Source organism: Trachurus trachurus (assembly GCF_905171665.1).
Source record: "Trachurus trachurus genome assembly, chromosome: 19".
NCBI lineage: Eukaryota > Metazoa > Chordata > Actinopteri > Carangiformes > Carangidae > Trachurus > Trachurus trachurus.
The window spans coordinates 3,252,603-3,493,343 of NC_139913.1; the positions used below are offsets into that span (position 1 = coordinate 3,252,603).

At 42.6% G+C, this 240,741-nt stretch overlaps 11 protein-coding genes across 17 annotated transcripts; 2 read left to right on the forward strand and 9 right to left on the reverse strand.

The window, feature by feature from the left end:
* Window positions 1–9,179: 9,179 nt before the first annotated feature.
* Window positions 9,180–10,544, reverse strand: kcnj2a (potassium inwardly rectifying channel subfamily J member 2a; the record flags this gene model as incomplete). Its single annotated transcript, XM_083993859.1, has 1 exon — window positions 9,180–10,544. The coding sequence occupies exon 1, from the start codon at window positions 10,464–10,466 to the stop codon at window positions 9,180–9,182; it is 1,287 nt and encodes a 428-aa protein (XP_083849985.1). The 5' UTR covers window positions 10,467–10,544.
* A 6,496-nt stretch (window positions 10,545–17,040) lies between these two features.
* Window positions 17,041–18,294, reverse strand: kcnj16a (potassium inwardly rectifying channel subfamily J member 16a; the record flags this gene model as incomplete). Its single annotated transcript, XM_083993985.1, has 1 exon — window positions 17,041–18,294. The coding sequence occupies one exon, from the start codon at window positions 18,292–18,294 to the stop codon at window positions 17,041–17,043; it is 1,254 nt and encodes a 417-aa protein (XP_083850111.1).
* Window positions 18,295–77,020: 58,726 nt separating this feature from the next.
* LOC311003129 (uncharacterized protein) lies at window positions 77,021–228,919 on the reverse strand (the record flags this gene model as incomplete). The annotated part of the gene is made up of 4 exons (XM_083994814.1): window positions 228,724–228,919; window positions 77,796–78,072; window positions 77,261–77,343; window positions 77,021–77,155 (listed from the first exon to the last, which is right to left on the reverse strand). The coding sequence occupies exons 1-4, from the start codon at window positions 228,880–228,882 to the stop codon at window positions 77,021–77,023; spliced, it is 654 nt and encodes a 217-aa protein (XP_083850940.1). The 5' UTR covers window positions 228,883–228,919.
* LOC311003085 (scavenger receptor cysteine-rich type 1 protein M130-like) lies at window positions 81,314–97,383 on the reverse strand (the record flags this gene model as incomplete). The annotated part of the gene is made up of 7 exons (XM_083994770.1): window positions 81,314–81,335; window positions 81,841–82,015; window positions 82,105–82,419; window positions 88,384–88,671; window positions 88,761–89,075; window positions 94,230–94,262; window positions 97,317–97,383. 7 exons carry the CDS (start codon window positions 97,381–97,383, stop codon window positions 81,314–81,316), a joined length of 1,215 nt encoding a protein of 404 aa, XP_083850896.1.
* LOC311003086 (galanin receptor 2a) lies at window positions 104,234–107,247 on the forward strand (the record flags this gene model as incomplete). Its single annotated transcript, XM_083994771.1, has 2 exons — window positions 104,234–104,616; window positions 106,608–107,247. The coding sequence occupies 2 exons, from the start codon at window positions 104,234–104,236 to the stop codon at window positions 107,245–107,247; spliced, it is 1,023 nt and encodes a 340-aa protein (XP_083850897.1).
* Window positions 119,856–145,543, reverse strand: exoc7 (exocyst complex component 7). Of its 6 annotated transcripts, none has more exons than XM_083994389.1 (20): window positions 145,342–145,543; window positions 145,087–145,152; window positions 144,043–144,227; window positions 142,451–142,556; window positions 142,119–142,341; window positions 140,645–140,812; window positions 137,013–137,105; window positions 135,045–135,113; window positions 134,012–134,157; window positions 131,999–132,151; window positions 130,626–130,724; window positions 130,086–130,148; window positions 129,809–129,875; window positions 126,246–126,308; window positions 125,898–126,018; window positions 124,974–125,069; window positions 124,784–124,847; window positions 124,493–124,534; window positions 123,545–123,678; window positions 119,856–120,185 (listed from the first exon to the last, which is right to left on the reverse strand). In XM_083994389.1, exons 1-20 carry the CDS (start codon window positions 145,417–145,419, stop codon window positions 120,083–120,085), a joined length of 2,139 nt encoding a protein of 712 aa, XP_083850515.1. In that variant the 5' UTR covers window positions 145,420–145,543; the 3' UTR covers window positions 119,856–120,082. The 6 variants fall into 6 exon arrangements, with proteins under 6 accessions (XP_083850515.1, XP_083850512.1, XP_083850510.1 ...); XM_083994386.1 differs by lacking the exon at window positions 137,013–137,105 and adding an exon at window positions 140,315–140,326; XM_083994384.1 differs by lacking the exon at window positions 135,045–135,113 and adding an exon at window positions 140,315–140,326 and having other exon boundaries at window positions 145,342–145,542.
* Window positions 146,710–152,307, reverse strand: tvp23b (trans-golgi network vesicle protein 23 homolog B). The gene is made up of 7 exons (XM_083994043.1): window positions 152,250–152,307; window positions 150,890–150,963; window positions 150,627–150,771; window positions 149,403–149,492; window positions 149,116–149,241; window positions 147,936–148,064; window positions 146,710–147,333 (listed from the first exon to the last, which is right to left on the reverse strand). Exons 1-7 carry the CDS (start codon window positions 152,259–152,261, stop codon window positions 147,307–147,309), a joined length of 603 nt encoding a protein of 200 aa, XP_083850169.1. The 5' UTR covers window positions 152,262–152,307; the 3' UTR covers window positions 146,710–147,306.
* Window positions 153,917–163,684, reverse strand: trim16 (tripartite motif containing 16). The gene is made up of 6 exons (XM_083994390.1): window positions 162,009–163,684; window positions 159,288–159,383; window positions 158,268–158,501; window positions 156,230–156,401; window positions 155,733–155,828; window positions 153,917–154,614 (listed from the first exon to the last, which is right to left on the reverse strand). Exons 1-6 carry the CDS (start codon window positions 162,726–162,728, stop codon window positions 154,016–154,018), a joined length of 1,917 nt encoding a protein of 638 aa, XP_083850516.1. The 5' UTR covers window positions 162,729–163,684; the 3' UTR covers window positions 153,917–154,015.
* On the reverse strand, window positions 164,347–179,660 carry fads6 (fatty acid desaturase 6). Its single transcript, XM_083994418.1, has 6 exons — window positions 179,156–179,660; window positions 174,589–174,755; window positions 173,116–173,296; window positions 171,993–172,180; window positions 168,362–168,541; window positions 164,347–165,761 (listed from the first exon to the last, which is right to left on the reverse strand). Exons 1-6 carry the CDS (start codon window positions 179,646–179,648, stop codon window positions 165,612–165,614), a joined length of 1,359 nt encoding a protein of 452 aa, XP_083850544.1. The 5' UTR covers window positions 179,649–179,660; the 3' UTR covers window positions 164,347–165,611.
* On the reverse strand, window positions 181,949–189,528 carry ush1gb (Usher syndrome 1Gb (autosomal recessive)). Of its 2 annotated transcripts, XR_014596252.1 has the most exons (4): window positions 189,240–189,528; window positions 184,924–185,371; window positions 182,837–183,932; window positions 181,949–182,372 (listed from the first exon to the last, which is right to left on the reverse strand). XR_014596252.1 is itself a non-coding variant. In XM_083994407.1 (3 exons), exons 1-3 carry the CDS (start codon window positions 189,401–189,403, stop codon window positions 183,108–183,110), a joined length of 1,437 nt encoding a protein of 478 aa, XP_083850533.1. In that variant the 5' UTR covers window positions 189,404–189,528; the 3' UTR covers window positions 182,578–183,107. The 2 variants fall into 2 exon arrangements, 1 of the variants encoding a protein (XP_083850533.1); XM_083994407.1 differs by lacking the exon at window positions 181,949–182,372 and having other exon boundaries at window positions 182,578–183,932.
* Window positions 192,423–210,762, forward strand: LOC311003087 (scavenger receptor cysteine-rich type 1 protein M130-like; the record flags this gene model as incomplete). Its single annotated transcript, XM_083994772.1, has 10 exons — window positions 192,423–192,489; window positions 195,675–195,707; window positions 200,068–200,382; window positions 200,472–200,756; window positions 204,954–205,268; window positions 205,357–205,635; window positions 208,831–209,122; window positions 209,588–209,705; window positions 210,359–210,625; window positions 210,742–210,762. The coding sequence occupies 10 exons, from the start codon at window positions 192,423–192,425 to the stop codon at window positions 210,760–210,762; spliced, it is 1,992 nt and encodes a 663-aa protein (XP_083850898.1).
* Window positions 228,920–240,741: the final 11,822 nt, after the last annotated feature.

Sequence of the window (240,741 nt, forward strand, 5' to 3'; positions counted from 1 at the left end):
TGCTGCCTGCACGTAATTACTGTGGTTTGTAGACCTATGAGGAGAAAGTCTGTTCTCTGATTTGATTTGTTGGACAACCGCTGCTGTTTGTGGTGTCTGTTTCATGCTCTATAAAAAGAACAAGTGAGGCCTGATTGAATTAGCAAAACGATTCGGTCTTGTAATGATGATGGGAACGCTTCCTAATTGGCCGTTTCAGCATGCGTGTGTGTTGAGTTATCAGCGGGGATGAGGCAGCACAGATCTGGTCCGTCCTGTCGTCCGGCGCTGTGGTCTTGTCACCCTCTCTGAAGCATTGTCACCCTGTTGTGGTCGGTTACAAAAGACCAAATGACTCTGCCGTTACGCTGCTACATCACGCTGCCTCTCGCATCACTCACATTCTTTGGCTTTTTTGCCAACCTGACATTCTAGTGAGCGTTTGATAGGCGGATAATAGGAGGATCAGAACTGGAATTTGTTGAACAAACTGGGGTGCTTTGACTCGGAAACCTTTGTGGGTCCACGGGGTCCGTTATGCTGCATTCTTCACCCAGGTGAAACAAACGGGTCGTGTTTTTTTTAACCACTGCACATCTACACATGCATCAGCAGTACAAGATGTGTTGCATAACCTACAAAAGAAAATACAGAATCTGCTGCTGAAGAGACTCTGTGATCTTTAGCATTGTTTCCGTGTACAAAATTAGAAATGTCTGAAATGTTCCTTTGTCCTAAGACGAGGCTGAACAAAATTTGTTCTGGCTGGAATTTCAAGATTATGTTCAGGCATCCATAATCAAAACAAGACGGACACCACCACCCCCCCAAATGTGTGCTCCTTTCTGGCTGACAATATGAGGAACTGCTCTAGTTTTCTCACTTGAGAGGGCTGCACATGTCTTACATAAACTCATCCTCCACCAACTAGAATTACATATACTAACAAACACTGACTGGTTTCTCCATAAAGGTGGGATCTGAACAGAGTGCACAGAAAAGCAGCAGTGTAGGTTTCACCTCCCTGCAGGTAAACAGGGGGGAAAGACAAAGAGTAAAAATGCTGCAGTTGTTTGAAAACAGGTCAGATACTGAGTTGTGTGTGCAGCTGGAGTTTTATGCAGTGACAGTTCAAACAGGAATGGATCAAAATGAAGATTATAACAAAATGTAATTCCACAAAGTGCAGGAATTAAGATGTAAAGAAATGTGTCAGGGCCCTTCTGCAGTTGAGGCTCTGATCATGATCTGAGTTAAGACAGAAGTTCAATTCTTAGTCTTGGTGTCTAAAAGTCTTCTGACTTACAAATCATCAAATTATCCTTCAGTCGTCCAGAGGAGAGTCAGGTTTAGACTCAGACGTCATGTCTCCCTCGTGCTTGTTGTCTTACGGACTCATCACAAATCACAGATGAGTGGCAGCTCCGTCTCCCAACATGTTCCTTCCCAACATATTCTCCCGTGCAGAGGTTAATCTCCGCTGCACAGGGGTCGGAGCTAAATATGAGGACGAACCCCATCTGTCAAACAGCAAAGCCCCCCCTGCCAGGCTCAGGTTGCCCACCCGGCCCGAGTGTGCCATTAACCTCCAGGCCTCAGTGCTGCAGGGACGGTCAAGGTTAGACTGCATGTGCCGGGTCAGATGTAGGTCTGCAGGACAGAGCCCCCAACCAGAATTATCACATGACTGTCTGACATGCATCAGAGTTATTTTTGATATTGACAAACATTTGGTGCTTCAGCTGATGTTTCTGATCACAAACAGACGGTTAAACTGTGTGTGAGGTTGGTTTATTTAAGACAGACAAGTCAAACTACAGTAGTTACTGAATAAGCAATAAATTGATAAACATGAAATCCAAGATCATCTCTACAGATGTTTTGACATGAAGATGCACTGATATAAAACAGAAAAGCATTAAATTCTTATACCTGAGAAGCTATTTGGAGAGCTTGCATAAATTACTGAGATAATGAACAGATGTGATATGATATTTCATTTTCTGTTAGTCGACTAATAATTAGTTCAATCTCTGGTCTTTTACTGATTAGAGTATCCACTAAGGAGGTTTCACTTCCTGTCCTGGTAACGTCTGATTATAATGATGTCCCCAAAACTTTTGAACAGTTTTTGGTCAAATTTACGAAGGGACAAGAAAAAGAAAGTGACTGATCTTTTTTTTTTTGCTTGCTGAACTGACTTTAACTTTGTTTGAAAACAGAGAGATGTTGCCTCTGTTCATTTTCTGTGAGACAGTTAAAATGTTTGAGAGCTGTTTGCTTGTCAAGATGTTAAGACGACAGCATCAAAAGGCCCACGCCTGTCACTTTGATGTAAAATCCCACATGGTGGCGACGTCCCGACGCCCAGTAACGGCTCAGATTGACACATCGCAGCGACTGAGACTGTGCTGATCGCTGGTTGAAGAGTTTGTGATAAGGATGGGATATTTGTTATATATCAGGGGAGATGGTGAGCCGGGTGTGTCGTACCACCTGTTCAACCACATTTTGGACTTCTGTTTCTCAGCTGCTGCAGATTATCTGAGCCGCCTCTTAATCCTCTGCTCAGGTCTTAAGGAGCCATTGTTGTACCTGTTTTGTTTTGTTTTCCTCTCTCTGAGTGTTGAGTGTGAAATCCTCTGTGGTATCTGTGTGTGTGCCGACTAGCTGCCTACCAGTGAGCAGATGCAGGAAATGGAGACACGTCTTTTGGGGATATGATTCATCTGGTCAGCAGCACAGTGAGATCTAATTCGCCCCTCGACGAGGACAGCACACGAGGAAAAAAAGTTTCAGCATGGCTGATGAATTATTCAGGACGTGACATAACGGCAACATGTTGTTAAGCAGCCGTCTGTTTCACCTGTTTCAATCTGCTGCTGACGGTGCTGAGACTTTCAGTTCAGTGTCAAAGGAAGCAGGAATCGGGACATTCAAGTGTTTGTTATGGTCAGTTCCCATCCAGATATAACTTGAAACTTTTTTTTAAAACTCTGAGCTTCCTTTGACATTGGCTGTGACCTGTTTGTTGACAACACAAACCAGCGACGTAACAAAGCTCCGATCTGTCAACCCCACAGCTCTGGATTTGGCCGAATGATGTTTCACCAATGTGAGCAGCAGTATGCCGGTCGCCGCGGACTAACAGGCAGCTGGCTCTGAAAAAACACAGAGCGACTGACTCGCTTCTCAAAATGTCAACAAAGAAAAGAAAATTTCGATGAATGTTAAGGGAGGTTACGGTTCAGGAGAAAACGATTATGTGCCGTCTGATGACAGGCGTTTTGTCCCTGACGGTGACAGTGTTTTGGCGTCGCTTCAAAGACGGGTCAACTGCAGCTGGCCGAGCTTCAAAGTAAAGCTCCGCTGAGAGGCAGCGAAGCGTATTTGATGTCCACTGGATGGTCAGGTCCTCGGAAAATTCCACCGCCTCTGCAGCCTTGCATGGCCGGGATCCACCGAAACCTGCTGCAGCATTGTTGTTGTTATTATTATCAGCACTATGATTAATAATCTAATAAGTGCTGCTGTACAACCATCCTTTAAATGACATCATTTAATGGCACAATGCAGCTAATAATAATAATAATAATAATAAAAAAAATGTAAATGTTAAATTTGCATCAGTGCTGAAATCAATCATTGATTCATTGATCAGGGAACCGAGAAAAGTTTCTTCAACAGTTCATGTAATTGTTTATCATCAAGTCTCTGTGCAGTTTGCTGCCGAGCAGGTAGAGGACTGTGGCTCTTTACAGCTGTTCCTTGAAAAACATCTGTCCGCTGCAGCTGAGTGTGACATGAAGTAGTGAAGCTGTGGACGGATGCAAACTGAGCTGCTCCATGACGCTGAGAGGAGCTGCTGCAGATTTTGTGAAAATAGTGATGATGAAAGCGTCTGTGAGTCCATCTCCAGCCGTCTCTCCTAACATGGCAGTGTCTGTATGCACTGGGCTGCTCTCCTTGGCTCGCTGTGGTGCCGGGATTACACCTGATCGTATCTGTGTTCCCGTTATTATAGTTCCTCAGCTCTCACTTGTGCTGTTGTGGAAAGTATTGCAAACACAAGGGGGAAAGTGATTTTTCAAGTTGACATTGTGAAGCATGCAGGCACTGAAAATGTTGTCATGAGTGCGATTCAGCAGCAGCAGCTCAGACTTTCCAGTTGGTGGAGATGGGTAATAAGTCCAGGCAGCTGGATCCATCACCGCGCAGGAGAACCTGAGCAGCCTTCGGTCCGGTCGTCCACCTTCTGCGGTTTTGTCTGGCCAAGCGGGGGTCCGTGTGAAGCAGGAAGACGTAGCTCCAGCTAAAGACAAAACACAGTGAGGATCACAGGTCTGGACGAGAGCTGGGTCCGTTTGAACGTCGGGTTCCCAGAAGCTTCGATAAAAGCCAGAGGTTCCGGTTATAGTTCGGGAGCACAGATTATGTTTGTGTTGCGAGCTCCAAGCTTTTTTTACTGCGACATTGTTGTTTCCAGTTTTCATTTGTAGCTCTAAGAGTCTGAGCTGGGCCCAGTCAGCCGCGCAGCACCATGTATAAAACACAAATAAATAGTGATAAAAAGTAAACAGTTTGGATACTTGATATCTCAGGGGTTTACACAGAAATAATGGAAGTTGGCCTAACATTTACCTTTGGATGTTTACTCCACTGATACACAGTGTTATTGTTTTCATAAACAGGGAGCGAGTGGAGCTGCACAATAGAAACACAGAGGTTCACCTACAGCAGCCCGAGCTGCAGCACTGTTTCACTTAACAATGTGCCACTATTCTTCCTTTCGGACAGGAAGTAACCTCAATGTGCCTTTCCTGGTCACAACTTTAAATTAATAATTCAATAAATAAATGCAATATTAAATGGTGTGACCGGAAAGGCACTCCTTACTTTCCCACCAGTGTCGCCCCTCTGGGACAAACTGGTGCCACCTTCTGCGCTTTTGTTTACTAGAAAATAAATAAATAAGGCAAATATTCTCCTGTCACTTTATTGTATTAGTATTTTTCCAGATGCTTGACTTGTATATCTTCTGTTCGGTCCTGTTCTGCATTCGTCTGTTGTGGTTCGGAGCATAAAATGTGATTTTAAATTATGTCTCACAGAGGAAATATGAAACATGGATCCTGATTATAATAAGCAACTGAAACAACTCTGACTCATTCTCTGTCTTCCCCTTTCAAGATGATCGAGATGAATCAGATACTGTAACTGCTTTATGTCAGAGGAATGAAACACACACACACACACACACACACACACACACACACACACACACACACACACACACACACACACACACACACACACACACACACAGAAGCATCACGTTCAAAGCTTGCGTTCTGACTCCACAAGTTGACATTAGTGTCAGTCTTCCTTAATGGTAAACCAAGGAATTTTCCATTGAGTTGGGTTGACGTCCAGATTTTTTTTTTTTTTTTTTTTGTTCTGTGCAGTGGAGAAGGAGAGGAGGCAGAGCTGAGGAAGAAAAGGAAAACTAGTACCAGCATGAGAGGGGGAAAAAAAAGAGTTTCCTCGTTCTCTGCTTTCAAAGAACGGAGGACAATGAAATCCTGATGTTTAGCATTAATTTAGAACATGTATTGATCATCTCTGTGGGATTTACCAGAGTGGAGGACAGATCAGAGCACTGCTTCGTGACTCTAACCAGGTTGTGAACCTTTAGAACAGAAGCTTTGTCTGCTCGCGACCTCTCGTCACACGTTGCATTTGTTTGAGCCGGGAGTTGTTGAAATAAAAACTGCTTTGACTTCCTCCAAATCTGAGTAATTTTAGACCTGAGAGGCAAAACTTTCCAGGAATAAAGAGTCAGTCAAAATATTCATCATTGTGAAACAGAAGTAGGTTGTTGAATGTTGATTTAAGCCCAGGCGGCTCTGGGAGCGATCGTCCGATTTCTCTTAACCTTCCCTTCAGGTTTTCATGTTTTTCTTTGTGTCCTTTGATCTGGTTGAAAAAGTTTCACTGATGTCGACCTAAAAAAGACCGCTCCAACCTTGTCTATGATTTTTAGGCTACATAGGCTTTAGTTTTTAAAGATGTGTGTCTAGCAGATGCAGATCCACACAATTATTTATTTTGAGTGGTGTCTGTTAGATGAATATAAGTTAAGTGGTCCCTTTTGTTTTTAGCTCTGTGTTTGGTCTCCACCAGCTGAATGAGGTGAAAAAGCTGCAACATCATTTATTATTTAGTGTTATACTATGAAATAGATTGATTATTGCAGGTGCAGACCATCAAGTTTTCTTGAAAGAACTGTTCTCAGTGTGCATAAGCCTCTTCATCAGTGTTTAGATGGTAATGTCACAGTAAAGCTCGCAGTAATTGGTTATTTCTTCTTGTTGGTTGTCGGATCCATTTCAAATCCCACTTGTGGAGAAGTGACTCAATTTCACTGCTGGATTCAAAGCTGAGAAATGATGAAGACCAGAGAGTGAGAGGGAGAGAAAGTGAGAGGGCGGTGGACAGGATGAGGGATGGATGAGCACGATGTATGTCAAGAACTTGAGGGGGAAAAAAGATGTTAATCCCTCCTCTGCCAGCGAAGGGCGCCGGCCAAGACGGCTGGTTAGTGTCACAGCTCAGTGCTGCTGGAGATGTTCAGGCCTCCGGTGCGTCAACACGGCCCCGACGACACCCTGCTGCTGGTCCTGTGTCAGTACACTGAGGTGGGAGGCAGATAACCACCACTACCTCTAACTAAACCAGTACTAGAAAAGTTCAGACCCCAGACTGAGACACTATACTTGATTCTGCCTTTATTGGATGACCTCAGACACATTATAAACATTTGATTACTTGAGGTATGTGACACTTCTTCCGTTTTCTATTCTGTTTCCTTTTTTCTCTCCGTTATTGATTATATAGTAAGAGAAAATAGTCTAGATATTTGTTGCTGTTACATTACGGCTTCTTTATCAGGTGAAGGGCTGCTATAATCCTCAATATGCTAATAGTGTTGGAAAAAGCAAGCAAAAGTAAATGTACCACACTTTAAAAATATTGCAGTACTGTTTAAAGTCCTGATTAATGATTTTCTTCAAACAGAAGGAGGAAATATTATTATTATTACTGATGCAATAACATAAGGGCAGCATTGTAACGTTGCAGCTGGAGAGGCTCATTAAATCGATAACAATGCAGCTTTTCATCTTTTGCATGTAAATAAAGGAAGCAGCCGTGTTAAAGTATCGTTTTGGTTTTGGTTTTCATCATTAATCCTTCAGGAGAACTTCAGTCTCATTTTCTTCACATTAAACTGTTTTTGTGATTTATTAAAATAAAATAAACCTGACAGCGTTAGTCTAAAACTAAGAAAATGTCTGAATCTGCTTCTTTATGACGAGAGACAGCATGACTCCGATTGTCCACTTGACATTTTATTGAAAAAGAACAATATAATATAATGTACAACAATAATAATAATATTAATACAAAAATCTGTACATTCCATGGTTTTGCAGTACATTTGGAAGACTGATACAAAATAACTGCAACAGGGAGGGAGGTATTTACACATGTAGGATGTATGGAGCCTAGTGGCTTCTGTCGCTGTGTTTAAAAAAAAAAAAAAAAACAGATGCAGGATATAACTTTATTGATGCAAACTCTTGTGCAGTACGCCTTCATATGCAGGGGTTACAGTACATTTGGCTTTGAACTATGCTTTTTTTTGTCAAATCTTACATTCTCAAGTGAAACGAAACAACAGAGAATGAAAACTCAAGTAGTGATGATGAAGTCGGCTGATCTGTAGTCTGCAGACAGCAAAAAGGGAAAGTGGCTTTGAGAATGTTTTACTTGGAGATTAGATTTTCTTTTTTTTTTTGCCAGAAAACAAGACCTTTTTTTTTTTTTCAATCTCCAGTCATAACACTGTATCATATTCAGACATTAGAAAGGAGATGTAGTGTTCTTTGTTATTCCATCACAAACCAAATCACATTTTTTTTAAAAGTAGTAGATTTGGCTAAAAAAAGAAGAAAAAATCTACCTTTTGGTTCAAGTCGACACCAAAACCCCTCCAACACCTCTCCAAAGTTAATGTTTTAATGCAGCTAACAGAGACTTTGTGAGTCGTTGCCACTTTGGTTGATTTATACATCATCACTTTCCCCATTTTTGACTCTTCGGATTAAGGCTTGATGAAGTGGCTCAAGATAAGGATGATCAACATAAAAAAAAAAAAAAAAAAAAGATAAACTGTACACACGTTCTTGAAAAACAAACCTTAGTAAAACTCCCTAAACGCTCTACTTCTCTGTACCAAATCTAATCAGGTGTTGTTTTTAAGAAACACATAACTATGATAATAATACTCTTTGGCATTTTTATCAACCGTGAGAAAAAAAAAGAAGCAACATCATAGCAGCACTTTTAAGAACATTCAGATTCTCATATTACCCCGGTCTTGGTTCAAATTAATGATTTCTGTCAGTTTGATGCTGTTAATACTAAAACTACCCTGCTCTATCTCTTGACATGAGCAGGCATGTTTCTATCTGTCTGACCAGCAACGAACAGTTTCTCAGATCAACAACTGCAAAGGATCAAACAGGAGATCTGAAATTCAGTGCTGTAAAGTTCAACCTTTCATGCAGACAGAAGGTTTTTGGTGCAATCTATTGATTGTGTGATGTCTGTTCTGAGACCAGCTCATGAACAAATACTCTACTTGTACCTTCTTTGTTCCAGACATCTACTTTTCGTGTACTCTTTGGTTCTAGAGTGTCAAAATTAAAGCATCTTTAAGGTTTCTGTTATCTTCTAGCAGCACTAGAGAACATATTCTATAAAAATATAAAAATCCACCTCTTTAAAAGCACAGTGTTCTTGCTGGACAGAGAAACTGAGACATGCCTGCATTTTCTTTTTTTTTCAAGTCATCTCAACAACCACCCTCTCTGTCGTATTGCAGTCACCAGAAACTGAGCACACATTCATGGGGACTTTGTGGAGAATTCATCCTGCAATATGCACGTGGTTCGTAGTGCTGTGTTTTGTCATATTGTATGTAGACTCTTACATACAAAGTCCTAAACCTTTGCCGCTTCCCACAGCAGTACCGTTCGGCTTCTCCTCTACCCAAGGCCCAGTTCGGCTCGTTGTGCCTTTTGGAGCAGAGAGGTGATTTTAAAAAATCTCTCAAGTGAGGTTTGAGGTCTGAGCAGTCATATTTCTGATTCTCGTCTCAGAGGCCGTGGCTCTAGCGGCACCGTGGCTTGGCTGTGTTCAGTCTCTGAGATGTTGTCTGTCTGGGTGCCATCGGGCCCAACGCTGCCCCCGTTCCCCTCGTCCGTGTCCTCTTTGTTCTCCAGTGCCATCTCGTTTTCGTAGCAGAAGGAGTTGGAGTTTGAGAGAATGTATTTTTTCTCTGCAAGGTCTCTAGCACTGCACAGAGGGGTGCTTGGCACCTCGTATGTCTTATGGAAGCGGGAGTAGTCCACCTTGTAGTAGTTCTTCTCCTCAAACAGCACGGGCTCGAACCGGTGGCCCCAAAGGATCTCGCTTGCGACGTAGGAGCTGCGGCACTGCGTAGTCATGGCTGTCGCCTCGACCATCCCCTCCAAGATGACCACGATCTCAAACTCGGAGTTCTCCAGGTCCTGTTTGCTCATGTCGTAGAAGGGACTGTCCTCGTCAATCTCGTGGACAATGGTGATTGGGGAGACCAAGAAGATGCGGTCGACTCCACTGTCAAAGCCCACATCTATGTCCATCTGGTCAAGGGGGATGTACTCCCCCTCTGCTGTCGTCCGGGATTTCAGAAGTTGTGCCCGCACATGTGCTTCTACCAGGTGGCTCTTCCTTAAATTGCCCACACGCCACATCAGGCAGAGCTTGTTGTCCCTCATGGCCACTGTGGCATTGTGGCTGAAAACCAAAGTCTCATTCCTCTTCTTGGGCTTTGCCATTTTTGCCATGACAGCGCCGATGATGAAAGCATCGATAATGCAACCCACAATGCTTTGGAAAACCACCATGAAGACAGCAACCGGGCACTCGTCTGTCACGTATCTGTAGCCGTAACCAATAGTTGTTTGAGTCTCAATGGAGAACAGGAAGGCAGCGGTGAAGCTGCTCACGTTGGAGACACATTTCTGGTTGTTACCGACCTCCAAGTCCCCGTGGAAGATGGCCACCAGCCAGAAGACGCAGCCGAAGAACAACCAAGACAGGAGAAAGGCGAGGCAGAAGATGATGAACATCCACCTCCAACGGATGTCCACACATGTAGTGAAGATGTCAGCCAGGTACCGTTGACCTTTCTCACTCACGTTGATGAACTGCACGTTGCAGTGGCCATCTTTCTTTACAAATCTACTCTGCGGCTGGTGCCTCGTGTGCACTTTGCTCTTGCCGTTGCCGTAGCCGTTGGGCACTGCCATAGTGGCAAGCTTCATGCCGTCCTCCTCTGATGACACAATGCTGTAGCGGCTGGCTCGCACGCTTCCCATCACCTCAGTCTGGGAGGGCTGTGCTGCTTCTGCTTTGGAAAACAGTCTGAGTTTCTGGAAGAAGCGTTGGAGAAACAGTTTTGAAACACTTTCGGGGGACCAGCTCAGAGACGAAATGGTGACAAGTTGAGGCGGGCTGAAGGACGCCTCTTCAGCCTCACTGGCCCCTAGATGGAGTGCAACAAGAGGAGGGTGAAGTGGTCACTCCTCTTTTTTCATCGGAGTGAACCTCATCAACTTCATTGGCTACAAGAAAACAGAAACAGAGGACACCTGTTAGAGAAACCACTGCCAACTGAATCAGATACACTTCATCAAATCACATTCAGGGATATTAATGATAACATCATCAAAAAGAATAAAAGCATACTAAACATATGAGCTGCTGCTTGTTGAACATGAGCTATCAGTAACTTGTCAGAGCTGATAACTTCTTCCCTGTTGAGGCAGACGTGCGTGCAGCCTGAGAAAAGCCATCAAAAACTTTATACCCAGAGTAAGAAAACCTCGTCTCCCTGTGCCAACAATATTTCAGCCAGTTATGACAAACAACAACAGTGATATTTAACCCTGATCTAACATTTCAACTTCACTGAGAGAGGCCACACAGTAATTGCACTCAGGTCCTTTTATTGGTCATTTACAAAGTTGACTTGTTTTTCTTGGCTGCCCTGCGCTGACCTGATCATTTCATGCTGGATTGTGGGTTACAGCGTTTCAGCGGGATCCCATGGATGGATGGTTTTGCACTAGCAACAGATTACGTTAAAAACTTGAACTGAGAACATTCAGATCTCCAGATCCGTCTCTGACATGATAAACTGCAGACGCTGAAAATGCACCATACATTACATAAACTGGTGCTCATCATACTGTATTACACGCACCCAGTGGTACATTATTAATGCACATTTTCACATGTAACACCATGTAACACTTAATTAAATTCTGAGCAAACACCTTTATCATGGCAAATAACACTTTGTGAAGCAGTTTCATGCATGACTAACTGTTTTATCTGACAGCTTGTGCAGAACAGATAAAGTTGTGTTGGTCTGCTGTTTACAGAGTCTTGTGTGAGCTTGGTCTTTGTGCGGTAGATGCACAGCTTGTTGACTCTAGGAGCCCTCTGGGATTTCTTCTCTCCGCTGCGCTCTGAGGATTCTCCCGGCACAACTAGACCGCTCATTAGTTTTGGCTGTCCTAGCAACAAAGTCTACACCAACCTGCGTACAGTGGTCTCTCTTTCTGTTCTGCAGGGATGACTTTGTGTCGGATGCAGGGGAGTTTTAAGATGAGTAAAAAATAAAAATAAAAAGCTAGTGGTGAAAGTTTGCTCAGGGGGAAGAGGGTTAATCAGTCCCACTCAGATTAAATATGGAAATGTATCTGATGTGACCACAGCTGCAAGTCAGACTCTAGTTTCAGGTTTGCAGAGAGTAATAGTGGCTGATGCAATTTGTAAGACTTGTACATAAAAACCACAAAAAGAGTTTCAAGTTCCATAATGACTCCAAGTAGCATCCAGTGTGCAAGCACTGTTCCTAATTACTGAGGAAACTGTATTGCTAAGACATGTGTAATCTTTCCCGGGATGATGCTGGATATGTAAACAGTTTAATAAACACTGCAGCAGGTTTCCATCATTTTCATAGAGTGAATCACATCCAGATAGACCTGCACTGACGTTTTCAGAATGAGCTGAACTCAGAGAGAGATAATCTTTAAGAAATAACACAATAATATTGATCATTGATCTATAATGATTACAATCTGCTCTTGTGTTGTGAGCAGTGGGATTTCACAGTGTGTGACTGTGAGGACACAGACAGAGCTGCCCTCAGAATGCACCAAATGCCAGCGACAAATGTTAACAGGTGCTGAGGGAAAAAGAGAACTGACTTCTGATGCAATCATCCACACACACACACACACACACACACACACACACACACACACACACACACACACACACACACACACACACACACACACACACACACACACACACACACACACACACACACACTCTCTCTCTCTCTTTCTCTCTCTCTCTCTCTGTCTCTCTCTCACACACACACACACACACGCACACACACACCCCTCAGACTGAGACGCAGGTTTCATTTCCAGCTCCAACCATCAGAAAATTATAACTTTATCACAGCAAGCACTAAAATATGAAGCGAGACGAAATGCGACCTGATAAAAGTTAAACTTTTTGGCGGGTCATCTGACAGCAGCTGTGGCGGCGCAACTGGTGCGTAAAAAGCCAGGAAGTCGGCGCGTCATGGAGAATAAAGGTAGAGGCTATCAGCGCTGAATGAGCGCTGCTGTGCCAAAAGATAACTCTGCTCTGACAGGCATCACATCTACAACAGAGCACAAGCGGAGTGGATGCACAAAAGGAGAGGCTCAGACTGAAATTTTCCTCTACCTGTTGCTCATTTGAAGACCGGCGGCTGGAATCAGCTTGGAGAAATATAATCCAGACGTTTTCTTGGCCCCTGAGATCCCGGCGTCGTTTCCGCGCGCTTGTTATTTACTTTGGCCGAACAAGATCAACCGTGAAACTCCCCTCATATCTGTGGAGGACCGGTCTCGAATAATGTGCTTCGCAGTGAGTTCCCCCAAAGCGTTTTAAACACGCACCGGGCCGCCCCGCCCCCCAGCCCCGCGGCCGGCCAATAGAAGAGGGGAGAGCGCACTGTGCGGCAGGCGCGATTGCATTGTATGAGTGTCTTTTCTTTCTCTCTCTCTCTCTCTCTCTCTCTCTCTCTCTCTCTCTCTCTCTCTCTCTCTCTCTCTCTCTCTCTCTCTGTCTGTGCGTGTGATTTGTGTGTTTAAGCGATGCGACTGATGTGTGAACACAACACAACATGGAAGTAATGGAGAGCAATTTGACACTAATTGGCCGATGACATTGTAAATCTCAGTTACGGGTCAAATAAAACGGGAGGAGGGAAGTGGAGGATTGAAATAGAAACAAACCTAAATGTGATAAAAACATTAATGCAGGTTATTAAATCTGTTCATTTACTTTAAATTACTCTAAATGTTTGAATTTAGGAGGAAAAAACTTTAACAAACTGATCAGCTGCAAATTTTTACACCTGTGATAGAAAAAAAGTTTTATTTTCCTGAGATCCATTAAATCAATAATTTATCTTCTCACTGCAGAAGCAGTAAAATCCTGCTAAGACATAAAGTGGCCTCTGTTCTTGTTCCCACCTGCTGTCGACCGTGTGCAACCCATCACTCTCATTTTTTGTGATACCCATTGTTTTTATAGATCTTATTTTTTAATGTGGGTATGGAAAAAGTGGTCTGTTGGAAACAATGACTCACTCAATAAAGGCCGACATGCCTGTATTATGATATGACTGTCTTTCTCCACTGAGCTATCAAGTTGCTTCGGATGTTTAGACTATGCATCTGTTGCCCTATAATTTTAGGTCAGGCCGTATTGTGTTGTCTTAGTGCCATTGACTAAATCATTCTTCCTGCTTACTAATTCATGATAAACATTAACCCACAACTGCGTGTTTTTCAAAAAGACTTTTGAACTGCTTGTTTTTTCATCCCCCCGCAGCGAGCCTTATTTTTAGTTGTGGTTATTTATAGCAGCACATATATATAGCCCAGACCACCTGTGTCAGTGAACTGTGCGCGATGTGTGTGTTTGCTTTCCATGCCCAATTTCCAGCAATAAAGAGAGCGATGCATGCAGTAGCCCAGTGCTGCATGTGGACCACAAGGTGGAGAACTGGAGACTGGAATTAACCAGTGATTGTCTCCCACACACAGAGCAGTGTAACGTGAGCAAACAGCAGCAGCAGCAGGAGGAGGAGGAGGAGGAAGACACCGATTCTGAACTTTTCATGCAACTTGTGTCATTGCAGCCACAGCATCTAGAGGTGTAGGATGAAAAATTACTTTATTTACAGAAAACATTGATGATACTAACAGCAGATAAACCCCTTAAATTAAACTCTTTATAGTTTTCAGTACAATACCACAGTCTAAAATTACTGTTACAAGTAAAAATCCTGTAGATAAACTTTAAGAATTCATAAAGTATTAACATTAAGTTGTATTAAAAGTATCAAATGTGGTAGTGCTCATTATGCCAGATGGCCCATATCACTGGATTAATATTACTAATGCGTTCATGCATTCATGAGTTTACCTCCCATGATGGATAAATGGTAGTGTCTTATCACCTGTTCTCTCCATCTCTAATTTTTCTAATGTGCATTTAGAAAAATACAGTTAGTTGCAGTAGTTCATGACAAAGTGCAAAGATGCTCCATCTGTTGTGCCAGTGTGAAAACGTCAACATCTGGATTCAGGGGATTAGTCACTCATCCATTGGCCCAACTTCCCTCTAAATTTTATTGAAATCTGTCCAGTGTTTGAAGGAATTTGAAAACTAAAAAACAGGAAAGGAGTCTCTTTTTAAATATGTGAACTATAACCGGAATGTAGAATCCTCCATATGGAGTATTAGTACTACTACAGTCCTGCAGAAGGCGAATTTGAAGTACTTATACCATTACAACAACTTGAACCAGAGTTTGGGCTGAAGGCAGTTATGGGCTGAGCTGTGAACTATTTATTAATACATCATTATTAAGTTGGATCAGGAGGCAGGAGAGGTCAGACCTGGTAAACCCAAACATGGGTGTACTGGGAGCTTTTGCTGGAAGAGACTGTTCATCCAAAAACAAGCTTTGCTTCAGTCCCAGACAAACAGAAAGTCCAAATGTGAAGTCAGGCTTTGTTTAAAAGTAGCTGTGGCCAAAAGTTGGTCAGTGCCAGCATGAAGGCATCGGGGTGAATATATATTTATACGCTGATACACAGAAGGTTTGAGATATTAGTCGGGGGTATTGGGTTGTTTAGGTGGCTTCAGAAATGTTCCAACTCTTTGGGGTCAGACCTTTTGGCCTTGCTGGAAAATTAATAACTAGATGCTGAAAACGAGACCGGCCAGTGGGTCTGATGGTGAATTTAGTAGCCAATTTGCAGACAGGGAAACTTGAAGCAGACAGCTTTTCTTCTTTTCTGCCCCCAAAATGATCCCCAAAAGATTTAGACAGCTATGTGGACAGTGTAATCGTTTCTCAACAGCCTGCATTAATCACGTCGTACCAGTTATTGTGCATCACCATGCGATCCTGCTTGGTAGCACATCGGCTGTGGGAAACCTAAAAAGGTCTTGTTACTCTCAGTTGATGGATCGGTATATGTGGCAACGCTGGTGAGCAGAGAGGAAGCTGAAGTCGGCTCAGTCATGTAACAGCTCTGTGATGGTTAACCTGTCTCTTCCTGCTGCTGTGGTGAAACTGTGCTAAAGGACTAGTGTGTAGGTTTTAGAGGGCTCTGCTGGCGGAAATGGAAGTTGATATTCATAATCATGTTTCATTAGTGTATGATTTTATCACCTTAGAATGTGCCCTTCCTATCTAGATGGGGAGCTTGGCCTCTTAATGTGAATCAAGTCATAATGTAACCTTTACCTACCACAAGGTCTGCTCCTGCTGAAAAAAGCATTGTGAGGTGTGTGTGTGTGCGTATGTGCAGGGTGAGCATCTGTAGCCTTTAACAGCGAGTAAACTTCAAACTCCAGCTGTACAGTTAATTGATGGACAGATAAAAATCACATTAAATCTGCACTGTCATGGTCTTATGCCTGAAGAACATCATACGCTTTGACCTGATCTATTGTGGATCTATAATTATATATATATAAAAAAAAAAGATATGTGCTTTTAATAGGATTATACAGCGGTATTGATGCAAATGAAAGCAGCACAGCAGCACGTTACAAAGCAGCATCTGCTTACTTTTGTCTGTCTGGTTACTTGACTTCAAAGTGACCTTCCCCATCAGATCTTTTGTTCTCGGACAAGAACCATGATCCGTCTCAGACAGTTGCACCATTATTACAGGAAGTGAAAACACAAACCAGATATTTGATCATGGCTGTACTGACAATGGTATTGTCTTATAAGCAATATTGTTTTAATACTTTATAAAATCTGCTTAATGATACTGTAACAAGAAAATTAGAAACACATTTGTTCAGCCTGTTGCAGCAGATCGTTGCATTCTTTCATTCATGAAGTGATCCAGGATGTAAAATATATTATTTGTCCTTTACAAAAGTCTTCATCAGAGATAATTCCACTTTTTCTTGGTTTGCTGCTTTTTGATTCCACCACAAACATGACAGGAACTTAACATTTTCCATGTGTTTCTTATAAACTTTGTGACCTCACTCAGGCGGGACATCACTGTCACCACCCTTATGACTTCTGGTTATTTACTATCAGCAGACACTTGACTTAAACTTTACTTTATAACATCTGATCTTTTAAAATAAGTAATGTACACAGTAAAGATCTGACCTTCTTGTATTTTTTGTCACACTTTATAAGGAGTAAAAAACAGTTCACAAAACAATTTCAACACAAAGTCAATTTACCCCCTGCTCTAAATCTTTCTTTTGCTAATTAAAAATCCCCTTGATGTATTTCAGAATGGCTGCTGCAAATATCATGGTTCTGCTTTAAACCTCTGTACTTGTAAGGTCATGAGGCAGAGTCAAAGTGTCTTGATGTTGACTTTTCTCATCAGAGGTTGAGGCGTTCGGTTCAGGCTGGGCGTCACTCACAAGTTCCACCGTTACTGTCGGAGGTTTCAAAAGGTTTTCTTGATGATTCTGGCGTTGTGACCTGGGAGAGGGGCGTGGAGAAGATCTGGGTGAGTGTCGCGGTGACGGGCGAGGAGAGGGCCGCAGCTGCTTTTTGACCTCGTACTCCTCAGCGCTGACCTCAGGCACCAGCACCTTAGCAGTGTGATGGAACAGGTTGTAATCCACCCTGTAGTACCTCCTGCTGACCCTGATCATCTCCTGGAAGAGCTGACCCCAGAGGATTTCTGCTGGAGTGTACGAGGTACGGGTCTGATGCAGCATACCTGTGGAGTCGTCTGTGTAGGTGAACGAAACCACCAGCTCAAAGTCCGCTTTGCGCAGATCCGTCAAACTCATCTTGAACAGCGGGCTGCTGGGCTCGATCCTGTGGAAGATGGTAGTAGGTGTGACCAGGGCGATGTCCCTCTGCTGGATGACCAGGTCCTCGTAGGTCACGTCCACTTTCCCTGTGGCGTGCATCGTGGAGCGGACTATCTGAGCACAAGCCGTCCCTTCCACCAGGTGGTTCCTGCGGAAGTCCCCGACCCTCCAGGAAAGGCACAAGTAACCGTCATGAAGATTGACCACAGCACAGTTGCTGAAGCCCACCGTCTGTGCTCTCTTTCTGGCTGATGCCATTTTGGCGACAACAATACCGATGACGAAGGTGTCAATGAAGCAGCTGATGACATCTTGTATAGTGACGACAATGATGGCGATCATGCAGTTCTCGGACATTCCTCTGAAGCCGTATCCGATGGTGGTCTGAGTTTCGAGTGAGAAGAGGAAAGCTGCTGTGAAACTGCGCACCTCGTACACACAGGGGTCGGTTGTCTCGTCTTTGATGTCGCCGTGAGCGAGAGCGATGACCCAGTAGAGGATGCCGAAGAAGAGCCAAGACAGGATGTAAGAGAGGGCGAAGATCAGGAACATCACCCTCCATCTGATCTCAACCAAGGTGGTGAAGATGTCAGTCACAAACAGCAGCCACTCCTCTGGAACATGGCGGAACACGGTGTCACAGTGGCCGTCTTTACGTACGTAGCGATATTTCTTACGTTGGCGTCCATTTTCAGTCCTCACACTGACGTCATCTATCGGGCTCACAGATTTATATTGTTTCTGCATCTTCCAGAACCTGTGGGGAAGAATATAAACAACATTTGAACAATAATGCCATCAGTGTCACGTATCGGGCATTATCAACATGTTGCTTTGCTTTGCTTTCTGCCAATGTCATTGTTCGATACTATGAATAAAACACAACCAAATGGCCTAAAGTTACAATGACAACAGAACTGGTGCAGACCAGAAACGACTTGTTTGAGCGATAGGAAGTTTACAGAGAAACCAGGACAATTAGGGCTGTAATGATTGTGAATCCAAGATCAAAACATTAATACAAAAATGTACGATTGTGTGTCATCATACAGGAAAACATTCAAGGTGTAAACCAACCTTGATGAGAGCCCCACAAAAACAGCCTTCTAACATTGTCTGTTTGGACTGGGAGCACTTTTTAGTTTGTTGAACTGCAGTTCAACTGACCCAAAACTTTGCCTGAGAGAAGGTCAGTAGAGCATTGCAGGTCATGGCAGCGAGAGCAGACACATGATTCTGCCAATGAGACCAAACCCACATAAGAATGCAGGAGTCCACGTTTGTAACACAAATCCGACACGGAAATCCAGATTATGTGGTGGCTATAATTAGGTTCCTGCAACAGTTAATAGGTATATTGTAGAAATAATGAATTCATACTTTCTTCAGTATTTACATCAAGTTTAAGCCATGATGCAGATTTGCTTTTGTACGCAACAAATTAGTTCACAGAATGAATTCCGTTTATTTACTACAATTGTTTGTGAGTTACAGCTCTATTTTATTGACTCTACTACTAATTAACAAACACAACTGGAAAAGACCAGATGAGCAAAAGAGATTATATAAAACCTGATCAATTAGAAAGTATATGTTCAGCAAACAAAAGTGAGTTTGATTACATAATGTTTTGATGCTGCGCCTTCTACACAGATCACTCATTAGACTCCCAAAGGGCTTTCCCCTTTGCTCTGATACAGAAAACAGACGTCCACCTAAACCAGTTTTGCCCATTTTCCTCCTTTTTTTTCCAGCCACTATTATTAGAGGAAACAATTAACATTAGAGTCAAAAACATCAGCGGATCACTGGAAATCTCCAACCTCTTGCTCTCCCTGCTGTTGCATGTAATATAAATACACAGTGAGTTGCACTTTGTTGACAACAAGCACAGTAAGAAGAAAAAATCAATGACAGGGGAAAAAAGTTATTTTTTGGTAGCTTTTTTCCGTTATGGGTTATACTCGTAATTTCATTCACATGTTTTCTTTCATATTTTGTCCCCCATTTAGTTTTTAGTTGTTTTTTTTTTGTCTGTGCTTTGATTGCTCTTGAGGTCTATTTTTAAGATAGAAATCTGGGAATGTTTACCATGTATGAGCCTCTTTTTCCTGTCACTTTTTACTGTGTCAATATATCCAATCATGATGGGGCTGTTGCCTGGCGATACAAAACCCTTCTGTTGCCGCTGCGACTTTTTGTCACTGATTTTTTTTTATATAATAAACCAAGAACACCTAATATACAGTCTATACCTGTAGTGTGGTAGAAATATCTCCCTGCTGATCTTTCATGGGAAGAGTCTGTAAGTACGTTACAGCACGGTTTTCAAACTCAAGTATCAGTTGATTGAAACAGCAATAAATGTTGTAAAATCATCAAACGGCATAGTTCCAAAACATATTTCACACTTTAAATGTGCAACAAAAAATCAGTTTAGTGGCTGGCAGCCTGTTGTTGGGCCACAGTAAGATGTCTTGCCCCAGTAATGTTAAACTCTCTGTAAACATAGAATAATGTTTCCATGCTAAGGTTTGCTGCTGTCCAAAGCAATGGCCCAAGACCCTTTTTTTCTGGGTGGAGGTCAAAGAACTGTCAGAGGGCCAATAAAGGAAGCGCCACAGGACTGAACTGGTCTAAGTTAGCGGGGGAAAAATGAATGTGGAAACTGGAATAGTGTCATGGTGCGATCACGGGCAGAGGAAGGATCAATCACAGCCAAACCACTGAGAGCATCCTCTACGCCCAAAACAAATGGGGTTTGAATCACCGCTATCTGACTGAGTGAACTGGGCTCCAGTCACAGACTCCACTTTCTCCTGGCTACAGCGAACGTCCCCACTGCCAGAGTGTGGAACTCACTCCATGAGGTCATAGAAATAACGTCCTATTAGCTTCCCATAATCCCTTCCTAAATACCCTGATATGGACAAAAGGAGAAAAACGCAGCATCCTACTGGAAAACCAAGAGACGCTAAGTTATTGTAGCATTCGTGGGCTATCGGGCTGAAATTTAAACTGCAGCAGAACATAAAGTGCAAAGATGCGCAGCCATGTACTTCTTCAGCAGCAGCATTCAGGTAACCCAAAAGGCTGATGTCATTCAAGTTTATTCAACTTTATATTCAAGCACCAGAGCCGCAACAATTTTCATTACAATCAACTAATGAAGTCATTTTTGGCTTCAGAGATGGTGATGATGGTTTGGTCGCTCGTTCAACCTCGTTTGGTTCAGACTCAACAACTATTGGACGGATCATCATGAAATTTGTACTGACATGTTTCCAGAGGGTGAAGCCTAATCACCTTGGTAAGATTGAACAGTTACAATCGATTGCATTAAGACAATAATGGTTGCATCCATGCTAATAATGATTGCCAATAGGTCTAAAATATAAAATACGGGGATCGTTAAAATGTTAAATGATGTGAAATGCAAAATTGAAGCTCTCATATTTCACAGTCCAACTGTGCTGAGGGCTGTAATTTCACCTCCCTGCAGTCTGGATTAATGAGACATAATGGAGACGAATGCTAAGACCGTCCACGAGGACTTTGTCACTGTAATGAAGGAAGTGAAATAAATGAGAACTAACGTCTGAACCCTTCAGTTAAAGCAGGACACTCTCATCTTGTTTCATGTGGTCGGCCGACACACTCACACTCAACACACACAATTAATCCACGATTAATCCAACATTTTTTAACGTGATGTAACTGTTGTCGGAGCGAATTTGACCATAATAGCATCTGGAGAATTGGGCCACGAGAGGAGTTTTTAATCAGAACTGAATGTCTTTTAAATGGTTCAAGACACTGAGGAGGAATTTCCACCACATGCAGCCGGATTCATATACTGTATACTACTGTAATATGTTATACATTCTTCTGTTTTCCCAGGAAATGATGGGCACTCATGGCGCTGAACAAATATCCCTTCTCTTTGAAAAAGGCTGCTAACAAAGTGTTTTACACTCCCACTGTATCAGGTGGTTCAGACAGCCTTGATAGTTCCTTCATAGTGTTGTGTCGACCCACTAAGATGAGCCGTGTTCTCCACACTGACTCTGCTCAGTGGTGGAGCCTGAAACAAGCAGCTCTGTGTACAAAACAAGACATCACACAAAGCAAACACAACCAGAACACACACTGACCTTTGGGGATGAAGTTTCCACTGCACTCCCTCCGCGAACAAAGCTGCGATATTTAATATTTTTGAGGTCTGTGTCATTTTTGTTTTCACCAGTGAATATCAACAGTGTCCTTTTGTGTTCTAAAGTTAGACTGAAGGTCTGTCACCCACTGCTGACAATGGGAATCGAGGGATGAACTCTGGAAACAACTTGGGCAATTGGCTTGTTTCCTCCGCTGCTCGGGGCACTTACAACTCCATTACATGCTCACTTACTGCAAATTGCATTGTGCCACCCATCTGTGGTTCACTGGAACAGAACCGTGTACATGGGTGGCTAGTCATAGGTCTGCCCCGAGGCTTTCTGCCACCTCTAATGACCTTCAAAACCTCAGCGCCGCCAAATATTTCCAACCTTAACGACTCGCTTGGCCTCACACTCGCTTGTCAAACGAACCCAGAAACAAGTTGCTGGAAGTTCTCCAGGCCTGAAAGACCAGAGTCAAGTCAGGAGGTTGCGTCTTTTACATTTTAGCAGCCTCTTCCTGGAGGTTAATGGTTTATCCAAGCTTCAAAGTACCAAGTGAACCAGAGCACACGTGTATTTTTGTTTTGCTTCATCAGAAATAGCTTAACGTTTCTTTCCTACAGAGGAAGAGCTTGTGACCAAAGGCCGGATTTAACCTCAGTTGTACAGTAGATTTCTACCGTGGATTCAGTGTCTTCACTTTGCTCGCTCTCTGTTCAAGGCTCAAGTTTGATGCTGAATTTAAATGAGTCCATGTTTGGTTCTGTAACTGTCTAACATGCTCCTGTGTGGCTTTTTCTTGAGAACCAACGTGACCTTCAGAATTTCCATCGTCCCTCACTCACTGTTTAAAAGATCAATAGATGAGTATTTATGAAACAGTGTGTGAGGTGGCATCGCTGCTGACACAACAAGGCTGACCGACACTTTGCACTCCTTTCTCTGTATCAGCTTATATAAAGTCATGTTTTATAAAACATCATAACTCTTAAGATCTAATCAACCCGTACATTGTTTGCAGTAAGTGCAGTTTAAAACTTTCTGTTCTCATGGCTCTGACATTGTTCAGAGTTCATTGTGAAATATGATCAGACATTTCTTATCACCTTGACTGCGACTTGTTTTTAAACCATTCATGCTTTGTATTTGTACTCTTAATACAGTAGATCAGATTACTGAATGTCTGCTGTCCAACACCTCCACTTACCTGTTGCCACAGATTTTTTCAGATCAGTGATACTTTCAAACAACATGCAAGGTCTAATATTACAGAGGAGTTTAGTTTAACATTAATTAGTTAATACATTACTAATAAAAACATTTAAGAGCATGCAACTCATATTGTCCCACAGTATTTATTTATTCTGTGTGGAAAAAATAGATTAGAAGCACAAATTGTCTGCAGAAAAGCACCCTATATATCCTCAGATTTAATCCCTAGATTAGATTCAACATGACATTGAAATGTCCTCAAATGTGCAGAAGCGTAACACCAGCAAGCTTTCACAGATCAGTTCCTACCTTAGTGCAAAAAAAATTAAAGCTGAAGCTGCTGCAGGAGTGTCGCTACCTGGGCAGGGAGTGTGTCCGACGTGCTGAACAGCAGCTCAGCCTTCACCTGCTGGAAAGAGCCAGCCCACTCTGTCACTGCAGGAACTGAAGGTTTACACCTCCTCACGGTGCCACACGCAGGTGAGCGTTTGTGTGTAATGTATGCACACAGTACATGCAGGCGTCCTATAGGAGTTGGTATATAAACGTGTATACTTGTATAATCATATACACCTCAGTGGTGTATGACTTAAAACAAAGGTGTTGTACCAGTAGCCACACCGTGTATTCTACAAGCCTGGTGAAGGTCATTCATTAAGGTGATACGGTTGAGTTACAGATTAGATATTAGAGATTTTTCCTCGGACAGGTCCTTCCTTAAATTGATGCTAAACTTTCATCTTGATCCCCAGTAAATTGTTATCAAACTGACGTCAGTGTGGTTCACATAGATGAGTTCAGTTCAGTAAAGACCTAACCCTAACCCTAAGTGACATCATAAAAACAATGCACATGTTCTGCTACAGTAATTAGTCCATCAACAGAAAAACAATGATCATGTCAAAGTAATTCTACTTCCAGGTTTTTCAGATCCAAAACAAAGTGGAAACAAACATTGTGAGGGACATTTGTCACTGTTTCCTAATATTTTACAACAAATACCCATTTATCAAATTGTTAAAATGAGACACAGACTAATCAATAATGTAGCACTGATCCCAACATACTCCAATCAATTAAACTTAAGATGAAAAAAGGGACAGAGCTTTAGTGTCGGGTCAAAATGTTATTGGTCACTACTCAGTCTTACATGTGTTTTACATTGTTTTACCTGTTTCAGTTCCTCCTGCTTCATCTGTGTAACAACACATTAAACCACATGAAAGTAGCTGCTGCAGTATAAAGATCTGACCTCCTCTGTGCAGCTTTATCTAAAACCTAATTCACAACAGCAGATTACAAATCGGTGACACTCTCGCTCTATTGTGCCTCTTTTTGTAAGACTGGTCTGAAAATCCCTTAATCCCAGCCTGAAACTCCTTAGAGAGCTCAACTCAAATATCTCTGCCTCCCTCACTTCATAACTGCCATACAACCGAACTCTGCTCATTGTCCGGAGCAAAGAGCTGAACTCAGGTTTCAAGTGTGGAAGTCTATTGACTGCCGGCCTCTCCACTCTTATATATTGTGATAACACAGGTCGTCTCTTCTGAAGCAACTACAAACAGATCTGGGACGATGGAAATGAGAGACTGTCAGGTTGGCGTGACTTTTCCATCCTGCTGGTGTTCATGTTTATTGTGGGAATATTGTGAAGAAGATGAAGCAAATAGCTACTGAACCTTGTTGTGTGAGGGTGATAGGTGGATAGGCATGGATCTATAAGAGCAGGAGCAGGAAATGAGTTCATACCCACAGATAAAATGAAGCATTGTGCAGCTTCATTAGTGCAGAAGTGAAAATATCCTGAAACCATCATCAGGGTTCATCCTCTGTGGACCATCAGCCAGCCCCTATAAAAGCTGCTGAGATGTTTTCATCTGCCACAGAATGCTGGATTAAAAACTGATGCATCAACATCAGTGTTTCTAGAACGTCACTGTCGGACAAAGAAGCTGATCACAGATCCCACACCCCACCCTCCACATGCAAGCTATTGGCAGTCGCTTCAATTTCCCTTTACCCCCGAATATCAGTGTTTGCTACAGTTTAGAGACGTCCCCTAAACGCCTCTCGTGCAGTCACACATTATGAGAGGGCCTCATTTAGGGGGGTTAGGGGCAGCATCACTGCACTGCCCCTCACTCCTGACTAGGTATGGGCATTTTGAATCATTTTCTGACTGAACTGAAATAACCTAACCTGGTTTTACTCAAGTAACCAATTACTTAAATAAAAATCTGTCCGTCAGACAGAGCGCATCTTAAAATAAAAATAATTAAAATATCAGGTGGTTAATAATTAGAGTAGAGATTGGAGTTAAAAAAAAACTTTTTCCAGTCATTAGCGGTGTTTATTTATTGCCGACTACGCTCCCTCTCTGTCTCGCATCGTCTCAGGAAATAACTCGGTTTCAGAATCTTTGCTATCGTCTCCCTACGGCTCACCCCAAGGGAACCACCACAGATTCTTGTAAAAAGTTTGAAAGTTTGAGGCTTGATACAAAGCAAAAAACCATGTTGTTTGATACGGAACTGTTTAAGACTACGAAAAACCCGAACCATGGCGTGATTATGTAGTTTGATCCGACGCTGGACTGTGCTCTAACATGCCGTTTTAACCGGGTAATCATTCATCATAACTGATTAGCAGATTGCCTACTCGGGTAATCGAGTACCCGGGTAACTGTGCACATGCCTACCCCTGACTGCAGTGTCTTAATGGGGGGGGGGTTAAGGGGAGCTACAGTCGTCGTTGCATTTCAGTCCCTTTTCTCCTTTGGAGGCCGCAAAACATGTGGTTCAACCTGTGGCGATCGTAGCAGTGTGGGTGTCACTCTGCACCACTGAGTTGGACTGAGCTTTCACAAACATCACAGGCTGGTGGCCTCAGTGCTGGTCAGGGTCAGGGTCAGGCTAAAACCCAGCCCCCCCAGGTGTGCTGGAGTGTTTGAGGGGTGAAACGGCTCCCTGCGATATTTTGCTGTGACAGCACTAACTGCTCGCTGGCCTCTGTGCAGGAAAACAAAGTCATGCGAGCTATTTGACACCTTTGTAAAATCTGCAGACTAAGAGGGCAAAGCGTATGAAATGATTCAACGGTTTTATTTCTGTAGCTGTAGCACAGTGGGGCGTCCTCTCAGTAAATTCCTCTGGGTGTCTAAGAGTATGTCTGTGAACCAACGCCAGGTTTTATGTTTATGAACCTGACTGCATTTTTTAAACGTTAACTAATTTTTAGTGAGTGTATGTGAGTCCGTGTGTCCACGTGTGTGTCTGTGTGCATGCAAATGTTAACACAGTTGGTGGGTTAATGGGGGTCTCAGCAAAAAGTGGACCCATAACAAATCACCTCATTTCCAGGAAAAAGAAATAATTTGTTCCCAATAAAAATGATCCACAAAAAATACATGAGCACAATGTTGTACACAGAGCTCTGATCAAACGTTCCAGCACCAAGCCAAGGCACAAAATTAAAGAGGCCAGAAAGATTTCGGGGTGTGAAATGCAGACACTGGCCGATTTCTGAGCAGAGCTTCTTCCAAAATTTCAAGAAAAAAGGAAGACGTTTTTAAATAAGAAATGATCGGCCAGGATTTTAACAGACAGGTTACGTCATGGAAAAGGTGAACTGAGGTAGCCATCTTTTTTTTTTTTTAAGTTTTCTAAGTGAATCTTTATTTTTCTAGTAATTACAGCCGCTAAACCGAAATTAGGCATGTGCTTGGATTTTGCACGTACTTTCATAGTAGAGAAGATGAATATATTCAATAATATCTGCTCCAGAGACTTCATTTACTAGTTCTGCTGGGATAGGAACTAAATATTCCTATCCATGACTGGAATAAAGAAATATAGACGGACGTACCTACAGGTTTTGAAGGCTCAGTGCTGCTCTACCGTTGCCATACCGAGCTCAGACTGTGGTGCATCCAACTGTCACTCAAAGCATCCCACCCCCAGTTATGCTGTTTGTGTCTATGGGAACAGAATAATGGCTTCACATTAAAGAGGGTTGTACTTGTGCATGGGGTTTAACCAGGTTACAGCTGAACCCACATCAGCCTCCTATGGTGGAAATAATTGGTGTGTCGGTGTGAAACTGGTGGGAAGTTCATATATATCGATGTTTAGGATGCAGTTTGTCGCCCTGGTCATTACATCAATATCCAAATATCTGTACAATTCTATATACTATTTGTTGTAATGCAATAAGCGAGGACTAAGCTGCACATTGTTGAGGGCTTTGAGGCCACACCTGTCACCTGTGGGGCCTCCGCCACACTGGGCCCCACTCACTCAGTCCTGGTGGGAAATCCAGCCATGTCCCAACCTGACACTGGTTTCCTGTGTGTGCGTGAGCATGTTTTGCGTTTGCGTGTGTCTATCTATTGCCCATCTGCACAGCGTGTGTGTATGTGTATACTGTATGTGTGTGTGAGACAGACAGAGAGAGAGAGAGAGAGAGAGAGAGAGATTGCATGCATGTAGTGTGTCCGCCTGCATTAGTGAGCTTGTGTGGTTGGCAGAGTGTATCTTCTCCTAAAAGGCAGAACAAGCAAACAAACAGCTCTGCAGTAGGAAGCTGCTCGGCTGTTTAACAGCTGCTGAGCTCTGGTTCACTGCAGTTCAGCTGCCTGATAATGACTCTGCACCGTGCTGCACATCCTGCCTCCGCCTCACCTGCACACCTCACCTGCCTTTCATCTGCTCTACACTCCAGCACAGGAAGCTGCTGCTGCTGCTGCTGCTGCTGCTGCTGCTGCTGCTGCTGCTGCTGCTGCTCGTGACCACCACCACCACCCCCACTCGCTCTCCTTCGATCTCCTGCAAAGTGTGCGGAGGAATTTGAAAGTGGAAGTTTTATTCCTTTATTGGACACGAGAGGGCCGAAACATGCAGCCGGAGAATGAGGGAGGACGAGAGACAGGAGAGAAAAAGTTTTTATTCTGACTTTTATCTCCCACTGTGGACGCGTTTAAAGTGCTGCCTGTGAGTCAGTATCGTTACATTGAAGAGTCTGAAAGTAGACATCCACCAAAGCTCAACTCAACATGTTTTGGATGCAGGATCAGTTCCTCTGTATTTACACAGTGGTATTGTTTCTTCAGTAGTAACTTAACACCAGTCTGTTTGAATTCCTTCGGGCTGATGCTGCTGTCGGTCTGTGTGGCCTGGCCTGGAGTACAAGCCGATGTGTTGGATTTCTCACAGATTTCAGAATTACTTAATTTTCTCTGGAAAAAAGACGACGCGGCGTCGACGCTGTGAGCAGCACTCATCAGTCAACAGGGCAAACACTCGTCTACTTCAGCCTCGGTGAGATGCCGAGCACAGGATCCAGAGTCTTTCCATCTCTTTCCTTACAGTAAATGCAGGACTTGATTAGTTCCATACTCGACCTCTGTGGCTACTTGTGGAGTATAATTGACACCCAGCTTCGTCTTTGTTCCCTTCGCCCTGCGTCGTTTATCTGGGCAGCGCAGGATTCGCTCTGTGAATATTCATGTGTGTTCAGAGCGTCTTTAGATTACGGAACATTTAGGTTTTGCCCTCGTTCCTCCACTGAATGGGAAACAGCTGAAATTTCAAAATGCTGTTGTTTAAATCTCAGTGCTCTTAGATACCAGAACACACACACACACACACACCCAGACCAAAGAAAGCGCTAAATCGATCAGGAGGGAATTTCGGGCTCGCCGCTCTGGCTGCGGATCCGTGAGGTTCCAGTAATTTCACTGTCTCCTGTTTCATTCAGAAGCAACTGTTACGTGTGAGTTTCATAAGCATTCTTATGTCACAGCTCATGAGGCTGTGACGTGACGCTAATCTAGCCCAGCATCGCCGGGGGAAACGGCTACTTTATCCTGGCTCTCGGCTGCACCGGACCACTTGGCGAAATTTGCAGGTTTCCATCTTCGCTTGTTATTCTTCTCCCACTGCTTCGCAGCTCCTTCTTGTCTCTGATTTCCATTATTTTAAACATTTGCTCATTAAACAAAAGTAGAAATGGTGCCATGATAATCACAGCGTTTGAGCCAGAGCGGAGCTGCAGCGATTAGTGGATTAGTTGATTGACAGAAAATGAATCGGCAGCTGTTTTGATAATGGATTTGTCGTTGGATTCATTTATAAAGCTAACATGTCGAGTCAGATTCTATTTATGTTGTCTAATATCACAAATCAAACACGTTCAACACCCTCTGAACCGGACAAGGAAAAAATGAGCTGCTACTCCTCTGATGTTTGAAGCTTCTTTGTTTTTAGATCGGAAAACTATCACACTGAACTTTGACACTTGAAGAGTGACACTGTGGACACTATGGAAACCACATATCCAATCGAATGATTGTGACACAGCGGGCGAATAGAAAAAAATCATCAGTTGCAATCCAGAGCGCATCACTTAATTTCTGAATGAATCCTCTTGCTCTGGATCTCTGCAGCTTCAAGAGCTTCAAGAGCTGAGCAGCAACTTGTTTTGTAAATATTTGTGTTAGCTAACGCAGCTCTGAGCTCAGCAGCCACAGTGAGAGCTGTCAACACCATCAAGACAAGATGTGTCACAATCATTAGACGACATTTAACTAGTATGTTTTTTTTTTTGTTTTTTTTTAGGGCTGAACAATAAACTGAAATCTCCATGTGCAGTTTCCAGATCTCATGAAGGTCAAATGTCTCACAACAAATCACATCCTCCAGATGTTTAAAGAACTGATGTTTGTTGCATGACTCAGCAAAAATCACACCAGTAAATTCATATTTCTCAGTTCAAGTGAAAAGCAAAACTGATGATCTCTTTATTACTAAATGTACATCCATGTTGTTCCATGTAGATAACTGATAAAACATATGTTTGTGATGCAGCCCTTAGATACTGAAGTGTACAATCTGTTAGCACATGATTTTATAGAAGTTAAAGTAAAGTGTGATGGGACGCAACATTAGAATATATCTGATGTTCAGTCTTGTATGTTTCCATAATGTTTGGAAGTGCTCAGTTCAACAGTTTGTTTATGTCCCTCCTGGATGGAGCGTGACCCCTAAGCAAAGAGTTAATGGGCCCGTTTGACTGCCTGCTCACACACTGTAATCATCATTGCTCATAGATTATGCAGTTTAAGCCTCATAATGCAGCTATTATTGCATTTAGTCATTAATTTGATCAAACAGACCCATAAAAGATTAAAATCTCTATTAACCTATTGGGTTTTAATCACAGATTAAATGGTTTATAAACCTTGTTTTTACGGTGCCATGCTCCGAGGTTGGATCTATAAAATTAAGGTGTCTGAAACCGACAAAACAATTTCCTTCATCTATTTGTGCTGTTTACTGGCTCTTCTACAGGCAGTGTAAACAGCCTCTTAGGTGCCTCCATAAAAACAGGCCTGTTGTTTCTCAGGCAGCACTGCAGCTGGAAGCAGGAGATGCTGCTGCTGCACCGTGTTGTGTCTTTACCGCTTACGTTGTTCTGGGTCGGTGTTCCTCTCGCTGCGTACAGTATCTGCTCCCCGTCCTGCACAATTATGTCATTTCTTCTTAAGTTCAAGAAACACAATCAGTGATTTAACATCCAGTCTTTGATCTGCCAAACTTCATGTCTTCGTCTGTGCCGGACAAAATGATTCAAGCTCTCAGAATCTCTTGGAAATATTTTTGTTGAAACAACTTCATTCCAGCTGCACTAAAAATATCGACTTCAAGCGTTGTCATGCGGTCTCGGGCAACACGAATTCGGTTTGAACATCAACTCCAAAGTTTCCAATTAGATTGACAGCGCTTTGCAGGGCGAGTGTTCAGATCTTAGCATGAGGTTGAAATTCAATGATTTGACTACAGCTTGCTTATTTAGCCCCTAATTCAACCACAATCTCCATCAAGAAAGACTTGGCTCCATTTGACTTTAAACTCTGTGCTGAGGTAAAAATAGTCTTTAACACTGCCAGAGAGTTTACAGTCAGGAAAACTGCATTGTTTAGAAGCTTAATGAGACCTGAAGCTCATTCACAAACGGATTTTAAAGCTGATGCTCACAAAGGAAAAACAGCAAACCTCAACTGTTGTCTCAGAAAGATAAGAAAATACATTGCGTAGTTGCACAGTAATGTGTGTTAGACAGTCACTTACTTTTGTGGTGTTGAACTCTGAAAACTGGGAAAACGGAGACGAATTCCGTCCACAAGTTTTACTACAAAACACTAAGGCCAGAAATTAAATCCTCCCAAGAAAAGCATTGCTCCTGGCTCCGAGTGCCGCCTCAGCCTGGACTCGCATTGTACATTAAACACCACTTGAGAAATGACTGACCTGGTGGCACGAAGGGACAAAGTCTCACCACAGAGCACTCCACTGTAATAATGTGTTTTTTTAAACTACTGTGAAAACCTAACAGCCCTGATGTTAATCTGTCAGCCAGTTCAACTCTGTGAGAGAAAATATCCCGTTTTGATTTTCCTCACCAATTATGTAATTTAACTGCAATTATTACACAGCGTATTTGCTATTATGGTAAGGTGTTTAAATTCATTCATGATATTCAGCAGCTGAATAATGGCCTACTTAAAAGTACTTAACTAAAATGACACCCAAACAGCGCACGCCTCGGCCAAGTCCAAACAATCCAAACAATTAATGAAAATGCACCACACAATGTCACGGAAAGTTATTTTAAAATTCTTGACTCCACCCCCTTTGACCAGATCAGCACCGACATGTTTGGTTTCACACCTGGTGGTTTTTTTGTAACTGTGGTGACCAATCAACCAAACAACCCAAGAAATTGTTGGTTGGTTCCTTTGTTTTTGGTCCAAAGTCAAAAATACCCCTTGATGAACGTGAACCCACTGATGCATGTTGGCTCTGTATTGTTTTCTAACCCACTGGGTTTTAGACATGCTCAGATAATGGAATCACAAACCACTGCACCTTTTTAGACTCTTTCATCGATATTATGCAACAGCGTGACCACAGGCTGGAGGTAAGGTTTTCCTAATGGAGATGACAATTATGAATGAGCTCCATCTGTCCCCACATGTTGCGCTGCCGGCTGCCGTGGTTCACGGAGCTTGTCGTGCGCCTCCCCGGCGATCGCACCGCTCGTTTGTGAAATCTCAGCGGAGGTTGCCCATCATGTGAATGTAAATGTGCATAGCATGAGAAAGACAAATTAAAGGTCAGTTTTTCTTTCCTCCAATCTCCGCTTCTCTTTCTCTTTTTCACTTCTACACAGCTTTGGAAAATTCTCTGGAGTTTATTTGTAGATTGAAACAGTGGAGGAGAATGGCTTGTAAGTGTTTCCAGCCATTTGGGTTTTTCCACCGTTTCCATTCACTTTTGGTCGAGTCAGCACCTTTAGGACATATACCTTCTTTGGATGTCAGTTGCAGATCGGTTCTGTATTCATTCCTCACATGCAGGCCTTTCATTATCACATTGTGAAATTGCAAATAACGTCCGCTATAACTAATTGTTTCCTCTGTCAGACGGCCACAGCGATGACAAATAAAAGGAGCGAGGATAAGAAACAGATAATGGTTATTTATTCTGGAGAATGAGCAGTGCAACATCAAAGGCGGGATTAAGAGTTGGGAAGAAGAAGATCTGACAAGAAGTGCAGTAAGATGAGAGGTATTGTGGGACTTGAAGCATTAGGCAGCTGGATAACAAGCAAGAGAAACTCTGTGAACCCAGGCACTTGAGAGTCACAGTCAAGTTAAAACAGAAATACAGCGAATACATCTTCCCATTCTGGAACCACTGAAGTGGGTGTTGAGTCATTTGACTGAACAGAGGATGAGGAAATGTCAAGAAACTGTGCCTGTATGAATACACGTCTCTCGAGGGAATAGTAATAAAGACTTTGCTGAAAGGCCTCGAGATTTATGTGACTTGGACAACTGGTCGGCACCGAGATGCTCAGCTGCAGGAAAGAAGAGAAGCAGAAGTGGAAAGAAGCTTGTAGCAGCCACTGTCCCACTGGATGAAACCACTACAGCGCTGTCACCGAGTCCCTCGCCAGCATGCGGTGGTCTGGCAAGAGTCGGCGGGGGCTTGACCCGGGGATAAACCACAAACTGCCACCAGAGAGGGTCACAGTGGGGAAAGCAGGGCAGCTGTCAGGGCAGCACAGTACAGTACACCACAGTAAAGACAAGCTATTTTACAGTCGCTTGCCCTTTATGTCATTCTTGAACTTTGGTTCTTGGCAGTTTCTGTTTTTTCAAGATTTCCTCTCCCTCTGTTTTAAAGCTGCAGCCAGATGCACCAAATGCTTTTTTTTTCTTCTCGGTATTGGCATTTTTGAAGACCACAGTCCTTTGACCTAAACCAGCACTGGTCAGTCTTTTCTCTGGTCTGGACTTTTCTGCCGTGACATTTCGCACAGGGATTCACACTAATCGACTGGTAGGTCAAAACTTTCTTTTACAAATTGATACATAACACATGCTAGCATTGACAACTGTTTACTCACCAGTCTAGATGAAATGTTGTGAGGTCGATATCAAATCTTCTTATTATCGATGATGGCTGAAGCTCTTTAAAAGTGCCTGTTATCACCACCACTACCATTAGCAAGAATGCACGATCAAGGACAGAAAGCAAAACTCTCACTGCAGCTTTAAAGCAGCAGATTAAGTGCTGGTGGCGCTGAAATATTTTTATGTAGCAGCTGGAAAAGTCAGTAAGTTATTTTTAAAATGATAAACAGTTAAGCTAAGACTTCTTTCAGTGAGAAGTCAATGCACTGTAGTCACATGTAAACATGTCCACTTGCTCATGGAGCGGGCCCTGAGGCGTGACCCGGATGGGGCTTCGTTCCGAACACTGCTGGTTCCTCCAGCTGGGCCTACAACCTCAGCAGCATCACACACTCTGCCCCACCTGTGACAATAAACAGCTTTATTACCTCCTCCCGTCCACTGACGCCATTTAATGCTCTCACTGGGATCATCCCGAGGTCAGATCTGACCAGAGACGCTCTACTCTCCCATGCATCCGCACTCGACCCCCCAGAGCTGACCTGGAACACAGTGTCATACATTTCTAGTGGTATGCAATCAGTCTGCAAATATGACATACTTGAAGGGGCCAGTGGTCAGAGTGAGGTTCATTTGGTGCCATTTGAAATTCAACTCGTGTTTCCTCTGCTAAATGAAGTCATTTCAGTGTCGGGTTGAACTGACTGAATGCCACTTTGTCATTTTCTATCCCTTCAGCATGAGCCTGACATCTGTGATGTGTTCAGAGCTGATAAACCACTGATGTGCTCTGTCTTTAAGTAAACACTTAACTCTTTAAGTGGATAAACAAGTGTTGACACCAGTTAGATAGTTACACTAGACTGTTGTGTTCTGACAGGATCTCAGTGACAGACTTGTACAGTCATGGTGCAGTCATGTCAGGAGGAAGGTCTGGAGGAAGTGTCTTTGCTCTCGCTGCTCTCACACTCTTTGTCGTGGTTTCTGGTCGCTGGTATAATTTCATCACGTCCTGTAACTGTCTGACAAGAGCAGAGGAAGACGATGATGTGTGTTCTGTCACGTTTGCAGTGTTAGGTGTGAAAGACGGTTTAGTTTTCACACGCTAAATCTGGCATTGTTTTAACTGCAGTCTATTGTCTGTGGATTAACTCACGTTTTCATATGTGTTCTGATTTCTGTAAGATTCAGTGAAACTGAACTCAGAGCTTTATTTAAACCAAAGCTTTGCAACCCTCAATGATACTGTCCTCTATATACATCCAGGCAACATCCATGTACAGTAGCTCAGACCTACAACTACGTTCTAGGTTCATTGAGAAGTAAACGAATGGTCAGACGGATTAATTGATCTCAGATGTGTGAATGGTTCCAGCCCTGATGAGGAACTTGTTCTGGTTCTTGCTTCTCTCTTTTACAACCTCTGGCTTATTTTCTGCGTTTATATATTTGTGTTTTTTCTGCGACCGTTTTCCGCCCAGTGCTCATAACTCCTTAAGTCACACGGACTCATTAAATTGATTGATTGGCTGCTCAGGGCTTTCCTTTTTCCATCAGTTTATTTACCTGTTTTGGAGCGAGTTTGCACCAGCCTCACCAGCATATGGTAACGTGATCCCGCTTTTTCTTTTTCCGTTGAAAAATTTATACGACACATGTCACTGTGTAGCGTAGCTGGAGTTAAATGTTCCGATTGCCCATCGGCTCTTTTCAGCGGCAGCGTAAAAGACGGCTGTGTAGGTTAAGGAGTGTTAAAGAGCCACACACATGGTTTTCCTAAGCTGTAAATTTTATGGATAATTTCTGATGTGGTTACAGATTTATACCCCCCAACTAAGCACAGCAGCTGCAGGTAATTACTGACTCACCCGCCTTGCTCTACCTCCACTGGTTCACTCTCTGTGTCTCTTCCATTTGGTCTTTCTCTGCAGCTCTGTTCACTGTGGCCTTTGATTCATTCACACAGACTGAAGAGAAAGTGACATGTACATGTCCATCTGAGTTTCACTCTTGTTGACAATAATTCAAGGTTCTGAATAGGCCACATCACGATGTGCACGTGTGCGATAGCCACATCGCAGGATGTGTGAAGTTTTCTCTCTCTCTCTTTTTAACATTTCAACTTTTGTTATATCTTCAGAAAAGCTCTGAACCAGCTCCTTGCGCCGCTCTCTCTCTCTCTCTCTCCCTCACTTGACTGAGCAGGCATCGGCGTCGCCCCTCCCCCCCATGCGCACACTCAGCAAAAGCAGCATACATGTTTGGACAAAGGTGTTCACAACTGACTTTTTCTTCCGTAAAAGTGCGTCTGTGGCTGTTTCTCACCGTGTAAGATGCTGTGGCTGCATCCAGCTGAACAGCGTCATGAAAGTGAAACGTAACGTGTTGCACAGTGCTTGTTTGCAAGTATCCGCCTGTTATGAATAAATAAATAAATAAATAAGTAAATAAATAAATAATTAAAAGTATCCGATTTTCACATAATGGCGGCGGATAGAGTTCACTTTTCTAATTATGAGGCACCTTGTAGTTAATGTATCCCCATAAGGAAACTGTAGCAGAAACTTGTTAGATTGAATGCATTATGCACTGTGCAGTGTGTACCTCCTGTTTTATAGGTGATGGCCACTTGTGTTTAAAATATCCGAAATTGCACTTTGTAATTTAATCATGATGACTGTCTTTTCTTTAAAAAAAAAAAAAAAAAATCTTTAGTCTCATGATTGTTGTTATCAATGTACCCTGAACTGTGTATTTCAACCTGCACTTATAGTCTATTTATGTGTTTGGTCCTCTCCAGAGTTCAGATGAGCTTTCACACCTGAACAAATGGTCCGTTCATTGTGGACCAAACAGCTCTGATATGAAAGCGACCTAAGCTGCTAGAATAGAAACTTAACAGCACAGTGGGTCGTCTTTATTGTCTTCATGTGTGAATGCTGTGTATCAGTGTTTGTAGGATACTGTATATTTACAGTATGAGACTCCAGACTTTGACACTGTTTCCACAAATATGTTCAGAAGAAGTGGTTTTATCGTCTGTCTACTCCAGCTGTCGTATCATTACAGTTTATACTCCGTACACACTGAGTGAGGTCAGACTAGACTTCAAATTGCGCTGAAGGATATGAATATTTCCTGAAAGAGCTTGCGGTCAGGTCATGGCACCCGCCTACAAACCCGTGTCACCTCGGTCTCATCAGTCAGCGCTCGCAGGCTGATAAATCAGTCAGTACAGGACCTTGGCAGCTTGTGGCATTAGGTGCACTCAGTACACTCTCCCAGGCTGCACTGGGGTGAAGTCCCACCATGCGCTCATGCCCATAACTCAACTGCAGCCAAACCAACTCATTAGTGAAACAATCCTCACCACGCACTGGTGTGTGTATGTGTGTGTGTCTGAATGAGCAAATGAGAGCGTACAGGGTGAGATTTCATGTTGTTCTGGAAGATTTGTCATCACAAGCTCAGAATGCATTATATTGTTACAATATCTCTTGTATTCCAACTACCTGTAACATTTTCCGATTTGCTAATATTTTCCATGATATTTTCCCACATTCGCTCAATCACTCCCAACACATTATCCACACATTATCCAGTCTTTGCTTGCACAATATTTATTCATGTTACACAATATTCCAAATGAGCACCCCTATTTAATGTGCTTATTAACCTTTATAAAAACAGACATGTTATGAATGTGTGTGTATATGCAACACCTCAAAACTGACTGTGAGGACTTTTATGAGGAATGTTAGCAGTTCAGTGAGCGCGTTGGCAAACGCAGTTTAGTAATCCATTTATGCACACTTTGCTTTTCTGTCAGACGTAGTGGTTAAATCATTAAAATGTGTGGACGATACGACGTTAACACTGTGTGACAAAGTGCTCATTAGCATCACACAGGCCCATATGGTCCCATGAGCAGAGCCATGAACACAGGCTTCACAGAAACAGACCGTCAGATCTCGGCTTCAGACACAAAGGCAGGTTTCTCAATCAGGAAATCGTCTTGTTGACGACTGGTGGTCACTGTCACTAAAATATTGAAGCTTGGAAAACCATTTTTTCAGCAGATTGGCTGTAACATTAAGGCAGAAGTTTGTTTGTACAGCACCTTAGAACAACAAAGCAAACAAACAATCATTATCAAGAAAAGTAAAGTAAAGCTGTTATGCTGTGTGGTTGGGACATCGGTGCTCCTGGAAATCTGGAACAAAAACAAATTAAATCATTTATTCATCCTCTACTCATTGACATGGTTTTACGTACGCACCGGTTGACACAGTGACTGACCCCTCAGACAGGTTTGTTCCTGCATACAGAGTGAACTGACCTGGTTGTACCACTAAGATACCCTGTGTACTTTTTCATGGACTGAAGATGGGAAAGCTTCAGATTAATGAGGGAAACGTCCTCAGGAAAACTCGTTAGATCCGGTTCTGGAAGAGCTTTCGACTCTATGATCAATTAGTCTCCTATCAGTAGAATTGATGAGCCTCTGTACAGACACAGATGAAGACAGTGCTTTTCCTGTGACAGTGCTAGATATCCTATGATGGGTGTCAGACATATAATAGATGTAATTACTGTCCGGGCCAAGCTGTACAGAACATTGGCACTGCAAACGTGGTACCTAATGCTTCAGCTGATAATCAGGTCGAGTGGTTGACATCAATCTCGGTGGAAGGATTACACTTAAACGCACAATCCAGACTTCATCCATTTTCTGTTTAACTAATGGTTGGACTTCCAACTCCTTATTCCCATGAGCTTCAATTAGAGGGCTTATCATTAGACGCCCCGTGTCCAGCTCACCTCTGAAAAACCACTTTATCATCTTGAATTTCTTTTGTTGGCTTTATGGGATGTGAGGTGCAGAACAGTCAGGACCTAACTTGAGGGTGTTCCAGTTCTTCTCTTATTAATCAGCAGCTATAAAGGCAATAGCAAAGGAAAATCAAGTCCTAACAAATGTACAGTTCACTTTTCCTGTCCTGTCTACGTGAAGAATTTACTGCTATGACTTTGAACTAACAACCAAATAGTAAATCTTACCCACTAGAACAAAGCAAAGAAACGCTGCAGGCAAAAAGTAAGTGTTCATCTCATTATAAAAAGCTTATTAGGTTGTGTTTCTTGTTAGGCCACAGACACATTATTGTGTGAAGTAATACTTCGCAAGGGTGCATTTTAATTGAATCCTTGCCTTCTGTTCTAGCTTAATAGCGACTATTCGATGATTATAGATGTTTCGTGTATAAATCAATTCAGCTTTTCTTTCTCTCACTCACACACTCTGGGCTGGACTCAATTATTTGGCCCAGTTGGGTTGATTTTGATTGTTGAACAAGCAAATGAGACATGACATGGAAAAACATATCCCTTTTTATATGAACCTGAAACTCCTTTAAGTGTGAGCTGTGTCTGCCCATTTGACTTGATGTATTTTTTGGGAAATTGATACAACCTTTTTATTCTTTTAAAAGTCATTTGAGCCCCCGCCCCCCCTTACCTCTATTCATTGTTATGTATTTCTTGGCACATGCAGAGCTGAGCAGCAAATACCTTGTTGATACAGTCATCACATAAATAAAAGCACACCAACAGAATAATGAAATGATTTCTGCGTATGGTTATAGTCTGCAAAGGGCCAGTTTCACTGATCTGTTGGGATACTGAGTCACTTTCCATCTAACATGTTTCAAAGAATTTGCAGCTGTCCGTGTGCAAACACATACACAATTTCATTACGCATCAGGATTTTGTATGTACAGTATATTCTATTATTAGAGTTCAGAGAGGAGGTGCGTTGGAGGGATATTGGTGGTGAAAAGCACACAGTGTGGGTCGTTCTGGGTCTCTTCATCAGCTAATAAAAACATCAGACAGATGCCGGGACACTTTTAGATTCAGACAGTTCATAGAGTTGATGTGACAGCTGACGGCTCAGCTTGGTTAAACACAACTTCCTCTGCTGACCCTAGAAAGTAAGTCGTGTTCTTGAGCATGGATCTACAATATCTAAGCCCAGTGGATCGTGACACTAACAGGGCAATTAGCAGGTTTTACTAGACTGGAGCAACAGAACGGCAAGCTTACATAGCGTCAGCAGAGTTAAAACTTTGTTAAAGGCAAAAGATTCTCCTGGTTGCAAGTGTTTGCATCACCAGACAACTCAAGCTGTTGACAGCCAGCGCTACTACAACTGAGCATCATTTCTGTTTATAGATAGACAAATATTCTCCCAGTGCACCTGATCTACAGAAACCACAGTGGCATTAGACCTTCCATATATCCATAGCAAAAATGTAGTTTAGGACAGAAAATGTCCCGAATTTAGGTGATCTGCCCATAGTGGAAATACTTTCCTCCACAGATGTAAAGTTTACGGGCAAGTTTGTGAACAACAATGTCATCAAAGATGATTTTTACATGTAGGTAAAAAGTGTAACAGACCTCTGAACCCCTGAATTTGGCCTTGTAGCCTACATAGCATATGATTAATGGGGGTAAGATACAGACAGACCAAGATAGATTTGCATGACACATCTTTGGCTAAGTTACCAATCATCCACCTTCAGAAACAAGGCACAGAGCTAATATAACGTTAGCATGCCAAAGCTATCAGGGATCCATTAGTTAACAGGGCAGTGGGGCTGCCAGCTAGCTTGTTAAAATGACTATCATAACCCAGCTCTAGTGAATTACTTGCACAGCGACTTGTGTTTATCAAGCAGTAACTCTGAATGACTGTAATAACGTTCAAGAAAGTTCAAGCAGGGTATAAATCTCAGCTTCCGTAGCCGACTATGGAAACAATAGTTGCAGCCTATTACCCCAAACCCTGCCAGCTTCCTGTCCAACCAGCACCCTGCCAGTCCTCCAGCCTGCATCTCTAACACAACCAAATCAAACTGGCGAGTTGGTTCTGGTGTTGCTTTGACAGACACTCTGGACCCAGACGTTATAGTGACAGTTAATCTGAGACTCAGCTGGGATAATAATGCACAGCTCTGGTCACTACTGTGTTTGGGCTCAGGCTTTTTGGCAAGTGTTTGTAGGAAGCTCATAATGTGATGGAAAAGAGCCAGCATCCTGAGAGAGCTGACACAGAGAAAAATAGAGCAGTCAGTGAATGCTTTGGTTTTCTCTTGACTCACCCACTCAGCCTCGCAGCGTCCACCCGCCTCTGGCTCACTTAAGTGGACATATCGTGAATGGTGGATTTAAATGATTGATATCTTCTCATTTGTGACTTAGCATTCTGAGAAAAAAAAAAGTCATTTTCTCTCGCCTCCTCTCTCTATTCCTCTCTTTAATATGTCAGTTTGTCCCAGAAGTGGACATGCTGGTGAACAAACTGAAACAGCTCTCAAGCCTGGGTGCTGTCCAGGCAGAACAAAACTTGTGGTTTTCTATTCGCATGAAGTGGAGCTGGTCCACATTCTGGTGGGTAAAAATAATGAGAGGCTGACCGGGACAGAGTGTGCGGTGAAGATGCTGAGGTGAGGAAGGGAGGGGAGCGAGGGAGGGAGGGAGGGAGGCAGGAAAGGAGACGGGGAGCTTGGAAAAGGGAGTGGCTGAAAGAAAAGGACACAGGGTGATCGATGGGCCACACACTCACACTCATGATGTAAGGAGTGAAGTTGTAGAGAAGCTGAAGGTGTCACTGCTCTATGTGATCACAACAAGATATCGACGAGTTCAACAGAAAATAAATCAGGTTCAAGGTGTCAGTGTTGAGCTTTAACTGAACTCAGATTAGTTGATTGCTACTCCAATCATGATCATTCATCTGGAGCTCCAGTTTTAGCTTTGTTTTGGTCGCCAGCAGCTCCTGGGTAAAATATGTGACACCAAATATCTGCTGACTTACTGAGTGAAAAAGTTTCACCATTGGTCAGGCAGCAAAGTGTTGAAGCTTCTCCATTGGTCAGTGCTTTATCGAAAGGTTTTGGTTTTGACAGTGAAGTGTTTTTGTTGTTTTTGTTGATCAACTTTTTGGACTTGCTGCTTTCTTTCTGATGACACAATTTGTGACCAGACGGCACTGTGGGAAAATACTTCCTAAAATCTGAGTGGAAACAGGATGGAGATCATTGTGAGTTGGATCCTGTACTTTGAGTTTTGTTTCCAGGCAACTATTTGCACAACTAGTCAGGATACCTTTGATTTTACTTCTTATAAGATCTTTTGAGTCTAGACAGAATGTAAATGCGATGTGGTGGAGCCATGGACCAGGTACAGAATAAGTCTTGTTTACTGTTTTAATGCACAAGTGCTTTATTGATCACCACACGGATAATAGGAGAATGAACAGCCGGTGACATTAATGGTTCGTTGCAGCCCTGAACGCACCAGTCACTCTGTCGGCTGCTGAGATCTGTAGCTTTCACTTTTTGGCTCGTGTTCTGTTTTGGAACAAAATCTCCTTCCCACTGACATTTGAAGACACTCCGGATCTCCTCCGCCTCCTCCCCACTTGTTCTCAAACTATATAAACAAATGAAAAACCATTATTATTTTATTTGCATGGTGATGCAGCATCTCTTATTGCGTCTCTTGTCTCTACTCTGAAAATATGACTTTGCTGTTTGTATTAGAGGACGGCAGGTCATGGGGTGTGTTTGCTGTGCTGGGAGTTCAGCCAGTAAAGTTTAATAAAACTCGTAACTGTCCCTGGAAAAGACAGTTATGCAACAAAAATGATGTATAAACGTGTAGATGACCCAGATAGGAGGGAGTGCACCTGGACGGTCCGAGCCAGAACTACCATGTTGGTCTGCAGCTCATCCTCTGATGTGTAAACGTATCCTACCCCATCGCCGTGCCACGAGCTAACAGCCCCGCTCCCCTGCAGAGGGAGGCTGGACTCTGCATAGTTTCCACTCACTTGTTCACTTACACTTACAAAAATAATTAAAGGGCATGTTTTTAAGGGGCTCCGGAGTGGTCCTGATGTCTTCTTGCCGGAGCCTGCTGTCTGATCTCAGCTGGGCTCTAATCAGAGGGACCACCGAGTCGGGTCACTAACTGTTAAAGGAACAAACAGCGCTGACTCTGTTGCGATAGAGGCCACTAGTTTGGATCTGACCCTTTCGAGGGAAAAGGCATTAAATACCAAGTTGTTATGAGCAGGAAAACTTTGTCAGATATTGTTTCAAGAGGATGGGAAAGTAATTTCCTTTGTTTTTATTTTGAAATTTTTTTCCTGACTTTGGAATTGTGATCACAGAGCCAAGTGTTTACAAACTGCTGTTATGTCTCTGCTATATAACGTGCAGATGTCACAGCGCAGGGAGGATTTGTCTGCAGAGCATCATGGCCTAGTTTAAGAACCAATTATACTGCAGATCACTGACTCCCTCACAAATACCTGCACCCATTGGGAACACATTAGGAAGCAATGTGTTCATTCTTTCCGAACAGGGGTGATGCACTCGTCTGGTATGGTCGGTTGTGTTTGGTGGGCGGCTTCGGCCAAACCCTTTTTAGAGAGAGGGGAGAGAGAAGGAGAGCTCTGCTACTAGTTAGCATACATCTGTAGCTCCGCTGGACAAGAGCTGGACCTCAAAGGGCCACAGCGCCGGCAGATAAATGTTGAAAAATGAAATACAGCAGCAACCTTACAGAAACACACACGCACATCCAGGCATGCAGGCAGACGTACATCGCACAGAGGCCAGCGAGCCGCTCGGCATCCGTTTGCGTGTCTGGTTTCTTCTGCTTTCATAAACTTGTGCGAGCGAGCCAAGGCGCGTTGCTGCCATGTGTTCTCGCTCCATGCCACACATTAATGAGTGAAGATATCAGCGGCTGAGAGGCCACGCAACTCGCTCTGAGTCACAGAAATGTTTAACCCGGCTAACCTGGCCCTGGCCGCCGCTCCTGCGTCTGTTTACATGTGCTCCTACTGACAGCAGTGAACTCCGTAATTGAATTTTATTCTCCAGTTCAACACATGGGAAAAGACAGCTACTTTACCCACAAATATTTTTCTGTCTCCCCTGACCGTCTTGTTTTCGAGGACAGTTTTCAATTTAAATTTGTTTTCACTTCTCTCACGTTTTCCAATTCGTCCTCGAGGACAAACATCAGACTCATCGCTTCCGAACATGTTCTGTTGTTCTTTGTCATCTTCTCACCTTGTGTGTTTCCAACAAGTCGTGTCTTTGTTCAGGCGCCGCGCTTTGATCTCCACGCCTCCTTTAGGAACCTTATATAAGTGGAACTCCCCGGGGAGCCATACAGATGGACAACTTACAGACGTTCTTATGTCATGAACCGTACGAACGCATTAGGCTCCTCTGCTGCGCACCACCACACGCTGTATGACCACACAACCAGGCAGTTCAGTGGGAAACAGCGCTGATCAAATCCAGATGCCTTTACCATGCTATCTCATTCTGTCTGTGTCTCTCTCACGTACTCTTATGCATACATGCTCCCACACACATCTGTAATAATGTACTGTATTATATATTTCCACTTCCTCCCATATTTATATCTATTTGGTGCAGCCAGGCCGCTTTGCTTTTCTATCAGGCTTCATCACTTCCAGGGTCGCCGCAGATCCTGTGTTTCCTTCTGAAAGCCGCATGTTGTCAAATATTTTATCTGGCTTTTTGGCATTTTATGAGAATTTTAGAGGATGAAATACTGAAACACGTTCTGATGTGCATTTCTAACCAAACCGTGGGAAGACGGGCTGCAGCTCATATTCTGTATGTCGATGTTGAGTTTGTTTTTGTTTTTTTTCAGTAAAACGTTGCTCAACCAGTATTTTTTTTCTTCCTGGAAGTGCTTCTTGGCCTGTGAGGTGTGCAGCCGTGGAAAGTGTTTAAAGCTGCCTGCTGGGAGCTTGTTAGCTATAGACACTAATTACATGGCAGACAACATGTTGAAAGCCCTTAGAAGTCATTGAACACACACACACACACACATGCACTTGGATAAAGAGGAGCCATCTACCCGACCAGGAGAGCGGTTTGAGAAATGTAAAGGCCGAGCTCGAGCCTCTGATCGTGGCCGGATTGAAAATAGAGTCCTGACTGCGATCTATTTCGGCAGCTGGAGAGCTCCATTTTGATTGGCAAGAGGATTGTTTTCCCTTTCATTGTGAGCAGGCTTATTTTGGTGCAGAGAATTTCTCATGAAAGAAAATTAGCCGCTAACTTGCTCAGGTTTCTTTAAATAAATTGAATTTGTGGAATAAATTGAAAAGTACAAGCGGAACCAGAGAATGTGGGGGAGGCAATAAATGCAGAATTTACTTCCCTGGCTCGGAAACATCCCGTTCATCCTGTAGCTGTCATGTACCAGTGATTACACAACGAGTGCCCGGACAAGCAGCAAAAGGGAGAATACGCTCTTCCACCGGTCCCTCTGCAAATCCTCCTCCCACACCGGTCACCTGTGCTCATCCTCGCCAGGTTGGATGTCATGTGCAGCGTCTCAGCCGTCGCTCTGCAGAGGTCGGTGTTTTCACAGCTGTCCCTGGCTGTGTGCACTCACAACCCCACATGTAGACAATACCCTGCACATACACTCTCTCACACACTCACTCAAAACTTCCTGCCAAAGTTTCCCAGTATACACAGCGGGAGAGTACAGTAGATTACAAAGCTCCAGCAGCAGATGCAAGAGTGGAAACAACAAAGCAGTTTCCTTTAATATCCACTGGGTTTCAGCAGTGGAGGTATCGCAAGGTGACTCGTCACTTTTCACTGACTGCATCACATGTAGTTTTACTGAAGGTCTCAACGGATGAAGCAAATTAAAGCTACTGTAAAGATTCAACAGGAGAACTGACACTCAGGTCATGAAGAAACAGGATGACATGGAGCTCATGAAGAAGTGAGAGAAACTAGAAGCTTCTGCACTTTGAGTTAGACAAAACAAATTGGTCCTCCAAACATATTCTCCTCTGAATGAAAACCTTCTCTGTGTGTTTCCTGTCAGAGCCACAGTGAAGAGAAACTAATGACGACTTGTTTTGAGCTGGAAAAGGCTCCAGGTGTTTCCAGATCTGCATTAATTTGCATACATGTGACATCATATGGTGTTAAAAAATGAAGACAAGCTCCAAACCCCTTCGTCATTAGTTTTTATTATTTCACCAACTGCGTCGTCTCGTCCCAGTTCATACACCAGCCTCTGGTTTCAACATGTCCTCATGCAGCTTGTTGTTGAGACTGTGGAGTCCAGTGGAGTAAACTCAGCCCTGTGAGAAACGGGAACATTCAGCCAAGTTCAATCATTTCAAACAAAAACAAAAGGAGAATGAGTTTTAGTCACTGGTCGTTAAGTTTGCACGTTCACAGCTCATTGATGTTTTTGATTGTGACTCAGTCCTCAGAGACACAGTCACATGAATGAGACATGAGACGGAGCACGCTGCTCGTTGATTGACAGATCGATTAGTTCGTCCAACTCAAACCGCTGAAGTCTTGAAGACGGACTTTTGCAATTAACAAGGGTTGTTAATTTTGCACCGCATGTTTTACCATCACAGGTCAGATATAGAGGGAGGATAATTATTACAGAAACTTCGATCGATCACCTTTCCCAAACTTTGCGCTGCAGCTTTGAAGACATCACGGCATCACGCTGAGCTGAGTCCTGACGGCCTCCTCTGAACCACTAGAACTAGATAAACCAGAACCAGAGAGGTGGTCTGGTGTTGACTGGCTCACCTTCAGGAGGAACGTGCTTCAGGAGGTGGTTGTTCACAATCAACAGCTGCTCACAGGTGTAGAGTTCTCTGATTCTCACTGACTCAGTGATCATTTCATACACTTTTATTCATACACAGCATGGGGGTGAAACTGCATTTGATGCTTCATCATGTGCAGAAACAGAATGACTCAGCCACTGATTAAAGTTTCACTATGCTTGAAACAAACTAGTTTGTTCAATGTGTCATCGGACCACGGCGAAAAGTAAAAGTGTTTACAGCTGTTCTGAGTTGCTGCACTCGAAGATCAACATCATCGTAACTTTTTGCTGCCTCCACAACTTCACCAAGACCTGGTCTCAACACATTAGACTGTTAGGTTTTGGGTTATGGACCAATCGGCCAAAATCCAAAAAAAACTGAAGCACATCTTCGGTTTGATCAAGCTCAAACCGATTCTGCTTTTTGTCTGAATTAATAATGGACACACTTTGGTTTCCTTCAGAACTTCCAGCGTCATCCCAACACCTCTGAAGGTGACAGCGTTTATACCTGTGGGTTCGCTGCGTCAGGAGAGGAGCTCACTTTATTCACGGTGTCGCACTTGTTTGTGGACAAGTGAAGTGAGTGTCAGATTGTCGGGTCTGGAAAGTTACTTCCAACGTCTACAACTCTGACCATGAGAGGAGGTTGTGACGCTGTTGGATCAGTTTGACAAGCAGTTGATTTAAAGCGATAAAATCACATATTTCACTCATCATTACCTCGTAATTTTTATTTAACTTGCATCCTGAATAGCCGTGCAGTAAAAGTCTTCATTGTTCTGATACTGAGCAGTCTAAATGAGTTAAGTGAATAAGATGCAAGAACCACCTGATAGTGGACTTATTGAAGACAGGACAGTCTGTTCATGGTGCTAAGTGTTGACCTGTTTGTGTTAAGCTCCAGCACAACCATGAAGCCACATTCCAGGGAGCGGCCTGATTTAATTTTGGACATTTATAAGCAATCTGATTGAGACCAGAATGCGAACGGATGAGGGACATTGTATCCTGCCATGCGAGTTGTATTTGTCACAGTGTTATTTCATGCTCCTGACTGGAATAATCTCCAAAAAGTCTTTGATGTCTTGACCCTGCACTTTCATGGACTGTTACGGCTGGGTGGCCAAAGCCACTCTGTGGGGAAAGTCTCTATGTAAACACAGTGAATCACAACCACACGTTCTGTAAAAAGTTCTCAAGCACATCCAAGAGTTTGGAAATGCCCTCTTTGATGTCACTCTGGGAAGAGATAAGGAACTCCAAGTTGTGACATTTACAGCCTCTGCTTCCCGTCGGACTGATGAGATCAAGATTATTTCACCCGACTGAAAGCCTGCCATCACCTTCGCTGCGTAGGTGTGTGTTTTGTGCCTGCATGTGTGAGTGGGTGTGTGGTATCCAGTGTGTACCGTATGCAGGAATAGCTCTGGAATTCAGGCCTCACTCGTAGGAATGTGACCTCAATTAGGTCCGTCTGATTTAGTCCACAATGCTGCATGAGTCAGGAGCGTTCGGCCTTCCGATATCCAGCCTCCATATCGTTTTGACACCAAATTCTTTCCTGTGTGTTCAACGTTAAATGCGGCCTTGAGTGACTTCGAAAAATTACATTTCACAACTGGGACTTTTCCCACCGGAGGGACTCTCTTTACCTATAATCCAACTGCAACAATCGACGTGCAAGTTTGGCTCCAGGGTCCCAAAAGTGTTCTAGTGAGTACCAGTAACATCTGAGTGGAGTTTACAGAGCTGAACTTAGCTGACTGGTCAACCACAAGCCTTGAAACTGCAAAACTTCTGTGGAATTCAGTCAGTCCGCAAACAAATCCTGTTGTCACTAGAATCAACATTAGGACCCGAGACGGGATTTTCTCTTTTCATGTTTTTGTCATTTAAGCAGTTGTGTTGCCAATCTCAGACATTTGTCAAAACATTTGTGGCTATTGTTTTGTATGCGAACCCATATACCGACACAGGTTGACGCGTGTTGTTGCGTCAACGCACCCACTCTGGAACCGTATTACCCAGAGTCCACGTGCTACAGGAAAGCAGTTACAGTTCTGTTAGGTTTGCATCCCAGCTACTGTATCTCAGCTACTGATTGGGTGGTCATGAGTCTGCCAAGGGCTGCAAACGAGGACAACTGAGGAAGAAGAGAGAAGTTTAACTGTGCCTCTACCTTCATCCATCTGTGCAGGATTCAAACCTCCTCTCCTCTGATTGGCTCACTAATCTGTTGTGAGTAAATTTTAGATTAAACACACGAAAGGTGTTAAATGTGCGACCTTTAATGTTGTGACCGGTTAGTCACAGTCGGTGCACCTCAAAAAATCCCAGTAAACTTGCCAATTTACTTGAGCTTCCTCCAGCAGCTCCTGCAGCTTCCATGTCGACCGAAACTGACATTTCAGGAAGGCTGCATCGCTCATTCCCGATTGGTTTGGGGAAAACAGAAAAAAAATTCCAGTTTTGGTCAGATTAACAGGAAAATAGCAAATAGTCTTTGGTTCAACTTGTGTTCTGCTGAAGCTGTGACCAGCTAACAGGCCTGGGTCGGAGGCACTCGGTTTCACCTCTATCATTCTCCTAATGTTGTTTCCTATGGCAATCAGACAACCAAACCTCAAGAAATGATATAACCCATTCGACTCTGACCGAAGCAATAAGCAGTCAAGTGCACCGAGACACGAAGAGTGCTATGATAGGAAAATGATCTAATCCACTTCTCTTTGTAATGTCTCACAAGGCGATATTTACTAATTTGCAGAATCGATACCACTGGCAGGAGATGACAAAAAGGAGAGAGAGAGGGGAGAGATTTGTCATCCAAAAATTACACTCCATTTACATTTTCTCCATCCAAACATCAACACTGTGTGACAGGCCAACAGCATGACCAGCCTCTAATGGCAGCAGCCCCAGTGTGGATGCGGAGACCTCTGCATGACCGCGCTCTGGGCCCGTCTGCATGCAAAGGCCTCCGTCTCTCACCTCAAACATAATCCCACACAGCTGAATCCAGTCACCGGGAGACCTCTGATAACACCGGTGCACCGAGCTAAAAATAATTCCAGAGGATTAAATCTGGGCCGTGATAAAATCAAGATGAGTCTGTGACTTTGGGCACGTCTTCAGCTGTCCATTTTTAATCACAGCAATCAAAACAAGCAGCAGTGTGAAGCCAACTCCGAGAGTGCACTTTCTGACCCTCCTTTCATGTCTCCTCTTTCCTTGTTTTCCATCATCCAATCTCACTTGATCGGAATAATTTCTGCACTTTTTCCTGTTTCCTGTTTGGATATCTGGCCTGCTGCGTTGACCACTACAATTACTCAAAGAGTGTTGTTGAGAATGTATTGGAAAAGCTTTGGGAGGATGAGAGCGGGAGGAGGGGAACTGGCTGATAGCATGACGGAGGTGCGTAAACGGATGATTCTGTTGTTGCCTGGGAAAATACAACAAACAAACCCGTGGAAAAAGAGATGTTGTTTACACTGACAGACAAAATCCGTTTTTCTTGTCTTTTGTTCGAAACACCAGCAGAAGTGTTCTATGACAAAAGGTGTTAAACCTTGGATTTCCTGTCGAGGGGATATTTGGAAAGTGGACATGGAAAATGGGCCGTTTTTTCCGTTCAGCTATCACACCTGATTTATTTGAGATATTCCTGGAAAGTCTTGCCACTGCTGCTGTCTCTGCCTACCCACGCGAAGGCCGGACCTCAGGCTCGCCAGGCGCCCCTAATCACACACCACGCAAACGCTCGAGAGTGATCTGAGGCTGCAGGAGCGTATATCCAGATATTAACGTAACCGTAAGAGGAAACGGTTATGATTAAAAATAACAATAAAATTTACAGAAGGGGTGGGGAAAGCAGCCAAATTAGACCCAGCTGGAATGTCAGTGTAGTCCACAGTTGGCTGCTGCTGTGCAGATAGTGTGGTTGGGGATTGGGAGAGCGAGGGGAGGTGGTGGTGGTGGTGGGTGGGTGTATAGTTTCTGAATCTGTGAGTAACCCTGTGAGTAACCCTGTTAGTCTTATCTGCAGTGAGCCAAGGAGGTTTGTTTTAGAAGCCATTTGTCGTCCTCGTCTTATGGATACCAACTCATTAATGGCTCATTTAAATGTCTCGCAGACGCTGAGTAACTGAGCTTTGTTGCTGATGTGATTCACTCTGTTCTGTGGAGGGTGGAGAACAAAAACAGAGCTAAAAGAACAGTATCTGACTCTGTAGCTGCTGAATGTCCCCAAAGTTTATCCCACTCTTCCTGTCCTGTCTGCCAGGAGTTTGCACTGCAAATTATGTTCTTTATTTATGAAGGTAGGATTATATTTTGATTCATTCCCAAAACCCAGAGATACTCATGTTAATATATAGTGCAAAGAGTCCATCCAATCTGAAATTTGAAAAACATGAACCAGCAAATGTTTGTTCGTTTTTTTTTGCTTGGAACAATTGCAGATTATTTCTTTACGTGATTGATTGATTGATTGATTGATTGATTGATTGATTGATTGATTGATTGATTGATTGATTGATTGATTGATTGATTGATTGATTGATTGATTGATTGATTGATTGATTGATTGATTGAGAATAACTTGGTGGTTTGTCACTACAAGAGAAACTTTTCACATCACACTGGATCATTGATTGAACTTTAGCCGTGCTTGATTCATCTAATGCACCATGGATGGTGTATTTGCATGACATTGTTTGATCTTAGTTTATTTATCTTATCTTGTTTTAGTTTTTTTAAATGTTTTAGATTTTTATCTTATTTTAATGACTTTTTAATGCACTGTTGACACCCGATGAGAAACGTTATTTTCTTCTTTCCTGTGCAAGTACACAGGAGAAAATGACAATAAAATCTGGAATCTTAAATCTTGAAAGAAGCATTAAACACCAACCGACCATCACAACAGGTGCACGACTCTTATTATTTTGCACAAGAATCTTATTCAAACAAGAGAAATCTGCTTCTAATCTGAATCTGGATCCAGATCTACATTGTAATATAAACGGTGATGGACAACCGCGGCCTACACATGTCAGATTTTACTCCTCTCAGACGAGTGGATGTGAGTGACAGCTGTCTGCAGTGTGTGTGGACAGCAGCGTGTCGGGTCAGAGTGAGGTGACACACTCAACACGTCTATTTAAAGACCTGACGACCTGAGTGATATGTCATCCTTCCTCTCTAATCCACCTCAGACGTTATCAATCTCCTCAGTCACACCAGTCGCAGAGTTTTGGAGGGAGAAAATGATGCTTTGATGACCGTCCAGATCTGACACAAGACTTTTGACTGTTGCCATATCAACAGTGTATTTTAGTATCCAAACACAATCTGGAAAATGAAATTATTCAGTTTTTCTGCCGTCCACAAGCTAAGGAGACCAATTATGTGAGTTTGGCCTGGAATTAAAAGGAGGTGTGGAGCAGATCGTTTGGCTTATAGCATGAAAATGTTCTGGATGTTTGGGATGAGTCACCTACAGCCAATTTACAACACGGCTCAGCTGATCTGATTTTACTGAGATTCATGAACTACTCTGGAGGACACAGTTTGGCACTGAGTCGCCCAGAACATCAGTAGGGTCTGGTGCTGCGTGGCCTTGAGTCCAACAAAATGCTTCAGACCGATAATTATAGAGCGAATGACTTACACAATCAATTGGAAGTTTGAATTTTAATTGAGCAACAGTTCTCAACTAATTCTGCGTCTGTTGATGCTCCAGTTTCTAAAAATGGTGACCAGTTAGCTCCTGCGTACTGGCAGCTTCACAGAGGATCCCTTATTGGAAGTTTCATCATCACTGTCAAACATCATAAATGTATAATTAGCTGCACATTTTATTGCTACAGTGAGAAGGAACAGGTCACTCCTGGGTGTTAACTTTTCTTTGTTGGTTTCCCTCCAACGCTCGTCAAGGAAGGAAGCAGTTTCACGCTATCAGATGGTTCGTTCTACCATTCTGACTTAGTAGGAAATAAAAAGAAACTGCCTGCATTGATTCCCATGCATCTGATTGGAGCAACTAAGCACTGCACCCTGGGAAATTGTGAGTGGTCCATTGTCCTGATGGATGAATCGGTTCCTGAACATAACATGACCTCATTCCCTCCCTGGGGAGGGGTCCTGGGCAGAAAGGCGGGGTGTTGAAAACACACCTTACTGAGCCTGATGTGTAATAATGGCTCGTGTGGTCATTAGAGAATTTGATACATTCCTTCATGGGTTGGTGTTGCCTCTCTGCTTCCTTATTGACGCCTTTGGACAATGGACGAGGACTTCAGCATCAGGACACATGATGCTTCTGCTGCTTCCAGCTTTTAACACACATCAATTGTGCCAACGGTCGGTGGCCAGTTACAGACTGCAGCCGATGAGGAGTCCACCGGGCCGACATGCAGCTCCACCGCGGCCCTGCTGAGTGGTGAGTGCTGTGTTCACTGCAGAGCATTATTGCCTTTGGCCCCAGGGACTGGGTCATTGACCTGTTGTGCCATCTCCCAGGGGTTAAACCTGTTCAGGGGCTCCATGACGCCCAGGGAGGACGAGCGGCACGTGCTGCTGACGGCACGTGTTAGCAACGTAAACACCTTTCACATACACACACTAGCAAATTAACAAGTCATTTTTCCATAAGCAAAAATAGGGCCCAACAACATCCATCCTAATACTTCCAACGTGGCTCCGGTCTGAAGTGAAGCCAGTCACATTAATGGGTCAGTTCACCACGGCTGCCGTCTGCAGGCAAAGTTTACTGTTACTGCTGATGGGAATGTTGTGTTAGTTTTGTGGTTTTGATCGAGGCAACACAAACATCTGCAGCATGTTCACTCCTCCAATATTCACCTGAAATGACGAATGTGAAACTCCTGATGGAAAATCATCACCACACAGCTCGTGTCCCTGTCACTCTGAACGATTTACATCGATCTTCATCACAACACGAGGTCAGATGTTGATGTTCTTATTTTAGAGGAACCAGACAGAAATACTGAATGTACCCAACTTCTTTTTTTTTTCATCAAAAGTCATGTGCAAATAAAATCAAATCCTTTTTATTCAGCAGAAAAGTCTGTGAATGAGTCAGGAGGATTTTTGTGTTCATTTAGTGTTGGACATAAAACCACATCGTCAGATCATTAGTCATCTTCCTACATATTGAGCCTTCATTCGCACCAGCTCCTGACCTCTGGTACAGTATGTCACGTCACGTTTGAACAATGCCTGGGCGCTACTGGACTGGAAACCAGCGCTCCAGTGCCAAAACACAGCAGTCACCCGACAGATGAAGTCAACAACCGTGCAGCTGCCAACAGCTGGGTGAAGAGTGAAGGTGGACAGGTGACGTCTTTCTCTCCTCCTCCATCACTTCTACCTTCTAGTTTTCATAGTCTTACATTATTGCCACCCAGCTCCAGTCCTTATCTGTCACTGCTGTGTTTTCTTTATGTGCTCGGGTCGACACAAAGGATGAATCTAGGTTGGCACAAAGGAATTAGAATAGAGGCTCTTGGTTATTTTTACATCACAGAGGAAGTGGCACTTACACTGATGACATCAAACATTCAAACACAACAATAAGCCACCGAAAAACCAGCAGAGAACACAAGAAGTCACATGCTTCATGTACAGTACAGTGGCATCATGCAAAAGTTTGGGCACCCCCGGTCAAAATGTCTGTCAATGTGGTCCATTGTCAAACAGTTAAGCAAGTGTAAGATGAAATGATCTCCAAAAGACATAAGTTAAACATGAAACATTCTTTTTAAATATTTTAATCAATATCAGTGTATTATTTTAGTTTTCTACAGTTTTAGAGTGTAAAGGGGGGGGGGGGGGGGGGAAGCAGCAGCCTGCAAAATAATGGGAAACTCAGGAGACTTGAGCTCTCAGAGAACTTTGACCAAGGTATCAGACAAGATATTTAATATTTACACACTGTGATAGTTTCCAAAGGAAGGGAGGAGGGGGGGCTACTACTAACTATGCAGGGTTGGAAAACCTTTGCTGAGGGCCCTTTTCCTTTTCTGTCATTTTGAACATGTAAAAAATGAAAATTAAAAATTAAAAAAGTATGTTGTTTAAAATGTGAAGGGGATGTGTTGTCTGTAACGTTATGTCTTTTGGAGATCGTGTCATCTTCCACTTGCTGAACTGTTCATATTAACAGACATTTTGACCAGGAGTGCCACTGTTTCCCTCTGTCTTCAGCTTTTGTTTACATAATTGCCTTTGCGTTGTTTGAGTTTTATATGACAACATAATAAGGAGTCAAGTGTTCGATATCTGCAGGTCTGCGCTGCCACATTACACTTTACATCACTGCTTTACTCTGCTGTTTCCACTCAGGCTCAGTGGCGTGCACAGGGGGGGGGCAGGGGGGGCGGTCGCCCCCCCTCGTGGCCCAATTGTTGAAAAACGCGTGCTAAAGTGTCCCCTGGGAGCCAAAACGCGCGTTAAAGTGCCCTCTTGGAAGCCAAAACACGTGCTAAAGTGTCCTCATGGGGGGCAAAACGTGGGTTAAAGTGCCCTCTAGGAGCTAAAACATGTGCTCAAGTGCCCTCATGGGGGCCAAAACGTGTGCTAAAGTGCCCTCTAGGAGCCAAAACGTGTGCTAAAGAGCCCTCTAGGAGCCACAATGCGTGCTAAAGTGCCCTCTAGGAGCTGAAACGCGTGCTTAAGTGCCCTCTTGGGAGCCAAAACGCGTGCTTAAGTGCCCTCTAGGAGCCAAAACGTGTGCTAAAGTGCCCCCTGGGAGCCAAAACGCGCGTTAAGTGCCCTCTTGGAAGCCAAAACACGTGCTAAAGTGTCCTCATGGGGGGCAAAACGTGTGTTAAAGTGCCCTCTAGGAGCTAAAACATTTGCTCAAGTGCCCTCATGGGGGCCAAAACATGTGCTAACGTGCCCTGTAGGAGCCACAATGCGTGCTAAAGTGCCCTCTAGGAGCTGAAACGCGTGCTTAAGTGCCCTCTTGGGAGCCAAAACGCGTGCTTAAGTGCCCTCTTGGGAGCCAAAACGCGTGCTTAAGTGCCCTCTAGGAGCCAAAACGTGTGCTAAAGTGCCCCCTGGGAGCCAAAACGCGTGTTAAAGTGCCCTCTTGGAAGCCAAAACACGTGCTAAAGTGTCCTCATGGGGGGCAAAACGTGTGTTAAAGTGCCCTCTAGGAGCTAAAACATTTGCTCAAGTGCCCTCATGGGGGCCAAAACGTGTGCTAAAGTGCCCTCTAGGAGCCAAAACGTGTGCTAAAGAGCCCTCTAGGAGCCACAATGCGTGCTAAAGTGCCCTCTAGGAGCTGAAACGCGTGCTTAAGTGCCCTCTTGGGAGCCAAAACGCGTGCTTAAGTGCCCTCTAGGAGCCAAAACGTGTGCTAAAGTGCCCTCATGGTAGCCAAAACGTGTGCTAAAGTGCCCTCTAGGAGCCAAAACACATGTTAAAGTGCCCTCTTGGAAGCCAAAACACATGTTTAAGTGCCCTTGGAAGCCAAAACGTGTGCTAAAGTGCCCTCTTGGGAGCCAAAACACGTGTTAAAACAGGCCACATCGATGTTTTTTAGTCTTAAGGTATTGATATTATAAAACAGGCCAAATCAACGTTTAAAAAGGCCAAATTTTTTTCGCCGCCGACCTATGGTCGCCGGCCAAACGCACCATGTCACTACAGTCTCACTCTTGTCATTTTCTGAAACTTGGCAGCCCTGAAAGTGCCCTCTAGGAGCCACATCTAGGAGCCAAAACATGTGCTAAAGTGGCCTCTTGGGAGCTAAAACACGTGTTAAAGTGCCTTCAGGGAAGCCAAAACGCGTGCTAAAGTGCCCTCTTCAGTGGCGATGACGCGCTATTAGGTGCCCCTTTTTTTCCTTTTCGCCCCTGCCCTTCAAAAAGTCTGTGCACGCCACTGCTCAGGCTTGTCTATGTGCAATTTGAAAATGTTAAGCACATGGATGCAAACACAGCTGCAGTGGAGGAGGCTGACAACAGAACAAAGACATAAACTGGTTCATATAATGTGTCGTCCACAGTCAAAAGAGATTGTATGTAATGAGACGGAGACTGATCCAGAATCAGGCCAATTTCTAGAGAGCTGATAAACCTGAACTGTGATGTAAATTGGAACATGTTACGTTTGTAGTGTACAAAATTTATGAAAAGAATAAAAGGTAAAAAGTTTAATCTCTGATATTTTAAAGACACAACTTTTTTATTTTATTTCCCTCGACAGACTGACTGATTACATATTAATGGATTAATATGAGCTCTGCCTTCATCTTACCCAAGGTGACTGTTTTCAATAAGTTGAGAGGGAAAAGAGTTGACTTCACTCCACAGTATCTGAAACATGATTCATGTTGTCCATACGCACAGTTAACGACACACAGCAGTGGCCTCGTGGAAAAAGCTGCCCCTGTTTTCCAGATAGAAATAGGAAATCAACTTCCGACCTTTAGCAGTGAAGGGAAAGAAAGTAAAGACGGAGGGAGGAACAACACAAATAAACAAAGCAACAACTGTAGTAACGGCGACATGTGATGTTACAAAGCGACTCCTCGTCACTTTCTTGTCTGGCGCTGTGGATGGATGAGAGCAGCTCCGTGCTGGGAAAAATTTATTTTTACTTTCAAGTCCAATAAATCACTGAAAATAGCTCAAGCTCGTAGCTCGTGTTTGTCTTCATTTGTCTCACTAATATTCTCTAATAACGATAATTAGTGGAAAGAAAAGCAGGTCAAGTGTGTGTGAGGGGAACGACGTTTGATGTGGAAATTGTTCTGAATCTACGGCCGAGTACTTCGTTTCATCAGGAACCAAAACATTGTGTGTCGTGTCGGCGCAAAAACCAGAAAGTCTGAAAGAGAAAAGTCTGAAGTTCAGAAGATGATGAAGAAGAAGAAAAGCTCAAGTAGGTTAATGACACGGGATGGTCCAAAAGGGCATTGACGAAAACGTGTATGCATCTGGTACTGAAACACTGGGTGGACCGTGTCTGTGGTGCAGCGACAGAGCTGCACATTTTCCTGATGTAACTCCAGGCCTAAGAGTATCTGCATGGTTTTAATACTCCGCTCTGTTGGAAAAGCCTGAGTCTCTTATTCAAACCCGTGCTGATATTTGTGGTAACATAAATAGTAATAAACTGACCTCAAAACTGAGCATTTCACTTCATATGTTTCATTAAAGATGACTGATGATTGATTTTGTTAAGTAGATTATGTTGTTATTTTGTTGGATTATGCGTAAATGAAGCTCAGGAAGATTCTTCATTTGCTCAGAGTGACTAGTGAAAGATTTGTTGACTGAGATGAAACCTGGACATGGACTCTGATCACTGTGACTGATCATTATCACGACTGATCAAGTAAATCTATTATCAATTTATTAATCCAAGCAGTGTTAAATCTCAAACTGAGGAAGATCCAACATCCAGTAGCAGAGTAAAACCGATCAGATACATTTCAGCTCAGGCTCAGACTGTGGAGGTTTGATGACTTCAACTCTCAGTAGCTTTGACGAGTTGTTTGGTCACGTGACGGTGCGACGTCAGCTGATCTGTGATCTGTGAGTCCGAGCTGAGCCAGACGCCGCTGCGAGAGCCGCCCAAGTTCTGGTTGTTTGTCATCAGGACGTTTGAAGAGTGTTAGTGTTAGAGCGGAGTTGTTTTTCATTTCTGACTGGATGTCAGAGCAGGAGTTGATCGGGTTTAAATGATTTCTGTTTTTAATCTGACACTTTCTGATCAGACTCATCGTTATCATTGTTTTTTTATTCATCTGCTCCGTCTCGTTTCTACTCCGACATCAAAGCAGGTCGTGTTTTAGAGAGAATATCCACTTATGAAATTGTGTTAAAATCGTGAGTATAACAGCGGGCATGTGTTTGGACTCTGATCTGATTTAAACAGATTTATTGGAAGAGAGCAATGACTCAGATTTTCCTTCATGTGTGAGAGATCTACAGTACTTCCTCTGCAGAAGGGTGGTCTTGTGTGTTGTGCAAATCCATTTGATTGGTGAGAAGGTTCCATGGCATCTGCCCAGATATATTTGGATTTATTCCTCTATTTCAACATAATGATTATGATGTAAAGTCTGCTCTCCGGGAGCAATGCAAGATGTTGAAGTTCCTCAGCTCCCAGGTGATGTTCCTCATGACTGATGATCCCGGTCTTTCACATGTTTGGCCCGCTTCCAGGAAGACGTTCAGGGGCGACATCAGATCAAACAGGCGCCTGTGCAGGAGGTAAATAATCAATGTCCATTTGGAGAATACAGGCCAGTAGGATATGACCAGCAGGACAGAGACTGGACCCGGAGCTCAGCTGTGAGGGCCGCGACCTCTCCAGTCTGGGGGGAGGTGAACGGGGAAGAAGGTCAGTGCCAGGGGCCGAATCCATTTCTCCGGCCCCTCTCTTCAGGGGCTGTTGTCGAGCCTCGGGGTAGGCAACTGTATCAACACGATCTGGGGCTCCGCGTGGTCTCGTTCACCCAGACCCCTCTGAACAGTCACCAAAGCCGACTGTGCTCATCGAGCAAACACAGGGAAAAACAGCAGACGTTGAATAACTATCTCCCTGGGGGGGGCAGCTTTTTGGGGTTGTTCAGAATCGGCCGGGAGGAATTCTTCATATCAAGGCAGCACAGACCTGCACATGTGCAGATATCAAACACTTGACTCCTCAATATGTTCAAACAACAAAAAAGCAATTATGTAAACAAAAACTGAAGACAGAGGGAAATAGTGGCATCATGCAAAAGTTTGGGCACCCTGGTCAAAATTTCTAATGTGAACAGTTCAGCAAGTGGAAGATGAAGTGATAGATGAGACATACAGATGACACATCCCCTTTACATTTTAAACAATATATATACGTATATATATGTATATCTTTTTTTTTTTTTTTAATCTTTTGGATCTTCAAAATGACAGAAAAGGAAAAGGGCCCTCGGCAAAGGTTTTGGCCCCCTGCATAGTTAGTAGCTAGTAGCGCCCCCCCCCCCTCTGGAAGCTAGCACGGTGTGTAAATAGTAAATATCTTGTCTGATACCTTGGTCAAAGTTCTCTGAGAGCTCAAGTCTCCTGGGTTTCTCATTTTTTTGCAGGCTTTGTTTCCCCTTTTTACTCAAAAACTGTAGAAAGCTTAAATAATAAACTGATATTGATTCAAGTATTGAAAAAGAGTGTTTAATGTTTAACTTTATACCTTTTGGAGATCATTTCATCTTCCACGTGCTGCTTAAGTGTTCACATGAACAGAAATGTTGACCAGCGGTGCCCAAACTTTTGCATGCAGCTGTATGTACACATGAAAACATGATGGAGATATTGTCTGTATCGAAATGTCTGAAACATAAGTGGTGTGTGTTGTGTTCATGTAAAGTACCAAAATAACACAATCAACATCATATATTTATATGTTTATTTGCTTTCTGAGGCAGTTAGCCTAGCTTAGCATGAGGACTAGTTGGGGGAAACAGCCTGACTCTCTCTTACTGGTACCTCAAGAAACACACAGACAATAACAGTCAATCAATGGCTCCAGTATGAAAACATTTAATTGAGTTATCATTTAGGATAATGCTCATTAATTAAGCTCAGGACTGTGCAGTAATGATGTAAGGAAACAACAACACACACCTTCACTGTCCAGAGCATGCAGCATGTCCTGAATCAGTAAAACCGTCATTCACACAGGAGCTGTACCGAGGAACATGTTACCAACTGTGATATAATGCCAACATGCCCTCTGAGCGTGCTGCTTTGTTATAATCCCATTCAAGTATCTGATGTGTGTATTGTATGCGGCGTCTGTGGGAGGTGGTGTTTCCATTGTCCGCCTCTCTGCTGCAGCTCTGTATGTTCAAAAAGCAAAGTGTGGGGACAATAGAAATGACAGGTTGGCCTCTGCTGGTAAACACAGCATCAGACTGACATGAAAGGCACCTCGTGTGTTATGGCAACACACAGACCAACGTGCAGCGCTGGTCACCCTCCATTGTGGATGTATTTTGGTAACCCTCATAACAACAGGTCAAAGATGAACCTTTACAGCAAAGTGGAATATTTGTACAGGAGCTAAAACGAGAGATCAGCTGTTCCCACCTGTGTTTGTTTGATTGATTCAGACGATTGACGAGCAGCTGAAGTCACGTTTTGGTAAATGCGGAGGGATTTCATTCTGAAAGGCCAGTTCTGCTCCACATGGGCTGCACGTGAACTAGGATGGCACCTCAGTGGCCTGGATATTAGTTGGACCGGGTCCAACTCAGGTCTCAGGTCAGGTCCATGACGGCCTGTGACACTTATATGTTACCAACAGAAAAGTCCTGTCTGTTAAAGTCTCTGTCCAAGTCACAAGGTCTCTGTCTCACATTGGACATGAACATCTTTTCATTCTTTGTGTTTCAAAGCTTTTGGATTGTCAGTCCGTGGCTTCTTCTTGGCTGGCTTCATGTCTTGGACTGACAGTTGTTTGTGTTGTTTTGTGGTGACCTCCTGACCTCTCAGCCAGAAACACCATCCCATCCTGTTATTAAATATGCTTCAGACATTCATGCTCACCTCAGGATGAACTCTAATAATTTTAGTAATCCCTGCACTTCTCGTCCAGGGACCGGTGCAGTGACTCTGTATCAGACAGTGATTGGACGGCTGGCCAGACTGGGGCTAACTGGTTAGCTCGCTAACTTAAGAGGAAGAAAAGAAGTGATGGAAATAGAAGCAAAACAAATGGTTTCTTTCCACCACTGGAGACAGCTCTTGGGGAGTAAAGGAATGAAGTCAAGTCCTCATGTCTACAACCTGAGTCCAAGTCTGGGGTCTACGGCTCCGACGCTTGGCCGAGCTTGGTACGAGAGTGCCACTGCGTGCTTTTGACTCCCTACCGTTCAGACCTCAGGTCACGAATCAGCAGCCGTGATCCTGTCCAGCCTCTGGGATCTGTCATCGCCGGTAGCTCTTATGTTTGAGAGTGTCTCGTTTAAGTCTCGGACCTCCGATGGATCCGGGCCCAGAGGCCTGCCGTGACCCCAGGATGTACAGCAGGAGTTGCAGCAGAGGTTTTGGCAGGGCCTGCGGTTCCCGTGCAACTGTTTGCTAATGACCTGCACAGCTGTGAGATCAGGAGGAAATGTGTTGAATAACGTAACATGGCAGGCCAGACTTTCTCTTTCTGACCACGATCCAAAACATTTTTCTTTTATTTTTTATTGTCTCATCGTCAGAGCAAGACTCCGTTCGCCCCTTTCAAAGCTTTTCTACATGTAATACATCATATTCTGTGCTTATTTTATGACTTCCCATAGCCTGTCTTGGACATGACAAGAACCTGGCCAAAAGTCAGACCTTTCTGGCAGCTGTACACAGACATAACATTTACATGGACTGTAATATTTCCAGTATTAACTTGATTAAGACAACACCCTGAATAAGAAACTCATGCAAACAGAATTTTCTGATTATACCGACCCGACAAAGGTTGTATGTGAATTAAATGAAGGGATGTGTAGAAACACAAACACTTTTAATCAAACAATGACAAGGTTTTAATGATGCCGCGGATCACATGCGCCGAACCACCTGGTCGGCTCAGGAGCCTTTGATCGTGTTGTGCAGAAGAAACACTGAGCGTCTTGTCTGTGTTAGATCATCAAACAGGTATTCGTTGCAGCATCTCCTGTACATCTTCGGCTGCCGTGACTCTTTTGCATCGCGCTACAGGTCAGGACCGGTCTAAGGACAGGAAACCAAACTGTCAAAACTGCTGTGAGTCTACATTGCTCTCGTGTAACAGCCAAACCGCAGTGTTTCTGCAACTTTGAGCAAAAATAGACGCGGGGGTATACCACAGTAGCGAAATGACATAAAAATGGAGTTTGAGGTGAATAATGGAACATTTTAATGAAGTGTGTAGGCGGCACCAAGTTGTATACGTAACTCATAGAAACAGCTCTGCCCAAAAAACTGTTTGGAAACCTAGAGTAAGATCAATTAGAGCCGGGTCTGATCATAACATAAAGTTTATGGCTTATTCACTTTGTTTTTGCGAACTGTTTGATGCTCCCTGCCCCGAGGAGCCGTGTGAGCTCGGCTGAGGTAACCCTTGGGCAAGGAAACTCTTATTACAATGTATCATGGTTGACCTGAGCTGATCCAGTCCAACGGATCAGTCGGAGAATAAAAGACAGATTCTAAATGAACTACAGCAACGTCGGCGTCTCCATACGGCACCATTGTCCTGCCAATGAAACACTTTAAAACACTTGTTTATCCCTTTGATATTTTTAATGTTTGGTAGAAATACAACCAGACTGAGATCTATCTATCAGTGTCAGGTTATTAGTCTGGATCTAATGAACGTGGATGAAGAGGATTTGTACTGGAGTTCGTCAGAGCGTAGACTCAGGGCTGACCTAACCGCTCAGATATGATGGTGTGTGTGTGTGTGTGTGTGTGTGTGTGTGTGTGTGTGTGTGTGTGTGTGTGTGTGTGTGTGTGTGTGTGTGTGTGTGTGTGTGTGTGTGTGTGTGTGTGTGTGTGTGTGTGTGTGTGTGTGTGTGTGTGTGTGTGTGTGTGTGTGTTTCAACCTGTGTCGCTCGCTGCCTCACCTCTTGGCTTCCTGCATTGACAACATTAATCCTCCGAGTGGCCAAAGGACCCAAGAGAAACCAGAAACTCTGAGAGAGAAAATGATGAAACCAATGCTCTGTGTTTTATTATCCCAGTCATCAACAGGAGAAGCATCAAAGCAGAGCTGTGAAACTAAAGGTGTGTGTGTGTGAGTGTGAATGAGTGTGTTTGTGTGTCTCCTGTTCCTTCACAGCAGAGCAAACATTAGACACAACAGCACCAGGACATGATGCTTTTAGGTCAGGCAGCAGAAACATCCTGATGCCCTGGAACAGTTAGAGGCATCATTCATCGACAGTCCACATGTTTACAGCTGGAGCTCTCACGTATCTCTCTGCTCACCCATGTATCTGTCGGCTCTAACGATTTGCATCTTTAACTGCCCACCTCACTTTGGAGAGAGGGGAAAAAAAGAAAAAAGTTAGGAATGGCATTCAACACAACAGGAAGACCAGAGGACAACAAGGGGTCACAGTGAGATTAAGGGCAAAAACAGGTGTATTACTGCCCTGTTTAGTAAATAGTGAGATCCAATCTCTCGGCCTTCCCGTTCCGCTGTCTGTTTGAGGGTAAATACCACCATGTGGCCCTGCAGAATAAATAAAGAAATGACAGAACACTTTTGCCCGGGGAGCGGGACTACTGTAATAACAATCCAGGATTGGAGCTCCTCATTGGTGGATATGAAATATCCTGCGGCCCTCACCAGCTCGGTCTATCATCATACCTCATTACGGAGAAATCCAAACAGTCAAGTACCCGATGTTTGGGTGTTTTACACCACCAATCTCGCACTCACAGATGTGTACGCGCTGAGCGCCTGGTTGCATGCAAAATGACATAACGTTGACAGCACATGCTCTTGCGTTACGCTGGTGTGTTTGGGAGTGTTTTTCACCAAAGTGAATTACACTTATTTTCCATGCTGCTCATCCCTGTGATGTATTATCCACCTAATTCAACTGATGATGAAGCCTTGTTTAATGTATTTAATCACTGACTTAAGATAAGTCTGATTCCACTTTGCGTCTGTTGTTGAGCAGCTCTTTGCTCAGAGTCCACTTTGAAGTGGAAAGCCTCTTTCCTGAGTGCACCTTGCAGAGCAGGGCCGGTGGAGGGGGACAGTGTTTTAGTGACAACAAAGGACAAACATGACATAAACACACAGTCACGCTGCAAGTGATTTACTGCACCTAGGAAAGAGTGTGCGTTTCATTAGGGCTGTTTGCTCATCGCGCTTCTTAGATTTTCCTAAAGTCAGAGAGACGGGGTCGTGTGTGGATTTGGGTTAGGATGCTGAATTAATCTCCACTGGGAGTTTGCTCAGAGAATAACCCTCGGAGCCTCCAGCAGGAGGATGAGCTCTGTTCAGACGTGTACAACAACAATGTTTTCGTGAAAACAGCGGCCCAAAGCTTTTTCCCACCCAGAGAGGAGGGGGGCGGTTTGGAAAAGGAGGCGGTTTGTTACCTGGCCTCCGTGTCAGGCTGATTACCTCCTGAGAGGAAAAGAAGGAAACATGGAAAAACCTTGCAATGGAAATAAAAATATATGTTCTCATGAAGTCATTCATTGAATTAACATGTTTGGATTGAACTTAGATATTTTTGATTGAGTTGCCATTCACCGTTGATGCAACTGGAACATTGTTGTCTTGTGTTGAAAGCTTGTTTCTAATTCAATTTAGCCGCTGCAGTTGGCTTTATGAGTTGACATTTATATGAATTCAACAAAAGAAATCCCCGCGCAGCACAACGATTAGTTTACATTAGTGAGGAAATGTCAGAACCCACACACCATCATCTGATGAAGGAGGCTGGTTTCACAGAGGCGATGAGCTCTGCACCGTTGACAGCAGTCGCTCTGTGTTTGATACTGTAAGTGTTTGAATGACAGAGATCCAGAGGGAAAGTCAGTGAACCTGAACAACATCAGCGTCACCATCATGTTACATGTCTGTAGTGGTATTAGTGTTGTTTGCTTTGTTTTGGTACGTTCTACTACATTTCTACCTTGATGAAGCAGCTCCAGAGTCCTAGTTCTGGTTAAATCAATGACTTGTAACTAGTTCCAGGGAGAATGGAGGCTCTCTGCCTTCCACCTAGCGTCTCTTGGCTGAAAACCAACCTTGTAAGATCGGAGCCTCCGACCCGGTGTCTCCATGGCGACACCGCCACACAAACGTAACGCGCCCCGTAACCCGTAATCTCATGTTGATGACAGATAGGACTACACAGATATACACATGGTAACATGGTAGATGATAAATAACCTTATCCACCGCTCCATGGATTGATTTCTCACCGGCTTCGTTGAAAACAAATGCACATGGAGGAGAGGAGGGTTAGAGACACAGAGGAGGATAGACTTGAATATTTAATCTTTAACTGTCCTTGATTGACACATGCCTGAATTGTATCAAGATAAAAAAAAATATATATATCAAAAGTTAGAAGAACATGAATCGGGCTCCTTTCATTTTCATTGAACTGTTGTACTTCCCAAAGATTAAAAGGAAACGGAAGAAAAAAGAAAAGCAAATGTTAAATTAATAAATCGGTACAGTAACATAAAACTTTGCATGTTTTTTTTGTCTACGAGGAGCAGTAACTGAAAACTCTCACTCCTTTATTGCTCCATGTTTCCGTTCGGCTGCACACGCTCTGAGCCCATGTAGAAGTAGAAGGTTGGGGGGTGGGGGGGCGGGGGTGAGCAGGTTTTGCAGGGGAGAGATAGACTAAGCACAATTAGGGGGCTTGCATTCCTCTCGTTTTTCTATAAATATCCTGCACATTTCCTCTCTTGTGTCTGTGATTCTCATTAAACCAATGGAAACTCTGCCCGCCGCGCTGCGCTCTGAGAGCCCCTTTATTTCTCATGGCCTCTGGACGGGGACAAACTGGGTGGCAGTTCTTTTTGGGGGGTGGAGGGTGAGGGGAGGGGGGGGCAGCCATGTGGGGAGGATAATGGAGCCCTTATAGTTAACATTACAGGCAGTGAGTCGCTGTGTTAATTCACCTGCTTGGTGTGGGGTTCGCAAAACTTCCTCTGATCAAATGATGGCGTTGCACGGTCGGGCTTTGACTCAGTTAATGAGTCTTTACAGAGCTGTAAAGTGGCTGCGCTCTGAAGGCCGAGCACCACGCTCACATGTGAGGCCGCTGCTCGCTTCCTGTTTCCAGCCGACGGGCAGCGTTGGTCTGTTTTTAAACCGTGACCATCATCATCATCATCATCATCATCGTCCACAAAGTTAATCAAGTCTTCATTAGTGGAACCATGACAACAAACCTACCTGAGCCAAACTTTATTTATTATTAATTCCTCAGTGGGTTGTGAGGGACTTTGATGTTTAAGGGGTGGCTGTGTGTCTAAAGTCAAAGATTCAGGACAGTGAAGTTACTGCTGTCAGTCATCAGTGGTGTGTGATACCTACGGAGGCCTGGGGAGGACAAATTTGATCCTATGTGCCACAGGCAAACAGAGTAAGCCAAGGGGGGTGGATCGGACTACGTGCAGACAGCGATCTTGCATCAGTCCACTCGTCATCTGCACTAAAAAACTACTCATAACTCTGTGAGGAACTATTTGCTAAATGTTACTTTCATCGAAAAGTACATGAAAGTACATTCGTAATTTAAAGTATGCAGTATCATAACTGCATTTCTGACGTTCATAACAAACCAAACTGTTTGAAAATCGGTCAAGAACTGAGCAAGTTGTGGTTATTAGTGGAACATTCATCACAGGCTTAATGTTCGAGGGAGTGAACGGACCGAGCCAAGATGGCGGCCGTGTGGCGACGCCGTGTCATTGGGCAGCAGCGTCAGGTGAGTCACCACGTTTTCTTATATCTATGGAGTCAGTGACCTGGTCATCACAGAGGCATTATGGGAGTGTTATCTCTCCTCACGGCCCTGACACGAGGTCATGAGGAGTGACAGGAAATGTACGGGGGGAGGGGGAGTGTGCACTTCTCACCACAGGAAGTGATGAGTCAAACCCCAAAGTGGCACACAGTAATTTGATATTTCTCCAATAGAATTCTGGGTATTGAAGTTCACAGTTCTCGGATGGTGCAACACCACCTGATGCAGCTGTGAATACACTTAATTTACATTTGTTCCTTAATGCATCTTCGTGTGAATGTGCAGCTGCACAGTCTCATGCACAATAATAATTTCTTGAACTATTTCTGAAGCGCCCTGCACTCGCCTGCAGGATGCAGAAGAAGATCAGACTGTGTGTAATTCTGGATTCTCTCGTTGTTCTGCTTTATCAGTGTAAAACATAAAATCTGTGGTCAAATCAGAGGTACACACTTGAAGGGAGGAGGTCCAAATAACTTCAGTGTGTGTGTGAGTGTGTGTGTCTTAAAACATAATGTTCTCTGTCACTTTGAAACCAAAAGGAATTCATAGGCTGGAAAAAAATTTTACGGTCCAAGCAGCGGAAATGTTTGACTCAGGTCAGTCGATTCCCTGAAAGACCAACCCAGAGCCATATGGACACAATAATAAATGCATACAAGCAAACACTTGATAGCACATCATCAAGCTCAAGTGTATCATCAACCCTTGGACATGAGACGGTAATAATGAGACGAGGAGACACTGATCGATCCGCCCCGGTGATATAAGGTTCAGCTCATGCTACTCTGACGTCAAGAGAAAACGGAGCTGCCGCTCCACAGGTCCTGTGGTTTCGGTACTTGAAAGGGACGGTGCAGAGTCCACACGAAATCCCCTCTGAGAAAACTGCTGCTGCTCCTCCGGCGCTGGCTGTCCTCCGAGTGGCTGCTCTGAACTCTGTCAAACCTGAGCCCACACCCACAGGAAGAGGCTCATTACCTTCAGCAGATACACAGCAGATCCCACAGAAACACCAACACACCACAACCCTGACACACAGGTGTGCACAGGTGTATGATGAGACATTTAGGATAATGTTATGGAAAAATATCATATATCACACCGTTATGAGTCTGTGTCGTGAGCATCAGGCCAATCGTGATCCTCTTAGACTCTTCGGTTTGAAGGTAATGTCCTCTAATGTGTTTGTCCAGGCAGAAGACCACAACCCAACACAGCTTTAACCACACTGAAATGTAGGCGGAGATGCTACTGCTGCTGCTTCACTCTGAAAGAAATGAATTATGGCCTTAATCCGACTATAACTGGACAACTGAAGTGCATGTAAACACGTTCTCCAAATCCGGCTAAAACACCAAGATAATGCGATTGAAAAACGGTTTTCTTCTGCATGTAAACACCTTAATCTGACTGAAGCCGGACAATACATGTGTGCATGCTCAACTCGAGCCTTGAGCATAGCTTGACTTAGCCGTGCATGTAAACGCACTGAGTGTGTCTGAAGTCAGGTTTTTCTGAAGTCAAGTCTTTTGACTCCTCACTTCCCCAAGGTGTCATGGCAGCTGGGTCTCTTCGTCCACAGCTGCACACACTGTGGACGACAGAACGTTTCCCCCCCAGTGGAGGTCATTAGGCCTCAATTGTCTAATTTCTGTCTTTTGAACTGAAGACGCCTGAGGGCTGCGCTCTGACCACATCCCTGACATCACCATCTGATGAAGCCACACACCATCTCCATCTCATCTCATCTCATCTCATCTCACACCTGCGCCGGTGTCATCAAGACCTGGGAAGCCACTTTCAGTTCATTACCCACTGTTCTCCTTCCTGGAGGATCCTGGTCATCCAGCACAGAGGAAAAAGTCCTGAAAGGCCCTGACGCTGTAATTGCACCAAAATCGAGGTGACGTAGTTCCAGACAGTCTGAACATCACTGTGGTCTGCAGAGGCAGCAGGAGGTGAAGGGAGAGGAGAGCGGATGTCTGTCCTTGATCCTAGTCCTGCAGGGCAAACTGCTGCTACAGTGTTGGTGACTTAAACATCTGCATGGTCCATCAGGCATCAGGCCTATTTCTATACATTAAAGGAGTCATATTCTGCCCATTTTCCACAAATTAAAATAGTTCCCAGGTGTCTTAAAGACATGTCTGTGACATGCTTAGGTCCAAATACCCCAAGGATCAAATATACAGCTCTCAGAACTATTGAATTATTCGGTGTCTGTCCCTTTAAATGCAAATGAGCCACTGCTTACCAGGCCCCGCCCCCTCTACCTGTATTTGTTGTTATTTGCAGGCTTCTGAGATTGAAATCCATGTGGAAATGAGATGTTTGATCCTTGGGGTATTTTGACCAAAGCATGTCAAAGACATGTCTTTAAGACACCTGAGAACTATTTTAATTTGTGGAAAAAGGGCAGAATATGTCTCTTTTAAATCTGTCCAATTGTTGTTGAGAAACTTCACCAGACGTCGAACTGTTTCTGATGTAAAATCGGTCGGATTAATCCTCTTGAGACCATGAGCGTCCAAACCTAAAGATGTGTCATTAACAAAACAGATAAATGTAACAAATCTCTGCCTGTGTGAAGCTGAAACCAGCATCACTCTGGTGTTTAAGTGACTTCAGTAATTTGTCACTCATCGATATGTTTGCTGATGACAGATTAATCGATCATTGACACCTCTCACCAGGAGCTAGACTCGTGCTGCTGCTGATCCAGATTCTTCCCTGAGCTCCTCCGGTCTGAGAGCGGCTGCATTTTCCCAGTGCTGAGTCCAGCCGCTGAGCGCTGACACCAGACTGCCCGGCCAGACGGAGTCCGCCGGCCAATGAAGCAGCTACTGCTCCTTTTTATGAGTCTCCACTGCTGTTTAGCTCCAGTCTGGTAAAATAATTTTGGTGTATTATTACAGAGTGTGTGCAATGTGCAGTGCATTTGTGTGTTGTAATATTTAAGTAGCTAAAAGAAAAAGGTCTCCACGGCCTTACAAATTACAACTTTTAATGGGATGAAGGAGGTTTGACAGTTGGCTGACTCTAAACACTGAAGGAATCGGAAGTTTAGTCGTTTAAACCGTATTTGAGCGATTTCTTCATCGGTTGTGACACTGTGATTGATTTCTTTATTTTCTAGAGGAGTAGTTTATGATCAATGCAGGGCGGCCCGGCGATGCAGACCCTGTTTGTGATCCTGCAGAGGTTCAGAAACGAGAGGAAAATGTGACATCATGAGGCGAACCATAAGTCAGGACAGAACGTTTGTGGTCGGACATGTTTTTCAGTAGTTACAGAAGCCTGAGTCGCGTGTGCCTGCCTCCTCTGTGAATCATCTCTGTGTGACAACCTTCATTTTCTGTTTTACAGTTTTTGTTTTGGTCCAGGCTTTTAGTTGATTTTGTTGCAGCATTTTTTTTTGTTTTTGTTTTGCTTTTTTCCACTTGTGTCAGATCTTGTAGTTTTCGCATGACGAAAGTCCGCGAGCACAGCCTTTTCCGGAACGGGGTGAACACACTCGGCCAATAGGTCCTTGAGTTTCCACCGCATAACAACAATGTTTCAATTTGTCTAATCGGGGGTATTTAGGCTAAGTAAACTATCACTCTTCAGGATTTCATCTGCAGCCACAGCCCAGTCATGCAGACCTCTTATTCAAACCATTTGTGTGCGGTCGAGAGTGGGAGTGGGGAGGGCAGCCAGTGGGGATGACAGGGGGATTGGATAACTCAGGGAGAAAGTCTGGGACGCAGAGAGTGAGAGGTCTTGGCAAGAGGCTGGAAACCACACGCAACTTGCGTGATTGTGGTTCTCTCACAGCCTGCTCTGCTTTTCCCCCTCCACTTCCTCCTGCAGCTCTCTGAAGCACCTGCATGCCTCGCCGCTCGACCTCCGTGACCTTTGAACTCTGCTGCAGAGACACAGTCTCATGTCACCCAGAGTGAGGTCGTCTGTAAGTGTTTGGACACTGATGCTCTTTCATTGTTCTGGCTGCACATCGGAATATTTAACACACGTATTGTACCAATCAACTCACTTTAGCTGCACAGAGCTGGGACAGGAAACAGTTAAAGGGATACTTCACCAAAAATCGATAATTTATCAATTTTCTACTCACCGTCATGCCTTGAAGGGTTTGGAGAACTTTCAGAGTTATCAAAATGATTTTGGAGTTCTGGGGGGGTCCGGCTGGCAACGGATGTTCTTCTGTGTTTACAACAATGGTTTACAACAATAGGCACTCTAACAGCGACAAATGAACATCTCACAGCAAATCTTGTGCATGTGCACAAACATCAACAGAGCCACTGGGAGCTACTGCTACAACAAGGATAAAAACAGAGATAAAATCATTTTTCCGAACAACTTTTTCATGTCGCAGCTTCAGGACACTTGGGTCAGTACAGACGAGCAGTATGGAGGTATCTGGATGTTTCATAGTGTGTGTTTTGGACGATTCAACAGTGAGCGCTATCTGCCGCCATTATATGAAAATCCATTGCCAGCCGGACCCCCCCCCCCTGGAACTCCTAAAGCGTTTTGATAACTCTGAAAGTTCTCCAAGCCCTTCCTTGGCATGACAGTGAGTAGATCATTGGTGAATTATCAATTTTGGGTGAAGAACCCCTTTAAATACATAATCAGGCATCAAACAAATCTGACTCAAACCTGATTTACTGGTGCTGATGTCATTATTAATCTTTGATTATTTCCAAACTCTCTCTCCTCCAGTCATTTTATTTTCCATGTTCAAATCAAAGGATTTTTGTTGCAATGCCACAAATGGCCACTAGAGGAAATGTCAAAGATGCTCAAATAAAATGGCGGGAAATTGATCCGTTGAAAATAGACAAAGGCGCTTTTTTTTTTTTTTTTTTAACCGTGTCATGGTTTGTGACCTGGTTTCTGTGAGTGAAGCTGAGGTCTGGGGGGAAACCAGTGCAGGTGCAGCTGGAAACCACTCACTGTAAAACTATTAATAGGCCACTTGCTAAGTTTGTTGCAGCTAGCTTGTTAGCAGGTTAGCTCAATGGGCTATTCATTCATTCTTGAGTTGGAGCTGATGAGCTGAACTGTGGGAGTTTGATGTTTATTAAAAGGGGGTCAGACTGGTTATTTAATATTATACATATTTAAAAACCTCCAGGTAAAGCTGAGGTGATGTAGCTGGTTCACTTTAGTGGAAATAGGACGTAGCTACTTTTAATTTTACCTGAGTGTTTTCATTTGAAGCTAGTTTCCCTTCTGCTCCACTTTATGTATTAGAACCAATATTTACTGAAGATCAACCAAATACAGCCATAAAATGCTACTCACTAATGAATGCATCAATAATAAGAAGAACTGATTATAATATGGATATTTGCAGTGAAGTGTCAGAACACAAACCTGTGCCACCGCAGAGTGGTCAGAGCTACGTGGTCGAGCGCTACAATACACGCTGATGCAAATAGCCGCACAATCACCAACACTACCTTTTTATTTGTGAGGTCATGGCACCGCTTACCTTGCCCAGCTCCTCCATTTCAGTTTCCTGCATCGATTTAGGATCATAACTGGCCTCATAAAAAGTTTGAGAGGGGACGTGAGAGCCAAAATCCAGACCCAGCCAGCAACTTTTAATGGTACAGGTTTATAATGAAACACTCCTTGAGCCTCTCTCCCAAAGCGCTGACGTTATCCACTGGACACACGCGCATATTAAAAGCGCACGCTATTTATAAAGTGTGGGACTATCAGCGAGGCAGGGCGGCAGGGAGTTGAGAGGATGTGTGTGTGTGTGTGTGTACGGTGTATGTGTATGTGTGTGTTAGTGTAAGTGCTCCTAAATGACCATTACCAGGAGGTTTATCTGCCCCGGTTACACTGTGGAGTTTTGGCCGTTTGAGCGGATGAGCGGAGCGCTGTGTTGTTGTAAAGAGCAGATGTTTTGAGGTCACTGCTTCTCGATCTGCCTCCCCGCAAGTGTTGACACTTGTGGGTTGGAGTCATACTTAATGAGGGAATCATGATGTGTGGGTTGTGGCCCATAGGAAACACAGAATGAGCGCCATGGTCGTTCATATCCTCCAGCTCTGATGATTAACTACAGCAGCACCCTGCAGCTCCAGACTGTCTGCAGCTCTTTAAAAGCTCCTCATTCACTTCCCTCAAAGAGACGTTCTTAAAATATAATTTACAACAGGCCCACCTGCTCTGGACAGTTCAGGTGATTTTAGCACAGAAATTCTCTTTAAAATCAATCAGATAGATGTAATATCAGACCTGAGGCCCCTGATATGAATAAGTTAGAGGCTCCAGACCTGCTCTGTGATTGGTCGCATGGTTTGTTGTTGTTTTAGCTCATTACTAGTTGTTTTCACTCTCTGCTGTTGTTGTTTTGTGTATGTAATCTTTTATTTGAGCTTTTTCCTTCAGACAGGAAAAACATGAAGTCCCTCCATTCAGAGCCTGTGGCCCCAAGGCCTCAGGGGCCCCATTGGATCGTTAATTGATTTGTTTTATTAGTAGGAGTCACTGTGATCTACAGCTCCTCTGACAAAAGCGAGACATAAATATTCATACATTTTGTGTTGCAGGAAAAAAGAATCAGGATGCCGTGGTAACCTCCCGGTGTCGGGTCAGTCCAACTCCCTGACGTTTCCACTTCCATGAGATATTTTGAGACACTGAGGAGGAGCAGTCCTGTCTCAGGTAATGGTGCATTCACTGCCTCCATGTAGCTCATTCCTGGTCAGAGCCCATTGCCTCCACCTGCCCGCTCTGCACACGCTCTAATGATTTCTTCTGATTAGAGGTCAAATATTCCCATGTGTGGCCACTACCAGCCGGTGGCGTCCGGCCACCGCTCTCACCCAGCACGCCGCTTTCAGCATTCCTCAGCTGCCCAGCCAATGAACACACAACAGTGATGTTGTTTCCTGCTCGGAGGAGGGGGGCTCCTGATATTTCTCTCATGGCCAACAGGAAGGTTTCGGCAGCAGCAGCAGCCGTATCGCCACCATGACTCAGGTCAGTCTTGATCTGATACCTCCTGCGGTGAAGGCAGCACAGACAGAGCAGCTCTGCAGTGACCTGTCAGTGTTTCCCAGAGTCTGAACTCACACTCACATGAATTAGAGCTGATGCACGCGATGCTCCGACAGCTGCGAGCCGGCCACCACTTCAGGCTTGTTTCTTACGCTTCATCAGCTTTGACTAAACGCTCCCAGAGGAGCATCAAGAGAAGACGAGGCCGTCATTTGTCAGTTGTAACTTCTTCTTATCACGACCTGGCAGGACTGACACATGGAAAACCCAATGACTTAATGCATCACAGACGCTTTAAGTGCTCTGGTTTCTGCAGACGTGATTGGTGGATGCTGAGACAGGAGTAAACACAAAGCACCATCTGTAGCTCTTCTCCTCTGAGGAAACATCCACTGATGAAATCTGTGAGTGCACTGGGCCACGGCAGGAGCTCAGACACAGAGACGGTGCCTCTGCCGTTCACTGTGCTGCTGCCGCCACCTGCTGGTCGACAGGAGGAAGAGACACCTGCTGATCACTCCTGTGGTCATGAGAAGAATTTAAACATTTAATAGATACACAAAACAAAATAACTATTGCAACCAGCTCTTTGTGCAGGTGTCGACAGCCCTCTGATTGGCCCGAGGAGCACAGGAAGGGGAGCTCATTGGTCAGATGTTGTGACGTCACAGTATTGTGAATGGCAGGAATTTTCACAGCGTGGGAAAAGTGGAAGTAAATTAGAGGCAGAGGAAACGGCAGACGCTCATCAGCAGAAGAATAACGGTCAAACCTGAAGGAAAAGATTCAGGCCTATGATGTAGTACATGGAGGAAAACGAGGATCTAATCTGATGTGTCATTAATATTCTGAGAAGCTGCAGGTTACATAAAAGGAAACACTGCATTATCATTATTATTATTATTATTATTAAACAGCATATTACATCATTAAAAGTGTCACAGTGTTGGGAAGGAGCTCCGTTTACCGACATGTGTGATAAGTGGCACGATCCTGTCCACTCTCTGATTGTTGCCGGACTTCCTCGGACTTCCAGGATGTTTGATCACAGAGTAATTCCGACTCCCAGAGGAGGAAGCGAACGCACCGAGGCGGCCGCTTCCTCCTCCTGGAGGCTCCTGGGTAAAAAACAGAAGCCTGGTATATTTAGTCAAGTCGAGCTGTTTGCATTCAGCTGCTGCAGGTTAATGTGTCCTGTAGTGTGTGTGTGTGTGTGTGTATGTTTGTGCTGTGTTGGGAAAATGTGAGTCATAAAATGAGGATGAGTGGAGTCAGACAGTGGACAGGCCAAACAGGACGTAGTGGGGTGGGGTGGGGGGGTGAGACAGTGACGGAGGAAACTCTGTAGAGATGTTTGACCAAACAGCAGCAGAAGATTTGTCATGAGACTCGTCGGTCACTCAGGATGACGGCTTCATCTTCATCATCATCGTCACAGAGGTGAATCTGTTCTTCTCCTGCAGCGCCACCATCAGGTCACAGGGTCAACACAGATTATTTTAGTCAATAATCTGCTTCTCTGAGTTTATTCAGATCATCTGCATCTGCTTTAATTATTTATTGACTTTATTTATCCATTTACACATGGCTACTGAAAACACTATTCACAATTTTCTCATCAGAAATCAGAATCAGGAATTTTTATTGCCAAGTAATACGTTTATTGCCAGTAAAGATCACTTAAAAAATATGTATTAAAATTAAAAGTAAAGAAATTAAAATGAAAATTACATCAAATTGAATTCATTAAAAAATATTATAGGCTGGTACAAAAAATACACATATATACTGTTGCTGCTGTCTTTCAAAACAGCTGCTGAGGAACTTAAAGCTCTTTGCTGACACGTCCATAACAAAAATCAAAAAGGAGCCAACAAGCGGTTATAGCAAGAGGGAAAAATAATAGTAATAATATTTACAATAGTAAATAATAATGATAATAATGATAATAACATTGAGATGATGGTAAGGTGAAATGACGGTCAACAAAAAATATTAAGAGCATCTCGTTCTCTTTGTGTTTAAAACTCCCGCCACCACACACAATAAGTAAAAGAAAATAACCACACATCCCAATGTGTCAATGCAATGATGTAAAACCTATGTAAAGAAACAGGCAAAATATATTTTGGCTCCTACATATACTATATATATACAGAATACCTCAAGCAGGTTAAAACAAATACATCACACACACATCAACAACTTTTCTGTTAGTTGAAAAAGAAAAAATGAATAGACTGAATGTAAATAAAACACATAAAATTAAGTCTTGTTGCTGCACTGACAACACTCAGGTTACAGGACAGATGTTGAGTCCTCTGGTGCTGCAGTGCCTCAGTCCGACCAGGGGGGGGCAGGCTGCTCTCATCCTCCACACTGAGGGGAGAGAGTCAACAGGTGGAAACAGCCAGCTGCAGGTTGGAGCATTTTCCCACGTGGTTTCTGCAGCAGCAGAGATGTGACAAACAAACATACCTGCACTTTACTATACTACACTACTTATACTATTATAATACAACTCTTAACTCATGAGCTGTGTTCAGCCCCTTGTTCTCACTGACCCTCAATTTATAACAAAAATATTCATGAAGAAACTGTTGAACTGTTGAGAACTGATGAATAAATTCACACACTACAATACACATATGACATAAAAACCATGAAGAAGACTTTAGAAGAGAATAGAAGACTATAAAATGTTTCTTGTGAGCTCATGTGATCGATCCAGTAACAGGAGACACTTAAGAACTATTTCCATCAACATTTGTCGCATTAACTTTGTATCAATCAAGGGAAAATTGAAATGATATCGACCGTTTTAACTTTTTATCGATAATCATGACATTTAATTATCGAATTTAACTGTTCCCAAGAGGCATTTTTAATCCAATATTGCCTAATGCGAATAAAAATGTGTGGATGGAAACATGGTTATAGTCAGGAATCATCAGGTGACTTGTGTGTGACAGACGGTTCACACAGATTTCCTCTCTGCTCTGCTTCAGATTCACAAAGTCCCAACAGTCCTGAAGATGATGATCCAAAATCCAGGTGTTTGCTCTTCACTCATCTTTGGATGAGATTATTTGATGAAGAAAAAATGATTCATAACTTTGCCTTTGAAAGCATCATCACTGTACTTTCAGTCTCTAAACCAATAAATCAGTGTTGTTTCTCCGAGAGATACTGTGCTGCAAAAACCTGTTGATCACATGAGACTGAGAGGAGAGATGAAACCACAGATGATTTCCTCCTGCTGATCTCAGTGAAACTCTAAAGGGAACATCTGAGGGACGATGCTGGATCGTTGACTGAGCTGATGGACAGGTGTGTGGCAGCTGACGAGTCTGGATGTTAGACAAGTTCCTCCTCTGCAGCAGCCTGGACTCCTTCTTCTTCAGCTGGCCCTCCGTCAGCTGTGGAAACACCCAGGTTCAAAGACTGCAGCTCTATGGCCTCCTGATGGACTGGACTCTGCCCCCTGGTGGCCTGGAGAGATGTGGCAGCACACAGACACAAGACTTCAGTTCAACATACAGGAGCTGAGAGCTTCATGTCAGACAGAGCTCAGGTCAACAAAGGTGAGTCTGGTACCTTAAGGCTGAGACAGATGACAGCGATCATCAGCAGCAGACCGAGTGGCAGGACGACCAGTCTGATGATATAACCTGTTGGATCTGATGAGACACATTCAGTCATCACGTTAGATCACATGACATGAGAACAACAGCTTCATTAAACAAACCTCAACATGTTTGAGTCAGTTCTTAGAGAATAAGGTCGTCTGATCGTCTCTGTGCACTGACGATGTTGGACAGACACAACAGGTGGACAGAGTTAGTCTGAAAGGATGAACTGAAGCTTCTTGTCTCCTTCCAGCCTGTGTCTGGTTGAAATGTCTCAGGTGAGTGTTAATCACCATCTTTACAGGCAGTTTACCAAACATGATGAAGCTGAATCATCCTGCTGACGTCTGACTCATCATGTAAAACCCAGTTTCTTACCATCATGGTGCTCATGTACCTTCACTGGATCCTCTCCTGTCGTGGACTTTTCACTACAGCAACATGGACAGATGAAGAGACAATGGGCCCCTGAGCACAGACAGGTGAAATGTGCTTCAACTCACCTGAGACAGTGAGGGACAGTCGACGGCTCTCAGAGGAGAAGTTATGAGGGAAAAGGTAGAGGTGATAAACACAGCTGTAGTTTCCTTGGTGGGCGGGCTCTGCAGCAGGAAACAGGAAGGAGGCGGAGTGATTGACAGCTGGCTGGGTGTAGTTGTCCGTTGTGTTGGAGGAGGTGAAGGTGAGCTGGAAGAAGCCTCCTGGGTACTGTGGCTGGATGGAGCAGCTGATGGTGAAGTTGGAGCCCATCAACACGCCTGAATAACCCTGCTGCTGGGCCTGGGAGACCCCGTCCATGGAGGACACAGAGATGATTGGCTGGACCAGCAGGTCTGTAAACAGAGAGATGATTGGCTGAATGTTAACAGTCAGTTTCTAAAAGGATCTGATCCAGATGTTCACTGGAGAGATAACAAGACAAAATTGATCTTAATTATTCTGTATTTTATCTATAAAGCATCAGTAAATGACAGCTCCTTTCTGTGGGGAATCACGAGGCATCAAACTGTCTGAACTTCCAGTGTAGTTGTTATTAAAGGAGCTGTGAGTGAGGACTGTGGCAGTTGCTGGGTTTGTCAGTGAACCACAGCAGGTTGGTTGAAGCTGCGGTGGTGAGTTCATGTGTCTGTTCAATCCAGTGACGCTGCAGTCATTGATAGTATCACTGCATCACCTGCCATCCACCATCAAACTTAGAGGATGGACACATTTATGATAATGTTGTTCTACATCTTCAGTTCAGTGAGCTTACATGTATTATGATCCTCCCCTGCTCAGGGGTTAGCTTCACCTGTACCTGCAAGGAGCCCATGATTGGGTGGGGGGTTCTCCAATACAGACAATGATGTAACATGTTGAGATATTAAATGTCTTGTTTTCAGACCTTCACTCACTTAAATACAAAAACAACATGTTACTGAACATTTCTGCCTCTGCAACAAAGGAAGGAAGACACTAAACCTGACTGTCACTGATGATGTCACTGATGGACTTACCTGAACAGGTGATCTCCATGGTGGAGGAAGAGGATGATGGTGATGAACACTCCCTCAGGGTAGATCCAGACTGAACACAGTTAGTGTCGATCTCCCACACAGACCTCTCTGAGGACTCCTCTCTTCTTCTTGTTGAAACAGCAGAGCCACAGTCCAGCTCTCTACAGGCTACAGATGCTGCCTTCAGGTTCCAGTAGTAGCTGTCCACTGGTCTCCACTCTCCTAGTTTCACCTGCAGTTCACCTGCACAGCGACTGGCTCCTCCCACCAACCTGACAGACTCTGAACACAGAGAAGAGAGTGATGAGTAAAATAAGTGAGTTTGATTCAAACAGAAATGAAGCAAATCCAAACTGTAGCTCCACTTGTACCTGAGCAGGTGAGTCCAACAGCTTTGCCAGGTGAGCAGCTGGTTCTAGTTGAGCCTGAGCTTCTACAGTCCAGGAGAGCTGACTCGTTGCCTCCACACTGGAACTCTTTGGTCCACATTGGAGCCTCCGCTGCTCCATAGAGCGCCCCCTGGAGGACTGAAGGAGCCCCACAGCTAAGCTCCCTACAGACCACCTCTGCATCCTGCTGGTCAAAGTCATCTTCACACACTGAGGACCACCACTGGTTAGACTGGTTGGACTTGACCTCCAGTCTGCCTGAACACACACTGGTCCCATTCACCAGCCTGACAGAGTCTGCAGGGAGAGACACAACATTTAAAGTTTGATCCTGACCTTTATTTACTGTCATATCAACTTTAAAGTCATCAGCATGTGTCCAGAAATGAGTTCCTTCTCTGTCCCCAACACAACCATTAAAGAAACTCACAGTCCAGTTGACATGAGATAATAATAACAGGACATTCTCCATCTATCCAGGCTTGGTTGAACGACATATCACTGTCTGTCTTCTGGCGACGGTGTAGTGATGAGTATATGAGTTTGTGCTGTGAATTAATGAGTGTGTGTGGTGAATGAAAACTTGTAAGTCCCATCGTTGTGTGGACATGATGTGTGCATCAGTAGTGGTATAACTGGTTCAGGGGTCGAGTGTCACAGCACCATGGACAAGGCTGTTATTTTGTGTGTGTGTGTTACATGTCAGTTTAATCTTGCAAATAAAACTTTTGTCCCAAATGGAGAGATAACAGGATAAAATTGATCTTAATTATTCTGTATTTTATCTATGAAGCATCAGTAAATGACAGCTCCTTTCTGTGGGGAATCATGAGGCATCAAACTGTCTGAACTTCCAGTGTAGTTGTTATTAAAGGAGCTGTGAGTGAGGACTGTGGCAGCTGCTGGGTTTGTCAGTGAACCACAGCAGGTTGGTTGAAGCTGCGGTGGTGAGTTCATGTGTCTGTTCAATCCAGTGATGCTGCAGTCAGTGACAGTATCACTGCATCACCTGCCGTCCACCATCAAACTTAAAGGATGGACACATTTATGATAATGTTGTTCCGCATCTTCAGTTCAGTGAGCTTACATGTATCTGATCCTCCCCTGCTCAGGGGTTAGCTTCACCTGTACCTGCAAGGAGCCCATGATTGGGTGGGGGGTTCTCCAATACAGACAATGATGTACAGACATGAAAACGGGTCATGGGTGAAAGAGGTGAGAAGGATACGACCCCTCTAGGGGGGTCCAGGGGCATGTTCCCCTGGGAGAAAAATTTAAATATTTCATATTTGAAAGCATCAATCTGATGCATTATGAGAAGAAATTCAAGCAGAACTACAAGATAGTATGAGTGTATGATAAAGTATGGTCACATTATGCTATATAACGTTATTAGTGTTGTCACGATACCAACATGTTAGTACTGGTATTGGTACCAACATGTTTTTTGATACTTTTCCAAATACAAAGAGAACACAAAAAATGTCATTATTGACTTTATTTTAATAGAAAATCTTAGAACTATTATGCATCAGTAAATAATCAGTCACTGCTGCTGCAGGATTAAAATTGAAATTTCCATCAATATTAATCTGAACTCTTCCTAAATTAAAACATTAGTGGTCTGTTTAAAAATGAATATCAACTTGTTTTCTTTGCATTATTTGAGGTCTGAAAACACTGCATCTTTTTTTGTTATTTTGACCAGTTGTAATTTTTTGGGGAAATTGTTATCAGTAGTTTATAGAATGAAACACAAATGACCATTTTACTCAAACACACACCTATTGTTTCCCATACGTAGACCAATGTGGTGCAGCGCCACAGAATCAAGACCAAGCCACAAATTGACTCTGCTTTTTTTTTTTTTTTCATCAACGCAATATCGTTCCGTTAATTCATCTCCGCATAGCGCTCCTTCGCTGTGTTCACTCACTCACTCACAGAGAGAGAGAGAGACGTGCATGCATGCTAGTGGTGGTAAAAACGAAACTTATCAACCAACTTGCATTAATTAACGAGTCTGTGGCGGCCCGTCTCTCTCTAGCGCGCTGGTGCACACACACAAACGCAGGCACATGGACAGGTCGCGCTGTAACGGCTCAAATTACAATGTGGCGACTTCATGCAGCGGCGTCACTGCTGCCACCGATCTGGACTGCACATACAATTCACAACCCAATCAGGTGCTCTCGCGCTTGTGGGTGTTTTCATCTTCTTTTACTTTTTTTTCTCTTCTCAATTCAAGGCTCTCGTAATCTATACCTCCAAATCCCAATCACTTGCCACTTGACCCCCCCTCAAAAATATTTTCTCATCGGATCTGCATGATTCACGTAGGTCATCTATTTTGGTTTCAAAACGGCGAATTCCGCCGAAAGGTGAGTGATTCTCATGCCTGGATGTAACATGTTGAGATATTAAATGTTTTGTTTTCAGACCTTCACTCACTTAAATACAAAAAGAACATGTTACTGAACATTTCTGCCTCCGCAACAAAGGAAGGAAGACACTAAACCTGACTGTCACTGATGATGTCACTGATGGACTTACCTGAACAGGTGATCTCTATGGTGGAGGGAGAGGAACCTGATGATGATGATGAACACTCTCTCAGGGTAGATCCAGACTGAACACAGTTAGTGTCGATCCTCCACACAGACCTCTGTGAGGACTCCTTTCTTTCTCTTGTTGAAACAACAGAGCCACAGTCCAGATCTCTACAGGCTACAGATGCTTCCTTCAGGTTCCGGCTGCCGTCCACTGGTCTCCACTCTCCTGGTTTCACCTGCAGTTCACCTGCACAGCGACTGGCTCCTCCCACCAACCTTACAGGCTCTGAACACAGAAAAGAGAGTGAAGAGTAAAATAAGTGAGTTTGATTAAAACAGAAATGAAGCAAATCCAAACTGTAGCTCCACTTGTACCTGAGCAGGTGAGTCCAACAGCTTTGCCAGGTGAGCAGCTGGTTCTAGTTGAGCCTGAGCTTCTACAGTCCAGGAGAGCTGACTCGTTGCCTCCACACTGGAACTCTTTGGTCCACATTGGAGCCTCCACTGCTCCATAGAGCGCCCCCTGGAGGACTGAAGGAGCCCCACAGTCAAGCTCCCTACAGACCACCTCTGCATCCTGCTGGTCAAAGTCATCTTCACACACTGAGGACCACCACTGGTCAGACTGGTTGGACTTGACCTCCAGTCTGCCTGAACACAGACTGGTCCCATTCACCAGCCTGACAGAGTCTGCAGAGAGAGACACATTTAAAGTTTGATCCTGACCTTTAGTTACTGTCATATCAACTTTAAAGTCATCAGCATGTGTCCAGAAATGAGTTCCTTCTCTGTCCCCAACACAACCATTAAAGAAACTCACAGTCCAGTTGACATGAGATAATAATAACAGGACATCCTCCATCTATCCAGGCTTGGTTGAACGACATGTATCACTGTCTCTCTTTTGGCGACGGTGTAGTGATGAGTTTATGAGTTTGTGCTGTGAATTAATGAGTGTGTGTGGTGAATGAAAACTTGTAAGTCCCATCGTTGTGTGGACATGATGTGTGCATCAGTGGTGGTATAACTGGTTCAGGGGTCGAGTGTCACAGCACCATGCACAAGGCTGTTATTTTGTGTGTGTGTGTGTAGAGAACGTGTCAATTTAATCTTCTAAATAAAACTTTTGTCCCAAATGGAGAGATAACAGGATAAAATTGATCTTAATTATTCTGTATTTTATCTATAAAGCATCAGTAAATGACAGCTCCTTTCTGTGGGGAATCACAAGACATCAAACTGTCTGAACTTCCAGTGTAGTTGTTATTAAAGGAGCTGTGAGTGAGGACTGTGGCAGCTGCTGGGTTTGTCAGTGAACCACAGCAGGTTGGTTGAAGCTGCGGTGGTGAGTTCATGTGTCTGTTCAATCCAGTGATGCTGCAGTCAGTGACAGTATCACTGCATCACCTGCCGTCCACAATCAAACTTAAAGGATGGACACATTTATGATAATGTTGTTCTACATCTTCAGTTCAGTGAGCTTACATGTATTCTGATCCTCCCCTGCTCAGGGGTTAGCTTCACCTGTACCTGCAAGGAGCCCATGATTGGGTGGGGGGTTCTCCAATACAGACGATGATGTACAGACATGAAAACGGGTCATGGGTGAAAAAGGTGAGAAGGATACGACCCCTCTAGGGGGGTCCAGGGGCATGTTCCCCCGGATGAAAAATTTAAATATTTCATATTTGAAAGCATCAATCTGATGCATTATGAGAAGAAATTCAAGCAGAACTACAAGATAGTATGAGTGTATGATAAAGTATGGTCACATTATGCTATATAACGTTATTAGTGTTGTCACGATACCAACATGTTAGTACTGGTATTGGTACCAACATGTTTTTTGATACTTTTCCAAATACAAAGAGAACACAAAAAATGTCATTATTGACTTTATTAGAAAATCTTAGAACTATTATGCATCAGTAAATAATCAATCCCTGCTGCTGCAGGATTCAAATTGAAATTTCCATCAATATTAATCTGAACTCTTCCTAAATTAAAACATTAGTGGTCTGTTTAAAAATGAATATCAACTTGTTTTCTTTGCATTATTTGAGGTCTGAAAACACTGCATCTTTTTTTGTTATTTTGACCAGTTGTAATTTTTGGGGGGAATTGTTATCAGTAGTTTATAGAATGAAACACAAATGACCATTTTACTCAAACACACACCTATTGTTTCCCATACGTAGACCAATGTGGTGCAGCGCCACAGAATCAAGACCAAGCCACAAATTGACTCTGCTTTTTTTTTTTTTCATCAACGCAATATCGTTCCGTTAATTCATCTCCGCATAGCGCTCGTTCGCTGTGTTCGAGAGGGGTCTGTCTGCGGCCTGCAAGAGGGAGGCGTTTCGCGTAGAGGCGTGTCGCGTAGTGACGTCACTACGCGACACGCCCCCTCCACACGGGAAAGTCACGTTGAACCACGCGAGATGTAAAATGAGACCGCCAAAACGGATAACAAAACAGGAAGTAAACCAGTTCCGCCGTAAAACTTGACTAGTCTGAATGGCCGAACATATGCAGACTGTAAGTGTCAGTGTAATTTAATTAATTCATCGATTAATGTATATAATAATTGTGTTTAGCGATGGACTAAGGCAGTGCTTCTCAAAGTGTGGGGCGCGCCCCACTGGTGGGGAACGGAGACATGACAGGTGGGGCGCGAGAAACGGGAGGAAATTTTCAATGTCAAGCCTATCTTACTGTAAATGCTATTGACAACAAAGATAATTCACTCTAAACAAAACAACCACACACAAAGTAATAATGAATAGCTAAAATTATTAAAAAGCATTAGGAGACCGGGAGAAAAAATTTAACCTGGAACTAAAGTGCAAAAACAATGATTGACGTCAGGATGTTAATTGCAGCGGGCCAACATTTGCAGCGGGACAACAAGGCAGCAGCAGCAGCAGCAGAGAATTTCTAATAGAGACTGGCTCTGGTAGCAGGCTGCTGGGTTCACACCGGACGCCGAAGCACCGCGAATAGCGCGGAACAGAGACCGCTTCCCTTCGGTGCTCAAGTACCGGTTGTTAGTCCAGTCATTTTAGGCCAAAAAAGGGGTCAACGTTAAACAAATTGCAACAGAAGCAAACTCAACTGATTTTGTATCCTCAGCATGTCCTGAGTGAGGGAAAAAAAAAGCCCCGAAGAATCCGTTTAGGGGAAAGTTTCGAAAAACACCCAAACATATCCCATTTATACGCATATTAAAAAAAAAAATTCACGTGTATAGGGTAAAATTTTTAACTTTGAGATATCTCCATGAAAATTACTGAGTTGATTACTTACATTAAGACAAACAAAAAATGTATTACAAGTTTTTTGAAATTATTTGTTAACATGAGCAAATTTGCATAAATTTGCATAAATTTGCATAAATGCCACCGTTTTGACGGCACATGTATATATGAAGTTGCTGTGGTGGTACCAGCATGAAAACTGGAATGAGTTGACTCCATCGGTCAACCGACAAGTTGACCACTTTAAATTTCAAGATGACTGCAATTTTTCACGACAGCCACATCCTTAGTAGAGCAGGTATGACATGAGCCAACAGTGCATAATCCAATTACGTATGGCTAATTTGCATACATACAACACCTGATCTAAACATTGAGTAGAGCAGGTGAAAATGTCTTGTTCAATCTTGTTAACATATAATATGTTAACAAGATTGAACAAGACATTTTTTAACTGTAATATGATATTACAGTTAAAAAACTTAAAGTCCCTGGAAAGTGAAATTGGAGTTTTGTTTCAAAATATATTAAAAGTGTTCGAAATGTATTGATAAAAACATGCAAAAAGACTCATTTCTGTACAGTGCTTAATTTTAGAGGTTAGGGTTTCACAGTTTCACTCTGCTTCAGTGGTCTTTGTTTTTAAGGGCAGGCTTACAGAGGGGGCGCCGTGACGCACTGGCGTCCCTACTTTCATAACTCCTCCCATGTGCACAGTAATATTATAAATACTTCAAGAATGCCAACGAGCGTCTGCTGCCACTACCCCTGGAGCTACCAGCGCCGCCGGAGCTACCAGTCCACTAGCTTGGTCATTGTAAAACATTTATTTATTGATGTAAATGTGGTGTTATTTGAACATGGTCTATACAGATCCCAGAGGCAGCGCTGCTCTTATGTTAAACATGAAGCTCCACTTTTATTTCAAACAAACTAATGAGACTGCCACCGTGGGACCAGCCGGCGCCCGGCGGCAAAACTCTAAAAGCCAAAACAGCCACAGTCCAGGTGAACCTCTGCAGCGTCCGTCCCACAGCTGACCGACACAGCAACAGCTACACCGGCAACAAAACTGAGGGCCGCCGCCGTCAGGAGATGAATCTCTGCTTGCCCTGATAGCATTAGCTCGGCGGCTAGCGCTAGGCCCGTCGTCCTGTGCTGACGGTGGCGGCCCTCATTGTTGTTGCGGTGTAGCCTTCAAGGCTCCCGCTGCTGTGGCGGTGAGCCGTGGGTCCGATGCTGCAGTGGCTCGGGGTGAACGGGGCTAGCCGCCGAGCTAGCGCGTTAGCGCCGGGCTAGTCGAGCTAACGCGTTAGCGCCGGGCTATTAGCCGCCGAGCTAACGCTATCAGGGTAGCGGAGATTCGTGTGCTGACGGCAGCGGCCCCAGCATATTTCCCTCACTGCTCAGTGTGTATCGGAGACATTCAGATAAGAGCTGGACTCAGACTCCAGCTCAAGCGTATAGCTCAAGCCCGTAGCTGCTCGGGTACGATGTGACAGTTAGCAGTAGGCCATTTGATTGACAGTTGAAACTTGACGAAGCTCAGCAAGTGGGCGGGGCTTATGTGCCTGCAGCAGACATGCTGCAAGAACTGCCTCATTTAGTCATGATTTTAAAACCTAATTTCACCTACTAAACGAATTTTTCTAGCATCCAAAATTGGCAGGATGGTTAATAGGACATATGTCTGGGATGTGATTAACTCAGAAAACGAATCCAGTGTCACTTTTCAGGGACTTTAAGGAATGGAACCAAAGACTACCCAACATGAGCATTAATAGAGACGGAGCATGTCATACCTGCTCTACTAAGGATGTGGCTGTCTTGAAAAATTGCAGTCATCTTGAAATTTAAAGTGGTCAACTTGTCGGTTGACCGATGGAGTCAACTCATTCCAATTTTCATGCCAGTACCACCACAGCAACTTCATATATACATGTGCCGTCAAAACGGTGCAATTTATGCAAATGTATGCAAATTTGCTCATGTTAACAAAGAATTTCAAAAAACTTGTAATACATTTTTTGTTTGTCTTAATGTAAGTAATCAACTCAGTAATTTTCATGGAGATATCTAAAGGTTAAAAATTTTACCCTATACACGTGAAATTTTTTTTTTATATGCGTATAAATGGGATATGTTTGGGTGTTTTTCGAAACTTTCCCCTAATGGGATTCTTCGGGGCTTTTTTTCCCTCACTCAGGACATGCTGAGGATACAAAATCAGATGAGTTTGCTATATATATATATATACATATATATATATATATATATATATATATATATATATATATATATATATATATATATATATATATATATATATATATATATATATATCAACACATTACGCTCTTACTCCCACATAAGCACTGACATTTAGCTCATGAATTCCTGTCTGTTAATTATCTTGTGTTTTCTCTTGTGACAAAGTCAGAAAATTTTACATCTAAATTTTAATATAAATGAAATCCTGCCTTAATTGTTTTTACCCAATTAAAAATGTAATAATAACATTTGTAAGCTTTTGAATACATTCATTATAGGGCAAAGAACGCGTAGGCAAAGTCGTTAACTTTTGCATGCAACTGTAGTGGGCTCATATCCCTTTAAGAACCGTGTGTAGGGCGTTCCCTGTAGTGGCGGGGGGGCGTGTCGCGTAGTGACGTCATTACGCGACACGCCTCCTACAGTGCCTACTACTCGACACGCCTCCCTCTTGCAGGCCGCAGACAGATACACTTGCTGTGTTCACTCACTCACTCACTCATTCACAGAGAGAGAGAGACGTGCATGCATGCTAGTGGTGGTAAAAACGAAACTTATCAACCAACTTGCATTAATTAACGAGTCTGTGGCGGCCCGTCTCTCTCTAGCGCGCTGGTGCACACACACAAACGCAGGCACATGGACAGGTCGCGCTGTAACGGCTCAAATTACAATGTGGCGACTTCATGCAGCGGCGTCACTGCTGCCACCGCTCTGGACTGCACATACAATTCACAACCCAATCAGGTGCTCTCGCGCTTGTGGGTGTTTTCATCTTCTTTTACTTTTTTTTCTCTTCTCAATTCAAGGCTCTCGTAATCTATACCTCCAAATCCCGATCACTTGCCACTTGACCCCCCCTCAAAAATATTTTCTCATCGGATCTGCATGATTCACGTAGGTCATCTATTTTGGTTTCAAAACGGCGAATTCCGCCGAAAGGTGAGTGATTTTCATGCCTGGATGTAACATGTTGAGATATTAAATGTTTTGTTTTCAGACCTTCACTCACTTAAATACAAAAAGAACATGTTACTGAACATTTCTGCCTCCGCAACAAAGGAAGGAAGACACTAAACCTGACTGTCACTGATGATGTCACTGATGATGTCACTGATGGACTTACCTGAACAGGTGATCTCTATGGTGGAGGAAGAGGAATCTGATGATGATGATGAACACTCTCTCAGGGTAGATCCAGACTGAACACAGTCAGTGTCGATCTCCCACACAGACCTCTCTGAGGACTCCTTTCTTCTTGTTGAAACAGCAGAGCCACAGTCCAGTTCTCTACAGGCTACAGATGCTGCCTTCAGGTTCCAGTTATAGTCGCCATCCACTGGTCTCCACTCTCCTAGTTTCACCTGCAGTTCACCTGCACAGCGACTGGCTCCTCCCACCAACCTGACAGGCTCTGAACACAGAGAAGAGAGTGAAGAGGAAAAGAAGTGAGTTTGATTCAAACAGAAATGAAGCAAATCCAAACTGTAGCTCCACTTGTACCTGAGCAGGTGAGTCCAACAGCTTTGCCAGGAGAGCAGCTGGTTCTAGTTGAGCCTGAGCTTCTACAGTCCAGGAGAGCTGACTCATGGCCTCCACACTGGAACTCTTTGGTCCACATTGGAGCCTCCACTGCTCCATAGAGCGCCCCCTGGAGGACTGAAGGAGCCCCACAGTCAAGCTCCCTACAGACCACCTCTGCATCCTGCTGGTCAAAGTCATCTTCACACACTGAGGACCACCACTGGTTAGACTGGTTGGACTTGACCTCCAGTCTGCCTGAACACACACTGGTCCCATTCACCAGCCTGACAGAGTCTGCAGAGAGAGACACAACATTTAAAGGGATAGTTCACCCTAGAATGATATTTCGCTCATTATCTACTCACCCTCATGTTGACTAAGGGCTGGAAGAATTATCAGAGTCCACCGTCCCTTCTCTTAGTTACAGGGGGTCTCGGCGTAGCAGTGAATTTCAATACAACGGTTGCAAAGGGACACCGGAGCTCTTCGTAAAAAAACACACACAAAAAAACATCCAAATACCTCCATGATGCTCGTATGTAATGTCCGTCTTGTGCTGAAGCCCCAAATTGCGTAATTGTCCCGAAAAAAAATTAAATAAGTCTATATTTTAAGCTTGTTTGTAGCGGAAGCTTCTCGTCTTCTTCTTCTTCTCCTATTCCTGGTCCGTCCAAATATCGCGTGATTCGCAGTAACCGCAATGACGCCGGCGCGAATCACGCGATATTTGGACGGACCAGGAATAGGAGAAGAAGAAGAAGACGAGAAGCTTCCGCTACAAACAAGCTTAAAATATAGACTTATTTAATTTTTTTTCGGGACAATTACGCAATTTGGGGCTTCAGCACAAGACGGACATTACATACGAGCATCATGGAGGTATTTGGATGTTTTTTTGTGTGTGTTTTTTTTACGAAGAGCTCCGGTGTCCCTTTGCAACCGTTGTATTGAAATTCACTGCTACGCCGAGACCCCCTGTAACTCAGAGAAGGGACGGTGGACTCTGATAATTCTTCCAGCCCTTAGTCAACATGAGGGTGAGTAGATAATGAGCGAAATATCATTCTAGGGTGAACTATCCCTTTAAAGTTGGACCCTGACCTTTATTTACTGTCATATCAACTTTAGAGTCATCAGCATGTGTCCAGAAATGAGTTCCTTCTCTGTCCCCAACACAACCATTAAAGAAACTCACAGTCCAGTTGACATAAGGTAATAATAACAGGACATTCTCCATCTATCCAGGCTTGGTTGAACGACATGTATCACTGTCTCTCTTTTGGCGATTTTGTAGCGATGAGTATATGAGTTTGTGCTGTGAATTAATGAGTGTGTGTGATGAATAAAAAATTTATGCTGCAGTCAGTGACAGTATCACTGCATCACCTGCCGTCCACCATCAAACTTTCCCCCCCCAAAGCGATCCAGACTCTCAACAAACATACACATACAGTAATATAACATAACATAACAGTAATTCCACTACTCCATACACCCATATACACCACCACTTACAAGGACGCACAAGCGCTTTAACCCACGTAACCTGCCATGTTGTATTTGTCTCCTTATCTTCTTTTAACTCATGTTTTTTTTTACTCCTGCTCTTATGATATGTGTGATTTTAAGGGGAGACACAGGTGAATAGAGTAAAAAATTTAAATAACAGATATCACCATGAAACTTCCAAAGTTTCTCACTTACATTAAAGCAGAAGTAAGCGGAATATTTGTGTTAATATAAGTCTTAAATAGTTATATCTTCCGACAGCAATCACTTATATAGAGTGTTTGGTCTGAAACACGGGTCTGTCAGTCACTCTCTGCTCTGCTGTAAGCCGAGGAGAAAACTTTCCTTGTATCCTACAACCTTTATCCAATGAGGAGAGAGAACGGCATAAAGGGGCCAAGGGATGCGCGTGAATGTGGTGACGTAGGGACGAGGGCGGGGACTGCTAACTCCATCGGCTGACAGGAAGTTAGGCAAAACGACCGGATCGCTTACTTCTGCTTTAAAGGGACAACGAGGAGTTTCTATTTGGTTATAAAAAAGTCTCACGTTAATGTGGATGAATCTCCGCTACCCACACTTGTTAATGGGCCCATTTTCGATAAATATATCGTTTTGTCTCTATCGTTATTTTGTTATTATTAGTGGTGGTGGAAATGCTGGGCGAGCCGACCAGCGTTTCTTTACTTTCGGTTCCGTGTCGAGTCATGAGAATAACGCCGCCAAATCGCCGTTTATGGTCGGAACTACGACGGTCTGTGATCGTCTTCCAACCTCTGACTTTAATTCTTGATGAATGAAAACATGAGTCTGTCTTGCGCCGGTCAAAGAATTTCACTGTGCGCGCAGAGGCTCATAAATGTAGTGTGAAAATGCTTTGCTTTTCCAAAACTCCTCGTTGTCCCTTTAAGACAAATATTTTTTGTATTACAAGCTTTGTCAAATTTTATGTTTAAATGTAAATCTGCCAATATGTGATGAAATATGTGCTAATTTGCATACATTTCCAGAACCGAAATCTGAAAAATGGATAAAGCCCCTTTCAAAAATTCTTGTTTTATTTAGTTGACATATTAGAGTCAGAAGTTTTTACAGAGGTGATTTTGGATATCTGTTTTTATCACTCTGTAAATGAGAAAATACTGTCACCAGCCCTAAAAAAATCTAATTTCGCCATGTTTTTAGGAATAAAATGTTGTATAAATCAGGCTTTGAATGATATATCAATAATCCCCTCTGTAAAAACCTTCAGAATATAGACAGGAATGAAACTGGAAGGTTTGGTGTCTGTAAGTGCTGCTGAAGTGGAGATTTCGCACCCAGAGTCTGAGGAAAAATTAATTTTGAGAAAACAACCTTTAAAGACTTGTACTGTAAAATTCCAGAGATTGTTCATGTAAATCATACTTTTACGATTGGTTGCGGATACGGAGGAGATGACCATTTTTGGAGCCTACATCATTGTTCAGGAGAGAGAGAGCTTTACAATGATACCTGACATTACAGGGGTCAGATAACGAGCACAGCACAGTATGTCACAGAATACTAACTTTTGGCGAATTTAGGAGAAATCTACTGATGAAAGAGACAAAATGAAGTAAAATAACCACCTTAATGTGAATTTTCTATACCATTTTGTTTGATTTTTATTAAAGAATACATGTTAAAGCAGAAGTAAGCGATCCGGTCGTTTTGGCTAATGCTGCGTTCCAGGCAGGCTTTTGAAATCGTAAATTACAGCTTCAAGTCACAACTTACGACTTTGTAGCGTTCCAGGCAACCCACTCGTGTTTTTCCGACCTGTTTTACCTGTGAAAGTCACTATAACGGCCACTCGTAACTTCCGACCCGTGAACTCGTACCAGATCGAACTGGTACGACTTCACAGGTCGGAAAAACACGAGTTACGGGCTGCCTTGAACGCACCATAACAGTCCTCGTCCCTACGTCACCACATTCACGGCGTCCCTTGGCTGCACACACAGCCCTGCATGCCGTTCTCTCTCCTCATTGGATAAAAACTGTAGGATACGATAAATGTTTTCTCCTCGGCTCAGAGCAGAGCAGAGTGACTGACAGACCCGTGTTTCGGTCCAAACACTCTATGTAAGTGATTGCTGTCGGAAGATATAACTATTTAAGACTTATATTAACACAAATATATCACTTATTTCTGCTTTAAGGAAGAAAAATAGCCAAAAATCTCAATCTCAATTGATCAGTGCAGTGTTTTGCCTGTAGTGTCTCACCTTAAGTATGTATGCCACCACTGTGATGGGCAGTTGCAATTTCATTGTATTTAAATGCAGTGACAATAAAGGATGGACAAATGTATGATAATGTTGTTCTACATCTTCAGTTCAGTGGAGACGACTGACTGTCACTGATGAACTGAAGTATTACTCAGTCACTGATGGACTTACCTGAACAGGTGATCTCCACGGAGGAGGGAGAGGATGATGATGAAGAACAGTCCCTCAGGGTAGATCCAGACTGAACACAGTTAGTGTTAATCAACCACACAGACCTCTGTGAGGACTCCTCTCTTCCTCTTGTCGAAACAGCAGAGCCACAGTCCAGATCTCTACAGACTACAGATGCTGCCTTCAGGTTCCAGTCGTAGCCGTCCACTGGTCTCCACTCTCCTTGTTTCAGCTGCAGGTCACCTGCACAGCGACTGGCTCCTCCCACCAACCTGACAGACTCTGAACACAGAGAAGAGAGTAAAGAGTAAAAGAAGTGAGTTTGATTAAAACAGAAATGAAGAAAATCCAAACTAAATAATTTCTAAATAAAATACTTGAATGTGCTCCATCTTGTGGTAGTCATGAAGGAAAAAAAACATGAGAGAGACTAGAGCAGGGGTGTCAAACTCATTTTAGTTCAGGGGCCACATATGGCCTAATTTGATCTCAAGGGGGCCGGACCAGTAAAATGATTGCATATTAACCTGTAAATAACAAGAACTCCACATTTTTCCCTTTGTACTTTGTGCAAAGTAGCTACATTATTAAGATGTGTACAGTTTATGAACTATCCTTTTTACAAAAGAATTATGAACATTCTGAAATTTCTTGACAGAAATACATGTAATTTCAACTAGGGCTATGAAGCAAAAGTAATATTGTATTTTTTTTTTTAACTGAATGGCAATATAGGATATACTGTATATTGTGTTTCCATGATGTAATTAAGAGTTTCCACCAATTAGCAGCCAGTAGTGGCTTAATATTTTTGTCAGAGGCAAACCTTTAAAAAGGCTGTCAGTATAGGTCAAAACCACATGTGGCAAATGACACACAGACAATTGTAGGTATTGCGATGATATTGAATTGTATAGGAAAAATACATCTCCCGCTCTCCCTCTCACACACACACACCTCTGTCGCTGCGCTGTCCCTCTCCTCTTTCTCCCTCTCTCTCTCTCTCTGTTCCCCTCCTCTGTTGCTTTGAGCTCCCAGCTGTGCATAGATAACTACGGGTTATATTTGGCTTATCACCTTACTGTACCACCGTTTTAAGCGCTTTTGTTGCGGTTAAATTGCGGTAAACAGTGAAAGTTGCAAAAAAAAAAAGTTGCACTTTTGTTCTGAATAATTAAAAATCAAAGGAAAATTGAAAATTTTGAAATGTCACAAAATAATGTGAGGTCCTGTTATACCAACAATTTTCCACTTGTTAAGAAAGGCACAGGAAAATTACAGTTGAAAGTTGTTTTACTTTTAAGTAAAATGTCTGTTTAAAAATCGTGGTAAAACAACTGTTTTAAAATGCCATTAAATTTGAATAAAAAGGGAAGGGTGGCTACTCAAGTCCAGGGCCAGGGCCTTAGGATGGGGGAAGGGGATCCTTGCTTATTGCAAGTTTGAGCAAGACAACACAGACACCTCACTCATCCATCCACCAGCACCTTCATGAGTCCTCATCCTCTCTGTTTACCTGTGGAGTTGTGGCTTCCTTCAGCCCAGAGTCCTGAGGAGAAAACCAGAAAGGAAACATCAGTGAGATCTGTGAAGACAGAGACGTCACTAAGAAGCAGAAACAGTTGCACCATCATACAGGTCAGGAACAATGAAATGAATCCCCAACACATCCATCACAGCAGCATCAGCTCCCACAATCCTCCACACTGAGCTCCATATATCTGCTCTTTATCTCCCATGATGCTCAGGGTGATGGGAGTGCTTCTGTCTGTTTTTATCAGTCCATCTATCCTCTGACTTCTCCAGCTGGTTTGGATGAAAACCAGCTTGTAGCCCATTGTAGACGTCACTGCAGTAATGACGAGGCATTGTTGTCTCACTAAAGGAGAATCTCGTTGTCTCAACCCAAATATGAAAAAACTATTTGTGTTCAGATTTGCAAGTGAAGACAAATCTGCAGATGCGTGCAAAGAAATGTGAATGCATCCACAGATCAGTTGTTTGCTGTAGCCTAAGTAACAATTCATGTTTTTAACAAGGTATTATTGCTGAGCTTTGTTAGGGTTACACACAGACACACACACAGACACCTGATGCTGTGCTGTTTCTTTCTTGTCTGTCTGTTCCCCTCCTCTGCTCTTAAGGAGGGGGCTGCCCTCCAACAACAACAATAATATTAATGATAAATAATAACAGATGTGTTTTACATGTTTTTTAAAAATATATATTTTGGGGCTTTTACCTTTAAAGGAGACATATTCTGCCCCTTTTTACAAATTAAAATAGTTCCCAGGTGTCTCAAAGACATGATGTCTGTGACATGCTTCGGTCAAAATACCCCAAGGTTTCAGTGCCTGTCCCTTTAAATGCAAATGAGCTACTGCTTGCCCCGCCCAACCCCTTCTGCTGGTCCTAGGGGTGGTGTTATGCAAATTCAAAAACTAATGACATCATTGTCAGACAACTGAGGAAACAGCTCGTAAAACCACATTTTAACTTAGGGAGCCTGCAGATTTTGTTGTCAACTCTCACATTTCGGGGGCTGAAAGACAAGACCAACACCCAAATATATGTTAAAGAGCCTTCAAAAAGTGATATTTCCATAACATGTCCCCTTTAAAGCCCCAGTATGTAGTTTTACATAGTACTTAACATACTTACTTAAATACTTAAATTCAACCTTAAATTTCAAACCTTAAATAAAAAATTAAATAACCCAAGTGGTGCCGCTGCTGAAGCCTGAGCAGGGTCGCACCAGCTGCAACGTCACTCTGTTCAGGACCGTGGTCCTGGTACACCGCAGCTCCTCTGAGCTCCAGAGACCGAGCTCAAGCCCGGTCTCCCTGCTCCTCTCACCCACACACAAGCACCCTGTGCTGGGCTGCACGGCCGGCCAGCCCCCCCTCCAGAGGTCCAGTGAGCTCTGGAGCTTTGTTCAGCAACGGCACCATCAACAAATTCACATAGACTACCACTGTGTGTGCTTCCCTGGGAACAGGGTAGCAGACAGTTGCTCTTCTCAACCACAGTACCAGTATCACAAATCCTACATAGTGGGGCACTACCCTGACCCTAACAAAGCTCTGCAACAATATTTCTAACTGCTAAGTTAAAGTCAGCAACAATCAAGATCTCCCGCCTGAGTTGTAACTGATGACAGACACTTTCAGATCCATTCATGTATTTATGGATGTATTTACACTAGGGCTGTCAGTTTAACGCGTTAATTAGATTAATTAATTACACTGCAACTTAACACGTTATAAAAATTAACGCAATTAATTCTGAGATTCTGAGTGGCAATTCAATGCGCGAGCATTTTGAATTTGGCCCATTGAATGACCCGCAGCAGGCTACTTGGCAGTGGCACGTCACGGTAGCACTGGCACCGGACTTGTCTGGACGTGTTGGTCACTTCCCACCTGCGTCGCTAGTCAAAGCAGAGTGACAACAGACATGGACGCGACTCACAGCCCGGACACACTGCCCGCGGAAGCAGAGCGGGAGCAGAGCGGGAGCAGAGCGGGAGCAGCGCGCGTCCTTGCAGGCGCTTGGCTGGCTGCACAGGCAGCTGCTTCTCCTGCTCTCTCCGCGCCGGTCAAACATCGACTTCACTCGCATCTATACTCGTCTGTACTCGGTTTTCCACACACACACAGGTCTGCCTGTAGCTCTGTATGAATGGATGTGTGTGTGTGTCTCGTGTGCAGACGCAACTGACAAATATTTATAGATGGACAAGCAACAACTTAATTAATCATCATTTAATTATTTTATTTTGAAAATTGACCGGATTCCTGTCTGGTACGATCTGGTTTATCCAGCTTGACAACGGCGCTCGTGGCTCATGTGAAAAATAAGAGGCCGAACTGAAACGCTGCAGCGCGCGAGCCTCCGCGGGCACGCTGCCCCGCAACCCGGGATGTGCGGCCAGTCAGATCGCCGATCAGAAACTGCCTCCGCTCCAGGGCACTGCTGGGATGTGCTCGACCAGTTTCTTTTAAATTTCATTTATGAAACGCACTTAAATGTGGATTTCAAATGTGTATTCAATAGATTAGTCATGCAATACAATTTTGTAATGTCCTAGAATTCAAATTCTTTATTTGGGTACCTTTAGCAGATATGAGATCAAAATGTGATTAATTAGATGAATTCATTACAAATAGGTACTGTAATTAATTAAATAAATTTTTTTAATCGCCCGACAGCCCTAATTTACACCTTTACAGATTTATGTACACTTACAGATCTGTGTATGCATTCACAGATCTTTGCATGCATAGTATTAGAGTATTAGAGCCACATTGACAAATAAAAAAATCACAAACTTCGAGAATAAAGTCGTAAATTTACGACTTCATTCTCGTAATATTATGACTTTTTTCTCGTAGGAAATGTACGACTTTATTCTTGTAAATTTATGACTTTATTCTCAAAGTCTCTTTTTTTTTTGTCAGTGTGGCCCTAATACTCCGTCGTAGAATATAGATTAGATTTTTTTTACACATTTACAAAAATGATTACGCACACACAGATTGAGATACACATTTGCAAATAATAAAGTAACAATAATACATCAACACATGTCCCTCAGTCCTACCTGAGCTGCACAGCAGCAGCAGCAGCAGCATCAGGTGATCCATGTCCATGTAGACGTCCGTCTTCATCTCTGTCTCCTCTCTGACTGCCGGACTCGTCCTCTCCTCGTCTATTAACCTCAGGTTTTATCTCGTCATTAGCTCCATGAGGTCAGTACATCTTATTAAACATCACATTACTTGTTATTTCCTGAGTGACGGTATCATAGAAACACATCTGCTGCTTTCTCAGCTTAAGTCACGTATATTTTTATCTGCTGCATCTTTTCACAGCCCAGGCGCAGTGAGCATGACCAAGAGGGAGACCACACGAGTTTTAAAGTAAATTAACTTAAATTAATTTACAACTAAGATTAAAACAACATAGTAAATGAATCTGTGATCTGTTGAGTCAGTAGTGAATGTAGTGTTGTGTGTATGAGAGATGTGGCGGAGACGAAACCAAGCATAACAAATAAACCAAACAGGCAGCAAGTGGTCAGAGAGAGTGTGACTGATTGAAAATATACACAAGTGGACAAAAATGTTGGTACTGTATGTTAAAGAAGGAAAAACACACAATTTTCACAGAAATAAATAAATAACAAAGACAGCAAAGCTAGCAGGTGTTAAAGCCTCGTATTATGTGCTGGGACCGTGTTTGTACTGTTGATGAACTCTGGTGCTGTTCTGAACATTATTGTGGCCATGAGTGACTTTTCTGATGGCGGTTGGCTCTTGGCTCCATAGACAGCAGTGTTTTGCTATTGTGCGGTCTTTGCTGAAGTCGCTACAACTCGAGATGTTTGCGGTCGGCAAACTTTATCTCTGGAGGGGGTGTTGAACTCGTTCTCATGGTGCGTTAGAGCATGGGTTACATTTGCGCCGGACTATCCCTTTAAAGGGATAGTTCAACATTTTGGCAAATTGGCCCATTGCTATAATCGCTATAGTCATAGCAGTAGGTTTGTTACCTTTATTTGTCGGTGTAAGCTATTTTTAGAACGGAGGAGCGAAGCGGCAGGCTGCTCAGAGCTACGCTATGGAGGCTAAAGGAATTTCTTGGTTTCCCTCATCAAACTCATCAAATACAAAATCCCCAAACTCCAAAACGCTCTGGTGGACAAGTTGTGACCTGCACATTCACCACGCTATGAGATAATAACAGAACGTTACGAAACGGAGCCGTTTTCGAGGTAAATACAGGGTAAATACAGAGACTGCTTGCTGAAAAACTGTCCCTGTACACAACGCGCATCAGCAGTTTTGCATGAATTTACCTCTAAAACAGCTCCGTCTCGTAACGTTCCGTTATTATCTCATAGCGTGGTGAATGTGCAGCTCAAAACGTGTCCACGACAGCCTTTTGGAGTTGTTGGGTTGTGTATTTGATGAGTTTGATGAGGAAAACCAAGAAATTCCCTTAGCCTCCATAGCGTAGCCCTGAGCAGCCTGCCGCTCCGCTCCTCCGTTCTAAAAATAGCTTACACCGACAATGAAAGGAAACGAACCTACTGCTATGACTATAGCGATTATGGCAATGGGCCAATTTGCCAAAATGTTGAACTATCCCTTTAAGTCCATGTCCCTGGAGCCTTTGCTCCACAGCCGAACCACAACCTGCTGCTGCTGCATGGCTCCAACACAGAGAACAGCAGGTGTGTGTTGTTACGATGCCCAGACAGGAAGGGTCCATGTTGGTGACAAGTTGGTTTAACACGGGTCCTGACCTCATTTATGATCCTGAAATACTTTTTTTTTTTTTTTTCCTTTATTTAACCAGGTAAAAAACTCATTGAGATTTAAAACCTCTTTTCCAAGAGTGACCTGGCCAAGACGGCAGCACACAAACAGCTCAGTTGCACATCACACAAGACTCAAATAAAATACAATCACACATTTCAGGAAAACATGATGATTAAACAATGCAATCATCACACGATCCGATTGAGCTCAATTCTCTGTCTATTATAATTGACCTGAATTCACCCAGAGTTACAAGATGTGTCAGTTTCAAGTCCTTCTGCACATCATTCCAGGTCGACGGGGCTGAAAATTGAAAAGCCTTTTTGCCCAGTTCTGTTCTCACTCTCGGGACCTGCATCTGTATAATGTCCTGAGAACGCAGGCCATATCGGCTGTGGTTTCTACACATGTGTACAACACAAATATGTAGGCAAAAGTCCAAGAATAGATTTATAAATAAAAGTCAGCCAGTGAGAGAGTCTACGGACAAACAGAGATGGACAATGTGCGACGGCATATAAGGAACAGTGATGTACACGATAGCTGCAACCAGTAATAAAACGCAAAGCACAGTGATATACAGTATCCAGTTTCTTTAAAAACTGATCAGGTGCGTTCATAAAAAGCAGGTCTCCGTATCCAACAAGGGTAAAACAGTTGAGTTGATCAAGTGTTTTCTGACTTGCAATGAAAAACATGATTTATTCCTAAAAAAGAAACCTCATTTTTTATTTTAACTCCACATGAATAATATTAACATTCAAACGACACTTATAAATAAATATAATTATATAAAACATACATCCTCTCTCCTCTTCACCCCCCGACCCCCACCTCCTCTCAGAGGTTCAGCTGCTGCCTGTTGCTGAGCGACTGATATCAGATCCCAGTGGTTTCTGTCACTGAGACCGACCTGATAACATCCGCTGCTGAAACAAATTCTCACGGAAATGTTAAATGTTTCTTTTTTAAAAATTTTTATCAGTTGCACTTGATGTCGCAATATTGCAGCTCATGAAACGATACGATCAGTGTCAGCTCTGAATTTGAACCCACACACGCACACGCACACACACACACACACACACACACACACACACACACACACACACACACACACACACACACGGCTGTGAAGCTGCTTTAACAGGAGGTGGGGGTCAATGTAGTCCAGTCAGAATAAAACCAGGAAACGTTATTCCCTGAAGGTAAAGCTACCTGAATGACCACAGAAGTCACCTGGAGGAGCCCCTGCTGCTGGGCCTGGGAGACCCCTTCCACAGAGCAGGACACAGGTGCTCTCCAGTGGACGAGCTCCTCACGTCCCCTCAGTTTGAGGAACCAAACATGACGTCCTCACCCACTGCAGTGACTCATGACAGGACCTTTGCATCATACGTGTAGAAACCAACACTGATCATGTCAGTTGGACCAATGAAACCAACATGCATGTGCACACATAGGGCCCAAAATGTGCTTGAGTCCCCTTTGCCTCATTAAAAAGTGCCTTTTTTTAAATGTGTTTTTTAATGATAAATTCCTGTTGTGCATGGGATGTAAAAAGTGTTGTTATTGTAATTTATTTTATAGATTGTAATTGTCAGAAAAGTTGAGTTTTAGTTATTTGTGGAGTGAAAAAAAAGGAGATTAACTAAGAAGCAAACAGTTCAGGGTGTTTTCAGCCTTATTCTGTCGTTTGATCTGAGAAATCTGAAGTGTTTCCTGTGAGTGGATTCATCATCATCATCGGATGTCGGACACATTTCATCAGCGCAGGGACAAAAATGTGAATTTTCTTTTCAAACTATGAAGCAGTAAACTAAGACAAAGAGTCTTCACTGTACTTCAGACTGCAACAGTATCACATGACACGTTACAAATAGATTTCTAGCAACATAAAAACACCTGTGATGATTCATATCTGTGAGTGATGAACACCTGGCTCTCGTCCTCCTAACAGATATTTGGCCATTTGTTACCCGTTGGCCAACAACAAACCAACACTGATCATGTCAGTTGGACCAATGAAACCAACATGCATGTGCACACATAGGACCCAAAATGTGCTTGAGTCCCCTTTGCCTCATTAAAAAGTGCCTTTTTTTTTATGTGTTTTTTAATGATAAATTCCTGTTGTGCATGCGGATGTAAAAAGTGGTGGTATAAAAATTCTATTATCTCTAAACGCACATACGCATTTATTTGTAATACCGTATCACAGTATTGTGTGTGTGTGTCCGCTGCTGCTCTGCTCTGTCTCTCACTGAAGAGACAGAGCACATGCATGTCCAGAGAGAGTGTGCTGCTGCTGCACATAGATGAGACGTGACAGTGGAGCAACTTAAACCTTTGTGAGCTATAAATCCATGAACATAACAAAAATGCAGACCACCATTGATCGCTCTCTTGAATATTTATTGTACAGTTACACTCTGTTTACAGTAGGCCTATGTCTTCATCTTGATTGTATTGGCCACATTAAATCTTTAACCTAAGGAAGATGACCTTTTCCTTTTCCACTTGTCAATATTACAGTTTTTCTCAGTCGCTTTGGTACAATTCTCAGATCAGAATTGAAATTCTCAAAACTACTTGTTCAATCTTCACATCATTGTGTCACTTGTGCACATCAAATCAGCAGTTTTTCATTGCTTTGAACAAGTTGCAAATGCTTTGGTACATCCACGCAAATGATTATGTACAATTCTCTGCTGTTTCCTACATTACCAATTGCTTTTGTCATGTTGATCAAAATGTATTATAATGGGTCTCTGCTGAAGTCTCACCCCGCACAACATCTAGGCATTAGTTCATCATATAGGTCTTTACATGCAAAATGGTTGAACAAGTTGTGTCAAGCATATTTCTATACATTTCCATGAGACTTTTTTCTAAATCTGTCCTGAATTGGTAAATTGCTCCCAGGTGAATCTTGGCTTTTCTCCAATGAAGGGAAATGTGTGAAGGATAAGATCAACCAATAATCAACCAAATGTGGATGAGAATTTGTGGCCCAATGGAAATAAATAATAAATAAATTCTCACAGTGAAGAGCAATATATTATACTCTTACCCAGTAGTTAGAGCTCAATTCTATACAATAAACATCTCAGAATTTTGTGTCAGTCAATGTAGAATAACCAGAACAACATAGGGTGGCCAATCAGATTGCAGGGGGGGGGCGGGTGCCCCCATGTGCCACCATGGAAGATCCGCCCCTGCCTACAGTAAAATATTACGTCATTCCTAATTGTAAACTTACCCCAATCCTAACCTAACTCTGTACATGAATGCAATTCTTAATTCTATTTACAGATTCTATTTTGATCTAAAAAAAAAAAAATATGTGAAAGCCTATCGTATTTCTATTTCAGTTAAAGCAGAAGTGAGTGATATATTTGTGTTAATATAAGTCTTAAATAGTTATATCTTCCGACAGCAATCACTTACATAGAGTGTTTGGACTGAAACACGGGTCTGTCAGTCACTCTGCTCTGCTCTGAGCCGAAGAGAAAACATTTATCGTATCCTACAGTTTTTATCCAATGAGGAGAGAGAACGGCATGCAGGGCTGTGTGTGCAGCCAAGGGACGCCGTGAATGTGGTGACGTAGGGACGAGGACTGTTATGGTGCGTTCAAGGAAACTCGTATTTTTCCGACCGTGAAGTGGTACCAGTTCGATCTGGTACGAGTTCACCGGTCGGAAGTTACGAGTGGCCGTTATAGTGACTTTCACAGGTAAAACAGGTCGGAAAAACACGAGTGGGTTGCCTGGAACGCTACAAAGTCGTAAGTTGTGACTTGAAGCTGTAATTTACAATTTCAAAAGCCTGCCTGGAACGCAGCATTAGCGAAAACGACCGGATCACTCACTTCTGCTTTAAATATCTTTTTTTTTCATTATTGTCTATTATTATGTGTTTTTTTCGTATTTAAAATAAAGAATAGCATAAAGACAAAGCAAAGCAGTTTCTGTAAGAGTTTAAATATGGATGGGGAAACTGGCACTATAGTGTAAAGGGGCACCAGCTTGATTTCACTGACAATTTAAATTTGTTTCCAGATATTGAGTTTATTGTGACTTTGCTATTGTAAACATTGCTGTTACTGTAAAAACATTCACAATAGCAGTCACAGTAATTTATTGGTTTTGTCACATTTCTGTTCTGTAGCCTGTATAGGCTACTTACAGTTTGCATTTGCGCTTCCATGATTCTTTTGTTGTTGTTGTTGTTGTTGTGTAAGCTGTGTTACGTAATTGGCACCTTTGAAAAAATATCATAGGTCTAGCTTCTGGTCTCGGGTTATGCTACGTCAACAAATCATTGAGATCAGCATGTTGATTGCAGTCCTGTAGGCGTGTAGGCTTCCTCTGCAGACTGAACAGTAACTTGAATTTAAAGCAGAAGTAAGCAGAATGTTTGTGTTAATATAAGTCTTAAATAGTTATATCTTCCGACAGCAATCACTTACATAGAGTGTTTGGTCTGAAACACGGGTCTGTCAGTCACTCTGCTCTGCTGTAAGCCGAGGAGAAAACTTTCCTTGTATCCTACAACCTTTATCCAATGAGGAGAGAGAACGGCATAAAGGGGCAGTCCTCTCTGTGTGTGCAGCCAAGGGATGCGCGTGAATGTGGTGACGTAGGGACGAGGGCGGGGACTGCTAACTCCATCTGCTGACAGGAAGTTAGACAAAACGACCGGATCGCTTACTTACTTCTGCTTTAATTAATTAATTAAATTATTTTTGTTATTAAGGCCTGAAAAAAACTTTCTGATGCTGATCGAGCCCCTGCCCTATGGAATTACCTTTGTATCAAATCAATCCGAAAAAACCTCATCAACGTCAAACAAAAAGAAGAGCTTATAGAAAGAATAAAACTTAATTTACGTAGGAGAGAAAAAAAAACCTCACTGAAGCAAAAACAAAAATAAAACAAGTTAAATGAATGACTTGAAAACAAATTACAAATATATTGGTCCTTAATCCAATATGTGTGTAATCATATGCACCATTGCACCTCCCTGTGTGTGATGAAGAGGAGCAGTCCGTTCCCCTCCGTCTCTCTCTGTGTTACATGACTTTTCCTGTCGCTCCGTCTGGATGAGAGACGCACCGTGCGTTAATGTGGCTGCTGCTGCTGCTGCTGCTGCTGCTGCTGCTGCGGACAGAGCCTGGAGCGTGTGAGTTATGGGCGGCTTGGACACAGACATGGACCTGGACCTGGACCTGGACCTGTCCACGGCGGCGAACTCGTCCTCGTGGAGAGCCGAGTCCGTGCTCGTGCCCCTGGGCTTCTCGGTGATCTTCCTGCTCGGCACCGTGGGGAACTGTCTGGTGCTGGCGGTTCTGTTCCGGAGCGGCCAGATGAACACCAAGACCACCAACATGTTCATCCTCAACCTGGGGGTCGCGGACCTGAGCTTCATCCTCTGCTGCGTGCCCTTCCAGGCCACCATCTACACCCTGGACCGCTGGGTGTTCGGACCCGCGCTCTGCAAGCTCGTGCACTTCATCATCTTCCTCACCATGTACGCGAGCGTGTTCACGCTGACGGCCGTGTCGCTGGACAGGTGCGTCCACTTTCTCCAGATGGATGGATGGATGGATGGATGGATGGATGGATGGATAGATAGATAGATAGATAGATAGATAGATAGATAGATAGATAGATAGATAGATAGATAGATAGATAGATAGATGGCTGCAACTACTGTAACAATTTAATCGATTAGCCTAGTTGTTTGGTCATTTTAATATTAAATAATGAAATAGTAATTAAATTAACCACAATCCAAGACATGTCCTCAAATCTCTTGTTTTGTCCAAACCAAAGACATATTCAGTTTATTGTCATAAAAGAACAAAGAGACCAGAAATATTCACATTTAAGAAGCTGAAATAAGAGAATTTTGACTTTTTTTCTTAAAAAACAACAAACTACTCAAACCGATTATTTGATAATCAAAATAGTTGACCATTAATTGAATAGTCGATTATGGCCGATACATCAATTAATTGTTGCAGTGATAGATAGATAGATAGATAGATAGATAGATAGATAGATAGATAGATAGATAGATAGATAGTGAAACTATATTTTAAAAGCAGAATAACACACAATAACTTAATAAAAAAAACTAAATAAGAAAAAAAGTCCAATCATCAGATACATAAGTGTTTGATTATATAACAACCGTGGCCATCAGCTGACACACCCTCTTACAGTATCAGTTTGATCTGAGTTGATCGTTTCCTGCTTCCTGTTCCACATGATTGTTTTCCTGCTGTTGTTGTTCACTGTCCTCAGAGCAGACTGCCAGAATCTGGAGTATTTGTTGTTATTGTAATTTTATAGATTGTAATTGTCAGAAAAGTTGAGTTTTAGTTATTTGTGGAGTGAAGAAAAGGAGATTAACTAACAAGCAAACAGTTCAGGGTGTTTTCAGCCTTATTCTGTCGTTTGATCTGAGAAATCTGAAGTGTTTCCTGTGAGTGGATTCATCATCATCATCATCATCGGATGTCGGACACATTTCATCAGCACAGGGACAAAAATGTGAATTTTCTTTGCAAACTATGAAGCAGTAAACTAAAACAACTGTAGGCCTACTACAGACTGCAACAGTATCACATGACACGTTATACACTGCAAAAATTCAAAATCTTACCAAGAATATTTGTCTTATTTCTAGTCAAAATGTCATTTCTAGTCAAAATAAATCTAATTATACTTAAAATAAGACTCATCACTTTAAAAAGTAGCTTGTTTTTAGACACTTTTTACTTTTTTCAAGCAAATATTCCACTTTAAATAAGAAAGAAAAATCTGACAGTGGAGCAAGTTTTTCTTTCTTATTACAAGCACAAAAAACTTGCTTTCACTGGCAGATTTTTCTACTTATTTCAATTGAAAATTAGTTTGAAACAAGTGAAAACTGTCTAAAAACAAGCAAATGTTTAGGTGATGAGTCTTATTTAAAAGGGACAACGAGGAGTTTCTATTTGGTTATAAAAAAGTCTCACGTTAATGTGGATGAATCTCCGCTACCCACACTTGTTAATGGGCCCATTTTCGATAAATATATAGTTTTGTCTCTATGGTTATTTTGTTATTATTAGTGGTGGTGGAAATGCTGGGCGAGCTGACCAGCGTTTCCTTACTTTCGGTTTCGTGGCGAGTCATGAGAATAACGCCGCCGAATCTCCGTTTATGGTGGGAACTACGACGGTATGTGATCGTCTTCCAACCTCTGACTTTAATTCTTGATGAATGAAAACATGAGTCTGTCTTGCGGCGGTCAAAGAATTTCACGGTGCGCGCAGAGGCTCATAAATGTAGTGTGAAAATGCTTCGCTTTTCCAAAACTCCTCGTTGTCCCTTTAAGTGGAAAGAGATTAGTTTTGACTAAAATTGAGACATTTTGACAAGAAATAAGACAAATATTCTTGGAAAGATTTTGAGTTTTTGCAGTGTATACATATAGATTTCTAGCAACATAAAAACACCTGTGATGATTCATATCTGTGAGTGATGAACACCTGGCTCTCGTCCTCTCAACAGGTATTTGGCCATATGTTACCCGCTGCGCTCCAGACAGATGAGGACTCCCAGGAACGCGCTGGTCTCCATCGGCCTGGTCTGGGCTCTGTCTCTGGTTTTCTCCGGCCCGTATCTCAGCTACTACTCGCAGATGGAGCTGGTCGGCACCGTGGTGTGTGTTCCCGCCTGGGAGCCCGGGCCTCGCGTCATCATGGACGTCTGCACCTTCGTCTTCGGCTACCTCGTGCCCGTGCTGGTGCTCGGCCTCACCTACGCCCGCACCGTCCGCCACCTGTGGACCAGCGTGGACCCGGTGAAGGACATGTCCGAGTCTCGACGGGCCAAGCGTAAAGTCACCAAGATGATCATCATCGTGGCCGCTCTCTTCTGCCTCTGCTGGCTCCCCCACCACCTCGTCGTCCTCTGCATGTGGTTCGGACATTTCCCCCTCAACCACGCCACCTACGTCCTGCGCATCCTGTCCCACCTGGTGGCCTACACCAACTCCTGCCTCAACCCCATCGTCTACGCCCTCGTCTCCAAGCACTTCCGCAAAGGCTTCAGGAAGGTTTTCGGCTGCACGCTGAGGAAGAGGGAGGTCAACAAGGTTCACGTGGTCCGGGCGGTGAACACGGTCAGCAGCGTGGAGACGTCCAACTAGAGACATCGAACCAAACAACAGAGCTGTTTATAGAAAAGTCCCAGTGATTGATCACTGAAGGTGACATGAGGCTCATAATGTGGTCCAATCAGCTCTGCAGATACTAGGGGTGTACCCGAACCCGCATACATATTCAGAAGTACACTGCAAAAACTCAAAATCTTTCCAAGAATATTTGTCTTATTTCTTGTCAAAATGTCTCATTTCTAGTCAAAACTAAACTCTTTCCACTTAAAATAAGAACCATCACCTAAAAATGAACTTGTTTTTAGATCATTTCCATCTGTTTCAAACAAATTTTCACTTGAAATAAGTAGAAAAATCTGCCAGTGAAAGCAAAACTTGCTCCACTGTCAGATTTTTCTACTTATTTTAAGTGAAAATATGCTTGAAATAAGTAAAAAGTGTCTAAAAACAAGCTACTTTTTAATGTGATGACTCTTATTTTAAGTGTAATGAGATTTGTTTTGACTAGAAATTACATTTTGACTAGAAATAAGACAAATGTTCTTGGAAAGATTTTGAGTTTTTGCAGTGTACACAAATAACGCTTTGAACCGAATAGTTTTGCTTTCCGAAGTTTCTCCTCATTATTCGGGAGCTTTTTTCCCAAAGTCCAAATCTGAAACCGAATACAAATAGGCCTAGTGCACTGGCTGTACACCTATAGCAGATACCAATGATCAATCGATCGATCGAGGAAACCCTTCACATCTCAGCTGTTGGGAGGATTTTATCCATGATTGGGTTCCTACAGGACGGATCTTCATGATTGATCTCCAAACCTTCCAGAGTCTCACCATGAGGCTGAGAGTTTGGTTTGTTGGTGTAATGTGACTGTTGTTGTATAATTTTATCTTTATGTAACTAACAGTAGCCTAGTCACGACCAGGCAAACATTTTGCCAACCCGTCTGTTGTTCTTTTCACCAACTGAGAGATATTCAGGGAAACTCCTAAGCAGCCAAGAGGAAAAACTGGTGAAACCAGTTTTTCCTCTTGGCTGCTTAACAAAGTCATCTAGACTACTGTTGTAGTACTTGAGACCACATTTCCAAGGTCTTGGTCTTGTCTCTGTCTTTTTTTTTTTTTTTTTTAACCACAAATGTCTCTGTGTAACTCTCTCACTTTGGTTTATGTGATGTAATTCAGTAAGTTCCAGATAATCCAAATAGTTGTACTAAAGTCTCTTGTGTTAAACCATGTGAACAACTTGGTGTCACCAGTGTCGACAGTGGGAGGAGACTTCAGCAGGTTCTGTGCTGTGTTCTTCTGTTCAATCCAAACTTTGTTTACATTAAATATGGTTTAGATTTTACATCAGATCATCTTTTCTTTTTAAACTGAGGAGGATTAATGTAAATAGCAAGCCACATGATTATTATGAGGACTGGGACTGGACACAGTGATAGTCTTGGAAATGGTCTCACATTGGTTTGGTCTTGGTCTTGACTCGGTCTCGATCCCTGTTAAAGTCTTGGTCTGGTCAGATACCTTGATGTTGTGTCTTATACTGGTCAGATACTGGGAACTCACGGTTTCTAGAAATCACACAAACGCCTGAATGAAGAGACTGAACCACCTCCGTATCCACTTTAATCTCTATTTATTTATAAGTTGTATATGTGCAGATCAGAGTGAAACAAAGCCGTAGAGCTGCAGTCCGATGTGGGAACGGCAGAGTCGACTGAAGGTTCAACAGAATACGAGTTTGTAGATGAAGTGACTCACTACAGTTTTGGTTTGAAGAGCTGGTCGGGGGTCTGTGGATCAGAATCTGGCAGGAAACCGCCCGAGGAGTCAGAGGGACTGTGGGTGTTGTTGGACTGATGAAGAACCACCAGGACGTTATGCAACCAGCATTTGTCCGACAGACTTTTAATCATCTTCTCAGTGCTGGATCATTTATTGGTCGTACGACACCACACACACACACACACACACACACACACACTGGATTTGTTGTATTTAAAGTGTGATGTTACAAGATACCGTGTCATGCAAAACTTTGGGCACCCCTGGTCAAAATGTCTGCTAATGTGAACAGTTGAGCAAGATGAAGTTATCTCCAAAAGGCATAACGTTACAGATGACACATTCCTTTTATATATTAAACAATATATATTTTGTGTGAATAGTAAATATGTTGTCTGATACCTTGGTCAAAGTTATCTGAGAGCTCAAGTCTCCTGGGTTTCCCATTCTTTTGCAGGCTGCTGCTTTATTTCCACTTTTTACTCTAAAACTGTAGAAAACTAAAATAATACACTGATATTGATTTAAAAAAAATGGTAACACTTTCTATGAGGCCCCTCCTTATAACGCATTATGATGCGATCATAATGCAGTTATAATGCGGTTATAATGATTTATAACTAGTGTTATAATGACTTATACATGTTCATGATGTGTTATAATAACAATTATAAGCAGATTATAATGTTTTTTTATAATGTTTTATAAGGGCTTAAGCATCATAATGTATCATAAAGTATTATAACTATTCTCTCATGAACGCATTATAATCACAGTTATTATACATTATAACATTATAATAATTTATTATAAGTGTTATGTCAAATAATGGCTGTGAAATGGTATAATGCTTAAACAGTGATTATAAACCATTATAAGCGGTCAGTGGATGCGTTAAGTAAAGTGAGGACACTCTGGTGGGTTATAGAAAGTCATGATACATTATTAGCTAGTTAAAAAATCAATACAAGTGGTCATACTTTGCCTAAGGTCCATGTCCCTCTGGCAGAGGGCACTTCTATAGCCACTGTGCAGAAAAACAGACAACCCATTGTTTAAAAAAAAAAAAGAAGGGTGCCAGAGGGACATGGACCTTAGGCAAAGTAGCTATGACCACTTGTATTGATTTTTTAACTAGCTAATAATGTATCATGACTTTCTATAACCCACCAGAGTGTCCTCACTTTACTTAACGCATCCACTGACCGCTTATAATGGTTTATAATCACTGTTTAAGCATTATACCATTTCACAGCCATTATTTGACATAACACTTATAATAAATTATTATAATGTTATAATGTATAATAACTGTGATTATAATGCGTTCATGAGAGAATAGTTATAATACTTTATGATACATTATGATGCTTAAGCCCTTATAAAACATTATAAAAAAAACATTATAATCTGCTTATAATTGTTATTATAACACATCATGAACATGTATAAGTCATTATAACACTAGTTATAAATCATTATAACCGCATTATGATCGCATCATAATGCGTTATAAGGAGGGGCCTCATAGAAAGTGTTACCAAAAAAATATATAGAAAAACAGTTTTTCATGTTTATCTTTATGTCTTTTGCAAAATCATTTCATCTTCCACTTGCTGAACTGTTCACATTTACAGACATTTTGAGCAGGGGTGTCCAAACTGTTGCATGATGCCACTGTAACTGTGATTTATCTGCATGCTGACGGTGTTAATGTGGTGAACACGACATCATAAGAGTGGAAATAATAAATACATCAAGTTGTTACACCTCTATTTCTCCTCTGTCTTCTCCGCAACACAATACAACACTTCGTCTCCATCCATCAAGTCTTAAAGATGAGAACTTTATGTCCTTGTTGTCAAAGTTTCCTGCTGTAACTAACATAACACAGTTCAAGATGTCAAACTACAGCTGCCTGGTTGTTTTATCAACTGCACCTCCTCCATTACAGATCAGCTGGTTTTCATTCTGGGACCACAGTGAAGAGCTGCTGCACTAACCAGGTCTAAACTCCACACTCATGTATTTATAATTAAGTAATTAAGAGTTTCACACAGAATTAGACACTAGTAGTGGGATGTTTTCTCGTGTTTAGTCCGTGAGAGACACTTTAGCATCTTTGCTTTAAAATACTGTATGTATAAGTTTTAGTCACACAGCTCATCCTCAATGCTCTTAGCAGAGAATATCAAAGTCTTTTTCACATTTCACATTTTTTTCTAGTGAATTAGATTTTTTTTCCACAAATTTGTAAATTTTTTCTTGAAAATTTGTGACTTTACACTTGAAAATGTGGGAATTTTCAACTCAGAAATGTACTGCCTCTCTTCCAGATAATATTTTTGCATCCATAACAACACCAATATGCTGTCATACAAATCGCATTTGATTGATTATAGCCTACTTTATATTATAAAGTTGTAAAAAACAAAACAAAACCACTTATTATCTTCCGAAGTGAACACCCCATCAGCTTGTTATGTTTCGTGTGTGCTGCTCCATGTTTTACACATTAACTCTCCGGCTGATTTGTTTTGATCGACACTGGTTAATGTTTTTTCATGAGTCGACCAGAGACGATTTATTCCATCAATATTTAAAAGAAAAAACACTCAGAGCTCAGAGAGTCGTAGGATGCTCAGGTATCATTATCATCCTCCTTCAGATCAGTTTTTTTCACTAACAAAACTAAAACCTGAGTAAAATCAGTAAAACCATGATGTTTATGTTACACAACATCTCCCACCTGACCTCCTTCTTCTTATTGTTGTTGCAGACGATTGAATTAGTGTTTGGAGAAAACAAACAACAGGCTCATGTAACCGAGTGTCGTTCATCACAACCTGCAGTAACCTGACAAACGATTTGATTAGGAACCTCAGAATGAACCTAATGACTTTGTTTTTGTTAGCGATGTTTTTAAAAAGATCAGGAGGAAAGAGGATGAACCTTTCACTCCAGCAGCAGCACATCTATAGATACTGTAGGCTGCTGCTGCTGCACTGTACCGCTGAGCCGGCGTCACGTTACGTAAAGGCAAACCAAACACAGTCGCTGTGCAAATACACACTTCCTGCGTTCATATGTGTTCACGTTAAGTGTTCCTCCACAAACACACACACACACACACACACACACACACACACACACACACACACACACACACACACACACACACACACACACACACACACACACAGAGTTGATTCATCTTGAGTTGAGCCTCGCAGTGAGGAGGTGAAGCTGCGGCCTCGTTAGAGCGTGAGCAGCCTAACGAGCAGCGGAGCGACACTTGAAAGACGTCTTCATCATCAGATGTGACCTGTGTGTGTGTGTGTGTGTGTGTGTGTGTGTGTGTGTGTGTGTGTGTGTGTGTGTGTGTGTGTGTGTGTGTGTGTGTGTGTGTGTGTGTGTGTGTGTGTGTGTGTGTGTGTGTGTGTTCTTGTACATGCTACATTGTGAGGACCGGAACGAGTTTTTAACCAACAGACTGAGGACATCTTTGGGAAGTGAGGACATTTTGGCCGGTCCGAGCCGTTTGAGCATTTATTCCATATCCTTGATATCAGGCTTCAGTGTCATTCACTAGTTTGACTACTATCAGCACTAGTTGGATACCTGGCCACACTAGTTAGACATTTTGTCCAACTAGTTGAACAAAGAGTCTTACTAGTCACTCTTTTTCAGCAACTAGTGACACTTTTGTCAAGCTAGTAACAACATAAGCCTTACTAGTGAAGCCAGAAGCCACACTAGTGGCACCAAAATACAAACTATACAGCATTTTGACAGACTTGTGGCCCTCTGGGCTCAACTAGCAATGCTCAAAGTCTTACTAGTGAACTAGTGAGCTGCAAAAGTGCTGACTAGCTAACTAGTAGCGACAATTCACCTCACTAGTTTGCTAGTAAGCTCAAGTTATTTACACAATTTACACTTGTAAGAGCCAAAATCATCACTAGTGTGACTAGATAGCGATTTGCCCCTTACTAGTTAAACTAGGAAAAGTCTCCTTGACCATACTAGTTAACTAGTGGGGCTTAAAATGTTTACTAGTTGAACTAGAGGAAGCTGAAATGCTCACTAGCTCAACTAGTAACACCTTATTGAGCTCACTAGTTAACTAGTGGGGCTTAAATGTTTACTAGTTGAACTAGTGACACTGACATGCGCACTAGTCACACATGTAACACATCTTTTGACCTCACTAGTTAACTAGCAGAGCTAGACTTATTTCTAGTTGAACTAGTGGAAGCAAAAATGTCAACTAGTCACACTAGTAACACCAAATGGTAATTAGGGGGCGGAATATGATTATAAATGGTTGAGTCTTACTGGTTCTCCAACATGAATGCCACCTAGGGGAGCTTAACCCTTTAAAGCCTGAGGAACTTTTAATCCTCTGGTCCTGTTGCATATCTCCTGCTCCAGTTTTTAGCCGCAATTTTTAACATCACACCATGTCAAATTAAAAACAGGTATAATAGTTTTTTTTCTCTGTTACGTAGGGTTAGGTGTCTTCCAATGAATGATGTGTAATTGCATCAATATTTTTATTATCAAACCCTTTCATGGCCTATTTTAGTAAGGGGCTGCTATCTGTCATAAAAAATGTTGAAAAACGGCTTTCAATCAAAAAATGTAAAAATAATTAAATAAATAGTGTCATTTTTTCCAACTATCATGAAAAAAGGCATGTCTGCCTTTGAACAGTGCTGACATTGATTTGTTTGCTTATAGTTTGCTGGAGCATTTCTTTTCCATTTCATATGGCCATAAAGCTACCGTTCCGTTTCTTGTGACATGTTGGTTAACTCATTGAGTGCCAACCACGTAATTTCTCGTTTTTCGTTCCCATGCGTTGAGTGCCAAAAAGGATATTTTTCGTTTTTTGCTTTTTTTTTTATATTATGAAAATAGACACTTTAATACACATTATATGTAAATTTGGGGACTCTACGACGAGGAGAACTGAAATAGATGACGATCAAAGTCACATGACAGCTCATGATCTGGAAGTTTTTATCATAACTCGGCTTCTGCAAACGGAGTTCTGCATGCAGATGCAGCGCAGCTGCTCCGCAGCTGCTCTGCTCTCACCCGCGCTGCTGCAGCAGCTCGGAGCTGAACCAGGAAGCTCTCAGCCGACAGTCCCGCCCGGTCTTCACCTCGAGCAACACCGTGTCCTCCCCAAAGTCCTCCCGCGGTAAAATCTGATGGTCTCTGGGCCAAAGCAGACCGGTACCACCGACCCGTACCACAGCAGGACCGCGACCACCGGCGGGACCGTTGTTCGCGAGCCGCTGTGGCCGACAGACCCTCACGCTCCGCGGCGAGTGGCTGTGACATGGCACGGTGCGTCTGTGTTATTGTTGTTTAGTGGCGCCCCCCCCCGCCCCCGCTGGTGGATTTGTGAATAGAACAACCAGTGTTGTATATATTTATCTTATACGAGCCCTTTGATCCAGAAATGCGAGTGTCAGAAGAGCGACAGACACAAACAGCGCACCTTTCATAAAAGACGCTGTATCTCCTTTTCTAGAAAAAAAGGAGGGATTTTGGTGAAACCCAGCCATGTTTAGCTTGAGTTTTCTCAGGAACGGAGGCACGTAGAAACAAACGGTTTGTGGTCATTTGAAGCATTAAGTTAAACCTTTCAATTGAGCTACAGTATGTGTTGGTGGCAATAATATAGAATACACTGTGGCTCTACATAAAAAGTCAAAAATGGTCTAAATTGCCGGTACACTTGACTAAAACTTTGGAAAGGAGCGCGGCACTCAATGAGTTAAAAGGCATGATCATGTGACTTTGTGCACAAAAACATGACATCATGATACATATGGCTAGAGAAGAGTTGAAAGACCATCATATGTTTTACCGGACCTCAATTGACCAAGGGAAAGTGGTAGACTAATCTGATATTTTAGTTGGAGTTTTGAAAAAAGCCAGGTAAACTAGTGTTACTAGTGCTACTAGTGGCACTAGTAACACTTGCAACTGCTAGACTACTGTTACTAGTGCTACTAGTGGCACTAGTAACACTTGCAACTGCTAGACTACTGTTACTAGTGCTACTAGTGGCACTAGTAACACTTGCAACTGCTAGACTACTGTTACTAGTGCTACTAGTGGCACTAGTAACACTTGCAACTGCTAAACTACTGTTACTAGTGCTACTAGTGGCACTAGTAACATTTGTAAACTAGTGTTACTAGTGCTACTAGTGGCACTAGTAACACTTGCAACTGCTAGACTACTGTTACTAGTGCTACTAGTGGCACTAGTAACACTTGCACTACTGTTACTAGTGCTACTAGTGGCACTAGTAACATTTGTAAACTAGTGTTACTAGTGCTACTAGTGGCACTAGTAACACTTGCAACTGCTAAACTACTGTTACTAGTGCTACTAGTGGCACTAGTAACACTTGCACTACTGTTACTAGTGCTACTAGTAGCACTAGTAACATTTGTAAACTAGTGTTACTAGTGCTACTAGTGGCACTAGTAACACTTGCAACTGCTAAACTACTGTTACTAGTGCTACTAGTGGCACTAGTAACACTTGCACTACTGTCACTAGTGCTACTAGTGGCACTAGTAACACTTGCAACTGCTAAACTACTGTTACTAGTCCTACTAGTGTCACTAGTGTCACTAGTAGCGCTAGTGACACTAGTTTACCAGTTGCAGTAGTTCTACTAGTGTCACTAGTAGCGCTAGTGACACTAGTTTACCAGTTGCAGTAGTTCTACTAGTGTCACTAGTAGCGCTAGTGACACTAGTTTACCAGTTGCAGTAGTTCTACTAGTGTCACTAGTGCCACTAGTAGCGCTAGTGACACTAGTTTACCAGTTGCAGTAGTTCTACTAGTGTCACTAGTGCCACTAGTAGCGCTAGTGACACTAGTTTACCAGTTGCAGTAGTTCTACTAGTGTCACTAGTGCCACTAGTAGCGCTAGTGACACTAGTTTACCAGTTGCAGTAGTACTACTAGTGTCACTAGTGCTACTAGCATAAACCATTATGAACTTATGGACCAAAGTTATTTTACATTGAATTTATTTTACAGTTTTTTGTTTAGAAAAAGGTAAAAATGCAACTTTTAGGCATAATCTCTCCAAAATGATACCAGAAATTTGCTTAATAATGACTGAGGAAGTAGTCTGGGTGGTCCTGAGGTTAATTGTAGCCTACCATTGTCTGAATTTATGGGCCAAAGTGATGTTACAATAGTATTAGAGCTTTTCTGGTTCAAAACAAACCAAAACAAGACAACTTTGAGGCTTAATTTCTCCAAAATGTATTTTGAAAATTGATTTATTTTGAAAACTGACTGTATTCTCTCGACTTGTGTTTCTTTGTGTGACTTCTTGTCAGGATTGAAGTGATCGCTCGCGGCTGTCAATGTTCTCATAGTGCAACACCTGCTTGGATTTATATTTTAATCTCCACTATCGCTATGACTTTGAAGTTTATCATGATTGAAAACAGACCATATGCAGTGCACAGTAACTGAAGAAACCTAATAGGCCACCAGTACCAGTTTAATAAATACTCATGGTATGTTAAATGATATCAGCTGCATATTAATGTTTTTCTTTTTTGATGTGTAATTTATTTATTTTAAATCAAACTGTTAGAGATCTGTTTGATTTTCATGTGCACTACATTTACAGCATGCCCTCTAAATTAATTGCATTGCAATTGCATTTTATAATAATAAAAAAAAACATCTCCTGCAACCGCTGCCGCTCAAAGTCAATATCCAGAGCTGTCACTTTAAGGCTTTTCAGCACTCATTTGAACACTGACCAATAAAAATCTTTATCCCGCCCATTCATTTGCATGCTGTTTACTAGTGGAACATGTTGCCTTCTAAGTGGCACTTGCAACTCTACTGGCTGTGTGTCTCATCTAGCATGTTAACTAGTGATGGGCACCAACTACAAGTAAGAGTCATGACAACATTTTTAACTTCACCTGCAAACTAGTAGGGTTCAAGAAGTTCCTCCAGTTAACTTGTAAGAGACATAATGTGTACTAGTTATACTAGTATGTGTTTTTTTCCTAACTTGTCAACTAGTGAGTTTCAAAACCTGCCACTAGTCGACTAGTAAGACCCAAATTGGCCACTAGTAACACTAGTTGTTGTCTTTTTGACGTTACTAGTCAACTAGTTACACATGTTCTCTTACTAGTTAACAAGTTAGGTCCAAAAAGATTCACTAGTTGACTAGTGACACTCTTTCCGTGGCTCACTAGTTAACTAGGCAATGCTATTTGTTGTCACTAGTCAGATTCTGCACTGAGCATGTAAAGACTTTGACCAAACCTGTTGTAAGTTTGTCTTACATGTAAAGCTATTCTTTGAACTAGTAAGGACTTGCTCAGCACTATTGGGCAACTGTGCACAGCAAGTGAGACATTTCTTTTGCATGTAGGACTTTTTGTTGCACTAGTTGACATCTTCACCAAACAAGTAGATATCCTCATCTTACTAGTACAACAAAGCTGCTTACTAGTCATCAAGTTCATCCTACTAGTACAACTAGTACTGTGATAAAATACCACTTGTTTAACATGTATGTCAGTAGCAGCATTCACTAGTTAACTAGTGACGTGCTAATGTTAACTACTAAGCAGCTTTGTTGTACTAGTAAGATGAGGATATCTACTTGTTTGGTGAAGATGTCAACTAGTGCAACAAAAAGTCCTACATGCAAAAGAAATGTCTCACTTGCTGTGCACAGTTGCCCAATAGTGCTGAGCAAGTCCTTACTAGTTCAAAGAATAGCTTTACATGTAAGACAAACTTACAACAGGTTTGGTCAAAGTCTTTACATGCTCAGTGCAGAATCTGACTAGTGACAACAAATAGCATTGCCTAGTTAACTAGTGAGCCACGGAAAGAGTGTCATTAGTCAACTAGTGAATCTTTTTGGATCTAACTTGTTAACTAGTAAGAGAACATGTGTAACTAGTTGACTAGTAACGTCAAAAAGACAACAACTAGTGTTACTAGTGGCCAATTTGGGTCTTACTAGTTGACTAGTGGCAGGTTTTGAACTTCACTAGTTAACTAGTAAGGCCAAATTGTCTTCTACTTGTGTAACTAGAAAACATTTTGGATTCTACTAGTCACCTAGTAAGCATTTTTAGCATCACTAGTTGGCTCTAACGAGACCTCAGCTATTTGACTAGTCACAGTTTTGCCTTGACAAGTTAACATGTAAGATGAAGCATGATGCCACTAGTTAACTAGTTGCATTCCTCAGGTCAACATGTTGAATAGTTAAAAGTAGTGGGTGGAGTAAAAACAAAATTCTGAGTCCTGATTCGCAGGTATCTTTTATTTTGAACTGGAGAACAAATAGGAAGCCTCAATTTAACTTTATACCCGCCTCCTCATTTGCATTTGGTGTTACTAGTGTGACTAGTTGACATTTTTGCTTCCACTAGTTCAACTAGGAATGAGTCTAGCTTTGCTAGTTAACTAGTGAGGTCAAAAAGATAGTGTGACTAGTGCGCATGTCAGCATCACTATTTCAACTAGTAAACATTTAAGCCCCACTAGTTAACTAGTGAGCTCAATAAGGTGTTACTAGTTGAACTAGTGAGCATTTCAGCTTCCTCTAGTTCAACTAGTAAACATTTTAAGCCCCACTAGTTAACTAGTATGGTCAAGGAGACTTTTCCTAGTTTAACTAGTAAGGGGCAAATCGCTATCTAGTCACACTAGTGATGATTTTGGCTCTTACAAGTGTAACTTGTGTAAATAACTTGAGCTTACTAGCAAACTAGTGAGGTGAATTGTCGCTACTAGTTAGCTAGTCAGCACTTTTGCAGCTCACTAGTTCACTAGTAAGACTTTGAGCATTGCTAGTTGAGCCCAGAGGGCCACAAGTCTGTCAAAATGCTGTATAGTTTGTATTTTGGTGCCACTAGTGTGGCTTCTGGCTTCACTAGTAAGGCTTATGTTGTTACTAGCTTGACAAAAGTGTCACTAGTTGCTGAAAAAGAGTGACTAGTAAGACTCTTTGTTCAACTAGTTGGACAAAATGTCTAACTAGTGTGGCCAGGTATCCAACTAGTGCTGATAGTAGTCAAACTAGTGAATGACACTGAAGCCTGATATCAAGGATATGGAATAAATGCTCAAACGGCTTGCCATAGTTCCGGGCTGTTTGAGGGTTAAGACTTGGGTTAAAGGGACAACGAGGAGTTTCTATTTGGTTATGAAAAAGTCTCACGTTAATGTGGATGAATCTACGCTACCCACACTTGGGCCATTTTAGATAAATCTATGGTTTTGTCTCTATTGTTATTTTGTTATTATTAGTGGTGGTGGAAATGCTGGGCGAGCCGACCAGCGTTTCTTTACTTTCGGTTTCGTGGCGAGTCATGAGAATAACGCCGCCGAATCTCCGTTTATGGTGGGAACTACGACGGTATGTGATCGTCTTCCAACCTCTGACTTTAATTCTTGATGAATGAAAACATGAGTCTGTCTTGCACCGGTCAAAGAATTTCACGGTGCGGAGGCTCATAAATGTAGTGTGAAAACACTTCGCTTTAACAAAACTCCTCGTTGTCCCTTTAAGACGTTAGGTTATAATTAGGTTTAAATTAGGTCTAGAGTAATGGTTAAGTTTAGGCATTTGTTTTGGATGGTTAAGGTTAGGGTAAGGGGCTAGGTAATACATTATGTCAATGACATGTCCTCACAAAGATAGATTTACAACGATGTGTGTGTGTGTGTGTGTGTGTGTGTGTGTGTGTGTGTGTGTGTGTGTGTGTGTGTGTGTGTGTGTGTGTGTGTGTTGACGTCAGCAAGAGAACAATCAGATTCAGATTCTTCTTTATTCGTCTGAAACACGGAGCTGCAGCAGCTACGTTACATAAATACAACCAGTTCATATCTTTGTACAAAACGTTCATCAGACACAACCAGGGGGCAGTAGTGTGTGTGTGTGTAAGTGTGTGTGTGTTGTTAAAGTGTTGTGTTATCTGCATTGTGTGATGAAGAAGAGGAGGAGGAGGAGGAGGAGGGGGCGGGGTGGACTGAAGAGCAGCTCAGGCCGACGTGTCAAACAGCCTCTCGATCATCTCCTCCACCTCCTCAGGACGGTACTTGTGGTACTTCTCTGGGTTCTTGGTGAAGGAGATGTTGGCGCATCTACGACGGAGAGAGAGAGAGAGAGATGAACTGTGGTACGCACTATGATGCCAGTGGGGAAAAAAATGTTTGGAGTGTTTTTATGTCTCAAAATAGACTAAATAAACATAATCTAAAGAATTTTTTTTAAATTATTTATTTTTGGAAGTTTTTGGGATTTGTTGCTTGTAGGCAACATTGTACCATTACGGTTCGTCATCTACTGTATTAGAAACACCAGTCTCTGTAGACTTTCACCTTCACTGGGCTCATCCTCATCCACATTCTCATTCTCATCTTCCTCATCATCATCATAATAGCCTGATGTTTACTTTACTGCATCCAAAATCAAATTTATTAAGGATAAAAAACTAAATTATGATGAATTATATGTTTTTGAACATTATATTTACACCTAAACACACTCTACCATAGTCTCATAATGCAATATTGATTCCATAATGGTCCAGTGTTGCCTCAAGGCAACATTGCAATTTTCTATAATGGTACGTTGTTGCTTTCGGGCAACAGGTGCATTTTAACAAGTTTCCATTATTTAATAAGTAAATAAATTGCACAGAACTATTAAAAATTAAACTTTACTAATCTATTAGTGTAAATATATTTTTTTCCAGATGAAAAAGGGCCAGGAAGTTACTGTATGTTTTCAGACCGTTTTAGTGGAGCAAAATGGCAAACCTGTTTCCTTTGAAAAAGTCTGCAAAAAAGGGTTTCAGTATGGCTTCTTGAAAGTCATGTGATAAATTAAAGCATTGTTATTGGTTCTCTAAGGTCTCCTCTCTTTTTTAAAGTATTACAGCATTAAATGGGATGAATTGTGGAGATGTGACAGGCCAAAAAGTGGTATGCTGCCTGAGGGCAACATGGTACCATAGAGGGTTAAAAGTCTGTTTGGGAGAAGATCCACAATCTATAAAATGCTGTACTATGCACTCATTGATCCGTACTTATCTTACTGTGTTGAGGTATGGGGGAAACACATATAAAAGCACTTTACAAAAGATTTGCATTTTACAAAAAAAGAGTCATAAGGATGGTTCATCATGCTGCTGGGTACCTTGCTCATACAAATCCGTTGTTTTTTAAAATCGGGTATTTTAAGATTTGAGGACCTAGTCAAATTCAAAACAGGTCAGATTTTGTTTAAAGCCTGGAATAGGCTGCTACCAATAAACATCCAGAAAATGTTTATGGTCAGAGAAAGCATACTGTATATGATTTAAGAGGGAACTGTAACTTTAAACAATCTACCATCCATTCTACCCTGAAAAGTTTTAGCATCTCTTTTTGTGGTGTAAAAATGTGGAATAGACTAGATGAGGATATAAAAATGTGCAATAACTTCAAACAATTTAAAAGTAAGTACAAACACACACTCTTGGACAGCTATAAAGAACTTGACAGCTAATTTTTAATCTCTTTTTATTTATAATCATGGTCTTATTTCATATCAAAGCAATATGTTTTTAATCTTCTGAATTGTATGGAACTACAGATGTATGACATGAATCACAATGTGGCGGGGGGGCTGAACTTGATAAGCTTTGCTTCCTTCAGCCCCTTCTCAAACTTGCACAGTATCATTATTGTTTTGTTTCTTGTTACATAGATTGTTTGTCTTTTGATGTGCTTGTTTGAGACAAATAAAAATCAAATCAAATCAAAATCAAAGCTGCACAATATGTAACACTCTGCCCTGAGACTAGAGAAACTTGTATTTATAAAGCTCTATACTTGGGATGGTGCCATCCTATCTCAGAATTCACCTTGTTAGGAATCATGGACATTACAGACTACGATCCACTGGCTGTTTTACTCTGACTGTCCCTCGTGTTTTTACAGAACTGGGGAAAAAGACGTTTCATTTTAATGCATGGAACTCTCTGCAAGATTAATTAAACCTGATCCCTCTTGATAACCTTGTTAAGATTCTTAAAACTAAGGAACTCAAATGCATTGGGCTCTGTCACTGGTTTTAAATCAGATGTTGCACCCCTCAACCTATCCCTGATAATTTCATTTTTATTTATTGAACTAAAGTTATTTATCTGTATTACTACGTGTTATTGTAATTTTGCTGCCTCTTGGCCAGGTCGCTTTAGAAAAAGAGATTCTACATCTCAATAAGCTTTACCTGGTTAAATAAAGGTTTAAAAACAAAACAAAACATAAATGCTGATCAGAATCTTCATTGCTATATATGTATGTGTATATCTTTATATGTTTGTATTTTGTTTGGCTGTCTGCACTGACAGACATATCTTGATTTGCACCTGCTGCAAATTAAAAAAAAGAAAAAAAAACTTCATTGCTGTAATATAATATTGTTGTTGGTTTTTTTTGTTGTTTTTAATTTATTATTATTATTATTATTATTATTATTATTATTATCATCATCATCTAATATGAACTGTATATATATTTTTCATTATATTTAACAACTTGCAACTGCCTAATGACACCCAATCTGTGTATAACCCAATGTATAAGAGAGAGAGAGCATTTCATCAGCGCACGCACGCACGCACGCACACACACACACACACACACACACACACACACACACACACACACACACACACACACACACACACACACACACACACACACACACACACACACACACACACACACACACACACACACACACACACACACACACACACACACACACACACGCATAGGGTATATACTGTAAATGTATATACAGTATACTATATATATATATTTGATTCTGTGAGTTGTATTTGTTTTGTTTCATTGATTCTTGATGCTTTGGCAACATAGTTCTTGTAACATTCATGCCAATAAAGCTAATTTGAATTGAATTGAGAGGGAGAGAGAAAAGAGAGAACAAAACAACACAAAAACTATTATATTTGAAGCAGCTTCTGTTTCCCTCTGGAGGTTTTAGAGTCATTTAACACCGGTGTGGTTAATTAACAGTTACAGTTAATTATGTAAAGTTTAATAAAGTGTCATTTCTCTGCTCAGTGAGAAAACGTTGCAGCTCTGTCGCCCCCCTGTGGTGGTGACTGATAACAACATGCATCACAGTCGTCAACGAAGACTTTACCCCTTTTATCCCTACCCCTTTTAAAATAAAATAAATATATTTTATGTCTTCTAAGTTATCTTATCTTTTATTTTTATTCTACTCTATTGGAGCTGCTGTGACGCCATCATTTCCTGCAAAGGGTTAATAAAGAACTCTTCTAAATCTGACTTGATGAGCTCGTCTCAGTTCAGATTAAAGACGAATCCTCTTGATGTTGCTGATCTGATCTGTAACGGTCATGTGAAGTAACTGAGGCTGTTTTAAATCCAGATGTTGCAGCTGCTGATGCTGCTGTCCTCACCTCTGCAGAAAGGCTCTGTAGGCGTCTGACACCAGCTTCTTCTGAGCCTGACGGATGAAGTCTCTCTGCTCCTTGTCGGGGATCGCCCAGCCCTTCTGGATCTTACAGAGCTCCTCCAGGCCGTCGTTAAAGCCCTGGAGGGGGAAAGGGGGGTAATTATTATTATCATCATCATCGTTTAATATGAACTATGTGTATATATACTGTATTTTTCATTATATATAATATAACAGCTTGCAACTGCCTAATGACACCCAGCCTGTGTATAATCCCATGTATAAGAGAGAGAGAGATGCACTGCAAAAAGTCAAAATCTTTCCAAGAATATTTGTCTTATCTCTTGTCAAAATGTCTTATTTCTAGTCAAAACTAAACTCTTTACACTTACATATTGACTCATCACCTAAAAATTTACTTGTTTTTAGATCATTTTCATTTGTCTCACTTGAAATAAATTGCAGTGTACTGTACTAAATATGAATTGTAATATTGTAATGTATGTATGTAAATATTTTGTAAATGCTTTGGCAACAACACATTTCTGTTCATGCCAATAAAGCTATTTGAATTGAATTGAATTGAATTGAATTGAATTGAATTGAATTGAATTGAATTGAATTGAACTGAATTGAATTGAATTGAGAGGGGAGCAAGTTTTTCTTTCTTATTACAAGCACTTAATAAACTTGCTTTCACTGGCAGATTTTTCTACTTATTTCAATAGAAAATTTGTTTGAAACAAGTGAAAATGATCTAAAAACAAGTTAATTTTTAGGTGATGAGTCGTATTTTAAGTGGAAAGAGATTAGTTTAGACTAGAAATGAGACATTTTGACAAGAAATAAGACAAATATTCTTGGAAAGATTTTGAATTTTTGCAGTGTAAAGCGAGAGAGAGGTCAGGTTCATATTCAACAACACTGTGTGTAGAGACACATCTGATCTCACCTTGAACTTGTCTTTTATCACCTGCCGCTCTCTGTCTTTGAGCTGCAGGGAAACAAACACACAGTTTACACACACATACACACACACACACACACACACACACAACCGTACGTATGTAACGGTCCGCTGAGCCTCGGGTCAGTTTCAGATGTTCATGTGAGACTCTGTGGAGAAACACTGCGAGTGTGTGTTTCTCTGCCTCCGTGTCAGAAATCGAACACACGTGTTGAAGTTGACACGTGTGTGGTGTGTTTACTGTTCTCCAGGAATGACGGACAATAAAGTTCTGACCTTGGTGCCAGGTTGGAAGACGGGCATGTTCCTGTCGGCCAGGTGCTCCGTGACCTTCTGCCAGCTGAGACAAGACAGAGCGAGAGAGAGGGACACGTCGTCAGGTGGAGACACGCATGAGATGGATGGAAGACATGTCTCTCACACACACACACACACACACACACACACACACACGTGGCTGTTTTACCTGCGCTGGTACGTCTGGATCTGCTGCTCGATCAGCTCCCTGTAGGACGACTCGGCTTTCTTCTGGGTCACCGTCACCAGCTGGATCAGCTCAGACCTGGACCGGGTCAGACCAGGAGTTAGAGAGGAGGAGGACAAGGAGGAGGACAGAGACGCTGCAGCAGCCAATCACCACTCAGATTTTATCATGCAACCTTTTCCTCCAACAAAAGTTCAAATATTAAAGAGGAACTATTTCTCCCGTGGCTACGCACATTTTTACCTTCATTAAAAAGCTCTGGACTAATTGTGACAGTTGTTTTAGAGGTAAATGCAGAGACTGTTTGATGAAAAACTGTCCCTGAAGGCAACGTACATCAGCGGTTTTGCATGAGTTTCCCTCTAAAACAACTCTGTCTGGTAACGTTATGTTATTATCTCATAGCGTGGTGAATGTGCAGGTCACAAGTTGTTGGATTGTGTATTTGATGAGTTTGATGAGGGAAACCAAGAAATTCCTTTAGCCTCCGTAGCGTAGCTCTGAGCAGCTCACGGCTCTGCTCCGCCGTTCTAAAAATAGCTTCTTTTTTTATTTATGTATTTATTTAGCACGAACAATATCATTTAAACAACATGGACAATCATCATGACTGGGATGTGCAAAGGGGAGGTATAAAACCCAAAAGGGCTTATATGAAAACCTCACCCACATATTCAAAAATCAAATTTGTTACAATAATTAAACAATAACGAAAAATAGATAGAAAAGTAAGTGTTTAAACAGTAAATATTAGGAAATAAGGAAAAATACATACATAAATGAATGCTTGCACCGACAATTAAAGGTAACGAACCTACTGCTATGACTATAGGGATTATGGCAATGGGCCAATTTGCTAAAAATGTTGAACTATCCCTTTAAGGAAATAGACGACGTCACACTCACTTCTCCAGAGACTTGAGGATGTAGTTGTAGTTGTTGTGGAGGAAGATGGCGCTCAGAGCCAAGTCCTCGTACACTTTGGACTTACTGAGCAGGTTCAGCTGCAGGTTCCCCAGGACTTTACCTGAGAGACAGAGACAGAGAGAGAGAGACGTCCATCATCCATCAATTCAATTCAATTAGCTTTATTGGCATGAACAGAAACCCGTTGTTGCCAAAGCACTGCACAAACCACTCACAAAGACATTTCAATATAACAAATATATATACAGTACACATATACATATCTCCATATTCAATACTGTCACTCATCATCAGCTCAGATCAACAGCTGGACTCGGCGGGACTCACAGATGTAGGTGCTGAGGAGCCTCTTGTTGAAGTCGGACGTGTAGCTGCTGGCGGAGCTCGTCTCTGGAAACAAACACAGAGAGTCACGTCAACGTCAGACCGACTTCACTCACCTTCATCTGTTACTTCCTGTTTAGAGGACACACAACACACTCAGTACACTGCACTCAGATATCTTACCAAGAATATTTGTCTTATTTCTAGTCAAAACAAATCTCATTCTACTTAAAACAAGACTCATCACATTAAAAGTAGCTTGTTTTTAGACACTTTTTACTTCTTTCAAGCAGATTTTCACTTGAAATAAGTAGAAAAATCTGATAGTGGAGCAAGTTTTTCTTCCTTATTACAAGCACAAAAAAACCTGCTTTCACTGGCAGATTTTTCTACTTTTTTCAAGTGAAAATTAGTTTGAAACAAGTGAAAATGATCTAAAAACAAGTTAATTTTTAGGTGATGAGTCTTATTTTAAGTGGAAAGAGATTTCGTTTTGACTAGAAATGAGACATTTTGACAAGAAATAAGACAAATATTCTTGGAAAGATTTTGAGTTTTTACAGTGTAGTGTGTGTGTGTGTGTGTGTGTGTGTGTGTGTGTGTGAGCGTCTGCTGCCGAGTCTTTATTTATCATCATGTAAATAACACAAGCAGACAACAGTGAGCCGAGCGGGCGCCGCTCCGGTCGGGGGCCGTTGCTTACCTCGGGGGTCTAAAGGGATATTGTAAGTGTCGCCCAGAACTAAGAGGGCCGAGGCAGAAGAGAAGGAGAGAGAGAGAGAAGTGCAAAAAGGTTAGAAAAGATCTGTTAGTGCAGAGTAAAGCAAACAGTCATCGGCCAGGCAGCGAGGGAGGAGGAGGAGGAGGAGGAGGAGGAGGAGGAGGAGGAGGAGGAGGAGGAGGAGGGTGATGAAGAGGAGCCACACACCTCGAGTCCTGATCGACAGAAGTTGCTTACAGACGGACACGGTTCTGGTTCTGGTGCTGGCTACCAGAAAAATGTTTGCTTTTTTTGTGTCTCTGTAATCATTCTTCAGCTTTTTTTAAAGGGATATTTCAACATTTTGGCAAATTCTCCTATTGCCATAATCCCTATAGTCATAGCAGTAGGTTCGTTACCTTTAATTGTCGGTGCAAGCTATTTTTTAGAACGGCGGGGCAGAGACGTGAGCTCTGCACTGTTCTCATCATCAAACTCATCAAATACACAATCCAACAACTCCACAACGCTCTGGTGGACAAGTTGTGAGCTGCACATTCACCACGCTATGAGATAATAACACAACGTTACCACACAGAGTTGTTTTAGAGGGAAATTCATGCAAAACCGCTGATGCACGTTGCCTTCAGGGACAGTTTTTCATCATCAGTCTCTGTATTTCCCTCTAAAACAACTCTGTGTGGTAACGTTGTGTTATTATCTCATAGCGTGGTGAATGTGCAGCTCACAACTTGTCCACCAGAGCGTTGTGGAGTTGTTGGATTGTGTATTTGATGAGTTTGATGAGGGACAGGGGACCTGGACCGTTCACCTCCATTAACGAACAAATCTTGTCTGTCGTCGCTCTGAGACCGAACCAGAACTCAAGGAGGCTGCGTGCGAGGGAGGAGGGAGGAAAGAGGAGGTGAAGGTGAGGAGGGAGGAGGTGAAGAGGGAGGAGGTGAGGTGAAGGTGCAGAGTGAGAGAAGCAGACAGGTGAGTCACACAGATCTGATCTGGACCGTGGTTTCTGGTTTCTCTCTCGTCACAACTTCAGATCTTAAAGCAACAACCTGTGAGTTTTTTCAGCAGCAACAAATTAAAAGCTCCGCCCACTTCCTGGTTGAGGTGTTCATCATCATCGTCAGAAAGTGGGCGTGGCTTCACATGAGCCGAGTTGGAAAAAATGATTCCAGTGTCTAAATAAAGCGTCAACTTTCCCCCTGCTGGACGTTTTTGTCCTCAAGTCTGTGGATTAACAGGTGTGGAGAGGAAACAACGTCTCCAGATTCTGTCTGCAGGACAGGAAGTGAGACAGGAAGTGAGACGGGAAGTGAGACAGGAAGTGAAACAGGAAGTGAAACAGGAAGTGAGACGGAGGAGCAGCAGGGAAGTGATGTAGCTGAGGTTGGAAGACAGACGTCTGACAGGGACGACGGCCGGTACAGGACACAGACCCAACACGGTGTCTCAGTGTTTCTGTCTCATTGTCTCGGTGTCTTTGTTTCATTTTCTCACTGTCTGTGTCTCAGTCAGTACGTTTACATGCAGAGCTTAATCCAGCTTTGCTCAAAATTCGATTTTGGCGTCAAGTCGGACTTCTGTCCTTGTCTCAATTTACATGCAACTGAGAAAACCGAATAACTGACGGGTCCATCGCCCCCTCATGCGGCGTCGCCCGTTGTTTCAGCGGGTTAATGCGCCCCCCTGTCCTGTTGAGTGTTGACTCTTCTATCACCTCGTAAAAAACTGAATATAAACAACTTAGTAAACTTAAAGCAGAAGTAAGTGGTCCGGTCGTTTTGGCTAATGCTGCGTTCCAGGCAGGCTTTTGAAATCGTAAATTACAGCTTCAAGTCACAACTTACGACTTTGTAGCGTTCCAGGCAACCCACTCGTGTTTTTCCGACCTGTTTTACCGGTGAAAGTCACTATAACGGCCACTCGTAACTTCTGACCCGTGAACTCGTACCAGATCGAACTGGTACGACTTCACGGTCGGAAAAATACGAGTTTCCTTGAACGCACCATAACAGTCCTCGTCGCTACGTCACCACATTCACGGCGTCCCTTGGCTGCACACACAGCCCTGCATGCCGTTCTCTCTCCTCATTGGATAAAAACTGTAGGATACGATAAATGTTTTCTCCTCGGCTCAGAGCAGAGCAGAGTGACAGACAGACCCGTGTTTCAGTCCAAACACTCTATGTAAGTGATTGCTGTCGGAAGATATAACTATTTAAGACTTATATTAACACAAATATATCACTCACTTCTGCTTTAATAATAAATTCTCAACTGCAGTTCCCGACCAGACGCACCAGTCTGGGCCGGATTCACGCTGAGAATAGGATACGGGCTTCCTTTCTCTCTCTCTCTCTCTCTCTCTCTCTCTTTTTAAATAAAACCCTCTTGCTGGTTGCGCTGTGTGAAATGCATTGAATCGGCGCTGACGTTGGGTTGTTTTTCTTTACTTTGCGGGGTTCGGGCGGCTTCTCTGCTCCACTTGGTGCCGTCTCTACGGTTGTGGAGCATGAACACACATGAATTGTCCATTTATACTCCGACTACGGTGTATACATGACGGAGAAAATCGAATTCCAATCGCATTATCTGGGTGTCTTAATCAGAGTTCTCCAACTCCGATTTCAGTCGGACTAAGGTGTTTACATGCACTTCAGTTGTCCAGTTATAGTCGGATTAAGGCAATAATTTGTTTTTTTCAAGTGTCATGTAAATGTACTGTGTGACTGTGTCTCAATGTGTCTGTCTCAGTATCTCACTGTCTGTCTTTGTTTCATTTTCTCATTGTCTCTGTGTCTCAGTGTCTTTGTGTCTTTGTGTCTCTGTGTCTTTGTCTCCGTACCTTGAGACGCCAGCATGGCCCCGGCCGTCTCGTGGAAGTCGAGCAGCTGCTGCAGGAACAGGATGGCCTGTGGGACAGACAGAGGTCAAGGTGAGTCAGTCAGTCAGTCAGTCATTAATAAACCGCTGCTCGCCGCTGTTGGCCCGTTGCCATGGAGACCACATACAGAGACCCCCGGAGACGGACAAACAGCGGCGGCGTGCGGCGTCCTGGTGGGACAGGTGTGTGAGCAAACACGGCCGTTACACAACAGCAGAGCGGCGAGGCGAGGGCTTACGTTGCTGGTCAGCTCGTGGACCGTTCCGTCTTTGGGCATGTTGTACTCTTTGTCGGGGTCGTTCTGCGGAAGGACAAGAGGTCGATCAATACAATACACTGCTCTATTGATTATCGGCTGCACTGCAAAAATTCTAAATCTTACTAAGAATATTTGTCTTATTTCTAGTCAAAATGTCATTTCTAGTCAAAATAAATCAAATTCTACTTAAAATAAGACTCATCACATTAAAAAGTAGCTTGTTTTTAGACACTTTTTTACTTTTTTCAAGCAGATTTTCCACTTTAAATGAGTAACCCTAGTCACTGGCAGATTTTTCTACTTATTTCAATTGAAAATTTGTTTGAAACAAGTGAAAACTGTATAAAAACAAGTGAATTTTTAGGTGATGAGTCTTATTTTAAGCGTAAAGAGATTAGTTTAGACTAGAAATGAGACATTTTGACAAGAAATAAGACAAATATTCTTGGAAAGATGTTGAGTTTTTGCAGTGTGATTATCGGTGACGGGTCATGACGACCGTCGTGACGACCGTTGCACCTTGATGCTGTCGGCGAACTCCTCCAGAGCTTTGGCTCCGATCGTCTCCATGGAGGTGATGAGAGTCGGCAGCTTGTTCTTGGTGCTGGCGGCCGTCCCCTGATCACAGAGACAGAAACAAACATCAGCGCATCAAAACGCCGAGATCGAACTCATCGTCATGACAACACAGCGCAGTCTGATGGTTTCACACACACACACACGCACACACTAGGGATGTCACGATTATAGATTTTCTTTGTACGATTATTGTCAGAGAAATAATCACGGTATTACCATTATCATGATTATTATGCATCAATTAATTTACATCATATGAATGTGTAAAAACTAGGGCTGTCAGAGTTAACGCGTTAATCGTGATGCGATTAATTAAAAAAATTAACGCGATTAAATTTTTTAATCGCTGTTAATCGCGGCCCATTTTGTCCTCTGTCTGCTGGACTGGAGGACTGGAGTGTGGGACCTCCAGTCCAGTGGGTGGCGGTAAGGCACCTTCAAGTTGGTTTCTACACAAATATACACAGTCTAACATATATCCACAGCTCCATCCATTGATTTTTTGACGGCTTTGTTGTAAACAAATGCACATGGCCATGTATTGATTTTTTTGACGGCCAGGCAGAGGCGTAGCAAAGTAAAGGGCAATTTCCACTGGATGCAATTCGTTTCAATTCTGTGTGAGTTTCATGCATCATGTGTTATGATTAGGTAGGCCTGCTAGGTCTGGTCTAAAAGTTGTTTGTCTAGAGATTATAACACTTTGGAGTGTTGAAAGTCCAAAGCGCCATATATAATATTTTTAATAGAGATTAATCGCGAGTTAACTATGGAAAAAATGCGATTAATCGCGATTAGAAAAATGAATCGTTTGACAGCCCTAGTAAAAACAAATACAGTCTAAATATAATTACAATACTAATTATTTACACTTATTTCACTATTTTACTATTAATATATAACCATTAACCAATTATTAATCCTGCAAGGGAAGTGTTTTGAATATTCAAGTCATCAAATGTTTAAGTTTATCATTGTTTTTTATAGTTTTTTATCACAAATGACTCGCTAACATTTAAATTCCTACCAATCCTGTGTTACGTTAGTTAAATGGACCAGTATTTCTGACATTTACCTTCACTTTGGCTCTGCCTCTGTGTTTCCAACATAATCTTTTTTTGGAAAGTGACGGTATTTGGAAATCTTTACGATTAATTAATTGCGGCGTTTAATACTGTGATTAATTGTGAAAACAAGTAATCGTGACATCCCTATTGCCTAATACACACACACACATACACACACACACACACACACACACACACACACACACACACACACACACACACACACACACACACACACACACACACCTGCAGCGTGGAGTCGAACTCGGACTTGTTCATCTTCAGGTGTCTGAGGATGGGGAAGATGGTGAGGACGGCCGAGTACTCGTGGCGCATGATGGCGCGGCGAGCGGCCGACACGATGTTGTCGCCCTCCAGCATCAGGTTGTCCAGCGCCTCCTGTGGACACAGGACGGGTCGTCATGACGACATATTCCTTTATTTTCCACTTCAAACTTCAACACAAGAGTTTCGTTTTGTCTTTTGTCGACATTTGTTGTCTCTGCTTCGTTAAAGTGATGATATGATTCTTTTTTGTCGCACATGAACAGAACAAATCATTAAATTAAAGTCATTTATTTATTTTTATATGTATAAACATGTGTGTGTCTGTGTATATATATATTTATTTTCTTTTTTTTTTTTTTTTTGCATGTGTGCTCTCTTTTTTGTCGTCGTTTGGATTTATTTTGTTTATTTGGATATACAGTCAATAGTATATTGCTTGCCAGCTGTGAATACTCTTGAATTGTCTGTATGTTTTTATTTCATTTTGTCTTTTATTATAATGATTTTCATTTTTTTGCTATCTGTTGACATGAAAAATGTATTAAAAAAAAAGTTATAGTCATTGAATGAATGTGATTAGAAAGTAGGAAACTCTTTGTTACAAACAAAGCAGCAACAGAACAACAACAAAACAGTAAAAAGACAAATCAATCAATCAGACAAAACAGGTTATAAGGTTATATAAAATACTAATGTTCACACTAGTGCCAATGGATCAATGGAAAGTCTAAATGTTATTGATTATTAGGACACATCGCATTTCTCCCTGCACATGTAGACCAAGAAGCTGCTGCTTGGTTTGAGAAACTTGCATTCGCTAAATAAATAAAAAACTGACTTTTGACCCCATGAAGTAAAAACACACATTTGATCTGACCACTTTAACTTATTTAACTCTTTTTTTGTATTATTCTTATTCTTATTCTTCTTAACTTACTGTTCAGTTGTTGTTGTTGTTTTACGTCTTTTATGTGAGAGCTGTGCAAACCAGAGTCAAATTCGAGTCAAATTCCTTATTATGCAACTTACTTGGAGAATAAATCAGATTCCGATTCTGATTCTAATTTTGTTTGCTGGTTCTTTGGCGAAGAAACTTCTGCACACTTTCCTCTTACTTACTAACAACATTACTTATTGTTAAAAGGCCAACGTTTCGGTTGTTTAAAGGGATAGTTCACCCAAAATTAAAATTCCCTTCATTATCTACTCACCCTCATGTGGACTAAGGGCTGGGAGAAGTTTCAGAGTCTTCCGTGCCTTAACTGAGTTACAGCGGGGCTCCGCGCAGCAGTATTTGTCCATATGACGGTTGCGAATGGTGCTCACTTTTCTTCGTCCAAAAAGACACACCAAAAAACATCCAAATACCTCCATAGTGCTCATCTGTAATGTCCCTCTTGTATTGAAGCCCCGACATGAGGAATTGTTCCGCCGGTCAGTGCAAATCACACAAGATTTGCACTGACACAGGAAGAGCAGTGAACCGAGACACTGGGAGCTTCCGCTACAAACAAGCTTAAAACATAGACTTATTTAATTTTTTTCGGAACAATTTCTCATGTTGGGGCTTCAATACAAGAGGGACATTACAGACGAGCAGTATGGAGGTATTTGGATGTTTTTTTGGTGTGTCTTTTTGGACGAAGAAAGTTGGTATCCATTCACAACCATTATATGGACAAATACTGCTACGCCGAGACCCCCCGTAACTCAGAGAAGCCACGGAGGACTCTGAAACTTCTCCCAGCCCTTAGTCCACATGAGGGGGAGTAGATGATGAAATGATGAAATTTGAATTTTGGGTGAAGTATCCCTTTAACCTTCTTTATGGCGTCAAAAAACTGAAGTTCTCCGCCTGCGATGCACCTTTCTGCCAACCGGTGTGCAAAAATGTTTCCCTTTCCTGGTTCTTCGAAACATGAACTTTCCCTGCACGTTATTGACCTTTGACCTTTGAGGCGCGGTCTTTACCTGGATGAGCGAGTCGAACGTCTTCTTCTGGTGATGCTCGGGGATGATCTCGGTCAGCAGCGCGTACTCGCTCTGAGCCAGCTTGACGAAGGCGCTGATGCAGTGGATGTAGGAGTCGATCTCGATGTCCAGGCCGTCGTCCTTCCCTGAGGCGACGGGGGAGGGGGAGGGGGAGGGGGGAAAACGTGGAGTGAGCGGCAAACTGAGGTGGACATGAGGTCATCAACACATCACATCACATGATGAGGTCTAATGTGTTTCTACTGATGTTTCTACTGAGGCGTTAGAGCTGCAGCAGCAGGTGAGACACCATGTTCTTCTGTTTCCCCACACTGCAAAAGCTCAAAATCTTTCCAAGAATATTTGTCTTATTTCTTGTCAAAATGTCTCATTTCTAGTCTAAACTAATCTCTTTTCACTCAAAATAAGACTCATCACCTAAAAATTAACTTGTTTTTAGATCATTTTCACTTGTTTCAAACAAATTTTCACTTGAAATAAGTACAAAAATCTGCCAGTGAAAGCAAGTTTTTTGTGTTTGTAATAAAAAAGAAAAACTTGCTCCACTGTCAGATTTTTCCACTTATTTCAAGTGAAAATCTGCTTGAAATAAGTAAAAAGTGTCTAAAAACAAGCTACTTTTTAATGTGATGAGTCTTATTTTAGTCTCATTTCTAGTCAAAACTAATCTCTTTCCACTTAAAATAAGACTCATCACCTAAAAATTAACTTGTTTTTAGATCATTTTCACTTGTTCCAAACACATTTTCACTTGCAATAAGTAGAAAAATCTGCCAGTGAAAGAAAAACTTGCTCCACTATCAGATTTTTCTACTTATTTCAAGTGAAAATGTGTTTGGAACAAGTGAAAATGATCTAAAAACAAGTTAATTTTTAGGTGATGAGTCTGATTTTAAGTAGAATGAGATTTGTTTTGACTAGAAATTAAATTTTGACTAGAAATAAGACAAATATTCTTGGTAAGATTTGGAGTTTTTGCAGTGTGCACCTGTTCTTCCCATCACTCACTCACCTGCGGCGGCCCCGTGCTTCTCGGTCAGGGCGTCGGACAGGTGTTTGACCCGCAGGTCGTGATCGTAACCTGGTGGGTGGGGCGGAGCAGCAGGGACACAGGTCTAGTCAAACCGGGGGGGGGTCGTGACTAGACCAGAGGGGGGGGGGGGGGGAGTGGAGGAGACAAACCTGAACCTGGAGCAGCTGAACCGACCACCACCAAGCACCAGAGGGAGGAGGGAGGGGTGGAGGGGGGAGGGGCCCATTGAGGTCAGGTTGGGGGTTGGGGGTTGGGGGCGGGGGGCAGGGGGGTGTTTTGTGCGTGTGTCTAAAAGTTAGTGAGTGTGTGTTAACGCTACAGCACAGAAACCAGCTTCAACATTGACGTCACAACAGCTTTTCATCCACTGCAGGTTCACTCACGCAACACAGAACTACATTTCCCAGAATGCCCCACGAACCGCCGGCGAGGAAGTTTGCTGACGATTTTTATTCTTCACGACAGGTGACTTCAGTTTTTAATTTAACCCCCCAACTGTCCACCAGTGGAACAGCAGGCTAACGAGTTCAATAATCATCAGTTTAGATTCAGATCCATCCAAAACAAATGCCTAAACTTAACCATTACTCTAAACCTAATTTAAACCTAATTATAACCTAACGTCTTAAAGGGACAACGAGGAGTTTTGGAAAAGTGAAGCGTTTTCACACTACATTTATGAGCCTCCGCACCGTGAAATTCTTTGACCGGCGCAAGACAGACTCATGTTTTCATTCATCAAGAATTAAAGTCAGAGGTTGGAAGACGATCACATACCGTCGTAGTTCCCACCATAAACGGAGATTCGGCGGCGTTATTCTCATGACTCGCCACAAAACCGAAAGTAAAGAAACGCTGGTCGGCTCGCCCAGCATTTCCACCACCACTAATAATAACAAAATAACCATAGAGACAAAACCATAGATTTATCTACAATGGACCATTAACAAGTGGTAACGTAGATTCATCCACATTAATATCAGACTTTTTTATTGTCGCGGAATTTTTCGTTCTGCCGATGGAGAAACTCCTCGTTGTCCCTTTAAATATATAAAATATGTTCACTGTAGTTTGTCCTTTTGACATTTTATGAGATTATCTGATAATAAAAATTTTATTTTGTTAAAGCAACTACAAAGAACTGTCATTTTGTGTGGATTTTGGCACTTCCTGTCGACAAAAGCTGTAGGTTTTTCTCTTTGCGGATCATATAGTGATGAAATTGAGCTCGGTTTTTACTGGCTAGCTATATTTTCTATATTTTTATATTTCTATATATTGAAAAATATATATAGAGTATATATATATATATTTTTTTTTGGTATCTTGATAAGTAATATTGACAAGGGATAATTATTAGAGGATTATATGATAAAAAGGACAAGGGGTACGATCATATAAGATTTGACTTCTTCCTACACTCTTTTGAGCATGTTAAGACTGTTGATGAATATAAATTATGAATTTTATTTGTTTTCTATTAGGCTACTATTTGATTTTTTTGTGTGTTTTTTTTTGTTTGCTTTGTCTTCTGTCAGTCTCTTTGTATACAACCTTACATGTTCAAAATAAAGGCTTAATAAATAAATATATACAGAGACATCAGCAAAAACAAGAGACTTATTCTTATATCCAGTTATAAATTCTTTGCGGTTGCTTTAAATAAGAAAATTAGTTTTTCTGATCTACAGTTTTTTTCTTGTGGTTGTGGTGGAGCAGGAAAAACTTTGTCGTCAAGTTTTTCCATCTGGATTATTCCTCAGACCTGAAGCTGCCATGTTGTGTGTCCGACACCTGCAGTGACTGTGGGGTCGAAGCTGTTGTGACTGTTGTTGTGGAGAGATTTCACAACACTGATTGACAGCTGTTCTGTCAGCGAGAGAAAAAGGGGGAGGGGAGGGGGCACAGACACTGAAAAGAAGAGAAGAGAAGAGCGAGGTGCGTTACCTTCCAAAGGAGTGAGGTTAGAGCCCCCCTTTTTCCCATCCAGCCCATGCTGTGAGTACTGTTTCAGAAGGTTCTGAGCCTTGCGAATGGTCCCTGGTCCCACACAGAGACAGAGTCCAGAAGAAGAAGAGGAGGAAGAGGAGGGGAGGGGGGAGTCCAGACAGCCAAAGAAACAGTAGAAGAAGAAGAAGAAAGAGGAGGAGGAAGAAAAAGGGAGAGAGCTCGGAAGTGAGTGATGAAACATAAGACACCACCACATCCCTCCACCACCCAGACAGCCAGCAGGGGTTTTTGTACACGGCAAAAACTGAAAATCCTTCCAAGAATATTTGTCTTATTTCTTGTCAAAATGTCTAATTTCTAGTCAAAACTAATCTCTTTCCACTTTAAATAAGACTCATCACCTAAAAATTAACTTGTTTTTAGATCATTTTCACTTGCAATAAGTAGAAAAAATCTGCCAGTGAAAGCTAGTTTTTTGTGCTTGTAATAAGGAAGAAAAATTTGCTCCACTGTCAGATTTTTCTACTTATTTCTAGGGGTGGGAGAAAAAATCGATTCACATAAATATCGCAATATCTTTTTTGACGATTTTTAAAACAATTTTTTTTTTTTTTCAAAAATCGATTTTTTTTTTTTCTTTTTTAATATTGTGCAATGTGCATTTGTTAGCCTTTTTTACATACAGAGAGTACAGGTTTTGAAAAGGGTTTAAGTTCACTTTATAATGGAGTATGTTAATTTATAGGCTCCTACAGTATTTGTGTGCAGACAAATGTTAAAAATGCTAATACTAAAAATCGAGAGAATCGGCAATATCGTAGAATCGCAATTTAAATCGAATCGCCATCCAAAAAATCGTAGAAGAATCAAATCGGGAGAAAAAAGCATATTGTCCCAGCCCTACTTATTTAAGTGAAAATTTGCTTGAAAGAAGTAAAAAGTGTCTAAAAACAAGCTACTTTTTATGTGATGAGTCTTATCTTAAGTATAATGAGATTTGTTTTGACTAGAAACGACATTTTGACTAGAAATAAGACAAATATTATTGGTAAGATATTTGAGTTTTTGCAGTGTATATGGAAGAGGTGGAGGTGGAGGTGGGGGAGCAGGGGGGCCACGGCCTATCACCACAGCTACACAACAAGACCAAGGTGAGACAGAGCAGACTAAACAGCTACAACAACAACGAGCTCAGGTTTTTGATGTGAGAGCAGAACAAACAGGTTAAATCAGGTCAAAACAGTCGTCACATGTTCAAACAGCAAAAAAAAAAACTCTACATACGACAACATTCACAATAAAAACGAACATCAGCAGCTTCGTTAGGGAGTTAGTGAAAGCTGCTAACGACAAACACATACAAACAGACAAACAGTGGCTAAGCAACCACAGAGCTACACAGTTTTATCTGAGCCTCTCTTCTAAAGTGTTGGATGGTGGGCGGGGCTTAGTTGTGACATCACAAAGTGACAGGAAGTCCTGACGGCTGGTTTTAAGGCTCAGTTTCTGAATACAGGCTGTGTGCATTTCTCTGTGGACTGAGGCTTTGATACTTTCACAGTATTAATATAGAACCTAGAGCTGCTTTATAATCACACTACACATGGACATCTACCTTTATACTGTATGGAGCTTTAACACAAACATCTACCTTTATACTGTATGGAGCTTTAACACAAACATCTACCTTTATACTGTATGGAGCTTTAACACAAACATCTACCTTTATACTTTATGGAGCTTTAATACAAACATCTACCTTTATACTGTATGGAGCTTTAACACAAACATCTACCTTTATACTGTATGGAGCTTTAATACAAACATCTACCTTTATACTGTATGGAGCTTTAACACAAACATCTTCCTTTATACTGTATGGAGCTTTAATACAAACATCTACCTTTATACTGTATGGAGCTTTAACACAAACATCTACCTTTATACTGTATGGAGCTTTAATACAAACATCTACCTTTATACTGTATGGAGCTTTAACACAAACATCTACCTTTATACTGTATGGAGCTTTAATACAAACATCTACCTTTATACTGTATGGAGCTTTAATACAAACATCTACCTTTATACTGTATGGAGCTTTAATACAAACATCTACCTTTATACTGTATGGAGCTTTAACACAAACATCTACCTTTATACTGTATGGAGCTTTAACACAAACATCTACCTTTATACTGTATGGAGCTTTAACACAAACATCTACCTTTATACTGTATGGAGCTTTAACACAAACATCTACCTTTATACCATATGGAGCTTTAATAGAAACATTATAATTTTTCCTGTGAGTGCTTTGAAGCAAAAGCAAACATCACGCCTGCAGCTGTGAGCTCATGTTTGATGGAGTTAATTCGCCGAGTGACAAAGAATTAAAAAAAAAAAAAAAGAAGAATTTAAATGTGAACTGATCAGGAACCAGATCATCAGCTTGTTGATTAGCTACAAACTCCTGTGATCAACACAAACACACACACACACACACACACAACAGCTCTGCAGCGCTAATCTACACAAACACTGGAAACTGGTCAGGATGTAGTTTCATGGTGTTGAACTGGAGGCAGCAGCTGCAGCAGATGTTTTCAAAGATACTTTTGGTCTTTATATTGCTGCTTCAAAGTTCAGGAAAAACACAGTTTTTATTTGGACCTAACCAACTGCTGATCGGCGGGCGCTAACCCTGGGCGGAGGGATACGTGAGTTGGTTAGGTCCAAATAAAAACTGCATTTTTCCTGCACTTTGAAGGGCTGGAAAAAATTATATTATAGCGAACAATGGAACTGTGTATTTTTTTCAGGTAAAACCTCTTTTAGGCCGCAAAAATAGGCCGTTTCTTTGGGCGTTGCTAACGGGAGGAGTGCAGAGAGTCTTCTACTGCAATTAAAGTACTTAGGGGCTATTTGTAGATCATACAACCCCACTTTAAAAAAAATGCTACCATCCCTTTAATTGTGAAAACAAGTAATGGTGACATCCCTACAGCTGATGATTAATCTTCTGCTTCAACTGTCTCTGTCTTTTCCACCAGGACACGACACCATGAAACCAGAAGCCGACCTGAAGCTGAACAACTTGGGACTTTCTACCTCGAACATCACAGAGAAACAAACTCTCGTCCTCTGCCCTTTTTTTTTCTTCCCTTTTTTTACGTTCCTACTTTCCGTCATAAAAAAACACAACTCATGCTGCCTCTCATGTTGCCGTGAAATGTGGCGTCCGACAGACAGCAGAGCAGCAAGCACGAGGAGGCGCACACTGAGGCTGAGGTGTTTACCTGGGATGTAGACTGTCATGACAACAACACGGGGATTACGAGAGAGGAAAAGGACGAAGGATTAGTCAGAGCTGAGAGTAAAAATCACAGGATGCACAGTCAGTGTGTGTGTGTGTGTGTGTGTGTGTGTGAGTGTGTGTGTGTGTGTGAGAGAACAGATCATTATGAGCAACGTGGAACTGATCGACAGAAGAGGAGGAGGCGTGTGTGACATTATCTCATCATTTAAGTGCTCGATTGTTGTGATCTGTTGTGTGTGAGGAGGCGGAGGAGTGTGTATGTGTGTGTGTGTGTGTGTGTGTGTGTGTGTGTGTGTGTGGTCGTGCTGACCTGGTCTCTTCGGCGCCTTCTTGGTGGGCGTGTCCTTGCGCTTGGTTTGCACGGCCGGCGAGTAGAGGATCCCGGAGGAGGCGCTGTTCTTACGGAAGTGATCCTTCAGACCTTTGATGGATCGATCCAGCTGGTTGGAGCGGATCTGGAAGTAGACGTTCATGAAATCTGCAGGAGAGGAAGAAGAGGAGGAGGAGGAGGAGGAGGAGGAGGAGGAGGAAGAGGAGGAGGAGTTGTTATGTTTATCTTACATGATTGATTATTATTAAAGGGATAGTTCAACATTTTGTCAAATTGGCCCATTGCCTTTAAGGCTGCCTGACATTCATGATTCAGTCAGTTTTGCTTTTCAATTCCACTTAAAAAATAAAAACTTGATGTTTGTTTGGTCTTGTACCAAACACAAATGTCTCTTTACGTCTTGATTTGTTAAAATTTGTTGTCTGCGGCGTCTCTGTAGCAGCAACAACACAACACTTGTGGTGCTGTTAATGTTGTGACACATTTTACCCAACAAGAAAATTGCAGTTTCTGTAATTTGGATATTACTTTCACATGATCAGTTTCTTTAAAACCAGGATAAATTATTAATTAATCAGTAAATATCTGATTAAAGAATGAGGAAACACACAATAGCCGTGTTTCCACTGCAGGAGTTCCTGGTAAAGGGAGGGGGTAGGAACTTCTACAGGAACCGTCCTCTCACTCGGCCCTCTCCGTGGCCGTGTTTCCACTGCAGAGTCGGACCCTGCGGCGACGTCATGAGTTTCGATCGCCGCTTAATCGCTGTGCGACAGTTTCGACCGTGACGTCACCCGGGCAGGTCACAAGCACATGCACAAAAATCATAACAACAACGGAGAAGGATGGAAGGAGCTGAGGCGGTAGGCGCGTTTCTGGTTTGTGTGTTTGTGCACATGGCGGCTGATTGTAATCCTGCTTGAGTTTTTTTTTTTTTTTTTTAACTTTTCACGGCATTGTTTTGCGGCGTGATGGATCCCCAGTGTGTCGAGGTGCGCTGATATTTTCATTTCGCGCGATGACTCAAACCCCCTCTAAATCTCCTCGGTGCCATAGACTGCAATCAGTGTCTGCACCTCACCGTCGGTCCATTTGTGTACATCTTCCTGCTGTTTTCTTGTTGTTTACAGCGGTGTCTGCGTGTCTGCTAGGCTAATGCTCCCCTTCTGCTCCCCCTTTTAAAAATGCCGGTTGTTTTGGTGCTTTCTGGTAGCGTCAGAGCCTGCTCTAGCTTTAGCCAATCAGCGCCGGGTTAACCTCGAGCCCCACCCAGGAGCTTTTCAGGGCCGTTGGCCCCCGTAAAAGTTCCTGTAAATGGCCCTGTGGGGGAGGTTCCTGCAGTGGAAACACGCACCAACGGGGCTGGCCCCCGTAAAATTACTTATTATTATGTGTGTGAGAGAGTGTGTGTGTGTGTGTGTGAGAGTGTGTGTGTGTGTGTGTGAGCTGGTACCCTGGTTGCGTCCGTACTCCACCAGCCAGCCGGCGATGCAGATGATGTCCTGCAGCACGGCCTCGGGCAGATGCTCCAGCACCACGTCCTCCTGCACCTCCAGCTCCTCGTCCAGGCTGATGGCGTCCAGGATGAGGATGGGCGGGACGGGTTTACTGTAGCGGGTCAGCAGGCTGCGGAACTCCGCCTCCAGCAGCTCCTTGCCCTTCTCGAACCGCGCTTTCTGCACAGAGGAAGAAGAAGAAGAAGAAGGAGAAACATCTGGTGTCATGACATCATGCGACCACATCAACATCTGGAGCGTGTGCAGCAGCTCGGGGCCGTCACCGTACCACCGTGTTGAGCTCGGGGCTGTCGGGGTTGTTGTCCTGGAAATACTCCACAGCTTTCTGGATCTTAGCGATGCAGGCCAGGTACTCGTCCAGTCGGCCCGTCGGCCTGCAACACACACACACACACACACACACACACACACACACACACACACACACACACACACACACACACACACACACACACACACACACACACACACACACACACAATGACTTAGAGTGGGAATAACAGCGCTACTAACGGGTAACGAGTAATCAAAAAAGTTGCAGTTTCCCCCGTTATAACGCCGTTACCATTACTGACAATAAAACACGCTGTTACTCCACTCAAGACATCCCATCAGGCCGAAGGACAGAGGATGTTGTTGTGATGCCATGTAAAGCCCTTTGAGACAAACTGTTTGTAAAAATGGGCTATACAAATAAAATTGCCTTGCCTTGACAAAATAATAATACACCCATTTAAAAGAATAGTTCACCCAAAATTCAAATTTCACTCATTATCTACTCCCCCTCATGTGGACTAAGGGCTGGGAGAAGTTTCAGAGTCCTCTGTGGCTTCTCTGAGTTACAGCGGGGCTCCGGGGGCACCGTCATATGGACTGCATGTCCATATGACGGTTGAGAACGGAGCTCACTTTTCTTCGTCCAAAAGACACACCAAAAAACATCCAAATACCTCCATGCTGCTCGTATGTAATGTCCCTCTTGTATTGAAGCCCCAAATTGTTCCGAAAAAAATTAAATAGCGGAAGCTCCCACCCAGCACTGCTCTTCCTGTGTCAGTGCAAATCGCACGAGATTTGGACAGACACAGGAAGAGCACTATGGAGGTATTTGGATGTTTTTTGGTGAGTCTTTTTGGACGAAGAAAAGTGAGCTCCGTTCGCTACCATCATATGGACATGCAGTGCTGCACGGAGCCCCGCTGTAACTCAGAGAAGCCACGGAGGACTCTGAAACTTCTCCCAGCCCTTAGTCCACATGAGGGTGAGTAGATAATAAGTGAAATTTGAATTTTGGGTGAACTATTCCTGTAAGTAAAAGTTATATACAATAGTCTGCACATTTTTTTCGTCCATCGTCCATCAACTAGTCAGCATTTTTAAATCCAGGTTAAAAACATGGCTGAGGTCTTTTAAATAACTTAATCTTGGATTTGCACTGCTTCTTGCTCTTAATTGTATGTTTAATGCTTCCAATTTCTTTTACTATTTTGGGTTTTATTGTATGCTTCTTCTTTTTTTTCCGTTTCCAATTCTTACTGTCAAATGTTTTGTTTTATGTAATGCACACTGAGTTGAAATGTGCAATATAATGTGCTGCAATATAAATAAAGCTGCCTTGCCTTGAGGGAAAAAATAGTTTACGAACAGGAGGTTAGGGTTATGGTTAGGGGGTTAGAGGGGCGAGTCCAAGTAAATTTGACATATTTGAGCATTTTATTTTCAAAAAAAGTAACGCAATAGTTACTTTTCCTGGTAATTGGTTACTTTTATAATGTAGTAGTTCAGTTAGTGAAAGTAACTAGTAGATATAACTAATTACTAATATGCCCAACATATCTAACGAGCAGTGGGTGAGCTCACCCCTCTCTGATGATCCGGTCCGTGTCTTTGGCCACGTGGTAGTAACTGATGACGTGGTCCATGCAGGACAGAGTCTTGTCCACGTTCTCCTGCAGCCGCTGCAGGTTCTCCGTCTGCTTGTGGACGGGGATGATGGAGTTCTCCAGCTGCATCAGGCGGCTCTCGAACGAAGACAGGATGGAGACCTGAGACCGAGACAGAGACCGAGAGGGAGAGGGAGACGACACAGGTGTCTTAGCTTTCATTAAAAACACCTACAGACTTTCAGATTGTGAAACTTTCTTATTAATATTACAGCTGTTATCGTGTATGTTTATCTACAGCTCTATATTTAACTTTTTAATTCATTACATTTTTATTTTTCTCATTACTGTTATTATTTCTCATTTTTCAAATTCTAAAGTTGCCTATCAGTTCAGATACAAGTGAACCTACGATAGGTGAGAGAGGTGTGAGAGTTGTGTGTAAGGAGTTGTGGGACGAGGGGAATGATGTCCCACACATGTATGCACTTGCACTTTCCACTGCAATCCTGCATTTTTATTACCATGGGCTATTTATTTATTGTCACTGATTTTATTATTTATTACCTTGAATTTCTTTTATTCTTAATTATCCTTCTATTCTCTATGCACTAATTTTATGAACTGATCTGTTGTCTTGTTGTTGAATGATGATGTTTATTGTGCAGCTGAGAAACTGAATTTCCCTCGGGATAAATAAAGTATCAATCTATCTATCTATCTGCTTTTGCAACTATGTGAATTTTTCTGTGTTTCCTTTCCTTTTTATTTATTTATCTAGTAATTTCTTATTATCTGGTTTGATGATAAGACTTAATGACATGTTTACAGAATTACGAGCATCATGTATAATCAGTTTTTTCTTCAAATTAAAGTTTAAGACCCTGAATATTGATTAAAGCAGAAATAAAACCAGTTTATAGTTTATTTATCTACAACTTATAACGACATGGATGTGCGTGCGTGTGCGTGTGTGTGTGTGTGTGTGTGTGTGTGTGTGTGTGTGTGTGTGTGTGGCTACCATGCCCTTGGTCAGCTGATCACTCTTCTCCAGATTCTCTTTGATGAACGACAGAGTCTCCTGCTCCTGCAACACCAAACACACACACAACAACACAACATAACACATTAACTCTCTTCTCTCGTGCTCTTGTTAATCAATAGCCAATAACTCAGCTGATCGGTAGCCTATTATTGATCAGACAGAAACATAACAGTTTGAGCTGCTGGTTGTGTTGTTGTGATGCTTCCTTCCTTCCTGTGTCCAGACTCAGACCTGCTTCAGTTTCTCCTCGATCTCCCTCTTCCGTGCGGACGCGTCCTCGGTCGGGATCATCCTGGAGCCGATGCCCATCTCAGGCCGCTCCTTTCCGGCTGCTGCTCCGCTCAACACCGGAGAAATATCAGAGGAAAGTCACCTGCAGCGACGCCCTGTCTGATGCTAATGTTGTGGAGGGCTAACAGATCTAGATCAGAGCAGCCGTTCGTTCAGCTTCCTTGCAGGCAGGACACCGTTTCCGGCTGTCATTTCAAAGTAAAAGACCCTGCTGTCGAAATAAATATGGGAATCTGCAAACAAACTGAAAATAGAAATCCAGTAATTCAAAATCCATTGCCTTTCTAGTTGTTTTGTTGTGTTAATTTGTGATAATGTGACACTAATTTATGATCACGATGTACTTTTGAACTAATTTCCCTCAAATTCTCAAAATAACATAAGAACTTCCGTTATAGTTGTAATAAATACAACAACAATACGTTTTTGCATTGTTAGTGAATAAATCTCGTGTGTGCCGTCGTACAGTTGGTTTGTCACCGCATTTACGAGTATTAGTGCTGTAAGTACAAAGGATTCAGCCCTGCCCTGAACTGGGACACGGCTAGTGCGCAAAAATGAAACGCTTTTACTTTGAAGGTTAGATTATGTACTTCCGGTGTAGACATACACTTGACGGATTCAAAACAAATAGTTGTGTCATCACTTCCGTGTTCCACTGGGGGTGAATCCTGAATGTTTTGGAACTAAACCAGTGCTATCTTTACAAATACTAATGTAATAATAATGATTGATGACGTAATTTCACGCTCTCACGCGGAACCTTGTAGTTATTTGTTTAAAAAGATTTTTTTTTAAGTGTGTAATAAACACAAAGAGGAAACCTGCAGTGACACCAACAAACCTCTGTGGGTCACTTGTGTCACCAACACACACCCCCAGAGTGACTAATAGTTGATAAATACGTTAATAGATTAATAGATGATTAAAATAATATTGTTAGTCATTATATTCCAAAGTCAAATATCACGATTGTAGATGAAGATAAAGAACTCATTCTGCTGCCTTTTACCTTTTATATTCATGCACATTTTCTGCCAATACATATAAAAAGTGTGATTTTAAAGGAAGCACTTTTCATTTTGTTTGTGTTACTTTTTGTTTTATGCAAGCAAGAAATGCAAATACTATTAATTCTGTTCTGAAACAAAAAAACACTTGGAAAAATGTAAATATCTAAGGCAGCAGCCAAAAGTTTCCATTATCATTTGTCTAATTGATCATTCAGCCAATAAAATTCAAAAAACAGAAACCTCCATACTGTCTTTTTAAATATATTTATACTCTCCATAATAAAAAAGCAGATTTCTCCTCAACCCCTCAAAGAAAACTCATCATGCTCAGTCATCGTTTTCAAAAATCTGCACGAATAAAAACCTCCACACTGTTGGGAAAATGTTACAAATGTATTTGCACAAAAGAAGAAGTTGCACATAGTTTCTTACATACATATTTACAAACCTCCTCAAATACTTTACACTGTTACTTTAAAACGTGTCTATGATACAAACACAAAAGATTTGTTTTTTTGTAGTTAATGATCATGAAGAGGAAACAGTAAAGAGGCGATGACGACGACACAAACTAAAGGACACATTAAAACTAAATAACACTGACACCCTGTTCCCACTCATGCATCGATTGTGAAGGTTTTATTGCTGCTGCAGCTTCAGTTATGAAAAGCAGCTACCAGGCCTCTGACCTCTGACCTCTCTGTGGAAACGCTCTCTGTTGGGACTCAAACATCAGATTCTAAAGAAAAACTCAAAAGTCTGTTATTGTCAGGTCAGGTTGCACAAGAAAAAAAAAAAAAGGTTTCTCTCTAAGTATCCACTCGCTAAAAGAAGATTTTATAATATAGCATTAAGAATAATGCAAAACGTGTTCAAATCGCAGAGCAGCACTCTATGATTCCTCCTCTTTAGACAGCGCCTGCAAAACACAAACACAAACATACGTTAAAAGGATAAATTCAAATTTCACTCATTATCTCCTCACCCTCATGTGGACTAAGGGCTGGGAGAAGTTTCAGAGTCGTCCGTGGCTTCTCTGAGTTACAGGGGGTCTCGGCGTAGCAGTGCATGTCCATATGACGGTTGCAAATGGATACCAACTGTCTTTGTAACAAAAAGACACACCAAAAAACATCCAAATACCTCCATGCTGCTCGTATGTAATGTCCGTCTTGTATTGAAGCGCCAAAATGCGAAATTGTTCCAAAAAAAATTAAATAAGTATATTTTTCAAGCTTGTTTGTAGCGGAAGTAATTTGAAGAAGAGCTTACGAGCAGCATGGAGGTATTTGGATGTTTTTTGGTGTGTCTTTTTGTTACGAAGACAGTTGGTATCCATTTGCAACCGTTATATGGACATGCACTGCTAAGCCGAGACCCCCTGTAACTCAGAGAAGCCACGGAGGACTCTGAAACTTCTCCCAGCCCAGACCAGAAATTTCAATTTTGAGTGAACTATCCCTTTAAGACTCAGTGGAGAACCAACAACAACAACTATTCACTGTGTTTAGCTTCATTCACCTGTTTGAGGAACTGTCGTCCAAAGTAATTGGTGGCCATGTTCTTCAGGCTGGTCTTTCCCCCGACTTTACACCGCACGTATCCGTAGAGGTTGGCGCCCTGCAGCACCACACCCATGATCACTATGGGCTGAGAGGAAGACCACACACACACATTCATCATTTCATAATGGAGAAATAACACAATTATACCACAGTGTCATGGGAGACAAGTACTCGTAAAATCGGCCAAAGCGTCTCCAGAGACTAAGAAATCATGTTTATCTGAAATACTGATCTAACCGACAACAATAGTGCAGCCGCAGTATTCACATTAAAACATTTTATTTGCAGCAGCAAATCATGTTTATGTTTTTGTTTTGTGTTCTGGCCTGTTGTTGCTCCACCCACCGCTCTCTCCTAATCACAGACTCAGTGGCTTTTCAGCCGTAATCCCTATAGTCATAGCAGTAGGTTCGTTACCTTTAATTGTCGGTGCAAGCTGTTTTTAGAACGGCGGAGCAGAGCCGTGAGCTGCTCAGAGCTACGCTACGGAGGCTCATTATGGGATTTCTTGGTTTCCCTCATCAAACTCATCAAATACACAATCCAACAACTCCACAACGCTCTGGTGGACAAGTTGTGACCTGCACATTCACCACGCTATGAGATAATAACACAACGTTACAAGTTTCGTTATTATCTCTATTATCAAATCTATCAATTTGCCAAAATGTTGAACTATCCCTTAAAGGACAGATGCCGGAGTGGTTCATTTTCTCCTGGACACACATCAAGCTTTTTGCACAATCCGCGCTGGGCATGTAAACAGCTTTTTTTTTTACCTTAGAGCATAATGTTGTATATGTTGTCTTTGAAAGTTGCTTAAATATAACTAATACGTATATTATATTATAGTCTGTTTTATTTAACTGAAACTGTTGTATGTTCATCATTACATCTGTCATGTTCAATTTTTGACAGAAAATAAATATTTTAATCACAAATAACCTTCTGATATCTTTAAATCTCACTTGTGAGTATAAGGGAACATGAAAAAACTTGACACAAATAGTGATTTGAGTTATATCGTGACATGTATATCGATATCAAATCATTGCAATAGGATTTTTTTCTCATATGGCCAAGCCCTAATGCAGCACACAGTCTTACATTGAGCTGCTCTAGATGCTCGGACCTACCAGCCATTTAATCTTGAGAGCAAAGAGGGCGCTGAAGGCGAAGATGACCCAGATGACCGGACAGACGATCAGGCCGAGCCAGAAGATCCGCGACTCTGAATCTGACGCTTGTTGTTTCCCAGTGCCCTGAAAAAAAACCCGGATATTCTCACAGTTAGGACGTCTGCAAATACCAGAGAGAGAGAGAGAGAGAGAGAGAGAGAGAGAGAGAGAGCAGCTGCCCACACATATAAGCACATGAATCAGACCTGTACAGAGTGAGAGGTTGTTGTGTAAGAACCTCTCACCTTCCTCGCCTCAAACACCCAGTGGCTTCGTCCGTCATCGTCCACCTGGTTCCACCACCTGAGTCCCACCATCAACCGCCCCGTGATGTTCTGCCAGTGCACAAATACAAATACAAATGGAAATATTAAAGGACAATTCCGGGCAAATTCAACTCGGGCTGTATTTTCCTAAACATTTTAGGTCTAGAAGAAGGAATCTGAAGATTTTTTGAGTTTAATTGCTCCTGTTTTGCGGTAGTTGTGTCTGTCCCCGCATCGCCACGGCAGCGATGAATGGGAGCGGATGGAAGTTCTGCTGCTTAGGCTGTTTACATCCCTCAAAGTTATCCACAGACAGCATCAGATGGAGACTCAAACATGCACCGAGAAGTTCATTTACTTCAAGCAAGCCGACGTGTTTGTAAAACTAGATCTAATTCAAAGTCTCCCGGAGTCGAGACCCAAGTTGATGCTCGGTGTGTTCACGTGAAGTCGGAAGCTCCCGTTTGTGTCATAAACACAGAAATATCAACTCATGCACTGCAAAAACTCAAAATCTTACCAAGAATATTTGTCTTATTTCTAGTCAAAACAATCTCATTCTACTCAAAATAAGACTCATCACATAAAAAGCAGCTTGTTTTTTGACACTTTTTACTTCTTTCAAGCAGATTTTCACTTGAAATAAGTAGAAAAATCTGACAGTGGAGCAAGTTTTTCTTTCTTATTACAAGCACAAAAAACTTGCTTTTACTGGCAGATTTTTCTACTTATTTCAAGTGAAAATTTGTTTGAAACAAGTGAAAATGATCTAAAAACAAGTTAATTTTTAGGTGATGAGTCTTATTTTAAGTGGAAAGAGATTAGTTTTTACTAGAAATTAGACATTTTGACAAGAAATAAGACAAATATTCTTGGAAAGATGTAGAGTTTTTGCAGTGTGACTTGTTTGAAGTAAATAAACTTCTCGGTGCATGTTTGAGTCTCCATCTGACGCTGTCTGTGGGAAAAAAATTGCGGTTTTGAGGGATGTAAACAGCCTAAGCAGCAGAACTTCAATCTAGACAGACACAACTACCGCAAAACAGGAGCAATTAAACTGAAAATCTTCAGATTCCTTCTTCTAGACCTAAAATGTTAGGAACATACAGCCCCGAGTTGGATTTGCCCGGAATTGTCCTTTAACAAACAGCAACAACAACATCATCTAATTTTAACATAGAGAAACTGCTGCATCCTTCACACCTTTACTGTCCAGAAGTCACATGACAGCAGGAGGATGATCGTCACCATGCCGCCGATGAAGCCGCTGCTGACCCACTCACAGACCAGGTAGACCAGGATGGAGCCGACTCTGAAGAAGAGGTGGAAGAAACTCGCCAGCGGGTGTCTGGACACAGAGTTTCAACACGTTAAATACTGTTCAGTTTAATATTTATATATATGACAAACTAAAAGTGTAAAATGATCCTCGTGTTTGCGGGACCCGGAGTCGTGTGTGAACATACTTGATGTTTTTCTTTGACCTTTTCCCTGCATCCTCCTCCGCATCAAACAGAGACACGTCCTCATCATTGGTATCCTGAGGGATCAATAAGGAAGAAACTTAACCCTTAGAGACACATGTTCACAAAACCATCTGAGCTACAACTGGACTCATCATGTGGCTTAATGCTTTGTAACAAACATATGTTTTTATGTGACAGCTGCTCTGTAGATTCCTCATCCTTTTCTCTCCGTATTGTTTAACTTCTATGAGCAGCGATCAGCTTCTTTCTTTATTAATCAATCAACTATTTTCTCTATAGAACATCACAAACTCTTAGTGTTTACCACAGTTTAATGGGATGTGTTCACTTTTGTTATTTTGATTGATCAACATCATCAAATCCAAAGATATTCAGTTTCAGAAACGTTTATGTGATTGACAAACCAGTTACTGATTAAGATTTAACATTGATTATTGTTGCAGCTTTATTGCAAACTTATATTTAACTTATTTTTAAAAAAAATGCTGTTTAATAGACTGTAATGTGGCTGTTCAAAGTGTTTTTATTTGTACAACATTATGGATGTCACAGTGCGAGTTGTTATAATGCTAATAAACACTTATGTCTGGTAACAACTATTTTTTGATTTTGGATTATCATTTTTATGTATTGTAAAGATTTAAGGTAACTTTTTGTTGACTTGTCTTATTTATGCCATGATTGTAAATGTATGTTTTAAATGTGGACCCCAGTAAGACTGTAATTTGTGCTTTACAGAACAGCTAATGAGGATCTCGACAATTACTACTTTGTTTTTTATGTTTAAACCCAGTTTATAGAAGCTAAACGATGGGACTTGTTTAACTGAGCCTTTTAGAAACGTTTACTAACTATAACTAAAACGGATAAATGTACATTAAAGGTCTAGTTTGTCAGCTGAAGTGTTGCCATCATGTTGTTTGTGAGTTTTTAGTTTTATTTGATGATTGTAACGACAGAACAGGAGCGGAGCTAGCCTCCCCTTGCTGCCTTTACCCAGATAAACTTTATCTACCTGCGTGTTAAAGTTTAAAAACAAAGTCACAGACTGAAACAATAATGTGATAATGCGATAAACATCAGTAAACTGCACAGTTGTGTGGATTGAAGAGAGATAAAGTGGAGCCACGTTAAACAGTGTAAAAGCTACAGAAACTAGCATGCTAACTGATTAGCAACATTTAGCACGACAGCTGTAAAAGCTTCAGCTGTTTTTATATTTTTGGGCTAGAAAAATAAAGAAAGAGTCCATTTTTATCCAGTTGACTTGACGCCTCGTTCACAGTTTGACATATTTACAGATAAAATAAATAAAACGTTAGAAAAGTGTCTCTCTTACCTCTGTTATCATGTTGACACAGGAGCAGCCACTTCCGGTTTACATGCTCAGCTCCACGTCACCACGTCACTGTGCGTGCGTAGGAGTCAGCTGACCGATACGTGCCACGTACGTCGTTATGTCACTGTAGCGTCACTTTTTTAATATTTTATTTTATCTTTACCGGTATTTTACTTTATTCTATTTTGTTTTTATTTTATTTCCAATTGGTTTTTTTTATACATTATCTAAGAACAGGAAGCACCGTTTCACTGTAAATAATTTTCAAAATAAAACGCAGCCTTGTGGGAAAACGCCAACAACATCTTGATTTGATTTTAGGGGAGATGTGAGGAAACTATTTTGATTCCTTGAATGAGATAATTACATCCAGTCCGTGTGTGTGTACTGTATGTGTGAGTGTTGTATGAATCTGGGACCAATCAGTCGCCTGTGTTACAAATCTAAATTAAAGATCTGATATCCAATCTACTCTCTGATCTAAAGTGTCTGAACTTTTTCACAGTCTTGTGTTTGTGTGATCCACACACACACATCTGGGCCTCTGAATATGCAACATCTGGAATATCAACAGCAGCCTTTCAGTGAGACACTCAGGAAAATTACAGAATGACAAACTAGGTTTATTCACCTTGGACTTACAAGCTTTTTTTTTTAATTCATTTATCCAGCAGATGATTTAAAATAATAAAAACAGATGAAGATAAAAACTTTTATTTGACACAGACGATATCAGACATTTCTGAATTCACAGTGTGATGATGAGAAGTACAGTAACAGAAGTCCCAAACTTACACAGGAGGAGGAGTATAAATAGCCTATGACTCAAGCCCAAATAAAAAGGAGAATCAATTCATCATTTGTAACAAAAATAATCTACTGTAAACAACGTGGATAAAGTAAAACTTATTCCATATTTTCCCTTTTATAGATTCCTGATGGTGAGTTTATTTTATTATTAAAGCAGAAGTAAGCGATCGATCCGGTCGTTTTGGCTAACTTCTTGTCAGTCGATGGAGTTAGCAGCCCCCGCCCTCATCATGGATCGATTGGTCTTCGTCCCTACGTCACCACATTAACGCGCATCCCTTGGCTGCACACACAGCCCTTCATGCACTGTAAAAATTCAAAATCTTACCAAGAATATTTGTCTTATTTCTAGTCAAAATGTCATTTCTAGTCAAAATAAATCTAATTATACTTAAAATAAGACTCATCACATTAAAAGTAGCTTGTTTTTAGACACTTTTTACTTTTTTCAAGCAAATTTTCCACTTAAAATAAGTAGAAAAATCTGACAGTGGAGCAAATTTTTCTTTCTTATTACAAGCACAAAAAACTAGCTTTCACTGGCAGATTTTTCTACTTGTTTCAATTGAAAATTGGTTTGAAACAAGTGAAAATTATCTAAAAACAAGTAAATTTTTGGGTGATGAGTCTTATTTTAAGTGGAAAGAGATTCGTTTTGACTAGAAATGAGACATTTTGACAAGAAATAAGACAAATATTCTTGGAAAGATTTTGAGTTTTTGCAGTATGCCGTTCTCTCTCCTCATTGGATAAAGCTTGTAGGATACAAGGAAAGTTTTCTCCTCGGCTTACAGCAGAGCGACTGACAGACCCGTGTTTCGGACCAAACACTCTATGTAAGTGATTGCTGTCGGAAGATAGAACTATTTAAAACTTATATTAACACAAATATTCCGCTTACTTCTGCTTTAAATAGCACTCTGAGGTTGATGAGGAGTCTCTTCTTGAGTTATTGTCTATGAGATCACAGCTCCGTTTAACGGCGAGGTGGGAGGGGAGGGGCTTTTGAGCCGCAGCGGTTCTCCGGGCGCCACCAAGGCCACGATGTTCTCCTTCTTGGGCAGCCAGAAGGCCGGGTACAGCGGCTCCAGGAACTCGGCCTGGTACTCGTGGATGGGCGTCATGGCTTCCTCCACGCCGTAGAAAGCCAGGAGGCCTCTCGTGTAGTCCACGTACACGCCGATCCGGGTGAACTTCTCCAGGTTGAGCGGGGTCTCCACGCCGCTGTGCCAGGCCGAGAAGGTGCGCCCGTTCCACTGGAGGCACCAGGAGAAGTCGTTGCCCGTGATGCAGCTGTTGCTCTCGCCGCCTTTGCGGTCGATGCTCTTGTAGGTGACGCCGAGGTGCGTGCCCTCGCCGCTGACGTCCACCTCGAAGTAGTGGCGGCCCAGGTAGAAGCTCTCCGTGGCGAGGACCTGCCGCCAGTTCTCGAACCTCTCGGGCACGTCGGGGTACGGGTGTTGCCACGGCGTCGTGTTGGTCACCTTCCTGTTCTCCTCCGTCAGCCGCAGGAACTTGTGAGCCGTGTCGGCGTCGAAACTCACGGGGGCGGCATCTACGGGGGAGAGAGATTTAATAATGTTAGTTCAACACAGGAATGTAACAGACACAAACCAAGGTCACCATGGTTACATCCTCCATTTTGTTCGCCAAAAATATCTAATTACATAAAAAAAACACTGAGCTGATTTGTACTGAACTTGTCGAAGGGGTCGGAGGTCAGACAGTGATGAACACAGATCTGAATAATCTACTGAGTGAGAGGAAGTTCTCTAGTCTTATTTACCTTTTTATTTCTATGCAAGAAAAATTGAATATAAACAAAAAGATGTCGATTGATGGAGAATGTAGGGACTTTTAACAACCCTGTATGACCCTGTATTTCTGTCCAGCTGAGTTGAGTTTAGTTGAGTTTAGTTGTTAAGTTGAGTTGAGTTTAGTTTACTTGAGTCGAGTCCAGTCGAGTCCAGTCCAGTTGAGTTGAATTTAGTTTAGTTTAGTTAGATTTGGTTAGTTTAGTTTAATTTTTTGTTAAGTTTACTTGAGTCTAGTTGAGTCGAGTCGAGTTTAGTTGTCAAGTTGAGTTGAGTTGAGTCGAGTTTAGTTGAGTTGAGTTGAGTTGAGTTGAGTTGAGTTGAGTTGAGTTGAGTTGAGTTTAGTTTAGTTTAGTTTAGTTTAATTTTTTGTTAAGTTTACTTGAGTCTAGTTGAGTCGAGTCGAGTTTAGTTGTTAAGTTGAGTTAGGTTAGGTTGAGTTGAGTAGTTGAGTTTAGTTTAGTTGAGTTTAGTTGAGTCTAGTTGACTCGAGTTGAGTTGAGCTTGGTTGAGTTTAGTTTAGTTGTTAAGTCTGAATTTCTTTCGGGATAAATAAAGTATCTATCTATCTATCTATCTATCTATCTATCTATCTATCTATCTATCTATCTATCTATCTATCTATCTATCTATCTATCTATCTATCTATCTATCTATCTATCTAATCTAGTTAAGTTGGGTTTAGTTGAGTTTACTTCAGTTTAGTTGAGTTTAGTTTGATAAACAGGGAACACAACAGCAGATGAATCAGAGTTTGTACGTTGTGCCTGTTGCTAACTCAGTCTAACTTCAGTCCCCTGTTGAGTTTTAATATATTAAACAACTCAACTAAATGAATAAAATATATTTTGACTCTTACACTTGAGGAAGTCGGCCCGTGTCTCTGGGTTCGGTATCGACAGGTTCTGCTTCGCTGCAACTATCTGATGAACCGTCGTCTTTATTCCCATTTTGTCTGTAAAAGGCAGAAAACACACAGATTATTGATGATGACAGATGATTGATGAGTGATGACAGTTCAGTGATGATTGAGTCATGCTCAGTTTGACTTCAGGTGGCACAGAAATGCATCAAGGGAAACAAGTCTTATCTGTTTTCCTGCACCTGTGTGTGTGTGACCTTATTTCCATCACATTCAAATGAGGTGACTCATGAAGCACATGCATTGCTAACCAATCAGTGTTGCATATTTAGACACATGTTATGTCAGGTTAAGTCCAACCACATGACACACGGCCGGAGAATTCTTCACATGTGTGAACACGCCCAGATGTGCAGATAATAGCAGCTACTGTCGGAGCCTGGGTTTCCCCTCCGACTGCTGCTGCTGCTGCTGCTGCTGCTGCTGCTTCTCACCGTTCTTGCAGGTTTCTTTGACTTTCTCTATGTAGGAGGAGACGAGCAGAGAGCAGAGCTCCTGGGTCGAGTCCACGATCACACGGCTGAAGGAGTGCAGTCGATCCATGAGGCCGATGTAGACGCCGGGCAGAGAGATGTCGGTGGCTTCTTTCTTCCACTCTGAGTACTCCTGGAAGACAAAATTAGGGTTTCAATTGAGATCATAAAGTTTTCAAGTACATGAAGTGGCATGTATGTGCATATGAACATCTCTATCTGCTTTGTTCTGCAGTATGTAACTGATAATATGATGAATTAACCATTAAACACAACTTGGACATGGAGCAGAAGTAAGCGGAATGTTTGTGTTAATATAAGTCTTAAATAGTTTTATACAACAGTTAGTTCCGACCGGTCCCAACCGAGCAATTTGATTGGACAAGAGACGTTCCATGAGTGCTGATATACAGTATAACAGCACTGCGACTTTTTACGGACGTTATCACTCCGCTGTTCAGCAGTGGACAGGAGCTAAGTCAGAGCTACGCTCCCCATACAGGAGCTGCCCCATCTCTCTGCTGCTGCTGCTGCTGCTGCTGCTACAGTTAGAAACGGACCTGAACATTAAAACCTGGACCTGACCTGGTCCGTCTAATTGCCGATAAATCTCTACTAAACCCGGCTGGAAAAAAATCGATGCGGGGGCAACTACGTTTTGACGGCGATATGTTTTGATATTAGCGTTAGCTGTTGTTAGCCACGTAGCTCAGCTACTTAGCTTCAACTGTGTTTATATTGATTACATAGCAGATAAACAAATGTAATACGGTATCGATAACGTCTCTGTATGTCTTCACGCTGGTCCTGTTGCTCCGGTGCTGATCAGACACGGGCTCAGAACCAGAACCAGCACTGGAAGCAGCTCGGTGGAAAAGCTTGTAGCTAGTAGCAAGCTAGTATGAAATGTTTATGTGTTGCCTGGCAACAGCCTTGTCTCCCTTCCAGTTGCGGAACTATTTCTGTTGGCGGAGCCAAATAAATGATTAAATAAACAAACAAATCATAATCTCTTGTAGTTTATTACTGTTCTAAAATGCGCTCGTAGCACTGTTGTATAAAAGCAATATGTGATTATCTGCGGCACTCGGCCTGCGGCCTCGTGCCTACGACCGAATCACAGCCGTGCTGATATACAGTACAACAGCACTCCCTCTCGTGTGATATTGCTTATCTTCCGACAGCAATCACTTATATAGTGTTTGGTCTGAAACACGGGTCTGTCAGTCACTCTGCTCTGCTCTGAGCCGAGGAGAAAACTTTCCTTGTATCCTACAACCTTTATCCAATGAGGAGAGAGAACGGCATAAAGGGGCGGTCCTCTCTGTGTGTGCAGCCAAGGGATGTGCGTGAATGTGGTGACGTAGGGACGAGGGCGGGGACTGATAACTCCATCGGCTGACAGGAAGTTAGCTAAAACGACCGGATCGCTTACTTCTGCTTTAAGAAGCAGGAAATTTAAGAAATATTTGGTTTTTCAGTTGTTTTGGCTAAAAATGTCAGGATAGAAAATAAATTAAAGACCTTTCTGAGTGAAATTTGATGCTTGTGTGGATTTCTAAGACTTTTCAAGACCTGCAGATTCTCCAATTAATAAACTCCAGGGCTCCAGACTGCTCCTAAATGGGAGCATTTTGCCCCTAAAATTTGAGACAGCGCAAGTAAATTTTTCATCTACTTGCGCATTTGCAACCAGTAAATCTACCTTCTTCTTTTTTTTACACTGGTAAAATGTGGAAGGGGCGACTCAAACATCTGGAATCTGTCATTACAGGTGGCAGGCCAATGTGTGTGAGGACCATGAATGAAAAGGAAATGTGAATATTCGCCTTGCAAGTCGATTTATGCCCCTCTATACCCCTTAATTTTCTGCTTACACCCCTAAAATTTGAAGTGAGGGGCCACTGTGCTGCGAGTAAAAAAAAAGTTTGTCTGGAGCCCTGAACTCGCCCAAGAACCAGACCATACCAGTTCTCTATGCTGCTGCTGTTGCTGTTACCTGTAAGAAATCCACATCGTTTTTGTTCCTGGACAGTTTCTCCATCTGGGCCTGGGTCTTCTTCAGCTCGGAGCACCTCTGCTCCAGGTGGACCCGGATGCCCTCGGCCTGCCTCAGCGCCTGCTTCTCCTCCGCCTCCAGCATCTCCGTCACCTCCCTCTTGGCCCGCTCCACCACCGCCTGCAGCTCCTCGAACTGGCTCTCGATCACCGCCCGGACGTCCGTCACCGATTGCTAGAGAGGAGGCGTTTTTTAATATTAAAGGGACAACGAGGAGTTTTGGAAAAGCGAAGTGTTTTCACACTACATTTCTGAGCCTCCGCACCGTGAAATTCTTTGACCGGCGCAAGACAGACTCATGTTTTCATTCATCAAGAATTAAAGTCAGAGGTTGGAAGACGATCACATACCGTCGTAGTTCCCACCATAAACGGAGATTCGGCGGTGTTATTCTCACGACTCGCCACGAAACCTAAAGTAAAGAAACGCTGGTCGGCTCGCCCAGCATTTCCACCACCACTAATAATAACAAAATAACGATAGAGACAAAACCATATATTTATCGAAAATGGGCCCATTAACAAGTGTGGGTAGCGGAGATTCATCCACATTAACGTGAGACTTTTTTATAACCAAATAGAAACTCCTCGTTGTCCCTTTAATTCATTTTCTGAATGCCAAAGATCCAGGGTGTTCCCATGAGGATGACTACACCTTCACCTTTCTGAGGCGACGCTGCAGCGTTAACCCACCAACGCCCAAAAAAAACGTCATGAAAAACATGGATTAACTCCCAAACCGCAGGGAAGCCTTTCAGGTTTGGGAGGCTCTGAGACCGGACCAGAGGATTGTTGTGGTGTTATGAATAGAAACTGCCATTACTCATTTTCTATCATGACTCTTGTGACGATCATGTGACACACACACACACACACACACACACACACACACACACACACACACACACACACACACACACACACACACACAGTGAGATGAGGCTTGAGATTAGTCGTTTACCTCAATGGAGACTGTGTTTAGTTGAAGTTTGTTGATGGCGTTTTCTGCTGCTGTCACCGTCTTCACCATCTCAGTCTGTTTCCCCCTCAGCTCTTTCTATTAAGAAGAAGAAAAAGAGGAAATGTCAGATTCAGCACACTAACACAGACCAGGCTTTAATGCTGTCATGCTGAAAAAATGCCCGATCCTAACAGAGCTTGTAAATGTAAACCTCTGAGTTTGTGTTTGTCCAGGAAAACTCTGCTGTTTCCTACTCTCCTCTCCTCTCCTCGACTCTGTGGTGACGTCACCGCAGCGTCCTGATCTACACGCTGATGTTTGTGGTTTTTTAAAGCATTCAGCGTTTCAAGTTCGTGAATTCCTGGGGCAGGCCCAGACAAATGCAGAGCTGAGATTACTGTTCCATAAAGTTCAGGCCCTGAGGGAAATGCCAGGTTTCCTTTGTTGCAGAGGACGAGACGAGAAGTTCATATTTAAAATGAAAAGTTTGTAAACCTTATATATAAATACCCTGCAGCCAAAACATGCACTGATAATATACTGAAGAATTCAAGTGATGCAGGAAAGTCGCCCTCCCTTCTCTCTTTGTATCTGTTATTAAAACACTAGAGCTACATGCTTTATGTGTTAGCTAGAAATACCAGTTATGTGCAATATCTTGCACACACACACAATACAAATGTTCAGCACAGCTGGAACAGCTACAGAGGTGAAGTGACAGAAACACATTAACCAATATAAACTTATTTGCAGACAATTCTGTGTTTTATATGTAGAAAAATCAAGACACGTTTAGTTGATTATTTCATTGTCTCCATCAGAAAATTTGCATATAATGATCTTTTATGTCTTAACTGAACCTCGGTCATGTGATCTGGACTTGGACTGAAGTAGATTTTGTATTTTCTGCTAAAATTCAACTTAAAATCTCAGCGACTTTGAATCTCTTATCGAAACAAACTCTAATAATGCTGCATTTCCTCATCGTCTACACTGTATGGTACCTACAGTACTGTATTGAAATGTGTGTTTGGTGTGTGTGATCCTGTCACGTTATCTTGAAAGGTGCTATTACTGGAAGAGTTTCAAAGGCTTACTGTGCCTTTACTTCATAACTGGAGTTTGTTTGGAGTTTGATTGTGCTGTTTGGTTTGTGAAACGTCAGATAGATAACAATCAGTCTGTTTCTTCTTTGGGTTGGTTTATTGTAATTTCGGACAAAGCAAAGCAGGAAGAGGAGATCTGAGCTCAAACAATGAAATCCTTATTTAACGTCACTAAACTCTGCTCTACTTTCTGATTCAGGGACAAGCTGCAACATGAGCAGTTTAGTAGAAAGTGAAATCTTGATATCGCTCCAGAGTAAAGGTCAGCGTTGTTCTCTGTGATCCGACTCTAAATCTAATCCACGACAGGTTGATGTGTCGATGTTTTGGCCTTGAACTATATTTAACGGTGGACAGTGACCAAGCAAAGGTGTGAGTCATGTGGAGAGTTTTTTCCTAAAGCAGACTTTCTAAACGGGAACATGAACAGGAAGTTATTTCACTCTATTGTCCTCTATGTTTTTCTGAGTGTCCGTGTCTCTGCAGAGGAATTAAACTGACTCGATTTCCCTTTCAGCAGCATCTCATTTCATTTAAACATTAGTTCTTTAGTGACACTGTGGAGTGTTTGCTCTGCAGCTCTAATGAAACGCTTTGAGGTTTTGCAACAACGCTCTGTAAATAACAGGTGGAGGCTGAAGCTGCAGATCTCAGCTGCAGGAATGTTGACCGGTGTGTCTCAACCTGAGGGTCGCGAACTGTCGAAGGAGAAAGAGACAAATGACACTTCTACAGAGCTGCAGCTTCATCTGCGTCACTGCGGCTAAAATAGATTCAAGTATTAAGTTTCCACAGCGAAAAGACACGAGATCAGCGAGATCAGTCCAGAGGATATTGAGTCAGAAGTAACCCGGTTTAATTGGATTAAGTATTGGAAGCTGCATTGTGGGACATGTGAGAACAACTGTAAAGCATTTTTGGGGTCCTGTGGTCCGGTGCTGAAGGACCCATCCATCAAACAGACTGAGTGGGTGTTTAAAGGATTACATGTTCAAGTTACAAATGACTGGCTCGTGTTCTGAAAAATGTTATTTACACGAGACTTTGATGTCCTTGTCCGTGTTGGACTCCACCTTTGTCACATATCAAAAAATAAATAACCAAAGACAAACACTGGATGTGACCGAGGACACTGTGGATCTGGGTTAAAAATCCTGCTGCAGCTGAGAATGACTTCCATCACTGACGACTTATAGATAATTATAAAGTATGAAATGTCAGAAATATGTCAAATATGTGAAGAATTTCTATAATTACTCTCCAGGAACTTCCTCATGACAAAGACAAGTTTCTAGAGACAAGTTTTGTCCAACCAAGAATCAAAAACAAGAAATATATCAAATGTATAACGATATAAAGCAGAGATTTAGACGAGTGGTTAAAATAAATCTGCACGATCAACTCATGATTAAAGAAAATAATGATCTGCTGCAGAAAATTTAAGACTTTTTGGTCTTTTCTTTTTCTAAAAGACGACAAATCTGAGCACTGAGCTGTGAGTCGCTGAGCTTTGGCTTTTTAAAGATGAACCTCTGATTTCTAGATGTGTGAACTCTTGAGTCTTTGAGGTCAAAGGTCAGATAATTAAAGGACCAGTACGTGTAAGAACACTTGCCTCGATCTGCCGCCGGGCCTCCACCACGGGGACGGTGTTGTGGCCCTTGTGCTCCTCGGCCACGCAGTCCTGGCAGACGCAGCAGGAGTCGGCGCAGCAGAAGATCTCCAGGGGCCACTTGTGGCTCTCGCAGGTCCGGCGCTCGATGTCGCGCAGCGGCTCCACCAGCCGGTGGTTCTGGAACTTGGGGTTCTCCAGGTGCGGCCGGAGGTGAGCCTCGCAGTACGACACCAGGCAGGTGAGGCAGGACTTGAGGGCTCTGCAGGGGCTCTCGATGCACGAGTCACACACCACATCGTCGGGGCCCAGAGGTTCCTCCTTCACCTTCTCCTCTTCCTCTTTCTCCTTCTCTTTCTCTTTCTCTGGTTCTGGTTCTGGTTGTTTCTCCTGCTCCTCCTGCTCCTCCTTGGCCGGCTTCTTCGGGTCCTCAGACTCCTTCAGGTCCTCCTGGATCTTGATCTCCCCGGTGGTCTTAGAGTCCTGATCCTCTTTGCTGCTGCTGCTGCTGATCACCGCAGCGTCGGCCTCGGTCCCGTTCTGTTTGACACCGTCAGCAGGTCCAGACCCGTCGGGACACTTGGGACAAACTTTGCTCTTGTCCTTTAGGCAGGAGGCCGGTGAGGCTGCGCTCGGTGCACCTGAGCACAGCTGCTGCTGCTGCTGCTGCTGCTGCTGCTGGGAGGGGGGGGGAGCTGCGTCCACAGCCGCTGTCTCTGCCATGACTCTGTCTTCTCCTCCTCTGCTCTCTCTCTGTCTCTCTCTCTCTCTCTCTGTCTCTGCTGCTCTCTGGGAAGAAGTGGCTGAGCCGACCGGTCCTGGAGAGCCACACCTAGATGATGTGAGGTCTTATAGTTTCAGTCGAACTGTTACCGCCCCCTTCAGCGCTCACATGCAACCAGGCAGACAAACAGTGACACACACACACACACAATCAGTGCCCTCCCCTCCCCTGAAGGGAAAGAGAAACCACAGGGTGGAGCTCCGGCTGCAGACCAATGAACGAGTCGACCGACAGAGGTGTAGAGTTGCATTCTTCCACACGCATTGTGTTTGATCAGCGACTGAAACTCGCTCCACTTCAGTTGTTGTGTTCACTCCTGTTTACTCACCTCTCTGACGAGGTCACTCACTCACTCCGTCCATTGTTGCTGCTGCTCTGACTCTGCACTCTGAGAAGAAAGAAGTTTATCTCCATGAAACTGAGGAAATCATCAGCGTCTGTTCAGCTGCTTCCTCTACTCTGCTCTGCTCCTCATGTCACATTCCTGCTGCTCCACAGAAAAAAACCCCAAATGGGAAATCCAATGAAAACCAGAAAGATGAAAGAATGAGAGGAACCGGAGGAGGAGAAGAAGAGCAGACGCTGCCCCCTAGTGACAGACAGAACCACAGAGACAGAACCAGAGGAAAAACCTCTAAAAGAAACATTTACCAGCTGGTTCAAAGCTGCATGTCGTCATGTGATCAATCAAGCGTGTGATCGGCCTATCAGAGGCTTCGATTTCACCTCCATCTGTCACATTGATCTTTTATTATGTAAATAATCTAAACCTTTTTGTTCTCAGAGCGAAACTGTTGTGTTTCAATGATTTTATTTATATTTTACACTTACTTTTTAATGTTACACACTTACCTGTACAAATAAATGAACTGAAACTGATCAAAAAGTAAATTAAAGATTTATTTAACTGTGAAATCTTAAATAAAATGGATAAACAACAACTGAAACTTAGATTCCTATATGAATGTCACAGATTGCAAATACATTAAAACTGGGTGTGGTGTAATTGATTGTTGTAGGTAGGCTACGCGTATCTGTTTGTCCCTGTGACGTCTTGGTGTGGTGTAACTGACCTGTGTACATACATCTGTCTGACTGACTTCCTGTGACTCTACAATCTGTTTCTTTTTCTTTTGTGACTTTGTAATCTGTGTATTTTATGTTTGACATCAACCTAAATTATGGCTAGAATCCGGCATATTTACATAAACGTTCATTAATATGCTCTGTCCCTGATGAATAGAATAAATAAATATAATCAAAACAGAAAATACTATACAACGGATGTTTTGTTTTATATTCAAATTATATCTAAGATGTGTTGATGAGTGAAAATAATAACTTTTTCTCTTTGTTCATTTTTTGTTTAGTCTGTTCTTCTGCCCCCTAGTGGTAAAAAAAAAAGAAAAAATACAAATAACACTTTATTATATTGTTTACTCGTACAGTTTATTGTTGTATGTATGTAGTGTTTTTAAGTTAGAAAACTTTTATTCTAAAATGTGTGAATAAGAGCAACAGGATGTTTTCTTGGTGTGAAACAGTTTGAATCAGGTCTGAAGTTGTAAATGTTTAATGTCCATCAGAGATCAACATGACGTCGGTGGATGTTTGGATTATATGAGACATAGAGGTGAGAAAACAATGTTGATCATAATAATAATAATATATATTATTATATATATAAAATAAAAACACACAGAGACTCGTCTGTGTCCTGGTGACGAGGACGTGGACAAGGACACACAAACAAAAATCATCATTAAAGTCCAGGAGAACTGGAGCCTGTCTAACTGAGCAAGTTCAGTTCAGAGGAAGAGCAGGGATGTGGCATCATGGGAAAATAGACATCAATTACTGTTTTATGTCTGAATATTATTTATCTATTCATGATTTTTATTTTTTTCATTTTAACTTTGACAAATGAGACTTTTTTAAATGTTCAGTCGTTTTGTTTCTTTTTTGTTTTCCTGTTGCTGCTCTTCATCTGCTGTCGTCGTTGTGCTTAGTGTTACCTGGTTTAATAATTTAAATTTCTTTAGTCGCTCTCTGCAGCTCACACTGCAAAAACTCAAAATCTTTCCAAGAATATTTGTCTTATTTCTCGTCAAAATGTCTCAATTTTAGTCAAAACTAATCTCTTTCAACTTAAAATAAGACTCATCACCTAAAAATTAACTTGTTTTTAGATCATTTTCACTTGTTTCAAACTAATTTTCAATTGAAATAAGTAGAAAAATCTGCCAGTGAAAGCAAGTTTTTGTGCTTGTAATAAGAAAGAAAAACTTGCTCCACTATCAGATTTTTCTACTTATTTAAAGTGGAAAATTTGCTTGAAAAAAGTTTTTAAAAAAGTGTCTAAAAAGAAGCTACTTTTTAATGTGATGAGTCTTATTTTAAGTATAATTAGATTTGTTTTGACTAGAAATTACATTTTGGCTAGAAATAAGACAAATAGTCTTGGTAAGATTTTGAATTTTTGCAGTGAGTGAACTCTTCACACTCTTCACATGTGATCGTCTGAGTGAACAGGACAGAGCTGAGACAGTGAGACAGACCCCAGGTCAGTTTAACTAACTAACTAACTAACTAATTAAATCTGATCAAGTGTTTTGATTGATTGACTTTGTCTTTGTGCTGCTTGTTCAGTTAATACAATCATTGTTTTCATTTCGTCCTGGTTAGTAGAACTTTAATCTTCAGGTGTCGGGTCAGACTCGGGTCAAACCTGCAGGTCGACGCTCGGCGCCAGAAAACGCAGCTGACGCACCGACGTTTGTGCTTTTAGAGTCACTAGAGTCTGAAGAGTCGGTGTTTTATGGTCACTGCACCCCCACCAGCTCTGTGATGGGCGGAGCAAACACCATCAGCTCCTGGTACTTGTGGAAGAAGAGGCTGAGGCGGGACAGGTAGCTGTCCTCCTGGTACGGAAGCTGCTTCTCCGTCAGATACCTGGACACCACCGGCTTCACCTGCACACACACACACACAGCGTTCACAGTAAAAAAAAAACAACCATTGTTGTGTTAATTATTGTGGTTTAAAAAACATCAGAAAAAAATTAAAATGATCTAAAACTTCTATGGTTTTATATTAAACTGAATGTTTCAATAAGTAAAAGCAGAAAATGTACAGAGAGAATTTTTTATATTTTACTTTCATATCATTGATCAATTCTTTTGTTTTTATCCTGCATTCTTAAAGGGATAGATCAACATTTTGGCAAATTGGCCCATTGCCATAATCCCTATAGTCATAGCAGTAGGTTCGTTACCTTTATTTGTCGGTGCAAGGTATTTTTAGAATGGAGGAGCGGAGCGGCAAGCTGCTCAGAGCTATGCTACGGAGGCTAAAGGAATTTCTTGGTTTTCCTCATCAAACTCATCAAATACACAATCCAACAACTCCAAAAGGTTGCCGTGGACAAGTTGTGACCTGCACATTCACCACGCTATGAGATAATAATGGAATGTTACGAAACAGAGTTGTTTTAGAGGGAAATTCATGCAAAACCTCTGATGCGCGTTGCATTCAGGGACAGTTTTACATCAAGCAGTCTCTGTATTTACCTCTAAAACAACTCTGTGTGGTAACGTTGTGTTATTATCTCATAGCGTGGTGAATGTGCAGGTCACAACTTGTCCACCAGAGCGTTGTGGAGTTGTTGGATGTATTTGATGAGTTTGATGAGGGAAACCAAGAAATCCCATGAGCCTCCGTAGCGTAGCTCTGAGCAGCTCGCGGCTCTGCTCCGCCGTTCTAAAAATAGCTTGCACCGACAAATAAAGGTAACAAACCTACTGATATGACTATAGGGATTATGGCAATGGGCCAATTTGCCAAAATGTTGAACTATCCCTTTAAATGTTATTGTTCAAGTTCAAGTTCAAGTTCACTTTTATTTATCTAGCACGTTTAAAAGACCTGTCACGATCAGCTAAAGTGCTTTACAGCGCAGAAGTAAAAAAAGAAAAATTACATAACAATACACACACGCATATCAACACACATACAGAAATATACTCATATACATAACTGTGGCGAAAACACATCAGTTCAAGATTATTTAAACACAGCTAAGCTAAAGGTTCAATCATGATCGGAAGACCAGGGAAAAATGATAAGTCTTTAAGGCAGACTTGAACCTCTCCACTATATGACTGTAAAAAGTTTAGTTCAGATTATTTATAAATCATTCCTACAATTCCCATAATGCACTTTAAAACATCTGCACCATCTGTTTCTGTCATAAACGTGTTGTTTCCAAACCTCACAACAGTTCCTCTCAGTGGAAAACAAAACGTGCAGAGGAACTGAAGTTAATCATTGAACAGAAACAGAGCGACTGGATGTTTCTCCAGCTCACCGAGGTTTTGTTGTAACTCATTAACATAAAACACATGAACTTCCTGATTTCGTTGTCTCTACTTCTGCAGGATGAACTGATCTTCACAGGGAGACATTTCTCTCAGGCTGCCAGAAGAGGGCGTGATTTCAATAGAAATAGTTAGAGAACCAGTTTAGACTTAAAACTAAATGTCCCAACAACTGGAACAAAATAATCAATACCTGCAGTGATCACTTAATAATGATAATGAAAAATAAAATAAAATAAATAAATGTCTGTAAGAGTATTATCATCACAACAACACTGTAAAAACAAACATGTTAGATACAGATACATCAATCAGTACAACATTTTTACTCAGAATAACCAAAAAAAACAGATAATTACTGTTTCTAAGTCACTTATTATATCATCTTAAAGGGATAGTTCAACATTTTGGCAAATTGGCCCATTCCCATAATCCCTATAGTCATATAGCAGTAGGTTCGTTACCTTTAATTGTCGATGCAAGCTATTTTTAGAACGGTGGAGCAGAGCCGTGAGCTGCTCAGAGCTACGCTACGGAGGCTCATGGGATTTCTTGGTTTCCCTCATCAAACTCATCAAATACACAATCCAACAACTCCACAACGCTCTGGTGGACAAGTTGTGACCTGCACATTCACCACGCTATGAGATAATAACACAACGTTACCAGACAGAGTTGTTTTAGAGGGAAATTCATGCAAAACCGCTGATGCACGTTGCCTTCAGGGACAGTTTTTCATCAAGCAGTCTCTGTATTTCCCTCTAAAGCAACTCTGTCTGGTAACGTTGTGTCATAGCGTGGTGAATGTGCAGGTCACAACTTGTCCACCAGAGCGTTGTGGAGTTGTTGGATTGTGTATTTGATGAGTTTGATGAGGGAAACCAAGAAATTCCTTTAACCTCCGTAGCGTAGCTCTGAACAGCTCATGGCTCTGCTCCGCCGCTCTAAAAATAGCTTGCACCGACAATTAAAGGTAACGAACCTACTGCTATGACTATTATGGCAATGGGCCAATTTGCCAAAATGTTGAACTATCCCTTTAAGGGAATTTTATCTATATTAAATCAATAATTAATCAATTATAGCAACGTTTGCAACATGTGAGTTTCTCTCGTAACGTCTCAATTCAAGAATCCGTGTGTCATAAAAGGAGCTGGAAGCTGATAACACACATCCTGTTTGTTTGTTTGTCCTACCTTCAGACACATGTTATCAGACAGGAAGGGGAAGAGGTGATGCTCCACGTGGCAGTTGATAAGCGAGTGTCCAAAGATCCAGTCCAGCACCGGGTTACGGGGCAGGTTCAGGACCCCGTGGGTCATCTGGTAGATCCTCTTGGGCCGGCCGGTCGGGGAGAACATGGGCAGGCCGATGTGCTGCAGAGGACACGGAAAAAGGCACGGAAAAAGGGTTAAATAAATTACACAGTGGACTTCTATGAAAAGACGTGTTAAATCTCTATTTCAGCCTTTAAAAATCAGATTAAAATCAGAGGTTAGTCACTCATAAGACTCTTATTATCAAGGACCACACACCCAGCGCACGACCTGTTGACCTTCTGCCGTCAGGTCCATAACAGCACAAACCTCCAGACTCATTAACAGCTTCTTTCCCACAGCCATTTACACTCTCAATGCACTAAATAATCATTTTATATTTCTTTTCTTAAAGGTACATTGTGTAAGTTCTCCTGTTATCTATTCATGAAAATCGATTATTTCATTCAAAAGTCTGTTTGTCATTACTCAGTAATCCCCCCCATCAACAAAGTGAAGTGTTCCTTTCAGCTCTGAATGAGCCGTTCATATCATTCATATCTCCATGGAGCGGGTAAGCTCGGTGCTGCTGCCATGTGGTGTCGCCATGTTTTTACGTTCAGTGGCAGCGTGACGGTAGGAAACCATGGTAACGCAGTGAGGAGGAATGGAGCGTTACACTGATGCTGCATTCACCTGCAGTCGGGCAGACGGCCGTCGCTAACAAACCAGATGTCATTTTAGTCACAGAAGTCCAGAGAAAGCCGGTAAAACAATACCACAACGCCATGACAACATATAGTCATGTGTATTGTTTTGCCTCGTGCTGACCGGCCACTTGTTTGCATAGAGGCTTGTTTAAGTCGTTACCTGCAGCGGCTGTTGTCCGTCTGCCATCTAACCGATTTCACGTGAATGCAGCATGAAAAGTTGCTTACGATCTACAACCGCACCACTAGATGGGAGTAATTCTTACACAATATACCTTTAATGAAATACCTACTCGCACATTTTTTATTCAGTGTTTTTAAAGCCCCAGTGTGTTATTTGGCTTTTTATTAGCAAAAATCAAATATTGCTTTACTCGAAAGTCTAATCATACCCGCATACAAATGAAAGCTTTCTCGTACCTTAGAATGAGTTGTTACAAGTCGTTACAAATACATAAGTGGGCGACGCACCGAACCGAGGCGGCCATGTTGCATCGGCATTTTTTTACGTGTTTATCCTGTTACATGCAGCGTCTGTTGTCTGTCTGACTTCTGCCCGATTTCACGTGAATGCAACATCAAGAATACGTTCTGATATGCAACCGCACCGCTAGATGGGGGGAATTCCTACATATATACCTTTAACCTTGCATAATTTATTTTGTATTATTTATATACTTTTTTGTTGCTTTTGTATGTGTGTGTATGTGTGTTCTTTTTATGTTTGAGGAACCTGTTTGTAGACCACCCAAAGTTTGTTGTTTTTACACAATGACAATGAAGAGTCTATCCGGTCTATATGACTGAAGTGACCTGTGTTTACTTTTCCACACCAGGATCATGGGTTGTTTTTATTTCCCCAGGTGCAGTAAATCAATAAGCAGGTCAAATCAAACAGGATTTCACTTCACTGAACTTCAATTTCACTATTTGTTTGTTTGTTTGGCCTGGTTCATAAACGAGCTCAGCTCAGCTCAGCAAACACTGTTTCCTAACAAGACACTGAAGCAAAGGTTAGAAAGCAGAGGACAGAGGATCATTAAGTTCAGGAGGAACAGAGATAGGACGACGGCCAACAACAGCAGAGCACAGCGGAGAGGACAGGACAGCTTCTCAGTTTCACCCTTTCACCTCCTCCTCCTCCTCCTCCTCTTCCTCCTCCTCCTCCTCCTCCACTTCACATCAAGAACCTGTGATTCCTAATCCAGCTCCGCACACTTTGATCAGAACAATGCACAATGAGCTGCCTGCAGGACTCAGGCTCCATGTGGGAAAATCATGCATGAATTGTTCCTTTTTATCCCTTTAGCGCAGCGGCCGGTCCGATCCATGAGAAACACAATGATGCATTCAAGTCCAAGTTTCTCTATGGGTCGTTTTCTAACTGGGGCAGGGGACACAGTGAATCTCTGAGAGGTGAACACACTTCTATCTTTGAATATTTCTCTACAACCTCCCTGAAAGTAATGAAATAAGTTTAAGCATTTAAACACAAGCTGCAACACATACAAACAAAATGAGTCACTATAGCAAAAATGTAAACTCTATTTTCACTTAATTCTTGGTTATTGCTGCTGTTCGCTTGTTTGTTCTCTTATTCTCTCTTTATTTTCAGTTGTGTACTGACAATTGTGTAGCTACTGATTGTTATTTGTCTTTATCTTGTTATTTTCGTGTAGTTATTGCAAAAAGCAAAACAGTAACTAAATGAATAAATGTGGAAGTAAATGAAACTAACATTATACCTAATGATGCATGTTGAGATTATTAGCATTCAACTCAATTTTTAGTGCAATGCTGATAACAAACACGGTCATTGTTAAATGTGGTTAAATAACACCTGTTGATGCTTACGTTAGCTCATAAGTGATAGAGAATAATCATGTAACGTTATGAGACAGAGTTGTTTTAGAGGCAAATGCAGCTGGAACTACATTCCAGACACGGCTGCTGGGCGGAGGGATTTCAAAACTCAAGTAGTTCAGAGTATTTGCTTCATGTGTTGTAATGTTACATAATTATACATGATTATCTCATAGTGTGGTGAATGTGCAGGTCACAACTTGTCCACCAGAGCGTTGTGGAGTTGTGGGATTGTGTATTTGATGAGTTTGATGAGAGACAGGTTGACCTGTACCGTTCACCTCCATTGTGTTCACTGAGCAGCTCACGTCTCTGCCCCGCCGATCTCAAAACAACATGCACCGATAATTAAAGGTAACAAACCTACTGCTATGACTATAGGGATTATGGTGAGAGGGGGATCTGACTAAATGTTGATCTATCCCTTTAAGATTCATGCCAGTCACTGCTAGTTTGGGGTGAAATGCTTTCTGGGACACTGGTGTACACTGCAAAAACTCAAAATCTTTCCAAGAATATTTGTCTTATTTCTTGTCAAAATGTCTCAATTTTAGTCAAAACTAATCTCTTTCCACTTAAAATAAGAATCATCACCTAAAAATTTACTTGTTTTTAGACAGTTTTCACTTGTTTCAAACTAATTTTCACTTGAAATAAGTAGAAAAATCTGCCAGTGAAAGCAAGTTTTTTGTGCTTGTAATAAGAAAGAAAAACTTGCTCCACTGTCAGATATTTCTGTTTATTTAAAGTGGAAAATATGCTTGAAAAAAGTAAAAAGTGTCTAAAAACAAGCTACTTTTTAATGTGACGAGTCTTATTTTAAGTATAATTAGATTTATTTTGACTAGAAATGACCTTTTGACTAGAAATAAGACAAATATTCTTGGTAAGATTTTGAATTTTTGCAGTGTATAAGTCAGTGTAGGTGGTTCAATCTGAACTTGTTTTAAGGACCATGTGCCGAGTGCAGCAACACCTGCAGCAGGTTTTTCCTTTACCTGGAATATGTTGACGTGGATGTACGGCACGGAGAACATGGCTCTGCAGACCAGCATGCAGAGCAGCGCGCCGAGGGGCGACGTGAAGCCCGACACGTGGATCAGCAGCCAGTACTGAGAGTACAGACCCAGAGCCACCATCAGGACGGTCCGGGCCACCAGGGCCAGAGAGTGTCCTCGGAGGTGAGCTGTGAAAACATGAGAGGCAAAGAAACCCAACCATCACACAGGGCCGCGAGGACGAAGTGACACCTGAGTGACGAGGTAACGCAGCAGGAAGAAGAGTCACATGAGCTGGAGGAATACACTGCAAAAATTCAAAGTCTTACCAAGAATATTTGTCTTATTTCTAGTCAAAATGTCATTTCTAGTCAAAATAAATCTAATTCTACTTAAAATAAGACTCATCACATTAAAAAGTAGCTTGTTTTTAGACACTTTTTTTTTTTTTTTTTTACTTTTTTTTTACTTTTCTCAAGCAAATTTTCTACTTTAAATAAGTAGAAAAATCTGACACTGGTGCAAGTTTTTCTTTCTTATTAACAAGCACAAAAAACTTGCTTTCACTGGCAGATTTTTCTACTTATTTCAAGTGAAAATTAGTTTGAAACAAGTGAAAATGATCTAAAAACAAGTTAATTTTTAAGTGATGAGTCTTATTTTAAGTGGAAAGAGATTCGTTTTGACTAGAGATGAGACATTTTGACAAGAAATAAGACAAATATTCTTGGAAAGATGTTGAGTTTTTGCAGTGTATTTGTCTTATTTCTAGTCAAAATGTAATTTCTAGTCAAAATAAATCTAATTATACTTAAAATAAGACTCATCACATTTAAAAAGTAGCTTGTTTTTAGACACTTTTTACTTTTTTCTTTGTTATTACAAGCACAAAAAAAATTCTACTTATTTCAATTGAAAATTAGTTTGAAACAAGTGAAAATGATCTAAAAACAAGTTCATTTTTAGGCGATGAGTCTTAATTTAAGTGGAAAGGGATCAGTTTTGACTAAAATTGAGACACTTTGACAAGAAATAAGACAAATATTCTTGGAAAGATTTTGAGTTTTTGCAGTGTAGCTATACGAGAGTAAACACGTGAACCGTCTGTGTGTGGATCTCTTACCCAGCGCCACCAGAGGAGTGATGACGGGTACGGAGAGAGGAGCCAGGAACAGGTAGACGGAGCGCGGCAGGAACGGCGCCTTCCACACGCTGGAGTCTCCCAGTCCGATGACGTTGGTGTGAGCGTGATGCATCTTGATGTGGCCCTGCACGCCGGCCCTCGCCGAGAACGAGCCGCAGATCTGAGAGCGATGGACATGCAGAGAGAGAGATGAAACCATCGGTGATGCATAAAACAAAAAAATCAATGGGAAAAAAAAATGCAAACGCAAGAAACTCAATACTGGTATCGACCCACTTCATCCCAGTTTGATGGTTTTGTTCCATTTGCTTTGAAAGCAGCTCATAACAGGCTGAAGGCAAAGAGCAGTGAAGGTCATGGCAGTTTCTTTTTTCCAGTAAATAGGCTATCCACATCCCAACTCACAGGTTAATCAGTTCACTGAACTGATTGAACAGTTATTACACACACATGTAATATCCTGATCTGCAGGATGAGCCTTCACTCCTGCAAATATTGTTTTTTCCGAGGTCTTTATCAGTGTGTGTGTGTGTGTGTGTGTATGAAAATACTTTAATAAGTTATAGTAACCTATTCGTCATTTATTTCTCATAAATTGTGAGGTATACAGTAAATGATGTGTGAATTCTGCAAGAGCATCCCATTTTCACCGTCTGATTTGCTTACTTAAAGCAGAAGTAAGCGATCCGGTCGTTTTGGCTAATGCTGCGTTCCAGGCAGGCTTTTGAAACCGTAAATTACAGCTTCATGTCACAACTTACGACTTTGTAGCGTTCCAGGCAACCCACTCGTGTTTTTCCGACCTGTTTTACCTGTGAAAGTCACTATAACGGCCACTCGTAACTTCTGACCCGTGAACTTGCACCAGATCGAACTGGTACGACTTCACAGGTCGGAAAAACACGAGTTACGAGTTTCCTTGAACGCACCATAACTTCTTGTCAGCCGATGGAGTTAGCAGCCCCCGCCCTCGTCATGGATCTATTGGTCCTCGTCCCTACGTCACCACATTCACGCGCATCCCTTGGCTGCACACACAGCCCTTCATGCCGTTCTCTCTCCTCATTGGATAAAAATTGTAGGATACGATAAATGTTTTCTCCTCGGCTCAGAGCAGAGCAGAGTGACTGACAGACCCGTGTTTCAGACCAAACACTCTATGTAAGTGATTGCTGTCGGAAGATATAACTATTTAAGACTTATATTAACACAAATATTCCGCTTACTTCTGCTTTAATCGTGTTTCAAATTTGTCTCTGTATTATATGCAAGTAGCTTAGTGATATTGTCTCTACACCATGATTGATTGTAAATGTAACAGTTGCAAGGGGGCAGTAGGTTCCTCATAAGCCTTAGTTGGCTTCTTACCTATCCTTTTCGTATGTATACTGTCATTCATACGAAATAAAAACAATCAATAACAGCCCTCTGTTTTATTTCTGGACGTCTCACCTCGATGAAGAACACGGCCCAGACCTTGGCCCAGGCCTGGGACTCGCTCAGCGCCCCGTGGCTGGCCAGATGCGTCCCTTTGATGGTGATGACGCCGTGAGCGACACCCATCAGCAGCACGCCGGCCGAGAACCACAGGAGCTGAGAGGAGGACAGCAGCAGGAAGGCTGCGACACACGGAGACAGTGACCATCGGTTAATGATGACTCGACCTTAGCAATTATCACCACAAAGACACATATCTAAGGCCTGTGCATACTCCAGAGAAACAGAGAAGTTTGTTCGTTTTGTCTTTGTATGTATGAATGTGTTTGTATATGTTTTTATATGTATATGACTATATAGAGAGATAAAGATTAGTAATCATATGTTAGAATAAATCTTTATGTATATAAATATAATAATATATTAGAATAAATCCAGTTAAATAACTCATAAATTAATTTACTGTATAGATTATAATGACTAGAAAACTTGATAGATAATTTCAAGTAATAATGACTAGATAACTTGATAGATAATCTATGAATAAGGGGTGGGAGTAAATAAGTTTTACTTCTTCCCACTCCTTTTCGGATATGAAAAAAACAAACAAACAAAACAAAACAAAAAAATCAAATTACCTTTATTTTCAATTATTTTATTTTATTTATTTATTTATTTTTGTTCATATGTTGTCTTTGCAAAGTTTTTATATGTTATGTCTGTCCATTTCTGTATTATGTTTTACTTCTTTTAACATGTCCGAAATAAACTTAAACTAAACTAAAGGGTGGCCAGAACAAGAACAAAGTTAGTTCTGAACAGGACTTTTCATACTTCACGAGACCCTCAAGTGCAGAATTTCACACAATAGTTGTCGGACACCATGCAAGAAAAAAAGTTCAGCCCAGTTGAGAGAGAAAAGAAGACATCATTCTGTTCTTCATTCTTTTCTCCATGTAGGCTATTCGTACATATTTGTTTTCTGTTCCTCTTTTAAATGTCTAATACATTTCTGAATGTGAGTTGATGTGTAAATATCTTCTCTTCTCTGTCTTACGGTTTAAGATTTAATGGAATAGTTCACCAAAAAAAAAAAAAAGAAATTCAGTCATTAGTGACTCACCCTCATGCTGATGAATACTCCGAAGTAGTTTTTTATTCCTCAAAGTGCATCTGGAGACCCGGGAGGCCGGTTCAACGTAGTCCAACCAAAACTTTATATATGAGAATAGGGCCTGACACAAACAGGTCCATAAAACTACACAAAAACCATTTAATTTTCCTCCACACTGCTCGTCCACTGCAATCCAAGTGTCCTGAAGGGAGATAGTCCAGAGTTTACTGGAAACTAAGTCATTTAAGACATTTTTACAGCCTAAACAGTCCTGTATTGCGCTCTGGCGTTCATGCGCCCCAGACAATTCAATACAGGACTGTAAACTCTGGTCTATCTCCCTTCAGGACACTTGGATTGCAGTGGACGAGCAGTGTGGAGGAATATTACAAGTTTTTTGTGTAGTTTTATGGACGTTTTTGTGTCGGGCCCTATTGACTCTCATATAAAGTTTTGGTTGGACTACAAACCGGCCTCCCGGGTCTCCAGATGCACTTTGAGGAATAAAAGTATTCATCAGCATGAGGGTGAGTCAATAATGACTGAATTTCATTTTTTGGTGAACTGTTCCTTTAATGTACATACGGCTACAGCAAAAAAACTAAATTGCATTGAGGACACATGGAAACAACTAAACTGTTCTCAGAACAAATAAAATAAAATAAAGGTTTGGCCTGAAGACTTGACTGCAGCGCAACATGAAAAGTGGAACGCTGCAACCAAAAGTAATCATCAGTTGTACATTTAAGTTATTGTCAACATGCAAATGTATGCGTTAACATGCAAACAATGCATAGCTGAGTTTCTACACATTAAATGCTGTCATGGTGATAGTGTCATACATACTTGTGGTAAAGACAGGTAAACAGTGTTTTGTTGTCATTTTGTGCCTGTTTGGTCGTTTTTCTCTCTTTTCTCTGTAGTTTATTTTTGATGGTTTTGTGTTTTATCTTGTGTGAATTTGTTTTGCGGCACATTGTGGTCAGTTTTTGGCTCTTTGCATTTCATAATTGGCTATAGTAGTTGTTGTTGTTTTTTAATCTCTTTGTGTGTTTTTGCAGTGTTTCATGTCTCCTCTTGGTTGTTTTGTGTGTGTATTTGTGTTTTCTAACTGCAGCCCTTTGACTTTTAATAACAAACACAGTCACAGTCTTTTCCTCCAGAGGCTCTGGTCCACACGACCTTTGACCTCTCCGGCCCTTTGGCCCTTGGCCCTGTGCCCGGTCGGCCGGTTCACGTCTTCTTCATCCATGAGAAACATGACCAAATGTGGAGCAAAGTGTTTAACCAACAGGTTGTGTCAGAGCTGTGTGACTAAGAGCAAACAGAGCTGAGTCTCTTATCTGTGAGCAGCAGGTGGAGGACAGAAACTTTATCCGTCCGTCGGTGGATGTGGGGGGTGTTCCTGCACGATGACATCACTGCAGACCGTTTTTATTTACATGTGTTTGTTGTTTTCCAGAGGATCAAACTGAATTCTTTGGATTTTCTTTATCACTTTATCCTGCAATGAACTTTTACCATCTGATCGTTCAGGCAAATATTTATACAAGCAGCTTGGCGATAAAAATGACCTCAGAGAGCGATCGCATTAAATAATTCATGATGTGCAGCATCTCTGAGGCTTTATTTAACTCGAATAACCCAGTGAAGCTTCGCTGGCCTCCACAGCAGGTTTTAGGTGACATGTTTCTCCTCCTAACGCAATAAAACTCTGCTCCACCACCTCCCGACTCCTGTTTCTATAAGCAGCCTATTTGAAGGCGTTAAGTCCAGAAGCTCAGTGATAAAAAATAACAGACACACGCCACCAGGACCTCGGTGTCTCTCTGCAAATAAATTCAACCGCAGGAGTCAGCGTTTCTGCACCAGGAGTAAAAAGAAAGAATTTGCGGAGCCAATTAGTAAAAAGCTGCAGCTGCTACATCAACACACATCAACAAGTCTGGGTGAGGAATCAAGCTGCAGGCAGGTGTCCATGCTGCTGCTGCTGCTGCTGCTGCTGCTGCTGCTGCTGAAGTTGTCGCTCCCGGTGATCGGGTGACACGAGGCACAATGGACACCGGCCGGGGCCTAATCGAGGTCAGTGGTTGACCGCCACCACCACTGACCCAGATACCCCGGGAATCATGGGATACGTCAGTGGTGTGGTCTTATTAGTTGCAGTGGTGTACTGCTTTTTAGTTAGTTTAGCTTTTGGTCCCCGGCCTTTTCTGGAATCTTTTTTCTTTGTGAGAAAATATAGAAAATTTACCACAATTTCTAGAATTTTTTAAAAACTTTTTTTTTTTTGAGAAATTTTACAATTTTTTTCTAGGAAATTTAAAACTTTTTTTTTTTTAGATATTTTCATTTTTTTTCTAGAATTTTTTTTTTTTTTTTTTTTTCCTAAAAATTGTTAACCACTATTTTCTAGAAATGTTTTAACGTTTTAGGAGAAATTGTACCACTTTTTTTTTTCCAGAAATTGCTCTACAATATTTCCAAAAAAATTGCGCCATATAAAAAGTTTACCACAATTTCTTGAATTTTAAAAACTTTTTTTTTTTTTGAGAAATTTTACCAATTTTTTCTAGAAAATGTTTTCACTTTTTATTTATTTTTAGATCTTATCAGTTTTTTCTAGAATTGTTTTAAAACTTATTTTTTTTCCTGAAAATTGTTTACCACTATTTTCTAGAAAAAACGTTTAGGAGAAATTGTACCAATTTTTTCCAGAAATCGCTCTACAATATTTCCAAAAATTTGCACCATTGCCCCCAAAATTAACTTACATTGACTAAAAAAGTAATGTTCTTCAGTCTCAGAACAAATATTTGTGTATTTCCGGTATTTGCTTCAAAATTTTGTCCAACAGGGGCTCCATGGTCTAATTTGTTGATGTAAAAAAGGTTTAAGAAAAACTGACATAGACTATAGTTAGAAAGCTTTGTTGTAGTCAGTGGGTATAGCCTACTGAAATATTAATGCATTTTCAGTGGGTAGCTATACTGAGTATACATGAGTCTCTCATAGACTACACCACTGGGATACATACAACTAGATGAGGGTGAGAACGAGCTGCAGAGAAGTGATCAGAAGCTGTAATTTACAGATTCCTTTTTTATTATTATTATTCCAAATGTAAAATTTTACATATTTCTTTGTCTCTTCTTCCTCTTTTGTTGGAGTTTCTTAAATCACTTAATAACCTGATAATTCAATAATGCAAAACAATCATTAACGGATGAGTAACAATGTCACCTTGAGCTGCTTCCTGACAGTTCATAGACTTAACGAATCAATAGTTGTGTGTGTGTTCTCCTGTGTATATTCAGATAAAACTTGTGTGTTTATGGGTAATAATAACGCTGCAGCAGCAGGACAGAGGACAGAGGACAGAGGACAGAGGACAGAGGACAGAGGACACCCCCTCTCCCCCATGTCCCATGCAGCAGCTGCATGTGTGAAGTTTTCCGGGACTCTTACCTGGAGGCAGACAGAGGAACGCCGCTGCCAGGATGCTGCAGTCGATCCCCCTCCTCTCCCACCAGCTGCTCTCCTTCACCATCTTCTGCACCATCCTCGTCAGCTCCATCATCAGCGACTCTCTCTCCACCTCTTCTCCACCTGCTTCTTCTTCCTTCTTCTTCCTCTTCATGTCCTCCTCTCCTCCTCCTCCTCCTCCTTCTCCTCCTCCTGCTGCTGCTCTCCTCTTCACCGACGTCTCTTCCTCACCCCCGACTCCTTCCCTCCACTCCTCCGGTACGTCCTGCATGTCGGCTGCACTACTCAGAGGAGAGTAAAAGTCACCATGCGTTATATGCACGTGAGTGTGTGTGTGTGTGCGTGTGTGTGTGTGTGTGTGCGTGTGTGTGTGTGTGTGTGTCGTCCGTCCTGCAGGCTGCCGGCTGCTGAGCGCTGCACACACAGTCCACAGGTCAAAGTTAGCATTGCGAAAGTCCTTATTGGCTTGAAGCATTGTCAGAGAAGCCCGGCCCCCTTCCTGCTATATAGGCTACTTCAAGAGCCTGGTGGAACCTCCTCCTCCTCCTCCTCCTCCTCCTCCTCCTCTTCCTCATCTCTCTTCCTCTTCCTCTCTTCTTTCCCCCCCTCCGTCAGCTGACTCCTGACCGATGCAGCAGAGGAATTCAGTTCTCTGTCCCGTGTGGCACCGACATGTAAAGCTGCTGCCATGTCATGTTATGGATCCAAACAAACGTGCAGCTGCTCAGCTCGGACTCGCCTTCCTTCCTTCCCTCTCTCCCTCTCTCTCTCCCTCTGTCTCCTCTCTGGTGTCTCATACATTGTGCATGTCGTTCACCCCCCCTCCCTCCCTCCCTCTCTTGTGCTTCTTTGTGTCAGCTCCTCTCCCCCCCTCCCTCCCATCTCTGTAACCTTGGCAAACGTCCTGGGAAAGGAGAGGGAGAAAGAGAGTGGGGTTGGGGTTGAGGGGCCTGAGAGAAGTGGATTAACAGCGACTGTTCAGTTGTTTCTTCACTGGGGGAAGGTTCACACTGCAAAAACTCCAAATATTTGCAAGAATGTTTGTCTTATTTCTTGTCAAAATGTCTCATTTCTAGTCTAAACTAATCTCATTCCACTTAAAATAAGACTCATCACCTAAAAATTCACTTGTTTTTAGATCATTTTCACTTGTTTCAAACTAATTTTCAATTGAAATAAGTAGAAAAATCTGCCAGTGAAAGCAAGTTTTTTGTGCTTGTAATAAGAAAGAAAAACTTGCTCCACTGTCAGATTTTTCTACTTATTTAAAGTGAAAATTTGCTTGAAAAAATTAGAAAGTGTCTAAAAACAAGCTACTTTTTAAATGTGATGAGTCTTATTTTAAGTATAATTAGAATTATTTTGACTAGAAATAAGACAAATATTCTTGGTAAGATTTAGAATTTTTGTGGAGGAGGAGGAGATGCTGGAGAAGCAGGAATGTGTTCTGATATACACAGGGTGTGTGTGGTGTGTTCATGTGTCAGTGCAGGTGAGAGGAAATGTGAGTTGTGCGTATATATCTGGTGTCAGTGCAGCCCCCCCCCCCCCCCCCCCCTCTCTGGACAGAGGCCAGTGTCTCTGGGCTGGAGGCCACGCCGACTGCAGAGTGCTCTTTAAAAGATACACTCCCGCTGTGGCTGCTGCTGCTGCTGCTAATGTGTGTGTATTTATTTTTTCCTCCAAACGAGAGGGGGAACATACGAACAGCAGGCGGTCTGACAGCTCGGCTTACATCCTCCCACACACACACACACACACACACACACTTAATCGTCCGTCAGCATGAACCCTTTTTGTCCAGAGGACGCACATTAAAGGCATAAAAGAGCTGCAGCAACTCTCAGAATTCAATTTATTCTGTTGTAAAATAACCAAAAAAGTGTTATCAGCTTTAAATAAATCAGATTTGATACTTTTCTTTGTTTTATTTTATAATAACATGAATATTTTTGTACTTTTCGATTCAAAGTTGGACAGAGGAGGAAGAAGATGATGTTTTACTTTAGTAAAAGCTCAAAAGAATTAAAAAAAACAAACATAATTACCAGCGAGTAGTAGTAGATCAGTATTTCCAGATAATAATTAGTGATTCAGTCATGTGTGAAGTTGGAGCAGATTGTAATGACTTGCATCAATGCAAATGTCCTCTGAGATCAATAAAGTTTTAAATAATACATACGATAATTAGTTAGTTACTCATCTGAATCTGCAAAATAGATAAAGTTATCAAACAACTGTGTTAGAATAAAGAGAGCAATCTGTAGTGGAGGAAGTAAAAGCAGTGCCTCAGAAATGTACTACTCATGAGAAGGTATTTAGTTACTTTCACCCAATTCTCTTTATCACTGATAATTTAAACTTAATAAAAAAGTCACACAAAACAACATTAATTTTCACTTTATTTTAATAAAAGATAATTACGACTGTGGGGATGATTATTACAAAAACAGAACATAAAAATGTACATTCATGCACAGCCATACGCTCCAGAGACTTTCAGTGACATAACAGTGTTACCTAACACACAGTAACACTCCCATTGTTTCTACTATTGCAACAGAGTTTGCACAGAAGGGCGAGTTTCATCCATCATAAATGAACAGTCACCACAGGGTATGTGCCATGGAGTAAAATAACATGTTTAAAGTAAGAAAACTGTACAACAGAGACACAATTACCATCATTCATTAATATGTTAATTAATCTAGTATGCAAACAGTAACAGTGTGTCTCCATGTGTCTGTTAATGTGGCAAAGTTTACCTATAAAATGTTTATTTCCTTATTCCAGGGAGTAATAACATCACATTAAATATGTATAAACACCTTCACTGTGACTTCATCCTGTGAATAAGGAGTCTAACTAACATTATGTGTGACTATGCTGCCATAAAAATGTGTCATGAAATATTAACGCAGGTGTCATGCTACTAAAATGACGTTGAGGCTTCTGGCTCTGAAACTTCAGCTCGTTGTAGCAGAAAACGGCCACTAGATGGCGCCGTTCAGCCAGTGAACAGGTGACTGGTTCTGCATAAGAAACGCTTCTGTTGCTCCCACACACAGGTGTTTTCAGGTGTTGTGGTTGATTAGCTCTCGGCTCAGGTTGAGGTTGAGCTGAGTGGAGCAACATTTGAAGGGTTTGATCCAAATGTCTTGAATTCAAAAGTAGGCGTTACCAATCCAATCCGTGTACCCTTCGTTCTTTCGTTTTTCTGTTTCAAAACAAAATCAGAAAAACGGAAAAATGGGTCTGTTTTTCTGTTTATTTGTTTGGAAATGGAAAAAAAAACAGACGTTTTTCGGTTTAGGAATTAAAAATGGGAAAATGAAAAATCAAAATATTTAAAATTTGGTTTCTGCGAATTACTTTTTTACATAGAACCGATCGGTCTACATTTAATTTAATAATTAAAGAATACAACGGGGAAATTCAGTGTGATATGCTTGGTTTTTTGGGCACGTCCACGTCGCAAAGCTCCATGCTTCTCTCAGGTGTTGACTGTTGAGTCAGACGCGGTTTTATAACCCCTTTTTTCCGTTTTTCCGTTTTTGTTTCAAAACAAATAAACAGAAAAACATACCCATTTTTCTGTTTTTCTGAGTTTTTTTTCAAACAGAAAAACAAAAAACGAAGGGTACACGGATTCCAATCCAATACCAGGGAATATGATTCCTACGCTCATGATACCAACTGATACTGATACAGCTTATTAAATGTGTCAGAAAAATACTAATACTTTAATGACTCCATCACTAGAAGGTCAACCACTGTAGATTCAGGTTGAACATTAACAACAGTCCAGTTCGTTTCCTCTGATAAAATGTCCTGATACATGCAGATGCAGTAGCTTACCTCATGTCTTGGGTTTATCTGCTGTGAGTGGAGCATCTCTTTTAAAAAATAAAACGTGATTTCTCCACACCGACCTTCACAGCTCAGTGTCTTCAATGGCCTCTGGTTCGTCCAACGTGTCCAGGCGTCTCTTGCAGGCGTCCAGCAGCTTCTTCCTGGGGCCCAGAGGGATGTGGATGCTGGTGAGGTCCTGGTCCGAACAGAGCAGCAGAGCGGCCAGGTCGATCTTCTCCCTCCTGAAGATGGACATGAACTCGCCGAGGCTCTGCGCGGCCAGGAAGGTCTCCAGAGGACTCGACTCCGGCTCCATCATGTCCTCGTCCAGCTCGACGTCGGCCTCCTCCCACGGTAACTCCTGCAGGTTTCTCTCCTGCAGGCTCAAGGCACTACCGATGCTGTCCTCGTCGAAACTGGGCGAGCGTCGCGGCAGACGTCCGCGTAGGCGAACGTTAGGCGCCCGACCCACCGGTTCGCTCCCGGCGACGCTCCCCTCGTCCCGTGCCCCGATCCCAAACAAGCCCCCGGTCATGTAGTTCCTCCTGAACACCATGGTGCCGAGTCCCGGGCGGGTGAACAGGGAATCCCGGCCGGAGTCGGCGCTGATCTCCGAGTACGCGGCTTCGTGGAGGCCCGGGTCGCTCATGGCACGGGAGATGGTGTCGGCGTCGTCGTCGTTGTCGTGGGGGAACATGTCGCGTATGTTGAGGCGCGACCTCTCCTTGGGGTTGGCGTAGGTGCCCTGTTTGAGGAACATGACGTCGCTGCCGAGCTGCAGGCCGGACAGCGAGCGCACGCTCTTCCTCCCGTCCTCGTAGATCTTGAACGTACCGTCGACCTGCTTCTTCTTCTCCAGCTTCTTCTGGATCTTGGCCTTGCCCTTGGCTGTGGAGTGCAGAGTGGCCTGAGAGGAAAGTAAGTTTAAAAATCAATCAACCATCAACTACAAATCATATAGAACCAAATTCCTTCTGCTCCTCTGTTCCAATAGACTCAACCAGAGAGTATGTGTGTGAGGATTTCCTTCAACAGGTGGTTTTACCTGCCTAAACTAAACCAAACCAAACTTTATCTGTTGAGGTGGCAGATATAACACAACTGGTTGGATCCCATCAACCACCACCAGTGAACTGAACATGACCACCAACTTAGTAGCTCTAATTCTAGCCATACCTACGATGGTTGTACCCCGAACAAGAAATTCATTTTAACCATGAACACAATCTTTCCAAACATAGTAGTAGTAGTAGTAGTTTTGATTTTCCAAACTTTACCAGAGCTTGGCCCAGTTGGCATTTCGTTCTCTGTACACTACTGTGTATAATTGAATGACAATAAAGGTCGATCTAATCTAGAACTTTCTATCTAATTGGGAGAGATGCTAGTTGGAGTCAAATGGGGAAACTCTGTTGCTTCTATAACAAAGGCTTACAATGGTCCTCCCAAAAAAGGCTTAAAGGTGTTTAGAAATGGCCGTTTATGGCTGATGAATCGTGAGCAACGTGACACATAATTCGTGTGCCTGCATTATCCAATGCGAAAAAAAACTAAACTACCCACTTTCATCCCGGATTTACTTGAAAATAGAATTTTGCACAAAGTTTGGGCTCCATCGTCTGATAGATGAGTTATTACACAAATTTTATGACGCATAGTGGAATCAAATTCATTTTTCTTTTCTGTACACCTTTAAATAAACACCCGATCTAGTCATTGAGGTCATAGGACTGAAAGCCAGTGGAGCAGAAGCTAATCTTGGTTCTTTATGGTCGTCAACATTAAGACAAAGACATTAAGTGGTAAAATCAAAGTCAACCAGACTTGTTGCCTTCGATTTGATCACTAACGACCACAACGGCCTGGATGAAGCCTTCAGAGACATTAAGACAAAGCACCTGCGAGTATGGCATGTTGGAGGTGACGGTGTTGAACTTGCGGCTCAGCGTGCTGCCGCTGGTGTAGCTAGAAAAGCTAATAGCATCCAGGTTGTCCAAAGCCGCCGACTCCTTCATGAACTTCCTCTCCATTCGATCTCGGTGCTTCTTCTGGAGCTTTGCGCAGTCTTTGATGCGGCGCTCCGCGGCACGGAAAGCCCGGTCTTTCAGTTTGCTGACCAGCTTCGGGTTGAGGGTGATCTGCTTGGCAGCGATGGAGTCCAAGTAGCGAACGCAGTCCATGTGGCTCTTGGTGGCGGCCATGTCCAGCGGGGTGTGGTAGTCGTTGTCCAAACACCACACGTTGGCACCGAAAGCCACCAGGAAGGACAGGCAGTTGTGGTGGCCGTTGGCAGCTGCCAGGTGAAGCGGCGTGTTCCCCCAGATGTCACATCTGTCCGGATCACCTCTGGAACAAGAGAGGACAAGAAGCCATGTTGGATCTCTAGGTTACAGTATTTTTTACTCGTCTTTCAGTCTGTTGGCCTAAAAAATTACGATCCTGATTACAGTCCTTTACCACCCATGACAAGCCAAGTCACCTTTATTTATATAGCACCTTAAACACAACACAAATTGCTCCAAAGTGCTTCACAAAAGTCACACATATAACAGAAATATGATGGAGAAAACAGTAAATCATTACCCACAATGCCTTTTAAACAACACATGAACTTAAGCTTCTGCTTATGAATTAATTGTGGATCAGTGACACATGTTTATATTTCCACCAAACAGCACAGACTCTGATAAGTAAATAAATAAATAAGTAATTAGTGGTTCTATTATTGGTTAATGGATTGTGTATTAATTCTTCATACGTAGGTCAGTTATAAATAAGCCAGTTTTAACAACAAAGTTTAGGCTGCCCGGTTGTGGAAACATATTTCTATCTTTTTAAATCATTGGTGGGACATCTCAATTTATTACTGATGTGTTTTATAACATTTATGACATTTTAAAAGGGGGACTCAGTTTGAATATGTGTGTCATGCATAAATCTAAATGATCATGCTCAGTCCTAAAGCAGTTAGCTCCTAGATCAAGAGGTTTTGAGGTATGGTAAATGTTGAAAAAAGTAATCAATAAAGGGGTAAATAAATCAAGTCAGCAGTTATACTTATGTAAATAATTAGTTTATAGATTCATTTTTAAGTTAAGTTTATAGTTGTCATTGCATAAAACATACAACAAAATTTCGTTCAGCAGTCTCCTATAGCAGTAAAAAACTTATTTAAGAAGTATAAGGAATAAAAATAAAAGAAACAACATAATGCAAAGTGTAAATAATTAATTAAAGCAGAAATAAGCGATCTGGTCGTTTTGGCTAACTTCCTGTCAGCCGATGGAGTTATCAGTCCCCACCCTCGTCCCTACGTCACCACATTCACGCGCATCCCTTGGCTGCACACACAGAGAGGACCGCCCCTTTATGCCGTTCTCTCTCCTCATTGGATAAAACTTGTAGGATACAAGGAAAGTTTTCTCCTCGGCTCAGAGCAGAGCAGAGTGACTGACAGACCCGTGTTTCGGTCCAAACACTCTATAGAAGTGATTGCTGTCGGAAGATACAACTATTTAAGACTTATATTAACACAAACATGCCGCTTACTTCTGCTTTAAGTATTTGCACACGTATAAAGTGCAAAGTGCCAGTATCAAATAAATAATTATGCATCAACATGTTAAAAACAATTCATCATCAGTTCCAGATGTTGTTATGTTTGGACAGAGCCAGACCAATGGGATGAACTCCTCGTGCCTCTAAGCCCCTCCCCTTCCTGTGGTTCCCCTGCCCCCCCCCCCCTCGCCGCTGAGCCCTGATCAATAATTGAAGCGCTGCAGGTTAAACATGACAGAGGTGACTCTGCATTATTTATCCGCCACACCAGCTCCTTTTTTACTCAGACACCCAGAGACAAACCACAGAGCGGCATCGCCACCGCCGGCGCCACCGCCACCGCCTTCATCAGCACAGAGTGACCCTGATTTCTGCTCCTGCCTGCAGCGCCACACGCTGGTGGAGTCTGAACATGCAACACCACAGAGTAGAGCACAGAGCAAACTCAGCTTTTTATATTCATTTTAGGGTCAGGGCGGGTCGTAGTAAACAGATCATATTCCAGATGAGGAATGTGTCACGGTGGTCACATGGAGGAGGAGGAGGAGGAGGAGGAGGAGGAGGAGGAGGAGGAGGAGGAGGAGGAGGAGGAGGAGGAGGAGGAGGAGGAGGAGGAGGAATCACACCTCAGTGTCTCTGTTAGTAACTCGACCATGTGCGGCTCTGCCAGGAGCTGAGTCAGAGCGACACAGCAGCCGCTCGCCACCCTGCAGCTACACAACAACAACAACAACGACACCATGGTTCCTACAGCTTAAGCCAACTTAAATTTAAGACTTTTTAAGATGTTTATAAAGCCACTTGAAATGAAATTTAAGACCGACTTCACAATAAACACAAATGCAAAAAAAAACGTCACCACATCTATTATATAGGGTTTGGGACAATTGTACCCACTTTCCTATGTGGTCCAAGGTAAAGTGACTGCTACATGAATGATTGGGGGGGGGGGACTGATTTGGGAGCTGGTGGCGGTAAGAAATTTAGCGGTGACGGCCGCCACTAACTTCTCTATGTCAGAATGTTAGCAATTATTTTGAGATTTGAGACTAATTATAATCATAAAGTCCCACTTACCAAGTGTTAACATTTTTAAGACCTTTGAAAAATGTATTTTTTTAATGCCAATTAAGGCCTTGTTTTTAGATTAATGAATTCAATGCCTTTTAAGACTTTTTAAAGATCCGTAAGAACCCTGGACACGCAGTACTGAAGTGCATGTAAACGCAGTCAGTGACTGCGTTTACATGCACTTCAGTACCCCGATTTCAATCGGGTTTTTTAAGTACCCCGATTATTGATCAAATTCGGGGTATGGTGTTTACATGAAGTTAGAGAACCCCGGTTATTCAGTATCCCTGTATACATGATAAATACAGTATGTGACCGGTGACCTGCAGCTGGGCTCTAATCCTGCTCCTCTGCCCGTGCCCCTCCGTCCTCCTGGATGAGGACGCTCCATCCATCACTGTGACCTTTTTCCTGTGTCTGCAGCCTCCGACTCCACTGACCCAACGACAGCTCGTTACTGCTGCCTTATAAAGCTGCCTCCAGCCTCCACACAGAGCAGTAAATATCACACGGCTTTGTCTGCGTCTTAAACCCGGGACAAAAGACGTCTCTGATACATTACCTACAACTTATCTCGCCAGAATATAGACTTACCCCTGAACTTACCCGCTTTTCTTACAAACAACACAGCCGCCCTGCTCTGATAAGACCACATGAGGCTTTCAGACTATCGGTCATATCATTTATTGTTCCTGTAAAGACGTGGAGACCCTTCAGTAATCGATCGGTATAAAAACGGCCTCTGTATTGTAGCTGAATCAGATTTAAAGCTTCAGCTGCTATGTAACGGATCGGGCTGAGCCACAGGGAGAAGACTGCATATTAAGTTATCATGCTGCACATGAATACAGAAGCTGTTGGTGTGTGTGTGTGTGTTCGAGTGTGTATATCACACATGCTCCAGTATTGAGTGGAGATTTCCTGCTGGATGCATGTGACCTTTGTCTTGTAATTACGCCGTCCATCTCCAGCAGCTCTGATGAGATCAGAGAGGGGGTGGAAATATTTTTTTTGTAATTTAATTTTAATCCTCTGTTGCTACTAGCAGACAGAGATCAATGAGGAAACGTTGTAATGTGCAATGAACAAAATATTCAACATTTAGGATTCTTAACAATAACACGGGCTATTTATTATCATTATCATCAATTATTCTAAGACTCTAAAACTTTGATAAGACTAAAGATATCAGAAAATAGATCTGAACCCGAGAACTTGGGCATTAAAAAAAAAAAATCTGTTGATTGTCTGATCAGTTAGTTGTTGCTGCTGTAGTGATAATCAATATTTTGTCTCTGTAATGAAACACTAGGCTATAACTCACCTCCCTGTTAAATTGTAATGGCAACTTTGACAACAATCAGTGAACAGACAGTTATGACGTTGACCTGTTGTTTGTAAAAAAAAAAAAAATCTGATGATTAAAAAAGAAAAAAGAAAAGAAAAGTGGGTTTATTTTTCCTGCAGTGTTGGATTTAATTAGCCTACTATCTAACGCCAAAAACCCTCTGGTGTGGTGCCTCTCTGGAGGACTAACTCCCGGCAGAAAGGCGCTGATGCTCGGCTGCAGCGGCCTGAGACTCACCCTCTCCCCACGATGAGCCGCAGCGCCTCCAGGTTGCCGTGGTACGCGGCCCATAAGGTCGGTGTCATCCCGTCCTCATCCGGGGCGTTCAGCTCCTTCCGTGTGGCCTCCCGCAGCACGTCCAGGTAGCCGTCACTGGCCGCCCGGTGGTACCTGTCGTTCATGGCGGCGGCAGCGGCAGCGGCCTGGCTCACTCCGAGTTCGGCTCCATGGGGTTTTTATCCTGGAGCTCTGCCCCGGTGTTTAGGGAACTGTTCAGTCCGGGACTCGGCGGTGGGAGGTCGGTGTGGTGGACAGGACAGGACGGAGCGGGCTGACAGACAGGCTGGTTGCTAAGAGGCGAGAGAGGCGTGCTGGTTGTCAGGGAGGGGCGGGGCTACGACCGTGAGGGCCCCGCCCCCTCTTGAATGACATTTCTCTCTTTTTTTTTTTTAATTAAACACTTATACAAACATACAAATATTCAAACAATAAACATACAATGAACAGACAAACAAAAAATATATACTGAAATGGGTACCAACACTTTATTATATATTATATATTATAGGTATTATTAAATAGTTGTTTGCAATCATTTATAATATTCCAAGGTTTTTGTAGCTTTTCTGTCTTTCATATTTTGTAATAGCTGCATGTAATATCTGATTTCTATTTTAAACTCATAAAAATTTGGTTTTTTGGATGACCATTTACATTTATGGATATAATATTTTCCTTGTAAAATAAAAAGATTCAACAAAAACAATTCCTTTCCCTTAAGTTTTTTTTCATCATAAGTGAGAATTACATTTGAATGACATTTCTCCACACTTGGCTCAGTGCGCTTGGTTACGCACACACTTTGGTGACGTTTTGCCGGCGGAACGTATGTTTGCATATAGTGTGCAAGCATGTATTAAGTGGCCAAGCGTGTGGGGGGATATTTAAAAGCAATCGGGACATACTTGACAAGTGCAGCCTGTGCCATAAGCACACTAACACAACTACGACACACACACAGCAACAGTTTTAGTAAACAGCGCTGCTGGATCACAGTCTCATCACAAACGTGTCTCTATGCGCAAGATTCAAATCATAAATGTGTAAGCCCAACTCCACAAGTAAATAAAACAAACAAGAAAAACGAAAAAAATTGCAAAAGAAATGCAATAAAAACATGAACAGACTATTATGTAAAATATGACATTAAAAAGTCATAATTATAAGATATAATGTTAATTTCATTTTATTGAATTTAATTCAATCACATTTCCTAAACGTGGCTTGTTGCTCCCGGTGACGGCGGACTTCACAGTGGTGCATTGTGGGATTTATACTTGGCCAAATACCGCTCGGATGCGGTCTTACCTTAAAGCAGAAGTAAGCGGAATGTTTGTGTTAATATAAGTCTTAAATAGTTTTATCTTCCGACAGCAATCACTTACATAGAGTGTTTGGTGTGAAACACGGGTCTGTCAGTCACTCTGCTCTGCTGTAAACCGAGGAGAAAACTTTCCTTGTATCCTACAACCTTTATCAAATGAGGAGAGAGAACGGCATAAAGGGGCAGTCCTCTCTGTGTGTGCAGCCAAGGGATGCACGTGAATGTGGTGACGTAGGGACGAGGGCGGGGACTGCTAACTCCATCGGCTGACAGGAAGTTAGCCAAAACGACCGGATCGCTTACTTCTGCTTTAAGTAGCCTATGGGTAAAGTGCAAATCAAGCGCGCTGCACTTTCGGTCGTTCATAATAGTATGGCCCTCGGAGGACTTCATAAAAATTGAAATGGCCCTTGATATGAAAAAGGTTCCCCACCCCTGCCATACACTCTCAATTTGAATTAAAATGCATGACATTGGGGCACTGAGTGGTGCAGTGGGGTGGGGTAAGCAGGCGCCCCATGTGTTGAGGCTATGGTCCTCGTGCAGGCTTCCCCGGTTCAAAACCTGCATCGGACGGCCCTTTTCTGCGTGTCGCTCCCCCTCTCTCTGCCTCCCATGTCTCTCTCGACTGTACTATCAGATAAAGGCATGAAAAAGCCACAAAAATATACTTAAAAAAAAAAAAGCATGACATTGACATTGAGACTCTCATTGGTCCAACTGTGTTGATCAGTGTTGGTTTCTACACGTATGATGCAAAGGTCCTGTCATGAGTCCTAACTGCAGTGGGTGCAGGACATCATGTAGGTAGGTGGGTGGGTGGGTGGGTGGGTTGTAAAGAAATACAGAGCTGACCCTGATCGTATCATTTCAGGAGCTGCAACATTGCGACATCAAGTGCAACTGATGAAAACTTTTTTTTTAAAACCACTTGCGTGAGGAGTTCTTTCAGCAGCAGCTGTTATCAGATTGGTCAGAGTGACCGACACCACAGGGATCTGATCTCAGTTGCTGGAGGCCGGAGGTGGCATCCTCCCGCCCTACGAGTGGGTTATATCACTGAGAGTGTGTGTCTGCCACGTGTTTAAGTTTGTTCCTTTTTGAGTTTAATTAGTGTTTTTTGGAAGATTGTGTGTTTTAAAACCTGGAACCACGTCTGATGCCCTTTTGGGTAAACAAACCTGTGTGTATGAATAAGTAATTGTTGCCTTGGTGAAATTCCCAGGGTGGCGTTGTTGAGCCCTTTTTTGGGGGGGGTAACAATATAAGTTCCATATCGTTTCACCTCCTCCTTGCCCTCTTCATTTTTGTATCTGTAAGACGAGCTGATGTGACTCCAGTGTTTGTCTTTGTTATTATTTCAGTGACAATTGTAGGTTTTTCCTTCTTTAACATAAGGCTACCAACAATTTTGTCCACTCCTGTATACGTATGGCTGCTCATTCTCAATCAGTCACACTCTCTCTGACCACTTGCTGCCTTCTCTGACCAGACTGCATCCACTACTGACTCAACAGATCACAGACTAATTTACTATGTTGTTTTAATCTTAGTTGTAAATAAATTTAGGTTAATTTACTTTAAAACTTGTGTCCTGTCCCTCTTTGCCTTGCTCACTGAGCCTGGGCTGTGAAAAGATGCAGCAGATAAAAAATATGCGTGACTTAAGTTGAGAAAGCAGCAGATGTGTTTCTATGATATTGTCATTCAGGAAATAACAAGTCATGCCATGTTAAATAAGATGTACTGACATGAGATAATGAGGAGATTAAACCTGAGGTTAATAGATGAGCAGAGGACGAGTCCGGCAGTCAGAGATGAGGACGGACGTCTACATGGACATGGATCACCTGCTGCTGATGCTGCTGCTGCTGTGGAGCTCAGGTAGGACTGAGGGACATGTGTGGATGTATTATTGTTACTTTATTATTTGCAAATGTGTATCTCAATCTGTGTGCGTAATGAATTTTGTAAATGTGTAAGAAAAAGAAAAATCCTTATATCTTTCCAGATATGCAAGTGAAGAAAAATCTGAAAAATGCATGCAAAGATCAGTGAATACATACACAGATGTAGCCTACATACTGTAAATGTGTAAAGAGATCAATAAATACGTAGATAGATATCAGTTACAACTCAGGCGGGAGATCTTGATTGTCGCTGTCTTGAGCAGTAACTTAGTTGTCAGAAATATTATTGCTGAGCTTTGTTAGGGTTAGGGTCGGTGCTAATGCACAGAGCATCAAACAGTGAGCTGCAGGCACGTGCACACACACAGTAGGGCCCAAGGCCAAGGGGGGCTTGAGCCCCTGCCCTTTTTGCCTCGTATTAAAAAGTGCCCTTTTTATGTGTGTGTGTGTGTGTGTGTGTGTGTGTGCGTGTGTTTGTTTTTTTGTTTTTTAACAAATAAACTCCTGTTGTGCATAGGGATGTAGAAAAACAACAACGGCGGTGTAAAAAAAATGCCACAATTTCCTTGTAATATACACGGTATGAATGTGTGTGTGTTGAGCCCAACGCAGCCTCTCTGTCTGCTGCTGCTCCGCTCTGTCTCTGAGGACGGGGCTGCCCCGCGGTGCGCGCTCCCTCACACACATGACCAGAGAGAGAGAGAGAGAGAGAGGTACAAGCTGCTGCCTCATTGATAACATATGAGAAACGTGACAGTGAAGTGAGTTATAAATCCACCTTCACTTCCTTATGGGGGCTGACAAGTTGTCTTCCACTTATACAATGAGCTTAAATATGATATTTCAGAAAAGGGCCCATTTGTGTTTGTTTAGCTCACTGCTTGTTAAGAGTTAAGCCCCCCCCAGTGAACAACAGCAGCAACAGGAGGAATCACTCACTCAGCTTGATTTCACTGACTATTTGAATTTGTTTCCAGATGTTGAGTTTATTGTGACGTTGCTGTTGTAAACATTGCTGCTGTTCTGAAACATGCACAGCAGCAGTCACAGAAGTCATTTCTTGGTTTTGTCACATTTCAGATGTGTAGCCTGCTCTACTTCTATTTTGCACTTGCACTCACATGATTTTCTTTTCTGCAAGCCATGTTAATGTGCACCCAATACCATATTGGCCTTAGCCTACCAGTTCAGAAGTCATGACTCTGGAAGTTGACTTCAGGAAGTCGGGAAGTTGGTCCAGCAGGTTGACTGCAGTCCTGAAGGCGTGCAGGCTTAGCCTCGTAAACCAGCCTCTCACGGAAATGCATTTCATTTCATTTCTCGGGAGAGTCTGGCCTCATCCCCCCTCTAAGCGTTTGGGGTGGGCGGGAGCTGGGCGGGAGTAGTAGCAAAGACGATTTAATATCTTTGGTAGTAGCGTTGACAGACAACCCCATTCAGCCAATCAGCAAGTTGGTGTAGTGACGGGGCGTTGCACCAGTCGGTCCCTGATTGGCCAACGTGCTGTGTCAATCACAGCGGGCGACGCTGATTGGCTCGGCCTTCGGAGGGTTTCAGTCCAAACGCTTAGAATGGGGATGAGGCCAGACTCTCCCTCGGAATGAAATGAAATGCACTTCCGCGAGAGGCTGGTTTACGAGGCTAGTGCAGGCTTTCTCTACCGACTAAATAGTAAATGTAATGTAATTTAATTTATTTATTTTGATATGAAGGCCTGAAAAGAATTACGCACATACTGCCCTTTTATGATGTTGACCCCTGCCCCTCTATAGTCATGTGCACGTCCCTGGTGAGCTGAATGTCTGGGCAATTATCTACGTATAGATCTACATATAGATCTATTTATATCTTTAGAGATTTACATGCACAGTTACAGATTTATGCACTTACAGGTCTGTTGATGCATTCAGAGATCTTTGCATGCATTTGCAGATTTGCAAATTTGCAAATTTGAATACAAATAGCCTTTCTTTTTTTTTTTTACACATTTACAAATCTGATTACGCGCACACAGATGAGGCAATTGCAAACAATAAAGTAACAAAAAAACCTCCATAGACATGAGACAGGTTCAGAACCACAGAGGAAAAAACACTGAGGTACAACAGAGTAGAGAGTCTTCACCTCTTTATTTCACTTTACTATCACAACATTATTAAGACGTACAAACTGATCATGTTCTACAAACAGAACATTTAGTGTTTTAACATGTTACATGTGAAATCTTCAAGCTGCTGTTTGGATGAGGAAACAGAGTGGAGAGTAAACTGGACATGAGAGTAAACTGAGGAACATGGCTCATTTACGTTTGATTCAATCAAGTTTTACTTCATATTTGGGTTGAGATTTATGTGACGCACCATGGTTACAGACAAATGTTTTTTACATATCACAGCACACATTTGTGGATCTGCCACAGCAAAATTCAGACAACCAATCGAGAGCTCCCGCCTGAGTTGTAACTGATGACAGACACTTACAGATTTGTATAGATCTATTTACATCTTTAGAGATTTACATGCACAGTTACAGATTTATGCACTTACAAATCTGTTGATGCATTCAGAGATCTTTGCACGCATCTGCAGATTTGTCTTCACTTGCAAATCTGAACACAAATAGATTTTTTTTTTCTTTCTTTTTTTTTTACACATTTACAAATCTGATTATGCACACAGAGGAGGCAATTGCAAATAATAAAGTAACAATAAAACCTCCATAGACATGAGACAGGTTCAGAACCACTGAGGTACAACATTTCACTTTACTATCACAACATTATATCTTCATGTTATTAAGACGTACAAACTGATCATGTTCTACAAACAGAACATTTATAATGTTTTAACATGTTACATGTGAAACCTTCAAGCTCCTGTTTGGATGAGGAAACAGAGTGGAGAGTAAACTGGACATGAGCGTAAACTAAGGAACTTTCTCATTTACTTTTGATTTGATCAAGTTTTACTTCATATTTGGGTTGAGACGACCAGATTCTCCTTTAGTGACACAACGATGCCTCGATGCTGCTGTGATGGATGTGTTGGGGATTCATTTCATTCTTCCTGACCTGTATGATGGTGCGACTGTTTCTGCTTCTTAGTGACGTCGCTGTCTTCACAGATCTCACTGATGTTTCCTTTCTGGTTTTCTCCTCAGGACTCTGGGCTGAAGGAAGCCACAACTCCACAGGTAAACAGAGAGGATGAGGACACATGAAGGTGCTGGTGGATGGATGAGTGTGGTGTCTATGTCTCAACACTGAAATGAGCATGACTACATGATTTCACTGTTCCCACTGATCATCAGCTGATGGTCCTTCACCTGCCTGGTCACAGATCATCTCATTTACATTTACAATGAGTTCATAGAGTGAAAAAGTAAAAAAGTAGATCTGTTTCAATGAGGATAGTTTACAAGGGTTACTGAAGGTCCTGAGTGAATTTGAGAGACACATTACTGACTTGCTGAGCCTCCAGATCATCTGGGTCTGGTCTGTTTGCTGCTCATGGAAGAGAAACAACCACTAATGAAGCCCCATTTACTTCATTAACATCTCCAGCAGATCGAAGGGTTTGCGCCATCAGTACATCAAGATTTTATTCTCTCTCGTTTTATATCAGTGTCATTCTTCATGCGACCACAAGATGGAGCCAAAGTAAATAATCTTCACCTGCTCATGTACAAGTGCAGCTACAGTTTGGATTTGCTTCACCTCTTACCGTTCCAACGGCCCGCCCACCGGCCTCTGTCTGTCATCATCAGTGACAGACAGAGAGAAAGAGCAGTATATATTGATATTATAGAGTATTGAATTTTCACCGTAAACCGGCCAACCCCCCCTATCATTTGTTTGGAGAAATGGAACAGTCCTTATGATGGCGGCGGGGATTCCCCCGAGGGCAAGTGCTGAGGGCAAGTGAGCGAGGGCGACTCAACACGCTTTTGGAACGCAGCCAATGTTTATTTCGCTTCACAAAATGGCCGCCACACTCTGACCTTTCGATTGACAGCTCACTCGACCAATCACAAGCTCCCTTTCCCAGGCTGCCGCCTGCAATAGCGAATGAGTGGCTGTGTCTCATGAAGAACATGCCCTCCAGCAGCGTTGAATGACTTCAGCCAATAGGAACCGATCCCGATGGCAACTGATGCATTGAATAGCCAATGAAATTCCGAAAAAAACGATGTGCTGCTTTCACGGTCCCTGGGAAAAGGCAGCACTGCCATCTTCATGCGTAACAATGCAAATGCTGCACTTTGGCGCATGAATTGTTCCCTAATGGCAACTTTAGGAAAACGCCTAGACATACACTTAGAAAAACATGTGTAAAATACTCATTTTCTGCAGGATTGTTATCAAATTTGAACTGGGGCCAGGTAAGGCTTCATGCTGTGGTCCCATTTTGTTTTCCAGCTAAAATTCCCAGCTACACTCATCTGCAGGCATCTGATTGCAAAAAAAAAAATTCAGGCGAGAATAAAAACATTCTAATTCAGTGTGTTCCAACTTAGATTACTCAATGATAGTAGCACTTATAGTGATTATTTCAGTTTGGGGAAAAACTTCAGAGTGTTACCTTCCAAAGAGACCAAGCCCATCCATATTCTCCAAACAGTTCAAGAACAGCATTCAATTTACTTTGGGTATGCTTTGGACAGGCGAATATTACAGAATTTATAGGAGTGGTAAGAGGTTCAAACTCACTTCTTTTACTCTTCACTCTCTTCTCTGTGTTCAGAGTCTGTCAGATTGGTGGGAGGAGCCAGTCGCTGTGCAGGTGATTTACAGGTGAAACGAGGAGAGTGGAGACCAGTGGACGGCTTCAACTGGAACCTGAAGGCAGCATCTGTAGTCTGTAGAGAGCTGGACTGTGGCTCTTCTGTTTCAACAAGAAGAAGAAGATATGAGTCCTCGAGGTCTGTGTGGAGGATCGAGACTGACTGTGTTCAGTCTGGATCTACCCTGAGGGAGTGTTTATCATCATCATCATCCTCTTCCTCCACCATAGAGATCACCTGTTCAGGTAAGTCCATCAGTGACATCATCAGTGACAGTCAGGTTCAGTGTCTTCCTTCCTTTGTTATGGTGGCAGAAATGTTCAGTAACATGTTCTTTTTGTGTATATATATATATATATATATATATATATATATATATATATATATATATATATATATATACATACCATGGACTCTATATATACATATATATGTATATATATATAGAGTCCATGGTGCTCTGCTCTGACACTCGACCCCTGAACCAGTTATATCACCACTGATACACACATCATGGTCACACAACGATGGGACTTACAAGTTTTCATTCACCACACACACTCATTAAAGCAGAAGTAAGCGGAATATTTGTGTTAATACAAGTCTTAAATAGTTCTATCTTCCGACAGCAATCACTTATATAGAGTGTTTGGTCCGAAACACGGGTCTGTCAGTCACTCTGCTCTGCTGTAAGCCGAGGAGAAAACTTTCCTTGTATCCTACAACCTTTATCCAATGAGGAGAGAGAACGGCATAAAGGGGCGGTCCTCTCTGTGTGTGCAGCCAAGGGATGCGCGTGAATGTGGTGACGTAGGGATGAGGGCAGGGACTGCTAACTCCATCGGCTGACAGAAAGTTAGCCAAAACGACCGGATCGCTTACTTCTGCTTTAATTCACAGCACAAACTCATATACTCATCGCTACACCGTCGCTAAAAGAGAGACTGTGATACATGTCGTTCAACCAAGCCTGAATAGATGGAGAATGTCCTGTTATTATTTTCTTACGCCAACTGAAGAAGAAAATTGGTTTATTTGGGACTTTTACTGGAGGTATTTACTCCGAAGCAGAACAAGACGCAAATGAGATCATGAATGAATCAATGTGGAAAAAAATAACATGATTCAATGATTAGTCAACTAAAGGCAAAATCTGGTTGATCAGATTTGACTATGAAAATTCAAGGACAAAGTCAAGCACTAGTTAGCCTGCCAAGCCAGACTATATCATTAACATGTCTAGTCTGGCAACGAGCGGTAGAACTCGGCTCAATCCAGGGGGCGGGATGAAGGCTGTCTTTCAAACTGCCTCTGCACCAATAGGGTAGCGCTACAACTAATCAGAGCAAAGAGCAGGATGACGTTAGCCTGACAAGCCAATTAAAATGTATGTCGTCATCGCGTTAAGCCCGCCCAACGACTCTCTAAACAGATAGAGCGCTGTGATTGGTCAACACAATCGGTGTTCGAGACTCAGAAAGTTCCTATGGCTCGTTTCTAGACCCACCTACGGAGCAAATATATTTGCTGCCGCTAGGGTGCAGCTAGATTTCTAGGGCAGCACATAGTAGATTGTATGTGTGAAATATATAGTGGGTACAGAAAATATTCAGACCCCCTCCAAATTTTAAACATTTGTTATGTTGCAGCTTTATGTTAAAATCGAAGAAAATGTTCCTCATCAATCTATACTCACCACCCTTCATGACAGCACAAACACAGAATTTTGGCACACAGCTGTCTCAATAAGACCTGACAGCTCATTTGTATTTTAGAACAAAATGAGATCCATGAGGTCAAAGGAACTGCCCCAAGAGCTCAGAGACTGAACTGTAGCAAAGCACAGATCTGGGCAACGCTACGAGAAATTCTGCTGCACTTATTGTTTCTAAGAGCACAGTGGCCTCCATCATTCCTCCGTGAAAGATGTTTTGGTTAACCAGGACTCTTCCTAGAGCTAGCCGTCCGTTCAGTTTGGCCAGACACCTCAAGAGTCCTAAGCCGCTTTCCCACTAAAATTAGCGGGTCGACGCAGGTTTTTTAAATGTGGGTCGACCCGCTAACAGTCAACATTTGGCCCCTTGCCCATTGACCAAAATGAGCCGGGTCTGGCCCCCCACTGGGGGATCAGACAGAGCATAAACCAGTTGCCCGCATTCATCCGCGGTGCAAGAAACACCGTGTCATGCCAGAGTCTCCCGCCGCGGAGTGTGAGGTCTGTCGGCCGAGGCAGACGAGGCATCTGGCTGACCTGCGGAGCACCAGGACCGCGGAGGACAGCGAGTCTGCTGCAGACGTCCGTCATGCGGCCAACAACACGTCAGTTAAACAGGCTGTCGCTTCTTTCTTTTTTTCAATTTTTTTTGGTCAGTGTTCTTTGATCTTTTGATCAAATCCCAGTCTCAAATGCGAGCAGAGCTTTGTTTTGGTACGTGATATGAGACGCGACTGGTGCAATGACGTGGTGTCACGTAACGATCAACGTCATCACGTTAATTAGCGGGTTGACCCAGGTCTGGCGTTCCCACTGCAAGCTGAACAGAGTTGAGCCGATTGAAGGCGATTTTAACCCGTGTCGCTTGCTGAGTCGTTTAATGCGGGTTGACGCGCCTTTCCCACTGCCACCAAAAGCCGGTTGTTAGCGGGTTTAAACAGGTTTTTTGGCCAGTGCGAAAGGGGTGCTAGTGTATATAAATGCAGAGAGGACAGAGAAGGAACTAATAAAATAAAGGTCAGGATCAAACGTTAAATGTAATGTCTCTCTCTGCAGACTCTGTCAGGCTGGTGAATGGGACCAGTGTGTGTTCAGGCAGACTGGAGGTCAAGTCCAACCAGTCTAACCAGTGGTGGTCCTCAGTGTGTGAAGATGACTTTGACCAGCAGGATGCAGAGGTGGTCTGTAGGGAGCTTGGCTGTGGGGCTCCTTCAGTCCTCCAGGGGGCGCTCTATGGAGCAGTGGAGGCTCCAATGTGGACCAAAGAGTTCCAGTGTGGAGGCCATGAGTCAGCTCTCCTGGACTGTAGAAGCTCAGGCTCAACTAGAACCAGCTGCTCACCTGGCAAAGCTGTTGGACTCACCTGCTCAGGTACAAGTGGAGCTACAGTTTGGATTTGCTTAATTTCTGTTTTAATCAAACTCACTTATTTTACTCTTCACTCTCTTCTCTGTGTTCAGAGTCTGTCAGGTTGGTGGGAGGAGCCAGTCGCTGTGCAGGTGACCTGCAGCTGAAACTAGGAGAGTGGAGACCAGTGAGCAGCTACAACTGGAACCTGAAGGCATCATCTGTAGCCTGTAGAGATCTGGACTGTGGCTCTGCTGTTTCAATAAGAGAAAGAAAGGAGTCCTCAGAGAGGTCTGTGTGGGAGATCAACACTGACTGTGTTCAGTCTGGATCTACCCTGAGGGAGTGTTCATTATCATCATCATCCTCTTCCTCCACCATAGAGATCACCTGTTCAGGTATGTCCATCAGTGACATCATCAGTGACAGTCAGGTTTAGTGTCTTCCTTCATTTGTTGTGGTGTCAGCAATGTTCAGTAACATGTTCTTTTTGAGTGAGTGAAGGTCTGAAAACAAGACATTTAATATCTCAACATGTTACATCATCATCTGTATTGGAGAACCCCCCACCCAATCACTGGCTCCTTGCAGGTACAGGTAAAGCTAACCCCTGAGCAGGGGAGGATCAGAATACATGTAAGCTCACTGATGAGGTGAGCACTATGTCCTGGAGTTGTTGTTGTAGTTGTAGTTTTTTTAATTTAAACTTGGTGTCATGCACCATAGGTGCCCAGCCCTCATGGGCTTATAAGACACACTAAAAACAAAACAAAACACAGAACACCGGCACACACAAGAGAACAAGGAATACATGCTCGTGTACTACATATTTTTCTTGTCCTGGAAGAAGTCTTCACACCTCTGTGAGTGCTCCCACTGTTCACCACAGTGACGCTGGTAAAACAACACTCACAGTGGCCCTCATTTATCAAACTTGCGTACACCAAAAAAATGGGTGTACACCAAATTCACCGCAAGGATCGGCATTTATCAATCTGAGCGTGAGCGTACGGTACACACAAATCTCACGCCAGCTCTGACCAGGTGTACGCACATTTGGAACCAGCGTAGAACATGCAGGAACGAGTGCTGCTGTGTCAGAATGATTATTAAACCATAGTCTAATAACGCAGCGATGTGGACCACATGTTGTTGTTGTTTATATTGATAAAAAAGATAAAAAGTAGCCAAAAAAAAAAGAAACGATAAAACCAACTCTGTGTTGAAAATTTAACTCGACTTTTATTTTGAGCAACTGAGATGAATTAAAAACCACAACGTGACAGATGCTCGTTAATCAGCTGTGTAAACAGAAACAGTCAATGACAGACAGACCTGTCATTGTTAGATCACACACACAAACTTCCAACATCTCCTGCACCAGAGCATGACCGGACGGCTCCTCAGTCTCTCTCTCTGCCGCACACTGGGGGGTGTCCGGGCGATCTCGGACCGGTGTTTCACATCCCTCCATCAGCCGAACCATGCCAGCGGTGCTGATGGTTATAATAATATGCCTATATGATTTCTCCTCAATCACTTGTGTTAAGTAAACTGCAGGAGCATTTCATGAGATCGCTGGGTTTCCTGACGTGGTCGGTGACACATGTGTCTGCAGCCTCCATCCACCGGGATGAGGCTTATCAATCACAAAAACTATCAATCTATCAATGTCCAGATATTTGATGTTGCCGCCCTCTCCCTGTTCAACGCGGTAATGTCAGTAATGTCCCTCTTCTTGGCTGTCTTCCGTGTCTCCATGTCGTAAAAGTGGCAGGGCGACGCCTCTAAAGCAGGAATATATCGGGTCGTGACATTTAAATTACACTCGTTTTCAGCCGCCGGATTTATCACCACCACGCCGGTTCTACGCCGAAATCAGCAGTGTACACACTTTTAGTAAATCACACGTGACACTGATATTTACACCAGAATCTACACCAGATCCTGAGCAAGTTTGATAAATGAGGGCCAGTGAGTGGGTTGAACTGCAGTGTCTTCTTCCTCCCACATCTTCTTCCCACATCATGCCCACACAACGATGGGATGTACAAGTTTTCATTCACCACACACACTCATTAATTCACAGCACAAACTCATACTCATCACTACACCATCGCCAAAAGAGAGACAGTGATACATGTTGTTCAACTAAGCCTGAATAGATGGAGAATGTCCTGTTATTATTTTCTTCTGCCAACTGAAGAATTAAATTGGTTTATTTGGGTGTTTTACTGGAGGTATTTACTCCAGAGCAGAACAAGACGCAAATGAGATCATGAATCAATGAGGAAAAAAATTGCATGATTCAAAGATTAGTCAACTAAAGGCAAAATCTGGTTAACTCTTTAACTGCCAAAGATGAGTTATCTTGTCTTAGGGAAACCAAGTGTAGATTGCCAAAGACGAGATAATTCGTCTTAGGCATTTTTTAATCGCAACGTCATGCTGAATGTCTTGTCCTACTCCTCTGTGAAGATCAGACTTGTATCATCAAAATAAAGTGCAGAAAAACGCATTTGGATTGAGAGATATAAAGTATAGCGTATTTACCCCCCCTCATGGAGCGGCTGATAGCAGCTTGAAAATCCCGATGTGTTTGAGGAGCGGATGGCCGATTTTTAGAAAACTTTCCCAAATTTATTAAAAGGCATAAACTGAAATATTACCCGGACATAGGGTTTGAGACCCTTTGCTGTGACACTCATGTAGGTCATTCAGGTGCCCTCAATTTCTTTTATTCATCTCTGAGATGGTTCTACGCTTTCATTTGAGTCCAGCTTTGTTGAATTAAATAGTTTGGACATGATTTGGAAAGGCACACAGCTGTCTCAATAAGACCTGACAGCTCATTTGTATTTTAGAGCAAAATGAGATCCATGAGGTCAAAGGAACTGCCCCAAGAGCTCAGAGACTGAAATGTAAAGCACAGATCTGGGCAAGGCTACAAGAAATTCTGCTGCACTTAAAGAGCACAGTGGCCTCCATCGTTCTTACATGAAAGATGTTTGGGTTAACCAGGACTCTTCCTAGAGCTGGCCGTTCAAGAAAGAGATGTTTCAATTATACTAAGATATTAAATATTCTGTTGCTTGAAGATCCCGAAGCTGCCTTTAAAGTTTTTGATGACACATTGACAGGTGTCATAGTCAGATCAACATGCACCTGTGAGAAAAGCCACAGTGAGGACTCTTAACTCACCATGGTTGGACAGAGAAACAAAAGAACATATGATTAGTTTAGTTTAGTTTAGTTTAGTTACCTTTATTTAAACTCGTTAGTACACTGAGGCAAGCCTCATTTACAGTGCAGACGAGAGTACAGAGCAAAACAAACAAAACAGAACAGATATACACAATAAAATACAGTAAAGGACAGTAGATATCAGAGGAAACAATTACAAATGGAAGACAGGGAATTATTAATTAATAATTTGAAGTGATTGAATGGGACAAATGAGTTTAATTTAAGAGTTAGTTGTAGATGATTCCAGATGTGTGGGGCATAAGCTGAGAAGGCAGACCTCCCTAGCTCAGTCCGAATTTTAGGAATATACAATTGCAACCAGTTGCTAGAGCGGGTGTTATAAGTGATTGTGGACTGAACAAGTAATGAAGAGATGTAGATGGGAAGTTTGCCAATGAGGGCTTTATAGATAGATAGATTGAAAGAGATCAACCCTAACCCAAAACAGATTAAATCAGACTGGCAAATTTATTGTAAATTAAGAAATTTTCTTACAAAGTTAAATAGGGGGGGGGGGGGATTATATTATGGTAGTATAGTTCAGGAAATGAAGCACGATAGTAAAAGATTATGGAGTACACTAAATGTTTCAGTCAAGGGCCCCACAGCAAGTTTTCACCATCGTACGTAGAAACTGGAGCATAGCTCTTAACCAAACCCAAGGATACTGCTAATCATTTTAATAATTATTTCATGAATAAAATCGATAAGTACTGTACAGCATAATGATACTGACCTCGCATATAGACTAAGAGACCAAATTATGGAAGGTAAAGAATGTAATTTTGATTTCAAGACTGTTACAGTTTAAAAAGTTGAGTTATTATTAATGAATTGCAAGAATAAGTCACCTGGGGTTGGTTTTCTTGATGGAAGTTTATTGAAACCTATTGTTGGTATTGTCTGACTAAAAATATATGGCTACAAGGATGGAAAATTGCAAAAAATAATACCAATTCCCAAAAACAAAAAGTTGCAGTTTTCTGAGTCAAATAGTCAACCTATCAGTTTATAGCCAATTTTGAGTAAAATCATGGAAAAAATTGTGTATGGGCAAACTCTGTCATATTTTTCTAATAATAGCTTATTTACAGATTTCCAGCATGCTTACAGGGAAAAAATACTCCACAACAACAGCTATGACACAAATGTTAGATGACTGGTGTAATGAAATCACGCAAAAGAAAATGATAGGAGCTGTCTTCCTGGATTTTTCTGCAGCGTTTGATATTCTGGATCATGAATTATTATTGGCAAAACTGAAACATTATGGGTTTTCATCATCAGCTTTGTTAGTTATTGAACGTTATTTGAGTGAGAGATGGCAAATGGTTTATTTCTCTCTGCAGACTCTGTCAGGCTGGTGAATGGGACCAGTGTGTGTTCAGGTAGACTGGAGGTCAAGTCCAACCAGTCTAACCAGTGGTGGTCCTCAGTGTGTGAAGATGACTTTGACCAGCAGGATGCAGAGGTGGTCTGTAGGGAGCTTGGCTGTGGGGCTCCTTCAGTCCTCCAGGGGGCGCTCTATGGAGCAGTGGAGGCTGCAATGTGGACCAAAAAGTTCCAGTGTGGAGGCCATGAGTCAGCTCTCCTGGACTGTAGAAGCTCAGGCTCAACTAGAACCAGCTGCTCACCTGGCAAAGCTGTTGGACTCACCTGCTCAGGTACAAGTGGAGCTACAGTTTGGATTTGCTTCATTTCTGTTTTAATCAAACTCACTTTTTTACTCTTCACTCTCTTCTCTGTGTTCAGAGCCTGTCAGGTTGGTGGGAGGAGCCAGTCGCTGTGCAGGTGAACTGCAGCTGAAACAAGGAGAGTGGAGACCAGTGTACGGCTACAACTGGAACCTGGCAGCATCTGTAGCCTGTAGAGATCTGGACTGTGGCTCTGCTGTTTCAACAACACGAAGAGATGAGTCCTCAGAGAGGTCTGTGTGGTGGATCAACACTGGCTGTGTTCAGTCTGGAGTTACCCTGAAGGAGTGTTTATCATCATCATCCTCTTCCTCCATCATGGAGGTCATCTGTTCAGGTAAGTCCATCAGTGAGTATTTCCGTTCAACTACAGTGACAGTCAGTCGTCTCCACTCAACTGAAGATGTAGAACAACATTATCATAAATCAGGGGACCTATTATGCTTTTCCAGCTTTTGAGACTTTTATATATGTTTAAAATGTTGGATAATGGTTCTAGAGGCCGTGGAAGTGCCATATCATGAGGTTTATGCAGTTGGAGGTAAACCCTGCTTGATGATTGGGATTTCTCTGCACACCGTGTTACACTCGGTTGCACTGACTTTTTTTTTTTACATGAGGTCGCATTGACGTCATGGCGTGCCGGACTCCCCTACATTGTCATGCCGAGGTATATGCTCCAGCCCATGGACTCTAAGTAGACCCTAGGGTTCATGTACAGACTGAGCACTGGGTGTTGCACCAAAGACACATTGTAATGTTGGATTTATGTTGTGAATGGAATTAGGAGGTAGTTAGTGTTTTTCTTTAAATGTGACGTTTGAGGGTAACATTTATGCTTTCTGTAAATGTATGCTTTTGGTATTTTGTTATTATTTGTGTGAAACTTTGGACGTCATGGGACGCAAGACAAATTTCTTCAATCTGATCTGACAATAAAGTGTAATCTTATCTTATCTTATCTTATCTTATATGCTCCAGTCGGCCCCGCTGCTGCTCTGTTGTGGCTGGTGTCACAGCGGAGAGGTCTACTTCCTGCTTTTTTCCCTGTATGTTGTCTCGCTATACCGTCACTTTACTAAGTTTTAATATATATACAGTGGGTACTAGTTTCATTTGGACGATTTCACGCGAGAGTCACGCGGATAATTTGTGGCGGAGTAATTGTGTTTTCACCAGAAGCTGCAATGTGCCCAAACAACCGCCAGGTGGCATCTGTGAGCAGCAGGACGCCTCCATAAGACAGCAGCACGGAGCACTGAACACGAAGGGGGAATGCAATATAATAATAATACAGTATAGTTTTTCAATGAGAAAAATGTGACGACGGCAGCTACAGTATACGTCTCACTCTCTTTTATCGATCCTCAGTCTCGTCAGCTCCAAACACACCCGTCTGTGTTTTTAAAATGAGCCAACTACTGTACAGTAGTGCCGCAGATTTCTCACTCCCCACCTTGTTTGATTGAGTGTTGCTGGATGATTTCTCGTGAATGAACGGGCAATAGCCTGTGTCACTTTCGGGCTGGGCGATACAACATAGGATATCCTGAAATAACTTTTCCTCGATAGAAATAGGCTACAAGACGCGGCCGATACAAAGTTGATAGGTTTCATTCATCCATGTTTTGACAGTGTGTGTGTGTGTGCCGAGCGGACCCGTATGCGTCTGTATGGGACAGGCTTTTATTTAATTTACAACAAACCTTATGCTCAGCAAAAATGGAAAATATATAGTCTAATATAATAAAATGGTTCTGTTGTTTGGCCACTGTTTAAAAATAGTTCTGATCGATCCAGAGCAGCATTCATTTACAAGTTTAATCAGCACCAATTAAACTTCTTCTAAATAAATGTAAACATTCAATAACTGGGTCAGATCAGACCACGGGCTTCTTTTTTTTCTCTTCTTCCTCACAGGAGAAATGAGGTGTGCGCTGCGCTGAACTCGCTTCTCTCTGACGCGTCGGTGCTCTGTTTGTGATTTGTCTGCTGCCTTGAATCCGCCCTTTATACGTGCGCATTCACAGATTCACAATAACACAAACCAGGGTTGAGTTACCGAGTTGATAATCAGCGTCGTGGTACCGCTGATCCGGAGTGACAGTGTTGTGAAAATCGCTATGAACTGGTGCTCTGCAATCTCAGCCTCAAAGAAAATGGATTGATTGATTTTTACTTAACGAAATGAAACGAAAACAATATTATATTAATATATTGTTGTAACTTTAGAAAATATAATCCAGGGGGAAAAAAAAGGCTTACAAACATGGACCAAAACGGCTCAGATACGCACTACACATCTTATGAACGTGATGTAAAGTAATAACTTTATTTTTTTATATATTTTTTAAATGCAACCTCTAAAACTAGAATGAAAAATATTTTACTATGTTCCACCTTCTCGGCTCTATTGAAAGTAATGAGTTTAATAGACATATTAGCAATGACCAATAGGTGTGCTTGTAATAATTGCTGTGACGACAGCTGGACACAATGTAACACATTAGCGACACATTAGCATCCTCTTTATCTCTGACCAATGGGTGTGTTTGTGGATACTTCACTCAAGTACATTGTCAGACAAAAATCCTGCCCCCATAGGCTACTTCACACAGCTGTTTGCTTTGAACAGAAAAACCGGTTCCTACAGTAGCTCTCCTCACACTTTTCAGTTCATAGTCTAAGTGAAGAAATTTCATCGTTTCATGTAATACATTTCACATGTAAGGGGAGCTGAACATACAGCCTCCATTCAGAACTCCAAGACACATGTGCCAGACGCACAGAGGCATGCGTAAAACACAGATTGAGACCACTTCATGATGTTTAGTTTTTTTTTTAGTTCATTTTCGTTTCTTTTGGATTTTTGTGCGTATTACTGAGCCGTTTTGGTCCATGTTTGTAAGCCTTTTTCCCCCTGCATTATTTTTTCTAAAGTTGCAACAATATAATATAGGCCTGGCCTACACTGTTTTCGTTTCATTTCGTTAAGTAAAAATCTATCCGTTTTCTTTGAAACTATGAGATTGTAGAGCACCTAAAAACCAGAGCACCGTTTTCAGAAGGCCAACATTTCTATATTAAAAATGCTTAAAGGTTCATGAGGCAAGATTTGTGAAGAAATGCACATGCATATCACACATGCAGGTGACGGGAAAAGGCGACCGAGTCGTTTTGTGCGGTTCATCAAAGAGTGTATACAGCCAGGTTAGATAGAAACAGAGGGGTGTACACTTGGGCTCGGACCAGCCGAGCGAGTCTGGACCTTTTTACTAACAGAGTCAGTAGTGTTAGCAATAGCTTTAACAGTGGCAGGGGTGCTTTGCTAAGTTCAGGACAGTGAACTGGGTTGAAGTGACAGCATAGGGGGGTGCGTTCACCCGTGTGTCAGTTTTTTTTGTCTGGCCTAGCGTAGCTCATCTGTAGCCGTATATTTTTTTGGTGTGTTTTTTTTCCTCTCAGACCCGTTGTAATGCCGACGGATATGGTTGATGGCGTGTTGGCAGGTGTGGACCTGACCCGAGAACAGTTCAGAAAGCTAAGAAAGAGCAGCTGATAGCATTAGCCGAGGAGGAGGATGTTTCATTGGAGGATGGCATGAAAAAGCCGCAAATTGCAGCTCGGTTGATAGCGGAGTTGGGGCTGGAGGAGATCTGGAGAGAACAGAGAGAGAGAGAACAGAGAGAGAGGGAAATGGCTGAGAAGAAGGAGATGCTACTGCGAGAATTCCAGGACAAGGAGAAGGAAAGGGCCCATAGAGAGAAGATGGCGAGGTTAGAGGTGGAGAAAACCTCAGTGGGAGGTCGGCAACCTGAACTGAGGTTTGATTTAAACCGAGCTCGCCCATTCATGCCTGTGTTTGAAGAAAGTGCTGTTGATGTTTTCTTTGAAATGTTTGAGAAAGTGGCTGCAGAGTGTCAGTGGCCAGAGGAAAAGTGGCCGTTGTTAGTACAGAGTGTTCTGACAGGGAAGGCCCAAAGAGCTGTGGCCGCTCTGGACGTTAGAGTGGGGTTGGAATATGATGCACTCAGGAAAGCTGTTTTGGAGGCCTATGGAAGTATTCCAGAGACTTATAGGAGGCAGTTCAGAGAACTCAGAAGACAGCCAGGTGATTCTTAATTGGATTTGTGGCGGCGACAGGAGGTGGTTTTTGATCGCTGGATCAAGGCATGTCAGGCGTTTGACTACTTGAAGCTTAGGGATCTGCTCCTCTTGAAGCAATTTAAGCTAAGTGTTTCTAAGGAGGTTGAAGTTTATTTGAATGAGCGTGATGTGTCAACGCCCAGGCGTGCAGCTGAGCTAGCAGATGGCTGTGAGGTGGCTCATGGGGGTGCCTCAGCCATGGTCAGTAGGAGGAAGGGATTTGAGGACAGAAGAGAGGAGCGACCTCCGAGACAGAGTGAGGTAGGAAATTGGCGTTCCTCTGTGACTGAAAGGAGTAGTTTCCCACGTTCGGCTCCGCTGAGAGGGCCAGCTCAGGTCCCCAACCGGCAACAGAGCTCTTCTGGCGAGCTACGTTGTTTTTGGTGTCACAAGGTGGGTCACAAGAAAACTTAGTGCCCTCGTTTGGCTAACAGGTATGGTGCAGCTAAGACTGTAGGTGTCGTGTCTGTGGAGCAGAGGCCTGAGGAGGAGTTATGAGGTTATGAGGGATTTATTTCAGAGGGTTCCCTGTCTGACTCAAGTGAGGGATTGTCTGTGCCCATTACTATCCTGAGAGACACTGGGGCTAAGCAAACGCTAATCAGAAAGGGGGTTGTTGACCTGCCCAGCTCTAGCTTCACAGGAGAGTTCACTACGGTGCTAGGAGTAGGAGGTGGTTATGAGTGGCTACCAATCGCCTCTACTTACGGTCTGGGTTGGTGAGTGGATTTGTGCTGGTGGCGGAGGCACCAGACCTCCCATTTAAGACCATAGAGTTAGTGAGGGGTAATGATCTGGCCGGAGTTAAGGTTTCGCCTGAAGTGTCTGAATGTCCTGTTGATCCTCCTGAGACTAGGGAGTTAGAATCAGAGTTCCCTGAGGTTTTCACCGCCTGTGTGGTTACTCATGCGCAGGCTAACAAGAGAGTGGAGGAAACTAATGTGCCACTAGAGCTCGCGGATCCTATGTTGAGTGACCTGTCCGACTCCCTGCTCAGCCAGTGGCATGACAGTTCACCGTTGTCAGTAGCAGCTGTTAAGGGGGACGGAGTGAACAATGTTAGGGGAGATCAGGGGCAGCAAGGAATGGATCCCAGAGAAGGCACTAGTGAGGGGGCTGAGAGTGAGGAGCAAGTACTGAGAGTAGGAACTGAGGAGGTCCCTCTGAACCGCGAGTCACTGGTGCGTAGGCAGCGGGAGGACCCTTCGTTAAAGCATGCACTAAGATTAGCAGTGACAGTGCAGGAAGCTAGAGAAGTGCCCAAGTGCTATTTTCTTCGAGATGGTGTGCTTTGTAGGAAGTGGAGACCCCCTACTAGACCTGCAGATGCCCACTGGGCCACCCCGGAACAGGTGGTTTTGCCCCAGTGTTACAGACAGGAGGTGTTGAGACTAGCTCATGAGTCCATGCTTGGTGGGCACCTGGGTTCCAAGAAAACCATGGACAAGATTTGTCGTAATTTCTTTTGGCCTAGTATTCGGAAGGATGTGAAGAGATTCTGCCAGTGTTGCCATGCGTGTCAGATGGTGGGAAAGCCAGGGGTCGCAGTACCGGTAGCTCCTCTACAACCTCTACCTGTGGAGGAGGAACCATTTGCACACATAATGGTTGACTGTGTAGGGCCATTGCCAAAGTCTAAGAGGGGAAATGAGTATCTGTTGACAGAACAGGTGGTTGACCCAAAGCAGCCTGGAGATGTTTTGAGCTATGTGTCGTCTTTCAGGGCCAAGTTGAAGTCAGCTGTTGAGGCAGTTAGGAAGCACCTGTTTGCCAGCAAGGTTCGCATGAAAGTCAGATACGATCGAAAAGCTGTGGTCAGACAGTTTGACCTAGGGGATGTCGTTTTAATTTTGAACTCTGGCCCAAAGGGACCCCTGGGACCAGGATTTATGGGTCCATATAGGGTTTTGAAGAGAGTCGGTGACTTAAACTATATTGTGAGCACCCCAGATAGAAGGTCGAAGACACGGCTGTGTTATGTGAATGTACTTAAGGCTTACAAGAGTCCTGTAGCGACAGTGTGCTGTGCCATGCCAGTTCAGACTGATGCTGGTGAGGTTGGAAACTGAGAAGATTTGTCAGTGAGCGCTCCAGAAGTGGTAAGTGCCAGGCTGTGCAATACTGAGGTTCGTGCAGTGTTGGAAGAACAGTTAACGCATTTAACCGAGTCCCAGCGGCGACAGATTCTCCATGTGGTTGACTCCTTTCCTAGTTTGTTCAGAGATGTACCGGGGAGGACTGATAAAGCGGTGCATGATGTGGATGTCGGGGGGGCGACTCCCATCAAGAAACACCCATACCGGTTTCACCCTCATAAGAAGAAAGCAGTTGAGGATGAGGTGCTCAGGTGAAGCCTGATCCTACAGCCATACGATCTCCAATATTGCCTATCCTATATTGCTGGCAAGAACAACGTCATTGCAGATGCCCTGTCCAGAGGCTGAGGGAAGGAGGATTTTGATGTTTTATGTGAGAGTTGAGTGAACCTAATTTGTAGGAAAATTTATAGTTGAATGTCGTAAGGACAGTGGAGAAAAGAAAAGGGAAAAAAGAAGAAAAATAGAGAAAGGAATCTGTTATATGTTGTCCAGTGTGTGTTTTTCTTTTTTTTACCTGTTTATGGAGGGGAGGAATGTTAGGGTCATTTTCGTAGGTGAGAAGGGGCGGGCTGCCATATTGTGTAATGTTTTGATTGGTTGTCTGGTTACCTGGCCGCTTAAGTCTGATGTGAGCGGAAGGAGCAGGGATGCTGGGAAAAAGCCAAAGAAGAGAGTCTCGTGGATGGACGAGGCTGCGGCCCCGCAGAGAAGTCAAGAGAAGTTGACGATGAGAAGGATCCCATCCACTTCAAGATTGAATTATCGTTTTAGTTATTGTCTCGTCTAAACAAAAATGAACTGACAAAGCCACGACCGCATGACGACGGACGGAGGTCGATACACGCAGGACGCTGGAGCTGGTGGCCGGCCCGGTGCCACTGAAGCAGGACGCCGGTCTGCCAGGAAAGCCTCGCGGACCAAGCTACAGGTGGGGAGTGGAAGCAACCGTTGAGTCAAACATTGAGCAATATGGCAGCGAATCCCACCAGGCTCCAGGTTTTCAACAATAGAAATATGTGCACCTGTGTCATCCCTGTAGCCTAGATTTGTTAGAGCCTTAAAGCAGATATCAGCTTCACGGCCGTTTCGGCTAATGCTGCGTTCAAGGCAGGCTTTTGAAACCGTAAGTTACAGCTTCAAGTCACAACTACGACTTGGTAGCGTTCCAGGTAACCCGTAGCTCGTGTTTTTACCATCCTGTTGTCTGTGAAAGTTCCCTATAACGGCCACTCGTAACTTCCGACCCGTGAACTCGTACCAGATCGAACTGGTATGACTTCACAGGAAGGATCAACACAAAGTACGAGTTTCTTTGAACGCACCATGAGTTAGCAGCCCCCGCCCTTGTCAGGCATCAATTGGTCCTCGTGCTACGTCACCACATTCACGCGCATCCCTTGGCTGCACACACAGCCCTTCATGCCGTTCTCTCTCCTCATTGGATAACACTTGTATCCCACAAGGAACATTTTCTCCTCGGGTTACAGCAGAGCAGAGTGACGGAGAGACTCGTGTTTAGGCTGAAACACTTCATGTAAGTGATTGCTGACGGAAAATAGGACTATTTAGGACTTATATTAACAAAAACATTCCACTGATATCTGCTTTAACTGTAAAACTTTACTTGCCACTGGAGAGCTTCCGGACTACCTCAGTGACTTCAGCTTGGGTGATGAATGAATCAACCTCTGAGTCCTCAGCCTCTGCTTCCTCAATGGAAGGCGTGTCAGTGGGATTGAGGAGATCCTCGAAGTATTCCTTCCACCGCCCAACAATATCCGCAGTCGAGGTCAACAGCTCCCCTCCTCCACTGTAAACAGTGTTGGCAGAGCACTGCTTCCCCCTCCTGAGGTGTCAGATGGTTTGCCAGAATTTCCTTGAGGCCGACCGGTAGTCCTCCTCCATGGCCTCGACGAACTTTTCCCAGGCCCGAGTTTTTACTTCCGCGACCGCCCGGGCTGCCGTCCGCTTGGCCTGCCAGTCCCCCAGCAGAACGATGGAGTCCCCAGTTGGAGCACTTTCCAGCAACCCTCCCAGGGCCTGCAGGAAGGCCGGGTACTCTGCACTGCTGTTCGGCCTGTAGGCCGAGACAACAGTGAGAGACCTATCCCCGACCCGAAGGCGCAGGGAAACGACCCTCTCGTTAAGTGGGGAGAACTCCAACACATGGCGGCTGAGCTGGGGAGCTATGAGCAAGCCCACACCAGCGCGCCACCTCTCACCATGGGCAACTCCAGAGTGGAAGAGAGTCCAACCTCTCTCAAGGAGTTGGGTACCGGAGCCCAAACTGTGTGTGGAGGTGAGCCCTACTATCTCTAGCCAGTACCGCTCAACCTCTTGCATTAGCTCAGGCTCTTTCCCCCCCAGCGAGGTGACATTCCATGTCCCCATAGCCAGAGTCGTTGCCCGGGGATTGGGTCCAGTCCAGTCCCCGGTAACACCAGTCCAGGCGACGTAAACTTCCTTTCTGTTTTCTTCTTCATAAGGAGCTTTAAACCGCTCTTAGTCTGACCCGTCACCTAGGACCTGTTTGCCTTGGGAGACCCTACCAGGGGCATTAAGCCCTGGACAACATAGCTCCTAGGATCATTCGGGTGCTCAAACCCCTCCACCACGGTAAGGTGGCGGTTCAAGGAGGGGCAGTCTGCATTCATTTTTAATATATTTTATTAAGTTATATTACATGGTTATGGTAGCCTACATGGCAAAGACTACTCTATACCATATTTGGTTAGGGTGAGACTAGGTCATGGGTGCATTTCATTACACAATATAGACTGGTTAGATGCATACTGGAAATACTGGCAATTTGCCTACTGCAGATTTAGCTTTTGTTTGCATACTGCATTTTGGCCAAATCAGTAGGTACTAGTAGTAGACATCGTCATGGTAACATAATGCTGAGGGAGTGGCTCATTTGCATTTAAAGGGAGGGGCCACTGAAACAGACCGTTTTGCACAGGGCTGTTTTTGAGAGGATGAACAGAGTGCTGTTATGTTTGATCTTTGGGGTATTTTGACCGAAGAACGTCACAGACATGTCTTTAAGACACCCAGGAACTATTTTAGTTTGTGGGAAAGGAGCATAATAGGTCCCCTTTAAGTTTGACTGGATTGAATAGACACATGAACTCACCACCAGAAACATCATATTACTTTCATATTGTCCTTTTCATGTCTGACAATAAATCATAATCATCAGTGAACCACGATGCTCTTTGGATCGTTTCTGGCTGTGCGTCTGACATGCTGCTCACTCCAAAGGATGAATGGGACATCGGAGCCAGGAGAAACCCATTCTGAGGATTATTTACCACAACAGCCAGATACGTTGGCTGCAGCTTCAACCAACCTGCTGTGGTTCACTGACAAACCCAGCAGCTGCCACAGTCCTCACTCACAGCTCCTTTACTAACAACTACACTGGAAGTTCAGACAGTTTGATGCCTCATGATTCCCCACAGAAAGGAGCACACACACAAAATAACAGCCTTGTCCATGGTGCTGTGACACTTGACCCCTGAACCAGTTATACCACCACTGATGCACACATCATGCCCACACAACGATGGGACTTACAAGTTTTCATTCACCACACACACTCATTAATTTACAGCACAAACTCATATACTCATCGCTACACCGTCGCCAAAAGAGAGACAGTGATATGTCGTTCAACCAAGCCTGGATAGATGGAGAATGTCCTGTTATTATTATCTTATGTCAACTGGACTGTGAGTTTCTTTAATGGTTGTGTTGGGGACAGAGAAAGAATTCATTTCTGGACACATGCTGACGGCTTTAAAGTTTATATTAAAGTAAATAAAGGTCAGGATCAAACTTTAAATGTTGTGTCTCTCTCTGCAGACTCTGTCAGGCTGGTGAATGGGACCAGTGTGTGTTCAGGCAGACTGGAGGTCAAGTCCAACCAGTCTAACCAGTGGTGGTCCTCAGTGTGTGAAGATGACTTTGACCAGCAGGATGCAGAGGTGGTCTGTAGGGAGCTTGGCTGTGGGGCTCCTTCAGTCCTCCAGGGGGCGCTCTATGGAGCAGCGGAGGCTCCAATGTGGACCAAAGAGTTCCAGTGTGGAGGCAACGAGTCAGCTCTCCTGGACTGTAGAAGCTCAGGCTCAACTAGAACCAGCTGCTCACCTGGCAAAGCTGTTGGACTCACCTGCTCAGACAGAGGTAGAGCTACAGTTTGGATTTGTTTCATTTCTGTTTTAATCAAACTCACTTATTTTACTCTTCACTCTCTTCTCTGTGTTCAGAGTCTGTCAGGTTGGTGGAAGGAGCCAGTCGCTGTGCAGGTGAACTGCAGCTGAAACTAGGAGAGTGGAGACCAGTGGACAGCTTCGACTGGAACCTGAAGGCAGCATCTGTAGCCTGTAGAGATCTGGACTGTGGCTCTGCTGTTTCAACAAGTAGAAGAGAGGAGTCCTCACAGAGGTCTGTGTGGGAGATCGACACTGACTGTGTTGAGTCTGGATCTACCCTGACGGAGTGTTCATCATCACCATCATACGTATCTCCCTTCACCATGGAGATCATCTGTTCAGGTAAGTCCATCAGTGAGTTATATTTCCATTCATACAGTGACAGTCAGTTGTCTCCACTGAACTGAAGATGTAGAACAACATTATCAGATACGTTGACTGCAGCTTCAACCAACCTGCTGTGGTTCACTGACAAACCCAGCAGCTGCCACAGTCCTCACTCACAGCTCCTTTAATAACAACTACACTGGAAGTTCAGACAGTTTGATGCCTCATGATTCCCCACAGAAAGGAGCTGTCATTTACTGATGCTTCATAGATAAAATACAGAACAATTAAGATCAGTTTTGTCTTGTTATCTCTCCAGTGAACATCTGGATCAGAGTCCTTTTAGAAACTGACTGTTAACATTCAGCCAATCATCTCTCTGTTTACAGACCTGCTGGTCCAGTCAATCATCTCTGTGTCCTCCATGTATGGGGTCTCCCAGGCCCAGCAGCAGGGTTATTCAGGCGTGTTGATGGGCTCCAACTTCACCATCAGCTGCTCCATCCAGCCACAGTACCCAGGAGGCTTCTTCCAGCTCACCTTCACCTCCTCCACCACAACGGACAACTACACCCAGCCAGCTGTCAATCACTCCGCCTCCTTCCTGTTTCCTGCTGCAGAGCCCGCCCACCAAGGAAACTACAGCTGTGTTTATCACCTCTACCTTTTCCCTCATAACTTCTCCTCTGAGAGCCGTCGACTGTCCCTCACCGTCTCAGGTGAGTTGAAGCACATTTCACCTGTCTGTGCTCAGGGGCCCATTGTCTCTTCATCCGTCCATGTTGCTGTAGTGAAAAGTCCACGACAGGAGAGGATCCAGTGAAGGTACATGAGCACCATGATGGTAAGAAACTGGGTTTTATGTGATGAGTCAGAAGTCAGCAGGATGATTCAGCTTCATCATGTTTGGTAAACTGCCTGTAAAGATGGTGATTAACACTCACCTGAGACATTTCAACCAGACACAGGCTGGAAGGAGACAAGAAGCTCCAGTTCATCCTTTCAGACTAACTCTGTCCACCTGTTGTGTCTGTCCAACATCGTCAGTGCACAGAGACGATCAGACGACCTTATTCTCTAAGAACTGACTCAAACATGTTGAGGTTTGTTTAATGAAGCTGTTGTTCTCATGTCATGTGATCTAACGTGATGACTGAATGTGTCTCATCAGATCCAACAGATCCAACAGATCCAACAGGTTATATCATCAGACTGGTCGTCCTGCCACTCAGTCTGCTGCTGCTGATCGCTGTCATCTGTCTCAGCCTTAAGGTACCAGAATCACCTTTGTTGACCTGAGCTCTGTCTGACATGAAGCTCTCAGCTCCTGTATGTTGAACTGAAGTCTCATGTCTGTGTGCTGCCACATCTCTCCAGGCCACCAGGGGGCAGAGTCCAGTCCAACAGGAGGCCATAGAGCTGCAGTCTTTGAACCTGGGTGTTTCCACAGCTGACGGAGGGCCAGCTGAAGAAGAAGGAGTCCAGGCTGCAGAGGAGGAACTTGTCTAACATCCAGACTCGTCAGCTGCCACACACCTGTCCATCAGATCAGTCAATGATCCAGCATCGTCCCTCAGATGTTCCCTTTAGAGTTTCACTGAGATCCTGCAGGAGGAAATCATCTGTGGTTTCATCTCTCCTCTCAGTCTCATGTGATCAACAGGTTTTTGCAGCACAGTATCTCTTGGAGGAACAACACTGATTTATTGGTTTAGAGACTGAAAGTACAGTGATGATGCTTTCAAAGGCAAAGTTATGAATCCTTTTTTCTTCATCAATAAATCTCATCCAAAGATGAGTGAAGAGCAAACACCTGGATTTTGGATCATCATCTTCAGGACTGTTGGGACTTTGTGAATCTGAAGCAGAGCAGATAGGAAATCTGTGTGAACCGTCTGTCACACACAAGTCATCCGATGATTCCTGACTATAACCATGTTTCCATCCACACGTTTTTATTTGCATTAAGCAATATTGGATTAAAAATGCCTTATGGAAACGGTTAAATTCGATAATTAAATGTCATGAATATCGATAAAAAGTTAAAACGGTCTATATCATTTCAATTTCCCTTGATCGATACAAAGTTAATGCGACAAATGTTGATGGAAATAGTTCTTAAGTGTCTCCTGTTACTGGATCGATCACATGAGCTCACAAGAAACATTTTATAGTCTTCTATTCTCTTCGAGAGTCTTCTTCATGATTTTTACGTCATATGTGTATTGTAGTGTGTGTGAATTTATTCATCAGTTCAACAGTTTCTTCATGAATATTTTTGTTATAAATTGAGGGTCAGTGAGAACAAGGGGCTGAACACAGCTGATGAGTTAAGAGTTGTATTATAATAGTATAAGTAGTGTAGTATAGTAAACTACAGGCATGTTTGTTTGTCACATCTCTGCTGCTGCAGAAACCACGTGGGAAAATGCTCCAACCTGCAGCTGGCTGTTTCCACCTGTTGACTCTCTCCCCTCAGTGTAGAGGATGAGAGCAGCCTGCCCCCCCGTGGTCAGACTGAGGCACTGCAGCACCAGAGGACTCAACATCTGTCCTGTAACCTGAGTGTTTTCAGTGCAGCAACAAGACTTAAAGCAGAAGTGAGTGATCCGGTCGTTTTGGCTAATGCTGCGTTCCAGGCAGGCTTTTGAAACCGTAAATTACAGCTTCAAGTCACAACTTACGACTTTGTAGCGTTTCAGGCAACCCACTCGTGTTTTTCCGACCTGTTTTACCTGTGAAAGTCACTATAACGGCCACTCGTAACTTCCGACCGGTGAACTCGTACCAGATCGAACTGGTACCACTTCACGGTCGGAAAAATACGAGTTTCCTTGAACGCACCATAACAGTCCTCGTCGCTACGTCACCACATTCACGGCGTTCCTTGGCTGCACACACAGCCCTGCATGCCGTTCTCTCTCCTCATTGGATAAAAACTGTAGGATACGATAAATGTTTTCTCTTCGGCTCAGAGCAGAGCAGAGGGACTGAGAGACCCGTGTTTCAGTCCAAACACTCTATGTAAGTGATTGCTGTCGGAAGATATAACTATTTAAGACTTATATTAACACAAATATATCACTCACTTCTGCTTTAATTTTAAGTGTTTTATTTACATTCAGTCTATTCATTTTTTTCTTTTTCAACAAACAGAAAACTTGTTGCTGTGTGTGTGATGTTTTTGTTTTAACCTGTTTTAACCAATTAAATAAGAGGTATTCTGTATTCTGTATATATAGTATGTAGGAGCCAAAATATATTTTGCCTGTTTCTTTACATAGGTTTTACATCATTGCATTGACACATTGGGGTGTGTGTGGTTATTTTCTTTTACTTATTGTGTGTGGTGGCGGGAGTTTTGAACACAAAGAGAACGAGATGCTCTTAATATTTTTTGTTGACCGTCATTTCACCTTACCATCATCTCAATGTTATTATCATTATTATCATTATTATTTACTATAACTCTTACTCTTGCTATAACCGCTTGTTGGCTCTTTTTTGATTTTTGTTATGGACGTGTCAGCAAAGAGCTTTAAGTTCCTCAGCAGCAGTTTTGAAAGACAGCAGCAACAGTATATATGTGTATTTTTTGTACCAGCCTATAATATTTTTTAATTAATTCAATTTGATCTAATTTTCATTTTAATTTCTTTACTTTTAATTTTAATAATTAATTTTTAAGTGATCTTTACTGGCAATAAACTTATTACTTGGCAATAAAAATTCCTGATTCTGATTTCTGATGAGAAAATTGTGAATAGTGTTTTCAGTAGCCATGTGTAAATGGATAAATAAAGTCAATAAATAATTAAAGCAGATGCAGATGATCTGAATAAACTCAGAGAAGCAGATGATTGGTGATTCGTACCCGTGCAGGGAAGTTACATAGTGCAGTTTCAGCCGACGCGACCCGGCTCAGGCTGCAGCACCATTCATCCTATTAACCATTTTTCTACCATTGCAATGAGTCTGGAAACATTATTTTAAGGCCGAAAAACTCCGCAATGTTACTTTAATTGTAGCCCTCCCACTCAAATCTAATTTGTTACAGAATTGTCATAAAATACCCCTTTACACCTGTTAACACCTTTAGCATGGGAGGCGAAGTGGAGGGAGTCTACAAAAATATGAAATTTGGTACTTTACCGAGCGAATATGACTCTGCAGGGTGCAGAGAGGCCTGAGGCCTGTACTGCGAAGGAGGCTCAACATGGCCAGGCTTTGTGTACATCTTCCAGCTCAACAAAACCTCAAGTCCTGGCCCGGGTTAACACGGTACTGCGAAGCTGGTTATCAACTTGGTTTGTTAAGTCCGGCTCTCAGCTTTATGGTCTGTGCGTGTTCACATCAAAGGAGGCATTTGGCGTCATATGATTCAACTTCTGCACGAACGGGCTGATTTCAGTATGAGCGATATAAAAAAGCACGATCGCAGCATGAAGAAACAGTGTTGAAGCAACACTGTTTCTGCTTTTGATTTCTGACAGCTCTTGCGCTACTTTTAAATAAGAAGCTTTATCCATTTAAATAAACTAGAGCAATAACAACTGTCATTATAAATTGTGTTTTATATTGTTATATATTTCACTGATCGCAGTTATAACGCGAGTGTGTGTTTTATTGGAAGCGAGGCTGAATAGGCTACAGTGGGGTTTTTTTTAGGTGCTGTAGCTACAAGCAAATCTCATATTGTCTCTGTACAAAGACAACAAAGACCTTTTTAAATGTGAAAACAGCGGAGACTTATTCAAGATTTGCATTTGGGCAACACTGAAATATAACAGGCGAAACACGGAATTGATTTATTCACGGTCACATTAAGTGAAATTATTAACTTTACCGATTATCGATCTGATTATCTGTCCTGCTGCGAGCGCACTACTTCTTTCAGTGGTGACCGACTGTATATAAAAGTAAAATATAGGCTATAATGAGCTCCTGACGCTCAGCTCAACGGGTGAGGAGAACAACTGTAGGCGGAGACAACTCTCGGCGGAGACGCTCAGAGAGAAAGTCAACAGCAGCGGATCAGCGTGATCTCTCCCTCCGTACAAACGCTCCGTTCTGATGCACTGGACTTTCAAAGTAAAGGTGACGCCAGCTGAAAATAAGTTAAAATAGTGAAACAGCGGCGCTTTTATAGCGCGAGATTAAACTCTGAACATGAGCTAAGCATAAGTTACCATGGTGATCTAGTTGGGTTAAAAGAGAGCCACCTTTGTAGTACAGGAGAGCCTGGCTTTAGACTCAACATACCTCGCTAACCCACTAAACTGGCTTCGCAGTACAGGCCTCTGGTTAGCTGATTTTATAGCTATCTTGTTTATGTGTGTGATGTAAACATTTCAACTCCAAATATACATTGCAACACACATACACACACACAAAAACACAAAAAAGGGCATTCACCCTTTAATTTTCCTGGTGACCCTTTGAGTCAAGAAAATAAAATAATAGTAATACCCGGGGTTTTAGTATCATGTCGTTGGCGTGCATGTTGGAGCTCATTTGAATCCTCATGAACAGTGTTTTCTCAGTACTCACAGATCCTTGGAAATTCAGAAACGGTTAGCAGCAGGTTCCTCAAACCCTCTGTTCAGAGGAGAAGGTGCGTGGCAGCAGGCTGGCAGGCAGGCGTGTAGGCACACTATGCAGAAATTCACAACACTAATAAACTCTACTATTCATTCCCATGAACATTCGTATTGTCACCAGTTCACATAATGTGCATACTCACTCAGAAATCCCAGCGCAAAATATTCACCCCCACACACACAGTCTCCTTTCTTCTCCCGGCTAGCGCAGTTGAGGGTAACTAGCACTGATACGTCGCCGACCTTTTAGTATAATTACTGGCTGAAACAGCTCCAAACACGGCTCACTCTTACATTTTGTACCCGATACCACACAGATAAAACCTCCGGCTTTTAGTTTCAGTAGAAATAATAACTTTAAACACTTTTAAACCGCTTACAACTAGCTTTTTACGTTGTTGTTTTTCTTTTCCTCGTTTTCTCCCGACATTAGCCAGAGCCTGTCTCGTCCTTTCTTTTAGTCCCGCCCCCTTCTCAGAATCTGATAGGTAGTTGACGCTCACCTCTGACTGGCACTGATTGGCTAATAAAAGATTGACGCCTGGTTACCCAAATAAACAGAGGAAACGACATGAGACATTCAAAACCCATTAAGAGCATACGAAATTTCAGTTTCATAAAGTACCACATATATTCAATTCAATTCATTATTTATTTCAGACCCAAGGGGATCCATATCACAAAAACACAATAAAAAGAGACAGAGTAAGAAAAAGAAACAAATATACATACATTTATCCATATTAACGTCTTTCACAACAGCAGTACCGTAATTTAACCAACAAGATTTCAATTTTTTTTTTTTTTTTTTTTTTTTACCAGGGCACTACATAATAAAAGGAGAACTGGTTTTAATTGATCCATCTTTTTGTCTGTGATGGTGTGGCCGGGGAATCCGATCCTGTTTAAATTATATTTAAAGGGATAGTTCAAAATTTTGGCAAATTGGCCCATTGCCATAATACCTATAGTCATAGCAGTAGGTTTGTTACCTTTATTTGTCAGTGTGAGCTACTTTTAGAACGGCGGAGCAGAGCCGTGAGCTGCTCAGAGCTACGCTACGGAGGCTCATGGGATTTCTTGGTTTCCCTCATCAAACTCATCAAATACACAATCCAACAACTCCGAAACGCTCTGGTGGACAAGTTGTGACCTGCACATTAACCACGCTATGAGATAATAGCATTTTTATACTGCCACTTTTTACATCCCATGCACAACACAAAGAAATTTATTTACTCATAAAAAACACATAAAAAGGGCACTTTTTAATATGAGGCAAAAGGGCAGGGGCTCAAGCACAATGTGGGCCCTTAGTCTCATTGGTCCAACTGACATGATCAGTGTTGGTTTCTACACGTATGATGCAAAGGTCCTGTCATGAGTCACTGCAGTGGGTGAGGACGTCATGTTTGGTTCCTCAGACTGAGGGGACGTGAGGAGCTCGTCCACTGGAGAGCACCTGTGTCCTGCTCTGTGGAAGTGGTCTCCCAGGCCCAGCAGCAGGGGCTCCTCCAGGTGACTTCTGTGGTCATTCAGGTAGCTTTACCTTCAGGGAATAACGTTTCCTGGTTTTATTCTGACTGGACTACATTGACCCCCACCTCCTGTTAAAGCAGCTTCACAGCTGTGTGTGTGTGTGTGTGTGTGTGTGTGTGTGTGTGTGTGTGTGTGTGTGTGTGTGTGTGTGTGTGTGTGTGTGTGTGTGTGTGTGTGTGTGTGTGTTCAAATTCAGAGCTGACACTGATCGTATCGTTTCATGAGCTGCAACATTGCGACATCAAGTGCAATAAAAAACTTTTAAAAAAGAAACATTTAACATTTCCGTGAGAATTTGTTTCAGCAGCAGATGTTATCAGGTCGGTCTCAGTGACAGAAACCACTGGGATCTGATATCAGTCGTCCAGCAACAGGCAGCAGCTGCACCTCTGAGAGGAGGAGGGGGTCGGGGGGGGTCGGGGGGTGGAGAGGAGAGAGGATGTATATGTTTTATATAAGTGTTGTTTGAATGTTAATATTATTCATGTGGAGTTAAAATAAAAGTATTTAAGGATCATAAATGAGGTCAGGACTCGTGTTTAACCAACTTGTCACCAACATGGACCCTCAGCGTCTGGGCATCGTAACAACACACACCTGCTGTTCTCTGTGTTGGAGCAATGCACCACCAGCAGGTTGTGGTTTGGCTGTGGAGCAAAGGCTCCAGGGACATGGACTTAAAGTCAAGAGCCAACCGCCATCAAAAAAGTCACTCATGGCCACAGTAATGTTCAGAACAGCACCAGCATCGACAAATGCTAGCTTTGCCTGGTTTTTTGTGGGTTATGTCACTGAGAGTGTGTGTCTGCCACGTGTTTAAGTTGGTTTCTTTGTTTGGTGGATCGCTTGTCCATCCACAAGGCCTCAGCCCTGATTAGCCCCTGTGTGCCTTTTGTATGAAAAAGTAATTCCCAGGGTGACATTGAACAACATTAGTTCCACATCATGTGACCCTAGTGTTTGTCTTTGTTATTTGTTTATTTCAGTGACAATTGTGTGTTTTTCTTTCTTCAACATAAGGGTACCAACATTTTTGTCAGTCACACTCTCTCCGACCACTTGCTGCCTGTTTGGTTTATTTGTTATGCTTGGTTTCGTCTCCACCACACCTCTCATACACACAACTACATTCAGTGAACTACATTCACTACTGACTCAACAGATCACAGATTCATTTACGGTGTTGTTTTAACCTTAGCTGTAAATGCATTTAAGTTAATTTACTTTAAAACTCATGTGGTCTCCCTCTTTGTCATGCTCATTGAGCCTGTGCTGTGAAAGGATGCAGCAGATTAAAGTACTGTATATGTGAATTAAGTTGAGACAGCAGATGTGTTTCTATGATACCGTCATTCAGGAAATAACAAGTAATGTGATGTTTAATAAGATGTACTGACCTCATGGAGCTAATGACGAGATAAAACCTGAGGTTAATAGACGAGGAGAGGACGAGTCCGGCAGTCAGAGAGGAGACAGAGATGAGGACGGACGTCTACATGGACATGGATCACCTGATGCTGCTGCTGCTGCTGTGCAGCTCAGGTAGGACTGAGGGACATGTGTTGATGTATTATTGTTACTTTATTATTTGCAAATGTGTATCTCAATCTGTGTGTGCGTAATCATTTTTGTAAATGTGTAAAAAAAATCGAATCTATATTCTACGACGGAGTATTAGGGCCACATTGACAAAAAAAAAACAGACTTCGAGAATAAAGTCATAAATTTACAAGAATAAAGTCGTACATTTCCTACGAGAAAAAGGTTATAATATTACGAGAATGAAGTCATAAATTTACGACTTTATTCTCGAAGTTTGTGATTTTTTTATTTGTCAATGTGGCTCTAATACTCCGTCATAATATTCAAATTTGAAAGTGAAGACAAATCTGCAAATGCATGCAAAGATCTGTGAATGCATACACAGATCTGTAAGTGTACATAAATCTGTAAAGGTATAAATACATCCATAAATACATAAATGGATCTGAAAGTGTCTGTCATCAGTTACAACTCAGGCGAGAGATGTTGATTGTTGCTGACTTTAACTTAGCTGTTAGAAATATTGTTGCAGAGCTTTGTTAGGGTCAGGGTAGTGCCCCATTATGTAGGATTTGTGGTACTGGTACTGTGGTTGAGAAGAGCAACTGTCTGCTACCCTGTTAGGGAAGCACATACAGTGGTGGTCTACGTGAATTTGTTGATGGTGCCGTTGCTGAACAAAGCTCCAGAGCTCACTGGCCGTGCAGCCCAGCACAGGGCGCTTGTGTGTGCAGGGTGAGAGGAGCAGGGAGACCGGGCTTGAGCTCGGTCTCTGGAGCTCAGAGGAGCTGCGGTGTACCAAAAGTTAGAGTGACGTTGCAGCTGGTGCTCAGGCTTCAGCAGCGGCACCACTTGCACTGCAAAAACTCAAAATCTTAACAAGAATATTTGTCTTATTTCTAGTCAAAACTAATCTCTTTCCATTTAAAATAAGACTCATCACAGTAGCTTGTTTTTAGACACTTTTTTACATTTTTTTTTTTTTTACTTTTTTCAAGTATATTTTCACTTGAAATAAGTAGAAAAATCTGACAGTGGAGCAAGTTTTTCTTTCTCATTACAAGCACAAAAATCTTGCTTTGACTGGCAGATTTTTCTACTCATTTCAATTGAAAATGAGTTTGAAACAAGTGAAAACTGTCTAAAAACATGTTCATTTTCAGGTGATGAGTCTTATTTTAAGTGGAAAGAGATTTGTTTTGACTAAAATTGAGACATTTTGACAAGAAAGAAGACAAATATTCTTGGAAAGATTTTGAGGTTTTTGCAGTGTGGGTTTAGAAACAGTAATTTATGGTTGAAAAACTACATAGTGGGGCTTTAAAGGGGACATATCATGGAAATATCACTTTTTGAAGGCTCTTTAACATATATTTGGGTGTTGGTCTTGTCTTTCGGCCCCCGAAATGTGAAAGTTCACAACAAAATCTGTAATGTGCAGGCTCCCTAAGTTAAAATGTGATTTTACGAGCTGTTTCCTCAGTTGTCTGACAATGATGTCATTAGTTTTTGAATTTGCATAATACCACCCCTAGGACCAGCAAAAGGGGTTGGGCGGGGCAAGCAGTAGCTCATTTGCATTTAAAGGGACAGGCACTGAAACCTTGGGGTATTTTGACCGAAGCATGTCACAGACATCATGTCTTTGAGACACCTGGGAACTATTTTAATTTGTAAAAAGGGGCAGAATATGTCTCCTTTAAAGGTAAAAGCCCCAAAATATTTTTTTTGAAAAACATGTAAAAACACACCTGTTATTATTTATCATTAATATTATTGTTGTTGTTGGAGGGCAGCCCCCTCCTTAAGAACAATTTTGTCTTGTTATCTCTCCATTTGGGACAAATGTTTTATTTGCAAGATTAAAATGACATGTAACACACACACACAAAATAACAGCCTTGTCCATGGTGCTGTGACACTCGACCCCTGAACCAGTTATACCACCACTGATGCACACATCATGCACACACAATGATGGGACTTACAAGTTTTCATTCACCACACACACACACTCATTAATTCACAGCACAAACTCATATACTCATCACTACACCGTCGCCAGAAGACAGACAGTGATACATGTCGTTCAACCAAGCCTGGATAGATGGAGAATGTCCTTTTATTATTATCTCATGTCAACTGGACTGTGAGTTTCTTTAATGGTTGTTGGGGACAGAGAAGGAACTCATTTCTGGACACATGCTGATGACTTTAAAGTTGATATGACAGTAAATAAAGGTCAGGATCAAACTTTAAATGTTGTGTCTCTCTCTGCAGACTCTGTCAGGCTGGTGAATGGGACCAGTGTGTGTTCAGGCAGACTGGAGGTCAAGTCCAACCAGTCTAACCAGTGGTGGTCCTCAGTGTGTGAAGATGACTTTGACCAGCAGGATGCAGAGGTGGTCTGTAGGGAGCTTGGCTGTGGGGCTCCTTCAGTCCTCCAGGGGGCGCTCTATGGAGCAGTGGAGGCTCCAATGTGGACCAAAGAGTTCCAGTGTGGAGGCCATGAGTCAGCTCTCCTGGACTGTAGAAGCCCAGGCTCAACTAGAACCAGCTGCTCACCTGGCAAAGCTGTTGGACTCACCTGCTCAGGTACAAGTGGAGCTACAGTTTGGATCTGCTTCATTTCTGTTTGAATCAAACTCACTTCTTTTACTCTTCACTCTCTTCTCTGTGTTCAGAGTCTGTCAGGTTGGTGGGAGGAGCCAGTCGCTGTGCAGGTGAACTGCAGGTGAAACCAGGAGAGTGGAGACCAGTGGAGGTCGACTCCTATTGGAACCTGAAGGCAGCATCTGTAGCCTGTAGAGAACTGGACTGTGGCTCTGTTGTTTCAACAGGAGAAAGAGAGGAGTCCTCAGAGAGGTCTGTGTGGAGGATCAACCCTAACTGTGTCCAGTCTGGATCTACCCTGAGGGAGTGTTCATCATCACATTCCTCTTCCTCCACCATAGAGATCACCTGTTCAGGTAAGTCGATCAGTGACAGTCAGGTTTAGTGTCTTCCTTCCTTTGTTTCAGTGTCAGAAATTTTCAGTAACACTTTTTGTATTTAAGTGAGTGAAGGTCTGAGAACAAGACATTTAATATGTCAACATGTTACATCATCGTCTGTATTGGAGAACCCCCCACCCAATCATGGGCTCCTTGCAGGTACAGGTGAAGCTAACCCCTGAGCAGGGGAGGATCAGATACATGTAAACTCCACTGAACTGAAGATGTGGAACAACATTATCATAAATGTGTCCATCCTTTAAGTTTGATGGTGGACGGCAGGTGATGCAGTGATACTGTGACTGACTGCAGCATCACTGGATTGAACAGACACATGAACTCACCACCAGAAACATCATATTACTTTCATATTGTGCTTTTCATGTCAGACAATAAATCATAATCATCAGTGAACCACGATGCTCTTTGGATCTTTTCTGGCTGTGCGTCTGACACGCTGCTCACTCCAAAGGATGAATGGGACATCGGAGCCAGGAGAAACCCATTCTGTGGATTATTTACCACAACAGCCAGATAGGTTGGCTGCAGCTTCAACCAACCTGCTGTGGTTCACTGACAAACCCAGCAGCTGCCCTTGCCTTGCCTTGCCTTGCCTCATTCACAGCTCCTTTAATAACAACTACACTGGAAGTTCAGACAGTTTGATGCCTCGTGATTCCCCACAGAAAGGAGCTGTCATTTACTGATGCTTTATAGATAAAATACAGAACAATTAAGATCAATTTTGTCTTGTTATCTCTCCAGTGAACATCTGGATCAGATCCTTTTAGAAACTGACTGTTAACATTCAGCCAATCATCTCTCTGTTTACAGACCTGCTGGTCCAGTCAATCATCTCTGTGTCCTCCATGGACGGGGTCTCCCAGGCCCAGCAGCAGGGTTATTCAGGCGTGTTGATGGGCTCCAACTTCACCATCAGCTGCTCCATCCAGCCACAGTACCCAGGAGGCTCCTTCCAGCTCACCTTCACCTCCTCCAACACAACGGACAACTACACCCAGCCAGCTGTCAATCACTCCGCCTCCTTCCTGTTTCCTGCTGCAGAGCCCGCCCACCAAGGAAACTACAGCTGTGTTTATCACCTCTACGTTTTCTCTCATAACTTCTCCTCTGAGAGCCGTCGACTGTCCCTCACTGTCTCAGGTGAGTTGAAGCACATTTCACCTGTCTGTGCTCAGGGGCCCATTGTCTCTTCATCCGTCCATGTTGCTGTAGTGAAAAGTCCACGACAGGAGAAGATCCAGTGAAGGTACATGAGCACCATGATGGTAAGAAACTGGGTTTTATGTGATGAGTCAGACGTCAGCAGGATGATTCAGCTTCATCATGTTTGGTAAACTGCCTGTAAAGATGGTGATTAACACTCACCTGAGACATTTCAACCAGACACAGGCTGGAAGGAGACAAGAAGCTCCAGTTCATCCTTTCAGACTAACTCTGTCCACCTGTTGTGTCTGTCCAACATCGTCAGTGCACAGAGACGATCAGACGACCTTATTCTCTAAGAACTGACTCAAACATGTTGAGGTTTGTTTAATGAAGCTGTTGTACTCATGTCATGTGATCTAACGTGATGACTGAATGTGTCTCATCAGATCCAATAGATCCAACAGATCCAACAGGTTATATCATCAGACTGGTCGTCCTGCCACTGGGTCTGCTGCTGATGATCGCTGTCATCTGTCTCAGCCTTAAGGTACCAGACTCACCTTTGTTGACCTGAGCTCTGTCTGACATGAAGCTCTCAGCTCCTCTATGTTGAACTGAAGTCTCATGTCTGTGTGCTGCCACATCTCTCCAGACCACCAGGGGGCAGAGTCCAGTCCAGCAGGAGGCCATAGAGCTGCAGTCTTTGAACCTGGGTGTTTCCACAGCTGACGGAGGGCCAGCTGAAGAAGAAGGAGTCCAGGCTGCAGAGGAGGAACTTGTCTAACATCCAGACTCGTCAGCTGCCACACACCTGCCCATCAGCTCAGTCAACGATCCAGCATCGTCCCTCAGATGTTCCCTTTAGAGTTTCACTGAGATCCTGCAGGAGGAAATCATCTGTGGTTTCATCTCTCCTCTCAGTCTCATGTGATCAACAGGTTTTTGCAGCACAGTATCTCTTGGAGAAACAACACTGATTTATTGGTTTAGAGACTGAAAGTACAGTGATGATGCTTTCAAAGGCAAAGTTATGAATCCTTTTTTTTTCATCAATTAATCTCATCCAAAGATGAATGAAGAGCAAACACCTGGATTTTGGATCATCATCTTCAGGACTGTTGGGACTTTGTGAATCTGAAGCAGAGCAGAGAGGAAATCTGTGTGAACCGTCTGTCACACACAAGTCACCTGATGATTCCTGACTATAACCATGTTTCCGTCCACACGTTTTTATTTGCATTAAGCAATATTGGATTAAAAATGCCTTATGGAAACGGTTAAATTCGATAATTAAATGTCATGAATATCGATAAAAAGTTAATGCGGTCGATATCATTTAATTTTCTCTTGATCGATATAAAGTTAATGCGACAAACGCTGATGGAAACAGTTCTTTGCCGGATAAATGTGAGTTGCGATCATGTTTTATGTCAATTCCGCTACGTATTCCCAGCTGTTCAACGACACGGCGGGAGTAAACAAAGAAAGATGCAGGTTTACAGGCGACAGACTGGCTTGTGCAACAGCCTATTTACCAACTTAACTTGGCTATGATTGTAAAACAGCACATTTATTCAATTTAAAGGTCTTAGATGGAAACGCACTTGAACCAGCGTTATTCGCATTCATATTTTTATCGATCAGATAATTCGATCGGCAAGTGGATGGAAACATAGTTTATATGTAAAGAGTTGTATTTAGCCATTACTAACAGCTGCTGTTGCTTCCTGCTTCACTGTCTAAAAATATACTATATATAAATATAAATATACAACACAAAGATGAATGTGGAAGTCGACCGCTCACCTTTCCAGTGCATTTCCTATGATGCCCTCCATAGTCTCTTCTTTGAAGCTTGTTTGCGTGTTGTTTGTGTGCCTCTGCTCTCCATGGTTTGGACTTGGAAGTGAAGTCTAGAAGAACTTTACATTAATAAATAAACAGGGAATTGAAAGAAGGAAAGCAACTGTCGAGGAAGGTTGAGGTTCCCAAGCTCTGTCTTCAGAATAAAATGTAATTTTGCAGCTTACGATATTGTAACCTTTAAGTGTGTTTTTGCTAAAATTTTAAAAAGCAGTAGTGAGAAGAATATCCTGTGATTTTTGCCAGTTTAAGATATTATAACCTTGAAGTGTGTTTTGCTAAGTGCTAAAGACAGGAGAAGAAAGTCATCTGTGATTTATCATTGATTTGTTGGTGAGAGCAGAGTGAGAACTGTATCCTGTCGAGGAAGGTTGAGGTTCCCAAGCTCTGTCTTCAGAATAAAATGTAATTTTGCAGCTTACGATATTGTAACCTTTAAGTGTGTTTTTGCTAAAATTTTAAAAAGCAGTAGTGAGAAGAATATCCTGTGATTTTTGCCAGTTTAAGATATTATAACCTTGAAGTGTGTTTTGCTAAGTGCTAAAGACAGGAGAAGAAAGTCATCTGTGATTTATCATTGATTTGTTGGTGAGAGCAGAGTGAGAACTGTATCCTGTAATTTTTTAATTTTAAGATATTATAAACTTAGAGTGTGTTTTGCTTAATGCTAAGAACAGGAGAAGATAGTTATTGTAACTCATGTTAAGAGCAGACTGATGAGGAGCAGCCCGGAACCTCAAGGAGGGGGTGTCAAGGAAAGTTGAGGGTCCCGGGCTCAGCCTTTAGAGGGAATGTGATTTTTGCTATCTTATGATATAATCAAGTGTGATTTGATAAATGCTGGAGACTATCTTGTGATTTTTGCTATCTTATGACATTATAATCAGAAAGTGTGATTGGAAATGCTAAGGAGTATCCCGTGATTTTTGCTATCTCATTATATTATGATCAGAAAACGTATTTTTGCTTAATGTTGAAGACAAGGGAAGATGGTCATACGTGATTTGCTATTGTATCTAATGGTAGGATCAGGATGAGAAAGTGATGTGTTCTCCGCTGTGTTGAGATTTGTGATGAAACCTGAACTGATGAAATAATTGCTGTAACCTGTTAAAGAGGGAAGTAGGAGAGACAGGACAAAGGTTAAGGTATGAGGAACCGGTGACGTGTCCGTGAAACAGGCTGAGGCAGGTCGAGGACGAGGAGAGAAGGCCACAAGGTCAGTTAGGTGGCAGAGATTTAAAGATGGAGAAGTACACGTTGACCAAATAAGGCAAGTACCGATGCAGAATGATGGAGAAATTGTTCCATGACTTTACTCCTGCGAGGACCCCGAGAACTAGTGCATTTGAAGAAATTAGCCATCAGACTTAGAAGAAAAAGAGAAGACTTGCACTCACTGATTTGGTCTCGGGTGATCCCCACACTCCCTGCCATTGGGGTCGGCTGAGCCTGGTGAAGAACCGGCTGCCAGCACCGGAGCGAGGTTGTTCCGCTCTGAGGAACTCTCAGCCCGAAATATCACCCCAGCAGATGGGATTCAGGAAATTTGTGACTAGCCAGCCGAAGCCTGTATCCTTGTATCCTACAGAAATTGTAAATCAGGAAACTATTCATCAGAGGTAGGGTGATTGATAGGGATAAATTGATTTTAATAATTTTGTTTGTATGCTCTGATGCTGCTTTGTCACTGCTAAATTCCTGCAATAAATATTCAACCTAAAAGACAAGAGAACTGTTATCCTCATCTTTTTGTCTGAGGTTTTAATTCAGTTTTCACTGTTATGCTGTCCATGATCGTAAGAAGCTAAGCCATAGTGTGCACAACATCTTTAAGGCTCTTAAAGGGATAGTTCACCCAAAGTTCAAATTTCTTTGTTATTATCTACTCACCCTCATGTCGACTAAGGGCTGGGAGAAGTTTCAGAGTCCTCCGTGCCTTCTCGGAGTTACAGCGGGGCTCCGTGCAGCACTGCATGTCCATATGACGGTTGAGAACGGAGCTCACTTTTCTTCGTCCAAAAAGACACACCAAAAAACATCCAAATACCTCCATAGTGCTCATCTGTAATGTCCCTCTTGTATTGAAGCCCCAACATGAGAAATTGTTCCGAAAAAAATTAAATAATTCTATATTTTAAGCTCGTTTGTAGCGGAAGCTCCTCTTCCTCGTCCGTCCAAATCGCGCGCGATTTGCGCCAGCGTCAGTGCGATTAACTGACGCCGGCGCAAATCGACTCCCTATTTGTCAAGTCAGAGTCATGAGGCTACAGCTGAATAAAGTAATAAAAGATACAAATTCCCATATACTACTTATTTCGTGTCTTTATAGCATCTTTAATATTTTTCTTTAAACTGCTTTTTGAACACGGAAGTGGTCTTCACTTGTAGAACCCACAACTCCCCCCCTGCTCTAACCATGACGGTAACACAGCCTCTAACCTCTGACCTCTGACCCTGGACACCCAAATGTGCAAAACTACAGTCGTCGTCCATCTCATAGGCATAAATAAACAGGTTGGCCCGTTGCTGCGATACGTCAGTGCGTCCACCATATTGGATGTGGCAGATCTGCCCTATGAACTAATATAAGTGAATGGACTGAACTTTATAAAGCACCTTCCTACAAAGTGCTATAAGTTAATGCCTTTCATTTATCACACACAAGAATATATTTAGGAAACAGATAGGCACCAAAACAACATGTTTTTCTTTAAATGTTTCTGAGTGTTTACAGCTACCAATGTTTGTAAAGTTGTTACAATGATGATAAATGACAGTTAAATATAGCGGGATGTGCACATTATTATAAAGGGGCAGGGACTCAACATCACAAAAGGGCTGTACAGGCAATTCTTTTTTCAGGCCTTAATAACAAAATAAATCAATTAAATTAAATTACAGTTACTGTTTAGTCTGTAGAGAGAGCCTGCACACCTACAGCACAGCAATCAACATGCTGAACTCAATGATTTGTTGACGTAGCATAGCTAACGTAGCACAAGACCTATATTAGTAGCTAGACCAATTTCCCAACCTGCTGAAATCAAGTCATGACTTCTGAACTGATATAGGCTAAAGCTAATATGGTATTTTTTTCCAGGATGCACATTAAAGCAGAAGTAGGCTAAGCGATCCGGTCGTTTTGGCTAATGCTGCGTTCCAGGCAGGCTTTTGAAACCGTAAATTACAGCTTCACGTCACGACTTACGACTTTGTAGCGTTCCAGGCAACCCACTCATGTTTTTCCGACCTGTTTTACCGGTGAAAGTCACTATAACGGCCACTCGTAACTTCCGACCCATGAACTCGTACCAGATCAAACTGGTACGACTTCACAGGTCGGAAAAACACGAGTTACGAGTTACCTTGAACGCACCATAACAGTCCTCGTCCCTACGTCACCGCATTCACGGCGTTCCTTGGCTGCACACACAGCCCTGCATGCCGTTCTCTCTCCTCATTGGATAAAAACTGTAGGATACGATAAATGTTTTCTCCTGGGCTCAGAGCAGAGCAGAGTGACTGACAGACCCGTGTTTCGGTCCAAACACTCTATGTAAGTGATTGCTGTCGGAAGATACAACTATTTAAGACTTATATTAACACAAATATATCACTTACTTCTGCTTTAACTCATTGAGTGGCCAAAACAAGAGTTGTAGTTTTTTTTCTCCACGGTTTATGCTAGAGGGCACCTGTAACGCCGTATTATGTAATAATGACGCATTATGTAATAATGTAATAAATCTTCACGTCATTATGTAATAACGCCGCATTTTGTAATAATCTGCCGCATTTTGTAATAAAAATCTTGAACGCAATATGTAATAAACTTTGCCGCATTTTGTAATAAGTTGTTACATTTTGCATCACTTATTACATATTGCGGGTGTTACACTTTTTTATGAAAAAAATGTAATAATTTGGTGCATTATGTAATAAACCACCAAAATGGATGTCTTAATTAGAAAAAAAAGACATTAGGACCATCAGAATAACACTGACTTTAAGCATACCAGCATGCATGAATCGTAAATATGAATTAATTTCTAAAACCAGTAGGACGGTCAAATCTAACTATCTATCTATCCCACCGCTCCGCTCTGGGTGCTCCCTGAGGGGCACGCCACCAGATGCGCTTTTCTCCGTGCCGCTCGGCAGGCGCCTCGGCCCCTCAGATGTGTGTGTGTGTGGGTATGTGTATCATGTGTAGCCCGTATGTGTGTGTCGCCTGTGTGAATGTGTGTGTTAAATCTCGCTCGCGCTCTGTTAAGATGAATAAACAAATCGCTGCAGAGCACGAGCCTGGCACAGCCTGGATCAGCTGGGCAAATTTTGATAAAATGTTAAATCTGGTGAAAATCAGAGGCAAAATCACTTCCAGCATCATCAGCCCGATGAAATCCCACAGCTCGACCCCCCCCAGCTCGCCCCAGCTGCGGCTCCGGGGGCGGCGATCCCAGCCGCCCCTGCCGCTGCTGGAGCAGAGCTGGACCCGGCCTGGAGCTCCAGTCGGACCGTGGTCCATGTCATCCCTCCACAGACAGACGAACATGACCCGGGCGTATTATTGTCGGTGGACAAGGGGGGAGGGAGAGACGCGGAGCGGTTACCATCCGCGTGGGACCCGCTGTCGGAGGAGACCGCTCTGGTTACATGCTGCTATTCAGACATGCCGCTATTTCGACATTGACTTCTAATTGTCGGAATAGCGGCATTAACATTATTTTTTAAGCGTCCCACTATTCCGACATTTTTTTTTTCATTGTCGGAGTAGCGGCACTTTACTATTTTTCAAACATTCCGCTTTTCCGACATTGATTGATTACGTTATAGTCAGACGTGTCCTTCTGATTTATTTTTATTTTTTCATCTGAGACACTGTTTCTCATACACAAATACATTGGCCTATTAGAGAAGAAAAAACAAACCCTCCAAGTTTAAAAACACACCGGCGGCAGCGCACACTGATCTGCAGCTACTGAGACTGTTATTGTTCAGTCACCTGAGTTTATCCTGCTGCTTTACATTGTTTTAACATAGGTAAAAGAAGAAAAAAAAAGATTGTCTGGAATAAAGGGGCAGATTACATAAGAGTATTCTTTTTTCTGCTCCCTTTTGTTGAGATTTGGGAGGTTTTTGCCTGATTTATTGCCCGATGATGTATCTCGCTTTCTTTCCCCCTCCCTCCGCCCGTTGTCTTCGTTGTCACTTTGTTGTCGCTCCACAGAGCGCACATGGCTAATTAATATGCACGTGCTGACCATATATGGTTGTGTAGGCATTCCGGGGACGGAGGTGTGTTCACGTGCGCAACTGCGCACCATTCTTGGATCCAGTTATCAAAGTTGAGGTGCAGAGTTGTGCACGCACAGTTTGATAGATCTGAAAAAGGTGTAAATATGTTGGGTGTCTTTTCGCCGTAGGCCTAAGCAAAACATTTAGTAGCAGCAGTTTTACACTGCTAACTTACAGTTTTGATAAATGAGGCCCCAGGCCATAAGCCCAGAGCCCAGACGCTCACAGCTGCAGCTCCGCGGCTCATCCGCGGCGCTGTCCGTGGTGCTGAAGGTGACAGGTTAACTTGACAAACAAACTGCAGCATAGTTCTGTTTGTTTATCATATGTGTCAGTTTTGTTTGCGACTTGATAGTTTAGTTGTTGAGATTAAGAACATCACTCCCTCATCAAACCGGTGATAGACATGCTGAAAAGAAAAGAGAGAGAGAGACGCGCCTGGGTATCGCAGATGTAAAAAAAAAAAAAAAAAAAAAAGACGTGTCGGAATAGCGGTATCAAAAAGTGTCGGACTACCGGCATGTCTAGATAGAGGGATGTCGTAATAGCGGGATGTCTAAATAGTGACATGTCGGAATAGCGGGATGTCTGAATAGCGGGCGGACCCCGACCGCTCTGCTCAGCGGGGAGGAGGAGCAGCGTGTATTATTGTTAATGTTTTTTTCTAATTAAGACATCCATTTTGGTGGTTTATTACATAATGCACCAAATTATTACATTTTTTTCATAAAAAGGTGTAACACCCGCAATATGTAATAAGTGATGCAAAATGTAACAACTTATTACAAAATGCGGCAAAGTTTATTACATATTGCGTTCAAGATTTTTATTACAAAATGCGGCAGATTATTACAAAATGCGGCGTTATTACATAATGACGTGAAGATTTATTACATTATTACATAATGCGTCATTATTACATAATACGGCGTTACAGCACCCTTCCCCACCTTGTGACAAATTTTGGTGTTCCTGTTTTGAAAGGAAGCCTTGTGAAGCCAACTCTGGCACTGAATGAGTTAACATGGCTTGCATTACAAAATAAAACAATAAATAATGGGAGTGCAAGTCCAAACTAGAAGTTCAGACTACACATCTAAAATGTGGCTCATCCTGAAGTTTTTAACAGTGTGTAACACTTTGCTAGCCAGTTAGCATATTGATCGTTAGCTACTCACCGGGGAATCAGTTGTTCACAGCTCTCAACATTTCCACGTCATCCTACTTGAAGTCGCAGCTCGTCCATTGTCTCTTCTACATCCATGTTCAACTTATCAGTCAATTCTCTGACTTCTAACTTAATTTTATCATTTCAATTCTAGTTTTTCCTCTTCAGCATCGACACACACCTTGCATCGGTCGAGGGGGATGCGCAGAGATCGGTACCAAGGTAAGATGTCTACTCCTCTCAGTTTTTGCACACTGAAAACAGCGTGTAACAACTGCCAGCTGAATTAAAGCTACAGTAACACATATACAGTTTGTGATTTAACTCAAAGGGATAGTCCAGCTATTGTATGGTTGTATGAGGTACAAATGGCCATAATATCTGCAGGAGAGGTCTCTGCCCCCCCTGCACAAAAACACAGAAACACACAGAGAAAACACAGCACATTTATTTCATATGGTGACATTTATCTTATTTTGTGTAAGGGTTTTATTAATCATTATACTGGTTCAATAGGCTCCTAATGCTCCTCCTGCCAATCTCCTTTTCCCGAGCTTAGTTCATCCAGGATCCGACTTCTCAGCCTCCATAAAGAAGTTATGTTCATAGATTTATGAAGTTATCAATGAGTATCTCTCTCTCTCTCTCTCTCTCTCTGACACGCTATTACAAGGAAATGTGTGCACGTACATGATCTGCACACACAAGGGATTGTGGGTAAGAGGGTTGTTGAAGCAGCAGGAGCTGTGATAACTGTGACCACATGATCATTCTCCTCTGGTCATGTGACTGTCGGTGCAGCGCTGCCAAAACACTGAGATAAAGTTTCCATGATGCATCTGATATTTATAAATGTTGTTAAAGAGTAACTAAAGCCCAAAGTTTCACCACCAGCTCTGAACACAACTATGACACGTGTCTGAGTTTGACATTGTTTGTGGGCGTGCTAACTGATGAGAGGCTGATTCAGAGCATAGATTACACTGTCACCATGGCAACCGAGGAGAGTGTGCTGCTCCTATGCATGATACTAAACACACACACACATGCACATGTAGCCAATGTCAGTCTGGCCCTCTGCGTTGTGTTTCTCGGTACGGGGTTTGAACCCTAGTCTCCTGCACGGCAGAAGACGATGCAAATTGTTTTGCCAAGAGCTCAATGAGCGCTTATCAGCCGGTTTGCACGTCCTTGATGGGTGAGTGAGTGTACCTCCGTTACACACACAGACACCTAGACACATGTGTGTGACTCTGCTGCACTCATGTTGCTCTAATTGGTCCAACTGACATGATCAGTGTTGGTTTCTACACGTATGATGCAAAGCTCCTGTTATGAGTCACTGCAGTGGGTGAGGAATTCATGTTTGGTTCCTCAAACTGAGGGGACGTGAGGAGCTCGTCCACTGGAGAGCACCTGTGTCCTGCTCTGTGGAAGGGGTCTCCCAGGCCCAGCAGCAGGGGCTCCTCCAGGTGACTTCTGTGGTCATTCAGGTAGCTTCACCTTCAGGGAATAATGTCTCCTGGTTTTATTCTGACTGGACTACATTGACCCCCACCTCCTGTTGAAGCAGCTTCACAGCCGTGTGTGTGTGTGTGTGTGTGTGTGTGTGTGTGTGTGTGTGTGTGTGCGTGCGTGCGTGCGTGCGTGCGTGCGTGCGTGCGTGCGTGTGCGTGCGTGTGTGTGTGTGAGAGAGAGTGACACTGATCGTATCGTTTCAGGAGCAGCAACATTGCGACATCAAGGGCAACTGATAAAAAATTTAAAAAAAGAAACATTTAATTTTCCCGTGAGAATTTGTTTCAGCAGCAGATGTTATCAGGTCGGTCTCAGTGACAGAAACCACAGGGATCTGATATCAGTCGTCCAGCAACAGGCAGCAGCTGAACCAGCAGGGGTGGGGGGGGGGGGTCAGGACTGGTGTTAAACCAACTTGTCACCAACATGGACCCTTAAGGTGCAGACACACCAAGTCCGGCAACGGACGTCAAGTCGACGGATCCCATTCATTGTCTATGTAGAGCAGGAGCTCCGGCCGCGCGGTGCATCATGGATCCGAGACGTCCAGTTGACGGACCAGTCGTCGTATGTGAATTTCCATAATCACGACTCCACTGCTACTTTATGCAAATCGGGTCCGTCTAACGCATGCAGCCGGCTCTCGAAACTCCGTTCAAACTATCAAACTAGGCAGTGTTGATCAAATATGAATCAAGATTCTGTTACTGTACTACACATTTCCCGCCTCAAATGTTTTCAGAAACATACTTTAGTGTGTTGTTTAACTGTAAAATTAGATCGTTTGTTGATTTGTTGCGTCGGGATCCGTCGCCGCCGGAGTTGGTGTGTCTGCACCATTAGCGTCTGGGCATCGTAACAACACACACCTGCTGTTCTCTGTGTTGGAGCCATGCAGCAGCAGCAGGTTGTGGTTCGGCCTCGACTTGGGCAGCAGGTTGGTGCCTGGCCCAGGGTGGAGCAAAGGCTCCAGGGACATGGACTTACCTGTGGAGGCTCCTCCCTCCACCTCCTCCACGGGCAAACAAAGACTGAGAGGAAAAACTAAAGGTTTTAGTGGATCAGGTAAAAGTTTTTTCTCCACCTGCAGAGACCAGCGATCAGCCCCAGACTTTGGCTTTGGTTGTGTGGCAGGTTTTTCCAAGTAGATAAAAACAGACTTCAGTCCATTTATTTATTTTCTTTGAGTTAAAATCCTCATAAAAGGGTCAGATCTGTGACTCTATATGCAGCAGATGAACCGTGTGAAATGAGTTGAGTTGATGTCCCGATAAAGCAGCAGATCTGATTGACAGTTTCTGTGAAACTGTCAATCAGGAAACAACAAGTCATGCCATGGTTAATAAGATGTACTGACATGAGATAATGAGGAGATAAAACCTGAGGTTAATAGACGAGGAGAGGACGAGTCCGGCAGTCAGAGAGGAGACAGGGATGAAGACGGACGTCTACATGGACATGGATCACCTACTGCTGCTGCTGCTGCTGCTGCTGTGGAGCTCAGGTAGGACTGAGGGACATGTATGGAGGAATTATTGTTACTTTGTTATTTGCAAATGCACATCTCAATGTCTGTGTATGCGTTATCAGATTTGTAAATGTGTCAAACAATCTGTAAACGTGTGCTGACATTTGTGTGTGTGTGTGTGTGTGTGTGTGTGTGTGTGTGTGTGTGTGTGTGTGTGTGTGTGTGTGTGTGTGTGTGTGTGTGTGTGTGTGTGTGTGTGTGTGTGTGTGTGTGTGTGTGTGTGTGTACCCAAGACTCTTAAAGGGAGGCTCAAGACCCACCTTTTTAATCAGGCTTTTAATTGATTTCTGTTACCTTTTTATTCCTTTTAATCAGGCCTCATATCACATTTAATCCTTATTTTACATGTTTTCAGTTCATTTTGTTTATTTATTTTATCTATGATTTTTATACCTTTTATCTTATCTCATACTTTCTATCTTATCTTACTGT

What these genes read in the sequence shown, in the direction of transcription:
- exoc7 (XM_083994389.1), bottom strand. Translation starts at nt 145,419, where the DNA reads ATGGGCATCGGCTCCAGGATGATCCCGACCGAGGACGCGTCCGCACGG. An exon ending in AGTTCGACTCCACGCTGCAG is followed by an intron (nt 130,725 to 131,998) that starts GTGTGTGTGTGT and finishes CTCTGTGATCAG; the next exon opens with GGGACGGCCGCCAGCACCAA. An exon ending in GCTCCTCAGCACCTACATCT is followed by an intron (nt 126,019 to 126,245) that starts GTGAGTCCCGCC and finishes TCTGTCTCTCAG; the next exon opens with GTAAAGTCCTGGGGAACCTG.
- tvp23b (XM_083994043.1), bottom strand. An exon ending in GGGTGTTTGAGGCGAGGAAG is followed by an intron (nt 149,242 to 149,402) that starts GTGAGAGGTTCT and finishes GTTTTTTTTCAG; the next exon opens with GGCACTGGGAAACAACAAGC. An exon ending in CTCTCAAGATTAAATGGCTG is followed by an intron (nt 148,065 to 149,115) that starts GTAGGTCCGAGC and finishes TCTTCCTCTCAG; the next exon opens with CCCATAGTGATCATGGGTGT.
- trim16 (XM_083994390.1), bottom strand. Translation starts at nt 162,728, where the DNA reads ATGGCAGAGACAGCGGCTGTGGACGCAGCTCCCCCCCCCTCCCAGCAG. An exon ending in TAAACACAGTCTCCATTGAG is followed by an intron (nt 158,502 to 159,287) that starts GTAAACGACTAA and finishes CCTCCTCTCTAG; the next exon opens with CAATCGGTGACGGACGTCCG. An exon ending in ACGATGTGGATTTCTTACAG is followed by an intron (nt 156,402 to 158,267) that starts GTAACAGCAACA and finishes TTTGTCTTCCAG; the next exon opens with GAGTACTCAGAGTGGAAGAA.
- fads6 (XM_083994418.1), bottom strand. Translation starts at nt 179,648, where the DNA reads ATGCTTCAAGCCAATAAGGACTTTCGCAATGCTAACTTTGACCTGTGG. An exon ending in GGGCCGTGTTCTTCATCGAG is followed by an intron (nt 173,297 to 174,588) that starts GTGAGACGTCCA and finishes CATCGCTCTCAG; the next exon opens with ATCTGCGGCTCGTTCTCGGC. An exon ending in CTGATAACATGTGTCTGAAG is followed by an intron (nt 165,762 to 168,361) that starts GTAGGACAAACA and finishes GTGTGTGTGCAG; the next exon opens with GTGAAGCCGGTGGTGTCCAG.
- ush1gb (XM_083994407.1), bottom strand. Translation starts at nt 189,403, where the DNA reads ATGAACGACAGGTACCACCGGGCGGCCAGTGACGGCTACCTGGACGTG. An exon ending in CGGCTCATCGTGGGGAGAGG is followed by an intron (nt 185,372 to 189,239) that starts GTGAGTCTCAGG and finishes CTCTTGTTCCAG; the next exon opens with AGGTGATCCGGACAGATGTG. An exon ending in CCAACATGCCATACTCGCAG is followed by an intron (nt 183,933 to 184,923) that starts GTGCTTTGTCTT and finishes CTTTCCTCTCAG; the next exon opens with GCCACTCTGCACTCCACAGC.